This window comes from Mauremys mutica, chromosome 1, assembly GCF_020497125.1.
Source record: "Mauremys mutica isolate MM-2020 ecotype Southern chromosome 1, ASM2049712v1, whole genome shotgun sequence".
In the NCBI taxonomy this organism is placed as follows: domain Eukaryota; kingdom Metazoa; phylum Chordata; order Testudines; family Geoemydidae; genus Mauremys; species Mauremys mutica.
Window position 1 is genome coordinate 200,863,911 of NC_059072.1, and position 288,358 is coordinate 201,152,268.

General features: G+C 40.9%; 1 protein-coding gene across 1 annotated transcript; it reads right to left on the reverse strand.

The window, feature by feature from the left end:
- Positions 1-16,537: 16,537 nt before the first annotated feature.
- RUNX1 (RUNX family transcription factor 1) lies at positions 16,538-229,568 on the reverse strand. The gene is made up of 9 exons (XM_045002420.1): positions 229,472-229,568; positions 229,142-229,305; positions 218,610-218,726; positions 102,501-102,754; positions 96,837-96,993; positions 77,583-77,687; positions 53,737-53,925; positions 24,250-24,411; positions 16,538-21,109 (listed from the first exon to the last, which is right to left on the reverse strand). Exons 1-9 carry the CDS (start codon positions 229,492-229,494, stop codon positions 20,616-20,618), a joined length of 1,665 nt encoding a protein of 554 aa, XP_044858355.1. The 5' UTR covers positions 229,495-229,568; the 3' UTR covers positions 16,538-20,615.
- Between the last annotated feature and the right edge of the window lie 58,790 nt (positions 229,569-288,358).

Consider the following 288,358-nt stretch of genomic DNA (forward strand, 5'->3'; position numbering starts at 1 on the left):
CTGCTCCACCTCCTACCAGAACTAGCCTTTGTAAGACAGCATATTTTTCTGAAACCCTTTTCCCCTCCATTATAGCAACGGCAATTGTTAGTTCTAGCAAATATCCACATACCATTTAAGTTATGGTACTGGTGTGTTGCTCAGGGGATTGATAATGATGAACTATGGAGCCTCTCTCTATTAGGGTGCCGGTTCCTAGATAGATATCAAATCAGCACTGACCAAAAATCATTATTCTGGGAAGGCTGATCAGGGTCTATATGATGGTGGTCTCAGTCGAGCTTCTAGAGGACAGCCATCCACGTCAAAAACACCAACACTGACACCCTGCTTGGCAGTCTCAGCAGAGGGACCAAGAACTGAATAAGTATGGCAGCTGATTTACCCTCTTCAGGTAGAGGTTATGGAAAAAGCACAGTAAGGGACAGAGTGAGGGAAGCCATCACTGCCAATGCTGTGCCTGTTTGGGTAAGAATAGAAATCTGTATGCCTAGCACTGTCGCTCCAATGCCTTAAGCTAGCACTACTTTAGCTTTATAAAAAATAAAGGAAAAGAAAATGATGGATGAGACCCTGAGTCAGAAATTATTATCAAGCTAGGTTCTGCAATGAAAGAATACACTGAAAGTGACCATCACTTTCCAAAGCTCATATAGAGCGAGTCGAGTTTAGAGGATGTGCCACTGTGTGTCACAGAAATATACAAACTCCTGCTTTGTGTGACGAGTGGTATTGAAATAATAGTATTTTAAGGAGTGCACATATGAAATGGCTGAGGCTGATGATGGCGAATGGCTCTGTGAGCCATTCTTTCATGTCACAGGTGGGACTGTGGGAACCTTAAGTGGTTCTACTGATGTTTTTAATTTTTTACTGTTGCCATTTTGCCAGAATACCCTTGAAACAAAAGAGGAAAATTCTGCCTTTTGTTACCCTAGTGTACATCAGAAGTAAGTCAGCAGCTCAGATGTGTTATTCTGGCCATACACTGTTATGAGAGCAGAGCTGGGCCCCAAGCCTCGGCTTTTTCAAAGGTTCCTAAGGGATTTAGATGGCCAGATCTCATTGGGAGTCTCATTCCCTTAGGTTCCATGGCAAATCCTAGCCCAAGTGTCTCTCTCACAGATTTTTACACTGCTTTATATATATAAATAAAATCATTTGGAATATTTGAATATTACATGCATCTGTCCTCTGACCTCTCACAACAATATTTCATTAAAATGTTTCTTGTCATCCTCCCCCGCCCACTTTTTTCTTTGTCTTTTAAAAAAGTATACAGTAGGAGTGTCTTTTGGGGCTGTATTTACTGCATTTGTGGAAATCTTAGGCTTGGGCTACATCTACATAGTTACTTTGGTATAACTACATCGCTCAGGGGTGTGAAAAATGCACACCCCGAATGACATAGGTATATTGACCTTAACCTCCCATGTAGCCAGTGCTATGTTGTGGGAGAGCTTCTCGCATCACCATAGCCACCATCTCTCATGGAGGTGGAGTTATCAAGCCAACAGGAGAGCTCTCCTGTTGGCTTAGAGCATCTTCACCAGAAATGCTACAGGAGCACAGCTGTATCAATATAAATTTATAGTGTAGCCCTGCCTTTATTTTAAAGAGAATTTTAACACCTGTGAAAGGTGCTGGCTGGCATAGGCTTTCTGATGTCCCCAGGGACATCTGATGTCCCCAGGGGTGCTCTAATTGATTTTAAAATTACCTGGTTCCTCTTGGTGGTTTCATTTATAGAGATGGGCTTTACTACTGCAAACACGCCAGTGAACAGATTTATTTGTCATTTCTGTTGATTCTGGGGAGGTGAAAATATGTCTGCACCTGAATGTATGCAAACATTTAACAAGCAGAACGCCACTAAGAAAAATGTTCTGATTGTCACCTGGATTGCTTTGTGCCTTTACTCTGTGCAATTTGTGCTAGTTCTGGTTCCACCAGAGAAAATTACAAATCTCAGGCAGGGGCGGCTCTAGGTATTTTGCTGCCCCAAGCACGGCAGGCAGGCTGCCTTCGGCGGCTTGCCTGCGGGAGGTCCCCAGGCCCACGGATTCGGCGGCAGCCTGCGGGAGGTCCGCCGAATCTGTGGGACCAGCAGACCCTCCGCAGGCATGCCACCAAAGGCAACCTGCCTGCCGCCCTCACGGTGACTGACAGAGCACCCCCTGCGGCTTGCTGCCCCAGGCACCCGCTTGGTGGTCTGGTGCCTGGAGCTGCCCCTGATCTTAGAGTCACCACATCAGACTTGATGGGAGCCTGCCCCGCCCACATTGTCACAGCGTCAAAACAGTCCTTAGAAACCTGCAGCCATGCAGACCAAGGATGACAGACTGCTGATGCCCCTGACCTCCAGATGTTGGGATCTGAAAGAGCTGGAGGCAACTACTGGGCAGTAATGTTCTGAATGTTGTCATTGAAACGGGAATTGTGCTGCTTACAAAGTACTTTAGAAGGCCTGTACCATGCTGAGCCATGGCACCTGATGCATAGCTGTGGCAACAGCCCTGCATAATCTTGCCAGAGAATTTATCCTATTTGCCTTAAGCCTGGAATTATAATCAGGTCTTGACTTCTTCAAAGCCTCCTTGCTCTGGGTTTTCAAAACCTGAAAATAAACCCTGAGACCCATTACCTTAGCACAAGGTCTCTGCTGTATGGAGGGGAATTTTTATAGCCCTTTCCCATTTGGAAGTTTTTGATGGATTTTGATATTTTGGACCCACTCTCTTATTTCTTGAAATGTTACCCTGCCTTGGTTTCCATGGTTCTGCCCTCTGGTGGTTCTCCTCCTACCTGTCTGATCATTCTTTCAGAGTTTCATTTTGTAGGTCATCCACTTCTCTTCTTCCTATTTTCTGAAAGTGCCCCTAGAGCAGTGGTCCCCAACCTTTTTGTGGCCAGTAGCACATTATGTTTTCAGAAGAGTGTGGCTGGTGCCAACAATTTTTCAAGGCTTATTTTGTATTTGTACATTAAATAATACGAAAACCATTATATTTAATATTACATAATATATGAATCCAGAGAGAAGCCGCGAGGACAGAGAACACCGGCGCCCACAGCCCCAGAGTTCTCTGTCCCCGGCAGGCCATGGGGCCCCGGCTTCTCTCCCCTGCTGGGCACTAGGTGGGCGCACATAAATGCTCCGGCAGGCGCCATGGTGTCCGCGGGCACCGCGTTGGGGACCACTGCCCTAGAGGCTCCATCCTTGCCCCCCACCCTCCTTATCCTATTTCTAGGTGCTCCTAGCCACAAGCATGTCTTTAGCAACCATCCTTATGCTGATAGCTCACCACTTCCGAGATGGATTTCTGAGTTATCCCCCTTCATCCATTCTCAGCCTGTCTTCCTGACATCTCTGCAAGGATGTCCAGGCATTGTCTTAAACTCAACCAGGGCCGGCTCCATGCACCAGCGCAGCAAGCAGGTACTTGGGGTGGCCAATGGAAAGGGGTGGCACCTCCGGCTCTTCGGCAGTGGGTCCCTCAGTCCCTCTGGGAGGGAAGGACCTGCTGCCAAATTGCCACCGAATAAAAAATGAAGCGGCGGTGATAGAGCTGCCACCGAAGTGCCGCCGAATCCAGCTCTTTTTTTTCCCGCCGCTTGAGGAGGCAAAAGCGCTGGAGACGGCCCTGAACTCAACATGGTTAAAAGCTCTTGATGTTCCCACCCCCTAAGAACAGCCATACTGGGTCAGACCAACGGTCTATCTAGCCCAGTATCCTGTCTTCCAACAGTGGCCAATACCAGGTGCTTCGGAGACAATGAACAGAACAGGTAATAATCAAATGATCCACCCCCTTTACTCTCTCCCTTCTTTTTCTGTCTCTGTGTACGTGAAATCATGCTCCCAGTCACTCAGGCCAATGACCTGGATATCATCTTTACTTGGCCCTTTCACTGGACCCACATATTCATGCCTTTGTTACACATCATCTCTAAAATCTGGCCTTTCCTCTCTGTCCACACGGTCAAAACTCGCCTCCAAGTCCTCATCACTTCACATCTTGACTACTAAAACCACCTCTTTTCTGGACTAGACTACTGAACCTTGCTGGCCTCAACTCTAATCAGAATCCTGCTGCCAAAAGAATTTTCTTGGCTTGTCACTCTGACCACACCAATGCCCTCTTTGATTCCCTTCACCCGCTCCCCCTTCAACTCCACATCAGATGCAACCTTTGTGTCTTTTACCATATCACAATTTACACCCCCCTGATGACCTAAGTTGACCTACACACCTATCATGACATTGACCCTGCCAGCATTCACCGTCCTCCAGTCAGCTGCGCCCTCTGGGTTTTCTCCCATGCTGCCCAATGTGCATGGGGAAACTCCCTGATAAAATCCAAACAGCCACTACCTTCCTCATCCCTTCTTCAGATTCACCTGTCATGATGCCTACAATATGTGGCCTGCTGACCATGGCTAGGCAGAACTAAGATGTGACCACTTTTCTCTTCCCCTTCTTTCCATGTCCTACTCCCTTCCTCTCTACTTTCATACCCAATTAAAAAAAAAAATTACAAAATTGTGCCAGTTCTGCACTACATTGGTTTGCGTGTTTGCTGTATCCCCATCCACTTATCCTTCATCTCTGTGTTTCTCTAGATTGTAAGGCCTTCAGGGTGGGGTTTGTCTCTTTTCTGTGTTCATATAGCATCCGGCACCATAGGGCATCCATCCTTATTGAGCCTTTTGGCTGCTACCATAATACAAATATTTACTTTTAATAATAATGGAAGGACCAGAGTCTAGAACACTTGTTCACTCAGTCTCAACCTCTAATTTCTTTTATGGTGCCCATCACCTTGCTCTCTCAGGCCCCCATTTTGCCATGCTCACACTGCACAGAGTTAAAGATTACACAGATTACTCACACTGTATAAAGTTAAATATGTGCATAAATCGGCATGTAAGTGCTGCCTCCCAGTTATAAAGCGCACACTCAAAGATATACGGTATTATTCTCTCTCTTCCTTCCAGACAGCAGGGCCTGGACTTACTTTATTAGTATGCTTATTGTGGGAAGTCTAGGCCAAAGAAGTGGCTTTTGCTTTTTGCTCTGAAGGCTCAGAGGTGTGTAGTCACTCTGCCTGTATAAGCCATATGGTCTCAATTATATCCCTGCTTTTTTCCCACTGAGTTTGTACTTCCCCCTGTTCCCGAACCAAAAGTTGTTTCATTGCATCATTCATCACTTGCTTTATTTTCTGTCCAAATGTATAGCAATGCTCAGCTAGGCCACAAGGTGGCACTACATCACAACGGGCCACTTGTCTCTTCCGCCTGTACAGAAGTAAAACAAAATCAGAGAAAAGTGTAGAGAAGGGGGACAGGATCCGTGGTTGAGATGTTCAAAGCAGTGTGGGAGAGTGAGCCACATGTTTTCCATTCATTTTAATAGAAGTTGCGTGACTACATCCCCTTTGCTGCTGTGGAAACTGTTTAGCTAAATCCCTTGGCGCTGCTTAGAACATCTCAACCACCATCATTCAGTACACTAGATTGAAATGGGCTTACAAACAAGGTCAATTAACTTTTACTTAGGTTTCAGAGTAGCAGCCGTGTTAAAGAAGCACATGGTTATTCTTACTAGAGCCACCACTAAAACATTTCATTCATTCCCCTAGTTAGTTCGGTGTCACAGTTCATCCAATTTGGAGGCCCATGAACCATAGCTGGATTTGTGCAGTATGGTAGAGATCTGTCTGACTCGCAGTTGCAGTTTTCCATTGAGTGCTGGCACTAGTTACTAGTTCTTACAATGACCTTCTCAACTTAAACTCAGCAAGCCAGCTCCATGTGAACCAGGAAAATATCTGCTAAGCTCACAGACGACAAGCAAACTTTGCAAACACTTCTCCCAACTTTATTGATTTGCCAGCATACCAAACAGCATTCAGATTCCCAGCAAATAGCTCGGCCCTGTTTGAGAGGTTGAGCTTCCATTAGATTTAATGGCTGACAATTACTTATATTTGCTTCATTTCAGTTACTGTTGCTTTGTCAGTGCCACAATGCTTAAACTTCCAGTGGCTGATGATCAAGCCTTTGAAAGTGTAGTATAAGGATAACTCATGATATTTTAGATGTCTCTATTAGAACCTTTTGTCCCAAATGACCACAAAATGCTTCATAACCTAGGCACTCAGAGTATTAGTGGAATGGGTAGTGGCCAACTGCGTGCCACACAGGGTGGAGAGAGGGGAAATTCTGATACCATAGCAAACCTCTGCTAGTGACATGGGATTTTTTTAATGTCCATACAGTGCAGGCAAGACCTCTGTTTTTAAAGTCTCAGGCACCTTTTATTCACATAGTAAACAGCATGGCTCACAATGTATCTGTAGCAAATAGATGAAGGGCTGAGACAACAGTGCTAGGATTTGACCCTGAGAGGCCAAGAAGTCTCGATATTTCAAAGCAGATGCATAGAACCTTGAGTCATTCTTTATCTAACTAGATATTTACATGCCCCCCCCCACTCCACCCCGACATTACAACCACTATAGCATCTCGGTACATAACCATCATTAGTGCACACAGCCCCATGACACTCCTGTGAGGGAGGGAGGTAATAGTGCTCCAGTTTCACAGATGGGGAAATGAGGACCAGAGAGAGGTTAAATGATTTGCCCAAAGTCACCCTGAAAGACTACAGCAAAACTGGAAATTGAACCGAGGTCTCCTGAGTTCCAGGACACTGCCTTAACCACAAGACCACCTTTCCTCCATCTCAGCTGGACTGATGCCTCTTATTTTCAGGGGAAGGAGCAGTGGTGGTGCTGTGCTTGTGCAATCATATCTTTTGGGGACACACTGCTGAAATGAGGGGGATGAGAAGGAAAGAATAAAATCAGGTATAACATCAGGTAGCTGCCTAGGATCCTTTGGGATCACCAGTTCTTGCCAACCAATAGCACAATAGTTTCCATATATCTGGGTTTAGGGTGACCAGATGTCCCAATTTTATAGCGACAGTCCCGGTTTTTGGGTCTTTTTCTTCTATAGGCTCCTATTCCCCACCCCACCCTCATTCCGATTTTTCACATTTGCTGTCTCGTCACCCTATCTGGGCTGCTCTCTCTCTCTCTCTCTATATATAAACATAGACACACAGAGGTTTTAGCTCACTCACCATTTTAAGCTCAGTATCTCCCCAAACTGAATGTATATTTCATGTGGTGTAACATGCGTAACAGCATAGTATATGTTATTGTGAAATGACAACTCTATTGTATTAAGCACCTTGTGGAAACTGCCGTACCCTCCCAGAGTTAACAGTGACTGCCCTCTAGTGGTACAATTACCAACCACTTGTCTTTCTGCCTACAGGACTACATGGCACACTTCCTTCAGCAGTGTGTACTGTACACATACGTAGCCCCACTAACAGGGGTATCAATGGCAGTGTAGAAATGACACACAGCTTAGGCAAGTAGAGAAAAGACACGCCTGAAGGGTGTAGGTACATCCTGGAGAACATACCTGACACAGCTCTCGACTCCCCCAAGCTGCGCCTTCCTCTCTACACTGCTATTTTTAGCAATGTAATGTCCTGCTGCCAGAGCCTTTCCCCTCAGCAGGGAAAGACTCTGGCAGCTCCCCACCGCTGGAGCCTTAACCCGCTGCCTCCCCTCTGTCAGAGCCTTTCACTGACACATGCAGCTACATACTGCAGTGTGGATGCGGCATGCTTTTCCCTGGGGTGCCTCGCACACGACACGCTGCCACAAGTGGTGTGTAGTGTGGGTGTTGCCTCAGAGGTTTGCTAGTGTAGCAACCACGAGCTGAGTTCACAGCAGGATAAAATAATGACTTCAGAGAGGAGGAGGAGGAGGGATGGTGACATTTTAAATGAAAATTGTAGCTCTACAGTCCGCCCTGAGGAGTTAGTAAAGTTAATAACCACGTTAGGCACAAACACATGAGAGCACGCTGGCGAGAGATTCACACAGCATAAATTGCTGCTTGAATGAAGAACAAATAGGTCATGTTGCTTCATCAGGCCTTTATTACTCCAGCATCTTCAGTCCATGTGTGCCAAACGTTTTGCCCTTTGATGCACGTGTTCAGCGCCTGCTGAAGTCAAGTAGCTCAAGAGTTTTTCAATGGGAGACAAAGGCTTCTAAGGGCAGAATGTCTAAAGTTTAACATCTTTGAAGTCTTAAGCAATGTTATTGCACCCTCACTTTGTTATTTCACAGACTGGGTCTGTCTCCCCTCAGCCTCTGTCTTCTCCTCCCCATGGCCCCCTGGCATCTGTGCTAGGTGTCGCCTCTGCCCTTTATGTTGTCTCTCTTTTTCTGGAGAGTTTCTCTAGCTGCTTACCTGAAATCTGTGGTTTCTCACCTTTTCATTTCTTCCCACCCCTGTCTCCCCTTCCTGATGCCACAGTGTTTCCTTTAGAGCCTGATCCAAAGTCCACTAAGTCAGTGGGAGTTTTTCCATTGACTCTAGTGGGTTTGGATCAGGTCCTTTGTTAGGGGACCCAGGTGGTCTGTAACTGACCTATAAAAGTGCATGCAGAGAGCACAGCTGCAAAAAGGGGAGAAACTGAACTCCTTTCTTTCCCTCTCAGCAAGGGCTCTTGCATGTTGGAGTGTACATGCGAGTAAAGGATTCACTACTAGGACCTAGATGTTGTTATGTTCACAGCATACACATGGAGAAGCTAGTTAAAATCATAAATACTCTTGCTGGCAGGTTGCAACATTACACTACTGTGTTTCTTAGAATTCAGAACGATAACACACAAGAACCCCAAAACAGAGGGACACCAAGTAGGCTGTTCCCTAAAGCAGAGAGGCACAACTCACCCCACCTTACTATCCATGTCTGTCTACAGATAGGCTTCACTATAGAGCTTCCGAGTCTGAAAGCTCCCCCCTCTTAAAGTTAAACAAAAAACCCTTGAATGTTGGGGTATCTAAAGATGGGGATGAGATTCCAGATATGCTTGGCCCCTTTCCTATTTTACTAATTTTGTTATGTTGCTTCAAAAAGAGGCACTTAAGAAATTAAACTATCCTAACTTACCTTAGCATGGTTACAGGGTGTAGAAGAGAAAGTTGATGGCAGAAGAACACGAGGCAACAAAAGAAAATCTCGGATGGATGATGTGGTGGCCTGGGCAGATTAAAAGGGCTATTCATCCACAGAGATTAGCAGCAGATCATAGTGAAAGGACTACCATGATTGCGAACCTCCAGTAATGGAGATGCCACATAAGAAGGAACAGCCTAGGTCAAATTCTACAGGCAAGTCCAATCTCCTACAGTGAGAGATGCATATGTGTAGCGGAGTGCAATATTTAACACTGTGTGACTTGCTTCTTTCTAAAGTAATGCAGCTTTATTAAAAAATATTGCCTCTGGAGCTCTTTTCTCTCAGAATCGAGGTATCAGGAAGTCATAGATTTTAAGGCCAGAGTGGACCATAATGATCCTCTAGGTTGACCTCCTGCATTGGACAAACCATCAGTACAAGTTCTATTTAACTTCTCCATTGAGGGGCCAATGCAGGGCACGGGAGTGTGGTAATATCCTAAGCTTTTATTTCCTCAAGGCCTGGGTTCATGGAGGTAACAAAACACTCCATTAAATCACTCCATACACAAGCAGGGAAGAGTAATTCACTCTTCTATACAATAGACTCAGTCAATTGCTCAGCAAGACCTGAGTCAGATGTTTGGTACCTGAACCAAATACCTGAGGAAGGTGGGGTGAAAGGAGGCATGTGCTGGAGGGAGATACACAGTTACTAAACCAGAGCCAAACAAGATCTAAAGTGCGAGTTGGAAGTTATTAAAGCAAGTGGGAAATGCTGATGAGGGAAATTCTTCTTCTATTCAGTCACCCGACTTCATAGCAAATGAACCTTCTTTACCATCAGTGAAGGAAAATTTACTGGTGTGTTTTGAAGTGGCAGATGTTGAAGTAAGGTTCTAAAGTGGGAGGTGAGCTAATGAGATGGTTAGCCCTATTCAAGCTGGTCACGGATACTGAATCTTTCCTTTATGTTGTGCATGGATAAATGTGAAAGCAAGAAAAAGGGGTGTGCGTGTGTGTGTGCGTGTGTGTGCCAGTGATAACTGGACAAGGCTAGGGGAAAGATAATGATTCCAAAGAACTGAAAAGTACTAGAAAAATTTGCACTTAAAGCCACATAACAATGGTCAATGCAATAATCAGGTCCCTGAATCTATGTCAGTTTCTAATGATGAGTAATTGCCAGTAATTGAGAGATTGGATCATACAACTGTACAATTTGCATGGGCTGTGAGACACAGTACACTGTAAGGGCCCAGTCCCGAGAGGTACTGTGTCCCGATATAAAATGCTGAGCGCACACTTAAGTCCTCTTGGCTTCAGTGGGAGTTGAAGGTCCTTAGCGCCTTGTAGGATCTGACTTTGTAGTGACACAAAGGAGAATATAACCCACTGGATAGTTTTGCTGTAATGGTTTATGATGAGCTGTTTATTTTATCAGGGATATAAAACAAAATGTGTGTGGGGGGGTTCTCTTCAGTTATTTACTGCCCTGTTCATGCGATCCTAGGAGCAATTAGCCTTTAGACACTAGGCTTTTCATTGCATCTTGACCACAGTGATTCATAAGTCTGCATTCTATTTTTCCCTTTCTTTACTGATGTTGCTTTTCTTTTCTAGTCAGAAAACAGGTGTGGGAAGAAAAGGATGCAGAAAAAGTATTTTTTGTTTGAACAGGACAGACCTAAGTAAAGCAAGATCCTGGGCCAAATCCTGCTTGCCTTACTCACATGATTAGCCACCCCGTTGAAGCCAGGCATCCAGGATTTGGAAGGTGAACAGGACTTGACCTTTTATTTGCTTATAATTATTATAGCAAACAGGGCTTAAAAAACATTGCACAGTCCAGGGTTGCACCCAGGAATGACACAAGAGCAACCTCTCCTTCGGTCTTTTTACACTACCTGCTGTAGTCAAAGCAATAGCGGTTGGTGACATCCACCACTCCAGATGGGGGAGCTGAATGAATAACTGGTCTCCCAATCATGCAATGTGATTCACTGAATCAAAGTCTGGTATCATCTTGGCCATTGAACGTATGGGTATACATGGTAGAGAAAGGCCTGGACAAATTGTTGGCCCAAAGACCCTAAAATCTGACCAACATGTCCTGAAGAGTCATAGCTCAGTCACCCGTTAAGAGATAGGAAGTAATGGAGACAGAGAGCACTTCTGGCAACAAAGTGACTTCCCTCCTGGGCATGTCTGGAGAACAACCCCCCTTTATGAACTGTGCACCCACCATGTTTCATTGTTTTTCCCCCATAGCTTTTCTTCCGTCTCAATAATGCTGAATAAGACTTTGGGGCAATAGGAAGCAGAAAATTAGACATGACTCTGCAATGAAATATGGCAGCAAAATGCCAGTGCAATTATGGATTGCCCACAGAGAAGCATCAAATTACAAAGCAGGGAAGTGATAGTCCCGGATTATCCCCACCCTGCCTATCCTCTTTTGTATGCTGTTGGGATGTTGACTCTGCCCTCTGTTCTTGGTTCTCCCTTCATTGCCTGTGTGTTAAATTTTCCAAGAACCACTTTTGGTGCTTTCTCCCAAGCTGCCACTAAGCATGGGAGGAGCTCCGTGTAAACATCCTCAATGCCACCGTGTTATCCCTTATCTCTTCTGCTGTGATGCTGTGACGAAGTGGGAATGTTCTTAATGTTTCCTCTGAATACTGTAGGGGTGCCTCAGTTTCCCCTATGCATTTCTTAGGTATCTAGGTGGAGGGATCAGGGTGTATAATGGCTGCAGAGCCCAAGAAGGCCCCTGTGATCCTGTCTGCACAGAGAATGGCCGGCACTCTGTCTCCTGGCAACTAATGGCCTGGGCCCCTCCTCTGCAAAGATGCCAACTGAAGGTGTTGGAAAACAAAGAAATCAGGTGACCTCCTGGCCCAGAAAAGAGACAAAGGCCAGAGAGGAGGGGCTGAAGAGAGTCAGTTTGGGGCTGGCTGGAGACGTGGAGTGAGTGCAGACGTGGGTGTCTGGCTCACTGCCGCCCAAAATGGACCTGGCTGAGGGGGTCCTGCTCTCTGTACCTACAAGCTCTGTTTTAGACCGTGTTCCTGTCATCTAATAAACCTCTGTTTTACTGGCTGGCTAAGAGTCATGTCTGACTGTGAAGTGGGGGTGCAGGACCTTCTGGCTTCCCCAGGACCGCGCCAGATGCCTACAAGACACTGAACAGTGGGTAGGGAAGCTGGTGTGGTGAGACCATTGTGCCCATTGTGCTAACCTGTATCGTCTTTTTGTTACCTTGTGTTCCTCCCATCTCTTCCCCATACCCACCTGCTCTCTATAGCGTTACTCTTAGATTACTCTTTGGGGCAGGAGACATCTTTTTATTGCCTGTTAGTACAGCACCAATTGGGCTGCCATCAATCCCACAATACAAGTAATACACGATAATAATAATAGTCCCCATTTGAGTAGCTTTGGTGAGACTATGGGTGAAATATGACATTCACTTCTGGGCATCTCAACACCACAGATGTCCTGGGGAGGAAACTAGACTTGCACAGAAGGAATGCCAGGTCTCCTCAGTGAGAGATATTAGTATTCCAGGGAAAACTGGTTCAGATTTGGCAGTTAGGAGGCGTTGGCCATCACCTCTTGTGCCTGCGCAAAATGGGCAAATTTCCCCTCATGTAGAGGGACAGCACAAGGCCAATGCACCATTTTAGCCCTCAAAGTAGCTTTTCAGTGCTACGTAGGCTGTGTGGTGATCCCCCGCGCAGGAGTGAGCATCATCCCCTATTGTTAACCATGGTCTCCCAGTGTTCAGCAGGGAGGTAGGCTGTGCGGGGCATGCATGGAGCATAGCTTCCCAGCCAACATGCACAACCTCAAGGGTGCACCTTGGGACCCTGCCTCACGAGCTACACAGAGAATGTGGGACAGCTCCATAGGAAGCCTGTTTCAGTCACAGCATGCTAACCTGCAGATTCCACAGGACAAGGGCTGTATTTCTTCTGTTTGTAAAGCACTGACCATAACAATGGCACTCTGTACTCAGAGAACTATAAGATGGTGGAATAGCCTCCAAAAGAAAAGTCACAGATGCTCCCTCACTAAGTTGGGACACTTAAAACTACATTAGACAGAAGCACTTTTAACTGTGTGATAGGAAGCAGTCCTGTGTGGCAGGGGATGGGCCATATGATGTGATATAAGTTGTCCATCTCTATTTTTTTTTATGACTCTCTGTTTTGTGAAGCCCTGAAATCGAGCATAACCCCCTCATAGCTTCAAAAGCACGTTGTGTTTGAAAACACTGTATTAGCTTTTCTTTCTAATTTGTTTTATCCTCCTCTTGCAAACCCAAACAATTCCTAGACAGTGACTCGCAATGACTAATGCAGTCTGGGAGACTTCTAGGTGTCCCTGTAACTTAAAACCAGAAAACAAGCTCCCTAATTCAGTAGCTAGACATTCCATTGAAGACCTGTAGCTTCTGAGTTTTTATTTTCCTTCTCCTCAGGGTTAAACATGCTTTTATCTACAGCTCGTCTCCCTCCCACACAAAGGGATAACGTAAGATCTGCAGTAGTTTAAGACGAGCTGTAATTCAAACATTCTTTGGCTACGGTGCTGCCTACATTCTAAGTTCTACTGCACTGGGGAGCTCCTGGACGTAGTTAAAAAAATGAAATGTGCTGTGATCTTGCCATAAAGAAGGGTGGGAAACCATAGTTTAGGCATGTTCCCAAATCATTCTACAGCTCTGCAAGACCCCAAACCTGTTGCATAAAGCGGGAGCAAGTTTAAAATACAGTTTGGGCCCATTTACACTGCCATGGTTTAGCCTTGTTAGGAAACCAGGGTGTCACAAGCCAGTCTTCCACCATGGGAGAAATGATAGTGTTGTTGGAACCTTACAATGTAAACGCTGTGAATAAAGGGCCTCCCTATGCACAAGAGGATTTTACTGAGTTTATAGCCAGGTGTGTGTCCTCACCAACCATGGTTATAATGTGATTTTTAACTATCTGGGGGTACCTGGATGTTTTGTGCCTGCTCACGAGAAGGGCTGTAATGTGATGTCCAGGCTCAAACCAATTGTAACACCAGCATCAGCCTCCAAACTTGCCAACGTGTGAGACGAACCACGGAAATGTGTGACCAAAACGTGGCGCACACCTGTGTTGTCTCCATGGCTGACAGGGTTTAATGGCTTCTAACCTGTGTTTAAGGAAATTTTTTTCTCACTGTTTGAATTAAACTGCAAAACTGGTTTATTATTTGATGCATACAGTGAGGAAACCGCCTTAACAACAGGCTTTATAATTATAAGCCATTAAAATCTGTCAGTCACAGTGTGACACACAATAAAATGCAACAGTTCATTTGTCCGCCATGTCATTCCTCCTCTCACAAACAGCCACTTCTGTCCTTTGTCTCCATCACTTTCCCCACTTGGCACCCTCTCCCAGTTCTTTACCCTCTTCCTGCCCTTCCCAAATCAGCCAGAGGCTGAAGACAAGAGTGCTCTTACTCCACTCCCAAAATAAGGTATCAGGAAACTACCTGGAGCTATCAGGGAACAGCAACGGTGGAGTGTTCTGGTGGCAATGGCTCCTCTTGAAGCTCTCACCTTCCTTCTTATCTGTCCAGACAGCAAGCTCATCTTGGGAGGTGGAGGGCATAGGCATCTCCTCAGAATCCTTCGCAGCTCCACTCTTCCTTGGGATATAACTGGGCAGCAGATGGTGGCTTGCAATGGCTCCTTCCATGTGCATAAAGAGGGAAGGTGCTGCCAACACACACCTGGGACCTGCACATAGTGATGTCACCACCACTACCACACAAGCCCGGGGCATGCTCCTTGGACAGTGTCCCTTTCTTCCACCCCCACGCCAGTTGGCAGCCATTGTGGACTATTTGCCACGCTGCTTCAGTCCAGTTTACGCTGTCAACCTTAGCAATACTGCAGGACAGGGAGTCTCCAGGGGCTCCAAAGTGGAACTTATTGTGAAATGTGTTATAGTTGAAAGCTCTGGTTTGGATTCCCCCTAGACTCGTCTAGCAAGGCCTCACTCCCACCCCCTCCCATCAACCTAAGCAAGCTGAGAGTGCCACTCTATTAGCCTCAGTATTGTTTTCAAGAACTAAGATAAACATTTTCACTGAACGTGCCCTTGATATAACAGTGTTTGCTAAATGGTGTTTGTTGCCTCCCTGCTTGGCGTATTTAAGTGAGAAACCAAATGAATAGATTCTCAGTACCTCACCCATTTCTCTACAAGTGCACTCACTCCAGTTGTGTGGCTTTTCCCAGGCAAAGGAGGAAAATCTTTGTGGGGGACCTTTGCTGAAATAGCAGCAGTCCAATACTGGTTGACATGTGTTTGTGCTGAGGAAAGTGCTGCTACGGGGTCATACTGAACTGAGTTACCAGTAATTCTGTCAGATGAGCGTGTCAGAGCAAGCTTCCATAGAACATGGTTCTTTCTGGAGTGTGGCTTGTATGGTTACTGTGGCCAGTAAGAGATTTTAAGCATCTGGAATTCGGAAACAGTTTTCCCGTGTTCATATTTCTGACCATAATTTTACAGTGATTACATGAATCATCACGTGAGGGACTGTGTGGTGTCTGACAAGGTGTCATATAGCAGAACAGATTCTCTTTATACTGGCTTGTTTTGTAGATCTCATTGACAGCATAAATGAAGGCAAATCTGCTATATACTGTACTGCACCTTGCTGTATGGAAGGATGTATAAGAGGCTTAATTTGTATTATATAATATAGTGTACTGACAAATTTAGTGTGAAGCTACAAAAACATATTTTAAAATATATGCACAAATGGAAGATTTAAGATTGAACTTTCAGTCTTAGCTCTGTTGATCCACTCGATTCCCTGACATTAATATTTCATTAACGCTAGTCGTTGGCATAGAATTTCTTCATTTTTTTTAAATTGCCAATGCCCCTTGTGAGTTACATTATCTAGAACTATTTGTTTTGATGCTTCCTGAATTAAAGTACTGCTCAGCAGAGCCAGACAGAATGCATCCTACAAATGAAGTGGTGAAAGAGATAAGATACTGTCGGAACACCTACTGAAGACAGCAAGTCTCTTCTGAAACAGGGAAAATTTACTGTGATGTTTTGTATTTGAAGAAAGATCTAGAGTGGGAGAGAAGATATAGGACCTCTTGGAAAGTTCTGATTTAATTAAGAAGCCAAAAACTTAATTCAATTGTTAGGCCTCCACAGCACTTAAAGTTCTATTTTGAAGACTCAAGTGACCTAATAGATCTTGTGCTGGCCTTCTCTAGAAAGGTATGGAATTTAAAAAAAGAAAAGAAAAGAAAAGAGAAAGCATGTCAGCATATGACTGGCAAACTATAAGGAAAATCTTTCTGAAATTGTGACTGATACCTTGCCAATGGCCTTTCACTATTGGAGTTACAGGCTATTCCCTTCCTAATAAAAGAACAAACCAATACAGTGTGCATACTTGTCAAACATTTTATTTGTCATTCACACTAATTATAATATTGAATTTACAGAAGAAACTGTGGTACAAAGAAAGAAAGAAAGCAAGTCTCCATTAGAACTAAGTTAGCAGTCCAGCTGCTCGGCATGCTAGTCATCATGAATTTTCCTGTAGCACTGGACACTGCCTTCACTATGTACAGTAAGTGTCTACTTTGACGTGGTATCTAGAGACATCTTGTAGTGGGGGAAATCTACTCCATTTTCTTTTCCTATCTGGTTAAAAAAACAACAACAACAAATAAACCACCAGTGCTTAAAAGTTTCCCCTTCTGAAAAAGTTCAGGGTGACAGTGTTGAAGGAAAATGTGACCATTCCAGTACATTGCAACATCTGTTTTGTAAACATATCCAGTAAACGCTGAACAAATATACTCTGATGCTGTTCTGATAGGATCACATTTCCCATTGCGTTCTCTATCAGATTTACCATACAGTCATTTCAGACTGAAAGTTTCTTTTTTTAAATGAAGTCATAACTGTCACAGCCAGAAAACCACAAAGAACCCACAGTTTTTTGCACATTCATTTCTCCCCTACAAAAAAAAAAGTGAAGTGTGTTTGACAGAGACCATGCTATAACTGTTTATAAAAGTGAATAAAATGTAGTTAATTTTGAAGCCTAAAATAACTAAGTTGGAAAGAAACAAGCTTCACTTTAGTATTTTGCCAACACAAGGATAAGTTCATTAAAAACACAGAAAAATTTTAAAAATGCAGAGTAATTACAAGCACTAACAATATTTTGCTATGTAGCTTTTTAAGTCTATTTACAATAAATACAAGTAAGTCTGTTGATGCAACTCTTCTACAATAAGGAGAAAAAAATGCCAAGTGATCAGTACTGACCAAGCTAAAAAATGTTATGATGCAGGTAAACAAGAAAGTATTTTGCTCAAATAAAAAATAATCTATTATTTCTGAATTTTCAAACAAATCAATGAAAAAGGTCACTCAGAAAATAATAATGAATGTTTCAAGGACACAGGTAAACCAGGACACATATCAACTGTCTCAGACTGTGGGCCACTTTCTGGAAATTGCTTATCTCCTTTCCAAAAAATGATGTATCATAATTATGCATAAAATCCTCAGTAGCAGTAAGACAGGATGGGCCTGACTGCCACTTACACGAAGGACTGCTCTGGCTGTGTAATGGGGGGGACTTAGAGTGGGTATAAATGTAATTTATAGAGCAGTGGAAAGGGGCCTTCATGCAAATGAGAGTCAAGTCCTATATTTACTCAAGTCTAACAGTAATTTGACTGCTAAGCCAGGTTGTTTCAAACATGGTTACAAATTATATTTTGCAAAAGGAACATTCAAACCCAACCCTTGGGGGAAAATATGAATAATTGTCTATTTTAGTGGGATTAGAATCCTGAGCCATCTGCTGGGGCAGAACAGTTTGTAGGGAAATGGAATTGTCCTTTTAGGTTTAATTCAACAATGGGAATGATAAAACTGAATTAATTTAGAGAGGCATGAATACAGGAAATGTCTTGCTTAAACTTCATTCTTTCACCTGCTAAGTGCTTTTGTACAGTCTCAAAGATATGCCACATATATTGTCCTCATCATTTGTTGATGATCAAGACAATTCCTTAAAAACAAAGTATGTGGCTACTGGGCATGAAGGGGGGATGGTTTTCAAAAGACAGATGTGGTTTGTTTTCTGGCCAATTTATGATTTTTCACGAGGGCTTGTGTGGATTCCAGTCTAAGCAGTGAAGACTTTTTTCAAGGTCACTGGAGACAAGAGACAATGACTATGCAAAGTGTCACAAAGGCTGGTTAAAGTTCAGTATGGACACTGTACTTTCAAAATATACTTTAACACTGTGTCTTCCACTTCTTTTGTTCTTAGCAAATTTAATCTATAATTATGTTGAACTAAAAGGACAATGCCAATTTACGTATTTTAAATAATAAGAAAATAACTTTGAGCTTCCACTGATATCCTTTGAAACATTCCCCCATTTTCTGCATGAGAATAACCTTATTGACCATGTTAGATGCTTCAATTTGTAACTTGTTTTATTCCAAAGTGCTTCTGCATCTGACCAAAACAAAGAAGCAAAACCTAACATATATATATATATATTTATATAAAGAAAACTCGAAAAACAAATTGTTTTAAATAAGTCCAGCTGTTTTGCTGCCTGCAGCCAAGGATCTTTGTAATTCAAATCCTTTAAAAAAATTTTTAAACATCAAACACTGATCTGAAGTCCTGCTTTCAAATATTCTTCTGAGTTGACCTGCAATTGTTTCACTACTTTAAGAGGTACATTAAATAACAATCAGATCATTTTGAATGCACACATGTCAACATCAGCAGTTTGTAATTAACGAGTAGTACAACAAATGCATTCAGACCAAACCCTCCAATAAAATAGTGCCTTAAAATTTACAGTGACATCTGATATGTTTGTGCTGTTAACGATGGGCAACAGTGATGATTCCATAATAGCAGATTAGTACTCTTATAATGCATTTAAAATTTTCTACAGGACAGAATATTCTGTGCACCAGTTTTGAATATTCTTCTTCCTTCAGAACTATATGACCACAGAACTTTTAAACTCCACTTGTTTGATATTCTGCTTTCCAGTTGAGTCTGATAGCACTTTTCAGCTCCATTTACTTGTGATTTCTTAATTTCTTTATTTTTAGTACACTGGTATGTAGAGTGTTGTGCTGGAAACATTGGGTGAAATTCTGACCCCATTTAAGTCAATGGCAAATCTCCAATTGACTTAAATGGCACCAGGATTTCACTCTCGGAGTGCCAACTACATGCTAGATTCTGTCCTTGAATGAGTACTTAACTCCTACTAAAGTCAATAAGAAGCCCAGACAAGATCAATAGTAGAATATGGCCCTAAATATTTGGTTGACGAGAGATGCTTGATACCATTGTGTCTGCTTTACAAATTATGTACTTCCATACTGCTGATCCTTCAGGTGACCATTGGTGTTGAAAGACCAGCAGAGGAAAAGAATGACTTTATAGGGTTTCAAATGGCAAATTAAATAAATGGAGCAAAATGTAAACAATATGGCTAGATAACTAGACAACACGTTACCCATCGTTATCTCAGCCTTTTTTCAATGTTATAAATTTAACTTTGGCTGCTACCAAAAAAAAAAAAAGAGCATATTTAAATAATAATAGTATCAACAAATAAGAAAAGTCTAAACATCAAGCATAAATATTGAGGAAATCATAATAGTACAGTAGTTGAAAATGACCTAAGGCTGTAGCCATTGCATTACACAAAGTCCAAAAGAAAAAAAATTAAATTACCTCATTGAAAAGGGGCTGATTCTTTCAGTTGACAAAGCAATAAAGAAGCAAGCATGATTTTTTTTTAAATGAAATCTTTTTGCAATATATAAGGTGCCAAAAAAGAAATAAAAGAAGTTAGATGCAAAGCAGGATGAGTTGCATCCTTAAAAAATTAATAATAATAAAAAAAATCCATATTCTTTGGAATATATAACTTGGTAAAAAAAGTCAATGTCCAAGATATAAAACTTCTCATTCACAGCATTGCTAAATCAGAAGTATTCACAGTTTCCCTCTGGGAATCTTCCTATACTTCCTTATAACTAACACGTCCATATGATTAAGTATACTCACTAAGATTGTGTTAGATTTTAAGTCTTAAAATTAGAAGTGAACTAAAGCACTTTTTAGGACTTTGGAGACCTCCAAAATCAAGGATGTTTGGAGGCCACTGGTCTGAAAACAGCCTGGGTGTCTATCTACCCACCTTCCCTATCTCTAGACCAACTTAAATGTTCTCCTTTCCAGAAGTTCAGCCCTTGAACAAGGCTACTTTTCTGGAATGACATCCCTTCACTGATTGGCTAACACCATGACATCATTCCTGAAGTACTGACTTTTGGATCGTTTGCTTCTGAAAGTGATGTTTAAACATGGCAGTGCCCACAGGCAAGAAAGGTATTTATGGGATACCTATGGGCATCAGCAGATAAAAAGCACTTTAGTCCTGGCCCATCTCTACTTATAATTAATTCAATATGGTCGCCATACCGCTTCTTCCAGCCTTGCTGTGGTGCCCATGTTGGTAGGGGAGTTGCTGTGACTACCTTCTGCCTCCACCACATCGCTTTGGTTTGGAAGATTGGGGTTGAGGAGAGTAGACCCTGTGGAAGCATTAGTGCAAGGAGGGAGGATACGTGGGGGTGACCGATCTCCCCCAGACATCATGGAGAACTGGTATGACCCTGCTGATGTTCCGTAATAGAGATGGTAAGAAGGTGAGCTGGTCTGAAATGGGCTACCTTGAGACTGAGAAGAACCAGGATATGGAGGAGGGAGATAAGTGTGATATCTTGTGGCAGTGGTCATAGCAGACATACCAATTCCTATTCCTGAACTGACAGGCGTTGGGGTGTAGGTGAATGCTCCAGGATAGTGCATACGAGGATCAGAAATTGAAGGAAGAGTAGAGAACGGGCGATCAATTCCCACCCTGGGATCACTGAATGCTGTTAGGTCAGAAGCACCTAGTTTTTGAGAGAAGAAAAACAAATCAATTTTAAATGGAAAGGAACAAGATTTTAATGAGTCACGAAAGGACAATGCTTTCTCATGGCGGATCAGTGATAGGGTATTGGTAACACTGGCTATCTGAAACTTTTGAATTCATTTCAGTAAAGGGGCAATTAAGAGGATTGCCCATGCCCTATAGGTTTTTATTTGTTTGTTTGTTCTCATAGCACTTACAGCCCATGCAACATTTCCAGCTTCAGAGTGCTCTATAAACATTAACAAAATAGTCATCACAGTGCCCTTGTGAAGTAGAAACACGATAGTAACAAGTAGTTTTGGAGAGGGGGAAACTGAGACACCAAAGCTAAGTAATTTGCCAAGGACCACACGTTGGCAGAGATGGGACCTTGAATGCAGGTGTTGCAGGTTTTCAGTCCAATGCTTAGTCTCTTGTTGTAACTGCCTTATTTGTCTCTTAAAGATCGAAAGCTCCTTGGAGCAGATTCTGTTTTTAGGTATACGTATGTGAGTTCCGCACACTACAACTAATAATAGTGGTCCACGTTGTCTATCAACCTTACTGAAGTTAAGAAAAATCAGGTCTCTTTAAGGTGTCTGAAGTTGGGCACTGAAAAATGGAGTCTCCTGAAATCACTACTAACTTTTGAAAATCTTGGCTTTAAGAAGTCAATAAAATGACATCTATTGCAGATTTGTTTCCAAGCAGGATACTTTGGGATTAAAAGATTGAAGTGGTTTTTTTTAATGGAAATGTTTCACACCTGACTGAGCTGAACATCTGATATGACAGATAAACTCTGCTCCCATTGGTTTGACACAGACGAAAGTGGGCTCCCCCACACCATCGCCTCCTCCAAAGGGATTAAACAACCTGAGCAGATAATGGCCTCCTTAAAAGGGTCTTCATCCTGACTCAGATGAATGGAAGCTGTCAGTCATCTGAGGTGGCAGCTATGTATTATCAAAATAACAATAATAAGAAAACTTTCCCGAAAACAACTCTTTTCAGACAAGGGCTGGAGTCTGTATGAAAGGAGTGTGTGTGCAGAAGGAAGCACTAGTATGTGGAAGAAGGAAAACAAAGCAGTCTGCTCTGACTGGATTGAAAGGTAGAGCAGACATACCACAGTGTCAGGTTCTGAACGCTTGTCATGGCCAGATTTCTTCAATGAGTTTCTAAACCTTTCTTAGTTCCTTAGAGTGGTTTTGTGTGCAAGTGTGGGTTTTCCTGGGGGGAATTACAAAGATACAAAGAGATATTTTATGTTAATATGGAAGAGTATTTAAAATATAAATAATATCCCACAAACAAAAAACTTAATTACAAACCAGTTAAGGTTGCTTGAAGGCAAAACCCACCCAACTAGACCCATGAAAGCAAGGAAATTGCAAGTGAAAGAAGCACTCAGATATCACACTAACTCCGGTCACTGACAGATTCTGCTTCTTTACAGGGAAACCACTTCCACCTCCAATAGATACAGAAACAAATGACACCCCTCAAATTCATCTGATGTGCTGTAATGTAAAACCTTTTCACCGATCTCACAGTTTCCCACAAAAAATATCTCATCATACAGTAACCTAGTGTGCGTATTTCTATAGTAACTATAAGTGAATTTCCTTGCGGTCAGAGTTAAGGTTTTGTAATAAGGTCTGAGTGAGATGAACTCAGGGCATATGGTGTATTTCTTTATCTGTTGGAGTTGGAAGTGATTTTCCTGTCAGTGATAATGTTATGCCGGAGTGGTAAGGGAAGATGAAAGAGTGTTGCCTTTACATAGACACCTATATGCATGTACGAACCGGAAAAAAATGGGGGCAAAAATATGTCTTTAAAAAAAAGAGTTTAAATTAGTTATCCTACCATCTTTAACACACACACACACACACACAAAATCTGTATGTTAAAGCTGGTCAAAATGTTTGGTTCCAAAACAATTTTCAAACAAAAAATGTTTTTTCATTGGTAAATAAAATCTTTCCTGGACAATTTTAGTTTTGTTTGAAAATTTCTGGTTAGTCAGCAAATGATTTTTTTCCCATTTTTTCTTTTTTCTTTCTCACTTTTTTTATTTTGCTCGTGGATAAGGGGGCAGTGGGAGAAAAAAAGGAGAGAAAAAGGGAGAAAAAACAAAAATAACCAAAAGGTTTCATTGCTTTGGTTTTAGCTTGTCAATAAAAAAACAAACAAAAACATTTCACAGAAGATTTTTTTTTAAATAAAGTTTTAATTGTCTACAAAAATCCATTAGCAGTTTCCAGCCTGCTCTAATATCTAGCTGTCCCCTAACCTTAACAAAATAACCTACTTCTACTAAGAAGCCCAGATAAGGATAGGTGAGTGATTAAAAAGTGCATCTTTGAAAACAGTATTTTTAAGCAGGTACAACCCACTACAAGTCCAACAGCAGCATAGACTATAGACCACTCAAGGGGTCCCCCTGAGGTCAGAAAGATCTCTAGCTACTCCAACAAGGCCAAAATTTGCTGCCATGGAGTAAAGTGTAGAATTCATGATGGTGAACACCCAAATGTTGGTTCAAGATGTGGGGGTTAATGTCAGTAGATGGACTGTGGTAAATGATACAAAACCAGGTGGTAAGTGTTCATTTAGAGATACCATTTTTATGTTGGCCTGTAAAGTTCTGCAGTGCAATTTGACAAAGACATAACATAACACAGTAAAACACAACACTTAAAATGTCAAAAACTCCACCATCCTCTCTTCAACTGTAAGCCCCTGATCTGCTGTGATCTGCTCTGAATTTAGAGTGAGGAAGGAAGCAGAGATGAAACATCCGCAGCATTCATTTCTTGGCAGATATTGCAGCTCTCCAGCTATCTAAACTATTTGTATAGTTCTGCATATCTCCCATTTCAAAGCAGCTAAAATTAATTTCTCTTCTGGTTTTTGACAGTGACATTCTGGATTTCCCCATCACCTAGCTAAAGCCAAGTAAACACTTGAAAATTTTTTCTTGCAGACTCAAAATGTATTTCATCCCAATTTGAGTAAAAAGGTAACAACATGCTAAGAAGCTCCAACCACTGGTATCACTGTGGTTTGGAAACAGCCACATGGCTATGGTGGTACCTGTTTAGTGTGAATAACTTTTAGTTAGGTACTTACTTGAGAGTCGGCTTGAGAGTTCCGCAGTGAGGGATGTCATGCCACTAGCTCTCCCAGGCGAAATTGGAGTGGCAGGGTGCACTGAGGGCGTGGCGATTGATCCCAAGTACTGGTAGGACTGATCATAGGACCATGGAGGAGATGGCTGTACTTGCCTTGTATCTGCAAAGGAAAAGAAGAATTGAGAGGTTATTTTTAGTCTCTAAACACCATGATCAAACATAGGAACTGAACCAAATGGTTTATACAGAAACTTATCATTACAATTCACTTCAAACATTCCCCTTTGTTAAGACACCTTCAGATGAATCGCTTTTTAAAATGTTATTTGTGCTGCTGTGATTTTTGATCAGTTGAAGCTTTTTGATAATTCACATTGATGGTGGTCAGGGAAAAGTGGATTAAACTTCCCAAGGTGAAAGTGTCAATGCACAAACTGTTCATGGTTGAGGTACATTAGTATTTCAGTCGTGCAGTGTTGTTGCTGCTGTGCCACAAAAAGTAAGATTCACATGTCACTGAGTTGAAGACAGCTATACTAAATTGTGACAATTTAGACTGGGATTTTCAAAGGATCCTAAGGGAGTTAGGTGCCCAGTTCAAAAGGATGTGGGTGTCTAATGCCCTCAAGCTTACTTGAAAATTCCAGTTTTAGTTCTGTGACAATTAATTTTGTTAGAGATAGTGATTACAGAAGGTCTGTTACTAGAGATGAATGAAACTACTAGAGCTGGATGAACTTCAGAATTAGGAGTTCTTGTGCAAGCCTCTTGGAACTGAAAAATTGGGAAAACAGGATATTTCATTATTTTTGGTGCTTCTAGGTGAAATCTGGAAATGCAGTTTATTTTTTTTAAATAGAGAAGAAAGTTAACCAATTATTTTTTAGCCTCAGAACTAGTTTGGCTTAAGTTTGGGGTCAAAGGTTTGTAGCAGGGATGAGAGGTAGTATTTATATTTGTCCAAAGCAGTGTGTCCATAGTAGGAACCACCTCTTTTTGCCACATGAGCATCCACATCTGGAACTGGCATTTTCCCCACCTGCACAAGCTACCTTTTTACTTTCAGGAAAAAACACAAAGCAAGAATGGAAATTGTCTCTTTTTCCCACAAATCTGTGGTTTCTCACTAGTTTTCCCAGCAATGAGAATTTTCTCCTACTGCTCAAACTGACTAATTGTCTCTTTGAAAGAAGCAAATATCAGAGCGGCAAAAAGCTGATACTATGCACAGAATGGATACCAGCATGGAAAGAAATGCTCTCAAGTTCCAGGTGAAGGACTTTGAGCTTCCATAAGAAACCACATTTGAAGGTTTGTTGAGAATTATGGAGATGAGATTTACATTTTGTTTCTTTCATTTGTTTGGAAGTGGAGATTTATCCAAAAGCAGAGTGGAGTAACCTGGCCTTTTAAAAAATTACTTGTAAGGCCACTTGCAGATTAAACCTACTAAATCAATCTAGTCCCATTGATTTCAATATGTTTATTCACCTGAGTACCAGGATAATTGGATCCTGGAAGGACCAACTCTAGCAGGGAAACTGTATAGTTCAGTCTTCTTGCCCATTCAGCCTTGGTGAATCTGCTGAGACTGCTATCCCAGAAGCCAATTTTTTGTACCTATTTTATCTGAAGGGTTTTCTAATGGCCACACCACTGCAGAAGAAGGTCCCTAGTGAGCTTCCTGGACTCTCTGCTTTTCTTCTTTCCTTGGAGGGAGGAAGCTCCACTTCATTTGTATTTGCTTCTTTTTTCCTTCACCACCACTTATGGTAGGAAAACTATTTCAAAGAGGGAAGGATCTTGTAGCATGCCCTAAAAGTGGTCATACTCTGAATTATTCTAATCTGTCCTGGAAGTTTGTTTCACAGCGGAACCCCCAGGACTCAGCATACTTATCTCCTGCTCTCACATGCTCTGTCTTGGCCTGTAGGTATTGAAGAAGAGTGAGGAAGGATCTCTACCTATGGGGATTGACATGTGACTGCCTTTGGGAAGGAGCAGCAGCTACCTCTCATCATTCTCTGGCTCTTCATGGAGAGGAATGATGGGAGGCATTGTCACACCACTTATTCCAGTTATGCCATGTAGATGGCTCAGCACCACCTTCTCACTGATTGTGTCTAAAACTGAAGGAGTCAGCAGTTTGAACACCAAAATATGAACTCTACCCCTCTTTTAATGCCAGCACGACTGCCTCAGTGCTGTGCCCTGGCCAGAAACCCAAGAGTGGTGTATTTTGTGATGCAGGCACATGCCCATTAGCAACTAGACAGAGGCTACCAATATATTTGATCTAGCTCATTCAAGATCCACTGTCAATTACTATTGACCTGAGATGGATTTGAAGCAGTGACCAAGAGATGAAAGGCTCTGTATCCCATTACTAACCCCATAACCCATCTAAGTCTTCCTCAGGTTAAACAAAAATCTAACTGCCAAAAATCAACCTTATATTTTGTTATATGAATTCCCAAACACATAATTTTTGTTAGTAGTTGTCCTAGAATGGCCTTAAAAATGAAGAGCTCTGATTGGTTAACAAATTGCATACCATTCAATGATGCTAATGCAGCATAACCACCGTACCTGGGTTAGAAACTCACTGACCCCATCCGCCTCTTCCTTCAGTCATTTACTACCAAATAAAGCAATGAAAATAGCACTGGAAAATTCTGTAGGGTTTTTTTTTGCCGGGCGGGGGGTGGGGAGGTGGGGGGAGGGGTAGACTTCTGCCACTGTTTCAGCATTTAGGGCTTCGTTCAACTCCCACGAAGGTCAATGGGAGCATTTCCACTGACTTCAAAGGGAGCTGGAAATATTTCTGATATCCTTCTTCAGTGTATCTTAACTTAAACTGGAACCACAAACTGCCACAGTTTAAAGAAATACATCCCCCCCCCCAAACTCACCATTCTCTTCCCAATCAGAGTAAAGATTTAAATGTTTCAAAATGTAGCAACTTGGGGTCGGAAAATTGGTTTGTTGGGGAGGTGTGTGTGTGTGTGTGTGTGTGTGTGTGTGTGTGTGTGTGTGTGTGTGTGTGTGTGTGTGTGTGTGTGTGAGAGAGAGAGAGAGAAGTTAAATATATGAAAACCTGCTTTAAAAAAATCTGAGTTTCTTCTCAAACCACAATGTCTCCAAAAGAATCTGCAGAGAGAGCTAGAGGTACTCCAGTTTAACTTGAAAATAATAGGGGCTTTAGGGGCTTTGGGGTCTTAATGCCAAATAGGATTGCAGAATTATTTAAAATGAGAGCAAAACAGCATGAAGTCAGTGGAGCTGCAGCTGTTTACACCAATCTGAGGATCTGGGCTCAATTCTTCCTGCATTTCTTCTATTAGCATGTACTTTCATTTCTGCTTTTCATCATAGGAGAAAATATATTTTAAAAAATGAAAACAGTTACTAATTGCAATAAAACACTCCAGGGCAATAATTACAGCACAGTAATTCACACCTTGTTGTGTAGTCACTAGCTCTCGGCCTCCTGCCTACCAAGCTATTAAACATGATGTATTGGACCATCTTTCATGCCTCATCATGTTGTAGTGCCATGAAAAAGTTGTGGTGTTTGGCTTTTTAAAAAACAGCCTTGTAATGAAACAGTGTCAATGTTGTTTAATGGTTAATAAAATAAGCTTTGGTAAAAGACTCAGGTAAGAGAGTTAAAATCTCTTTCCTCCCATGTTGCTTCTTGGGGTCTCATATATAGCATTTTTCTAATGATTGTTGCAGTGGAAAATCAAAGCCTAATTTGCAGAAGGTTGGCATCTTCACAGAATGTTGGTAATTCTGCCTTCTGACCTGAGATTTCACTGTCAATCGTTTGTCAGCAGGTGGCGCTGGAGAACTTTTTGCACTGCCCCCATAATTGTTAGCACATATTCCAGCTAATATGTGCTTGGCACCAAATAATTGCACTACAGAAGTATCATGCCTCAACACTGGTGATTTTCCAGTACTGTATGACCCATGATTGCAAACGGTAGTAAGTTTGGCTTTGAGACCACATGCAAAATGCCATGCAACTATCCCAAGAACTGTCTAAGCCATTTATATAATACTTGTAACACTCTTTAGTCCAGTACAACCCACAACACCTCTGGTGCAGTTTCTTTAAGTACAACTGTACTCTGAAAAGTGACTGTGTAAAAGTAGTGCCTTCTTACTTAGCAGATATGTTCCCTGTGGGTATTCACTCTCATTTGCTGACTTTAGGAACTTTTTCTCCTTTTTTACTGTTTGTTAGCACTGCAGAACAAGAGTGAGCAAATACCTGCCAGGCAATGGAGTTGCACAGCTATAAATCAAGGCAAAATTTGGCCTACAGAACCTTTATTAATGGCGAGGATGCATGAGGAGGAGAGAACTCAGTTTGGCTTCAGAGCCCAAAGTGATTTTGTGGGACAGTCATTAAAAAACCTCCCAAATAGCTTTTTATCTGTAAACTGAGCATACATGACATATAAATCAGTGAGACACAACAAACACAGAGCTCCATGATGCCGTTTCTATAGAACCACTTTTCAGAGCAGACTTACACTTCAAAATGCACAGCAAAATAAAGCCAGATGCTTTGGCTGGTGTAAATCAGCACAGGTCCACAGACTTCAACAGAACTGTGCCAATTTACCCCAGCTGAGGGTTTGGCCCCTTTGTTGTGGTAGAGGGTGGGGTCTGTTTTATTCACCCCCTCATTTCTAAGGTAAACAAAGATCTTACAATCTGAAACGTCTTAATCATTGTGGTATAAAACTAATTCTTTAAAGAGATTGGAAGTTTTAAGTTTAAATGGTCAATCAGATATGGAAATCAGATAGCAGGTACCACTGTGCCTATGAGAATGAAGAGAATTTGCTTAATGATTATGTGAATTTCTGTCTTGTCTGTGTTTGGTAGGATACAATCTGCCTTTGGAGCTGCTTTGTGCCACCATAGTACAGAGTGAGACAGCAACTCAGTGTGTCATTGTAGATCAGACATTACAGTCTGATCTTAGCCAAGTGGAGCAATGTGAGCCAAATCTCACTATGACATAGTGTGTTTACTGGAAGCTTCAGCAAGGAGCTGCAGGATGTGAGTCAGTACTTTATGGTGCGAGTCAGGATTGAGAATGATGCATCAGTAATCAGCAAGGTAATAGGTACCCCCTTGACTAGATTTGGGTGCATTTTACCTGGACGCCCCTGGCTAAACTAGGGTAAATTCCAAAGGCACCACGGGAAAATAATGTTTCATTCCCACAAACAATACATACCTAGCTAAAAAGTCTTATTATCTTGACATCTTGTCTTCCAGAAATGATTTTACAGCACAAGGGTCAATGGGTAAAAGGGAGTCACCCACAAGTATATACAAGTAGCAAGTAGTTGCTTAGCCAGATATCTGTATCAGTTAAAATTCCATAATAACATGAGTCAGTTGCCGGGATAGCATGCTGCAGACAAAATGTGAAACAGCCTCTGCAGTTGCCAGCCATTTCTCTCAAGTTGCAAAAATGTCTGTCAGTCACATGCAAAAATTTCTACCAGTCACATAGTGTCAAGCTTTGCAACTCCTCCACCATCCTGGCTAGCACCTTAACGGGAACAAAAGATGGGATGAAAGAAGGCTGGGATCCCATCTCAATGGCTAAGCAGGGGCTTACTAATGTCATCCCAGAGGGAGATAAGAAATGACTAGGGCCATCAACTACTTTACAAAGCTTCACTGACTCCAGTATTCATTTGCTTTTTCCCCACCGCCTGCATGATTTGCCAAACTTTCCAAAGGGAAGCCATTCTCATAGTGCAAATTTCCCTCTCTGCCAATGTGAGTAAGTCAGGAATGGTCTTGATTAGACATGTTCATTCAGAGAGGTTTCTTGCTGAACAGGGGCAATGGGTTGAGAAGAGGGAAGTTTTAGGCCTCAGGAAAAAAAATGAAGACATTTTGCAAAGTTCTTTTCATTTTTTTCTCTCACCCTCTTTCCTTTTACTGTCCCTTATTTCTCCATAATCTTTCGCATGCCTTTCTCCGCTTCATCCACTGCTACCCTCATCATCTCCCATCTTCCGTTTACTCCTTCCAACCGCAGGTGCGCAAAGGACAGACTGGGGCCCTACGATCTTACACTGATTTGACCTGATCTACCATCCAGCAGCATGACCAACATGGCTCCATCACTCTCTCCCTTTCCTACCAACGTGGGGCCCAACAACTCACAAAGACAAGCCTTAAATCCCAGCCTACAGCAGCACTTTGGAAAGCTGTGTCACCTAGCAGCAGCTGAGAGGATTAGTCAGTTGCTTTGAGAAGGTGGCACTTTCCAAAAGGCAAGGTCATCGCTGGCAGCAGCAGACACACAAGGCAAATATTCTAATGCTTCTCAGTGCTAGAAGATGAGGAACTGGAAAATTACAGAGCAAACTGTAAAAATTCCGCCCTCTGCTATTTCGTTATACAGGGTGCTTCCCCTGAGCATGACACATGGTGGAAACTACTACGCTGCTCTGCCACACCACAGAGCCATTTCCCAGTGTAACAGCTGAGGAGATGTTTGGGATTCATGGAAGTGGGCAGGACTTTTAGGGACAGGACTTTTAAAGCCACCTAAGGGCTTGAAAATTGGAAATGAACGGGAATTGGGCATCCAAATCCCCACTGCGGCTTTGAAAACCTCACTCTACATTTGCAATGGTTGACAATGGGTCTTTTGGCTGAGAATTCCAGTGGCTGCCACCACTCCATTGTCTTTACATGCTTAAGGTTGAGCTGCCTGTTCCACATCGACTTCACTGCCTTCCTTCATGGGAGCCCCCTTTATATGCACTTCACAGCACACTGTTGGCTTGAAATCTCTGATTGTGTGGAGCCCCCAGATTACCTCATGTAGCCCTTCCACTATATGAACCAGTGTAAATGAAGGCCACATCGGGTTATGGTGCACATCATGTTTTCATGGCACTGCCAAAGCTACTCACTCTCCATAAAAGGCACCTTCAGCACTGGCCTCATACCCCAATATTTACTTTTATTTCAGCGCTTCTGAGGTTTTGTGAAATGTTCAAACTGTTCAAGGAGTTCTAGAGGCGTCTGAGCCTCGTCTCCCATGGGACCATGACATGCGTGCAGCTCCACACAATTCCTGCAGTAGCATCAGTTCCTTAGGTTTTAGAGCACAGTATGGGCTAGAGTGGCAACCTTTCAAAAGGTTACTCTTAATTGCACCCTATTAATTTACCTTTACTGCGTTTTTTGTGGCATTTCCTACGCTTATTATTAATTATCATTATTATTAATATTATTATTGCCACAGTTGCCAAAATATGCTGGTTGTTCTACAGCTATGTAAGAAGATACAGTCTCTACAAAGTGGGCATCCTATAATGTGAGAGACAAAAAAGAAACACAAATGTTGCGGAGGATGAGACACAACAGGCCAAGAGGCTGAGGAGATGGCTGGAAGTTCTAGTGTTAGTTCTGCTTTTTATTTATTTTCTGTGTATCATCAGTCCCCAGCTTCCCCTCTATGGAGCCCTAATTTGTCAGTTGGCTACTTTCTTTTAGGCATTGCCGCAGAAATGAGTCTTGAGGAGGCAAATCCCACAGTGCCTCTCACTGCTGGGAATCATAATCCTCCAGTTTTTAATGCCCCCCCACTGCAATTTTTGCAAAATAACACATGAACAATTTCAACTACTTCTTCTTTAAAAATGGGTGGGACAGGGGATGTCACTGGGTTGCTGGCCCCAGTAAATGAAGTAGGTCCAGAGCCCTGTGCCAGAGCAAGTTCTCCTATTTGGCTGATTAAGACCAGTATTGCAGCTGGAGGCTAAAAAGGATCAAGGAGCGACCCAGTGAAGTCCCTGAAGGAAGTTAGGAAATAAGTCAGAGCAGATTGGTTCAGTTAGAGGCAGGTGAGAGCTGCCAGAGGCCAGAGGGACTGGAGAATGTCCCGGAAGGAAGCAGAAGGTGTTTCTAAAGCCAAGGAAATCAGCAAGGGGGGATTGTTGACTGGTGTCTTCAAGCCAGAGAGTCAGGGCTGGAAAGGGCTGAAGGCACGAAGAGCAGCAGAGGGAGATGCCTGCTGGCTCTGAGCTAGAGCCAAGATCCAGAGAGGGCTCAAGGCAGGGGTGCAGAGGAGGGACTTACCTGCTGACATCTCCAGGGCTGGATATCTGGGCCCAGAGGCACCATGAGAGGTGATGCTCCACTGCTAGAATGCTCCCAGCATAGAGGCTGAGGGGGTTCCCACTAGAAAAAGCAGGGATGCATCCCAGCTGGAAGGGCAGGGCTGGCTCTCCTGGTACCAGGACAGGAGAGGACTAGGCTGAATGCTGGGTGTGGTGAGGGAAGCTGGGGCTGTGGTGAGGAATGCCAGGGTTGTATGTTGCTCTTACTGTTTGGACTATGCTGGAGGACTGCTGGTTTATGGTGCTGGGACAGGTTCTGTTATGATTTAGTGGCACAGTACTTTTGGAATACATGAACTCCACACAGGCTACGTGTATATTTGGACAAATGCTTTGGACTATTTCTGGGGACTCAGAAGGGGGAGAAACTAAGGCAGGTGCTCTTGCCACATGAGGGTACTCTGGTAGGGCTGCCCTCTTACAGAAGGGAAAAAACGAGCACTCCCTAACATTTTGTTTTAACTTGTTTCACTCTATTCCAGGCCATGCCAGCAAGTGAATGCTGCAAAATAGCTAAAATGCCAAAAGGATACCAAAGGCAATGGAAGAAAGTACTTGCTGAAGGGATCTCCCCACTCCCTACATTCTCCTACATTGCGGCATAGGGCCTCCCTAATGAACTGTCCAAGCTAGAAGCTGAGAACAGCATGCATGCTGCATTGTACTGCCAAATAAATACATAAATAATAATGAGGGAATGCTTATGAAATAGTGATTGTCTGGGGGCCCCCGGGAATCTTCTGCAGTTCTTCTTGCTAACCTGATACCAACACTGGGAGGCGCAACAGAGCAAGCACCCAACTGTGAAAACTGTGATTTCACAATCAATGTGTGTGCTGTTCTAGCAGGTTAGTACATAAGCTGCTCAGATGAAATATAAACCATCTCTCCCACTGAGTAAGCACACTCTTTCTGGGCTGGCGTCACTGTTGCTTTGAAGAACACGACTGTGCTATGTGCAAGCAGCAGAGTCTCGCAGTGCCAGCGACACACAGAAATCAGAAAGCTGAGGTTTGTAAATTAAGGATGCATTGTTCTTTGTCTTATGAGGTATGACTCACCCTGGAGAGTGATTTATTTATTTATTCATTCAAAAAACTCTATTCCTTCTATGCGCCCCCCCCATCTTCCTCACTCTCCAAAAAAGAATATTAACAATGAGTGAAATCAAAGAATTCAACCCTGACCTTCCACGTTTTTTGGCTTCCTGTGAAAGGCACTTAAGCAGACTCTGGCAGGTTGCAGTTTTCCCCCCTCCCTGTCCCCAAATTCTCTCCTAGAGCATAAAAAGAATTGCTAGGAAATCATAGCTCTAAGAGTCGGGAGTCAAAGAATACCTTGGCTACCCTGACAGCTTCACACAAGCTATTGCTATACTCTTTATAATAAGCCATGGCATAGAACTGACCCTTATTATTAATTATTATTATTATTATTTGTAGTACTGTAGCTCTTAGGAGCCCCAATCATACACCAGGCCCCCAGTGGGCTAAGCACTGACCTAACACAGAACAAACATTACTATTGGCCCCACCTTTCAGCTCCACTGCTTCAAACATCTGTTTATCTAGACACTGGTAGGTTCCTCATCATTGCAGAATTTTAGCACCTCACACATGTTCATGAATTTACCCTCACACCACACCCGCGAGGAGGGACAATATTATTATAATCCTCAGTTTTACAGATAGGGAATTGGAGCACACAGATAGCAAGACTCCAGTTCAGCAAAGCACATAAGTGAGTGCTTAAATGCTTTGCTGAATCAAAGCTTAAGTGAATTGCTCAAGGTCTCTCAGTCTGTAGCAGAGCCATCTAGCTCGAGTACTGGTTCAGTGCCCTAACCACAATACCATCCTGTCTCCTAATGACTACTACAATGTTTTTCTTATACGAGAGGGGAGATTCAAGGAATTCACCAATTGCCTTCTGGTGCCAGTCCACGGGGAATGGTGGAGGAGGAGTAGAGGTGTGGTTAGCAGAAGTGGTGTTGCTCTGATTTCCTACCTCCACCATGTCGTGCGGGCTCTCAGAAGCCCTGGGCTAAGGATCACTGGAAACGTAATTTGCCAGTGCCAAACCACTAAGACATCTTCTTGAAAGGTCATAGAAGGATTTGGGACCTTGTGTTTGAAAGGACAGTCATGAAGGCATACATCCTGGTTTTAATTCATGTGGAATTGCCTCCTATTTCTATATATATGTTTGAAGACCATTTAATTTGAGGTTGGACATTCCTTAGAGGAATTATTCCCCTTGGAAATAAAGAGTAGCAAGGAAGCAAGTAACCTCAACGAGTCTGTACAGACTGCTGTGGGACACAGTGACAAAGGAATGACTACAACACGGCATCAGGTATCTCACAGGTAGCTCCTGAAGATGTGAACTAATTACACCATATTAAAGTTCTCTAGCCCACAGATAAGCAAAGACCCCTTCCCAATCTCATCTTTCATACCTTCTGCACGTCCCTCTCCCCCTTTCTCCATATGAAAGCTGCATAAGAAAAAACTTGATCTCTGGGGTTTGCAGTCATTTTATCCACCACAAAACTCTGACCTTGATGTGTACTAATTAGGATTGAAATAGACTAATAATACAGGTTGGCAAGGTGGAGTTTTGTCAGTATAAAAAAGGCCTTTGAAGATAACAGCCATTTACACTTTCATGATCCCATCCCTAGTGTTCAGAAGAGAGAACATAAACTAATAATGTGGAATTCATCTAGGGGCATTCTACACACAGCAGCAGAATATCATGTCCCCCCATAACTTTTATTCAGGATGGCAAATTAAATCTGCCTGGATTCTTTTAAATTCCAACACAGATTATGATTAAAAAAAACTTTTGTTAATAAGCAGACCTCTGATGATCTAAAGATGCACTGGTTCATTTTATTGACTTAGAGAAAGTAAATGACATATCAAATGCAACCTTCATACTTTAACAGATGAAGTCACCTTGAGAAAAACGATACCTAGCACAGTAGTATGAAACCGCTCTCCAGAGTATAGCTTTGATTTACAAGGTGAAGTAAGGTCTCCATCCTGTGAACATATATTTTTAAAGTTACTTTGGCTTAGTGTGTACCGTAGGTTTTTTAAAGTAGATAACCGAGAAACTGTTGCTCATTAAAGTACTAAATGAAGTGGGTGACTTGTGAAGAAAACAATAGCTCTTGAAAACGATATTAAAGTCTCTGCTTTTCTAAACACTGAGCTAATGATTTACATCAAACTGGTTTACAGAAGATCTGCAAAGCTGAAATGAAAAATGAGTTAAGCCCAGAAAAATGTGCTGAAAGCCCCAACTAACTGGGCTGTGGGACACATTCAACTCATAAATACATTTAACATACCTTTTAAGAAATGCTTTCCTCTCTCTGTGAAATCCTCTGGCACTTCCTGTTTAGTTGAGGAATGCATCTTACTGTAACGTTGTGGATATCAGAAATTCCATGCAGCCCTATGGCACCAGTGAAGTCACAGAAAGCTGTATCTTGTGATTCTTTAGGCAATCAGAAAATGCCAGAGGATTTCATTTAGAGAAAGAAAAAGTAGTAAAAGAAAGGTAAGTGAAAATGTAATGGCCTCCCCTCCACCCCCAGGTCATATAAGTGGGGGCATCAGCACAAGTATCTGGGTTTAGTTCAAAGTTAATGTTAACATTGCAATTCACCTTTCAATGCTACATTGACTAATTTCAGATCAAGACAAATCTAAATCTGAACGAGAAGAGATATAGGCCGTAAACTTTGAAGTCCAAGTGTGGGATTCTCAAAAGCACCATGGAGTTTATACTCCTAAGTCACTTTTTGAAAATCCCATCCAAAGTGCACAAAATGAACCATGTGCACAAGTCTTTGTAGGACTGGAGCCATTGGCCAGCATCTGCAAAGTTAGGTGCCTAAAGTTAGGCCCCTAAATATGTGGCCTGAGTTTCAAAAGTGCAGACCACTCTCGGCTCTTCCTGGCTCGCAGTCACTTGCTGTCATTTCATCTCTTAGCAATTTGATGTCAGTGGGAGCTGCGGGGGCTCAGTACCTTTCAAAAACAGGCCATTTAATATAAGTGATGAAATATGGATTTGTGCTCCTAACTGTAGGTCCCTCCATTTAAAAAGAATGGCCTTCATTTCCATTTTGTGCCCAGGTGGTATTACAATAGACTAGAGAATGAAAATAAATGTACATATAGCTGGAACTACACAGTACAATGAATATTGTAATATAATATAAAACAATCTTCATCTTAATATCTGATTACTATTTACTAAAAAATGTTGCAAAATGGCACATATGAAGAAATGAATAATTAACATTAGTAATTAACAAGAAGCCAGAACTTTGACAGTCTGAGGATATCGTTTTTTCCCATAGCTCAGCATGAATAAGGAAAACTATTGTATTTTCTGCATTAAACCACTGATAAAGTAACCACAACTCTTTTCAAACAACTTGGAAAGGCTCCTCCCTCCTCCATGTTTCAGGAAGATGAGTTGCACTTCCCGTGTCTCAAATTATGTCATCTGACTAGATTTTCTGCTGGGAAAGATCAGTAAGATAATAGCTCTTATCATAATCATGGATACTTACACACCGGCAGCTATATCTAAAACTTAACTGATCCCAATGAAGCCTCCCTAAATGCACTGAAGCCAGCGGGGTAAGGAGTGCACAATAAGGTCATTGGAAAATGATTGCTTAACTCTTTAAGAAACCACCTCAAAGCTGAAAGAATCTTGATATGCAGTTTCCTGCTTTATTTAAAAGGGTATGTCAAGACTGGTAAACCCCAAATTTGACCTACTGTACATTTTTGTTAATGCCTGTGTGGAAAGTCCAGGAACTATGCGTGTTTAGTTTTAAAAATAAATACTTCAAAGCTCATTATTTCTAATGGGGGAAAATAATGGCAGCGGCTGAGCACTCATATGTAACCTGGTCTGTGTGTACAATGGAACGAAAAACAATTTCAATCAGGAAATGGATTTCATTTTCAAGACTCCTAAGAGTTCTTATAAACACAGTAAGAACAAAACTGATCAAAGCCATTTTGACTGTCTTTTTAAAATGACCTAAAACTGCAAAGTGACGGCAAGAAGCCAATTTAAATTCCTATAAAAGAAAATGCCATATTTTACATATTTTGCTAACATGATCCCAAAATGATGAGTTAGCCAACCTTGTGTTAGTCTCTGTTGCAAGTGAATTAAATACAAAATAGCTTGCTCCCACCCCATCCTCACATGCTCCTTTAGCCAGTCTGAACCTACAGATAAGCTGATGATGAGACACTAAAAGGCAAAAGCAGACAATTACCTAGGCAAATGTTTGAAGGATTTGGGCCCTGGAGCAAAATGCTGTTTACTAAAGACTGAAAGCGCCATTTGTACTTAGCACAACCAAGTCTGTCTGAATTCAGTTGTTCTGGATAGTGGCCACCAGTGGACTCGGAGCAAGGTTTATAGGTGTGAGATAACATCACACTCCTGTCTGTGTTTCATTGCCTCAGGGCTTCTGCAGTATTTTTAAACAAGAAAATGCAAGTACCAACAAAAGCATATTATAACATCTGTCTTTATGTTCACTTCTTGCACTGGTTAATCATTTATTTTTATGCTGCAGACCATCCTGTCAAGATTCAGAGCCAGATCCTCAGGTGATGTAAATCTGCGTAGCTCTCTTGAAGTCAGTGGAGCGATGCCAGTTTACATCAGCTGACAATCTGCTCCATAGTTTTCATTTAATTTCATCTCTTTCAAATCTTACTGCAAACCAATAGGGTTTCCAATACGTACGTCTTTCTTCTTTTCCTTAAAAAACCCCTTGGAACCATACATATTGGTCAATTTGTGGAAAGAGTCCAGAGAGATTAGTAAAAGGGAAGGTAGGGAGAGAAAAGAGACTTTGCAGTATAGGGGCCACCCCTTCCCTCTCCACTTCTCTCCACACTTCATATACACATTCATCTCTGCATGGTTATCATCATTGATGATATGGACAGAAAATGGAGGAGTCAGGGCATAAATGGAGGGGATAAAAAGATGGTAGGAAAACTGTTGCGCAGATGAGCAATCTTCCATCTGTACTATGGCCCAGCACCATAATATCTGAGTGTTGCATATACATTAGTGGCTGTGTCCTCACAACATGCCTATGAGGTAGGGAAATGCTTTTGTCTCTATTTTACAGATGGGAACTGAGACAAAGAGAGATTAAGTAACTTGAACAAGACCTCACAGGAAGGTTGTTCCAGAATTAGAAATGAAACCCATATCTCTTTAATTCCAAACAAGTGCTTTAACCCCAAGATCATTCTTCCTCTCCACCCTCCTGGTGGAGGAAACATTGCCATTAACATACCTGACAGAAAATAAACCTTGATGGACCATGGGCCACAATTCCCTTTTCCTCCACACCTGAAAGACCTTGAGAAGAAAAGTACAGCAGAAAGGGTATGTACCGGCACAGGGTTAGGACCAATAACAGGAAAAGAACAGAGCCAGAGAACAAATCAGAACCTGACTCTGACATAGCATTTTAATATGCAGGACAAGGACTAGCCAATAGCAGAGTTTCTGAAGGTCACAAGTCTATCTATGGTTATGGCTACACTACAGACACTACAGCAGCACAGCTACGGCACTGCAGCTGTAGCCCTATAATGCAATTAAATTGCTACAGTGATGGAAGGGGTTTTGCCATTGCTGTAGTTAATTCAGCCCCTCAGGAGACAGTAGCAAGGTCTATGGAAGTATTTTTACGTCGACCTAGCAGTGTTTATACCAGGGTTTAGGTCCGCTTGATAGCTCTGGCAGGGGTGTGAGTGATGTAGCTAGGTCGACCTACGTTTTAGGTGTAGGCCAGGCCTAAGATACCTGAACAGGAGAACTGGGGCAGGGAGGGGACAAGAGAACAGAGAACCAAAGATTGATGGAAGATGAGTTGATGGCAAAGGGAAGCTTGCATTGCACTTGTCCGTGTTTTACCACTTCTGTGTCAACAAATTGACAGCCTTGGGGACTGGAGTACTCTAACATCACACCCCAAGCACTAAATTCTCAAGAAATGGAAGGAGCAGCAGCAGCAGAAGCGCAAGACAAATCCATGGGAAGATACTGATAATACTAAAGCAGCAGGAGGTATGTTTTCAGTGATTGTGTGACAAACTAGATGCATGTCTCCCATGTCCAATCCACCAGCACAGTCCTATAAAATTGTCCCTTAGAGAATAGCCGTCCCTTATGTTTTACTGCAGGATTAAGCTGTTTTTGTTTTATACATCCATTTTCCCTTAAAATATATTTTTTAAAAAAAAAGGATGCTGCATCAGAGGATCAGGAATGTGTCTTTTAAAGAGACAGCATTTCCTCAGTCTCCTCTCTATTCCCCCCCTCTCCAAATGTGAAAAATAAGTAATAAGACAGACTTTGCTGGAGATGTGTCTAACAAGGCCTTCATTGTTTCAGACAGGTGTGAGACTGGAACTGATTCAGAACCAACAACCCCAGTCTCAGAGCCAGCTCTGTGAGCTGAAAACATGCACCAACCATCCAGTAATACCACTGCAGCCAGCCAGAGACTCAACAATTTAAGGCTTAACACACACACAACATAAATCAGACGAGGATGTACCAGCCAACCGTCAGCTTCTTGGGCAGATGCCTGCAGACTGTCTGCGCAGATCAAACCCTGCCTGTTTGGGTTATTGGAAACATTTTTTTTTGTCATATAAAGAGAGGCTGGGTGGAGCAGCTAGCACAGACACATTTATGTTTGCCCTATCTTGTTCCAACAGCCCTCGTACGTACGCTGTTTGTGAGGTAGTACTTCTTGTAAAGTTGCTTTATTCAAAGCACAAGAGGGAATGAATTACATCTTGGGGAAATGTTTAATGTCTAGAACTCACACGTACATGCTACTCTCTCAAACAAAATCATTCCCTGTCCATGGGCTTTTATGAGGCTCTAAACATGACCAAACAAGCACTAGAATTAACACAGCTGCTTACTCTCATATACATTTCCTCCACTTTTCTAGGAAAACCAGTTTTTACTCTCTCTTCTCCATCTCCTGATACCTGCTTTGAACTTGTCCCTAATGTGCATTTGGCTATAATTTGGATCACTCCCAGGACAGGTCAGAGCAACATTTTAGACTCTGGGACTAAGGAACCTCTCTGTTATGCTTAGTTATCCACGGTCTCATAAACCTGCCCAAAGAATTATTCCTCCAGCTGGTTTTGGAGATGCCAAGAAGGCAGAGCTGTAATAAAGGTGTGATATACAGGAGTGCTGATGAGAGACTCAGCTTTGATTCCTGGCCCCAATCACATGGGCAGGATAGAAAATTTCACTCAGCGTTCTCTGCTGTACTACTTGCTTTCTGGAAAATGATGGAACCCCGTGGCCACCTCCGCCAGGTTCTTTTCCAGATTCAGGCGGCTTCGTTTGCTCTATTTTTAGTGAAAAGATTCCATTTATTTCTGACACCATGTGATAAAGGTGTGACACACAGAAGTGCTAGTAACAGACTGGTCTTTATCTACTGTCATGTCACATGTGCCAGTCCTGCCTCTCTGCACCCTTCAGTGGCTGTTTCCAGTGTTTGAAACTCTGACTCACTAATGGCTGCTGTTTGGAACAGCAACAGCAGCTCTAGATCTCTACGGCCATTTTTGGCTGCCCCAGGCTCCGCAGCCCTTACCTTCTAGTGACTGCTCGCTGATACGGCGGCCGGGGCTCTGTGCGCCCCTCAGAGGCCAGGATTGGGCTCTGAAGTCCTGATTTCTTAGTGGCTACAACAACCCCTCTGAATGACTCTTCTATCCCAGGGCAGCTAACTAAGGCATGCACGGCTCTCTTTGCGATTCCTCTACTTCTGTAATACTTATTGCCAGTGCTCGCTTTCCCTTGCAGAGTGAAAGTCAACAGGCTGGCTGCTGCTCCCCCAGTTCAGAGCCGATTCGTATCCTCTCCAATAATAGACCAAGGCACTCACAGCTGTGGAGCTGTGGCCATTTTCCTGTCACACACACCTGTTTGGTTTTATGCTTTTGGCTGGACAGTTTGAGCCACAGCTGCGAGTGGCCTTTGAAGGGTAGAGTCTCCCGAGTGGAATCAACATGATAGTCTGGCACAAGCAGTGAGGTATGCACTTAAAATAATAAAGAAGCTGAAAGTGAGTTTACAGAAGTATTTGCGGGGGGGGGGGGAAATGCCAACATGCTAATAATCAACGCATGTTTATATGCAAGCCAGGCAAATATAGTTTGCAAGTCCTGATTTGCAGTCTTTACCTGACTACCTTCTTTATGCTCATTAATAAAGTTTTCACCTTTATAATGTATATAGCACCTGCAGGCATTTCTAGGTGATATTGTTGTTCATAAACTAAGTAATATAGGGCCCAAATATGCTAATATTGTTGCTTGTAAATTTGCATATGTGTATAGTCTCATTGATGTCAAACAGACTGTTCCTATGAGTAAAATTACTCACATGCATATATGTGTGCAGTCATTGGGCATATTTTGTAATCAGGATGTTTAAAATAAAATATACTGCATTTCAATACCTTTGTACATGGAGCTCCTGGGTAACTCAGAGGGACAACTGAAATCAACTTAAATGGTATGTTAGCCTAGCTTTAAACCATATTACACAAATAAATAATCACTTCTGTCAAAGTGTTGCTATTTCTACAATTCTGCTTGACAAAACAATATACTAAAGAAAAGGGGAGCTTATAACAACTTCTCTGAATACTGAACATTTAGAAGTGAATAAAACAAAGATCAAATGACATTAAGTTAGATCTTATTTTTGGTCTTCAAGAAATTAAGAGAATCTATAATTGACCAAGTCACCTCTAAAAGTTTTCATTATTATGATTGTTTAAAAGAGCAAACAATTTAAATTACTGTGGCCTAAATTTTCAAAAGTGAGTGGTGATCCATTTCCATTGCTGGATGCTCATCTGAAAATCTTGAAGTGTCTTATTTTTCAGAAGGTGGGTGATCTGCAGTTTCTGAAAACCAGGTCCCTTTAAGGTGTCTCAGGATGGTCATCCAAAAATGGAGCCAACCCAAATCACTACTCACTAGTGAAAATCTCAGCTGATCGATAAAAATTAAGAAATCTCTGAAACAGAGACAGAAAGAAAGCACTTGTTAGAAATGTCAACTTTCTTTGCTAGTGTAGATTTCACACAATGTCTATGAGTACGTTTCCCACTACATCAATTCTTATATTTGAGATGTGTTAATGGAGAAAGAATGGTCATATTGTGACAATAATCTTGTTGGGCATATAATATGCTCTTCTTCATACAATTTACTGTTTTTCATGATTTATCCAATCACATTTTGTTTTGTATGTAATCAAGCCCCGTTTTCCTTATGCACCACATGTATGGGATGCATAGGGAGCCTCTAAAGACAGGCAGACTCCAATGATTTGGGTGGCTGCAGTGGTGTGCCTATTTATAGCTATGCTAAGTGCTCAATGTGTATTTGTTATGCTATTCATGGAGAGAGTTCTGTAAGCCCCTCATGACCATTACAGCAACTCTGTCCACACAGCCTCTTGTAAAGGCCACTCCTGCTAATATGACAAGGGAAATGTGCACTTTATATTTTATTTTAAGAGAAAAAATCTAGTGCATAATCCCCACCCTTAAAGAAAGCGGAGACAGTGGAACTCCTATTTGCAACAGGAAAGTAGAATGAGCAGTCCAGATTGTTTCACGGCAAGAATCTCTGTATCAACAGATTCATTATATTTGCACATTGCAGATCTGAAATTCACCATCATGCAGAGGGCCAACACAAGCTCCTCCAGGCTATTTAAACCCTAGTGTGTGTAGGATAGAGCTCATGGATGAAAAGGAGGATGCTGCACTTTCTGTGTGCTATGGATTGGGGGGCAGTCATGCCAGCTCAAATAGTCTTGTGTGAAGGCAGAGTTGTGGGGGTGAACCTGGGAAGGGTCATTGGATCCGTGACTATGTGGATTTAGCATGTAACCCGTGTCCATACCCTGCACTCTATTGAATCTTTGTATAAAATATGCCTTTTGAGGCATCATTTGGAAATTCAGAATTTGCTGGTCATTATTGTCCTGATAAAATGTGTGTGGCAATGTCATATATGAAGTTATAAGATTCCACATAATCATGTTCTTAATACATGTTCCAAACTGAGGCTGGCAAACAGGTCTGTCTCGAGCAAAGGAATGTGTGCTCTGCTTAATTTGCATTTCAGCACTAAACAGAGTCATTAAGCAGGAAGGGAAATAAAGGGCGCTCAGACAAGTGAAGAAAAAGCAGCAGGGAACATGCTTCCCTATACACTCTTTGTCTCCTAAATGTCAGCTGGAAATGTTTTTAAAGAGGGGAACTGACTCTATAAAAAGGAAGGACAAACACCCCCACAGCACTCCCCATCTCTCTGCCCATTGCCTTCACAGCACCTGAAGAACGAAGGCAGTAGCTCTGGACTGGGGGAAGGGTCCTGACCTAAGAAGTTTGGTCAGTAAGCCTGCTGAGAGCATGTGGTGAGAAAACTTTGTTTTGAGTTTAACATAGTTCAGTATATTTTTCTTATAACCATTTCTGACTTTTGTGCCTCATTACTTGTACTCACTTAAAATCTCTCTCTTTGTAGTTAATAAATTTGTTTTATTGCTTTATCTAATCTAGCATGTTTAAACCGAAGTGTCTGGGAAACTCCATTTGCAGTGGCAAATTCTGTGCATATTATTTCTATTAAAGCAATAACGGACTTTATATAAGCTTGTATTGTCCAGGACAGGCCTAGGCAGCACAGGGCATAAATGTCTGGGGGAAAACCTAGTACTGGAGGTGTGTTGGGGTCACCCTGCAGTATAACCAAGGCTGGTAAGAGCCAAGGTGTGTCTGGCTGGCTGCAGCACACACACAGACATAGCTGGGAGTGACTTGCATGCTGGAGGCTGCTTGTGAGCAGTCCAGGCTGGAGGCTACAGCCACAAAGCATTGTAAAGGGCACCCCGGGTTAGAGGGCAGGGGTGATACCACTACTCCTTAGTCTGGATTGCACCCTGTTTTGTCACATATGGCTTGGGGGGCAGTCATGCCAGCTCAAAGAGTCTTGTCTGGCGGTGGAGTTGTGGGGGTGAACTTGGGAGGGGTCATTGGATCCGTGACTATGTGGATTTAGCGGTGTGGATCTCACACACCGTGGATGTGAAGACTGTGGTTGCTACTCCAGCTAATAGGAATTGTAGCCTCATGAGCTACCTGTGGTTTAGGTGGGTTGACTTTACCCCTGGGCTAGTCTTGTCTGTATATAGAGAGGGGTGAATTTCACTCAGGGTAAAGTCATCATGGGAAATATCTGACTTCTGCTGGACTCATTTACAGTCAAAAAATTTAAAACTTACAATTAAAACAATATTCTCATAATTTTATCTTTATTTTAATGTAATTATAACATTTAGAGACGTTTGTGATTTCCATGGGACAGCTGCTGAGCATTTCGGCAATGTGGAGAATATCTACACAGTACAACCTGGAAAAAAAATCAGTTGCAGAATCAAATTGGTATCTTCTGGCACATGAGTGCCATCAGATGAATAATAAGCTAGTTTCAGCTGGTTTTATTTTTTAGGATCAGGAGCTCTTTTTTTATTTTTTGTTTATTTTATTTACCATGCGAGGTAATTTGAGCTCTGGTATCAAACATGAAGTGTTCTGCCAAGAAGGGATTAAAGGAGTAAATTCTATGGAAAGAAACTGGGTTTGTCAGTAAAAGACTAAGAGATTTTATTTACCAGAGTTTTGCAATCAGCACTTTTAATCTTCATCACAATTGGGCTATTCAAAGGCCAAGAACATGCTTCAAAGGCCATTAAAGAATAATCCAAAAACTAGTGGGTGTAGGACTTGAATGTGAAAATGTGATCAAATAGGCAACAGCTTGTGAGTGTCTGAAGTCCAGGATAGTCAGTGCACCTGCTTGTTAGGCAGGAAGGTATTTTCACTGTCAGCCAGTTCACTGTGTTAATGTGAAAGGTGAGAGTAGTGGGGGAAGGAGCAGTGCTAGAGCTCCAGAATCAGGTTGTCTAGTGGAAGAATACTAATTGCTCAGTGGCACAGTTGATCTGAATGGCAAATATGAAACTCAAATAAATAATAGCATGACTTAAATAATTGCATTAAGGGCTCAATCCTGCAAGGTACTGAGCACTCTTAACTCCCACAGAAGGCAACAGGGAGGGAGGGAAATCAGAACCTCTAAGAGCTCAGAATCTTGAAGGATCAAGCCAGAAATTATTTTGGCATTGTGGTAAAAGTGTAATGGTGTTAAGAAAGCATGAAATTAATCTAAATTATTTCAACTCTTCTCTGTTGAAAACTGAAGGCAACAACAACTAGGGAGAGCGTGAACCAGTGCAATATCCCAGGCAAGATTCTGCTCTCAACTGCACTGTAAGTCCAGGAGAACTCCTTGTGACTCTAGTTTTGTGCTGATGCAAATGAGAACAGTTTGGCTCAGTAAGCCTAAAAACTACAAAAAAGATTTGCAATGCTAATTAAAGACTGAAACAAGGACATTTGTTCCTACCTGAAAATTGGATTTCTGTAAAAAGCCTCCACCAAGCTGACATTATGCTTAGCTCCACCTTGTCCTGGGACAGACCAGACAGAAAATTTTGTGGCCAGGTCTTAAGGGCCAGATTTTTAAAGCTATTTAGACACCTAACGATGCAAATAGGTGCCTACTGGGATTTTCAAAAATGCTTAGGTATCGAATTCCCACTAGGCTACTATCTGCATCTTTAAGTGCCTAAATATCTTTTAAAATCTGGCCCTTAAATGACTTGCTCAAAGACACACAGGAATTCTGTTGCAGACCTGGAAACAAAATCCAGGTCTCCTGACTCCCAGCTTTCTGCCTTTAACCCAAGACTATCATTCCTCCAGTCAGATTTGCTCTTTCTGCTAGGACCTTCCTGCGAACACTGGGAATGGAATAGATAAAAGAGAGCTTGGGTAGCAGAAGACCTTGCTAGGGGACTGAGAAGCCATTATTGCCTCGCCTATAGTACCTTTGAATCTTTGGAATTTCAGAGCCATTGGAATATGAAGACAAATATCCTTTAAACCTACAAACACCAGGAAATTGCCTGGCTTAACCCACACTATGATGGGCCTACCTCTCTCCATCAGAGTCTGCAGTTGACTAAATAGCTGAATCACTTCAAGTCCAGCACAGAACTTTTTTTGGAATTGAAAATAAGGGGACAGAATATATTCCTGAGAAAGGCTTCTGCCATGGGGCTGGACATACTCTCTGGAGCCCTGCCGGGTGATGAAGAGCTTGTTTCATTGCTCTTCTCTTCCCCAGGTGAGAGAAGATGGAGGAGGGATAAGTCTATGCTGTAGAGCAGCAGTTCCCAAACCATGGGATGTGTACCCCAAGAGTATGCAAGCCATCTCTGGCAGGTACGCAGGAGAAATTGTGTAAAGGTAGATTTTATTTATTATTTTATTTATTGCACTTTCATAATAGGCTACTCAGATGAAGCTTTAAAACTCTGTGGGAATTTGTTATATAAAATACGGTAGTTAATGTACTTCAAGATGTACCAATGAGAACACAGACACACTGAGACCCTGAGGTGCAGAGCCCTCGCCTCCAATCACTGTACAGCGTGGGTTCAGTTGCCCAGCAACTATCCAGTCTAACTGAGCTCAGAACTTACTCAGGGTTCTCTTTTTTTCAGTTGTATATGTCGTACTGTAACTATATCTGTATGTAACAGTGAAATATGGACAGGCGTGAAAGACAGGTAGTGTTAAGAAGAACACACAAAGTATGTGATGAGAAGGATAGGAGTACGTGAGCAGCTGGTACATCTGGAAGGGGGTACATGGGCAGTTGGTAGACCTGAAGGGGGGTATGCAATAAGAAAAGTTTGGGAACCTCTGATTTAGAGGGAAAGAGTGGAACTGCATGAAGCACATTAAAATGATGATAGGCAGAACACATTGGACATCTGTGAAGAAAACGCACTAGTTTGAAATGACGTTTTCCCCTTAACAGGCAAAGTGAGAGATTTACTCTTCTGGCATCAAAAACTCTTAGCTGGCTTTGGTTTATTCCAGCAGCTCTGGTGTTAGATAGCTGATTGAACCTGTATCTGAAATAAGATTTAAAGGAGCTCCAGAATATTTGGCAATCTAAGTGGAAATAAGAAATGTCTGAGGAGTTCACAGAGATTTTCTCTCATCCTGGAGATTTACAAAGCATAGTCCAGGGAATCCCCAAGCAGTTTCATGCCCATAAAGAGGACTGCAATTTGTCATTGTTTGACTGAATGAAAACATAGGGTGAGATTATTGGTCAGTAGCAGCAAAGTAGTGATCCGTCTGACAGAGCGAGACTTTTTAGGCCTTGTCTACACTACACAGTTTTGTAGTGGAGGTGTACACATTAAAATGCTCCTCCTGCCGATGTAGCTCCCCTGCTATGCTGACATAATAAGCCCCAGGCCTCTCATTGATGTGGTTTTATGTCGTCGGAGTTGAGGCGATGCAGTGTCTAATCACACAAACCCAAACACCCTTGCCCCGCCTTCTGCCCCACCCCTTCCCCTTTCTCTGAGAGGGAGTTTGGATGCAGGAGAGGGCTCAGGGCTGGGGCAGAAGTATAGGAGGAGGTGAGGTGTGTGGGCTCTGAATGGGATGTGCTTACCTCAGGCAGCTCCTGATTGGTGGCACAGCAGGGCTAAGGCAGGTTCCCTGCCTGCCTTGGTCCAGCGCTGCTCCCAGAAGAGGCCAGGATGTCCCTCTAGCAGAACGCTAATATAGCTACAGTGGTAGTATGCTTATCATGTCTTACAAGAGCTGTTTTGTGACACAATAAATAAATTTGATATCGAGGATTTGGTTCTCTTGTAGAACACCACTGTTCATTTTTAAAAGACAAACTGCTGAGATGATTTATATCAATTTAACTGATCAGCACTTAAATGTGAGTCAAAGAAACACATTGTACTCTTGGAAAAAACAGATTTCTCTGTCTGACGTTCACTAACATATTTAAAAGATAAGTGAAGAGATCATTCCTCTTAGGCCTGAAGAAATCTTTTTGCCCTATTCAGGAAAACCTATAGAGTTGGATTCTGGCTGCCAGGCATACACAGGTATGTGCGCACACTACACACACAATCATGAGTCCGTAAGGAAGACAGGGTGCATGGGACAAAAGTTTTCCAGCCCTCTCTTGAATCCTCTCCAAAGCTGTGGAGAGGATGCTCTGCAAACCATCTGCAACAGGAATGATGGCAGAACGTTCTGGGGTTAGGAGTGGGGCAAAGGTCCATACCTTGGTGTTCAAACATCCTTTGACCCAGTGGCAATGGCAACTATGTTTTCCTTCCACCAAAGCAGATTTGTCATGCTCCTAACAGGAATAATCTGTATCAAGTGCCTTTGAATATTGCTGCTTAGAATACTGTACAGGTGTAGGTATGGGAAGACATTGGTGTAGGAATGCAGGCACACAGTAGTGCTGCTCTGACAGCAAATGTGTACACCTGTTCTTCCAGCCATTGCCTAAGGAAGTCTGAATTTGATCCACACCCCTCATTATCCATTTCTTTTTTTAGATTATATAATTATCACAATCACAGATGCAAAGAAACCAGCATAAATGTACAAACAAAAATTGTTTGAAAATATAGTGCAGACATGTAATCAGTAATGTTAAGGTATGAGATATCATATTTGACTTTTTTTATATAGCTTTAGTGGTAGAAGTACAAAGTATGCAATTACATGACCTATGGGGTATAAATAATCATAATAAACTACTCAGATTAATACAAAAACCCATGATATTCCATTAATAAGCTATACACTCATTATAAGCACCCACAATTAAAGGAAAATACATTAATCGAAAAAGAGGGAGCTACCGAGTCACCCAGAGAGAACTTATTTAGAAAAATAAAAGTATTTTTATATATTATACAGTGAAAAAACAATTCACTGTCCTGGTCTTGAGTGTCTGCCTGTCTGTCTGCAGTAAGATATCAGTCAATTCGAACTCTCTAAAGTGCCTTAAAAATTACATTTTACACTTAAGCCAAAGACGTTCTCAGCAGCAAATGTCACTGACTGCTGGACCATTCTGAAACCCTACCCTATGAACACTTCTAACACTGTTAACCTATTAGAGAAACAAGGTGGGATCAACATGGCTACAACAACACTGCAAACTATTAGCCTCTGACCTATCAAGCTGATTTAAAAGTGAGGAAAAAAATTGGGACAGGATACAGTTGTAATAGGAGCAAAGCCATTTAAATTCCTTGTGCTTACACATAGCTCTTGATTCCACTACAGTGTTTCTTTAGTACATGGGAACCCTGATAACAGGGCTATTTTCAGTGGAACAAGATTATGAGAGTATGGACCTTGAAATGTCTCTTAAACAAAGCATACTGCACCTGGGAGAAGACAAAAGGCTGGGTGGTAACAAGAAAATCTAAGTTTTAATGTTCCTTACTCATCCAAAGAGTAGATCTTTACATTAATAAAATAAGCAAATAAATAAATAAAAGTCTTTGTTTTGTTTATAAACTCCAGCATTGGTTAAAAGTCTGTCAACATTTTTATTATGAATTCTTGTTTCCAGGGTCTTTAAAGTTGGCCATAAAAATATAGTGCCAGATGAAACTTAACATATTAGGTTACAGTTTTTTTTAAAAAGCTCTGATTTTTTAAGGCTATCAAGGTGTAAAAAGAACCAGAAGTGTGTTGTTGAAGATGATTATTTGCTTTTTCTAACAGGAAAAATAGCTCTCTCTTATTTATTTTTCAAATTTATGGGTGATTAATAAATTGTGAGTTAGAAACACTGTTTTGGCTAATTTAAATTAACCAAAACTATGAAGTTCTTTCCTTGGAAATATATGTAAATATATTTTACCCCTTAAAATGGCTTATGGTAGTTACTGTGCATTGGCTCAACTCTAATGGCCCCACAGGAGCAGATTCTTGGGTCAATGATCTACAAATTTAAAAATATTTTCGTTGACAAATTGTAATGGAACCATATAATCCATATTTTTAAAACTTTCTAATTATGTATCCACCTACTCCAGTCAACATTATGAATAGCAAACTTCCTAGTTATATATTTACTCACTAGTCCAGAATGATACCACAGGAAACTCAATCACAAAAGTATATACTTAAATCATGGTAAAAAGCCTTACCTAACCTTTCAAAAGCAACAATCTGGGCCCAGCTCACACTGCTCTGCCTGTTTTTAGTTTCTTTCTTTTCTCCGCACAAAAAGGGGGTGAGTTAGGGCTGAATAGTTATCTGGATTTTCATCCTTAACTGAATTTCCTTGTTTTTGGGATGTTAGGTCAGGTCGTTAACATTATAGGCTTGGTACTAGCACAAAGTAATCTTTCAACTTGAAACATGTGTGATGTGGTAACCGCTCTTCTCCCCCCCACCAGCTTTTGTCGGTGAACTGGTATGGTTAGATCTTTCAAATGAACAGGTGTACTTTCTCCCTTCTTGTGATATGAAAGAAGCATAAAACTCGATTATAGCAATTTATGATCTCCTAACTTGCATGGACTTGTATCCATGACACAAGCAGCTTTATGTTCAAATTCAAGACCTGGTAAAATAGGAAGTTAAAATTAACCTCAAGCCCTTTATAGATGAAAACCTCAACAAATAAACAGTGGTTTAGTGGCATGGCAACCTGCCCCTTTAAATCTATGAACTAGCCCAAGATGTCTATTTTGAGTTAGTTGTTTTTTAAAAAAAAGTCAGATTCTGATGAACAGAGGAGTAGCCTGTGATTCATACTGGGGTGAGTTAAAGCAAAGTTTAACACCACCAATTAAAAGCCTGCACTATACCTTTTTCTTGCCTCCTGTCTATAAAAAGCCTAATGCTCTCTTCATTCAATAGGTGGTTACATAAAGTATCTGAGGCTGCAAATATTTACACATCAGCAGAGTAATAATATGGAAAATGTCAGAGGTATTTCATTTCTGTTGGGCTATATTTTGCAATTTAATGATGTTATTAAAAAAAAACCACCCTCAAAACCCTGGCTCCTTAAATGTAACATCGGAGCTCAGTCTGGAAATCAGACATTCTTCAGATTTTGAGAAATACATCAAAGCTCTGATTCTCATTTACATTGAAGCCTCTTTACACTGTTGGGATAGCATGGCCTCAAAATGGGTGTAAATAAAAAGGGGTCTTTGCATAAATAGCCCTAAATTTTGACTGAAAGAGGCTTTAGCCTTAGTCTTATTTTACTGTTAGTGGCTACAAGTCTCACCAAGCTGTTCAAATTGTGGTCAGGCTAATATGCAATTTTCATGGAGGGGTTAAAAAACAACTAAACTGGTGATTTAGCATGAGAATATCAATGAGGAAACATTAGCAGTTCAATTGCTATCATTTTCTGACCTATTCCTATAAATTCACAGGCTAAATGTATCAAAATTATATTTTAAGAAGCAAAGCAATATACTAAATACATTTTCGGAAGTAGCAGCTGAATCCCTAGAGGAGTGTGAAAGACTTATATTGCTCTGAAGTTGTACTACTGAAGAGTTTTAAAACAGAACAAGAAAAGAGGAATACTTGGTGTTAAACCTGATACTCTGCTCCGCATATAGTGTTCCAAAGTAGTTGAAGAATGCAAGTCTGCTACTAATACCTCCACCCATGTAGCCATAATAATACATTCATTTTCTTTTAAAGGCATATATCTGAAGGCAGAAGAAATCAAACTTACTTTGTTCTCCAAATCAGATTCTAAGCAAGGGTGACTGCCAAAAGCCGTGAGAGAAGTAAGACCAGATCCTCTGCTGGTGTAAATTGGAGCAGCTCCAGGAAGGACCTGTGTGGTCCTTGAACTTTTCTGCATACTATTTTTTGCAGTGCAATTCACGATAGCATGTTGACTTAATTCAACAACACACTTACTTCTCAGTAGTGGCCAGACCCAGACCCCGTACGCACTGAAGTCAATGGGAGGTTTGCAAGTGACTTCAATGGCCCCACGATCAGGCCCGAGAAGATAAGGATACATAACGAACACTTTAGTTATGGAAGTAATACACTTTTCTATAAGTAGTGCAAAGAGTGCTGCACACTAACCCTGATTTTAAAAAATAGAACACTAAAGAAAAACTATTGATTCAAAACCACTATAACTAGTTCTATCCAGAACACCAGGGGAGAAGCTTAATCAAATCTATTTCATTCTGACTCAAAGGATGAAGTTCAATTCCATCAAGCAACAGCATTTGCTAAGATAAATATGGTCATTTACCTTAATTTTAGATGTGTTTAATTATGCATCTGCATTTTTGACAATGTAGTAAAATATACAGTAGTTATCAGGATAGTTATCTGATTCAATGCCCACTGAATTTCACCTGATTTAATGAATGCAAAGTAAGAGGTTTTAATTCAAATAAAAGCTATAGAATATCCTTTTATCACACGTTTGCTCTTTCTAGCAGTGCAAATACTTAGTTCTAGATTGGTCTTCTCTGCTAAACAATGGGCTCTGAGAGCTTTTGTGTGTGAATGGTTTCTTAGGAAAACCACTGCAAACTGTTGACAGTGTGTCTCCATCACATATGCATATGTGACTAAATATTCATCAGGGAATACAGCTACATATACAAAAAGATCCAAGAATACAGATTTTTTTTCTAAGAAGGCTTGAAGAATTACAGTCCCAAGACATCTGAGGATAACACAATGAACTCTACTGACCAAGTGAAAGTTGCTACAGTAGATGCATGTTCAAAAGGTGCTAGACTTTACAAAAAATATGGTCACTTGTTAGAAAAAAGCCCACAGCTTTGTAAGGTAAGTGAAGAAAATCTGTTCTATGTGCCTTTCTCACCCCCATCTTCCTCCCACTGTGTTTAATCAAAACTTCACAAGTGACCTTTGGAAATGGCATTGCCATTAGAGAGACAAGATGGGGCAGGTAATATCTTTCATGGATCAACTTCTGTTGGTGAGAGGAACAAGCTTTCGAGCTACACAGAGTTCTCCCTCTGGTCCCAAAAAACTGCTTTTCATGTAGGCCACCCTACCATCATAGTTACTGTGCTGTCTTCCATGCATCTCCTGGAAACAACATTGTGGCAGGGGGGAAAGCATCCTGAAGGGCCATCTAGTACTGCAGACTGTGTTAAGAGTCTGATGACCAACAGCGGTTCCTTCACTGTAGGGGAGGGTTTCAGGTACTTACCCTGAATCTGACTCTGAGGCTGAGGATTAAAAGTGGTGTGGCTCAAGGAAGCTCGTGGGTTAGGTGTGGGGGCTGGGTGATGTGGGCTGACCCTCATGGCTGTGCGACGCAACTGCTCCAGTTCACTCAGACGCTCTGAAAAGGACAAGCTCCCGGGCTTTGTCTGCTCATCTAGTTTCTGACGATGTCCTAGTGTGGGAGGGGGGGAAAAAGATCAGAAAATCTCACTGACATATGCCCTTTTTTTCCCCTTGATCCATTGGCACTGTATCTAACTGGCTAGTGGCCATCTGAAATTCAGCAAAGACTATTTGCTCTGTATTAACAGGAGACACAATCAAGTCATGCACAGTAATTATATCACAAAGCGGTGTAACTCCTATGAAGTATGGACTATTCACAAAAAAAATCTGCTACAAGTCACAGCGCCCTATTATCCCTATTATTGTGTATAAAAAAGGAGCATTTGGTGTGGCGAGGGCCTTTAAAATACATACTTTCAGCTTCTCTGACCTAAACCTGTACCGCAGTAGCTCCTCAAGCATTCAAACCCAGATTGTCATAATTCACTGCAATTAGACAAGTATATGACACTACAGAAATAAAACTCCAACCCTAAACAAATAATGCTCTAGGATGCTTTAGGAACTGCTCTTTACAAATAAACAGGAAAGGAATACAAGAAACAGTGTTTAACGAATGGAAATTATGGGGAAACAAAGTGTCTTTTACTAATATCGGGAGTTTCCAAAACATTAAGGGTTGGACTGTCCCCTCCCCTGCTGTGCCCTGAAGAACATCGTCTTGCTAGATAATTCTGATGTATTCATTGCTATCTTAAGTGATGTAAGCCAGTGCACAGTGAACTCAGCCACCATCCCATGGGCGTTTCAGGGCCAGTGGCCATGAGGGAAGCCCTGGTGAGCCCTGCTCCAGCCTCCTGGTAAAACTTTGTTGGGCTGGTGGTGATGGGAGGGTGATGTTTGGAGTATGTGTGCTTGGGAGACAGCCTTTGGAGAAAGCAGGGGGATGGCATAGATCCAGCACAGAACTTCCAAGGTCTATTGGTTCAGGGGATGAAAGCCCTATTCAGATGCACAAGAGCACCATGAAAGGACAACATTGCTTCATCTCTTTCCCGCTTCCTGGGGGTGGAGAGGAGTTCACTAATTGCCTAAAAGTTTACACATTGTCACCACTTTCCATCCCATTTCTGTCCCTTTGCTTCCAGTTCTATATGATTAAGCTCACTTTCAAAGTATCTCATCATTAGAGCCTGACACCATGTTGTTGAATAGAAATGAAAGATTCTAGGTCACTGGTTTCAATGTGGCCCAGTTTGAGAGTGACCAACCCTATTTGCCAGACAGTGTTTAAAATATAAACATATAGCTACCAATGTTGCACCCGAGACATATCACCAAATGAACAGAAAGTGCTCTCTGAAAAGTTCTGTCTGTCCCCTACTGTACAATACATTCTTTCACACAGCTCTAACAACACTTTAATCAAGACATAGGCAGGTTTTTTTTCATTCTAGAGGGGAAATGTACATTTAAAAGCAGTTCCCAGTAGCTGCAATTCTAAAATTAAATTCTGTAACTCGCATTATGGTTCCAAATCTCACTGGCTCAGTTTTCTTCCTCCTACCAGACCCTTTGGCACAGCTTGCACTTTCTCAGATTCCACACTGCACTATAAATTATCCCAGGGAAAAAGAAATTAAAAAGACACAGTATAAAGTCGTGATTTTATCATTAAGAAGGCTTCAAGGGGAAAAAAAAGAAAGACTTTCATCCAACACTTTAGTAGTTCAAACACAACTTTCTTTCATTTGTCAGCAATGCAAATCTGGATTCTGATTCAAGTCCTTAGCTTATGGCCCTTGACTTGAATGCAAACACACTGAGTCACGCAAGCTGTGTACATATATAAAAATGTCTCGTACATTCTGATTATATTAAACATGAGCCTGCTAGATTGAAGGCCCTGGGCCAGGATTCAGAGTCTATTGCCGTAATATACATTATTCTCAATCTGAAATTCAAATCAATCAGTTTATGCTTTTAATTTAGTGCTCTGTGTAATGTTTTACCCCTAAGAGCTTGTCTGTACAACCCCTAGATACCTGGTGATCACTTGAGTAACCCCACTGAAGTCAGTGGGATGAGGGCTGGATAAAAGCTGGTGAGATGAGAGCTCCCCTTCCTGTTTCAATTTACTTTAAGCACTGTGAGAGTGCCCCTACTCCAATACCTAGGGCTCTTTAAACCCATTCACAAAATCCTCTCTCTAAGGCCAGGTCTACACTTAAAAATTAGATTGACCTAGCTACATCACTCCGGGCTGTGAAAAAATTGTGTGCCCTGTGCAATATATGGAGAGGGATATCTCAGTGGTTTGAGCATTGGCCTGCTACACCCAGGGTTGTGAGTTCAATCCTTGAGTGGGGCCATTTGGGATAAAAATCTGTCTGGGGATTGGTCCTGCTTTGAGCAGGGGGTTGGACTAGATGCCCTCCTGAGGTCCCTTCCAACCCTGATATTCTATGATCAACCTAACCACCTCTGTAGACGTGGCTAGGTTGACAGAAGAATTCTTCCATTGGCCTCTCTGAGAGGTGGATTAACAACATTGACAGAAAAACCCTTTCCGTCAATGTGCAATAACACAAAGCTGTGCCACTGTAGTGTAGATGTGCCCTAAGTTAGCAGTGCAGCTCAGTGTGAAAGCCTGGCAGCAGGAATCTCTGTGGCAAGAGCAAGGGATTAGAAGGGGAGGATTCAAACTGGGACTTTTAAAATTCCATTGATGTAAATGTTATTTAGGAGAATTACGGGATCCCACTGGCTCTGTCCTGAGGAAACTGTCATTTGTTTTGTGTGGCAGCTTTGTGACAGGAGCTACTGAGGTATCACTGGAAACGTCATTTCAGGTAAGTGCCGCTTACTGCAAAAGTGGGTGGTGGTGGTTGTTTTTTAATCAGCTGAGCTACTCAGCCTTTTTCTACTAGATGACCATGGCAGGCAGCAGTATAAGAAATTTAACTTCACATTGGTAATTGTATCCTCATATTATCCTCAGATTTATTATTATCCCCATTTTATAGATGGGGGAATTGAGTAACAGAAAGAAGAATTGACTTGCCCATGGTCACAGAGTGAGTGGCAGACTCCTGACTCCAAATTTAGTGCTTAATCACAAAACCGTTCTTCCTCTCTGTGCGAGGGTGGAGAATGATGGAACAGGAATTCATTCACAAAGCAGTCCTCTCACACTTTATAGCCCATGAAAATAGTGGCAGTATTGAGGTTAAAGGGAACAAAGGGAACCAGTCACAGCAGAGAGGCGGAGAGAAAATAACAGAGAGGTAATAATATTAAGGGTGAACATGAAAATGTTTAGGTGTTCTGTAGTTATAAAAGAATAATTTGTGGCAGTGATTTGTTTTCCCCTCACATGGGTTAGTCAATTTAACAGTCTTCTTGTGGGCCAGATCCTCAGCTGCTATCAATTGGTGCAGTTCCATTGATTTTAATGGAGCTGCAGTGCTTTATAACAGTTTAGGATTTGGCCCTGAGAATCTGATTCTCGTCTCACTCCAGCTTGTGTAAATCAGAAGTAACTCCACTGAAATCAGTGAGGTGGAAAACTCATGTAAGAAAGAGGAGAATTGGGCTCAGCGCTTGTAGTGCCAAATGTTAGATTATACTTGACACTGGGGCCCAACCCTCCATTCCTTCTCAAAACTCCCTCTGCTCTGTTGTGTCAAGTGTCCTCCGAACACAGAAAGGGAAGAAGGGGGTGGCAGGTTTTTTCCTGGACTGCAAGCTCATGCTATTAATGCAATATTTAGGACTTTATTTAGAATGAACAGGGCATCCAATCTGGTTGAATCACATTTTTTATATCCCTTTTAAATATCATCTTCTTTGCACAGAAGCACTAACTTTGCTGATATTTTTACTGAAATACAACATGAAAGTCATTTTCCTCTGAATGGGGGGGAAAATGCACTTTTATAGGCTTTCAGAGACTGTAGAGCATTCTGCTTGGGCTGGGTCCATCTGGCTGAAACACTGGATTTTGAGACTATCTTGGCAGCCCCCATTTTTCTGCACACTGCATGTTAATTGTAAATGTTTACTCATTTAGTGTTTACTATTGTGGCTGGCCATAGGGATCCAATGTCAGCACTTCTAGCTGCCTCTTGAGGTGCGCGAAAAGAAATAAACTCCAGAATTATCCTCCTTTAAACTTACTTTATTATTTATTTCTTTAAACTTGTTTCATATTTGTATTTACAGAATCAGGTGAAAAAGAAGAGAAGATAAGAAGATATAAAATATAAATATGTTTAGTCTTCCAGTCCAAAACCTCAAGCTACATTAACTCCTCTTTGAGACTGCATATTACTTTAAGAGTAGCCTTGGCAGAATTCAATTTTTATTTTTTAAATAATTCCGATGGACAATATCAATGTTTATTTTTAAGCACATTTTGCAATTTTTATCAATTAAAATTTTCACCATTGTGGTACATTGGGAGGGGGAGGGTCAGACAAAAATTATTTTATGACAGTAGACACTGAAATTCAAAAAGTTAAAGCTTAATAACCATTACAACACAAATTGTCAACATCACGTCAAAATATGCAAAGTAAATATCCTTAAATCAAACTTCGTAAGTTCTCAAGCAGCGTTTTTCTTTCTTTGCCTACGTATACATTTCAGTGATCCTCAGTGGAATTGTTTCTCCATCAGTTTGTGTGCATATGGTGAAATCGACATTTACTGACATTGACCATTAAAAGGCTAATCCTTCCAAGCCAATTTATGAGTAAACAATATGACAATGGTTTACAGAAGATAGATGGGAATATCCTTCAGTTTTATATCTCAGTTCCAATTATTGTTACAGTGAGAAAAAAATGGGTGGAGGAGGGAATCATGCATTCAATTTAGCACATGGCAGCAATAATGGTTGTGTTTTTTTTAAAGTACTATACATCCCTAATGCCCACCTTCCAGATGGTAGTAATATCAAGGTAGATACAGTTTTCATAGAATCATAGATTATTAGGGTTGGAAGGGACCTCAAGAGATTATCTAGTCCAACCCCCTGCTCAAAGCAGGACCAATCCCCAAATGGCCCCCCTCAAGGATTGAACTCACAACCCTGGACTTAGTAGGGCAATGCTTAAACCACTGAGCTATCCCTCCTCCAAAGTCCCCCAAGCAGCTTTGCATTGTGTCTATAATTCTGACTAGATTCAGTTATGTCAGTCATTCATCATATCCAAACTGACCACAGACCTGTGAGTGCTGGGAAGTGCATGCATAGGCTGGATATTATGTATGTGTGACATTCCCCTGAGCACTAACTAGCATCCAGATGGTCATCTAAAGTGGAATGTCTAGTGATGTCACCACAGAGTAAAGCCAAATACAAACTAACTGATACTGTGACATCATTCCTAGATGCATCTTCTTTGGCCATTCACAGCCAACCTCACCCATTTGGTGTCCTTTTGGGAGGACAGTTTATTTTTGTGGGTATCTGCAAGCATTTATAGATATTAGACATTCCCACTATGATCCCTCTCTACTATGGGACTCAGACTTCACAACCTTAGCTGCCTTTCTGGCAGCTCCTGAACTTGTCTGGGCATTTCTATTTCTCCACCCTGATAATCCAACTTGTACATGTGTTAAATTAGTTTTCCATGGTTTGTTTTTTCCCATCCTCCTGTTTAAGGTTTAAACCTATTCTGTTAAAAAAAAGTACATGTTGGGTTGACGAGAACTGTACAGCAGTGGTTCTCAACCAGGGGTCCGTGGCCCGGTGGGGGTCCATGAACCCTTTCAGGGGGGCTGTGAAGCCTTGCAGTTGAAACCCAGTGCCCCGAGCCCCAGCGCTGAAGCCAGGAGTGGCACAGGGTTGAAGGCGGCACCCCTCCCCCCAATGCTGGGAACAGCGCAGGGTTGAAGCTGGCGACTCCACTCAAGCCGGGAGTGGCGCGGGGCTAAGGCCGGCACCCTCCCCCCCAAGCCCCTGAAGCTGGGAACAGGGCAGGGCTGAAGCTGGAAAACTTCCCCCTCACAAGCCAAGAGCAGCAGGGGGCTGAAGCCAGAAGCCCCAGCACCCACCTCCAAAGCTGGAAGCCGCACTGGGAGTCCCACCCCCCACCCATACACAGCCCCTAGCTACCCCCTCCCTGCACCCTAAGCTACCCCACTGCACGCACACAGGCCCTAGCTACCCGTCTCCCTGCACCCTGAGCTACCCCGCTGCACGCACACAGGCCCTAGCTACAGGGCCGGCTCTACAGTTTTCGCCGCCCCAAGCAGCGCGCCGAATTGCCCCCACGGGTGGGGGGTGTGTGTGCGGCAGTCCCTGTGCCCTTAGGGCGGCAGGCGCGTTTCCGCGGAAGCGGCAATTCGGCGGCAGCTTCTATGTTTAGCTGAAGCCGCCCCGGACAGCTAAACATAGAAGCTGCGGCCGAATTGCCCTCACTGCGGAAACGCGCCTGCCGCCCTAAGGGCACACGGACTGCCCCCGCCCTCTGCGGCAGCAATTCGACGCACTGCCTGGGGGCAAAATAACAGGGACTGCCGCCCCTTGCAGAATGCCGCCCCAAGCACCAGCTTGGCATGCTGGTGCCTGGAGCCGGCCCTGCCTAGCTACCCCTCTCCCTGCACTCTGAGCTACCCCGCTGCACGCACACAGGCCCTAGCTACCCCTCTCCCTGCACTCTGAGCTACCCCGCTGCACGCACACAGGCCCTAGCTACCCCTCTCCCTGCACTCTGAGCTACCCCGCTGCACGCACACAGGCCCTAGCTACCCCTCTCCCTGCACTCTGAGCGGTTTTCAAACTTTTTGAACTGAGTCCCCACTTGGAGTTACATTTTTTGGTTGCGTCCCCCCACAGCCCAGACAGGCTGGGTGGCCTCCTGAATGAGTCGGGAGGTGGAGGTGGTGCTCCCTCCCTGGATCCCACCGTGCAGAGCTGGCTCGAGCCCTTGCCCCCCAAATAGAAGTAAAACTATGCCTATGCCCAAGGGTCCCCGGCCCACAGCCCCTGCTGGGCTCTGGTGTTTTAATAGCATGTTGAGGGTGGCCTCAGCAAGAAAACGGTTGAGAGCCCTTGCTGTACAGTACTAACTGGTAGCTAGAATATATCCTACCTAAACCTTAACAGAAAGGGAATTTGTTTTGCTTCCCATTCCTCCACCAATGTTTCTACTGAATGGTGACATATATGGATATGGATGCTGGCAGGCCAGGTGCCAGTTCATGCTAAGGTCCTCATGTCTCAACGGGACAATGACAGATACAGAGCTGGAATCTGACTGGCTCACTTGTGAGTTAATATTGATAAAATAGGTATCGGAATTATAAGAAAGTGTTTAGTATTTAGACTTTACTGAATGCTTGTGAGTTGCTGCGTGCATTAATCTGACTTGTAATATCTGTGCTCCATTTGGTAATGTAATATTTGAGCAGTTGTATGGTGAGCCTCTGTGACTGTGTGAATTGCCATTCAGGAGAGGGACACTAACTGGTGTAAAAAGCTGCTTTTCTATAGAAATTGTTAAGCCACTCCCCCAAAAGGAGACCCATCGATACCAAACAGGCTATAGCTGCATCTTACCCTCCCTACATGTGGATTGAGACACCATCAACAAAAGGACTAAAGACTATTCTGCTCTTCTCCCCATGAGTCATGTAAGTGGACTTCTCCCATCAACTGAGTTTGCATATAACAGGAGGAGAATAAAACCCCCAAACCAAAGGTAGTTGGATTCTAAGGGGAGGGAGAGGCAAGGTATTTCTAGGCATAAGCAAGAGATCTCCAGCTGCTTAGCCTGGGTTAGCCCTAAAGGACGAATAGAGCTTGCTGATTATAGAAACCTATATTACCTTTTGAAACCTAAGACAGTAACTCATTTGTGTGACTATGTGTGCGTGCTTTAAACTTGTAAAAACCTCTCTAATTTCCTTTTGCTATTTAATAAGTCTTCATATAGTTTACTGGAGGATTGGCTACAAGCATTGTCTCTGGTGTGAGACCTAAAGCGCAATTGACCTGGGGTAAGTGACTGGTCCTTTGGGATTAGGAGTACCCTGAACATTGCTGTGATTCATGTTACGCGGGGCCATCTATCACAGAGATACGCTCTCCTGGGTGGCAAGACAGACCGGAGTATCGGAGAGGACAGTCTGGAACTCCATGTTAAGGCTGTTAAAGTGCTTGAAGTTTTGCACTTGATGTAGTTGGTTGGTGATATCTAAGTTGAGAACTCACCAACAATTTGGGGTTTGTGCCCTGGTTTTTAACCGTCTGCCCTGAGGTTGGTACTCACGCTCGTGCATCACCGTTGGGAGCAACACAAGGTTCATATGTGGAAATAGGCCAGCTCACTGAAGTAACAATAATGCAACAGAGCATATGGAATGTTTTAAAGAAGAATCAGTTCATGGAAGTTACATTAGTTTGCAAAATTATACCCTCATCTTACTTTTTTTAACTACAACATATGTACTTTTTAAAAAGAGCTAATCCCTGCCAAGGTTAGAACACGAGCAACACACTGCCAAAAGCCTCCTTTATTTCTTTATCGTTTGCATTTTTCCTCACAAAAACTGCCTTAAAAATATACTCCAGACATGGGGTAAGGCCTGGTTTACACTTAAAAGTTAGGTCAACATGGCTACTGCACTCAGAGGTGTGAACAATGCACACTCCTGAGCACAATAGCTATGCCAGCGTACCCCCAGTGGTAACATAGTGAGGTTGATGGAAGAATGCTACTGTCACTCAGGCCGGCAGCATTCCTACACTGACAGAAAAACCACTTCCATTGCTGTAGGCTGTGTCTACACTACAGGGTTATACCAGCAGAACTACAGCACCTTAGCTATGCAATGATAGGCCACATCTACACTCCAGGGACTAAGACACAATTGCTGGCAACATGAATAAATGAACAGGTGTGGAAACAAAACAAAAGTATAAAATGATAGCGCTGTCCAAAGTAAAAATCTAAAGAGACATTAGTTTCATATTGAGAGACATTAGTTTCATACTGTTATCCCTTTTTGGTTAAATGATTTAATCAGTATATTTTAGGGCTTGCCAAAGGTTAATTACCTTTGGGAAAGTTAATTACTCTAGGCAGTATATACTTCCTGATCCTACCTTGCCTCAACTGGAAAGACAACAATCTAAGACCTGGCCTAAACTTAAAGTTAGTTAAGGAAAAATTCCCACTCCCACCTAACCCCAAGTGTAGGCGCAGCTGTGTCGATGGAAGAGTCCCTCCATCAACCTAGCTACTGTTGTTTGGGAAGGTAGCATTCCTTCCCCTACAGAAAAAGCCTTCTGTCAGCGTTGACTGCGTCTACACTACGGGATTATGCCTGCATTGCTATAATAACCATTGCTCATACTCCGAGTCTAAGTCATGTTACGGGGAATTACAACAGGAAAAGATAATTTTCCGCCCCTTAGATGTTTACAGTTCAAACTTGGACAACACATTAAAACATATTCCTTCTCCCCTGAAAAAATTAGCTACACTATTTGTTTGCCTCGAACAACAACAAAAAAAAAATCTTTGCATTCACTGAGTACATGGAAAGCAATTTAACTCACAATTGTTTTGCTGTGCAATAGTTCAGAATACCTGACTTTTCTTCTTTGACTTAACAGTCCCTCCACTGTAGTAATACTATGTAGTGCCCAAGCAGTATTCCAGCTCATTGAGAGCTCATAAATTTCTTGTGCTTCTGCCTAGTCTTTATTTTATATTTTTGCACCACTTTTATTTCCTTCATTTTCTTTGCAGCTGCAGAGAGATATAGTAAGCTACTGTACAGTATTTTGAAAGCAGGGCCTCTGAATAGTTTCCAAACTGCATACAAGCAAGTTATTCTTTAAGCTTGTTTTCTTTGGCTTGGTGTTAAGCAGCATAGAACGAGTCAAACAGTATTAACTTTCAACAGGGAAGTGATGTGGTCAACCAAAACTGTTCGCGGCTAGATTGTGAAGATAGGTAGAGCAGGTAACCAAGACCAGCCCATAATGCAGTGGGTAGGCAGGAAAGGCAGGCAGATTCTTAGTAATTAAGTCAATGTTACAGCCTAAACTTTTCTGCCAGTTTGTGCTAAGGTTACACCGTAGGCTTACAGTTCCTGATCAGTCAGTCTTAGAAAGCTGGTCAGGTTAGTTCTTTGCCTCAAACTATTATACTTTGGATGAAAAGTTTGACACTGTACAAAGAAATGGGAGCACTTTCCATCACTGGCTGGTTTAACTTCCCTCACATATCTCCCCTCCTCCGTTTGTACATACTGCTCCTCACCTGTTCAGGGCTAAGGAGAACAAACAAGTTGCTCTTTCTGTGATATGCAGGCTAATATTGTTCCAGATATCGACAGAGTGTGCTGTAGGACAGACAAATCTTTCTCAGTTACTTCACAGATAGAAGTACGCAGCCTCCTCTATATACCATTCTCGCTCTCTTAGGACATAGGAGTCGAACTCCTCTGGAAGAGGCCATTGCACAACCAACATGTGAAAAGCCTGGTCCCCATGAAACACCTTTTAACATTTGGTAAAACTCAACTGCTTCTTCATTTTGCCCATCGTGGCTGATAGGCAAAAGGCAAGAATCTGAATCACCAGTGCTTCTGTGTGTGTCTACATGAAGGAAACAACTACAACGTCTAATACCAGAAGACAAGTTGAGCTCTGACTGCAGCATAAAAGCATTTTTACTTCTGGAAATTAACCACAACGTGAAAAACATGGCTGCTCACTGATAAGCAATGACATTGTGCAGACACGAAGCTTTGCCTTCACCCTGAGTGCCTACCATTCTGTTAAATCCCATATCTAAGAAAACTTCTTACTAACCAGGACTCCAGAAAAGCTCTGCATTTACAGCAGATTGTTTTGAATAACACAGCGTGGTGTAGGAATATTTGACAATTTTTGCTTTTAAATTCCGGTTCTCAGGGGCACAACTCCCCACTCCTAGCCCCGCTCTGGGAGTAAGTGACAGGGCCTGGAAAGCAGAAGAACCACAGGTGTTCCGCTGCATGGAGGTGGAGAGAGGAAGTGGACTGTGGAGATGTCATGTTACGGGACTTGGTGGAACTCCCTGGCACACACCACTGGACTTCGCTCCAGGGCAGCTCTCTCAACAGCAGTGCAGAAGGCATTTGGGGGAGGATGCAGAACAGGACAGAGGCAATGCCAGTAGGTCCACAAACTACATCGATCCATTGGCTAACCACCCTATGTGGTAGGTCCATAGACAGTTTATGTGCTGCAGCCTGGAAACTGCAGTTAGTTGATTGCACAGCACATCCTAGGCTTGATTCCATTTCCCCCGATCCCCCGCAAGGCCCCTACAGAAGCTTGGAACCTCTCATTGCCTGAGGCTTTAAATCAAGGATCAGAATATGGTCCTTAATGACAAAAGAAAGACTAAGGAAAGACAAGACTGATAAGTCTGAGAGAGTTGAACGGCCCGGTCTTGTGAGTTGCTGAGCAACCTCACTCAACATTGATTTCAGTTGAAGTTGAGAGTATTCAGCACTCTATAGGAATGGTTCCTAAGTGAGAAGGAACAATCAACACGTATATATCCAGCTGTCTACTTTGTGCTCTCTCTTCTGCCTGCTAAAGTAAATATATTATGTTAAATAAAATAATTTGATTAGGTTGCCTATTAAACACCTTTGCTTACACACAAGTCTACTTGATATTTCCCCATATTCCTATGGAACAGTCAGAAAGACGTACTTGTTCACCAGCCTTAATACTACAAGGTTCTCCTTGGATAAATGATGATCACCTCTCCTCTGTGCACTGCAGGGGTTTGGCAGTGCTGCAGAGTCAGCTGGTGAGGAAGTGGAGTATTTACTGCATTTTTAGGGAGGGATTTTCAAATGCATTTGCACTGGCCTAACTCTGCTCCAATTGACCTTATTGAGAGTTCTACCAAGACTTCAATGGGAGCCAAGTTAGACCAATGTTGAACATGTCTGAAGATCCCAGAATACAAATACAAGTACAAATAAGCACTTAAAAATATGCACCACCATCAATAAATGAGAACGATGGTTGTAAAAGCAAATACCCACTACAGAAATGAGGTCAACAAGAATGAAAAGATTTAAGAGAAATTGAATGATTTGGTGACTGTTTTAGATTCAAAATTGAACAGTTTGAAGAAAGATGGATCGAGTAGGATGAACTGATGATTACAAAAAATAATAAATAATTTTTATAACAAAGTGTATTCTTACTGCAGTTCCTTCCCTATACTCCCTCAACTCTGCTATATATCTGACATCCTCTCATTTACTGCTCATGTAAGAAAGGAACTTGTAGTGTCAGCAAAACTAGAGACAAAGTGGTTAAGGTAATATCTTTTATTGGACAAACTTCTGTTGGTGAAAGAGACGAGCTTTTGAGCTTACACAGAGCTCTTCTTGAGGTCTGGGAAAAGGGACTCAGGGTATGTCTACACTACTCGCTGGATCGGCGGGTAGTATCGATCTATCGGGGATCAATTTATCGCATCTAGTGTAGACGCGATAAAAATAGATCCCCGATCGCTCTGCCATCGACTCTGGAACTCCACTGCGGTGAGAGGCAGAAGCGGAATTGACGGGGGAGCAGCAGTGGTCAACTCGCCACCATCCTCACGGCCAGGTAAATTGACTTAAGATACGCTGACTTCAGCTACACTATTTGCGTAGCTGAAGTTGTGTATCTTAGGTCAACCCTCCCCCCGCCCAGTGCAGACCTAGCTTCAGAGTGCCACAGCTAAATACAAGATGGAACAGATAAGGAGTAAACACATGTTGCAAGAGACCATTCAAGGTGAAGTGGGCAGTTAACACGTCTACAGCCGTAGATTGTTGTAATGAGCCACAAATCATTTTTGGTGTCTATCAGAGTTATGAATTTAAGCTCTCAGGCTCATGAAGATGTGCAAGTTTCCTCTCAGTGGTCAGATATGGAGTGATCATTTTGTAACAAGTGTTCACCCATGGATGATATGGTGTTTCTGTCTTTTATCCTTTTTCTGTGTGAGTTCATTTGAGAGCGTAGTGATTGTTTTGTTTCATCTACATAGTAGTTGTTGGGGCATTTAATGCACTGGATGAGGTACATCACATGTTGTGATAGGCATGTGTATGACCCATAGATCTTGAAAGGTGTGTTGTGGGGGGTATCAATCATTATAGCAGTGGAGATATGTCTGCAGATTTTGCATCTGTTGTTTGCCAGAGTCTGGTGCTGCTTTGAGTTGGTGTCCTGGTCTGTGGGGAGTTTGCTTCTAATGATGAGCTTGGTGAGGTTGGACGGTTGTTCGGGTTCCAGTGTGGGGTGTAGGGGACAACTATCAGTGTGCAGTCAGAGGTTTTTATCTCCTGTAGTAAAGCGAGTTCTCCTGGGGTATCTGCAATCTACTTTGCCTCCACCAAACAAGGGCATTCCACCAGAGGTTTTAAGTGTGTTAAGGTGTGTATCCCGGACTTTCTCCTTGGAGTATGTTCCGTAGTATCAGAGTGCCTGGACAGAAAATTTCTTGGTGTGTTTGGGGTGATTACTTGATTGGTGAAGTAATCTGTGTGTTTCTTGTTTCATCTTCAAAGTACTTTACAAACAATAGTCGACTGATCCTCTCGTGAAGTAGGTGCTGCAATTAGCTAATTAAAACACCGAGGAATGTAGATGGGTAGAGCCTGTATATACTGAAGTTTTTTGCATGAGTGTATCTACAACAGCATAAATGTTGACTTACACTAGTACAACTTATACCACAGTAAGTTGCACTGTTGCAAGTCCTGGCTTATACCAGTGTAGCATATCTATACTAGGGATTTGCTATAGTGAAGCTACATCAATCTACCTTCACTGGTGCAAAAAAACTCACTGTAAACAAAGTCTTGGTATTAATTTACCATTGTGCAGGTAACAAAAATATAAGACACAAAAGGGTTAAGAGATTTGCCTATGATCACACATAGATGCACTGGCTAAGGAAGGACTAGAACTCTGGAATTACTGTCTTTTAGGGCTGGTCTTCCCTATGGGGAGATTGACGCTGCTGCTGGAATCAATTTAGCAGGTCTAAGACCTGCTAAATCGATGGCAGAGCACTCTCCGGTTGACTCCGGTACTTCAGCTCTTTGAGAAGAGTAAGGAAGTCAACCAGAGAGTGTCTCTCATGGACGCAGCACAGTGAAGACACCAGGGTAAGTCAGCTTAAGCTACGTTGACTCTAGCTACATTATTCATCTAATTCATGTTATTCACGTAACTTAGGTCGACTTATCCCCATAGTGAAGACAAGCCCTCAGTCTCATATTCTTACCACTGGAACATGTCTTGTCTCACACCACGAGTCACTATACCTAGCTTACTCCTAAAATAAAATATTTTCTCAGTGAAATGCAAACACACATGTCAGTGTATCATTTATAAAGCTGCTTATATTATTATAAAATAGGTGTCTATCGCAAATGACAGCAGAAAAATACCCCACATTGAATAGATCTAAATTACCAGTCATATCACTCTGTTACAGTCTAAGAATAGATGGGCCTTGCCCCATGCCCTGAAAGTCAACAGACTTAGGCCCTACCAGCCTGGTGGTGAGTTTCAAAGTCAAGGGCTCTCCATTGAGAACACCCTGCCACTGGCCACAAGACATTCAAACCTTGAGACTATCATGAAGAGTGGCCTAGCACACCTCAACTGTTGCAGTATCACATAAGGAGAGGGGAGAAGGGGTCTCTTCAGGTAGCCAGGATCCAAATCACAAAGGTCCTTATAGATCACTTTCAATACCTGAAATTGCACCTTCAATGAGAAGTCAGTTTGGACTTTGAAGAATTGACTTAATATTAACCTCTGAAGCTGCCACTGCCAAGTACGTAGCTAGCAACATTCCGTACCAACAACGTCTTCCAGATGGTCCTAAAATGCAAGCCCTTGTAGAGCACGTTGCTATAATTCAGTGCCATCCTGTAAACACGTGTGTGTCATAGGCAGACCTATTTCCTCATAATTCAGATTCTTTTCAGAACATACTATCACTAGTCACAAACTGACAACACAATTTGTTTCTTTTACCTCTCTTGCCCTCATTATGCCCTACAGCAAAATGATTTTGTTAACAAAATAATTTTAAAAATTAGAGGGTGGAATGGGCAGTAGGCACACTTGGGAGGGACAATTAGCTTCTGCATGACATGAACTTTATCTTTTGTGCCAACATCTCCTTGCTGCTCTGGGAGAATGCAAAGCTATCCCAGCGACTGATAGATTATTGGGAATGCCCTGCATTTTCCATCTGTTAAGATATCTTTTCTTCAGCATGCCATGTTTTCTTTTGTATATGCTCACATAGTGCAGTGTTTTATTCTGCTTAAAGCTGAACTTAGTCACTGTTCCTGAATGGTTTCTCCAACATGACTCACATACGGAAAAAAATGTAAAAAGAACATAAGTAATGAAATGTGTGTGTGTATATATATATAAAGACAACATACATATTAAGCTGTATAGTTGAGATTTGAGCTAGAATGTTTTGTAATTTCACACTGCTGCTGTACACTTCTATATGAAAATTATATAAGCTGTTTAAAAAAGTCTTTGTTGTGTACTCATAATTTAAACTCAGAAATCCTACTCTCCACTAAGTATTAATAATACAAGAAAATACATGAATATAGAATATGCACACATCAGTGCTCAATCATTTGTGTTCATTGCAGCCCATTGCATTCTTTGTCTATACATGATCTATTTACATTGGAAGCTCTTAGGGGAAAGGTACCTTGGCCAAGATTTTTTAAAAGTAACTAGCAATTCTGGGTGCTGATCCTTAGAGGACAAATGATCTGTGAAGTGCTTAGCACACAACTGGTTCTATAGAAGTAATAAGATTCTGACTCACTCTCTCATTTTATTGTTTAGCAAGCCAAAAATATCACTTAATTTTTTCATTTGAATTTTCTGCCAAATAATTTGTGAAATATAAATCCCCAGGTGAATGAAAGGGTCTGATAAGTAATCGGTGAAATCCTGGGGGGTATCATCATTTTATGATGGTGACACAGCCACTTATTCATATGTGATTTCTAAATTACAGTTTGATACAAATCTTTTCTTTAAAGTTAGTCTCAGTTCCAAAGAAAGAAAGGATTTGAAGGCATTTAACATTATTTTAGTTCATTGAGACAAAAAGAAAGACTTGAAAAATGTTTTGGCTTTCAGTCAAAGCTGTGTTTAATAGAAACTGAGTACAGACACAGATGTCCCAAACTAATTTATTATCATTAATTTACTCTATAGTGGTCTAGGGAGTTAGCAGATTAATGCAATATAACTAGTAAAATAAGTTTTCACTTTTGGGACCTAAAGCTTTTATCTAACCCTCACTTGACAAAATCTAACATATATTGTAAAGTCAGGTTGTACAATACAGTAGGTCCCAAAGCAATGCAATAGCTTTTCCTTGTATACAAGCGCTAAAGCAAGGTTTAAAAATGGCAGTTGTATAAAAACCCAGTGAGATCATCCATCCCAGATGTGAATGCAGAGGGGACCATTTGTGCACAGATCTCCCAGCTGCCCTGGGAAAGAGAGGCAGAGGTGATGACTTTCTGAGTTCCTAGGGGGTGCTCAACCCCTGTTCTGCCCCAGACCCTGCCCCCACTCCACCCCATCCACCAAGCCTCCACCCCTACCCTGCCTCTTTCCGCCCCCACGGAACAGATGATCGCGGAGGGTGAGAGGTGCTTGGAGGGACTGAGAGGAGCTGATCTGCAGGGCAGAGTGGGGGTGGGAGGGCTCGGGGGGAGGAGCAGATCCACGGGGCTGCCGGTGGGTGCTGAGCACACACTATTTTTTCCCATGGGTGCTCCAGCCCCGGAACACCCACAGAGTTGGTGCCTATGAAGAGAGGGATCATCCAGTTATGTGGCACTGCCCACCCTCCTCCAAGCCCTGTGGAAGGTGTTCTGTTGATCCAGTGTCTGTGTAGAGAGTAGGGAACAGACTGCACAGGTCAAGGGAAGGAATGGACTGGCCAGACAATGTCTCCTCTCCAGCCCTGGGGAGAATGCCCAGAAAAGATACCTGGGAGAGAAGGAGGGGCAGTCACTCAATGAAAAGGTCTCCACAAGAGGATCCTTGAAGAGTTCCTTCCTCAGAGCCACCTTCCATAGGTTTTTCCATGGAAAGGGACAATCTGATCCCTGATCTTTACAGCTGGGATTTAATCACTTACTAGCCTCTGGACAAGCTGCTGTCCTGCACTTAAATACACTGACTGATCAAAAGTGGATCACAAATGATCAAAGGTGGAGAATGAATACTGGCCTCAGTCTTCTTGTTAACGCTGCCAGCTGGCAATATAATTGGATAATGTCTGTCTGGCCAGTCTCTTTGCCCTGGTCTACACTACACAGTTAGCTCGACATAAGGCAGTTTATATCGACCTAACAATGTCAGTGTAGACACTAGAACCTTGCTCCCTAATACATGCGCCGTACAACACAGACATAATAAATCTGCCTCCACGAGAGGGATAGGGCTGATTTTGGTGTAGTTAGGGTTACTTACATCAGCCTTTGGCTGTCATTCTTGCCAATTTCATGACTCCATGCTGGAGCCGTGAAATTGACAAGAAAGTCCTCCCCACTCTCAGCCCAGCTGCTGCTGGGCTCCTTGCTGAGAACCCGCTGGGAGCCCGGGCAGCTGCCCCACTCCCAGTGAGGAGTGGGCAGACAAGAGCCCAGATGGCTGTGCCGCTCCAGGTGGGGAGCATGGAGCCGAGAGTCGGGGGAGGCGGGGCACACTGGGTCTCCCAGTGGAGAGCAGGGAACAGAGAATGGGGGGGGGCAGCTGGCATGGAGCTGGGACCCCACTGGGGAGCAGCAAGCGGAGCTGAGAGCCCAGCAGCTCCTCACACTGCCCTTCTTAGGTAGGTGGAAACGCTCCTGGTGAGGACACATATCACCTATATTAGGTTGACTTAAGTTTTTAGCACTGACATGCCCTTTGTTACATTCTTCCTCAAGTTCTGCTCAGCAACCTACACCCCAGACTGCTCTTTGAGAGGAGTTCATACAGTTAATTATGAATAGCCAAAATTAATTGGGACAACCATATATTCATGCTGGACAAACACCTTTAACATTCAGCTTTTGCCTGGACAACTCAGCTTAAAAAAAAAAAGTCTGGCGTAAATCTACAAATCCTTTTGAATTTACACAGTGCCTTCAGCACACAGCTCTACTAGGGAATCACTTCAGAGCTGTGTAGTTAAAACAATCCAAAAGGAAGTACTAAAAGAAGTCAAAGGAAGGAAAATCATTTTTAAGAGCAGCCATATGTCAGACAGCCTTAGGGCCGTATTTAATTTAAGAATCATCATAATATTTCTACCAAGTTTTCAGGAGCAATTCTCTTGATCTGGATACTGCTAATGATTTTTCCCATGGACTTAGTTCATAGAAACACAACTTGCTTTATGAGTCATAAAATCAGAGAAGATGGAGTTGAAAATAAGCTCTTAGGTCATCCTATCTACTTGCCAGTATAGGATGTTTCCCTCTTATACAAAAGTCAAAAATAAGCATTTATTAAAAACTGGAAAATGAAAACTTTTAAAAAATAAATAAAAGTAGTGGAGAAAGAGTCATGTCCTTTTGTGACTTGGCTCTATGCACTACGATAATTTTACAAGAAACACTGCATAGATATACATATTCAGAAAGGCAGATTTTTTTTTTAAACCAGACACAATTCTGAACTAATTTGTACCTGCAGTTACCACACATGGAAATCTGGTATTTACATATGCAAATTGACTAGTAAACAAATAATTGGCCATTTCCACGCACAATCATTGTAATCAAGTACCCATAAAGTACATAATTGTGCAAGCATTTCAGGATCCACATCTGAGAAATTTGGTTTTGTACATATCTATGCAGACATGCACTCACAGTAGTACGTGGCATATTATTCACACGTTTACACATCACAAATACTTAATTAAAAAAATCCAGGCGATAATGAATATATGCTTTTACATCCCTGGACATCTGTACTTTTCTACTTGACAAAACTAGCTTAAAATCACATTACGTGTTCTTGTTTCACCTTTTGCCCATCCTCTGCACATAAATTAAGGAGGCAGCCAGCTTCCAATATAAAGCCCTAATACGACACCTCTATAACTTTGTGTCAAACATGTTTGACCGAATAATCTCTGAAGACAAGAGAGCACATTTCTGCAAAGTTTGGAGACAGTTTGTTGATCTGTGTTTGGTTCGGGTTTTTTTAAGTTAAAGCTCATTAAAAATTATCCTGGTTTGAATTTTGACCTTTGTCTTAAATTTATTCTTAGCTCAAAAATGGCTTGTTGCTGCTTTTTTAAACTTTCCATACAGTGGAAAACTATATTTGATGACTATAAAGTAATTATATTGTAAGTATAAAACAAAGTTAGTAACAATTTTTGTTGTTGATAGGTTTAGACCTAATTCTGCACCTATTAATTTCTATGGGAGTTAAGAGCCTAGTCTTGTTCCCATTAATGTTAGAGCTTGTCTACATTACCCGCAGGATCAACGAGCAGCGATCGATCCAGCGGGGGGGTCAATTTATCACGTCTAGTGAAGACATGATAAATCGACTGCCGAGCGCTCTCTCGTCGACTCTGGTACTCCACTGGAGTGAGAGGCTCAGGCGGAGTTGATGGGGGAGTGTCAGCTGTCGATTCACCACTGTGAAGACACCGCAGTGAGTAGATCTAAGTACCTCAACTTCAACTACGTTATTCACGTAGTGGGAAATGTTAGCCATTGATTTCTGTTGGAGCAGGACTGGGTTCTGTGTGTGAAAATGTTGCCCTCTATTGCTTGATTTCCACTTAAGGTATGTCTACACTTATGGCAGGGTGTATAGGCATTGCATGCCCAGCTACCATGGGTAAAAATAGCAGTATGGACAGTGAGGCATGTCTTAGGCAAGCAGGGTGCCCTATACACATGAACCCTCAGACTATATACACTCCGTGGCTCTCTAGCTGCCAAAGCAATACCTCCGAAGTCTACACTGCTATTTTTTACACTCCTTGCTGCCAGAGCCTTTCCTTGCTGCTTCCCCACTGACAGAGACTTTCACTGCCATGGGTAGCTACACACTGTAGTGACAAGTGTGGACACAGCCTGCCTTTCACTGTGACATGTAACTACATATACTCTGTGCACTGCTGCAAGCATAGACAAGATCTTAGAAAGACCATCAAGGTATTTATATAAGAAGTAGCTCATAGAGGTATTCCTTTGGCTCAAGTGGTAGAGGCTTGTAGTTTTAGTCCTGAAGGATCGGGGTTCAAGGATCAACTGTGCAGGTGTGTGTTGATTTATTGTGAAAAGGGGATAACCTTTCCAAAGTTAATGTTGCAACCACAGCCCCATTATAAGGCTGATTTTGCGTTCTTGTAATTCTGAAGGCAGGTGAAAAAAAGAAAAGAAAAGACCATAACAAGTTCCTCATGTTTTCAAATATTTAGGATTAATACTCATTGGTAACCAGAACAATTAAAATTTTGTATTAGGATTACTACCTTAAGTCTGCCCCAGCAGAGGTGTCAGCCTGCTATTGTGAAAAGTAAAATATGAGAATTGACATTTTTCTGTCTGATCCTTGGGTACAAGACCAATGCTTGGGAGAGATTACTGGTCTTGAAAGCACTCTTAGTAGTGTGCCTGCCCAAGTGTTTCTAGCCCTGGCAGGATGCGAGATACTGCACCTTAAAATCGTATTATTTTGATTACCATCTTGGGTTTTATTCCCCCCTTAAATTTCAACTTGATGTTTGCAGCCAATATATCACAAGCCACTAGAGTTAGAGATAAGAGACACTCTCAAGTCAAATTTGACCCTCAATTTAAATGTCGTAAAAATAGGTTTTTACAACATACAAAACAAATAAAAAAAGCCCATCCCTTAAGACGACCAGAAACAGTACCATGACTCTAAAGATTTCCGATAAAAATATAACCCCCTTCCCCAAACATTTTTATTTAGGCCCCAATTCAGCAAATCCTTGCAATAGGTATTGGGCAAGGCTATTTGCACGCCAATGAAAATGCAACCTTAGGCTATGTATGAGCATATGTAAGGCTAAGCACCAGGGACAAGCCTCCAGAATGGGCACTGATATGCCTCCCATGTTACCTGCAAGTGTACAGAGTTTGAAAAAAAAGTGTAAAGGAAAATGGGCATATCTGAGGGACCCTGGGGAAGGGCGTGCTCATGAGGCAATTAGCTATGTCCTGATCCCGCAGACACTTATGCATGTATATAATTTTACTCGTGTCAATAAAGTTTTGAACTATTGTTTCCTTTTTAAGTTGCAACCTGATTGTGAACTATTTATTTCTAAGCATGGCAGGCCTCAAGATACTGGAGCTTACATCTTTCATGATCCCCTCAGTCCAGCAGTGCTTCTTTTGATACTGGTCCAGATCTGAACATAGCAAAGCCCTGACCTTGAAACAGTGTGATTTTCAATCCCTGCAACACATGGCATGTACTACAAAGAACCTCTTAAAATATGTTTATGTAGATAGCAGTAATACAAGCTATTTTTGTACAGATGACTGCATTTGATCTAATTGATTCAACAAATCCAAAGTGCCATAAACACAAAGAGTGAGAGAGTATAGAAAAATAAGGTATGGTTCAGTACTGCCTCAATTGTCTGAATGTTATGAGAGACACTGAATAGAATTAGACAGTGGAGGGAATTTTCAGCCTAATTAATAAAAATCAGGTGACATGACACAGTTTAGGAAAACTGAGGTTTACCCATAAGCCTGTTATAACGTGTGCTCTGGGTAGCATCTCTTCACTGCATTGACTGGGGCTGGATTAGGCCCATATAGTCAAACAGTTTGCTGCATTTTACTCATCCAGCTAAAGAGTATTGCAGATATCAAATATATGTAACAGTTGCTGCAATTCAAGAAACTCTTGATTGGATATCAAACTACAGTATTTAGTAGCAAATGTTCTGTTCTTTTATATACAACAGATTATCTGGCAATAATGGGAGTTATGTGTCTCTCTCAAAACAAAATTTGACCCTTTAGTACTATGTGCATAAAACTTCCTTGTGTGTATTACTCATCTTATATGTTTGACTTCCCTATGACAAATTGAAATTGCATACAAAAAGGCTTTTACATGTGTTTGAGTTGTGAAGATACATATGTAAGCTTCAGTACATACTTCCTCCCTTAAATATAAAACCTTATTAAATATTAACTATTATACCAACTGAGCAATTGATCTAAACCAGCAGGTAGATCAGCAGAATGATATTGTTTCTTAGAACTCTATCAGACACATATTCAAAAAACCCAAGGCCGACTTGATGTCTGTAAAATCTGAACATAGCCAGGTGACTGTGCATGCAGATCTGGTATTTGCATATACAAATACCTGTTTTGCATGCACAGTTGGTGGTTTTCTAGAGATATTTCTCAGGAACCACGTATACACCAATTCAAAAAAACAAAACAAAACATCAGCACCACACAAAAAAGAAAAGAAAAGATCCTCTGTGTTTCAAAGGCTGGTCTCAAAACCTAAAAACCCAGTGACCTAATCGTCAATACATTAGGCTAGCTGCAAATGCTGATTTACACCTGCTGAGGATCTAGTCCATAATTGCAGGCAACTATTAAGAATAAAAGGCAGCTGAAAGCTGAGAGTTTTCTAACCTACTATATTTATCCATTTGAACCTCAATGTTCTTCCAACACTCAGTAAATAACCCTGGCTTACAAGGATCACCCCCTAGTGGGTGTTCGGTTCTTTCTGTTCTTCTCTCCTGGGATGACTTCTCTTAAGCAACAGTTAGAACCTATGCCAAATGTGCAGAGGGAATAAAAGAAGGAAACCACAAACCTCAATTTACATCAGGGCATTTTGATAAAAAATATGAAAATTCTACATGAAGGTTCGTGACTGAGGTTAATTATTGCCCATGGTAATAAGCAGAGCACATGTTGCACAAGCATCTGATGACTGTACATCTGTTTTTTCCAAAAACTGTACTTGTGTGAAATTTGTGGATTTGTCCCTACAGATATCAAATCTTTCATCTTCTATTCATACTTAATGCTTTAAAATTTTTTGGCAAAAACGACTGTCTGTGAAAATGTGTGCCCCAGTGGAGTAAATTCCATCTGTCTGTTTGAAGGGCTGTTTTTAACAATAATACAGTTTTCCTAAGTTATAAACCAGCATGAGGCACAATAAACTATATACAAGAACAGCGGTTGTCATCTTCCTGATTTTTTTTTTTTTTTTGCTGTTGTCTGCCAACTTTGAAAAGTTTGACTAATAGCATCTTGGGTTCTAAAGTTAAAAATCCTTTGACCATCTGAAAGTCAATGTGACCAGGAAATGCTGCATAATGTACATTCTGTCCTCTTTTTACTCAATATCCCCCTTCAGTCTTATGTACTATACAAATCATACCTGAGTTTGTTGCCTTCAAGTGCAGAGCACTTCAAATACTTTTTTGAACAACAGAACACACTTGTGCAGAACTAAGCTCTAGAGAGGCATATTTAAAATCATTAGTGGATAGCCTTAGCTCAAAGTACATCCATTGCTCCCAATGAATCTTATATTTTGCTGCATTTAATTTGACAGGTGATGAACCCCTGTTCTAATATGGAATCTCACACCTGCATTAACATTGTTGCCAGATCACTTACTTCTGGGTTCTCGAGGTCCATCCACCGTTATCTTGATGGCTCTGTGATACGTGGCTACTTGCGGAGGATTTGTAAAGACTGTGATGGTTAGGGTGAAGCTCTTCCCTGCAACAGGAAAGCACATTACTCTCTTACTGATAATTACAATACAACATGCACTGAGAGAATTTGTATCTGTCGTTTTCAACAGCTCGAAAACACATCATATTTTACTCTCTATATATTATATATGTGCCCATACAGTGCAGCATTTCACATGCACTTCAGGGCAATCCAAGGCTGAGTATATTTCATACGTGGCTACTGCTCCAAGCATGTATAACGAATTGATTTACATTTAATGTTATTTATACTTTGTAAAATACAGTTTACAGCTGGACAGTTATATTTTAAATTATCCACACTACCACTTACAAATTATCTATGTTTGTTAAGGGTGTTAGTTCACAGAGCCCTATAAATTATGGCTGAGTTCCAAAGCTGCCTAAGGAATCTGAACACACAATTCCCATTAAATCAAAGGGATGTTCAAGTTCTCTAGAAAGCGTTGATAATCCCATGGTAGATGGTTCAAGCTAGTGTTTGATCAGTTCTACAGAATAAAGAGGAATCCTTTAAAATACAGAGAAATCTACTACCATAGCTCCAAGAAATTATAGAGACAAGATAAAAATGATCTCTGTAGTTTGTCTGAAGGGAATTAAAGAGTTCCATGAAGACATAACAGAGATCTGATTGTTCTGGATTTCCTCCACTTCCTCCCCCTTGTTTTAAACCTGGACAAGAATATTTTATACAAACTCAGCTTTTTTTATTTTATCCCTTTGTGGGTAAAAACTTGCTTCCTGGATTTCTATGGAAAGTTTTGCTAAGATATTATGATGGGTTTCATTATAATTCAAAGGGAAGACTTTTCAAATATAGTATGTGCATGCCATAGTTCTGAGTTTTGAAAATTAGTCATTTGGTGGTACAAATGGAGATAAGAAATTATGAAATAGGCCCTCACGATTATAATGTATTTAAATATTTCTGCTTCTGTTTTGGTGCAAACTCCTTTTACTCTCATTTGTAAAATACTACTCCTACTTGCCTAGTGTCCTTCAGATTATTTAGTTATTGAATGTGTGGCATATTGACCATGTAAAACACTGTATAAATATTAATTATTACTTTGGCATTTACAGAAATAAAAGGCTGACAGCACTACCTGTAGCCAATTTTAGTAGAGTTCTCTGAATGTCATGGGGGACATGGATAATCATAGAATTTTCAAAAAACACGGCCCTGATTTGGACAATGGGGAGTTTCAGATAATTGAGGTTATACTTGCATAGGCATGTGCTGTACAAACTTTCCCACACACCTCTACAGAAAGCACCTCATTGCTGGTCTCCAACATTCCTGTCAACCAAGTCTCAGGGTTCTTCTGATGAAAGCTTCCCATTGATATAGTTTGCTTTGTTTACCTAGATGTAGGTATACATCCACGTGTGATGAGAATAAGACAGTTTCACTTTCAATAGTATCTGAATTCAGTTCTTATCTAGGTATCGGTATAGCCCTCAGCACTAATATCTGAGCACTTCATAATCATTAATGATTTCTGTCCTCACAATGTCCCTGTGAATTAGGATGGAGCAGTAAAGCACAGGTTAAATAAGGGCTTGTTTACACAGTGCAGCAATGCGCGCTACAAGGGTGTAAATTCTAGAGCACACCAATGTGTTGTGCACTAACTGGCCCATGTAGATCCTGCTGACGTGCACTAAAAGTTCTACTGCATGCTAATGTAGTTCCTGTCCAAACAGTAGTACATTAATGTGCCCTAGGGAACTTTCAGTGCACACCAGCAGGGTCTACATGGCCAGTTAGTGCACAGTGTGTTGATGTGCTTTAGAATTTGCACCCCTCTAGTGTACATTGCTACAAGCCCTAAGTGTCTCAGCCAATGTCACACAAGTCTGTATCTGAGTCGGGAATTAAAACTCAATTCTTCTGCATACCAGTCCTGTGCCTGCCTAATACCCTTCCAACCTCTGCTGAAAAGTAGCACCAGGTATCGGGAGGAGCTGTAAAGGTGGCATAAAGGCCACCTTTGATCCATGCCTCAAGACCGTTGACCCCTGGCTTGGGTCCACTCAGGCAGACTCAAGGCCAATGTGTTTTCGACATTTTCTAAATACCAACTTGTATGACAGATCATAACAATTATGTTGCCAATACTCAGACTTTTCTATGAAGGATCAAAAATAACTACTATTAAAAACTCCCCAAGAAAATTAACACCCAAAACATGAGATTTTAACTAATATTAAAGGGACATAATCGAGCCAAAAACATATCCTGCTTCTTTAAGAAAATATTTTATGTACTGTTATTATAAATAGCACCTAAAATGCCTATAACTGAAAGAGATTAGAGACAAATAATACTTTTCTATTTATTAATCTATTTCTAGCTATAATGTTTCTAGTTTATTTACTTGGGACATTTGATAGCACTTAATGGGGCATTTTCACTGTTTCCCTAACACACTCAATCAGTTCCCCTGTTGTTTCTGTAGGATTTTCACACAGCACAAGGAGCGAGAAAAATATTTTTAATGGTTAAATGTGATTGTAAAATTTAAAAAAATTACCATAGAGAATCAGGGCCAGGTGCAATATTTATAACTGCTTTAAAGATATTCTTCAAAACTTATTAGATTTCAAAATGATAGTGCCTGTTGTGACACAATTTGGCAAAAGCAGGAAGACACTCCGCTTACCTTTTACTGTTTATAGAAGTCTACTCATTAACCACATGCTGGTTAACCACAGGACTACATAACCATATGCCTATGTGTCACTTACTGTTACTCTCTGATAATTCCACTGTAGTCTTCTGGCCATTTTGTTTAATTTGCATTTAGTTTACTCATTACACATATATTAACTATATGTCTGGTTGATTCAGGTAAAATTAGCTAGAAATGTATCCAACCTAATTTTACGTGAATTAATCAGACATATAGTTAATACATGTGCATAGAGATCATAGGATGAATGCACACCCAAACTTTCCCCTTCAATCTGTGCATTAGCATGCAGCCTAAATCTGTGATCTCATTTTTTCCTAGATACACATGTGCCTATTACACACAGAGATGTATACAAACACACATGATCTGTCAAAACTGGTTATTAAATTTTGGTTCAAAAGTAATATCAGATTAGTTTCTTGATAAATGACAGTCAGATTTCCCCAGTACACAGCACTTTGTTAGCTAATGGGAAGAGATGAGACCTCTGTTTTAAACCATCCACAAAGCACAAATGGAAAGACTATGCACAAATGGACTAGAGATCATGCACACACAATATGTGGTAATTAAAATGGGAAATTACTGTGCATATGTAGGCATATTGGGTGAGAATAGTGAAATGATCTCATATGAGGTCATAGAATTTCAGGGTTGGAAGGGACTTCAGGTGGTCATCTAGTCCAACCCCCTGCTCAAAGCAGGACTAATCCCCAGGCAGATTTTTTTTTACCCCCGTTCCCTAAATGGCCCCCTCAAGGATTGAACTCACAACCCTGGGTTTAGCAGGCCAATGCCCAAACCACTGAGTGATCCCTCCCTCCAGCCCCCTTTCTTTAATACTGCTAATGAGCAAGATTTAGAGACTGCCACTCCCTGTGTAATTATCCATGGCAGCTCCTAACATCAAGGATGCGGCAGCTCTTGGTCCCAAGGATAAAACTTTCAGGAGCCTGGGGCTTTTTCAACAGAGGGCCCTTGGCTTTGGAATATACTCCCAACAACAAGAAGATAAGCCCAAATCTTGCATCTTTAAAGGTACAGTACAAGATTCACTGTTTCAGTCAATCAGATCTGTCCCCAATATTAGGGTAGCACAACAGCCTGGCAATGTTTCTCCTGCAAGATCCCCACCATGATTCACTTGAAAAAACAATTTAACACAGGGAAGAGAACTAGTTGTATTTCTGGACAGGCAATAAGTAACACTTAATTTTGTATACGGTGCCTAGATACTTCGTTGATGGCTGCATTAGAAACTACACAGGAATGTTCTCTAGAGCCACTGGTGATTAAAACGTTAAAGGAAAAGATAGATTTAAAAAACCTTCTAAAAATCATAGCTTGATGGTCCAGTGATAGTGCACTGCTCTGCCAGACAGGCATCTATACTTGTGTCCTGAGCTCAGTCATTTCCAGTCTGACAGGGACTGGAAATGCAATGAGAACCAGGGAAAACGGAGACACTTGAAGTGCCCTCCCTGTGCACCTTCTGGATGATGCTTGACATAGTGTTGAAGGGCTCTTCAGGGAGCTGCATTCCAGCCTCTTGAGCTGGAGAGGGGGTTGCTGTAATCTGGGGCCTTTGCAGCTTTTGAGAGGGAATGAAGTCAAGGTGGGAAAATAGCGAATCCCAGACAACAACCTAGTAACATGCAAAGAGGTTTTGTATATTGCATTAGTCATCCCTGAGAGATGTAATTAAAAGAATGAGATGGCTCTATGCATTTTTTAGAATGTGTGTGGATGCAAAGCAGCACACCTAGGCAAACTACAGAGAATGGCAAACAGAAAGTAGCACAGAAGACAAGTGGCCAGCAGGGCTCACCAGATGTTTTTAAAGGATGGTTTTCTGTCTTCTCATGTGTGTTGTGGTTGTGGAAGAGAAATAAGTGGGGGAGATGAGAGAAGAACTTTAGAGATTACAGACCATATTATGAGTGCCCCATTCCGTTTTTATTCAGTCTTTTCTCAGGCAAAACTCCCAGCTCAATCCATGGGGTGGAGAGGGAGTGTCTGAATGAGGATTGGAAAAAAATGTAGTAAAAGCTTCAGGATTGGGCCAATAAGGTGCGGAAGGGAAAAAAAAGCAAGAGAAGCTGGTGATATGGTTACAATAGCTATATGCTGCTTTAGGATTACTTTTGTCATAGAATATTATTGGTTTTCTTAAGTAATTATAATGCATTATTTTAACAAACTGGAAAAGAAGCAAAAATGGGAAAGGAGCCAAGAATTTTTGTGCTGACAAGGCCAAGCAATATGGATGGAAAAATATGAAATGTAATACAAAAATACACACTACAACACAGATGATATTATGGCTAATTCCATGATGTCTGAGAGAGGTTTCCACATTGTAGTAAGAGAAATTATGGTACAATAGTTTCTGCTACTACTTTTTCACACTTATGTGTTCATCTGATTTTATTAAACTGTGCTAAATGATTATTGTTATATATCTTTCAAACGTCTCATGACACTTCCCTAGGTATCTGCCAAAGTGCCAATGTAAAGATGTCTACTATTTTTTTTTATAATGTGTGTGGCTGTATGTACATGCAATATATACACACATATGAACATGCGCGCGCGCGCGCACACACACACACACACACACAACATTAACAACTATACATTAGGGAAACATTTTGCCACTCTTGATTGAGTAATAGCTTGCTACTTGAATAATCTCATTGAAATTGATGGGATGAGTCAGAGTAGTAGAACTGACCCTTAGTTAGCTGTTGCTTAGTGCACGGTTTGTTTTTTTAAATGCTTCACCTAATTGTGTGACAGTCTAGAAAAAACGAAACAAGGTAAAATTCTGTCCTCGGATGTCTGTCTTGTTCCTGTTGTCTTCAGTGGCAGATTCAGACAACTAAGGACACAACTTTGCCAATGGCATTTCATTCAGTGGGCATCTCCTAGGAGAACAATTATAGTTAAAGTAGAAGATATTAAAGAGTTAACTTTTGTTAACCATTATCACATAGATACCACAGACAGCTATTATTTCAAGCTCAAGAGAAATTACAGTAACTTCATATACTACTATGTGGTACCTGTTGTCAAATACAGAATTTTTAATGGTGACCACTGCACTATAAGCCAAATTTGACAATGAGAGCACAATGGGTATGCCTGCAAAACAGTGTACAAATGATTATTTCCACCTAGAAACCAAATAACGGTGTGCACAAACAGGTAGTTGCATGTACAACAGGCCAGTTCTTTTTTCACATGAAAATAGAGGCCTGTGCATGTGAAATGTGGGATTTTGGAGATGCAGCTGTTGCACCCTTCCAGCCAAGTGATCCCATCAACTTAACCTTATGGCTATATTCTGCAACATTTCTACTGGATAATTCCAAGTGTCTCATTGCACAAAGTTCTTACTTCTACATTTACCCGTATAAGGTAAAATCCTGTCCCCAATTAAATTAATAGATGTTTTGCTATTGACTTCAGTAGGGTCAGGATTTCACCCATAGGGCCCTTCCTTTGCTGCCCCAAATAAGAACCACTGAATTTAATCCACTGTGTGATAAGATTCTGAATCATCTGAATACTAATGGCTCAGCAACACAGACACTAGTAATCTGGGTGCAACTCAGCTACTGGCTTCCACTCTTTGCTTTCATTTCTGTTCCCTGCAGCACTCAATAACGTATGTCTACTCTGGAGCTGGAAGGAGTAGATTCCAGTTTACAGAGTCAGACCCATGCTAGTTCTGATCAAGTTAGGAGGCTAAAAATATGGTGCGGCTCAAGTAGTGATAGGGGCTAGCTGCCCTGAGTATGCACCCGGGTCTCACATGGGAATGTACTTGTGGGGGCTAGCTCATCGCACCACTGCAGCTACACCCCTTATTTTAGTATGCTAGCTCAGAGCTAGTGTGGCTTTGTCTCCTCAAGTGGAATTTATACCTTTCATAATTTTCCTGCATGTTGAATTAGATGGAGTTTCTCAACATTTTTCAGAATATGTGTGGTGGCAGGGAGAGGGTGTATTTGGATTGAAACAATCTTCACTTTATTATTTTGTGAATCATAAATAGGTGTGTTTACCTCACTCAATATACACACCATGCTTCTAATAAAGTCACTGAATTCCAAAAGTGAAATTAAGTGATATCAACCTTTTTTGGGTCCTAGAATCCAATCTACCTTAAAAAACATTACACATATGGTGAGGATTTTCATTAATCCTATGTTTTAAGAAAGCCATCCCTCTACAAAGATTTTTTTTTAAATGCACAATTTTGACATAAAATATTAAAACTAATAGATCCAGATCTTGGGGCCAGTCAGAAGCTGGTTCAGCCCCCAGGACAACTTAGAGCAGACACAAAGGTCTAAAAATGTGCCTGGCTCTCCACGCTCCCTGGGGCTATTCTGGCAGACAGGTATTGCTGGTGTACAACAGTGCTCTGGCCACAGCACCAGCCATGCCCCCGGTGCTACCACAGCTATACACTACCTGAGGAATCCTCTTACACTGGCAAATCCCCAGGTAGCTAGTTAAAATGGATTTTTTGTTTTTACCCTTTGCCCTGCCTGCAGTAGCAGAGTTGATAATCTGTCCTAGTATGTGAATGCCTCCTCTTTTCTTCAGAAAGAAGTAGACTAGTATCCCTGAGTAGTACACATTCCAACTAGCATAACTGAGGATGCTAGCATACAGACAATAAATGGGACATGGTGAACTCAAATATCAAATTTCTGTCTGAACACTTTTTTATGTATTACTGTAACAACTATTGCCTTAGGTTTGATCCTGCAATTCTTGGAAGAGCAATCCTTGCTGACAAGAATAAGGATTACTCATGTGAGTAAGAGCTGCACGACTGGGCCCTCTGATTATGAACAGTGACAGATTTTCTCTCTATATATTTTTCAGTTGTTTACTTTTTCATGTGACAGTGTTTTATGTAGAGTCAGTTTCATTTCTGCATTGATGGTCAGTTTCACTTCCCAGTCTCAGGCACTAGCATGATGCCACCCTTCTCCTTCACTGCTCGGGGAGTCCCTATGCCCAAGTTTCCCTGCCACTCTGAAAATGTGTGTCACAGTGCAGATGGTGCTGCTGTTCCATTGTTTGCCTGGCAGAGACTTGATAACCCTTTTCCCACTTAAGAATTGAGATTATTCACTTATCAGTTTTTAAATATTTATGTTTTAAATAAATGTGAATTCCATAGAGCTTAATTTCATTCTGATTTTTTTAAATGTAAATCTTGCTTATATTTTATGAATTTTGGAACAGGACAAGTGAATTGACTAAATCAATTGGTCTCTACATGACCAATGCACGATTTCCACACTTGTCTAGATACCAAATGGTGGTTGTTAGTAGACCCCGGCTGGCTCTACTATCACCATGTTCTCAGAAACCTCCCTCCTGCCATCCTGGACTCAGACCCATAGACCTCCTACATAATCTCCTCCCTTTTGCTCACTTACTTCCTGATACATGTCTTCCCTCTTGATTTGTCTGCATACTAACATCCTTAGTTATGCTAGCTGGATAAAGTCCACAGCCACTTATCAGGCAGGAGGCAGTGGGAGGAAAGAAGTGTAACAGGAAGTAACGGAGCAAAAGGGAGGAGGTTATGCATGAGGTCTACAGATCTGGGACCAGGGAGGCAAGAGGGAGGTCTCTGAGAACATGGTGGTAGCAGAATAATTATCTTACATTGAATCACTGATTACCTATGGGGATTACATCAGCATCAGCAGTACTCTCCCCCACAAAAAAAATCAATATATCCGGAGATGACATCATGGCATTGGTCAAGTTCATAGGTCAGGTTTTATTGGGGGTAACTGCAGGAATTTGGCCAGCTGCGTATATTTGTACATTAACATCTTTAATTTTATGTGTTTCAGCTTTTAAACATTCCAGCAGTGTGGTGTAGTATAGTGTAGTGTAGTGTAAGTTGGAAGGAAGAATGATGTTGGAAACTAGAAAAAAAAAAAAGAAATATATTTCATCCTGCTCTAAGAAGCAGCAGATCCACTTTATAGGGAATGTTGTATGGGAATGCTTTGTTAGGCGGGAGGTCTGCAGATCAAGTTTTCCGCGTGAATTAAAGCATTTGATTAAAAGACTGAAAAAAGAGCTCTTAATGGAGAAGCCAAGCAGCCTTGAACTGTAAGTAGAGCTGCTGCAGCGCCTCTATAAAATTCTTAGGACCATGGGTGGAGACAATAATTACAGTACAGGAAGAATGAGAAGCTGTTGGGTGCCCAACTTGCGAGGCACAGTGGCAGTACAAAGGGATTATACAGCTTTATTGCTAAAATGTGATGTTTATTTCAAAAATATTATTGAGCACTGAAAGGCATATGTGGACTTCATAAATATTTGCATGTTACTAATGTTTGTAAAAGGGGTTGGGAGGGTTGAATTACAGAAGAGTGATTTTTTTCCCCCACAAAGATCAGCCTGACATATAGCATTTCATTTCTGCCATTCGGTAGCTAATTTACTGCTCAAGATACTGGCTTGGTCCTTTTGAGTTATGGCCACCTACGTACGCAGAAGTGCTGCTTTTTTAGACTCATCCATCATAATGTTTTACATTTACATACACCCTTTCACTGCAAAAGAGCCCCCCAGTACTTTACAAATATCCTGAAGTCACTTAGTCCACCAATGAAATGCAGCCATCTCTGGGGTGGAATGCAGCAGCTGTTTAGCAGAGTGCAGTGATGCTACACAACATTATGGGGCGGGGGGAACCCACTGTAAAAAAATGAAATGGAGAGGAGAACTCAGGGAGCCAGAATAAAATTACAATGTTGCCTTATCCTTGCAAAAATACCCTGGGATCATTAATTCTAATAATAGTATTTAAACCTTCTGTAACACTTCATAATTTCAAAATGTTAATGTGTTGTTACAACACCTCTGGAGGTAGAAATTATCACTCCCATTTTAGAAGTGATGAGACTCACACTAAAAGGTTAAGTGATTTGCCCAAGGTCACAGAACAAGTGAATAGCAGTGGTAGAATTAGAACTCAGGAATTCCTGTCTCCCAGCCCTGTACATGCTAGAATATTGCTAGACTTGGAAAGATTAGATTTTTTATTGGGGAATACCGGTAAATGTTGATTTCACTGTACACATGCAAACAGATAAAAAATTCCATCTATAATAATCAAAATATACAGCTAAACAAAGTACAAAAAATGCTGCTGGAGAACTCATTAGACTTAGGCTGGATTTTGAATTAGGCTGGTTACAAATGGACTAGCAAGTGAATAGTAAAAAGCAGTACCATTTGTTGATTTAAGGATATTGACTTTTTATATTTTGACCCATGACATTGACAATTTGCGTTGACAATTTGCATTAACAGTCTATAAAGCTTTAACTTTTTGAATTGCAACGTCTACTGCCATTAAATGATTGTCTGGCCCTCCCCCATAATTTCCCACTACTTAAAAAATTTAAATGGATGCAGATCTTTAAAAGTGATTAAAATAAACATTGATATGATCCATCAAAATTATATTAAAAAAAAACAAAGAATTGAATTCTGCCAAGCCTAAATATTGCCTCTCTTTCAGAATCATGCTTGGAAAAACCGCAATTTTTCCATGTAAAGGATGGCATTTTCCACATCTCAGTATGGCCTATTCTCAGCCTGGGTTGCTTATTGTGTAATAGCTTAAAGAGTACCAGCTATTGATTCACCTGCTGTAATCCTTACTGATTTTATTTTGGCTTCTTGCCCTTTTGTCTGCACTGGTTTTCACTTTGGACAAATCCCAGTTCAGCCACCTGTTCAGACAGACACTGGAAGATCTTAGTATTTTGGCAATTAGTTCCCAGCTGGGACTGGGCACACTTCTCACCCTGCAGAACAATGAAGCCAATGACCACCACATGGCTCCAGGCAGACGCATGAACAAAGATGGTGTCAGAACACAGGCTTCAAAAGAGTGGCATGCGCCCACTCTGAATATGGCTGGCAAATGGCACCTGTGTGTTTGTCAGCACTAGTTGAACAAGTGAGTGACCTCCAGCCCAGATGACCCCAGAACAGTGGAATGTAGAAAGATGACCAGAGAGGTGAGTTCTGCAGTGAGTGGTGCAAGTGTGGAACATCAACAGGAGGACTGTTTGCAATGACTCATTTATCGTGCGAGTAGGATGCATCTACACTGGCATTACACTGATGTAACACCCACTGATACACAACTTGGGGTAACTTGTATTAATGGATGTCCAAGAACTACTGATATAGATAGATTTCTGTATGAACACCTGGCACCTCCCACAAATAGAAAGTTCCTTAAAGGGACTTTCTAATGTAGCTAAGTCTTCAATAAGACTTCAAAGCATGGACATTACTATGTTAGCTTTTAGAGCCGTGGTGCGTAACCTTCAGCCTGTCAATTATATATGGCCACCTATCAATGTGTTTCCTGCAGCTTCTCACCGAACTTCAGGAAACTCACGGCATGCACTTCCCTGCAGAGCTCTAGTAGCTTCATTCCTTCCTTCCAGTAGCTGCTCCTCCTCACTTTCCCCTTGTAGGCCTCCAGGAGCTCCTTCTACACCCACTCCTGCCACCCAATTCCTTCCCCCTTCCTTGCATAGTATTAGAAGCAACCCCTTGCCCAGAAGGAGGGAGTGGAAGTACTACTGCTAGTTGACCGGGTGAGGCTAAAAACTAGAGGGCCTTATTTTCATCGACATAAAAGCCATTTTGCCTAGCACAGTGGGGCCCAACCTGCTTGCCGCCTTTAGGTTTTACCACAATCTAAACATTAAATAACAATTATTTATACCACCTTAGCAGGGTAAAGCAGCTTTAGTGTAAAGGAGAATCAGGCACAAAGTGTCTGAAGCTGGTAGCATAAGAAAGCAGAGCTGAGCTTCAGGCTACAATTGGCCTGGGAAGAGGCACCCTGAAGGCAATGGGTAAAACCCAGGCCCACTGGAGTCAATGACAGAACTCCCATTGATTACAATGGGGGTCAGAATTTCACTCAGTGGCTCTACGACAAGAAATGGCGGGGGATAGTAATAGAGTAATAGAGGAGCAGGAATAAGAGAAAAAGTGAGATGGAGAACACAGAAAAAGAGGAGAGACTTTAGTTAAAGAGACAGAGAACAAAAGGGAAAGATAAATGGTCTGAGAAGGAAAGTCGTAGTCAAAAAGAGAGAAAAGGGATTAAAAAACGGAGCAAAGAGAAGCAAAAGTTTTAAGATCAAACAAAATGTCTCCCCCCCAATGTACTCTAAATGCTATCTGAGGGGACAACTGACCCCAGATTGCTGGAAGCTTATGTAAATTTATGTGCACATTATATTATCATGGCCCTCCGTATGTCAACAGTTGTGCACCACTGATTTAGAACACCCTCAATTCTTTTGTTAAGTACAAGAGAGTTGATGAGAGCTGCACACTTTAGAGTAGTCATTTGAAGTTCATTAAAGTGCCCTGAGGCCAGAGCACTAATTATTTTTCTCTTAATGATTTTATTTTGACTACAAATCAGCAGCTGTTCTTGATGTGACTTTTTTTTCCAGACAGTTTTGCTTGAGAAGATGTCTAAAAGAGGGCACACAAGAAAGAAAAGCAAACCAAACCAAACACAAAACAAAAAATGCTTAAAGGCAAACAGATTTCTTGAAACAATGTAACCTCTTCTTTCAGTGAGATACTTTGTTTTCCATAAACAGTATCCTACTAAGATGAACTTCTTTTACAATCGTACAAAATAAGAAAACTCTCAGAGAACAACACGCTATCTCATCATCATCATCTGAAGTTTAAAACAAAATGTTCAAGCATGGCTTCGTGCAACCAAAAAGTAGATTTATTGTTATTGGAACTAGGCCAGTAGTTCAGCAGTTGGCATGATCGCTGTTTACAACCATAATGCTCCCGGAGACAGGAAGCTCTAAAAATCACTCTACCATTATTTTTCTCCTATTGACACTTTCTGATTGAAACTTCTTCTGCCCAGACCAAATTTAAGTAACCCAATAGAATGTCTGTCAGCTGGCAAAGATAGCAGGAGTCATGCTGAACCCTCCAGACCACATGATGTTTTCAATTCAAATATCCTCACTGAACTGTATCGTATCCTTCCTTAACAATTAGCAATTCATACAGAAATGTCTACAGTTATATATTCAATGCAAACATAAGTCAGTTTTGGTTGTACAGTTTTATAAAGAATTCTTCTCCCCTCTTCCCACTAAGTTTCCAATGAAAGCTTGCACCAAGAAAGTGACTTTGTCTAAAGGACTGTGTTATTAATTAATATAATTTGCCTATCTTTCCCCACACTGATGGATCACCACTATTTGATTTGCAAGATCTATGATACATTTTATAAATGCAGAGAGTTTTCATGTCAGATTTTGCCATGACACTTAATTTTACAGAGAAATCTAAAAGAATACTTCAATCCTACTTGAAATGATGAGCTGAAACTTGCTTATATTGTATTTCATCTCTGTGCTTACATATCTTACTCACATGGCATAGTATCATTCATAATACATATTTGTTAAGCACTAAGAACATGCTAGATGCTGTACAAAGTTAAAGACAGTCCCTGTCCTGCAGAGTCCTGCTTTCTAATAATTTCTTTACTAACAACTTTTACTTTCCCAGTCTTAAAAGGTCAATGACTTTTGAGTAGCTCTCTACGAATAAAAAAAGAAAACAAGAAAACCAGAAAAAATGTTTTAACCAATTGAAAAAACAGTTTACAATAATATTAACAAACAGCTGCAGACAGCCTTGTGAATAAACACCCCCCCCCTTAGGGTGATATTCATTTTACTCATACAAAGCATGAATAATCAAATTTAATGCAGGTGAAATATGCAAATAGTAGGAGGCAAAATTTACCCCCTCTAACGCAATCCCAGGGTCTGTATCTGCAGTCCAGTATGCTGTGGCAACCACAATCTATGGGCTGGAGTAGTGACCACAGCCCCTTCACCACTTGCAACAAGTCTTCAATGCAAGGGACACTGGATTGGCACACTCAAAATATCCTAAGGCTCCTCCCCATGCTACCCCCCAGCACCACTTTCCACAGCACACAGGGAAACACAGCTTCTTCCAGTCACAACTCCCCCTCCCGCAGAGTCCCATTCTGTAGCATCAGTGGTGTGCTGGCCCTCCATGCAGGGATGAATTTCACCCTTCAGAAAGTTAGTGATTGAGGATGATACTAACTTGACAGATCCGGAAACAGAAGTCCTTTATTAATACACAGATTATGAACAACACAAGCAACAGATAGTGCTGGCTTTGTATCCTATTATCGAACCCCTGGACCATCACCTCTGTCTGTCTATCTTGCTGTTTATCACAATATCATATGTTATACAACAACGTTATTTTTAGACTGCAACTTTTCTTTTTTGAATACACTGATGTTACTTTTCTTCTCTTTTGCTCTGATCAATTCTAATACAGTGAAATCTATATAAGAGGCCATCCTTTTCAGGCAACCTCCTGTTTCAAGAGACTCCCCTCCCCATATTTTAAAACCCCAATTAATTGTTATCTAAGGGTCTGATACAAAACCAACTGAAGTCAATGGGAGTCTTTCCATCAATGTCAACAAGTTTGGATCAGGCCCCAGGTAATCACTTAAGACAAGTTTTACGGCTTTTTATAATCTGTTGAGTTCCAGTCTGCACTCTGAATACTATTATAATTTTAAATGAATTTAACTTTTAGTAAAAGCAAAGTTTAACAAAAATGCCCTTAAATAATATGTCAGAAAATGAAGCTACACCGAATGAGTCAAATTCTGCCATTAGAAGGCAAGTCAAAACCAAATGAACTCAGAATCTGGCCCAGTAACTTGTTAGCACATTTCTGTCATCTACATTCCAGTTTAAACTGAGCTTTCTTCCTCAAATTTATGTCTTGAAGAAAGAGACCTAAAATGAATATCTCTGATTATGTCTTGTAATATCCTCCAAGTGTTCTCATATAGGCTAGTGAAGTGAAAACCAGTGGCACAGACTTACATTTTCTTATGTTTCATAGAAATGAAAAATGGCATATTCTTATCTGCCAAATTATTCATGTGGTTCTGACCCTACCAATTGCTGACTTTTTAAATTTCATTTTTATTTCTTTAAAAAAAACAATTAAAAAAGATCTTGCAATAAAACTAGTTATAATAATCATTAAACTCCAGAAAAATGTTTAAAGGTAAGATTGACAGCTTCTGCAGGTGAACCAAGATACATTCACATCAATTACTAATATATTAACCCATTCAAAGTAGTTTTCACCCAGAAAACATGAAAAAAATGTTACCACCTACAAAGCAGACAGTTATTTGGCTAAATGATTCCATGTGGAATCAATGTAGTGTCCACCAGACCCTGAAACTTTCCCTCTCTAAAATAAGTATTTCTTTTTAATTTTAGCCAATGAGCTTCCTGTGTGGTATTTGGCTTTTCGTGTTAGCTTTATTTCATCATAATAAGCTATATTAAGATAGCTACATACTTTGCATTGGTACAGAATAATGACATTTGAAAAATGAATGAATGAAGGGAAAATTTGGGAGAAAAAAATAAAGGAAGATGTTTACCAGATTGTCAGGCAGAGAAGCCTAAAGTTTCTTAAGTCTTAAACTACATTGTTCTTTTAGAAATTACTTACTAAGGCCTACAAGCCAGACAGGCAGGTTTTCCCAGTGGCATTCTGAACTGAGGGTGAGGAATAGTAATCCTGGACATCAGCCAATTCCAATGCAAATCTGCTTTGTACTGGAGGGCAAGCCAAGTCTCCTAAATACAACATCCTGGTGTTTCTGAAGATCTGTGATACTCTCACCTTCCTGTGTTGGTATCGAGAAAATCAAGTGTTTTTTTTTTTAAATAATGAAGATCACACTGCATGCCCAGTAATAGTGATACAGGCCTGTTGCTTCACTATTAAATGTAAAATGAACATCGAAATGTAGCTCAGTTATTTGATTATCTTTCAGCCACTATTTGGCACACACTTGTGCATCAATGTGCACACAGGCCCAGATCCTCAAGTGGGGTAAACTAGTGTAATTCCATTAAAGTCAATGGAGCATTGTCAGTTTACATAGGTGAGAATCTGACCTATGGTCTTAAACAAGGACTCATGAAACAACAGCTATAGTTACCTATATTTATAGTTAATGTCTCATGTTCCTTTTACAGCACCGCTGAGGGTCAGAATTAAGGGTAATTGTTAAAATTAGTGAGAATGATTATTTTTCTATCCTCTGAAAATGAGAAGTGGATTGTCAGCTTTTCTGTGAGGTTTTTAACGGTGATGTTTACACCTCCGATGATAACTGACACATCATAAGAGAAAGTGAGGCACGAACTTGAATTGTCACAGTGTAAAGCCCTTCTTTGTTACATCAGAGTAGTGATTTCAAGTAATTCAAACCACACAAATGGTATCCACAATAACCATAACTGACCCAAGCTTCCAATGGCAGTTCATGTATAATTGGCATCACATTACCACTGTTAGGAGCTGAATTTACCCAAGCTCAAATATTACACAGCAAACAGAGTTTCACTTGATTTTCCTACACTAAAGAATCAAAAGAAGCAATGTGCTTTGATGCAGCAGCTACCTTATTATTTAGGCTTTATGCACACGCAACAGAACATAACATCAGAAATCATGCACCCAAATGCAAACAAGCCACACCTTTGGAAAACAGTTCAGTGTTATATGAGTAAACAAAAACATATATTAGTCATTCACTCAAAATTTGAATAGCTAATGGAGTTTATGAGATTAAGCCTCCAAGACTGATTAGTAGCATTCAAGGTCCCCATATAACTTTTTTTTATCTAAGATATCACAGCAAGTACAGTATTTTTTTAAAATAAAACTTCTAATTGTATATAAATGATCGTTGTTATTAGCAACCAAAAGGTATTAGCAAAGTTAATGGTTACAAAAATCTTCCCTATAAGGTTTTTCTTTTGGACAATTAGTGTTCTCCCTCAGCTATCAAATGTTGACCTTGAAAAATCACACAGACCACAGTTGTGATTTCTAGCTTCATTAGCATGGCCAGGAACCAAACTGCAAGTCTATTTTTATTAGCTTCTCAACCACTTTGCCAGCTATTCATTTGAATCTTCAAAATGTTTTCTAAACACTCATCTCTGAATCATAATGCAAATACCATTTACTGAAAAGGTGGAACCTTTAATATAACAAATGAACATGTTTAATGACTGATACTTTTATACATTACAGCATCTCTTATGTTTTCAGTAAATGGATATAATTATCCCTGCATTACCCTATTATTATCCTTCCTTAGCTTTACTAAGCTACATTTTCAACTGCAGTTTTTTCCCCCCACCAACTGGATTGTGAAGCTAACCAAACAACCAGGTTTGAATAATATCAGGCTAATGAAGTTACAGGACATTTCAGGCCTGGTTGGATATTTTACACATAAAATGTATTTGCTTTCTGAATTTATGTCTCATCTTTAAATCTGTTCCAGGGGGTATGGTTTTCTCAAATTGTACATGGATTTTATATAAGAAAAAAAATCTACAAAATACGAGTTTCATTTCAAAAGCAAATAAATTCTGCTGTCTATAATTAGCGTAACTTCCTCAGTCAAAAGACTGATCTCACTCCCATTGTAATATGAAGCTTTGCAAGGAACAGGAATGGGCCAGCTATGCAATCCTCCTGAAGTATGCTTATAACACCGTTCATGTTTATAGGAGTTATGCACACACACATCAAGAGGAGACTAGGTCACTCAGAGAGTACACAGATGAATAAAAATGGAGGTGGGGAGGAACAATAAGCCATAAAGGGCTCTGTCTGTTTCCAAAGAGACAACAGATCTCAAAACAACTGGTAAAACTAACCTACTTGACTGCATCAGATAATGTCAGTTCTCATTTATAAATTTTACAACACTGAACTATCCTTAACTGACAATATTGTATGTAGTCAACCAAATCTTATGTTTTGACTTCACTTTAGGATAAAAACTTAACGGAAGAACAATATATTTGTAAGCACTTTATGAAAGCATACTGAATATGAAGTATTTTTTAGTGCCTTACCCTAAAACTGGAAGGCTGTATTTTCAAATTTTCATCAGCTTTTCTCTTATGGGCCTGATCCAGCCATCCTTACTCAGGCAAACAGACCCTATTCACGTGAACAGTTCATGGGACTAATTACATGAGTTAGGAGAACAGTGTAAGACGAGTTCATAAAATTATCTTGTTATATAAACATGGCTGTTTACAATTTGGGTTTTCTATGATTATGTACTTGAACTAAAGCCCACTGAAGTCAATTGGGAGTCTTTCCCATTGAAGCAGGCCCTGTATCATCTGTTTATGTGTTAATGAATGACCTGTGTGTGTGCTAATACTATAATTTATGGATTTTAGCATCTTTTGGGAGTGGAATTATGTTCTATATCAATTTCAAATCTCAGTTGTTACATATAGCAATGACGCCTTTTTATTCTTACTTGGAATTAAAAGTTACCAAAGAGATACAGAGGACCAGATCCTCAGCCAGTGAAGTCTTCCACTCTAGTCTATTCAGGTTCTTATACCATGCTCATCACTGTAGTATCTCAGTGCCCTACATTAAGCAATGTGACTAACATCTGCCATGTCTTTGTTCTCTCCTCCTCTCCCCAGGGGGAGAAGTGTGTGCAGTGGAGTGTTTTGTGGTGGAATTTATATGTAAAATATATATGTAAAAAATCTATATAGATACCCCTCCCCCCCCACATACATATACACACATGCTGCTATATGGTTAAAGTTAGAGAAAACAAGGTCAAGGAAGTGCATGTTGCACTTGGAGCAGAAGATGGGGGAGGTCTGGAATGGTCCTGAGTCTGGGGGGAAGGATCCTGCACCCCGCCCCACACACACACACCCAGGACATTGACTCCTGCACAGACAAGCTTTATCTTTACCATAGAAAGTTTCATTGTCCCTTAGGATTGGAGTTATCAACCACTGTTTTGGACAATAGAGTCATGTTGATTTACATCAGCTGAAGCTATGGCCCTTTTCACAAATTAATATAATCTGAAGTAGGGGCTATGTTCAGCCCTTAGTTACACCAATGAAATCACTTTGATTTCAGTGAAGCTAATGAGCTTGCACCATGTAACTAAGGGCACAATCAGGACTGTCTTTTGGATATGCTTTTAAACAAGAACACTGTTAGGAAGTGTAAAGCATAATGAGGATTGGCTTATGTAAAACAATAAAAATGTGTGTTCAGTTTCTGTACTGTGAGAGTTTGCACAAGCCAGATCTTGCAGGATTTTCCAGTGCCAAAGCTGGACATATTTTGTGTTCAAATTGTCCCTAAGAAATTGAAACTTGACTCAAGTAGTAAACATAGTCAAAATATAGCTGTGAGCAAATACGTACCTCTTCCACTTCTACCCACAAATCTGAGGTCATTGAACCTTGCTGCTTGGTTTTTCATGGCAGCTGTGGCATTTCTGAGCTCTGCAGAGTAGTTTTCATCATTTCCAGCCATTACTGTGACCAGTGTCCCATCAGGGACATCGCCTAAGGCTACCACCTGAAAGATTAAATAGAAGAATCCTCAGTCATCGTAAGTTAAATGTATCAGTAAATAACCTGATGAAAAGGGGAAAAGCAACAATTTATATAAACTAAAAAGCTACTTGGAGTAAATAAGATATATTTCCAAATGTAGCTTACAGAGCCAGATACAAATATTTGTATCTATACATGTCTAAACCACCTAAATGCATATAAATATGTACAATACACATAACATGCATACATTTATATTTACTAATACATAAATAAATCAAAACTCAAAACAACAGGGCCTGATTCTGATCTCAATTACATCAGAGTAGATCGGGAATAACTCCAGCAAAGTCAATAGAATTACACCGGTATAAAATTAGTGCAAGAGCAAAACCAGGCCTATTGTCTCTTGGACATAACAGAATTGATTCCCCACAGTGTCAATCCAGTTTTGTGCCATGTAATTTCATTGATTTCAATGCTGATACACCAGTGCAAAACTGTGGGAAATCAGACCCAAAATATACATTTGATCACTGTTCACAAAACCATTTCTTTTTTCCTTTTAGAAACAAGAAAGCAAGTTAATTAAATTAGAACTGACCCAAACCTTTGTTAAAATTGTAATGTGAACTGATAAAACCCAAAACATTTAAATCGAAGGCTTAAGCTCTGTCACTAATGTTTCCATTGTTTCAGCAGTGCCAATATCTACAAAATATCACCTAATATTTAAGAACATACATGATGCTACATTTCTGACACAATGTGCTACATGACATTTAGATTTCTAGCCTCAACTTTTCTGATTTCTCTCAACTGTGTCACAGTGCTCATATTCATTAACCATTTTAGTATTTAATTTCGTCTTAAACTCTTGTGCAAGACCCAGTTTTGACCACACTTAGACCAGTTTTACACCAGCCAAATAATAAAATAAAATGATAATAATAAAATCTAGCCCTTTTTAGTTTCCTCTTTTACAGATTTTAAGAGGAAGTAAGTAGTCCTGCTTCATGTCCTCAGAGGTACTGCTTGATTTTTTCCCTTCCTCTTAGCATTTTCTAGTTCATGTAGTTAAAATGTCTCATTACTTTTCACAACCCAGTTTATGTGTTTCTCTCACATCACACTGATATTTCTAAACAGGTCCACAGCTCCTATACCTATTCCCTTTATTATACTTATTTCTTACTCATAATAATTCCCATAACATTTCAAAAGTCTCTGATCTCCCCTTCCCTTACATAGGCTATACTCTGCACCTTAATGCTCTCTGATGTGTTCTAAACAGACTATAACTCTTATTCTTGATTCCACATATGGAGTTGTGCTCATTGTGTCGAAATTCCTTCTTTGTGCATATATTTCTACTTCCTCTTCCCCAACCCTCCTCAGCAGCCCATGCTTTAGTTTTTTGTTCTCATCTGTACATAAATGCGGTATTATCAGCACTATGTATTTCAAATCCTCCTGTTCTTGGCATGCAATGTTTTCTCTCTCCAGACTGTTGTGTGATGTGGCAATTTGGCTCACAAAATCCACAGTCATGAACCACAATCATGATGTGCTTACCAAGTTTTTTTTATTTAAAGCCTGTCATAAAATAATTATTCTACATGTATTAAAGACTTCAGGTATAAGGAAGATCATCTAGGAAAACCCTGTTTTACATGAGTATTTGTGTGATTATTTAAGGAATTTTGAATGCGTATATTAAGTGGAGAACAAACCTTCATGAATTACTGAGATGATGCCCTTAAATTGAAAAAGAATATGTTTAAAATTCACCATATTTACAATTCACCAAAGACAACTTCTATGATAAGCTATTTGAAGAAACTACTATAAAAATGATATAAAAACATGTGTGCGTACTCACAAGAAAAAAGAAAAACTGGAATGAAAAGTCATAAACGATAGGCACTGACGAAATACAAACATTTACATTATAAAACAGACTAAACAGATAAGTAGGAACTTGTTGACTGGAGATATCTAGTATTTTGTTTTACTGTTCAGCTTTTAAAAAATATATCTTCAGAGAGCTGGGCAGAATATCAGCAAACCCATGCCACAGCACATCTAAACCTCCCAATCTTGGTCCATCAACCAAACAAAATTGGTCTTTATAATTAGGATTTAGATGATTTCCTAGTATGTTGAATAATTAACCTATATTACAATTTGTTATTAAACTGCATCAATCATTACAATTTACAATATTTAAATTCCTTATAACTTTCCTTTATTTTGAAAGAAAATCCTGGATGTTTTTGGTTTAAAATGGAATTTTGATTCTAAAGACTATATGCAATAAGTTATTTTTAAAGAAAATCTATTTGATTTTATTGTGTGGAGTGTAAGAACAGGGGAAAAGAGAGCATATCAATCTGTAGAAATCTCTTGGTTTGTATTGTTACAATGAATATTACCAAGTACCCTAAAAATCCCACTCCTATATTTGAGCATAGGATCTTGATGATTTGAACCGAACTCTGTGCAACTAGGTATTATGTGTTACCCAGTTTTCGCACGATATAGATTATTTTCAAATGGATCGGAACACTTTCAAAGGGGACGATTTGGAAAACACACAGGAATCTTCACAATCAGATTGCGTTTGTTTTTTTAATCAGTCAAATAGGTCTCATTTAATTCCCCTGCAGTTCCCACTAGCCGAGGAGTTTTAGTGATGGTGAGCAGCGGGGCGGGGAGCGGAGTTGCAGAGCTAGTCAGAAAGCAGGTGGACACATACCATAGGATTTCAGAGGTTCACCAGGAAACGCTGTACCTTTGCTTGTATGTGTGTGTGGTTTAATGCTAGAAATGAATAATTTTGTCAGGTTAGAGCGTTTGACTCCCCTACTTTGCTTGCAAAAGTAGCAGGGGGGTAGTTATTTAAAACATAACGCGCGAGTTCCTAACAGAAAAGAAGCTGAGGGCAGGTTACCCCATCAATCCACTCTCCCTTCCCCTCCTCCAAGCCTGGCCATTCACCTGGCTGAGCTCTCTCTCCATTCAAACATCTCATTACAAACGATCCGCTCAGAAACAGGAGCGCGGAACTGAGCCCTTTTAGCTGCTGAGCTCTCGGCTCTAGTAAGGACCAGACAGCAAAATTTCGGAGGCACTAGGGGAGAAAAGGTGGCTGGGTGGAAACACTGTGCGCTCCGTCTACGTTTAGAAGGAGCGGGGCAGGCGTTGGGAGTGAATCACATTATTGATTCATTCGCCTTCCAATACAGGGTAAGAGGAAAAGGTTTCAAACACGCCACGCTGGGCAGCCCCCAGCTGCTCGGCAGCCTGCGCCGAAGAGCGCATTGAAATAGAAGAAGTGAATTCAAAAGTATCAGCCAGATTTCGAGACTTCGCTTCTCTAGCTCCCTTAGGGACCCAGAGGGGGGTTTTTTTCAGTCTATTTTAAAGCAATAACTTTGCTTTGTAGTGTTATAGAGTCCCAGATACTTAACTGCAGTTGTGTACAGGTTAGTATGGTTAATGGTATAAAAATTCATCAAAGTGTGTGAAGGGGGATTTGGTTTTCTGAATTGATCATTCCGACTTGCCCTTCCTTTCTCCCACCTCTCCCCTCTCTTCCTAAACAAAACCCTCGGGAAGCAAAATAAACACTTGTGCTTATCCTAAAAGCCCTGTTCTGATACGTATTAAGGCTTTAAGAGCTCAACTGATTACCCCACATAATCAAATGGTCTGGATACTGCTCTGATCTGGTTTGGCAGCAGTGAACTTGGTGGAAAGAAGCCTGTCCCGTGTGAAAGGAACAGGCTGATTCAAACTGTCCTACTCCCGATCTTAAATGTAACCATTAAAGGCTTTAGGGGAGTAACAGGGGCTCATCCTTGGGGACAATTAAAAACTTTTGGTTGTTTTTTTTCATGGTTGGAGACATATACATCAATGGGAGGGAGTTCAGCATTATAAACAAATTATTTATAGGCCAAAGTCTTTAAGAAAACAAAACGGGCAAGGGGGACTGAATGCTTGAATCCAAATAAGAGGCACTCGGACCATGTAGACAAGAAAAGCTGTAGCAATTATATTCTAAATGTCATCTACATTATTTACTCTTCATGATTGTAAAAGACACACTGTACTGATTATCCAGGGAGGCAGACACAAAACTTTAGTGGGGTCGATTTCAGCATATAGAACAAGCATATCTCTTAGATGGGGTCCTGCTAAAGTTTTACACGTGTGGGTTTTTGTTTCTTTGTTTTTGTTTTAAGAAAAAGGTCATACGTTTTCAGACAGGCTGGGTAAGTGCACTACAGTAACTCCAAGTACGAATAAAATCAAAAGAGAAAAAGAGCTTCTAAACTCTCTCTTCTCGGTTAATTTTAAACCACCACCCTCGGTGGAAAGTTGATGGTCTATGAAACCGCGAGATCATGCATCGTTTTTGTGCAAGAACTGCAGCATTCATAAATAAGTGGCCTTACGCGAGTGTTTCGAACTTCCATCAGAAGTTTTAGTGACTTCCATCAGAAGAAAAACCAGCACCTTTCATAGATGGAGCTGCCAAAGGTGGGCTCGAGTTAAAAATAATCTGGAAAAACACTGATATATTTAACAACAAACGAATTATTTTCTAACTCGCTATCTGCTCAGAATAAACCGCTGCCTAAGCAAGGTACCAAAATAAAAAAGAGCTGACTTTTAAAAGGGATGAGCACCTGCCACTCTACACAAATGGGGGCTTAGCACCTCTTAGTTTCCATTATTTAGGCGCCTTCAACACAGTGTAAGTGCGAAACTTTACACAGAACTTTGAACATTGTGGCCTGTAGTACTTCATGGTTTTACAGACATATTAATCCAAAAGTACCCCAAACTGCGATGTTTTAAAAGTGCCTTGTTCCCATTGTCGTGGATTATTTCTATGTACAAAACACACTACCGTCCAGAAAGGGTCATTTTAGGCTATTGATACTTGTATCCACCCTGTGATTGATTGTGTTGCATCCTGTTACACAAGGTAGGGAGACACACTCAGCTCCTTGTTCTTTGCTGTTTATAGAACCACTCCTTAATGGTATGTTTATGAATGAGATGAAGAGACAGACCGGTTGGAGGGAGAGTCTCCAAAGCTAGTGTTCTGCACCCACGCTTCCTTTCTCCCAGCTCTACAAAGTAACTCATGTTAGCAAATCAATAAACTAATACTGTTAAATAGGCGGGCCCGCTATACTCACCGGTGCACCACATTGCATAAAGGGCAACACAGTGAATCAGGATACACAGAGCCGGTCCCTACAGCAACTCCGGCCTCCTTATCTGGGACTACGCCTAAAACACATCTCCAAACTCCACGAGCCCCGCTCAAAGGGGGCCAGATTAACAGCCCCCCTCCGGGAAGGAGTTACATGAGATGCACGCTGCGTTTCTAGTCTGACCGTGTGCACACCAGAGGAGTTTGTACATTGTCCCGATTTCCCCCGGCTCCCACTGATCCCCCCCCCTCCCGGTTTAATGCCTCCCTCAGAGAAGTGTTGAAAGGACAAATACCTTGAAAGCAATCGGCAGCGTCTTGTTGCACCTCCAGTGCGTTGGGAGCACGGAGCAGAGGAAGTTGGGGCTGTCAGTGCGGACCAGCTCCCCGGGGTGATCCGCTAGCACCTCCACCATGCTGCGGTCTGCAGTTCTCAGCTTCCCCACCAGGGCGCCGCTGTTCTCCTGGCCGGCCAGCGGGAGCGCCTCGCTCATCTTCCCCGGGCTCAGAGTGGTGGAGGGCGGCGTGAAGCGGCGGCTGGTGCTGGTATCTACGGGGATACGCATCACAACAAGCCTGTTGAGTGAAAAATCTCCCAAGAGTTCTTACAAAGCAGCGACACGAGAGTAACTCTTCAGTGATCAGCCCTCTGGAGACCAACATAAACGGATACAGGCTTAGCACTGGGGGGCGGAGGGGTCGTTTCTATGCCTGGCTCCAAAGTTAATTTTGCTGAACAGTTTGAGGCAGCGAATAAACTGAGCTTTAACTCTTTGGCTTCCTGGGCCTGCGAAACAGAAGAGTTAATCCAATAATCGAAACAATCTTCCGCACGGGGGTGTACTGTGAAGGCTGCACATTTAGTCTTTGGCTGGTACACGAGTTATTAGAGGCAAAGCTCCCTCCAAAAATCCCGCACACCGAGGAAATGTTTAGGCAGGGGAAAGCTAAGACACACGTTCAGACACTCAAGCAAAACCTGGGGCGTCCCAGGAATTAATTCCCTATCAGTTTCTTCCAGGTGATTTTTCTAAAGTCCCAATAGAATACAAAATACATCAGTGTCTTCCATAGACAACAGCCGCTCTCTAAAATGGCGAAAATCGACTTCAGTCTTCAAAGAGTACAATGCGCGAGCTACGATTTTCAAAGGTCAGCTGACTATAGCAATGTATATATACACAGACACACACATATACTGTACTTCATCAAATATTTACAATATAATCTGTAGAGAATTTAAACACAATAGAAATCCATTAATGGTCTCTGCAGGTTTTTTTTTAAAGTAGCCTTGAAAATCAGCTCCAGTAGTTCGACTTGCGTTGCTCTAGAAGTACTCGTGTCATGATCTGTCAGTAATTTTGAAAAAATGTTCAGTGCATGGAATTCAATATAGATATAAATGCCTTTGGTACAAAGTCTCTCCTAAGTCTTAGAAAGGTCGCAGCCGATCTCAAGCTCTGAGGCTAAAAAGTCCACACATGAAAAACGTGGGTTTGGGGATGTTGGTTAAATTGTGGGTTCTCTCTGTGGTTTGGTGTGTGCAACAGCTCTCTCGCGCTCTCTCTCTCTCTCTCACACACACACACTCTTCAGAAGTCAACCAACAGTCTGCAGCAGTTTGGTGAGTCACTGCCAACTTTTTTTTTTTTGCAATCTCTGAGACAATCTTCCTCTAATTCGGCCACAGCAGCCAGCTGCTTGACAATATTTTAACCACAGCAGGTGGAACTCTGCTTTCGGAGACACGCTTTTTTCTCTTTTCGCCTCAACGAGATCGATACTGAAAGCTGGCAACCAAAAACTAATGCCTGCTTGCAAAGGACTGCGAGCGTCCCTTCCGAAAAGAGAGAGGAGCTGTAGCACACACACACACACAAAACAATGACAAAAGTTCACAGACGCGGCAGAAGTTAAAATATCCAGCCCAGGAGATAGCTCTGAAAAAAGCCCATTTCCAAAGCTGAGAGATCTTGAAAGTCTTCACGTGATCACAGGACTCAAAGGGAAAGCGTCTTCATGGCTGCCTACTGAACACAGGCTACACAGCTTTATGGCCTTCTGTGAGGAGCTGTTTGTTTGCTCATGCTGAGCTAGAAAGCCTGGTCCTCCCGCCTCCCTTGCGCCCTTCTGGCTCTATGAATGGAGATTGACTGGAAATGAATTTGCTTTTACAGTAAGAGTGCGGAGGAATGTCATTCCCTCAGCTCTTTTGCATATGAGGAGGACGCCGGCCAATCAGATCCCTTTCCGGTATCAGCCAGGGCGCGGCTCCAGTCCGGGGGCTCCTGGAATTGGCCCGGGCGCTGCCGCCGGAGCTACTGTAAAGAGCCCAAGTGTCAATGGGATGCCGCGGCCACCACAACACACACACAGAGGCAGAGACCATGTGCGGCTGCTGGTGCTCCTCAGACCCCCACCACAAACACCGGCTGCTGGGGCAGCGGCAGCAGCCCTGTGCACAATGCACTCAGCTCCCTGCCTGACACCAGCACCAAGAATGGCAGCTGACAAGCAACCCCCTAGCCTAAGCCAGCCCTTCAGAATCCTCCCCTCCCCAGGGTTTCACTGCAGTTTTGTCTGAACTACATTTAAAGGCCACCTCTACTAGGCAATTGATGATTGGTGGGTTCTGGGATGTCGATTAGGGCAGGGTTAACTGTACCTAATCAGCCTTGCGTTGAAAAATTAACTCTCCCAGGCACCAAATATAATCACCTGAACTTTATCACGATGACTGACTATATTGAAATGTGTAATGATATTTGCACCCACTCGCCCCAAAATACACAGTCTGGACAAACACAATTTTGCAAGGCTATCCCGCCTTCTGCCACCCCGACTTTAATCTGTCACTTCTTTGTCCCTCCCTCTACAGTCTTTCAGGTTTATACAATTTCAATGTCCTCCATACTCCTGAGCTTTTAACATGTGCACAACAGAAGCTGGTCCAATAAAAGCTATTACCTCACCCACCTTGTCTCTCTAGAATCTCTTTCACAGGGGAGGCCAGGACAATTGCAGTCTTTGGCAAATGGCCACTGTAGATATGCCTGCAAATCACGTTTTAAAAAGGCATAAATCATGCTATTTCAGTCACAAAATATTCAGCCAGCAAGGGGATATGGCAATTCAGGGGTGAATGGCACTACCTGTGTTCCCCACCATGCCCTCCTGCTGTTACACAGTCCCAGAGATAAATGAGGTTTGAGTAACATTGTGGGCCCAGCAAACTACAGCTTGCACAAGCATTCACTTTCTTTCTTTTTTTTTAACCACAGCAGAGTTTGTTCCAACTGTCCTTTCACCTGGCCCGCTTAGGCTCTCCTATCACTCCTGAGAGCCCAGTGACTCACCCCCAGTCTAGCAACAGCTAGGGGCTCCTACCCTCCCTCTCAAAACTACTATTATAGTCCCCTTCTGCCTCTCCCTCTCAGGATCTGCCCCTGCATTACCACTCTGGTAGTGCCATAGTCACAGCTCAAGTCATAGACCCAGCCAAAATATACAGTTTCCTTTGCATCACTATGGTGGGGTTGGTGATCCAGTCACTTCTAAAACACAGCTCTCCAATTTTCAAACAGGGAGCACAGCACTGGCCACCCTGCATCCAGGGTATTTTCCTTTACAAGTCCTGCTTATTTTAGGTCATGAAGGTAAGCAATGCTGTTAGACTGCCCATAGTCAAAATGGAAGTAGTGGGATTTCTGTTCCTAGCAGTTCACTCTGGACATTGATGGCATGGGTTTAGTTTGGTTTTTCTTCTGTTTTTTTTTAAGCTGTTGCCCTTTGCCAAATACGAATCACTCCTGGCAGAGGGTGCTGCAAAGCCCCGGCTGCCCTCCCTCATGACCATGTCCTGGCTAGCCTTGCCCCCCTGAAATTTCACACCCTTGTGAGCTAAATAAAACAGGGGTTACCAAGGCTGGCTTCTGCTGGTGCTTTTTCTACACTAGTGCTCCTCCTGCTGATAGGGCTGGGGGAGCTGAATTGGTAGCAAAGCTGTGACATTTTGTGGGGGGAAATACCAAGTATAGACAAGGCCAACATGAGCTAACACTTGGGAGACACTTTTTGGCCCATACCCTCCTTGCCATCAGCAGCATTTAAACAAGCCGAGACCTAAAACTGTGCTAATCATTTCATGAAATTACATCTCTGGGCCATGCCAGAGCCAGCACTCCTTTGAGATAACAATCCTTCCTCTGCCTCCTTATCCTTCCCAGGAGATGCCCCACGGGCCTTAGAGGCCACAAAGTTGTCCTCTCCTTCCTCCCTGAAGCTGCTTCTCCACCCCCCTTCTTTCTCTGTGTCACATCAAGGGCTATTTCCTTACCCTCCACCCCATTCCTGGCCTCAGCTGCAAGGGAGGGCCCAGCACTTGCTCCCACACACAGGGATATATGGGGTATGGTGCAGGGCGAGACTGCAGTTCAGAACAGGGATGAGGGCGAGCAAACACAGCTGGTCCCCCAATGACTGAGGGGAAGTGGGGGAGCAGGCACAGTTAGTTATTACAAACCATTGCTAAAAGCTGTACTGTGGTAACGGGAGGGACAGGCCCTGCCTTTAACAGCAAAGAGGAAGCGAGCTGAAGGCTTGTTCCTTGAGTCTCTGAGCTGCCTACGGTTTATTGCGCAATGGGGGAGGAGGGAGCGGGGAACCACCAAGCCAACCCCCTAATGCAAAAGCAAACAGCAAATAAACCCCAAGGAAGGCGGCGGCGCTGCACCGCCTCCCCCCGCAGCAATGCGGAGCGGACAGTAGAGGGGGCCAGCAGCCTTTTTTCCTCGGCTCTCTGCTGCAAAGCCGGGGGAAGCTGCAGGGCGCGGGCGGGGAACGAGCCCAGCTCTCCTTTGCCCTGTGCTATGGGACAAGCTGGCTCCGCACGTGCAGGGAGCCGCAGCAGCTCAGCCCGCTGTGGTGCAAAACACGCCGGAGCTAGGCCCGGTCTTTCCGCACAGCTTCGCACGGGCTACACACACCCACACACCCGGAGAAAGGCTGCCCGAGACACACACAGCGCCTCCTTCCCCCCCAGAGAAAGGCTGCCCGAGAGCAGCTCCCGAGCAGAGTAAAGGAGCCCGGGTGACGAACGCTGCCATGTATCTAGCGCTCGGCTGAGCCAGGCTCTGGGCGAAATGCCTCTTTCCCCAGTTCATATCCGCAAAGTGTGGCACTGCTGAGCGGGTAACTGGTAAAGCGCGATCCTCGCCTCGGGCGGCTCAGCTAGCCAGGGTGGGGCCCATTGCTGGGAGGGGTTCACTAGCTCCCCCCTCCAGCCCTAACAAGCCGGGAACCAGGGACTGGATCAGGTGGCGGCGCAAAACTGTTTGATCCCTGAGCACACAACTAAGAGCTCAGGGGTTCAACTCGCAGGACGCGTCCCTGGCAGCGCCCGCTCTGCGGGCGAGAAGACGTGGCTGGAAGAGGAACACCCGTGTTAGGCGTGTTTAGCCGCTCTCACAACCCCCCGTTAGTCGTGTCCCCTGCGGCCAGCACCGCCAGGGCGATCTCGTTCCGCGCTGCATTCCCTGCGCCAGCCAAGCCTGGGCTGCTCCAGGAGCGCAGGGCAACACACCCGTGAAAGCAGCTGTTAGGATGGCGTGTGCCACCCAAGTTATAGAAGGGGGCACATTCCACACTCCCCACCCCGCCGGCTCAATCGCCAGCCGCTGTCCGGCTCCAGTGCCCTTCTGTTCATGACAGAAGAGGGAAAAGTTCAACTTGACTAACACTTCCCATTCAAACACAACCAGAGCCCGGGCGAGGAGCTTCACAAGGCTGGTGCTAGGAATATAATATTTTTTTAGCAAAAGGAAAAGCACTAAAGTTGCACCCGATCTTGTTTACACAAAATGAAGCTAACATGGATTATTTCTCAGCGTAATTCTCCCAGAGACGGGAAATTCATGTCCTTCATTAGCATGTTCATGGGGGATTTAATTCCTAATATGCCGCCTGTTTGGTTAGTCAATAATCCACTGCAGAAGGGTTCCGATGGGTATTTAATTCAACAGAGATGAGCACAGCCTGTGATCTTGCAAATTCACTAGCCATTTGTTTTAAAATTGCTCTGTTGTTGCACGTAGGAACGTTTTCACATTTCATATTTTCATGATCCCGCTGCTTGTATAATGCACGGTGTCTCCCAGAAGCTGCAATTTCCCCTTTACTGGGAGCTAAACGTTATTGGAAAGCAGAAGCTGCATATTCTCCCTGTGTTGCAAACACACTACCACCACATTTACGACGCGTCCTGAGCGGTATCTCCCGTTCCCTAACGAAAAGTTTCTTATCCATCATACAGACGCAGTTCTTTCTATACAAGAGAACAACTTTTTCATGTTAGAATGGCTTTTCGTCGCTCTATAGCTTCCAGTTTTTTAGTAGCATATATAGGTGATGCAATTTTAGTATTTCCCCCAGAACTAACAGGGTAGGATCTTGATAGTTGTTCGAAATTTGTTTACAACACAGTATCTTCACAAAACCTTCAGTGGCAAATATAAATGATGTCCTTAAATAACAAAATGAACGAAGGATACATGGGTTACTAAATATACTTATTAAGCAATTACAGGGTCAAGGATTTAATCAAAAAGCTATTTAAAACCTCATAATTTAACACACGTTTTGTGTATTTTTTTTAATTCTGCCACTTGTAGTATTAAATCATTGCAGTGAACTGTTCACTGTTCAACTTTCCCTTGTGCTAAATTATCTCAAGCCTAAATTACTTCTGATCTATTTCGTTATAATTTTAGGAGCAATTAAAAAGGCAAGTGGGGATTTATAACATACTATGCTTATTACATATGGGGTATATTAGTGGTGCATAACCTTTTTATAGACACTGAATAGATAAGGAGAATAATTTCAGTGATGCAACATCTGCATATTTGTACTATACACACACCTACAGAATTTGATTGTTTTTTTGGATCAAGTAGAATTCTTCAGCTTTAGTCAGGTGGTTGAGAGGCATTTTAGTTTTAAAATTCATTAGTATACTGAGCTGAATTTCACTCATTAGTGATCCTTTCTTAATCTGAATTAGTCGGTTGAAGTGGAAATGAAATAGAAACACAAAGGAAAATGGAAACACAAAATTTCCATGTTCAATAGAAGACATGGGAAATATTTCATCCTTATAACCCTGCACCATTTAGCTGGCATTATCCATGTTGAAAAGAAATGTATTACTAACCCAAGAGTAATAATAAAGCATTTTTAATAGTTTGAAGCCAGGCTTTATATTAAAATAAGCTGTAACAAGGAGTCATATAAGACTGGAGTCGATGTGGTAAATACTGTGATGGAGATATTGATAAAGTTGAACTTGAATGTTGTATATTACATGTCTATCAGGGTTAAGGCAGCAGTAAGAATGTTTTAATCTTTTGGTTAATCTAATTTATCATCTTCCATTTTACTGATCTGTGCATGATGAACAGAGAAATATAATTTGAATCTACTGTATGGTGAAAATCTCTAGATGGAATCATTCTGTGTAAATACTCTGAAATAATATAAGTTAATGAAATAAACAGGCTGAATGAATAAAATGATAGTTACTAGTGAAATGATGGTTGTTATATATGAATGTAAATTATACATATATTAGGCAAATTTTTTTGCTAAGATAATCTTTCTTAGTGTACCAAAGGCTAAGAATTGTCATAAGATATTGTGAAGTAACGCATAAGAATCAGTTCAGAGCAGGAGTCACAACTTGTATTTTAATGATTAACAGTTAGCATACTGCACTGCTTATATTTGTATTTTAATATCAGTTTATTACAGCTGTAAACAAACCACATATGACTCTCTAGCCACTCTAGGTTGCTTCTGTCATACAGGATTGCTAGACCACAAAGCACTGAGCTTTTTAAACTAATGCAGTTAAGCCAAAGCTTTGGAAATATGAGAAAGCAGATTTAGGGATGAATTTTAAACAATATACATTGCTTAGGGAAAATTGAGCATGAATGCAATGCAAGTTAAAGCTACTGCATGCAAATACTTTAAGGGCAAACATGAAGAAAAATATACTTGTTCTGAATTGCTTAAATGCATGTGTTTCTGAGCATATTTTACAGAGGAAAAGGAGCAAGAAAAAATATTGTGAAAAGAAAAAAGATGTAGACCTTAACAGAATTGGCCCATATAAAATAAAAGTACAATCTACCAAAAAAAAAAAAAAAGGCTCCAGTCCCCAATCCTGCAAACACTTACACACCTGTGTAACTTTACTCTGGGCAGTGGTCCCAGTGAAATTAATGGGACTGCTCATATGAATAAAATTATACACATGCTTAATTGTTTGAAGGATTGGGGCCTAAAATAGAACTATTCTCTGGGTCAGCTATTGTCTGAATTGTTTAGCTTGTCTGTTAAGTCCCTGTTGCCAAAAACTCTTAATTGTGTGAGAAATCTTTGCTTCTACATGTGATATGTTGAAGGACAGCTCATGTGAATAAGGATTTGTAGGATCAGGCCTTTACAACTGATCCTGCAAACACTTAATGCTAGGAATAGCAATTGTTATCATAAGTAGTCTGATTAAATTGGCTAAAAACAACTACTCTGTTATTTAACATATTACAATATTTTTGTGCTGCTTGCCTTTGAGTTTTATGATTAAATACAGCATTGAGAAAAGTAGTATTCTATAGTTATAGCCATATAATCCTCACTATATCCCACAATGGCCTTATGTATACATTTAAATATATATATTTAATCAAAGTAAGTTAATGTGTAGGAGAGGCCATTGAGAGAAAACGGGATGTGAGGTCTCCAATATGTGGAAGACATTTCCCACTATATATTTAATTGGACTGGCTGGTGCTTATCCCATTGTTATGCCAGGACTTTGGCTTGGAGGAAGGTAACTTGGCTGCAATTCAACCCAGGCAAGGCTGAGGTTGTGCAGGTATGTTGGGGAGCCAACTAGAGAAATGGCACAGTTGATATGAACTCTGGACATCTGCCTACCTTTTGTTGGTCAGGTTTGCAGCAAAGGGAATATTATTGAATCCCCAACCATTTTTGAATACAAAAGTACCAGCAGTGGCCAAAAGCACATTGACGCTGCGCCCGGCTCATGAGACAGCTCATGGTGTCCGACACCATCAGGTGGTCCAGAGACATTTATATGAAACATATCACAGGACACCATCAATACCACATTGAGCAATTGAGACCTCCGACCAGGGAATAACCCACTTCCTTCCCTGACGAACCAAGGGACGCACTCCACCCATGTACTTATTTGCTACACCGATACTGACTTGGACTCCTTATACAGTCCATAGGTGGCGTACCTGAGCCCACTTATCCACTGACACTTTAAAAACTCTTGCACCCCAATCTGGGTCTATGCTGGTTATGTGATATGTATGTATCTCTTCATCCTTGCAACCAATAGCTGTAATCCCTCATAATTCAAGCCTGACCCCAGATATACAGTACCTTCCCTCTTAACTTGTGTATATTTAATTTTAAACATTAACTTTAATAACATTTTTTACTCTTGACCAGAAGTTTGTCACTTTTTCTTTTGGATGTGACCTTGACTGGAGTGACCAATGCTTTTGTCACTTCAAGACTCTATTACTGTAATATGGTTTACAGGAAGCTAAGTTTTGGGCAAATCACTTTCCCCATCTGAAAATGGGGATTAAGACATCTTTGTAAAACCCATTGAAATTTACAGATGAAAAAGGCTATGCAAGTGTGCAGCATTATTAATGATTATTATTATTACACTTTAAGACCATTCAGAAGGTGCAGCTCTTAATGGAAAGCCGTGCTGGTTAAAAGGTCTTTCTTTGTTTCGAGGTGCTCAAACTAGCACCGCCCCTGGTGTAGGCATTTTGGGGGGTGGGGGTAGATACCCTTATGTTCATGGAGAGATTCTCATCTGTGGAATATGCTTTCTGCATCAAACCCCAGATTTGTTCACCTTCAGCAGGCAGTGACATGCCCATTTGTTCTTCCAGGCTTTCCCCATGGGAAGGAATGAGTTGATAGGCGAGAGTAGGAAAGAGCTCAATTGTGGGGAGATTTCGGAGGGGCCAGTTTGTGGGACATTGGTCCTACTTATTGCTTTTACCATGAGCACCCTGAATGCTGGATCTGCTTCTTTTTTTTTTTTTAATAAATAGATATAATTCAAGGCTCGATTAGGCACAGCTCGGTATAAACTGCACATCCTGAGTGGTCCCCCTGGGAGGTACCCCTCTACCTCGATATAACGCTGTCATCGGGAGCCAAAAAATCTTACCGTGTTATAGGTGAAACCGCGTTATATCGAACTTGCTTTGATACACCGGAGTGCGCAGCCCCGCCCCCGGGAGTCCTGCTTTACTGCGTTATATCCAAATTTGTGTTATATTGGGTCATGTTATATCGGGGTAGAGGTGTACTGTGTCTCAGAGACACTCTTCTGAGGCACAATCCACTCCCCGATTCCTCTTTTCTCCAGGGAGGAGGCAAAGGTGTAGTAATTTGCTGCTGGTCTATACCAGCAGTCAATTACGGATACTCCCCAATGGTGGCTCAACTTTTCTGGCAGGCTTGTTAGGGGTCAAAGCCAAGGTTCTGCTCATTCCTGGCCGCTCCGTGCTCACCTGCTTCAGAGTGTGTGAGAATAACTGGGTGTGCAGTCCATGCAGACACCAGCATGCCCAGATCCAAGATCTGCATAGCTCAGGCAGGGGCAAAGGGCACTCTTACTCCTTTCTAGTCCACTGCAAGTGGATGTAGCTCAAGTCATAAGCTGGCCCTACATATACTATAAACTTTTTGTATACAGGATATTTTTACTTTGTGTACTACATTGATGTCCATAAACTGGCATGCTGCAGTGAAGGATTGGTCTAAGTTTCCATAGCAAAGCCATTCTTCTGCTGTTTCTAATTTGTGCATTCCATATTGTGTTGGCTAGAAATTTGAAATGCAGGTTAGATGCAACTTTAAAAAAATAAAGTTGGTTACTCAAGGCAATGCTGTAGACTAAGCCGAGAAGTGCTGTTTTGAAATGCATAAATAGAGGTATCCCACCAAGGAGGCAACAATTCCCCCTTTCTCAGCACTCAGATCACAGCAGGAGCAATGCAGTTAGTTCTGGGCATCATACTATTGGCTATATATCAGTAAATGAGGGAGATTCCAGAGAAGGGAACTACAGTGATTAAAGGTCTGGAAGGGACTACCTATAAGGAAAGATTAAAGGAATAAAATATCTCCATATATTTGAGGTAAAAAAGAAAGCCAAAGGGGACAGCATGACTGAGGTTTACAAGTACATAAAAGGGTACTATAAAAAGGAAGGAGAGGAACTGTTTTCATTAGTTTAAAAATGATAAGACAAGAAATAACAGATGCAAACTGAAGGAAAATAAGGTCAGGTTTAAGACCAGGGGCAATTCTGATCATAAGATCAAATAGACAGTGGAATATGCTGCAACATCACTTGAACTTTTCAAGTCACAGTTGAGAAGTATCTTTACAGACAAAATTTAGTGGTGCCAAAAAACGCAGTGATGCAAGATGACTTGGAAGCCCTAATGATTTTAAGCCAATTTACAGATGCTTTAAAAATGAGCTTATACAAATACTCTCTGGTTTCTGATGATTTCTTTCTTTGCACAGAAATAAATAAATAAATAAATAAATAAAAGGCTGAATTAAGAATTTCCCTTTAATATTATAATATTGTAGCTAATCTGAGAGTAGAAGCCCAGTTACTTGAGATACATAGGATTGTGGGGTGTAGAGAGCATGGAAGTGAGTGATCTGAATAATTACTTCTGTGTATGTGTAGCAACTGGTTTTGAAGACTTAAATGAGGAGTGCGTACCATTATATTGTGAGTTACATGTCTCTGTTAGTATAGATAACATCTTTCACACCTAGTGATTTCAATGGCACCTTTCTATACTAAGGTTTACATAATATCAACCTACACAGGTTCATTGTAAGGTTTAGGCTTTTGATGGGGTTTCATATACTGTGGTTGCAAGGACAGAGTGAATTGCTTTCTCTCCCCCTCCACATCTGGTACATTGGTTCTAGGGTGAATACTGGCAGATCCTTCACTTAGCTGCCCATAGTAGAAAACGCTCCTCAGTGAATTTGCTTAGCATTTTCAATACTGTTTCACAAGTGAGCATCATGGAAATTGATTGTGCTTTGTGATCTTCCTGGAGCTCAAGGAGAGTGTGGATAAGACACACAATGACAAGTGATTGCATCATGAGCCTCAGCTTTAGTTTTATTGACTGAGATATAAGGCTGCCATTCTGTCTCTAACCCACTTTGCTATTTCAATTACAATAGAAGACATAATGTAGTAGTTATGTACCCCTCTGACATCTCAGCAACACCCAGGATCTGCAGAGTGAGGTATGCACACAACATAAAAGTCTTAGCTCCAGTTACATTTCTCACAAAAATGAGTGTATGTATCACAGGACAGATTCTGCCACCTTTACTCACACTGACTATTACCTTTAGTGTGATGGAATACACCCCTGTATTCACACGCTACCCACTACTGGAATACTCTTTGAACAAAGTATGCCTTGTGAGATATCATTTGAAACTCATAATTTGATGGTCAGCATTGTCCAGATAAAATATGTGTAGTAACATTGAATGTGAAGTTATAAGATCCCCCTCTCTCTGTCCCTGCCCACTGCATTTTCTACACCTGAGAAGACAAAAGGAAACAGCTGTTGGACTCTGTGGGGAGGGAGGTTCTGACTGAAGAGGTTGATCAGTAATTTTGCTGGAAGCATGTGGTGAGAAATTTGGCTTGAATCTAATATAGTTTGTTAAGTTAGGCACTAGTAAGCTATTTATCTTTATTTTTCTTGTATCAATTTCTGACTTTTATGCCTCAGTACTTATACTCACTTAAAATCTCTCTCTTTGTAGTTAATAAACTTGTTTTATTGTTTTATTTAATCCAGCGTGTTTAAGTTGAAGTTTCTGGGTAACTCTATTTAAAATAACAGGCTAGTGTATATTATTGAAAATGAGGTTGGAGGAAAATGAGGCTTAAATAGGGAAAGAACAAGTTAAAAGTTACTTAGACAAGTTAGATGTCTTCAAGTCACCATGGCCTGATGAAATACATTCTAGAATACTCAAGAAGCTGACTGAGGAGATATCTGAGCCATTAGCGATTATCTTTGAAAAGTCATGAAAGACAAGAGAGATTCCAGAGGACTTGGAAAAGGGCAAATATAGAACCAATCTATAAAAAGGGAAATAAGGACAACCCAGGGAATTGCAGACCAGTCAGCTTAACTTCAGTACCTGGAAAGATAAAGGAGCAAATAATTAAGCAACCAGTTTGTGACCACTTAGAAGATAATCAGGTGATAAGTAACCGTCAGCATGTATTTGTCAAAAACAAATCATGTCATACCAACCTAACAGCTTTCTTTGACAGGGTAACAAGCCTTGTGGAAGGGGGGAAGTGGTAGATATGGTATGTCTTGACTTTAGTAGGGCTTTTGATACTGTCTCACATGACTTTCTCATAAACAAACTAGGGAAATACAAGCAAGATGGAGCTACTATAAGGTGAGTACAAAACTAGTTGGAAAACCATTCCCAGAGAGTAGTTATCAGTGGTTCACAGTCAAGCTGGAAGGGCATATCAAATGGGTTTCCACAGGCATCAGTTCTAGGTCCGATTCTGTTCAATATCTTCATCAATTATTTAGATAATGCCATAGAGAGTACAATTACAAAGTTTATGGATGATACCAATGTGGGAGGTGTTGTAATTTCTTTGGAGGATAGGATTAAAATTCAAAATGATCTGGACAAAGTGGAGAAATGGTCTTAAGTAAATAGGATGAAATTCAATAAGGACAAATGCAAAGTACTCCATTTAGGAAGGAACAATCAGTTGCACACAGAAAGGGATCTGGGGGTCATAGTGGATCACAAGCTAAATATGAGTCAACAGTGTAACGCTGTTGCAAAAAAAGCAAACATAATTCTGGGATGTATTAGCAGGAGTATTGTAAGCAAGACATGAGAAGTAATTCTTCCGCTCTACTCCGCGCTGATTAGGCCTCAGCTGGAGTATTGTGTTGAGTTCTGGGAGCCTCATTTCAGGAAAGATATGGACAAATTGGAGAAAGTCCAGAGAAGAGCAACAAAAATGATTAAAGGTCTAGAAAACATGACCTATCAGGGAAGGTTGAAAAAAATATTGGGTTTGCTTAGTCTGGAGAAGAGAAGACTGAGAAGGGACATGATAACAGTTTTCAAGTATATAAAAGGTTGTTACAAGGAGGAAGGAAAACAATTATTCTCCTTAACCTCTGAGGATAGAACAAGAAGCAATGGGCTTAAATTGCAGCACGAGAAGTTTAGGTTGGACATTGGGAAAAACTTCCTAACTGTCAGAGTGGTTAAGCACTGGAATAAATTGCCCAGAGAGGTTGTGGAATCTTCATCATTGGAGGTTTTTAAGAGCAAATTAGACAAACATCTGTCTAGATAAGGGTCTAGATAATAGTTAGTCCTGCCATGAGTGCAGGGGACTGGACTAGATGACCTCTCAAGGTCCCTTCCAGTCCTTTGATTCTATAAAGCCCATGACTGGGAGTGTGTTGGGGTCACCCTGCCATATAACCAAGGCAGGCTGCAGTTAAAACAAAGACATCTGGTAGTGACCTGCATGCTGGTATCTGGTTGTGAGCAGTCCAGATTGGAGGCTACAACACAAGACATTTCAAGGCACCCCAGATTACTGGGTAGGAGTGACACAGCACACCCTCCACTGGTCTGGATTGTACTCTGGTATGTCACACTGACTCCACAAGTAGACAATATGGGACACTACTCACAGAGGCTATACTCAATACACCTACTTTTAATATACACATGGCAAGGAGATTTGCTGAACTACTGAGAAGGAGTTCTGAGAATGTCCATTTCTTATTCTTCTGTAGTGCATACCAGACCTCAGATAGTCAGGTGCAAAAAAGCTCCCAGACCCAGCAATTGAGTTGCATGTCATCCACGTACCACTGCCTTGGTGAACTTAACATTTATTCCTTCTAACATTCGTGGTACACATCTAAAAATGACGCTCCACAGAGAAGGCATTTTTGCCTCCAAGCTGTTAAGGGACCATGCTCGGGATTTTTACCACAAGATCATTTGCCTGAATCAGAGATGGAGGAAGAAAGCCTAACTGAAATGCAAAGGCCTATTAACCACGATCATCACCACTAATGCATTTTCACAGCCACAGACGAAGCCGCAAGTTAATCTCATAAATTGTTTCTTTTCCACTTAACATTCCACCTGCAACTGATTGCTCAGTGTACCACTTAGATGCTCTAGGCTCTGATATATTGTTGCCAGTCTTATGATAGCTTTTTCCCCACTATGGAACAGCTTTAGTATATAATTTAGTTTACGGTAATGTATATGCAACAGGATTAAGAATAGACTTGAAGAAAAACGTCATTTCAAATAATCAAGATACAGACTTTAATGTTATTAATAATTGGAAAATATTTGGATTATAATGAATATTTTACATACATATGTAAGATGAATTCCAGTTAAATGCTGATTTGTTTAATCCAAGAAATGAACGTAGTTTTAATATATCAGTATTTCACCTTCCTCTGGAATTCATCTTGTAAGATTGTTTGCAATGCTGGCATGAGTGTGTACATGTTATATAGAGTGTAGAGAGGGATGAAGCTATTAAGTCATTTAGTCCATCTTCTTGCCAGTGTAAGAAAACATTATCGTGTTTTGTCTGGGTTAGCTGTTTTTTGTTTTGTGTTGTTTGAAATATGGCTGTGGACTTTTGCTCTGTGATCGTACAGCATCTAGCACAATGGGGTCCTGGTTCATGACTGGGGCTCCTAGGTGTGGCCACAAAACAAGTAACAACAATAAAAGGGATTTACAGGCAGGATTTGCCATATGTATTGTGATAGACTCAGGCCAGTTGGGAACAGCAGAGTAGCAGAAGGGAGATATACTGGCTACTGCATAAGTAGTTTTCTGTTCCCTGAGTGACCAGAGCAGGGGTGCTCCAGGCTAATGAGAACACCTGACTCCAATTAACCTGCTAAGAGTCAGGTGAGGCTGTTAAGCACCTGACTCTAATTAAGGCCCCTCTGATGCTATAAAAGGGCTCACTCCAGTCAGGCCAGAGGGAGCCAGGGGAGAGGAAGTGCATGCGTGCGTGGAACTGGGAGCAAGAGGTGTGCAAGAAGCTGACAGTGAGTAGGCAGGGGCAGCTCCAGGCACTAGCACGCCAAGCACGTGCCTGGGGCGGCAAGCGATGGGGGGTGCTCTGCCGGTTGCCGCGAGGGCGGCAGGCAGGTTGCCTTTGGCGGCATGCCTGCGGAGGGTTCCGCTGGTCCCACGGCTTCGTGCTGCTGAATCCGCGGGACCGGGGACCTCCCACAGGCAAGCCACTGAAGGCAGCCTTCCTGCTGTGCTTGGGGCAGCAAAATACCTAGAGCCGCCCCTGTGAGTAGGCATACTGCTGGAGGACTGAGAGGTACAAGCATTATCAGACATCAGGAGGAAGGTCCTGTGGTGAGGATACAGAAGGTGTTGGGAGGAGGCCATGGGGAAGTAGCCCAAGGAGTTCTAGCTGTCACACAGCTGTACTAGGAGGCAATCTAGACAGCTGCAGTCCACAGGGCCCTGGGCTGGAACCCGGACCAGAGGGTGGGCCCGGGTTCCCCCCAAACCTCCCAACTCCTGATCAAACATAGGAGGAATTGACCTGGACTCTGGCTTCTACCAGAGGGGAAGGTCTCTGGGCTGTTTCCTGACCCACAGGATGAATCTGTGAGGTGAGCAAATCCACCAATAAGTGCAGGACCCACCAAGGTAGAGGAGGAACTTTGTCACAGTATATGTATGCACACTGTGACAGGGTGCTGGGCAAAGGGTTGCAGATTCAGCCCTCTGACATGCCCGCTCCTCGTTAGGGGAACAAATTAGAGCAGGCTGGAGGTAACCTGGCCCTAACTGAAGAGGCGGAGACAGCTGCTACCTAACTAGCCTGGGGCTGCATAAAAGCCACAGGGGAAGGAAGTCAGGGGAGAGCAGGAAAAAGGCAGGGAATGGAAGCAGGGAGGTAGCTCTCCACTCCCTCCTGCCTGCAGATGGTGAAGGGTAATTTGTACATGGTGAAATGGTGGTGGGAACGAGCCTGAGAATAAAGTACACCAGTGGTTACTAAACACAGGGTCTCCAAGTGACTTTATCAACCCAACAGGGGCGGGAGCCAAGAGGCCCCTGCCACACCCTGCTATACACACTCACACTTTTATATACAAAATACTCCTAGTCTTTTAAGAGCTCATGTTGTTAATTATATTTCACTAGTGATTGTATATAATTGCATTTATTTGCTAGCTGTGCATTTATTTGTTTTTAGTGAATCTGAAGTCAGTGGGCCAGATCATCAGCTGGCATAATTCAGCATTGCTCCATTGATGTAAACGTTGATCAACTGGCAGCTATGCCAATTTACACTAGCTGTGAATCTGTATTTAAAAAGAACTCTTTATTGGGTCTTTTCACCCTTGGAAATTACAAGCATTGCAAGATACAAGGTACTTTACCAAAAATTCTAACACAATTGCCTCCACAGTAGCATGAGTGAATAGAGGGAGGTTTGCAAAGCAGTGTATATCCTGCATATCAAAACAATAAAGTATAATAACAGAAAAGATGCATATAAGGGCCTGATTCTGCATTCCTCATGCAACTGATTCTCCCACTGAATCAAATGTGTACCCAGGCAATGCAGAATACTGGCCTTTCATGATGCTTTTTATGGCATGAAATCTTTTTCTAATCTTTATGTTTGTTAAAGTGCCTAATGATAGGAGCTTATTCTTTCCCCATATTATTTAAATTTTTTATTTCTCATAATCTTCTCTTTTTCAAATGGTACTCAGTTCTCAATAGTATCTTTACAGTGTAACTCACTAGAACAGTTTTATTTGACACTTCATTAGCTATTATTCAATTATTTTTTGGGCTGACACATGCAAGCATCTGCAGTACTTTCTATGTCAGTGGGCTGTGGCTACATTAGGACTTTTTTTTATCAAGCAGTGATAGGAAATACTGGTCTCCATCAGCACAAAAAAGCTAGGGGAATTTTAAACAGGTCTGGATATCCAGAACCATGACCCCAATGAGTAATTCATTCTGGAGATGGATTAATTTTTATTTAACCCTCCTCCCCCCAAATATCTATCTTTATAGCTATAGAGAGAAAGGTTTTTGAGCCTTAAGAATCAGGACAGAAGATGCTGCACAAGTTGTGGCAATTCCCTTTAGCTCTTCATGATCGAACACTCTCCCCCTTTCCAACTCCAACACCAATGCAAGAAAAAAAGACCCAATCCTCATCTGATGTAAATCAATACAGCTCCATTCACACCAGCCAAGGATTGGGGCCAAAGTTGCATTTCTGACATTGGCTGTTTATGAAGCCAAAATCTGACCTTCTGAAGACGCATTCAGTAGGGGATAGATGGCCCCCCAGCCATTTTAGATAAGAGCACAAAGAGTCGCAGAGATAACATTTTAAAATAATGGTACACTGTCTGGCTCAGTAAACTGTTAGTAGGATAGGAGAGAAGTTGTGAGATTCATGGTTCAAGCCCAGGTCAATAGAGAACAGCTATTTGATAGTTTGTGTGAAACAGATGATGGTATCAGTTCATTTTCCACTGGACAAGGTAGCCCCAAAATAGTCATTCCAGTGGGTAGCCTTAGCAGAACAGTCATAGACTGAACTGCTTTTTGACCTTCCAAGGTGGGGTTGAGGCATACTGGTAGGGCAAGAGCTTACATTGTTGCTGTCTATTCTAATAAATACAGGATTGTATCCTCCTAGACTGTCAATCAGGCACCTCAAAATACTAAATTGACTTCAAATATGCATAAATAAGGATACAATTTTGGCACAGAGGTCACAGAAATAGCAACTTTGAAGAAAATCAGTGAAATCTTGGAAATGGCTGTGAAATCACATTGCTTAGGCCCCCAGGTTGAGTGGCATTGTGACCTGGTGCACAGGGTTGCAGTGCCACTCAGGTTGGGCCATCTGCATAGATGGATATGGAGGGGAGGACCAGCCAGACCTGAGTTGCACTAAGACCCTGTGTGCTAGATTACAACATCCGGAGTTGGGAGCCAGCCTCAGCCCCATGAGACAGGAGCCACCACTGCAGGGTGGACTTGCTTTCCAGCATCCCTCCTCCCTGCCCTGGCCTTATCTTTCAGCACCCCCACTATCCTCCTGTGTATGCTGCTGTACCAAAAACGATATTATTTGGTGACCTTTCTGTGACTTTTTGTTTTTTTTTCCTGCACACCTTCTGTGAAATTTACTAAAAATTTCCATGCAAAAATCGTAGCTTTAAAAACAAATAATCACAAAAAAAAGGATTGCTTTGTTTTGATTGGAAACCATCAATATTTCTTCAGGAAGCTTGTTTTTTAAAACACGTTTTTTCTCTATCTAGTTAGGTTGCTATAACAGCTTCAATCTACAATAGATCTCCCGTGGAGGTCACAGTGAATCATAATAGACAACACTGGACACTTCCTCTCAAGTCTTCCACCCTCATCTGTCCACGATAAGATCTGTACATGAGAGAAAGAGGAGAGACACTCCTCAGTGAGAGAGATGTGAAAATTATCCCCAGTCATCTGAGGAAGCGGGGTTCTGAGACACATGATGTGAGAATATAGTTAGTTAGACTGACATAATGCTGCCTTCTTATCCTTTCATGTAATTGCCATAGAAAATGAAGAAATCCAACAAGGATAACCAGTTTAGGTTTCCTAACTCAAGTGTACAATATTTTAAACAATCTTAACTATAAAATCTTAGTGAGCCTGATTATCTGATCCATTAACCCCAAGTGTAATTCCACAGTGATTTAGTAGAGATCTTATTTTTTTACACCAGTGCAAGTCAGAGGAAAATTGAGCTATTTGAGTTTAGTTGTGTTAAAATAAAAAATCTGCAAAGTTTCAATTGATTAGTTATAAGTCAACTCTCAAATAGCTATTAAAAGTATAGAACATTTATAAGCATGAACAAATCTGTATAGGGTAGCAAGACACAGTGAATTGTACACCAACTATCTTAATATTAGCCACTCCATGAGGTACATTTATTTAAAAGGGAATTTACCGTATACTCCGGCAAATAGCTTAGCAAGTTTGGCTTGGGAGCATATCTGTTTACAGCCTTTCATTAGCAGATGTGGTGTATGATACCAGTGACACAATGGGTTATCTATAAATTGCCAAGTTTATTTTGAGCACAATGCTACACTGTAATCTGTTTTCCCCTTCAGTACTTATGCAGGATTATGAAGTTACGCATTAAAAGTGCTTTAGCCCTGTTCTATGTTAGGCAATATTCAAGCCTTTCTTAGCTAATGTGTATTTTGTTTGCATGGTTTTAAAATGGGAATTATAAAACTGGGAGTGTCCAGAGGAAGAATGATCACCGCTAAATTGAGCCTAAACATAACTGTGTCAAACAACTTTATCTATTCATGTGATTTAGCACTAAACAAAGCATTTCTCATGCAGTCCACTTAGGAATCCTATTTATTTACAGTGTATCAAAAGGGATGTTTTTTCAATCTACTGGACAAGAATTACACCCATCACCTGAAAACTAAATCTAAAATACAGCAGATCTTTCCAACTTTTATCATTTTATTTAAAGCTTAATGTGTATGCAGTAGTTATATAGTGCGTGGACACCAACAGTTTATGGTGTTGCCTCCTAATCACTTCCTCATAAATCACTTCTTAGACCACAGTGCTGGAGAAAGCACTCTGTAGTAGGACAACATGCCGCTGCTTTAGAAAGCAAAAAATATTCTTCAGACGTTGCAAACTACTTCAGGCATAGGGTAAGTTTATCACTTGCACTCTGCCCTGAAAGAAACGTTGGGATGGTGTCTCATTTTCTTGGCCGAATGTTATTTTTGAAAAAGTGTACCAAACTTCACATTTTCTGTCATTATTTTTTGTCCTTCTCCTCAGTACATGCAAAAGAATGCTACTGGGGGAAAAAAAAGACTAGAATAGTAACTCTTACAGACTGAACTGGTATATGTCTTATAATTTTACAGCCATATGCCATGTATTATGTCTTAAAGCCCATATGGAAAATTAGCATTGTTGAACTCTGTTCAGTATGCACATGTTATCACCAAATGATTAAACAATACCTCCAAAACACTGTATAATGGAACAAGGAGCATACCCCTCTCTTGACAGAACAATAGTATATGTTGACTTCAGCACAGAATTTGGCCCCGAATCTCTGATTTAGAACCAATGGGATTAGGACTTTGAAAGGGTAGCATGGGGTAGAAATCAGTACAGAATGTATTCCCTTGTTTAGTTTAAATATAACCTTTATAATGTTAACAGTAAACACCTGAGAATCACACCGTGCCAACTGGTTGAAACAGAAATCGATAGGAAGAAAGTGAAGTATTGTAAAATGGGAATTAAAAATAATAGATATGAAAATATTATTCTAGTATTCCTAACCCTCATTCTGGCCTCCTATCCTTGTTCAGTATGGTTTTGAGTAGAACAATAACTAGCCATATTAATAATCATACCAGGGTCATGTCATATACAACTCAGGTCCCTTTTACACCACAATGCTGTATTGTATAGTTATGGATATAATTCGTGGAAAGGGACAGCTAAGAGCAGTGATAATACCAGGATGATGTAAAAGGAAACAAAATTTTCATGGTGTCTAATATATGAAAGATCGAATATGTTGTATTTTATTTTGGCAAATGATTCATTTGAAAAGCACCATAAATAACATTCTCAGCCTATATAGAACTACAACAGAAATTGACCTAAGTGGAACCTACTGAACTGACCAATGTGTCATTCAAGCCAAGTTATTTTGTCAAATTATATATTTTTCTTTAGCTTTGATATGAAACAAAAACTCTTTTTTATTCCATTAATATTTTTGAAGGATTTAAAGATGTAATATATGGGCCTAGAGTGACCAGATGTCCCAATTTTATAGGGACAGTCCCGATTTTTTGGTCTTTTTCTTATATAGGCTCCTATTACTACTCACCCCGTCCCGATTTTTCACATTTGCTCTCTGGTCACTCTATATGGGCTAGACCTTCAGCTAGTGTAAATCAGCATAGCCAATCGGCATAGCTCCATAGATTTTAATATACATTTATTGACAATTCCCATTTACACTAGTTGCCCCTGTAGGATAACATTGCTTTTCTGAAGTAGCTAAAATGTCAAACAGCAAGTACAGCCTAATGGACTCAATCCTAGCCCTAAAGTCAGTGGCAAAATTCCCACTGACTTTGATGGAACCCAAATCCATAGTGTTATAATGAAAATTACCTTTAAATTTCTTCAGAGGAAACACTTAATTCATTTTTAAAAATCTTACAACATATTTAACAGTCTAGTGAAAGCCAATGTATATACACTAATGTATTTTCATATTACTTTAAAGCTCTTTCCCATCAAATAGTTCCCATGTTTATACAGTAGTAGAGATCTCCATGATAACACACCAACAAAAACTTTTGAATAGAAAGATAAAATAAACCTTTACCAAAGATACCAGTGGTTGCTCTGTTTTTCCTCATCAGGTACATGGCCCAGGATAGAGGAGATGACATGCCAAACTGTCCATGGTTCATGTTTAAGTTTAATATGATAACCAAGAAGTAGCCAGACTCTGCAAAAGACCAGGAAAAACTAAACAAGACCAGAGTGGAGCTCTTCCTTTTCACTTCACTCTTTTTCTGCCCTAGAGATCATTATTTAACACAAGCAAATTGAAAAATGACATGCAGTCATGTTTAATATGCTTTTTTTTTCCTTTTCACTAACCAAACTCACAAGAGACTTTACTTTTTTTTTTTGCCTCAGGCACTTATAGACTTGAAATTTTCATTTAGCTACTCATATGATTTTTCCCCCCTTACCCAATTAGAGTGGAAATGGATGAAGATTTACAGTTTACAGGTTTGCTGCTGGAAATGAGGTTGAAACTGTTTGGTGGAATATTTTTTTGTTGTTTTTGCTGATAGATTTTCTTCAGGATATATCTATTACCAGTAGATAGAGAAATAATAATAACAATAATGATTTTAATATAGTATTTTCATACTCAAAGTACTTGACAGTCATGAACACCATATAGTGATACCATAATAGTACTTTTATTTACAAAGAGAAGATTATTTCAGGGACTATATTATGCAAGTTAGGGCCAAACCCTGCTCAGTCTATTCATGGGAATAATCCTATTGGAGTCACTGGGACAAGTACTTGTATGAGTCAGGAGAGAAGGATTTGGCCATTACTTCGTGCTGATAATTGTAAAACAGCACAAGAACAAAAGTTAGCCGGTACCCGTGCAGCTTGCAACTGTACTAACAGACAAAGTTATACACTTTACTACTCTAGAATGTAGAAGGATATTATCCTTCATAGGAGCATATGAATTAACATGATAGACTGAAAAAAAATATTACATCTGTTCTGTCACTATGAAATTCAGTGACTTCACAGAGGAGAGCATAAGTGCTCATGAAAATGTGTATTTGTGAATTTTTGAAAATGTTAAGCCAGATTCACCAATACATTCTGCTTCTTTTGCAAGTCAGATTTAACACTGCTTTGTGTCACTGAAGTGGAGCAAGGAGGCAGAGCATACCAGTGAATCTGGCCTGTTGACTTCACAATGTGAATTTATATTGCACTGTATTTAGGGTAAATCATTTTTGGAATGACACAGACACTATTAGCACAATGAGTGTGTAGTTCAGGGTAGCAGTCATGAACTCAGCAGCTCATATGGTGGTTGACATTTGATTTTTGACTTTTTTTAAAGAAAGGGAATTTTGACTAGAAAGCTAAACATATTCCCTATTTGTCTTCACTTAATCGTTTGTGCCTCATTTCTCCATCTGTAAAATGGGGAGACAATTATACACTGTGGTGACAAGGAGGATATAAGTATCTAGATAAGCAATGGTAAATTGCACCTGGAAAATGTCAGACAGGCTGAGAGGCCATTGCTTTAAGTGGACAGTAAAACAGAACGTCATCAAGAGCAGGCCCTTAGGGCCAGATCCAAAACCACTGAAATCAAAGGGAGGCTTTTAATTGACTTCAGTGTGCTTTGGATCAGACCCTTAATGATAACCATACAGAAGCCCACCTTTGGATTGCACTGCTGACTAGGTGGCAGCCCACATTCTGCTATATAAACATTTCTAAGGACTTCTTTTTTTTTTTAGGAAGTGTATATGATCATTTTATCACATCAGGATTTTTTTTAATAGCATGGAGAAAGTATCTGCTCGTGTACTGAATTTTGAGTTTCAAAATATTGGCTCAATCCTTGCCGTCATTCAGAATGTGGTGCCTTACTGAAGTCTATTGTATGGATTGAGGCAAGCATTAGGCCCTTAGATTTATTATGGATTGTCACTTACCAAAATTCATATTTAAAGTCGAAGCCACTGTTGAGTTTTTATATATGATATAAAATAAAAAAGCTTCTTTGCAGCTGTAATTTGATGTAAAATTTCAGCTAACAGAGTTTATGACCAATACCCTGATCCAACAAACACCTACATTTAAATTAAGTATAATTTTTTAAACTCCTGTTACATATCAGGAATAGCACCATAGCTACCACAAAAGATGCAACAAATTTTAAATTTATGGCTGGCTAAACCTGATATACAGATTTGTGTAGTAGTTGTTTGTCTTTTCATCTCGTACTGACCAGAAAAACAAGAAGCATTATTATTTTTCTTCTTTATTTTAACAGTCTTTCTTAGGTAACAGGAAAGAGATCTTTACAAGCAGTGCACCTAATTTCCCCAGGAAAAAAAATGGAGAAGGGGAAAAAAATGACACAAAATTCTACAGCACAACCTTTACCACCCTAGTCACTGTTGCACAAGCTTGTGTTGTAACATTATTCAACTGTAACAGAAGGACTGGGAGGGACCTCAAGCAAATGTTTCATCAACTGCACAGCAAGATGTTTCCTGGGTTTTGCAGACAGTGGTTCAGTGAAGGTACAATAATCTCTGTTGCCGACCAGATAAAGCACCCCTGCCAGCCACTATCTTCAAATGCTAACAATATGGATAAGATTCTTTCTTTCCATGCCATTGGCTCCGAGCTTTCGCAATTTACAGATCTTTATTACTAGACTCCTTCATTCATGTTTATCAGACAGTTTTCATCTTCCTTTTCCTAATGCTTGTTACCTCTCTATCAGAGTTTGAGCATCTTGTGTACATTTACATGAAGATAAGAAATGCTGCGGCTGCATAATGGACACCTTTGTTGTCACCAGAATGCATAGACGTCTAGGGAAAATGGAGTTCAGATTGTTAATGGAGTTGGGGTTTTTGTTTGTTTTTTAAATTTGTCATTGTAATATAATGTTTTTGGTTGAGCCTGGTGATATAGTAAACTGAGTAGGATTTGAAAGACTTTTACTTCAATTTCATTTTATTTTGTGGTTTCTGCTATGTAGAGGAAGCTTCCAATTCTTGCAAGAGAAAATTTTCACCCCCCATTAAATGTGCTTTGGCAGCCTTATATATGAGAATGAGACCCCAATTGTATTCTTATTGCCTCAGACATGCTCACAAGCCCATAGGCCCCATTCCAGATGTCGGCAACAGAAACGGCATGGGCAGAAGAGAGGTGATAGTGGCATTCTTAATTCCTATATATTCACAGGGAAAATCTTTTTTATGCTAATTCTAGACCCAGTGCATACTTAAGGAACAAGTACAATAGGCTAAAACAGTCGTTTCAACATTTGGGACCTAAGTTTCAAAGGTGCTGTGTATCTGCAACTCTCATTGACTTCAGCTGGAGATGTGAGTGCTCAGCACTTCTGAAAATCTGGCCTTTGATAATGTTTTCACTGAAGATGGTATCACAATAAGCAAGGGCACAGCATGCAGTTTACAGCTAATACACAATGGTTTTCACAAATTGTTTCCTAAAGCAAAAATATACATGCCAGGTTAAAATAAGAGGGAGTAACAGAGAACAAGACTGTCCTATCTTGTGGTGCTCCATTTGTATGTGTATGAAAAGCAAGTACAAAACAGTGGTGGATTCAGGTTTCCAATCTGATGGTGACATTAGCAATATATCTTCAAAGTTTTGATCTTAAAAATCAGTCAGTTAACAAAAACTGGTACTTCCCAAAGTCACACAGTATTTTAAGTGTCATCTTAGACGTCTGTTCTCAAAGTTCAGAGTCACCCTAAATCTATTTATTTACTTGTAATGTTGATGTTGAATCAAAAATGTTATTGGGTTCTATATAAGAGTAACTGGATGAAATTCTATGCCCTGTGTCATCTAGGAGGTCAGAGTGAGGCCTTAATCGTCTCTTCCAGCCTTAAAATCTATCTTAAGAAAAATTCCAAAAAGATTATCCAAGATGGTATTGAGAGCCTTAATTTCTGGTAAAGAGTATTTTTAGGTTTCTCTGAATTGAGCTAAGTGAATTACATATTTTAAAATATAATTCCAACAAAAAGAGAGGCAGGTAAGAATAAAACAGGCTGTACTACATGTCCTGTTTTCAATGTACAGCACCATCTTTAACTGGCTTTGAACCACTGAATCCTTTTTGCAGAGTGTTCAGCAACTCTCCATTGAAGCAGGTTATTTTTCTATATGCTAGATGTCTCACGCATTCTCTGTTGATTCTGACAGGATTGGTAAAGTGTGGTCGAGGGTGGGATTCTCTAACAAATACATAGAGCTACTGTGTAAAATCCTAAAGACAATGACTTTTTTGTTGAGATGTTTGCACAGGCTTCCACTGTGCAGAAACTGGGCATACTCTTCTAAAAGGCCACACCTTGAGAGACAGTTTGAAGTTGCAGATGTTTCATTTTATTTATTTTTTGGGATCTTACTGAATATTTAAAAGTTATCAAAAGCTGATATTTTGGCAGGATCTTTTTTCACATTAGTGCCTCCTTTAAAAATGGTCTAAGTTGTAAACTTGTTACTTTCAGAAAAACACCAGTATTTCAAATCTGCTGTAACACATTTATTGTGTTTCCTGTGAAGAACAACAGTCTGGAACGATCTGCCTGAACAGTCCAAAATACTGAAGTTTAAGTATGAAATAGCATCATGTAAGCTATATCATGAAAGGCAGCTTCATGTGCAGAATCTACATATCATTTTTTTTTTTTTACTTCCCATTCTTGCCTTCATGGCTTCTGCTGACCATTACTGCAGATTTGCCCAGAAGCAGGAAAATATTGCTTCAAGTGCACACATCGACCAGGAGGGGGAGCTCCTTAATGACCAGCCAGGCCAGCAATCCCCAAATCAGCTAGCTGTATCCACTGCCAAGTGACAACTTACTGTTCGTCGCAGAGCATCTGGCCAACCTCTACATCTCTTCTTTGATGTCTGCAGAGACAGAGCTCTAGACTGACAAGTCGTTTCCCTCTATCCTCAGCTAACAACTATTACCAGGAGAGCTGCTGTGCAGTAATATACAAGTGGTAAGTACACATGTGTAAACACACACACACACACACACACACACACACACACACACACACACACACACACACACACACACACACACACACACACACACACTTTTCTCAAGCCAAGCTTAAATTCAGTACACAAGATTTTCTGCTTATACCAAACAAACTTAACCTGTAATCACTGAGGTACCAAAAGACTGAGATAGGGTCAAAGTCTCTGCTGGCACAACTTCAATGATTTTACTGGAATGATGCCAGCAGAGAACTTGGCCCATAGACTCAGAATTGTCACCTGAACTGATTTAAAATAAAGGTAGCACTGATGTGCCTATGGAAACCTCAACATGGTCAAATGTGGAGGCTGCAACTTTATTACCATCTAATATCAAACCAGGGCAAATCACCCAGCAGGCTTGTTCCTGGATGGATTTCAACTGGCACCAATGGCCCCAGGCACCCTCAAACTGAGGGGGAATATGATGGCCATGCCCCCTCTACACCTTTAGGTCAGGCAAGAGATCCTGACTGGAAGCCAGAGTCCCAGCCTTCTCCATGCCAGAGGTAGAAGAGATGAGATAAGAGAAGCCACAAGCTGCACCAGACATGGAGGCCAGGCCACTATTGCCCAAGCAGGCCACTGGGTTTTAGAGTCCTTCACTGGTCCCTTTCAAACCCACCAGCTGCACTGGAAATCACCAAAGCTAGGACAATTGTAATTTAACCCTCAAAACCAGAGCTCTTGGAAGTAGAGTGCAAGGTGAAAAAACTCACACAGCAGCTCACCAGTTTTGCCCTATGGGAAAAATCCCTTCCAGACACCAAAACTGGGAACCAGCCTAACCTCCAGCATTGTACAGATTTAGCAACCTTTGGAAAGGTGGGAAGGGTGGGGCTGAAACAGACAGCTTCCCCACCCAGGAAAAACACTGTACACTCTCTCATCCCCCCCGACACCAGATGGGAGCCAATCATTTGGTCCCACACCATCCCTACTGCCCTATGGCTGCAAGAGTACGTTGGAGAAGCCCCAGAGCCTGGACTGGGGTGCAGTATGTAACCCCCCTGGCTATGTCACACAGGGAAGGAGGAGGTGGGGAGAACTGTCTCCATATGCCTGAGGTGAAGAAATGGAGGGGGCATGTGGGCCATGTGCCTCAGTTGTTCCATCTGAGATCCTGCCCCAACAGTATCTTCACAGGCCCCAGCTCCACTAAAGCTCCCTCCTGGCTAACAGGCCGAGTATTTTAAAACAGAGCATACTAGTTATTTTAGAACCTTAGCCTGCTTGTTTCCTCAAACTGAAATTTTAAGGAGGGGCCACATCACATGGAGCAGCCTGATGGATTTTGGATAGAAAATATCTTGTAATCAGAGAGGGATGACAGGTGTGCCATCTGCCTCTAAACAACACCCCTCCATGGCTTGCTGTGAAGGCTGAACAGAGAGAGTCACAGGCAAAATTTTATTAGATAACCAATTTAAAAAAAAACCAAAAAACAAAACTACACAGCAGGTCAACAAGGGAGAGAACAAGTCATGGGATATGGGAGCAAAGGGAGAAACTGCCATATTCCAGTGAAACGTCTTGAAATGTGATTTACACTTATAAGGCTTTATTCTGGCTTTTACATTAAGGGCCTGCATTGGAGAAAGGGGAGGCTGTTCCATCTCAGCACCAGTCTCTAGAGGCATTCTGGCTGGCTCAGCCTGTATTCCTCTGGGAGTCCATGCCAGAGAGTGAGTTGAAAGGGGGAATGCATGCTCCCTTCTTTGCTGGTCCTACTTCACTGACAGGTGTGGAGAATACTACTGCTGTTCTCCCCAATCCCACATGCTATGGAGCATCTAGTTCTTATTAAAGGGGATCCGGCCAGGTCGTGAGATTGCAGAGGAATTCAGACTACCCAGAGTGTAATTGCCTTTAGGTGCTTTACACGGCAAGACCTTGTTCTGTGAAAAAGCTTTCCCACAACAATCAAAACCAACATCCCATCCCTCTCAATCCTAATCCCTCTCCCCCACACAACCCCCCCAGCAACCTACCAAAATAGGGTTCCTTACAGCCAGGGAAGGGAGAAGAACAGAAGGCTTCTTGAAGTCCACTAGGGACCTCACCATGCATCCCTAGTTTATCTACGAGTACCTATGACAGGAGGAGCACAAGAACCTAGATTGAGGATGCCCCTTGTGAAGTTCTGTTAGGGGATGAAGGACTGGTTGTGCCCTCCTCACATAACCTGGATCTCCAAAGACTCACAGAATAGTCTTCATGGTTATTCTTAATGGGAGACTCTCTCATTGCTATCCAAACTTTCTAATTCCTTTAACAGCTGCCTTTGCCTGGCAATCCAGCATTTTCACAATTTTGTACCTTCCACCACTCTTTCTGCCCCTGTAGCCTATTCAATAATGTTGATTAGGCTTCAGGGCAGAAGCAGCATTTTGCACTTTCTTCTAGGGCAGGATTTCAGTTGGGGAGAAAGCTCAATCTTGCTTTCTTTAATAATTCAAATGGCAGTATTGTGTGGATACTCTTAACTGCTACTTAAAAGTAATTAATTGATTTTCTGACATATCAGTTAACAATGTATTGCACTGACATGAAGTTGTGATTTTGCTGTTGATTGGGCTAGATGACTAGATGCATCATACTCAGTTCAGGAGTTTAGCTTAGAAGTCTCTAAAAATATTCAGCTATAAAAGGAAAGGCATTTTACAAGTAGTGTTGTCTAAAACTTGAACCCATATGCAACTTTAACTGCTCTCAAATTAAAGTATTGCATTGTTATTGCAGTGGACTGATAGTATTTAAATTTAGAACATCCAGTAGGTATGAAAATACACACACTGAATTTAAACAAGAATGATATCTACAGATGTGTTTTCTGTATCACACACACACCCCCCTGTACTGAAAGAAGTCACTGAAGTTTCTCTATTGTTTATGATAAGCCTAGTACTCCATTTGAAACTCCTGAATGCTGAGGACATATATAGATGACTCTGAAGCACCAGCAGAAAGAAGGAAGACAAAGAGATAAATCCTGGGGTCAGGAGATGGGCTATATAGACTTTCATCTCTATTGCAGGTCATCACTTCCAATCAACTTCAAGTTAGCAGTGACTAGAACCTGTGCTTGTCTCTATAAATATGTGCAGCAGTCACAGGGTTAAATACATTGTATGAACCAAGGCCAACCTTTTCGAACCTGGTATATAAAATTAGGCACCTATACGAAAAGAGAGATGATTTTCTGCACCTTTAGCGCCCCTTGACTTCGATGGGATTTTTTTCACTAACTGAAAATCAGGCCCCTGTTACTTAGCTACCTAATCCTGGATTCAGAAGTTTACTTTAAGATACTCAGGTTTGAAAATTTTGGCCTGAATACACAGTGGGGAAGATCCTATCAGAAATATTTTCACTTGTTAGGGATGATGTTACATTAGGAACATAAGAACACCCATACTGGGTCAGACCAAAGATACATCTATCCCAATATCCTGTCTTCTGACAGTGGCCAATGCCAGATGCCCCAGAGGGAATGAACAGAACAGGTAATCATCAAGTGATCCATCCCCATCACCCATTTCCAGCTTCTGGCAAACAGAAGCTAAGGACATCATCCTTGCCCATCCTGCTAATAGCCATTGATGGACCTATCCTCCATGAACGTATCTAGTTCTTTTTACCCATTTGTGGCTCTGCTTTGCTCCATCATGTGTAAATCATACAATCAAATGCCTAACTTTTAAAAATACTTCTGATAATACTTCACACTACTTAGTATAGATTTGCCATTATCTTCAAAGGGATACCTATTCTCCATCTCTTGCACCTGCTTACACAACAGCAACGGAACACAACTTAAAGGAACAACTCAAATTTGCTGACTATGTTATTTCTTTTCCATGTTTATTTCAAGAAAACCCTCTATTTTTTGGATTTACTTGATGCTGCCACAGAATTTCCAGTTTGCCACAGGTTTTGCACTGCAATGCTACAAAGCGTGGGGCCTTGTGGTAGAATGTAGATCCATTCGGTCACATAGTCCCTGGGTCTTGAGCCTATATAAGAAAAGTGCTTGACAGAACTTGAGTTGTTAATACATGCTTCAGGTTAAAATTTTCTCCTACAGTTTTAGTAAGTCATTCTTGTTAAGAAGATCCCAACAGCTTCTTGCATTCCATCATATACCCAGCCACATTGGCCACTGAACCAGGAAGCCTTCAGCCACTAATAAACTAAATTCTCCAAGATCGTCATCCCTGTGAAAATATGCTGATATGTGAATTTTACTGTGCATGCAATGCATAGAACAGAGCTTAACATAGTGAAATATGAAATAGCTTAACATTCAGAATTATTTATTATCAGTCTTTTCCAATGTTTTCTTTTGGCAGCTAAAAAGCTTTGAATTACCAGACATTGTATCCTGACTTACTTAAACTTCAGAAGAATGGTAACAGGAGAACCAAGGCAGATTCAGTAATGCATATTCTGTGAGGTGTTTAGGTTAAGAATAGATGAGCTCTGAAAAAGAAGAGAGGCCATAAATAATTAACGTCCCTCTCTGTAGATGGGAGAAAAGTATCAAGATTTTGCTGAAGTCATTGATTGATTTTCTGACACAACAACTGAAAAGATGTGAAAGCAGCCACTTGGAGTGCAGTGTCAGATATGCAATCCATTGTTAAATGGAATTCTGCATTTTAGTTACTAACACAGCTTGTGTTCCACTGATGACACTATTATAGAGTACACATTAAACCTAACAGAAATGAAAGAGTGAGGAAAATAGAGGCCAAATTGACAACTAGATGTCTGAATTAAAAAAACAAAAAAAACAAAAACAAAACCCCAACAACCCAAAACAGAAAAGAGAAGTGTTGCTTTATAAACAAGGTACTGTTACATTGATGGAGAAACTGTATTCACTTCTATTTACAAGCAGTTTATTGCCTTGAATATCTGATTTCAGATATCACTGTCATTAATATGAGATAGAACACTGAACTAATTAATTGGTCACTGATGAGAGCATCCTTTCACTTCTTCCTTTTTCAGTACAAATTCAGATACGAAAAGATCTCTGTTATATGCAAACAGGTGAAAAAAATTCCCGTGGAGTCAAACCTTATCATGTATATCCTACAGCACACTGTGCCTTTTTTATATTATTCATGTCAATTTATTGTTCATTATGAAGTCTTCCTTATTCCACTTTTCTTCACAGTCCTAGAATTTAGAAACTGTATATTACTAATGTATATGTAGGAAGGCATAACTCTGTGTGCTAAACATACATTCCCCCAAACCCAACATTTCATATGGTGTAAAGGGAAGGTTTTGTTTTGTTGGTTGCCTTAACCAATCACTGGTGTACTAACAGCAAAATGAAACTTACTAGTACATTTGATCTTTGGTATCTGGTCTGGTGTTTATATAGCTATTTCGAAGCAATCAGATGGTGCATGATGATAAGCCTACTTTACAAAATTTGGAAGAGGATGTAGGATCAAAAGGAAAAGGAGAAAAATAAATGAATGGGCTGTGTACACAGATTTATACTGGTTAATAGACTCCAAAATGAACAAGATGAATCTATTATATAAAACATCAAAACCCTACTGAACTATATCAAGTTTAACATGTTTGAATTATTCCTGTTGAATCCCTGGAAAAGTTAGCATGAGTCTTATGATAGTCTTTCTTTTCTTGATATAATATCGACTATTAGTTATTACTTGTTAACCAGTGCCAAACGGTTAGTACTATGCATGACACAAAATTAAGCCAGTCTCTGTCCTGAAGACTTTACAATCTAGCAGATTCTTCTATAGTACAGGGAAATAGTTAATTGAAAGTGTTGTGTGGGCTCCTCCCTTCCCACTCACAATCACACAATATCCTTGTGGTACCTACACAATTACACACATGAAAAGGTAACATTAGGAAAACATTTAGGGCTTGATTCTTAATTACACAAAGGCCTCTTTGCTCTGCTCTAGGAACATAATGTAGCTTATAATCCATATTAAGGCCCTTTTACATTGTCAGAGTGGTGTAAAAGGGCCTTAGATAAATGAAAATCTGACCGTTAATGTACTTTAATATGATTGAGCAGCGTCAAAACCAGAAAAACCAGCACTTAATGAGCAGCCACCTTTCTGCAGACCAAGAACAAGAGTTCTATGACCACCAGTGGTCCACAAAGCACAGCTTTGGAACCTTTGCAACAGGGAAAGAAATGGCACACATTGGAAAGCCTAGAGGAAGAAATAATTTATAGTGTTGGGGTATTTTAAAATGTTCGTTCACTTCTCCTGGGCAATCCGAAGAAGAGAGTCTTTAGATGGGACATGAATGCCGAGAAGGTGGGACACAGTGAAGTAGGAGATGGAAAAAGGTATGAAGATGGAAAGAAGAAAAGACAAACAGGGCACTGATGGCTGTTCTTGATCGCTGACAAAATGAACAGGCTGGGAGAAAGCATTAGTGGCCATGTGGACAATAAGGTCAACCAGTGAAATCCTGGACCTATCGGCAAAACTCCCATTGACTTTAATAGGGTCAGATTTCACCCAAGATATTTAAATGTAACACAGTGGACAATGGGAAGCCAATGAAGGAACTGAAAAAGGTGGAGATTACACAATCTGGTAATATATTATTAAAATAACAGTCACATCACATCACAGTATATGAGAAGAAAATACTCAGAAATTCTTCTGTCTTTTTGCCATATCCTGTAATTTGTCTATATCCCAAAGTCCTCTTGACCTCAGTCAGAACTCTGTAATGGCTGCTGAGTATTAGCATTTGTAGTCCTGCTCTTGCTCAGGTGACTAGGGCAAGGAAATGAGTTTATTTGTCTTTCCAGGACTTCCAAGTGCTATGGGGATTCCTGGTTTTTCCTCCTCTCAGAAGGAAGGCTAGCAGAAAATACCACATGAACAGAATTTCTGGTGGTATTCCAGCATTCAGGTAGCAGCTGACTAACAACAGGAAATGCACACACAAAACACTGAGAAAAAAAGGTAAATAGTAAACGTTAAACTTATTTGAAAGTTTGATTCTCATTTAATTGGGCCAGTTCACCAACTCTACATAAAAGACAGGTGCAAAGTAATTAGCTAGTATCACATTATTTTAACTTTCAGCATCAGCACTATAAGTAAAGGGAAACAGATAAGAGACTTGCCAGTTAAATCTCATACTGGCTCTGTAGGATCTGTGTATAATTATTTTACAATACTACAAAGTATTGGGGGGAGGCAATCATACGAACCCTCAAGCAAATAGTTCAGCTGGTCTATTTGTGTAAGAAAGGATTTGCTGGACTGGTCCCTGGGGCAGTTGCTGAATGGCATGCTTATCTAGAACACAGAGAGCCAATCATTTTTGAACAATTATGACAATAGATAAAAGCGAGACAGACTCTGATTTAAATGCCTGATAATAAAAGCTTACACTGAGAGATGGTCAATAAAAGCTTAGTAACAATAATAAAAATTTAGTCTCGACTCTACAAGAAAATGCATTAGATGTGAACACTGCATGATATCGTGATACTGAGGAAAAGATGGGTGATCCATACAGAAGTCTGTAATCTGTTTCCAGTGCTACCAGGAACACAAAACCACTCTCTGTTTATCAGGTACCATTGAGATTGTCTGAAAATAAGTGAGTTTGGTGGTTTCTGTTCATTTCTCAATGGTTTGTATTCTACCACATATCTGGCTCATTTCCAATGGAGCCTAACTGCTGGGGAAAAAAATCATTTACCAATTAGCATGGAGATAAAAATATTTCCTTCTCCAATTGGGTGGTCTCTTTTATAGCTGAAATGAAATTAGATCCAGGACATGGCAGGTATGTCTTAGGTTAAAGCTCATAATACTGAATATAAAATTCAGTTTTGCCTGAGACAACTATTACAGAATTCTAGGAGACACTGAGTTTGGAACTTTGCACATATATGATTTGTGAAATACAAAGTGAGAAGTATTATGATACAGAATAAAACTTGGCAGGTTGATTTGTGTTGCCACAGCATTTCTGCAAGTCTTGCTACTTTAATATGACATGAATTATGTAGCTATAGACTAAATATACACTACATATGAGTCAAATATATAGGAAAATCCAACTGCTGTAAAAAAACAACCTTCAAATCATAACTTTAACCATGGGGCAGATTATTATACCTTTATTGGCGCTGAATAGTAAGGGTATTCCATTAATTTCAATTGAACTTCTTTTCAAGTAAGTATGGTAAGAATATTGCAATCCATCCCAATGACGGTTACTTTTCACTAATGCAAATATGACTTTTCATGGCCTCAGATTCAGTCTCGGAATTTTGCCCTCGGTTTTGTGCATGCTGCACAAACATAACCAATCAGAACAAAGAAAAGTTAGACAAGTTATATATGCTATATATAAGTTATAAGCATGTGTTACCAGGCTTTGCTCCAAAACGATCTTCTGGAAATACTGCTGGTGGGCCCCCTCCCTCCTAGGACAGCAGACATTCGTATGGGAAACCACTGGTAGCCATAAGTCGCTCCCACCAGGAGAGATTCTTGTATAAAAACTACTGGTGGCCTACATACCCCTCCATCAGTAGGTCCTATTTACATTTGTTGCCCAGTGCTACATGACCTTTTTAACTGCATTAGGTTATGGTATGAGCTATAAGACCTATCCCTACATGATTTAATGCAGGGTAGTATGAACCAACATTTATAGCTAATTCGTTTTTTAAACACAGATAGAAGCAGGTAATTGATATGCCAGCACGTATTTTGATGTTATCCTTCATTAGGTAGCAGGCATTCCACTATGGTTACAGCTTTTATATGTGTACAGTCAACACTCAATGGAAAACAACAAAAGTATGAGAAAGTATTTGAAGAATGTTTGTAAATGGTGGCTCAGTAGACTTATGATAATTTCTCTGATGTACAAATCCCTGCTCCTGAAAGCATGGAATCTTTTAGCAAAGTCTTAGTGATGCAAAAGGTCAGCAGTTTGATCTAGGTGTTTAATGCTAAAGAACCCTATTGAATACACACACAGAATTACTGAAGCATAAGTGAAAAAAGTGTGTGAATTCAAGCATCACAGACAACTTTACTCCTGCTTTGCAAAAGAATTAAAAAAAAACCTCATAAAAATATGATCCAATTACAGCTTTGGGATTTATGGAATTGCACAGGCATAGAAATTCATGTACAGTACTATATCCTCACAAAACAACTCTGAAGAATTAAAGGGCTCCTTACAGAGGCTCTGACCTCATTTTCCCTTAGCCCTGTGGGCTGCATACTGTGGGCTAGCCACACAGACATAAGTGGGAGTTGTGTGTGTGACTCAAAGGTAATATATGGCCAATTGGTTGTTAAGATCCCCTACTTGGCTAATTGTTACTGCTAACTTGAAGACAGGTCTACAGTGAAAAAAATATTCATGAATATTTTGATGATTTCTAAATTTTGCTCCAGACATGTTTGTAGCTTCCTTTTGAATTAGCTTTTTTCATGGACACTTGTGTAAAATCTATAGAAGCCTAGAAGAAATATTTCCAAACACCAGCAGTAACCATTATTTTCAAGGCTAGTTCTTGAAGAGAGCATGCAGTACTATTGTCAGTGTCTGCAGTCATTAATACTTTTGCTTTCTAATGAAAACAATGGCATGTAGTGTTCTGAAAGCCCAGCACAGTGGAAGCTAATGGTTATTACAATACTCTATGTAAATTCAACACAAATTTGCCAGGTTTCTTGCAAACTATTAGTATACAAAGTGGTGCGTTGGTAGGCAACAGCAGATAATTCATTTTGCAGTACAAGCAATGCAAATCTAAAAAAATTAATGTATGGCTTTATTGTGTAGGTCTTTGTGAAGCAGATGTAGGGAAATTCAGTTTCTTAGATCAACATCCCAAAATTCATCTGTCCCAAACCAGGTAGCTTGCTGCTATCTAGTTCTAACAATAAACTTCTATATAAAGTACAGTTTTCAGAGTAGCAGCCGTGTTAGTCTGTATCTGCAAAAAGAACAGGAGTACTTGTGGCACCTTAGAGACTAACAAATTTATTTCGGCATGAACTTTCGTGAGCTACACTAAATAAACTTGTTAGTCTCTAAGGTGCCACAAGTACTCCTGTTCTTTTTATAAAGTACAGTGTAACATAACTTAGTAAGTGGGCCTGACTTACTCTTATGAGCCAGAGTTTACCTGGTCCTTGCACAGGTGTGTAAGTGCGGGAGATGGTGCAAGAAGTCTCTCCTTCCACCTGTGCCCGAATGGCTGACAAGAATCGCATTGGGAAGCGTAGTGTCTATTCCTCCTAGCACTACCTAGGCAGTCAGTAGATGTACAAAAATGAGGAAGGCTGAAGCGCAGTGACTTGCCTCTCTGTCCCTACTCACACCTGCAAAGTTGGGACCACACTCCAAAGCTCGGGTAGCTACTGTTCTGGTGTGAGTGCCCCAAGAAGAATTCTGGCTGAGTCGTATCATCTTCAGCCTCATTGCAAACCCTCTACACCTTCACTATTTAAATAAATGATTACATATATTCATATATACATATAGAGGTAGGTTAAGGCGAAAACTGAAAGTACACCTAGCTAGCTTTGGACCATTTTCAAAGTAATGCGTGCTCCTTGGGTTTAGCTATGTGACCTCTGTGAGCATGAGGTGCAGAGTAGAATCCAGAAAACATGCATGGTGTGATTGTAGCATTTTGTGGATATAAATAGCAAGGATTGTCCATAGTTTGAGATTGTAACTCAGTTTTCAGAATTCATATTCCCCATTTACTTCATGCTGGAGGCCAATATAAAAAGTGCTTGAAGTTTCATAATGAGAGCATTGAGTTTCTGTTTCTTAACCAGTGTGCTGTGTGGTCCAACAGAGAAGGCAGCAGTCCCATTAAAGTTAGTTTAAGAAGAAACAGGAGTGATTTGTTGACAGAGCTTAACAATAGGGATCCACATTTCCTTCACCAAGAATAGTTACTGTCTGTTTTGTCACTTTAGAAATGTGATTTGTGGGGGCATAATTTTGTGAATCCACAGAGGGAAAATATAAAATGCATAGGGAAGAAACTTAAGCTGGGCAGCTGAATGTTTGGAATGAGCTGCTGAACTGTTCTTAGAATACTCTTTACATTCTAATGTCTCAGAGACGTCTTGCAAACAGTCTTTAGCTTTCAACCTGCTCAATGCCAAGGGGCAGATGAGAAGGTCAGACAGCATCTTTGGTGAAATGTTGTAAGTTTGTCACAGGACTTTATGTAATTTCTGAATCAAAACCTAAGCACAATAACAGATGTGAGTATATAAAAATATGCAGATATTGGATGAAATCCTGGCCTTGTGGAAATCAATGGCAAAACTCCCACTGACTTCAGCAGAGCTAGAATTTCACCCACAAATTGCAAAAATATCACATATTTAGCAACATAAAAATTGCTGCACCAGATCAAGAATCTCCCACAACCTAGATAAGTGCCCTCATCCCTGCGCTATGGAGATGTTCTCTCACTCTCTCATTTTTTCCCATGAAAAATTCTGAAAGATCTCATTTTCATTCTGTTACCAAACTTATATAAATTTTAAAACCTTTATAACATTTCTTGTTTTCTGGCCAGCCCTATTCAATATCCAGTTTCCAACAGTGGCCAGTCCCACCTGCTGCAGAGGAAGGTGCATAAAGCACAACGATAGCAGTTGTGGAATGGACAAGGCCAAATACTAGTTTAGTGTATGTCTGGAATCATAGATTCTGAGGTCAGAAGAGACCACTGTGATCATCCAGCCTGATCTCCTATATAACAGGGGCCATAGAACTTCCCCAAAATAATTCCTAGAGCAGAGCTTTAGAGAAACATCCAATATTAATTTAAAAATTGTCAGTGATGGACAATCCACCACAGCCCTTGGTAAACTGTTCCAATGGTTAATTACCCTCATTGTGAAAAATGCATCACATTATACCTTTGGATCATGTTATACCTTTCTCGGCTAGACTGAAAAGCCCATTATTAAATGTTTGTTCCACAGGTAGGTACTTCTAAATTGCAACCAAGTCACCCCATAACCTTCTCTTTGTTAAGCTAAACAGATTGAGCTCATTAAGTCTATCACTGTCAGGCATGTTTTCTAATCCTTAATCATTCTCATGGCTCTTCTCTGAACCCTCTCCCATTTATAAACATCCTGGAATCAGGATTCCAGCAGTCGTTGCACCAGTGCCAAATACAGGTCAAATAAATACTTTACTCCTGCTTGAGAGTTCCCTGTTTATGCATCTCAGGATTACATTAGCTCTTTTGGCCACAGTGTCAGCTGATTATCCACCACAACCTCCAAATCACATGGGTTTATATACTCTCCAAAGTTGTTTGTTTGTTTGTTTGTTCTGATAATTCTATGTAATGTAAGCATGGAAACACCCCTCCTATTGACTTCAGTAGAAGCTGAACTGGACTCTGACAGCATTATAGAAGCCCCTGCAGTGGGTGAGTGGGGGCATGTAAGTACAACTACCTAATCTACAGTTATCACAGTTTCTGTTCATATTAATCAGAGATAAACTGGTGAACACAGATGTAACATAAGAGACATTGTGCTTACTTATTTTATACATTTGTAATATCTACCTAGAAAGCTTTTTTTAAAAAAAAAAATACTGTCATTTTCATAAAATGTTTCAGATTAGTGAAGATCTTGCCTATATTTAGCTTTTATGGAAGAAAGGATAAAACATAATCAACTGTTTAAAGGATAAAACACAAACCACATGAAGCACTGAAACTTGTTGGCGAGAAATCTAACAGTAGTGCTTGGTAGCAACCCCATCTCCTGTGGAGCAGATGTTCAGGATTTTACATGGAAATAGAAACTGCACTAATATAAAATGCTTTAGTGACTGAAAAACTGATAAATGCTAAATGTTGTCCTTCAGCTAATGACACTATCTTTCTGATTGTCTAAAGATGCCCTAAGAAACACTGGAGTGTAAATATAAAAAAAAGAAGCAGCAGCAGCAACTAAAATATTGACAGATTAAAAAAAAATCTAGTAATATTTCTTTGCCTTCAGGCATCTTTTAGTACAGTCTGAATGGCTAACGATTGCCAGCAATGGGGAAAAAGCTGGACTGCAAGCACATGATTGTAAAGCCCTGGAAATATTAGGCTCTGGTTTCAGTAGAGCCATATATAACATGCTATAATTTCAATTTAAATATTTTTGTCAAAAAAGCCTGGATTTACAAATGTTGTTGACAAGTAGGGGACATTACAAAACCTAAGCTTTGTTACAAAAGGTGGCTGTTTCATTTCTGATCTTGGGGATGGGACTATGGCCTGATTTTTCAGGGATAACTTCAATAAGAGTCTTAGGGGTTCAGCACCTCTGAAAATTAGACCATTAGATTTTAGGGTAACTAGACAGAATGGAGATGGGAGCTATATTGCACCCTCAAATCCATATGTGCAATGTGAATTGGAATGACAGTCTGAGATCAACGGTTCAACATGTCCTTACAGCTTGAATTAATGCGTTGGGCTGGATTCGGTATGGGTATGCTTATTCAAAATAATCATTTTGTTCCATCTATTTGTAAAACAGAATACTGATTTAGAGCTTGGATAAGCACTACTGACAGTGTGGAAAAGCATTTTTTGTGTGTCCAGAGAGATTCCGTTGGTTAAACCTACCAAAACAAAGACAGCTGAAATGCCACAGCAGACTACATGAATTTTCTATGTGGGTGTTCACGTTTTATATCAGCATGTGATACCATGCAGTTTCATACAAAGAAAGACATCAGTCCCTGCCACACACGCCCAGCAGCCAAACAGATGTTGCACAGAGCCCACATCTCACCAAATTTTTCCAGTAGTTAAAATAGAAAACATCAGGCCAAATTTAGCCTCCTCAGGCTGATACTGCTTTCACTTTGATTCAGTTATCTTGACATATGGTTTCTCCCCCCGCCCCCCTTCACATTTTAAACTTAAATAGAGACAATAAATTGAATATAAATATTTGTGATCGACACCAACAAAAAGGGTATATAAAATCAAGGAAGATGCTTTAGAGAGCAGATCAAAAGTAGGGAATAGCTTAAACTCTCATTAAAATCATCAGGAGTTTCTCAGTGGTGTGAGCTGAAGAAGGAGAAGGAGCCTTGATTTAAATTAGCATCATACTATGTAGCAATCTGCCACTGGATCAGGAAGGTGTGGTAATGACAAATGGACCCGCGGAATCAAACCCCAACACAGAGTGTTTGGCCCTATTCTGGGTGGATTTTACCAATTCCTGGCAGATACATGAAGAGCCTGTCTGTAGCTTGTCATGCCAATACAGCCTCATTGACTTTCCTGTCTTTAGTCTATGACACAAGTTTTAATATCATTTGAGTAAGCTGGTGGTTATTTTTTTAAGCTTGCCTAGACATTTACAAAACATAATTTAATTGAAAATCTAGAGCACTGGAGTATTTGCCAGACAGACCAGAACACTTGTATGCATTTTTGTAACACACATTGGTATACTGTTTGTTTACCCAAGTTATTGGAATGGCAAAGAAAATCATAGAAAGTCAATCAAAGTGCCAACTTCCCTCAAATTTCATGAGATGTCAATGAAGGCTGAGAGCACTCAGAACCACTCAGGAGCGTTCAGTACTTTACAGGATTAGGCCTTTAGAAATCCAGCAAAAATAAATGTACATTTTTAAACAATGCAGTATTCCAGTCCATCTGGCAAATGTGAACATAAACAAACTCTATCTATGTTACCAACTAGCTGATTCTCTTAGTGCTGTTTTCTGACATCAGATTTGGAAATGTTTTTGAAAAGCCTACACTTTCAAGATTTTTAGCCCTATTTTGACGCTAACGAGGTTTAGAAAGTTCAAATAATCTCCAGATAAACACTGTAGCGCTGCTTCTCCAGACAGAACTGAAGCTTTTGAGATTCTCCCAACACAAAGTTTTCACTGTGCAAGATACTGAGAAATGTGGCCAAATCCAGCCCTTTGAGTACCTGGGCACAGCTCCAGGTACGACACATGCGTGCGCACACCAAGGCTGAATTTGGTCCATGTTATGCCAAATAGCTAAAGCAATTAGGTTCTACTATGGAATAATCTCATTTGAATTTTTAGTTTTGAAACTAATGCCCATTTAGTTATACGAATACAGATAAAAACCAGAAGCCAAAAATCTATTTTACATTTTCTTATTTCAAGTTGGATTAAACAGATTTTTGCTGAAAGTAGGGAAAAAATGAATTCCTTCTGTGTCTGAGACACTGCATTACAAATTTCAGCCTGGAGCAAAATGTGTCTGTCCTTATCCCCAAGTAAATAAATATGGTAGCTAGTAATACTGAATTGTGTATAATCTGAAAATGAATTTAAATCATATAACAGAACTGGCCAAAAAAAAAATTGAGATGAAAAGTCTTTCTTCCCCTAACCAAGTTCCAATATTTGTATGCATGATTGCTACTGTTTTGTCCTCCTGGTACGACATTTTTTTTTTTTAACTAAGATGGCCTTCTTCCTCGATTTTGAGATACGTAGAAGAATCCATTGGTTTTGGGGGCCAAACACCCTATTCATTATGGTATGGAGAAGGCAAACATTCTGCCCTAAGGGGCCTAAACCAAATCTCTTAACTCTCCTAGCATGAGGGTTGCCCTTAGATGGAAAGAAATTCCATGAAAATGCAATGAACAATTTGGTACTTTCACTCCTCTTCACTACAGGCAGAGTTTCAACATATCTGAGTTCACTAAAAGCAGGTTCCACTGTGTTGCCATTATTAGAAAAATAATTTAAGCTATATCTTCTGCAACTCATTTTCAATGTTTTCATATTTGAAGACTTCCTTCCCCCCCCCCGCCTTTTATCACCATTATAGCAATTTACATTTATATGGCACCTTAAATCCCAAAGGGGCCTATTGAGCCTTCCAGAATAAACAGAATAAAGAATCATTTCACACCCTCTTCCCCCCCCCCCCCCGAAAAAATGCAACCACACCTGAGGAGGAATGCAGGAACTGTTTAATCAGGATAGTTTCACACAGGAATAAATTATCTAACAACCTAGAGGGGAAATTAAGGTAGGCATAATGCAGTTACCCTCACTGGAACCAGGGCTAACTTAGTTTAGTGCCAGGGGATCTTCAATGATCAGTCAAGTGCTCATGACCTTGGTTCTGGTTCTCATCACAATATGGCAACTCTAGCAACACAGCACTCCTTTAAGCCTCATCCACAAAAATCACCAGCAGAAATAGGGGCAGCATTTTCCTACTGGAGGTCTGTTACCCAAGTCTGCTTACCTTGCTGTGCTTAGTTTATGAAAGCTGATGAAATCTCCATCCAGTTCGGCAAGGATGAAAATATCATGATGATAATTTATCTGCAGTTCCATGCCCCGATGCTTATATAAGTAACATAATATCAATCATTTGCATTCATAAGTCTTTCTTCAATCTTCATGTTTTCCCTTCCGTTTGTTTTTAATTTAATGTAATGTGACCAGCTGGACACAACCCATGAAAGAAGCATGATACTGGAACATTCCATTCTAAGATTTTTTTTCTGTAAATTTTTTTTCTTAGGTTTCATTGGGATCCAGACAATGCTTAATATCTCAATGCTCTGAGACTAGCGTGAGATGGGACTTATTGTCTGAATATTGTGTCTGAGAATGTTGATAAATTGAGAGTGCTGAATGGCTGCTGGAGCTTTAATGATTTGAAATATAATTAATAATAGTAGATTCTACTTTAGCTTAGGTTCCAAATCCTTCAGATGAAAGGAAAGAAGAACATGTGGTCTACCATGTGCTAAGTATTCATCTGTCCTTGAATGTCCCTCTTAAATGTGTTCTGAATTAAAGATATCTAAACTCCATGAATACTGTATTTTATTTTATGTATCCCTTAGTAACTAAAAATAATCGGAAGTGATAAATAATAATGGCAATACAGTGGAACCTGCTTTTAGTGAACTCAGATATGTTGAAACTCTGCCTGTAGTGAAGAGGAGTGAAAGTGCCAAATTGTTCATTGTATTTCCATGGAATTTCTTTCCATCTAAGGGCAACCCTCATGCTAGGAGAGTTAAGAGATTTGGTTTAGGCCCTTTAGGGCAGAATGTTTGCCTTCTCCATACCATAATGAATAGGGTGTTTGGCCCCCAAAACCAATGGATTCTTCTACGTATCTCAAAATCGAGGAAGAAGGCCATCTTAGTTAAAAAAAACTGACCTGGTTTAGAGAGGAAGCTATAAATCTATACAACAAATGGAAGAAAGGGGAAGTTGATAGTAATGAATATAAATCAGAAGTTAAGAATTGTAGAAAATTGATAAGGGAAGCAAAGGGAGGACAAGGAGAAATCTAAAGTCAGCAGAGTTAAGGACAATAAGAAGGACTTTTTGAAGTATATTAGGAACAAAAAGAATCCTAACAATTATACTGGTCCATTACTAGATTGAAATGGTAGAATTATCAATAGTAATGCAGAAAAGGAATAAGTGTTCAATAAATATTTCTGTTCTGTATCTGGGGAAAAAACAGATGATGTAGTCATATCATATGATGATAACATTCTTTCCATTCCACTAGTATCTCAGGAGGATGTTAAACAGCAGCTACTAAAGTTAGACATTTTAAAACAGCAGGTCTGGATAATGGTGCATACAAGAATTTTAAAAGAGCTGGCTGAGGAGTTTGCTGGACCCTTAAGGTTGATTTTCAATAAGTCTTGGAATACTGGGAAAGTTTCAGAAGCTTGGGAAAAAAAACTAGCATTGTACCAATATTAAAAAAGTGTAAATGGGTTGACTCAGGGAATTATAGACTTGTTATGATAACATTGATCCCAAGCAAGATAATGGAACATTTTACATGGAATTTGATTAATAAATAATTAAAGGAGGGTAATACAATTAATGCAAATCAACATAGGATTATGGAAAATAGAGCCTATCAAATCTGATATTTTTTTGATGAGATTACAAATTTGGTTGATAAAAGTAATAGTGTTGATGTAATATACCTAGATTTCTGTAAGGCATTTGACTTGGTACTGCATGACATCTTGATTAAAAAACTAGCAAGATTTAAAATTAACATGGCACACATTAAATGAATTAAAAGCCGGCTAACAAAATGTAATTCTAAACAGTGATGATTCAGTGATTTTTCTATCATCACTGAATGGATATATTTCTAATGGGGTCTCACAGGGATCAGTTCTTAGTCCTATGCTATTTAACACATTTATTAATAACCTGGAAGAAAATATAAAATCATCACTGATAAAGTTTTCATGACACAAAAATTGGGGGAGTAGTAAATAATGAAGAGGGCTGGTCACTCACTGATAAGGAACAAAGAATGCGGGCCATACTTACACAGTGGGGAACTCTGTCCTGGGAAACAGTGACTCTGAAAACAATTTGGGTGTCATGAGGGATAATCAGCTGAACATGAGCTACCAGTGTGACTCTATGCACAAAAGGGCTAATGCAATCCGTGGATGCATAAACAAGGGAATCTCAAGTAGGAGAAGAAAGGTTTGTTTGCCTCTGTAATTGGCACTGGTGCAACCACTGCTGGAATGCTGTGTTCAGTTCTGGTGTTCACCATTCCAGAAGGATGTTGATAAATTGGAAAGGGTTCAGAGAAGAGCTCTGAGAATGATAAAAAGATTAGAAAACATGCACTCCAGAGACAGACTCAAGGAGTTTAATCTATTTAGTTTAACAGAGAGAAGGTTACGGGGTAACTTGATTATAGCCTAGAAGTACCTAAATGGGGAACAAATGTTTAATAATGGGCTCTTCAATCTAGCAGAGAAAGGTATGACGTGATCTAATAGTTGGAAGTTGAAGCTAGAACAATTCAGACTGGAAATAAGGCATACATTTTTAACTGTGAGGGTAATTAACCATTGGAACAACTTACCAAAAGTCGTGGTGGACTGTCCAACACTGACCATTTTTAAATCAGGACAATGTTTTTCTAAAAGATCTGCTCCAGGAATTATTCTGGGTAACTTCTATGGCTTGTGTTATACAGTACGGTCAGACTAGATGATTACAATGCTCCCTTTTGGCCTTGGAATCTATGAAAACAAGAGTTGAGTTGGGCTGGGTTTTCAGGGAACTTCAAGGAGGAAAAGACCATCCACAGAAAGGCTCAACGCCTTTTGTACAACCTCTGATTGCTCTGGTAGCAAATCAATATAATATCGTTAATTGTGATCTGCTTAGACTTCATAGTTACCCTGGTTTAATATTTGCCAGCATATGGACAGAAGATATTTTAGGAAGAGATAAAGGTGACACATTTCTTTGCACATTTTCTTCTAAAGTAGGGTGAACCAATGAGTTGAGTTACAGGAGGTGCCATTAGGATGGACTGTAAACAAAGTCATAAATTGAGGTGGGCTTGAACAAAGAACCCCACACTAGGCCTCCTTTGAACTTTGGAAAAAATGTAGATCCATCGCCTAACTTTGCAGTTGGGGCCCATCTCTAGCTATAATAATTTGTGGTCTTTTAAGACATTATGTGAGAGATGCCAGTTCTGATATCCTGGCTAAGTTCTTATTCTAACATACCAAATTTCTTATTTACTGTAGATTCATTTGGACAAGTTGTTCTTCACTTCCTAACCTACAACATCTCTGGCACTGACAAATTACCTAGAGGTGGCTGCATTTTATCATTCTATAAAACATCTTGGGATCTGGTTCCTATGGATGAAAGACAGTACAGAAATGTAAGGCATTATTATTTTACAAATACAGGTGTCTCAGATTTGACACATCTCCACTTGTATACCTCTTGCAAATAATTTATGTCAATATACAATCTATTTGATGGCTTTACAGCCTAAAGATGATGTTGTATCTTATCCACTTCAGTATATACATTTTAAAAAATATCTTCAAGACATCCAGACATCAAAATAAATGTCCTTTCCTTGACTGAGCAACTGATCTTTTTATCTCCCAGACTTTCTTTAAAAATCATTACTTCTGCATGTGTGATGTTATGTTGATTACAGTAAAACTGGAGAATTCTCTTAAATGTCAGGCTGTCTACTCCACAGCAAATGCTTCAGTGCTTTATTCATTCAAACTCTTTTTGAAGGTCACTTTACTAAAACCAAATAACAGTAAGATTAATGCAGGGGTTCTCATTCCTTAATGGTCTAGAAAGCTAATGATAATTTTATTGTTTGATGTTCTGCTCTAGACAATGATTTTTGTTGGTGGTGGAGGGGGTTTCATGAAGATCAGGGATGGATTATTTAATGGAAAACATATGTAGTAACTTAAGCCTGGTAAGCTAAGATTGTCTCTGTATCCTACAAAACGATGCTAAATCCTTTGATTTATGTGTGGTGTTCTGAACCACACAATATAATTATCTTAACCATTGTAGAGAATGAAAAAAAAGCACTTGAGTTTACACATAGAATGCAACCCAATATTTAATTTGCACACATGATCAAAACTACATTCATTGAATTTCTGCTAAGATTTGCAAACTTTCCCTCAAACTTCAGCGTGACAAAATCGTTAACTAATCACCGCAATAACCACACTCCACTTATCCACAATGTTTTTACTATAAACACAGAAGTTTCAGTTTCTATTCAACATTTCTTATGCTTTCAGTGTTTTTCTTTCTGGTTGTGGTGCAAAGGAACTCTTCAGTAATGAAGATTTTTGTTCTAAGTACAAAACTTGATCTTCTACAATTCTGTTTAGGATTATATATTTTCATAATTAATGCACTGTCCTAAAAACTGTGACTGAAAGATTAGTAAATAGGATTGTTTTTATGTTAGACAATATTATGGGATTATATGACAGACAAGAACTGTCTATACTGGATCAGCAGAAGTGCAAATAGGTATAAATACAAATTTTGCAGGCACAATTTAGAAGGCTCATTTTAAATGTTGTTGGCCTATATGGCACTTAGCACACATGGTTTTCTTGATAAAATTTGGGGTGGAACTGAATGGCTGGCTCAAGTCCACAGTTTGTTTTAAGACATAGGATTTCTCTTGGCCTCTAAAATGTAGGGATCCATGGGTTTTTTTAATTACACTTCTTTCCAGACTGGATGTAAGTTTAGTAATTAAACTTCCCGTTTCCTGGTCTATGCAATACATGCCAATATTAAGATGAATGGGTTTATAACTCGTGTAGAAAAATCAATAATAAATAGTAAATTGTGTAATCAGAAAATGTTTTATGGAGAACCATGAATAGCAGTTTGGTGACATAACTCATTTCAGATAGAAATATTTAAACTAAGACACTGGTAATGAACCCATCACCACTGTAGTCTGCAGGCACTGAGGTTATGTCTACACAGGGCTAAAAAATTTGCAGCTGACCCAGGCCAGCCAAGTTTTGTTTTTTTAAATCCCTGTGCAGACATACCCTAAATGTAGCAACAAAAGGGCCAGTCCTACACTAGTGAAGTCAGTCAGAGTTTCTACATTAACATCATTGGCAATAGGATCACCCCATAATACTGCAGTTAAAAGGAGTCTACAGTTCTTAGCTTTATGAGCGCTATCTCTCACTATCAGTCTGGTCCAAGCCTCATTGACTTCAATCAAAAGACTCCTCTGGACTTCAAATGGCTTTGGGTCAGGCCTTACATAGGATAATGAAACAGAAAAATGTGTTTTGAGCTACTCTTTTATTCTATCTATGTTTGCAGATACAGCACCAAAAGTGAAAAAAAAAAATCAAACCTGCACTGTATAATGTGCATATTGGTGTATATGTTACATTGTGCATTAACTCTTAAGCCTGACAATTTTTATTGCCTTACATGGCAACATCAGCTTTTCTAAGTATCTGTGCATTTGGCAAAAATGGATAAATAATCAACTCTTGTTTCAAGAAACTCACAAGTTTACTGTTCTGAGCTCAGAACTCCAGAGAAGCGGTTACTGATAGAGGCCCCAATTCAGCAAAGCATGTAAGCATGTTAAAGTTAAAATTTTGCTGAAGTTTCATCGAGATCAATGGGACTTTTGCACATGCTTGAAGTTAGACATATGCTCACATGCTTTCAATAGCAATGGACTGGTGAACTGGGGCAAAACTGCGAAGGTAGATGTACAAAGGTAAACAAGGAAAACTGCTTCCCAAAAAGTCCCCATCACATTTCAGGACTACATGCTGGAGAGTTTGTTGCATTTGTCCAGTACGGCATGTTTTGGAATAAATTGTCTGTGACCTGCCCTTTCAGGACAAGTCACTATCAAAAGGGTCTAGACATTGACATTTTTCTGCATCACAAAACAACTATATTTTCCGGTGTAAAGAAAGATGGTGGTTAGTCTGAAAAGTTAAATAAATCAATTAACAGAACGTCTCATAATTGTGCAGTGTATAAACTTGCACAATGCTCAGACCTTTCCCAGAAGTGTTTCGCTCTTTGATGTCTTTTATAAAGTTCTGGTTTAGAATGTGGTAAATTTCTTATGTTTGAAAAGCAATTGTCACACTGCGGCGCATGTGAGAGGAAACAGTACAGACCACCCCAGTCCAATCCTTTATGTGGACATTTAATCTCCTTCACCAACATCAAAGCCCTTGCTCTGACATCCAATTGGATTGCCGCATGTGAGGTTTCCAGTTTGTTTTCTCTCCTCTCCCCCTCCTTCCCCGTCGTTTGCCATACTTCTTCTTATATTATTATTAAAAGGGATATTTTTCTTCCTCCTGAAAAGGCTATTACTCTTCCATTTGTATATTTATAATGGCTTCAGACACTTGATTTTTCTCTTCTGTGGCTCGGCTCAGTTAAACATCAGAAAGAACAAGTGAAACAAAACCACTTCAGGAACTATGGAAGCTAAGGATTTAAACCCATCTCCTCCCCTTTGTGTGTAACGAGGCATAAGAATGAGAGGACCTGCTGGAAAAGGTACATGGCTCCCCAGCTGTTTCCAGTCTGCTGCACCATCCCTTCTGAGAGGTGGGGCTGAGAGGGCAGTGTGAATCTGAGAGGGCGCACAGGCCTCTAATTTCATTAAAGTAGAGGATCAGTGGGATTAGTGGGGGGAGAGGGAGTTGCCTGCAGATTTCAGACCATCTATATGTGTGTTGGAATCTCTGCGTCTGTGCCTTTCTAGTCACATCTCCAGCCCTGGCAGCACATACCTTGCTGCCACTGACCAGCTCCCAGCCTGCTGTGTATGTCACCCCTCGTCTTCATCAAAGGGAATTATTACCTCACTCCAAATGAGGCTACTCTGAGGGGAGAATATACCATAATCACCATTCCCCAACTCCTCCTCTGCCATGAATCACTCGGATTGGACATTAAGACTGCAAAGAGGACAGTGGCTATGATGTGTTGGGAGATGTTGCTAATCCATAGCTGCCTTCCTCACCAGGTCTCTGATCCCATTTGTGCAACACTTCCATGATCTGGGTTCCCCCACATCCCCTAGTGAAAACTGATGCTGCACTGCAGAAACAGTGAATATATTTTGCTTACTGTTACCTGACCAGGAAAAGGAAATGGGCTAGAACGAGAAAGGGGCTGTGATGAGAGAACTCCAAAAAGTGCTTCACAGTGCTATAATCCCTGATTGGAAGTAAATCTTCCCATACAGCTCCTGCTGATGGGCAGCCAATGCACACAGAAGATGTAATGTAATTGAACGACATGGGTGGAAATATTTCAAATTTTGAAAATGTTCAAGAAAAAAGGGACAATTTCTTGAGAACATTTTTATGGAAGCTGATAAAAAATTCAATATTTTTGACAAAAAAGGGACAAGGATTTTCAAAACAACTTGCAAAATATGTTTCCATTTTTCAGCTAGCTCTACATTTGAATTGTGTTTATGCATATTTGCTGTATTATAGGCCCCAGCATGACTGTAACATATAATAACAAGGCAAATGAATACATTAGAAATTAAACATCTTTCCATATAGCTTACTTACTGGCAGTTTGTGTTAGCAATGGAAATGAAGCAGCAAGCATACAAGAGATAGCAAAATAGAATTCAGTCTCTCAGGTCACAGCAGATGTATTTCACTTTAAATATGAGCCTTTGCAGCATTTTTGTTTGTTTTGTAATTTTATATGTGAAATTCACGGTATCGTCAGCATTTGGAAAAAGAAAAATATATTTATCAAGAGCTAGAAGTTAATACCTACTAAACTGAAATGAGAAAATTACAAAATCCACTGCACAAATCCAAACTCTTTACTGGCTTAACTAAGACACTCAGGGCATGTCTACCTGCCTCATGGTTCAGATTATGGGGTGTGATTAGCAACGCACACCAAAGTGCTATTCTGTAACTCCCTGGTGTGGAGGCTGCGGGTGCAAACTTAAAGATTCCTATTTGCACTAATGTAGTCCTCTTCAAACAGGATTATATAAATGTGAACTAGGAACCTTTTCATTCAAACCTACAGCAACCACCCAGGGGAGTTACAGTGCAGCATTTTGGTATGCACTGATGTTCACATCCCCGTAGTCCAAACTGAGGGGCATTGTAGACATGCCCTCATATACCACAGTGATGAATGCAGTATAAGGGCCCTATAAACGCCTATGAATGGGAACAAACTCAGTGGAATTACTCATGAGAGTAAAGTGCTTACAGGCTCAGCCTGCAATAAACAGATAAAAAGATAGAAACTCTACACAGACACTTACTGCACTACCAATCCAATAGTGGAGTCTGGGGCATCACATGCAAGGGCAGCTCACAGCTCTCGGTAGGCAACTCAAGTGAGTCCAGTGCCCTCTCATAGCCAGAGCCACAATTGCAAATATCAACTTTCTAGAGGAAAGAACGTTGCATTAACTCCTCTCCTTACTACTACTAATGCACAGTTTGTCTCAACTACAAGTCATAGAATCATAGAACTGGAAGGGACCTCGAGAGGTCATCTAGTCCAGTCCCCTGCACTCAAGGCAGGCGTAAGTATTATCTAGACCACCCCCGACAGGTGTTTGTCCAACTTGCTCTTAAAAATCCTCAAGTCACAAACCTTTATAATATTACATGTGGAAGGATTGGGCCTTTGAAAAATAAACTGCAAACACAGGATGCATTTCTCCTCTCTGTCTGCATCGTAGATCCAAAAGGAGAGAGAACTCTGCTTCTGATAAACTAAGCAGGAGAATGAACAAACCAAAACATCTGGGACAGCCCCCGTGAATTATATTTTCCCCAGATATGACAATGCACCTGTTCAAATTCATTTTAATGCGAGGCTAGAAAGCTGCAGTGTGGGGTAGATTAAGGACGGTGCATCCTTGAGGCCAACTAGGAATTAATTTGTTCACGTTTGGATTGGTGCTTTTGCACATTGGACTTTGCTCACATTATTCCACATTTAACTACAGCACAAACCCACCAATGCTAATTAGTGCCCTTTTTGCCACCCTTAACCGAGACGCTCAGGACTGAAAGGGCAGATCCTGAACTACAGGCTCTCACTCTTAGACATGGTACCTCCAGAACAAAATTGAGACACATTGTTAGCATGTGCGGGGTGAGGAGGCTTTCCACTGTCACAGCCTGTGCGGTACCTGTTTTGTGAACAAAGGATGGTCATTGTCAGGGCTCACAATCTGATACATTACACTCAACTGGATTAAAAAAAATGTAGAAAATAGTGGATATGTCACAAATGTATAACATTGACCCGTAGCCCTGATTCTTCTTTCTCCTGCACGAGTTTTACACCAGTGTAACTCCATTGAGTTAAATGGAGTTGCTCTGGAGCTACACTGGGCTGAGTTAGATGAGAATCAGGCGCCACGTGTGCACTCTCTAATCATACAGATGAGTAAGAGGCAGGAGGCTGAGCCACAGAACAGGGAATCCAGTTATGGTTCCATTTGTAAATTCTCTGCTGATATGTATTAGATTCCTGCCTACAGCCGCATCCTTTAACAGCATTATACCACATACTAGCAAAAGCATTAGTAATCATTTGTGAACCGACGACTTCACATTTCTCCAAAATGCATTAAATAGCTTTAACCCTGAAAATCTCCCGGTTCACATTAAAAGTTAAAACACATTGTGGTCTTTGGTTTCACTAAGAAACACCACCCACCCACATCAACATGAGGGGAAATCCATGGGGCCGGCAGTGAAAGAGGTACACTCCCAGTAGCAAAAGAGGGAGGCACTTGCCAAGAAACAATAGGCAGCTCCTCTCCTGGGACTCTCTGGCCATTGGCCAGCTGGGGTAGAGGGGTGCTGATTGGCCAGCATTCCCCACCTCCCAGAATTTAGCCCAGCGCAGGGGCTATGTTGAGCCTCTTTTGTCTCTGTTCCAGTGGGCTGGTGGGTTTCCCAGACCTATGTAGGAATTTTATAGTGTGGAAACTCTTACAAAGGTGGGCTAGGAGAGGCAGGAGGGACTGAGAGGTTACCCATAACACTGGAAACCCTGACAGAATTAGTACAACAACTTACATGCACACCAAGGAAAAGAGGGCAGAGAGCAGCAAAACATAACTAACCTAATGTGCATGTCTGGTTCAGGAGCTATGCAGCGCATATGCCACATATGGATTTGCGGGCACTCTATAGTGCAGTGTTTCTCAACCTTTTCGATAGCAGGCACCAGCTTGCTGCCATCCTAAACTGTGTCAGGGAAATCTCAGGGACAGGCGCTGGTCCAAGACCAGTTTTTGAGAAACACTGCTACAGTGCATTGGGCCCACAAAAGGGCAGCCAGGACAGCAGCTGGTTCTCAGCTGGGCTTCAAGGCCGAAGCAGTTTGCAGCCGGTGGTTCGGCAGAAGAGGCATGCATTCAGATCAGCTCATGCCACTTCTGTACTCACCGACAAGCAATTCACACCCACCTCACATCCTGGTTATTCACCTTGGGGAGAATGATCTTGGGGGCTGCACAGGAGTTAACTTAAGGGACAGGATGCAGAGGGATATTAGCTTAGTTAGGCAGTCATGGCCAGAGGTGAGGCTAGGATGATTGGAAATGTTCACAAGATGGGTCTGGCAGGCAGCTGCAGACCCAGCCTGTGCAGACAAGGCTAGACAGAAAGTGAATAGAGAGGTGACCAATGTATTCCTGGACACAGGGGATTCAGCAGTACAGCAGCGAGGCATCCGTTACAATCGGCCAGGAGTTTTCAGGGATGAGGGCGTATGTTTGTCGGACATGGCTACAGGATGTGAAGGAACGAACTGGACAGGAATTGTGATACCTGGCAGCGTGGCTGGGTGGGTGGGGGGAGCAAACAAGCTAGTCACCAGAACTCCCTGTGGTGGGTAAGAGCATAAAATGAACGGTTCCCATAGGTAAAAGACCTGGAATTTTGTGATGGGCTTACGACTCATGTGATAGGTTGATACCTTGTAGCCCTTGCAGGCCAAGGTCCCCACCCTGCTGCACCCTCTGTCCTTCTAGCAGGGGAGAAGGCTGCTTGGACTCAGACGGAACTGAGTCCTAGGGGGTCAGTTGAGGGTACCCTACCCCATATTATCGGTTATATGGTAAGCACTATGACCCCCATAGTGGAACCAATTAAATGCCTGGTATAGGATGGTATGGATAATCGGTGGGCAGTGCCCCTGCCTTGTGCTAAAAGTTTATTAAAAATCGCAGCCTGCTTTTTAATTCTGTGCATATGTCTGTCCTCATTTTGCTGCTGTGTCCACATAAAAAATCCTATCTTAAAAGTAGGCCTCTTTACTCTTAAAGTGGAGATTACTCACAAAATGGTATTATAAACAAATAGGCGGGTCTGTATAATTTCAGTTCTCAGAGATGTATTTTAATGTACAAGGCACTGCACAGCAATATACATATCGGAGATTTCATCAGTTTTTGGCTAAGCAAGCAAGGGTGTGAACAGAGCTGTGCTGACTTTTTGCTTTGCTGGCCATTCTGAAAAATAAAATAAAAACAAACAAAAATTGGTGAACTAAAAGATTGACTTTTTTGGTTTTGAATTAAGCCAAATGTTTTGGTCAACCCCAAATGAAACTTTTAATATATTATTTAAAAATAAAATTGAAAGTAAATTTCAAAACAAAAAAATTATTTTGAATCAAAAATCAAAATGTTTAATTTAAAAATGTCAAAATGAAATGTTTTGATTTTTGTCTTGTTTTGCTTGCGTTTTACACTGACTGAAACAATGTAGCATATTTGACACGAGTTCATGAAATGTTTTGGCCAACCTGAATTTGCATTTTTAGCAAAAACAAACAATTTTTAGCCAAACATTTTCACCAGCTCTAGTTGTGAATGACTTAGGTTCCCATTGCCTTCAGTGAGAGTAGCAGGTGCACAGCACCACACAGGTTCAGGCCTACACACAACACAATATTATGAATTAATTTCTTTACAATTTTTATGAGGTGCAAGACAGCTCTAGCAGTCTCCCCAATATGACACATAAATAATGTATTTATATATTGCATATAACGAGATCAATGAATTGTGAGGGAAAATATTCAACCCTTAATAGAGCCAATATTTACCGCTGTGTCCAAGATGTAAACAGTACTCAAATTCTAATGGGTAAAAAGAGCTCACATGATTATGAAATATTTAGGCCCCAAAGACTTACACATAAGCTTAACTTAAGCAGGTGAAAGTAGCCCCACTGGTTTCATATGTGAAGGTATTTGCAGCATCATGACCTTGGGTTGTAAGCTCGTCAAGACAGGGCCTATTACCTACTTTGTGTTTATAAAGCATTTAGTACAAGGGAGTCTTGATCTTAGTCAGGATCTCTAGGTACTACTGTAAGATAAAGACAATAATAAGAATATTGTTCTCAGCTCTATCTAACGTGTCCAGGCTTTTCATTGTGCCTGTCATTGTGCACTATATGAGCACCTCTTTGGCTTTGTAAAATGGTATGTTACCCAATCTCATGGATCTGTTTTTCCCCTTCAGGCAATATTTTATTGCTATTATCCTCAGAGGCTATCAGCACTTGTATATGTATAATATCTATACAATACTATATATTTCTATTTAATATGCATTGAACATTTAAAGTGCTATAGAGTTCATGTACGAGAGTGAGTCTGTAAATTGCTTTGCGATGGAGGATTCTATATTTGTAAGGTATTACTATTGGTAAATAATAAAGTGAACATATAAACACTGTTGTATGAGAAAATTACTGTTGCCACTGGAGAAAGCGCCAAGTTCTTCCAAATGGAAATAGTATTGGAGTATAATTTTGTTGTAAATAATATATTTCAGTTAAAAGTCACTTGCTTTTTCTATTTATAAACCCTAATTTGCAAGAGCTGGCAACAAATAAGAACATAAGACCATAAACATAAGAACATAAGAATGGCCGTATTGGGTCAGACCAAAGGTCCATCCAGCCCAGTATCCTGTCTACTGACAGTGGCCAATGCCAGGTGCCCCAGAGGGAGTGAACCTATCAGGTAATGATCAAGTGATCTCTCTCCTGCTGTACATCACCACCGTCTGACAAACAGAGGCTAGGGACACCATTCCTTACCTATCCTGGCTAATAGCCATTAATGGACTTAACCTCCATGAATTTATCCAGTTCTCTTTTAAATCCTGTTATAGTCCTAGCTTTCACAACCTCCTCAGGCAAGGAGTTCCACAGGTTGACTGTGCGCTGTGTGAAGAACTTCCTTTTATTTGTTTTAAACCTGCTGCCCATTAATTTCATTTGGTGGCCCCTAGTTCTTATATTGTGGGAACAAGTAAATAACTTTTCCTTATTCACTTTCTCCACATCACTCATGATTTTATATACCTCTATCATATCCCCCCCCTAAGTCTCCTCTTTTCCAAGCTGAAAAGCCCTAGCATCTTTAATCTCTCCTCATATGGGACCCATTCCAAACCCTTAATCATTTTAGTTGCCCTTCTCTGAACCTTTTCTAATGCTAGAATATATTTTTTGAGATGAGGAGACCACATCTGTGTGCAGTATTCAGGATGTGGGCGTACCATGGATTTATATAAGGGCAATAAGATATTCTTAGTCTTATTCTCTATCCCCTTTTTAATGATTCCTAACATCCTGTTTGCTTTTTTGACTGCGGCTGCACATTGAGTGGACATCTTCGGAGAACTATCCACGGTGACTCCAAGATCTTTTTCCTGATTAGTTGTAGCTAAATTAGCCCCCATCCTATTGTATGTATAGTTGGGGTTATTTTTCCCAATGTGCATTACTTTACATTTATCCACGTTAAATTTCATTTGCCATTTTGTTGCCCAGTCACTTAGTTTTGTGAGATCTTTTTGAAGTTCTTCACAGTCTGCTTTGGTCTTAACTATCTTGAGCAGTTTAGGATCATCGGCAAACTTTGCCACCTCACTTTTTACCCCTTTCTCCAGATCAAATACACCTGAAAAGATGAAACTTGGTGATATTTGCCTTCAATTTAATTCTTTAAAAGGCAATAAGTTAATTATCTGCCCCTTGCCCCGAGATAGGACTTTTAAAAAATAAGTTGTCTAGGCGGTTTTAATGGGCTATTTTTACTTTGACACTAACTCAATCCCAGCTAGTATAGGAAGAATTGGATGACCTTGTGCATTGTATGTGCTGGAATACCTAGGTGTGTTGAGTTTAGGAAGCTTGTCTAGCAATTAAAGCAAAGCACTGTAAATCAGGTAACTCTGGGTGTATTTTCAGCCCGGATGCTGACCCATCATGGGATCTTTGGCAAATTATTTAAATTTCCCCTGCTTCAGTTTACCCATCTGTGAAACAGGGTTAAAATCTCCTGTACCACGGGGCATTGTGAAGCTCAGTGAATGTCAGTAAAATGCTTTGAGTTCCTTGGATGAAAGGCATTGTAATGGAAAGAGTTATTATGTTAGTACTCTAGCTAGGAATGGAGCAGTAGTCTATGCTCTGGATTTCCTTACTAAACTTATTCTGGCATGCCTGGACCTTTACAGCATCTGAACGCCAGGGGATCTGCCAGGAGAGCAGCCATGCGATGTGTTCTACAAGCCCTGCATCCCAGACATGGTTCTGCACTTGGACTGTAAACTCTTTGGGACAAAGACTGTCTTCCCCCCCACATCCTTGTACAGCACCTAGCACAATGGGATCTCAGTCCATGACTTGTATTATTACACAAATAAGCAAACAAACAATAATAATATGCTGGGCTAGTACAGAGAGAGCTAGGGAAAGGCCAAGGAATCCATATTCACTCTGATGCAGCAGCCCTAGCAGCTTGTGCAAGTGGAGCAGAGGGGCTAGAGATGCTTTTTCAGCCCATAGTGTCCAGAAGGGTTAGGTTGTACCTCTGTGGCCTGACCCCAGATTAGCTCTGTGTTCACAAATCCAATATACTTCAGCGACATGAACCTTTCTGTGGGTGGAGTGAATTTCACCCCTAATGTCAATTAAACAAGTTTTTGGAAATTAACCTGTACTCTTTTTATGGATTTGCTTTAGCAGCTCAGTACAATGCCATGAAACTAATCAGTCACTTCATTGTTATGATGCTAGCCACATGGAAGACAAATCACAAGTTCATACTTTAAAGAATAAATTCTGCACACAGCATATTGAGGCCTTCAGCCACTTGACAGGGTCTCAGTTTGCGTGGCAAATAGGAAAGCACCTCATTTGTACCTAAAACTGTGGATTAAAAAAGCAGTCAGGAGTATAGGAAGTCTCAATATAACACAATATGACTTAAATGGAGGCTTGATGTAAAACATTATGATGTGCTGCATATTCAGTAATGAAAAAACATTCTGGAGATTGATGAAGGAAAAGGTCATTCGCATACTAGTGAAATCCCTTAAGATTCTTAAGACTTTGCTGGGTGCATTTTTAAGCATTGATGGAAATGCATTAATGACCATGTAAAGATGTGGTCAGATGCTGACCACCAGACCTGAGGGTTTGTGCAAAATTATTGACAGCTATATGGCTTATTCTTGTAGCGGTTAAGAAATGAAATGCCTTTCGCTAATCAAGTAATTGCATTAAGCAACTGCTGGGAATATTTTGCTGCTTTTCTTTAATAGTCCAGAAGTCAAGTGTATTTCATATTTGTTAACTGTCAAGAGCAGTTCCTTTCACATTTATTTTTTAAAACTAAAAATAACATGGTCATTTCTTCTGCCCTTTCAAGTAAAGCTCTTTTTTTTTTAAGTCAACTAGCAAACATACAGAAGTGAAAAGTTTGAGCAGATTTCCGAATGTCAGCAAAAAGGAATCCCACAAAGGAAGTTTTAAGCAGACTTGAACACTGCAGCAGTGATGTTAGAATAAGAATAAGAGTTATAATTAAAGACATGAAGTTGTTGATTACTGGCAGATGTCATGCTGCTAAGAATGTTTATTGTCTCTCTCTTTCGTTCTCTGTTGCCACAAGGGCACTGGTTCATTCCAGTGATTAGGGATTGTTTAAGCTGCAGTATTTCCCGTTTAATTAATTATCAAGGAACTTTTCATTATAATGAACACCAAGAAAAAAGCAATGTCAATACGACATAAGGAAGAGCCACTTTCCTGTTCATTCTCATGGTTTTCTTGAGGCTGAGCTTTGGTTTTCTTCTGCCAGCATGCCACAGTGTCACATGTTAATATGGTAGGGCGGTGAGCCTGCTCCATTTGTCACTTATTTTAAACCATCTACATTACAACCAAACCAACTGTTTAGATTATTGACAGAGCTGCAGTGAAGCATTAGCCTCTTTGGTGAAATCTTAAAGTTCATCAGGTTACTTCCACTCACGAAGCCAGACCACTCCTTATCATCAGAATAGGATGCCAATGAGGCTCATGTGGTAGAATGAGTCTGCAAATCATTCAGGGCTACATTCTGCTCCACTTAAATCAACGGGAGTGTTGCCATGGACCAAAAATAGGTGCAGGACAAGACCTTCAGCCATTTTAGTGTGTCATGATGCACCCGATTTTGCAACTGCAAAACGAACAGCCAGCTAGGCTTCGTTATACATTTGACATTGCTCATTGGAAGGGCCCACCTTCCACGTAAGCATGCTGCTGTCACTTAGGAGTTATGGTGGACCCCCACTGAGAGAATTAAATGTATATAGATGGGTGAAATAGTAAATGAAAAGTAAATGAAAAGTAAAACTCCGCAAAACTCAAGGTTGCCTCCACCCTCTCCTCTCAATTCTTGAGAACACTCAAGTAAACAGATTTATCTAATTTTTGTCCACCAGGTTTTTGAACTTTTTGTTCAACACTGGTCCTTTCTCAGTGAAAATATTTAGGTCCCAAGAGAAAGGTGGCTTAAAATTAACCAGCATGTTACCTAGGGTTATGATGGAAAAATACTGTTTTTGAGGAAGAGGTAACTGTAAGAGATGCAGTCGTTTCTTTAGAATCTATCTTGATTTGCTTCAATGCAAGGTACTTCCTTGCATTTCTACATACGCTGCATACACTGGTAGCCAAGTAGCACTGGTCTACCTGACACTGTAATGTGATGCAATGTAATATATTCATTCCTATACATATTGCTGTATGTAGTGATATATTCACTTTGGCATCACATTATTTCTCATGCTAATAAAGATACCATTATTGACATTTAATCTTGAACCAGTTCCTCCCAAACTGCCAAATGGGGGACACAAGAAAATGTTTACATCTTTTTTTTGCATTTTTTCAGGATTTTTAAAAAAGCATAATTACAATTTTCTATACATTTATGTATTCTTTCCATTTATATGCTATGTCTATCAAAAATCTTCTGGGTGTTTGTAAAATTTATAATAAAACAGGTTATTAATAAAGGTAAGACTTTTTTTGGGGGGGGCTCATCACCATGGTATCTGAATACCTTTTTTCCATGATTGTACATTATTCTACAGGTCAGATGTAAATTCATTTATGATAATAAAAGTGAGGAACAGATGCAACTTGGGATCTAAAGAGAGGGGCAACCGAGAGGTATGATCTAGCTGCGCATGTCTGCTACAGTCTTCTCACTTTAGTCTGATGTGCAAAAAACTGACCTCCGCTTGCACATTCAAAAGCATGCACTTTTAAGGGCTATGCAAGAAAGAGGTTTGACAGTGGATCAACAGCAGGTTATTTAGGCCAGCTGGTTGTCATGGTGAGACATTAGGAAAATCTGCAATGTACAACTGCCCTCCGATCCTGAGGGCAACAAGAGACTACATACACGGCGAACAGAAGCACTGCAGGGATCTTTGCTAGTATTCCCATCACCTCTCTGTTTTGATTTTGTCCTCTCTCTCAATCATGAAACATAGAAACAGTTTTGAGGACAATTAAAAAGTTATTTGTCCCATTGCTGTACAATCCTAGTAAGGTATTTATCCTTTTATGAACCCCAGCTCACTTTCTTAATTTCGTTAGGGTCCAGATCTCTAGGGTCCTGATCCAAAACCCTTGCAGGAAATGGCACTTCAATGGACGTCAGCTCAGGCCTCAAATCAGAGGAAGAACCCTCTGCAACAGGCAGATCCTTAACAAAAATCGTTTTAAGTTTAAAAGAGAGAAGCTGTGGGTGCATAAAACTACTGGGGAGAAAGTGCGAAAGAATGAGGATTTGCATGATTGCTTTTTTATTTTATTTTACACGTGTTTTCTGCACGTGCTGGCAATAAGAATAAGGACCCCTAATATTTTATTGTATGAACATGCACATCTGTGAAAGTTCCCTCTTTATACTTCACAATATGGTATATAAGGCTAAAATTGGAAAGCACAGTGAAAATGTAATGTAACTTGTCTTTCCTAAGTAACTTATTCCAATCCACATTGTAAACTAACATATTAAACATATGTTTTCTAAAGCAATTTTTTCACTGGAGGTTCTGTTTTGAGTGATGGAATTATTTATGAACTCTTAATCAGCAGGTCATTTCAGTTTGTAAGCACTGCAGTCATTCAATCATTCTCATAAATATGTCAGCAAGGATGCAGTTTAGAGAGCATCTGTAGCCACACACCACCCTGCTCTGTAACTGGCGAGCTACAGAACAACTGTTTAATAGGCATCTTCTCTGATCAGACAAGAACAATTGTTATGTTCACAGTTGACATTAAGGGGAGAAAAAAAAATCTACTTTGGCTCTTTGCAAACAGAGAACATATTTTCTACATTTTAAAAGTTCCCAAGCCTCCCAGAGGTGAGCTATGGAGCAAAGTCACAGGTCCATGACTGTCAAATGACAGTCAATATTATAATAATAATAATGCAATAAAACTGATTGCTCTCATAGTTCTGGGATCCTGCTGGGCTTCCTGTGTGTTAAGTACATCACAGTGGGGGCTTAATGATCAATTAAACCACTATTATCCAGTCACTTCTGGCCAGCAATCCTCTGTTTCTGTGAACATTTTTATACAACTGAAAAGCCCTGCTAATGCAATCACATCAGAACTGATTTATCTATTCTACTGACCACCCAGCACGGAAAGCTCCAATCAGACAGTTAACAATTTTAAAGCTTTTTAATACTAAATGAGAGGCAGAGAGCATAGAATTGTTGATCACTTTAGAGTCTCACTTTCTTTTGTAAGTAGTTTATTGTATATGTCAGGATTGGGGTTTCACATTTTGGCTTAAATTTGGGCAGAAAAAATGATGACGAAGCCAATAATGTGGGCAACTATGAATTATCCGATTTGGGCCATGAAACTGACCATGAAATGTTCTTGCTATGCTAATCCTAAGAGAGAACAAAAGTTTTCTATTACTGTTTAAAAACCACTCAGCTGAGTGAACTAGGACTCAGGCTTCTTATATTAAAGAGTATATTTTGCTTGAAAAGGCAGTTCAGTTTTCATTTATCTTTTGGGTTCTTTGAAGTACACCCCTCTGTCTTTGTTTAATGGTCTAAAACAGAGATTGTAAGATGAAAAAAGTTTTTTTTTGTTTCCTCACAGGAAAGCCAAGCCTAAAGAGGCAGCAATTTTCCAAACATTCAAGACATATTCAGGAGTCTGGTTTTATAAAGCCAGAGACAATTACCAGAGAGTATCTAAAGCGAGCCCAGAATGGTATGTTAATGTATTGGCAGGGAAGTCAAAGAAAACGGCTTATGCTAAAGGAGGATAGACAGAGAGGGACTTCTAGGAGGAGCTGAAAGCCATAAGCCAAGCTCCACTTCTAAACCTTTGGCTAACAGCTGATTCTTGCTCATCAGGACCAACCCAGAAAGAGAGAAAGAAAAGATGAAAAGAGGAAACATAGGAAAGGGAAATGAAAAGAGCTTTATTAGTAAGGTTCTTCTCCTGCCTGACCCAATTATCAGATTTTGCATTTAAGTTTAAGACAGTAGATCAAACAACAAGAGCCACTTTGTACTTTTGCCAGGAGACCATATGATATCTCTCAGTGACTCTCCTGCATGCCAGGAATAAGAAACTGTGCCTCTATGTTAGTTTGTCTTACATATGGTGCAATGTGCAAAAAATAGCAAAATTCATAAATGCTGCACTCAGGGATGATGTCCAGGATTTATGGTACTTTATCAGTTAGGGGAAGGAAAATCTAATTATAAGTTTCCACAAATAAGCTAAAAAGGAATGAGAACTGAAAGAAAGTCCAAAGGTTGGTGTCATACTAACTTAGCAAAAGAAATTGTCTAGTTATTTTCAATGAGCAATTTACAATGGTCAGCTCAGAATCTATTCTGGATATTTGGACATTTTTGCAGGGACTAAAAATCTATTATATAAATTAATCTGCAAACAGAGCAGAACCGTAGCTGTAAAATTACGATTGCGTAAATGTTAAGGCCTTCATCCTCACTAAGCTTTTTAAATATTATTTTAAGTCCACCAGCTTTTTTTACGACACTATCTAGGTTGTGGTATTTTAGGTTTGGAGTATTTTAAGGTTGGAGTGGGAATTGTGTGCAGGAGGTGCCCTGAAAAGTGCATGTTCCGCACTTAATCCTTTTGCATCAGCACTTTTGGTAACTGGTAACCATCAGAAAAACCTGACACTCGGCACAGTACAGGTAAAGTGCCATTCTCTGCCATGATATCTGGTAGTTCATAAAATACCATATGGTTCTTTCACTTCTGCGAATGAAAGCAGAGTACCACCGGTTCAGTATTTTAGTGTGTCTGTCTAATGCACAACAGAGCCAAATCTTTCTTAAGGGATTTTATGTGTACAGCAAGATTCAGATACCTCTCACCATTGCCTTCTTTGCTTATGCTTGGGCAAGGTAGACATCTTGCTCCAATGCTAGTACTTTTTTCTCCAAGGACAACTGATCCTGGCATGGCTACACATTTGTTTCTTGTGTTATTTTTTATTTCTAGTGCATTTCATTAACGCTTTAGCTGGTTAATGTAATATCAAGTTTTGTTTTTAGAAGAAAACCTTCTTCTTGTATTTGTGGGATCATTTGGATTGGAAGAGACTTTTTACCGGGCATTGTGGCAGGGACCCTAAACCATTCCTTGGTGTGGATCGTCTAACATTTCCTTCACTATCTCAACAATAACTCATTCTGAACTTGTTCCATCACTGAACTGTTCTGGTACACTTGCACCTAGATTTCCTTTTCCATAGCTTAAGTCAGTAACTTTGTTTTGGTCTAATTGACTAGCAACAATAACTGAGCCTTATCATTTTACAATTTTCCTTTATGTGTAGATCTGTGGGACAATGGTCTCATCTTAGCTACCTTTTCTCCAGACTTCATATAACCAGTTTTATTACAAACCTTTTATTGTTGCTGTTGCTCTCCTCTGAGTCTTCTGCTTAGCTGTGTACTTTCTGAAACGATGTGTCCAGATATGAATGGGGAGTGTTTGGGAGGCTGACCCTGGTGACTGGAGAAATGGATGTGAGTTTGTAGCAGGGAGGAGTTAGCACTGAGGGAGTAGCAGGAGGTCCTTGTTACATGGATTCACATGGCTCCTCATGTCAGCAAGGGCTAAAAAGTGGCTGCCAGTGGAATAAAAAGTCAAACTTGTTTCTTTGCTTATCAGCTGAGGTGCTCCCCACTCACCCTCCTTGAGTTTGCCCAAGGAGGGACCTTTTCTTCCGTGTAAACATACAAATTTGCTTAAGTTGGGTTTTGTATGACAATTGCTTTCACACTGTTGGGGTCATACAGTCTTATCCCCACTCACATGCTAAGAGTGAAGATGATCACCATCATATAGAGCTGGGGAGAACTTTCCCCTCACCACACAGTGGGCAAACTAATTTCCACCTTCCACTGGAGCATCCATCAGGGAACAAGAAGACTGAAAGCTCACAGTGGGTACATATGGGCTGAAGGCAGCATTAGCGAAAAATGACATTCAGGTAGTTGCCCTATTCAGGACAAGTTCCCTTCCCTGGTACACTTAGGTTATGGAGGCTGGGACAGTTGTTAATGCTTCAGCTTGACAGGTAGGAATTCCTGGCAGTAAGAGATGATATTCTGGGAAAGGCGGCCAGGACTATGGCTATTTGCTCAGGTTCAGAAAGAGATGTGCCAAAGAGGGAATGTCTGAGAGAAGACACAGTAGTCCCTTCCCCATCCCACATAGAGCTCAGGCACTGCCCCTTCCTCCCCATCAGAGGACATGTTCATCCCCACTACTGCTATGATCTGGGAATTACTGCTTATGGGGGAAAGCTGTTTCTCCATTGTGGGTGCCCTCATGCTGAATGATTACTTACTGCCAGGGCCTACTGGCTGCCAGGTAACCCTGCAGTTTGATATAGGTGTTCCTTTAATTCAGTCCCCAATGTGTTGTGTTTTCTTTCCACATCATCCAGAATCGCATCAGTAATGATGTGGTTCTGGGAAGGAAATTATTTTTGTTGGAAAGACCTTGGCTTGCCTATGACAGTTCCTTGTGTTGCAGCTATGTATTTCTTGGTTAAAAACAATAACCCGTTCACCATTTGCTAAGGGGTTTTTTGTGAGCCACGTTTGAGTAAGAAAATATAGAAATTTAAAAACATCTGTTGAAATGTAATTTAAGAACTGACAGACGTTTTTGCCAGTTCTACTGACAGCAAAGAGAGCTGGTTCATTATTTGAACACTCATCTGCCTGAACTTTCTGTGTTAGGATACCATGCTACTGAAAGCAATCGACTTATGCCTAATGAGCATTTATACTGTATATGTGAGCACTAGTTTTGTCATGTGAAAAATATCTTCTCATATATGCTAAACAAGACCTCTATTTTCCAAAGGAAATAGAAGTTAACTACATAAAGGGGGTATATAAGGTAACTCTACTTTGCTTGATATTTTGCAGTGACTTCTGCCTATGGAGGCTAGGGTGTTAGCATGTGGTTCGCTAATAGGAAACAGGCCATTATGAGGCAATACTAGCTGTTCCAAACCATCTGCAGGAGTAGGGGTGGCTGGCACTTTGCACTATCATAACACACAGTTGGAAACTGGGGCATCCAAGGGTTGAATCAAGCTGTATATGTCCAGGAAGCCTTTGACCCTGGGGTCTATTGGTGACCTGTAGTGGCCACATTAGGAAGTATTCATCTACAGACCCCACAAAGACAAGAAGTGACCACATCATCTCCTGCAATAACAATTCAAACTACAGGTGTATATCATGAAGAGCTGGTGCTAGGCATAAGCAAGCAATTGCTTAGTCTAGGGCCTCAAGCAACTCATCCCTCCCCCCATTAATTATTAGTATGTGTAGTGTGTGCAAAAATATTCCTGCTTAGGGCCACCAGTGGGCTGGCACAGACACTGATTTATGTACATGGTTAAGGATACATCACAATGCATTTACTGAAACAGAGAAACATATGCACAGAGTGGAGAGGTCAAAATAACTAAGAGACCTGAAGACAAAGGGAAGGCGGATCAACCCCATGGACATTAAATCCAAATGAAGTAGCAGTTGCCTGCGCTACACATTAGCCTTGGCTGGCAATCAGGAAAAGGTGAAACCCATGTAACTTACCTTAAAGTGGTAAAGAACCTAATGCAAGTGAAATAGCTTTCTATATTATTTTGCAAAATATACCTTAAAATCCCTCTTTCAGTGAAGAAATATAGGAACAACAAAGAGGAAAAGTCAGTCCTGTTACAGTTCTGCATTGCTTGGATGTTATGTTTTTATAGCAACACTCTACCATGTTTTATGCTATAGATATTGACCCAATGACAGATACCTTACTTTTCTCCTGTCTGCAGTGTTGCAGATATTTATATCTCCCAGTTATTATACTCAGTGTACTAAATTTGAAAACACCAAGATAATTTGAATAACGAAACTGTGGAAACTGGAAAATATAACCACTCAAAAGAAAAAGGTCTCGACTTCAAAATGAAGCAATCTGGAATTTCATTTCTGTTGAGTCTTCTCTTCCAAGCCCACCCTCTAGTATCCCAAAGGAAACCAGTTTTCCCCATGACTGATGGAAATTTAAGTCTCCTCATAGGAAGGATTTCCCTTCCAGAAATCTAAAACTAAAAAGAGGTATCAGGTAACATGACTCTGTGCCAAAGAACAGAACTTTCCAAAGATTTCAATGGAATAATCTCTTTGTTTTACATGGCAGACAAAATCTACATGGAAAGCAAACACAAAGGAGTGGAAAATGCAAAAACTAGAATAATAAGCATAAAAGCCAACTTATTTTATGTTGGAAAACTTGGAAATGACCATATGTGAATAACTCAACGAGAGAAAGCAAAACATGAGTACATCACAAATTTCAAGATATAATTTATGTATAAAGCTAAACAATGGATTTTGAGTATCATATTGAAAAGATACTTCAGTGAATTTGCCAGTTTAAAATGGTGGAAAATTTCAAAGTCCTCTAGCCACACCACTCTCATTGAGGTCCATGGGAGATGTGAAATTAAATCTCTGCATTCCATGTTGAAAATTTACTCCACAAGTAGTGTGACGTCACTCCTAAAATATCACGGGTTTGCAACTAAACATAATGGGCTAGATCCTCAGCTGATATACACTGGCATAGTTCCAATCAATCAGCTGGGATCTGGGTCAGTGTTTTACCATCTGAATTTCACTGCTCTCACGGTGAAATTCAACTCAACTATTGTAACTTTAGTGATGAATATGGAAACTCACATCTCATAAAGGGAACATGTTTAAAACCTTAGCACTGCAACAGAAATTTGAACTTCAGCTACAGAAGTGCAATAGAACCTTCTAGTAGCTTTATAGGTACCTTTCCCTCCAATTTTCCTCTCCCAGAAGTTGTATGCGTGACTTGGGAAGCTTTCAAGCTTAGAAGACAATGGATCTGTTTCTCATTTACATCAAGAGTACTTTATACTATATGGTTTATAATATCTAGTCTTAAAGTGTATGTAAATAGTGTAGATAAGAATCTGGCCCATTCATGAATACAGCACCATTAATTGCAAACTACAGCAATTGAACCCAATGTCCATTTTAGTTCTCCAATTGAATGATTGTGTATTTGCCCTCAACTGTAATCCAGTAATTTTATAAGAATAAAAAGATCTGAATTTCAGAAAAATGTTAAAAAGTCTAAAGGAACCAGATGATAATGACCATGAACAAAGATGTCTAGATCACAGTGTCTGTAGGCCCTTTTCCAGCAAGTAATAATATTGTAACATTCATCTCAAGATGTCGATCTTTTGGGCCAAACCCTATTCTCCCTTAAGTGAACAGGATTTTGAATTGGCAATTTTTTTCTTAAAATTTGATTATTCCATGAAATAAGAGAATTCTCATTTTTAATGTAAACTGAGTTAAGCTTAAATTTAACCCTGAACATTTCTTTAACCTTTTTATGTAGTTTATTTCCTGTTCATTTTTCTCTCTTCTTTTAGATTACAATTAAAGAAAAGAAAAAACTAAGTGTCAATACACAGAAGACTCTTTTTTGGTACAGAGTGTTACACAATCTGTTGGGTATTATTCCATAAATGTGTGTTATAGGGTATTTATCCCACACCACCCCTGAAGGGGTTAAAATGGCTCTAAAGTAGCTACTTGAAAGGATGGGCTGCAGCAAAGGTGGGATGGTATAGACCTTAGCTGCTGATTGTCAGATCTCTAGGCTGGAACCTAGTGTAGAGGGAGGGACTGGGTTCCCCTATCAGCCTCTAGGGGGAGCTGCAGGGGTGGCACCTGTGGACGGGGCAGCACGCAGAGCCGCCTGGCAGTGCCTTCATGTGGGAGCCGGAGAGGGGACATGCCGCTGCTTCCAGGAGCTGTCTGAGGTAAGCGCTGCCTGGAGCCTGCCCCCCTCCCGGGCCCCAACCTCCTGCCGTAGCCCTGATCCAATTCCTGCCCTTCAATCCCAGCCTGGAGCACCCTCCTGCACCCCAAACTCCTCATCCTCAGCCCCACCTCTGATTCTGCACCCCCAGCCATAGCCCTTGCCCCCCCCCACGCTCAAACCCCCTTCCCCAGTCCTGACCCACTCCTGCACCCGGAACACTTCAGTCCCAGCCCAGAGCACCCTCCTGCACACCAAACTCCTCATCCTCAGCCCCACCCCAGAGCCTGCACCCCCAGCCGGAGCCCGCACCCTGACCCCAGCCCTGATCTCTCTCCTGCCCTCTGAACTCCTCGGTCCCAGCCCAGAGCCCCCTCCTGCACCCCAAATCCTTCATCCACTGCCCCACATCAGAGCCTGCACCCCCAGCCAGATTCCTGAGTAGTACAATACTCTGAACAATAACAACAGACAGTATCTAGCTCTTACACAAGCCCTTTTCATCAGGGGATTTCCAAGTATTTCACAAAGGAGGTCAGTATCATTAGCCCCATTTTATAGTTGGTGAAACTGAGACACAGGGAGGGAAAGTGACCTCCCCAGGGTGACCCAGCAATAGATTTCAACAGGCCTATTTGTGAAGTAAGGTGCTACTCCACATGAGTAAGAGTAGCAGAATCTGGCCCTTAATACTTGGCTTTTGGTAATGTTACTTCTACACACACACACACACACACACACACACAAAGTACTATGGGCAATCCTACAAGGCGCTGTTGATGTCCGTGGGGGCACTCCTAGATTATAGGAGTGCTTCATGCTGTGTAGGATCACAGCCACAGCGCTCAGCATTTTACAGGATTGAGCCCTAGAGCTGTTTTGCAGAGAAAGTCACTACAGACCATTCTGAATTCACTTACTGAATATGGGTTTAAATAAATTTTGGTGGATCTCCACTGAACGAACAAGATTCCATAAACACCGGAGGTGCTGGAGCTTGGCATAACAGCGTTCACATTAAAGATTGCCTCTGGGTAAAAAAATGGTGTTAGAGTGCATCTCGGGGACTGATGTGAGAGCTGAAGCCATAGATTGGCACTGTGGACGTCCGCTATGTTAATCTGTCTCCCGATGTGCCAGGGGCTCCTTCTGGCCTGTGCCACAAACAGAGGGCTAAATTATGCTTCTTCCTGTGCTGGAGTGCTGCAGGGGGTAAGGGTGCAGGGAGCACACCCCCTGGTGAATGTGCCAGTGCCAGGCATAGTCTGCAGTGGTAAAATGGGGCCAGCTAGCAATCCCATCAGCATTAGTGGCCACAGAGGGATTGTTTCTAGGCAGGGAGACGGTGGGACCACAGACTTCCACTGTTCCCCACAAACCTGGCAGTATGGCCTGCTTGCAAAGGTGCAGTAAGGGGCCCCCGTTCCTTGCATTTCCTCATCTACCACCGCCCATCAGATGATGTCCCATCACCTCCTCCTCCTGTTCCTAAGCATGGATCAGGCTCATAAAAGCCATCAATTGTGCCAATTTATACAAGCTCCACACCCATCCAATGATTTGAGTGCATGGACATTCATAATAAAATCAACGTCAAGGACCAGATCCCTCCACAACTAGAACTCTTCCAGCACTCCCTCCAGTCTTTCCTCCTCTTCTCCTTCTCCTCACGCCCCCCAGCCCTTCCCAAAAGTCTGGGAGAACTAACAGACCATGCAGACTGACCCGAAGGTCAACACATTTGGGCTTTGGCAAAACAAACAGCAAATTCCAAGGCTGAGGACCCCTCACTGAAAACTGAATTGAGCCCAGACCCTGTATAGCTACATTAAGAATGTTGTAGTAGCAAGTACTGACACCATCATCAGTGTGTATAACCCCGCTATGCAGTTGCTGCCATTACGAGCTGTTTTATTTTCTCTCACAAATGACTGAATGGTTAAACACTCCTAATAATCAGCTACTCTAGCAGGCTTGTGTGTGATACCCACTTGGGGAGGGGGGGAATATCAGTTTAGTTACTCCTCCTTGTACTGGGAGGTGGCACACAATTTAAATATGGGCACGGGATCTTTTTATAACCATATAGGCTCCAATACATGCACAAAGGAAAATTGTACTCTGACTAACATTAACTTTCTAGTCCACTGATCAGCCTTTTCCATTAGAAGTGTGGGAGTCAATATGGTCATGATTTAAACTACTAGTTGGGGTAAGTTCTGAACCTCAGACTTCTGTTCGTATTTTTGCCATTGAAATGAGGCCATGACAGGGTCAGGGCTGCAATTTTGCACAATGTATTTTAAGAGAGGGCCACAAAGTGTTCGTAGTGAAGAGGGAAAAATTAATAGCCATACAGGAGACCACTCCACAGGCACTGTATTGTACCAATACACTATTTGCCCTTTTCTTTCCTATCAAGTACAAATAGGGCCTGATTCAAAGCCCACTGAAGTCAGTGGAAAGACCACCCCAGTGCATGCTATATGAAAGCCGTTTTGAATACAGAAGTTTGTCTTACTAGCACCAATGTACAATGAGACTGGACAAGCACCATTTGCCCAATAATAACCACATAGTGGTGTCCTATATTCCTTTAATATCCCCCCTATACTTAGAAAAGAAAATAACTCTGGTAACTGGTGGCAAATGCTGACTTTTTAAAGGCAGTCACAGTGTGACAATACAAATCTGGGTTTTCTTATCCCCCTCCCCAACCCCCTTTAAAACAAAAAGAAACAAACTTCTGGGGCATGGAAGATGGGCTGGGAGCTTAATGACCTTTGGGAGGAAATTCAAGCTTTCCACTAGTCTGGCCTTGTGCAGTGCTGTCACCAAGTTCCTGCTCGCCATTCACCTTGCACTAGCCCAGGAAACATGCAACACTCCGTGAAATTTGTTCAACTGTTCACTCTTATTAGAAGGCGTCCCATCCACCCTCTCATTCAATCTCTCCAGAATGTCACTGCTCCTATCATAGCCGCAGCTAAAGCAGAGATAATGTACTGAGTCCAAGTGGATTCTGGTGTAATTTGATGTTAAACACAACAGCGAATAGAATGAATCCCTGTCTTGGCTGTGTATAGTAAGCTGGAGGGTTGTCCGCTACCTACATGATTTTCAGTTGCTCAAGCATGTGTTTCCTGAAGCGTAGCATCAATATTATACTAGCCCTAAAAGGTGGAAGCATTGATCCCCAAACGTTCATGTTAACACAGTACAGTTAATGTGACTTTGAACTTCAATCAGTGCCAGACCAGTAAACTTCATTTAGACCATGCTGACTGTCCCACAAGCTCCCGGCTGTGAGAAGTCCTGGTCAGACACAGTCAGATCTTTGTTCAGTGAATCATTGCCTAAAGATTCAATTAAATCCAGTTTAGTCTGCTCTGTAGCCACAGTCTTTGTCTTTGTGAGAACACGAGTGTTTAACAAGTTACCAGGGAAGAGCCAGACATGCAAGGAGTAGAGATGCTGACACACAGGCAGGGAGCATGGGGATTAGGGCTCTGTGATGTGTGTGGCTAATGAAGTCACTATGCAGTCTGCTTATTAGTTCCAAGGACAGCACCTGGTTCCTGACACACTATTTTAGGCTCCCTTAGGAGAAAGAAAAGGAGGAGGAAAAACCCTTTGTTTAACCAACTGAGGGAGGTTATACCTCAGGAGAAGAGAGGAGGGTGGCGCACAATTTTCCTCTATTGTAGAGAGATAGAAAAACTTGACATTTTAACATAAAACTCTGGTGTCACTTTATGAATTTTGAGGATGAACTGCACAAGGTGAGAATTCCCAAAGTCTGTACATTGGGTTTATATATTGGATATTTATATACTGGATATATATATTGGATTCTGTCAAATACACACAGCACCCACAAACTCAGCCCATGCCCCAGTGCACACCAGCACAGCTCTGCCATACAACCAGGCACATTTCATTTCAGATTTTTTATTGGCTGTTTAATTACCCTTGGAATCAAACCAAACATCAGGTCCTCTGCTGCTACCTGTTCCACCACTCTTCTACTGAAATAGACAAAGCAACATCCCTTATGTGGCAACCTTTCTGAATTTCATTCAGAAAGCTGTAAAGTCTGTGCTTTGTCAGGCCAATAAACTAGAAAGTGCTGATCTGATGTCACAGGAATGTGCTTTGGATATAGATCAATATAAATGTTTATTTCTAAATTTGGAAACTCAGGTTATGAGTTGATTCTTTCCCATGAAAAAACTGAGTAAGCTTCCAAGTGGCTACTGCATCAGACTGAACAACAAATGAGGGTGGGGCATTCCCTTTGGAAAGTCCCACACCAGGAGGAGGGAATCCCAATTCGAGCTCCTCAAAAGAGGTGATGAGAGTAAATAAAATCTGAGGCCCATATGCAGCTATCAGTTCAATGGAGTTGTGCCTGCTTAGCCCTCCAGTGAAAGAAGAGATTACAATCAGGTATATTTACCCAGCATCCACGTTTGTTCAAGAAATTGGGGTTTGTTGCCGGGATTGTGCTCTTTAATTAACACTGTTCTGCTTAGCTTTGGATTTTTGCTTTTCAGAATGTGCATTTCTAACCCATGGGCAGGGCCGGCTCCAGGCACCAGCAAAGGAAGCAGATGCTTGGGGTGGCCAACGGAAAGGGGCGGCACGTCCGGGTCTGTGGCGCAGGGTCCCTCACTCCCTCTCCGAGGGAAGGACCTGCCGCCGAATTGCCGCCAAAGAATGAACTGGTGCAGTAGAGCTGCCGCCGAAGTGCCGCCGGTTGCAGCTTTTTGTTTGTTTGTTTGTTTTGGCTTCGCCACTTGGAGTGGCAAAAAAGCTGGAGCCGGCCCTGCCCATGGGTGAGTGTTACAGGTCCCCCTTTTGTGCCCAGTCCATGAAGGGTGAGAGTCTATTACATCCCCGGTTAGAGTATCTTCATTCTTTAGTTGAAGCTGTAGCAGCTCATGCTTTTAGCTCTGGAGGTCCCTGGTTCAATCTCTGTGTCAATCTGTGTTCAACCATGTGTCAATCTCTACAAGATACTCAGCACATTATGAAATAACAGAGTCTTATACAGCAGAGTCTCAGGTGCATTTTACTGTTTGATATGATACTGCAGCTCACCTTAACAGGAGAGGCACAATCCCATCTACATCTCCTCTAGGGGTTCCAGTCCAATACACATGCAAACAGAGCACCTGAACATAGTGCCCCTTTGGCAACCAAATCACGGAGGCTGAGAGCAGCAGCAATAGACTGTTTTTTAAAACAGGAAGATGAAAGTGGTGAGAAGAGAAGGCTCTTCAGCAGGACAAGGATGGGCATTGGAAGTACAGATGTGAGGGAAGGGAGAAAATAGCACCATGGTCCTCTGCTTATGGCACTCCTCTGCTTGCTCTACAATGACTGGTACTGATTTCTTCCATCAATAAACACTATGCAATGAACAGACTACTTTGTATGCGACATTTTTCACGCCGAGAGAGAGAGAGTGAGAGAGAGAGAGAGAGAGGGAAAGAAACTCAGCTACTTTTCTTAGGAGACCTTTCATTTTTAGTGAGAATTGCATGAAGAATAAATAGGCAGCTTTCTTGCTCTACATTCTGGTTCAAGGGTTGGGACAGAGATCTGAGGCTGGGATTTCAATGGAGCTTAAGGGAGGCATGTGCTACGATGCCCACTGAAATTCAGTGGGCACTGGGCACTTGACTTCCCCTAGCTCCTTTTCAAACCCAGCCTTAAATGCCAATGTCACTGGAGAAGACACGAGGAAGAGCTCTGTGTCAGGTCAGAAGCTTGTCTCTCTCACCAGCAAAAGCTGGTCCAATAAAAGATATTATTTCCCCCACCTTGTCTCTCTAATGGCACCGAATGACACAAATTCGGCGTGTATGATGTTTCCGAACACTTCCCATTAATTAACAGCCTAACAGTGTCTAATGCAGCATAATCTCATGCCAGACAGGGGATCCAAGTTGAAGCCCCAAGCTTGAATCTTTGCTTTCTGAGCCAGTGGAAGGGGATTACTCCAGAATCAGCATGCCCTGTCCCTGTTTTTGAACTATCAGCGCTGGCTACTATAGGAGTGGTTTAGAATGAGCCTTTAGAGAAGGAATCTCAGCTGGAAGATTTGCTTGACCTACCCAGGACCTTGGAGAGGAAGCAATAAAGAGAAGGAAAAAACAACATCCATTTCAAATAGTAGGTTTTTAGTTTGTGTGTTTAATATGTTTCAGAGAATGACTGGTTGGGTTTTAATTTTCGAGACAGAGATCAATTGGGGACATTCCCGCTTCAGTACTGGATGCAGAACGCAACACTTTCTGGACAACAAACTACCCCGTCTTACAGAGAACACAATGTGCAGTACATGTATAGGCACTGAACAGAAATACAAATACAACTCTACAGTCTCCAGCTATTCCAGTCTGATAATAATTGCCAACAAATAACTACATTCACTGAAAAGAAAAAAAAGATCTCATGCTCAAGGAACTGTCTTAAGAAGCTGTATGTGAATTCACTTGCTTTTTGGCATAACTAAGTAGGATTCATACATATGAGATCATTACTAAATCTACAGTTATACCTTAACTAGTATCTTGATTACACTGGAGACATTAGTCCAGCAGTGCTTAGTGACAGCGGTCCCAACTAGGTGAAGTAGCTTTGTGATCAATGCACCATAGTCTAGTTTGCTGAACTCAGAAGAGGAAGACAGGTGCTCCTGAGTACTATTTCTGGCCATATGGCCTTTGGCATAACTATATCCTATAAAATATGCTGGTGCTCGGACACAGAAAGCAGCAGAGCTGGCTACCAATTCCTCCCCACTACCTGCCGCACTGTACGGGACTGTGGGGCACAAGAGAGTAGGTTTTTGATACACGGGCACCTTGTGTTAATTTATAAAACCACATAAACATCTCTATTGCAAATATCCACAAAACAACCTACCACCCCACCAAAAATTACAAACGTTTCTCCCTCCATCTTCATCCTCAAAGAAAGTCTGACAAAGTCAACAGGCCTTGCAGTATTCCCAGAGGGTCAATAAATCTAGGTCTGACCAAGCAGAATCAAGGACTCTTCATTGAAAACATCCTCCTTCCAACATTTAAACCAGGAGACAGTAAGCCTGAGCATCTCATTTGATCACAACTGCCATGTTATCACATTAGGATAGAAGTACCATTGAAGGCAAACAAAGACCCAAGCCATTTAGGTGTGTATAGGTCAAATACCTTCCTCTTCACTAGAACTGCATTCCAAACATTCTGATTTATTTTATCGGCGTCATTCATTTCCTATAGCAAAATCTATTCTGTTCAACTTGTCAATGAGTTCAAACTAATCAAATTGAAGCTGGGTCTGGTTTATGAGATCAAATCTCAAAACAAAAGTCTTAATTAGGAAATACCAGAAATTTGTGGACAGGTATGTGATTATAACTTTATAACTAGGGCCCTACTAAATTCACAGTCCATTTTGGTCAATTTCACAGTAATAGGATTTTAAAAATCATAAATTTCATTATTTATTATTTAAATCTGAAGTTTCACGGTGTTGTAATTGCAGGGGTCCTGACCCAAAAAGGAGTTGTGTGTGTGTGTGTGTGTGTGTGTGTGTGTGTGTGTGTGTGTGTGTGGGCGGGGGGGTCCCAAGGTTATTGCAGGGTGGTTGCTGAACTGCTACCCTTACTTTTGTGCTGATGCTGGCAGCAACACTGCCTTCAGAGCTGGGCAGCTGGAGAGCTGCGGCTGCTGGCTGGGATCCCAGCTCTGAAGGCAGAGCTGCCGCCAGCAGCAGTGCAGAAGTACGAGTGGCAATACCACGAGCCCCCCTAAAATAACCTTGCAACTCTCTTGCAATTCCCTTTTGGGTGAGGACCTCCAATTTGAGAAATGCTGGTTTCCCCTGTGAAATCTGTATAGTATAGGGTAAAATCACACAAAAGACCAGATTTCACGGTCCGTGACGCGTTTTTCATGGCTATGAATTTGGTAGGGCCCTATTTATAAACTGCTGGTCTTGTTTCTTTATTGCTACGACAGACAGAATGAATGGGACTATACAAAATTAAGCCCGGGGCATAGGTCTCCGCAGAACTGGGGACTAAAAGACAAAGCATTACTACAGAGCAGCTTAGGAGGGAAGACCCACATTGCTGAAAGTTATGCAAACTCTGAAGCTGGCCTAGAGTGAATATTAAACATTAGAAATAGTTTGAAGAAAAGAATTCCATTGCATCCAACCCTGTTCCACCTCCCCACTTTCCATTGCAAACTTGACTCAAACCCAACCAAATGTTTTCTATATTTTATAAAAGTTTATTTTATCTTTCTTCACATTATATATTCCTTTTTGCACATCTTTGGATTCCAGATTCTAGCCAGGACTACAAATGGAAGTGCCAAAATACTTAGATATGTACCATTCTCATGGTATTTCTGGCCCTCCAGAAGCAGGAAGTGCTGGAAAGCCCACAAGAAATCCTATTCTCATGAAAATTCCATCCCAGTTCTGAAGGCCTAAGAGTTATGTATGCTTAGTTCAGATAAGCAGCCTTGCAAACCCAAACTTCAAATCTGCTGACGGCTTACCCATCATTTACAGATGCTGCTTCTGTTTAAGACAGCTGTTTTATGAAAGTGGGGGGAAAAAGTTACACCCAATCTTTTTAGGGCTGTCTGCACAAAAAGGAACATGTTTCTTATTCAACTTCATTGTTTTTCAAAACCAGGTTTCCAAGCCTGCTAGCTGGATTTGTGCAGAACATATTGGCAGGAATTCTGGTATATTACACTGCAGTTCAAAGGCACTGATTTACAGGGTGGTAACCAGCAACAAGGGAAAACAGGTCAGAAGGGCAGGCTGTGGAGGGATGAGTTTCCCGGCAGAATGGCTGTAGAAGTGGCCAAGACTTGCTCCTCCCAAATATCTGAGATGGTCTTCAGCAATCAGCCACTACCTCTCTGGCACACTGCCTCCCAGTGGTGTCACAGGCTTTCTGTAAATTGGCCACTTCCCAAGTGATAAATATCAGATAATTAGTTAGTTTCTTTAGTACTAAAGAGATACTGACAGTCTTTGAAATTCTATGCGTTCTTCCTGCTAAGCAGAGTTATAATATTAAGGTGAGAGAGGGACGGTGTCACTCTTGTCTGCTTCCATCTTGCCAAGCTAATTGGTTTTCAAAGGAAAGTTAGCAAAAAATATTGGTAAAATATTTATCGTCATTCTGTCTGAATCCAATTCCATCACATTTCAGGTCTATCTCAGTTTAAAAGAATAACAGTTGGAATCATAGGCCTGATCAAATGACCAATGGATTCCCATGACTTCAGTGGGCTTTGGATCAGATCCCAGGAGAGCAAGATGATAATGGCCCACAGAGAGAAACCATGGTCAATAAATACAACACAACCCACAGAGTCTCAATTTCTTCAGTCATAATCTTGTAAAACAATTTGTCCTGGGTGCAGAACTTAGTGTCTGATTGATGTGACAAAGTTTAGTTTTCCTTTTGCCCCTAAATCAACACAACAAAAAGGTTCAAATGTTGGGATAAGTCCTGGTGTCTTCATAATCCATAGAAAAAGTTTACATGGACTTCAGTAGGACCAAGATTTGGTTCCTTTGTGCATTTGTATTATATGTATGTAGATATATAAAATCAGCATTTATAAATAATGGTTGGAATGTTTTGGTGCTAGGTGCTGGTGCTATAATTGTCTTGTGTTGCCTTGTTATTATTATTATTAGGATGGGGAAGATTGTTTGTTCAAAGAATGCTCCCCACACCCTCCAATGTACGCTCAATCAAATTACTTAGGCTAATGTGACAAAATTTTAACCACCTTGAAAAACCAACTACTGGCAATAGCCAAACACAATTTTAGTGACAAGCACAACTCATAGTGACACAGCACTTCACAACTTCAGAGCACTAAGTTATACCGTAACTAATTACATCTTCAATATAAGGTAGGTACTGTAAGTATTATCTCCATTTTACAGGGGAGGAAACAGGTAGAGAGGGCTAAGTGACACAGCAAGTCAGTGGGGAGCTGGAATTAGAACTCAAGAGTACCTGCTTCTAGTCTCACACTCAGCTCACTAGCCTACACTATTGCTCTTATAAAAGTACTTTCTGGCAGTTCAGCTGTAAACTTCCATAACACTGAAGCGTCAGCACTGAAACCCAGTCCAATATTTGGCATGCGACTTGAAATCAAATTGCTGGGCTTCAGGGAAATCAGATTCTACTCGACTATTCTAACATATCAACGCAATCAATTACTGACGGCTTGACAGGCATTTGTAAGCAGGCATTGACAGGCATTTGTAATTCATTATACTGTAATAAAAGTATAGGAAAATTGTATCTAGTTTATTGCATCACTCTCTCAATACACTTTGTACATCATGGGTTTTGTTAAATTGCAAGCTCTTTTGAAGCAGGGGCCATGTCTTCATATGTGATATGGAGCACCTAGCACAGTAGTTTTCAACCTGGGGTCCACGGACCCCTGGGGCTCTGTAGACTATGTGTAAGGGGTCTGTGAAAGGTTGCAATTACCATAGAAAAATGGTTTTCAACCTGTGGTCTGTGGACCTCTGGGGGTCCACAGTCTATGTCTAAGATTTCCAAAAGAGTCTGCACTTCCATTTGAAATTTTGTAGAGGTCTGCAAATGAAAAAAGATTGAAAACCACTGGCCTAGCACAAATCAGGTTCAATTCCTGAGTGTGCCCCCTGGACATGCATTTACTATAACAGAAATATGAAATAAGTAGTAATAATCATAGTCAAATAATACATTTAAAATTTCTGTCAGCAGCCTTATAACCTTCCTTTCCAAAATTAGTTTCATAACTAAATGGTATTTATTTTTTTCTGGCCTTCTCTTTATAACGCTTGACTTCATTATAATGATTGCAGTCTAACAAAAAAACAATGGCATAATCTCCTAAAATCCCCTAAATTTACCAAGCAATTGCACAAGGTTTTAGGCATGCAACACCCATTAAACCCAGTGGGAATCCCATGGCTAATACCCCATGCTCTTTTTTGGAAATGTGCATTCTAATTGGTTTTCCAGTCTGTAAAAGCAGTTACCACAGACAGGTTAATATTAAAGTGAAATGTCAATATGTTGGAGTGTATATTATGTTATATGCACAATGCCAAAACTGCAGAGTTTAAATATATATAAGCAAATCTTGGATCTTTTGGAGCAGCAGGACAGCTGGTAGTGAAATCACTGGTACACATGCAAGTGAGTCAGAGAGGAGCAAGGGTAATGGGAGACTCCCACAAGTGGGAAACTCAGTACATTTAGACACAACTGTGCCAAACAAATTTACAATTGCACATAGTTAAGCTGTGATTTGCACTTCAATGATGAGTGAACAAGAAGGGAAAAAAGCTGCCTGTAAGAAGTGACTCATCCATTTCTGCTTCATTTTAATCTTGTGAAAGAGTGCTCCTGCATGATATCACCAGCGTTAGGAATATACAGGAGTCCTTTCTTGTAAAACAGTTACAAGGCTATGGCTTTGTCATTAGCTGCCCTGAACAGCAACATGGCCAACTTGGGAGGAGACTTCTCAGACACTGAATTCCAATCACATCCCATTTATTCCCAGGAAAATGGATGTAGAAATGATTCAGGTCCCATTTGGAACACTTAATACTAACTAAAATTAAACAACTCCCATTTTGTGGCATATGTGGAAACAGCCTCCTAAAAGATTCAGAAGATTCTCTCAAGGTTTATTTTGGGAAATGTTTCTGGGATTGAGTGATTTGAGATGCTCAGAGGCAAGGTGCTACCTTAATGCAAAGTATGCCTCATCTGAAAATGTGGGTACTGTACCACAGATAACAGCTAAAGGGACATAAGAAGTCTACTCTTTCACTGAAATAGAGCAAACATCAGCTTGTCCTTATCTGAGGGCACAGGTGGGGAAGGACTAGAAGTCCATTGCTGGCCACACATCTGGCAGAATAGGAATTTATGCTCTGAGGTGCCGGTCAGCTTTGTTGGGTCACTGCAGTGTGCTGCCAGGCACTGTTTCCTGTCCTATGTGGACATGGAATTTCTGTTGTTGGCTTTGGCATACACACAGCCACCATATATAGGTTCAAGCACAACAGCAGCTACCACCAGCTGAGGAACTAAACACACCTCCTAATGAAAGCAGCAAAGAGTCCTGTGGCACCTTATAGACTAACAAACGTATTGGAGCATGAGCTTCTGTGGGTGAATACCCACTTCGTCGGACGCATGTAGTGGAAATTTCCAGAGGCAGATATAAATATGCAGGCAAGAATCAGGATAGAGATAACGAAGTTAGTACAATCAGGGAGATGAGGCCCTCTTCTAGCAGTTGAGGTGTGAACACCAAGGGAGGAGAAACTGCTTTTGTAGTTGGCTAGCCATTCAGTCTTTGTTTAATCCTGAGCAGTTTCTCCTCCCTTGGTGTTCACACCTCAACTGCTAGAAGAGGGCCTCATCTCCCTGATTGAACTAACCTCGTTATCTCTAGCCTGATTCTTGCCTGTATATTTATACCTGCCTCTGGAAATTTCCACTACATGTGTCTGACGAAGAGGGTATTCACCCACGAAAGCTCATGCTCCAATACGTTTGTTAGTCTATAAGGTGCCACAGGACTCTTTGCCGCTTTTGCAGATCCAGATTAACACGGCTACCCCTCTGATACTTGACTTCCTAATGAGACACCATGTCCTGTTGAGGATATGACACCTGCCCTAGTATGCTACCTGCCTGGGCATTTCTGTGTGCTATGGAGCATTTGAGTGCATGGGAAGTAAAGACCCCCCTGCCCTTTCCACATCTTGCACACCAGAGGGCAGGATTTAGCCATCTGTAACCTATGTGCTTAATCTATGATTGTACCTAGCATGTCCTTCAATTAAGCATTTAATATACATATATGTATATAAAGAGATAGCTGTTGATTACTAGGAGATTAATGAGGCAGACAAGACATTCTTTTAACTTGGCCTTGGAATAACTAATATTTAGATAGAGCTGGACTGTGTAACCCTAACTCACATGAGCAGTCCCACTGGCTTCAATGGGACTACGAGTCAGTGATCACCCAGGCACAATCCAGTCCATACAGCACATGGATCTTCTGGCATCTGTTGGGGGGATTTCTGTGATGAAGTGCAGCTGTGCCTCTGATTCACCCTAAAAAAAAAAAAAGCAGTCTTGGCTCATCTACCCAGTTACCCTCATCCTCAGTCAGACTAGTGTGGTCTTTTCTGCTGTCAGATTTCATTGTAATGAGATATTGTCTACAAGTCTAATTTCAAATGGAAACTCAAATGTGTTTTATGACAGGCCACCTCAGTGTAAACAGCCTATTTGTTTTAGATGCCTTCTCTTGCCAAAAAGTAGTATGTAATCATTGACTGAGTAACATGAAACCCCTACCAGTACAGTGGGATTTCTATTTCCAGGCATGGAACCAAAGCAGCCACACTAGGGTCTGCTAAGGTGGATGCTCAAACGGACTTCTGTGTATTCAGGCTACAGGTATCTAAAGGAGAAATCTGCAGGATGTGGGTGTTCAGGGAGAATAGAAGAGTTCATGGACTGGGGAGTCACTGAAATATAGGTGGGCATAACAGGAAGTAGGTGGCAGAGCTAGGGATAGAACCCTTATTGCTAGGCTCCCAGGTTTGTGCTTTAGCCCTAAGACTATGCTTCACCCCCTGTTAGGAAACATATCCAGGGTACTGCTGCATGAAATCATACAGAGAACAATATTTCAGGTGCTCCTTCAAACATTCACCATAGGCTAAATTCTACAACTGTCAATGAGGTTGCACTGATTGTATGTGAAGGTAGAATCTGGACCTGTATTATTTACTGTGGTATACAGACCATTTCTACCTCTTTAGGAGCAACAACAATGTTCAGCAAGGAATTACAATCTGGAGTAGTGACTAAATATGTTTTTTTGAAAAGGAGGAGAACTCTAAGATTTGTTAGTGTTGTCCAACACTTCTCCTTTTAGATTTCGCTCTTGTGAGCTTTCTGGTATTTTTCTTCTTGTCTTTATCACATAACCTCCTTCCCATCAGGTGGCTTGGAAACGCCTATGTTAGCACGAATGCTTGTGGTGTTGGTACATCACAGCATGCAATCATAAGCACCTGCACCAAAGTATTAATATAAAATAGTATTTTGTGTGTATCCAAATTTCTCACTTGTGAAAAGGTGCTTCATGGACAGCCATGGAAACTAAAACAGGTGGCAATGGTGCAAGATTCTCCCCATGGCCCCACCGGTGTGTCCCTACCTTCTTTTGGAAAGACCACCTTCAATGGCAGTAAGGAGTTCAGCCTGCATACGTTCAGTCAGTGGCCTCCCTGCTGTGACTTCCAGCAAGGGTGTCAATTAGTGCCAATGTGAACACACAACTCAGACACATAATTGTTCATTGGCCTGTCAGAGGATAACAGCTTTCAGACACTACTGGTGAGAGCTGGATTGGACCCGGTGATCTACAGGTGAGAAGTCCATCTATGTCTCTGGGAGTGGTGACTGCCTCCTCCTCTGATTGTACAGTGCCCAAACAACAGAGCCCCAAAACTGATTGGGGTCTTTCAGCATTGCTAGAATATCAGTGATTAATATTCAGCTATGTAGATACTTATTTAGCCTTCATCATTGTAGCATCTGAGTGCTTCCCGAGAATTTAAAACACAACTATAACAATCTCTTTTCTCTTCCTTCACAGCCCATAGGAAATATAGCTTTCTTAGTTTATAAGGGTTTACTTATTTGCTTGTTTATAGTACTGAATTACAGATTCATAGAAATGTATGGCTGGAAGGGACCTCATGAGGGCACCTAGTTCACGTATGGGTCTGTATAGAAATGACTAATTCTCTGAGCCTTCCAGTCCTGAAAACTGGTGTTCACTTTAAGAACAAAACAGATTTACAGTAAAGCTCTCTGCTGTTGGGCTTCCCCAGATGTATGACGGCTGTTGTGCGGCTCTTAGTACTGATCACCACCAGAGCTCCCCTTTGCACACACGGCGGAAAGATGCAGGCTCACAGTACACCACAGAGAGAGCATGTGTACCTTGGAGATGACTCTCAGAGGACATTACAAATCCTCCTGGAAATCTGCCACAAAGTCCAGTTTATTTTTTTAAGGTTTTTACCTTTTGTCTCAGAACAACAGCTTGTCTGCAGTCCTGGAAACACCATTAGGGGTCTGTGTGACTCAATTTATGACTCAGGAAACTGCCTATTCTGTCCTTCAAAGCACCACATTTTTGGTTCCAGACTTCAGTCAAATTGAAGTCAGATCAAACTGATTTTTTTTCCAGCTCTGAGTAATTGAATTAGTCTGCACATAAAAAAAGCTAAATTTTACGACAAATATCCATTGATTTACTTATTTTACATTGGGCACTCTTATTATTTATACCATCTTTATTGTGTAAACCTCCCGCTCTTTAGAATTAGAGCAATCCCTCTCCAACCCCAATGCTGCCCGCGGGGGAGGGGGCAAGTGGGACAATTTGCCCCGGGGCCCTGTGAGCCCTGGCCCGGTGGCGGTCCTGGCCTTCGGCCAGCATTTCAGCAGCGGGGGGCCCTTCAGTGGTGCCAAAGACACGGAGCAACTGAAGGGCCCCCCACCACCGAAATGCTGCCGAAGACCCGGACCGCCACCGGGTGAGTACAAGCGCCGCAGCTCCCCCGCTTTGCCCCAGGCCCCCTGAATCCTCTGGGCGGCCTTGCCCAACCCCATTGCCTGGAACCCATGGATATTTTACGGGTACACATATATCCACAAGTATGTTATACAGCTGTGCTTTGACATCATGCTCAGAAGTCCTGCTTCCAAGCTGGCAGCACTTTCAGAAATGAAGTTACAGTGCAATTTAGTCTCAGTGCTTCTAATGATGCAAATCCTTCCTTAGGCCGGGGTAGACAAAGCAAGTTGCTTAATTAAAGTCCAGGAGCATGTCATTGCCCTGCTTTTGGTGTACTGCCTGCAACTAATAAAGCAGCATGAAAAAATGGTTCCACGTTCTCAATTTATCCCCACTCCATTACACATTTGCATTAACAAAAGTCCAGTATTTTCATCTTTCAACTTTCAGCTACAGCAATTTCCATTTTGTAAGGTTCTTGAAAGGGAAAATTCCTCTCTCATGCTGTCGATATCAATAGTGAAAAATTATGCTGAAAACTTTACTGGACTTGTACTGAGATCTTCAGAGTTATCAGGATGACCTTCCAGACCTTTTACATTGAGCATTGGACTGTTTCTCATTCTTTCTGTCATGCTGATCCAATTTCTAACTTCCCTTGAAAATGACAGACTGACATAAAAGCACATTGATATTTCTATTTGTTCCTCTGACAACTTAACAGCTGCCATGATGGAGAAGTCCACTCTAGTTTAACAGTTTGTGTATATATGCACACACACACACACGCACACACACACACACGCACCCCATGAAGGATGGGCCTTATTCTCCTATTTGTTCCTCTAACAACTTAATAGCCACCATGATGGAGAAATCCACTTTAGTTTAACAGTTTGTGTATATATGCATACACACACACCACAAAGGATGGGCCTTATTCCCACTATTTACAGATGTACACACACCAAAAACAGATCCTGAGCCTCAAATTTGAGATCTGGAGGTTTATTTTATGCCCAGCTCTTGAATACACTGTGTGTTTGTAATAAATACACTATGATACATGTGTGGGAATTATATACCAGTAATACTACACAACAAAACCTAATTACACACAAATGAGTTTAAAAAGGCCACATTACTCATGAGCAGTCAATCCACAGCTGAGGTCATCTCAAATGAGTGCCAATAACATCTTTATGCCACACCATCATGTCTTCTGTGCATGACACACATCTTGCAGGAAAACTATTTTAGATTTTTTTTAAAACAGAAACCGCTCCTTAAAGCATTATTTTTCATCTCTCTTTGGTAAATTCAGGCTCTTTTAGTACTAGGAATCTGGCAGTAGAAAAGTAGAGGAATAAGAAATTATAACTAATATATTTTAGACACCTCCAAAAATTACCTAAAGCAGCATTTCCATACAATAGTATGTGAAGCTCTGATTCACACAGTGCAGAATGACTTTTTTCATGTTAGAAAGGGTAAGAATAGACAAAAGGGTGATTCACACCCTGCACCTGAAATTGCTTCCCTTTGCCTAGGTAAGGGAAAGGAAAAAAGCCAATGAGAAAGTAGATGAGGTTGTGGAAGGGGAGTAGAGGCTTTGTTCCATGGTACATACTTATCCCCTTCTTGGTTGGAGCTCTGTGCATACATAGGACAGGAAAGCTGAGGAGAATCTTCATCCCATGTTACTCCACACCAGATTTTCTAGCAGAAATTCTGGCAGTATTAATTCCTCCTCAGAACCATCCAGCCACTCAGCAGAATGTTAGGGGACCACCAATGGGGCTATCGTGATTCCTAAGGAAGACATGCTGCCAAGTGGCTGGAGAGCATCATGGAGGTGTTTATTTTTTGCTGGCTGTCCAGCTCGTGGTCACAGCCCAGGAGCTAACATAGTACCCAAGTTGTGCACCTATGTTTCAAAAGGCAGTCAGATTTTCTATCAATGAGCCATGCTGATACAAGTTCTGCCAACTCTAATGGCTGCTTTCCCCAGCCCAACAACATTATCTCTGCTGGGAACAGGGATTATGGGATGAAATGGAGTGAAAGAAAAGTTTCATAGAACAAATATTAGGAAAATCTGCCAGTGGTGTAGTCTATTTAGGCTACAGAACAGGCTCCCAGGGGAAACGGTCAGAAGACCCATTGCTTGAGTAATTTGAAACTAGACAGGAGAAAACGATTGAGAACACACAGCAGGAAACTATCTTGCATTGGCAATGGGAGTACTTGGAATACTGCATATGAGTTTGGTGCTGAGTTTCCAGATGGCTATGAAAACGGGACAAGACCGAGATGACAACAACCACTTCAGACTTTGCAAAACCCAAACAACTCAAAACTCTTGAGAATTTGGAAGATAAGGTTTTCTGTCCAGGTCAGATATTGAGGCCATTGTATATACCAAACCTGCTCATGGGGAGGGGACACCCCGGGCAGTTTAATACATTTGAAGGGAAGAATGGTTTTATGGTTAGGTTGCTGGTCTGAGACGTGGGAGGCCTGGGTTCAATTCTTTGTGCTGCCACATTCTTCCTGTGTGACCTGGTGCAAGTCATGCACTCTCTTTGTACCTCAGTTCCCTCTATCTGTAAACTCAGGGTAACGCCATCTCTCTGTCAGTTTTGCCTGTTCAGATTGTAAGCTCTCTGAGGTAGATACTCTCTCTCTTACTAAAAGTGCCTAGCCCAACGAAGCCTTGGTTTTGGTTGAGGTCTCTAGTATTATCATAGATAGTGGGCCAAATTCTTAACTCCGCTGAGCTTGGGAGGAAATCCAGGAGCTGTATAGGTATATGTGGCCCTGTGCTGTCCTGCCTCATAGCATAGGACAGATTGGCCACTCTTACTCCCAGCACTTTGTGCTATGTGGAATAGATCATTTCCAGCCACAAGGAAGCTTACATAAATCAGAGCAGCTCCTGGGGATGCTCTAATTTATGCCAGAGGCTGCACTGGCCTCCAGTACAGTCAGATTTTATGCAGCAGATAGGTGGCTTAAAGCCACCTTTGCCATCATTTCACTGGGACTGCACCTTTTCTCTTGTGCCTCTGAGGAGGCACAGCATAGAATCTAGCCTCGTAACTGTTCTTGAAAAAGTAGTAACATAATTAGCGGATGCTAGAACTAGCAAGTGAGTGCATGCTGCTAAATCAAATGAATAAGACCACAGTGATTACAGCATGATAATCAATGGGTTTGAACAAGGGAGGTTTGGCGCACAAGATGAAATTTCACTATGTTAAGATATCAAACAGGAACATACATAAAAAGAGCCACTGGTCAAAAAAAAAAAGTCTCATGATTGTAATTGAGAGGCAGATGCATGGCTTTCGGAGAGAAAGCCAGTCGTGTGTGCACTGAATAACAGGCAATTATCAGTGGTTTTACTGTTTGCCCTAAAGAATTTAGAACAGCATCAAATGGAAATTTGATCTAGGAGAGGGAAAACAGTACTGCATCTCTTTAACCCTGTGCCAGTTTGGTTGGGCTGGGGACTAATTTGTTTCCATAGTGAAGTTTGTTTGTGCAAAAGGTTTTTGCTACAAAAACACAGTGTGATATAAAGTTATCTAGAGCAAACATATTTTTAACAGTTAGACCTTCAAGGGAAAAATGCTGGGATAAATATATTGGAACCACAAGCATGAATCAGAAAGGCTTTAAACACAGCTGCTGTTTTAATTCCAGTGTAAGGGCCAGGCCAGATCTCATTGAAAGCTTTTGTTCAGGCCCTTAAATGCCCTAGGGACAGACGGGAGTGTGAAAGTCATGACCATTCATTCTTAAGCATTGGCCCAATGAAAATATATTTTAAGCATGTTTCCCACAAATAAATACAAAGTTTAAATAAACATATTTCAGGGCCAAATGATTTTGCAGCTCCTTTAGGCACTTAGGGTACGTCTACGCTGCAATTAGACACTTGTGGTTGGCCTGTGCCAGCTGGCTCGGCATGCAGAGCTCAGGCTAAGGGGCTGTCTAACTTCAAGGTGGGAGGGTCCAAGAGCGGGGCCTGCAGCCTGAGCCTGAACATCTACATTGCAGTTAAACAGACCTTAGCCTGAGCCACTTTGCATGAGTCAGCTGGCACGGGCCCACCACGATATGGAAAATATTAGCCAGGATGGGTAAGGAATGGTGTCCCTAGCCTCTGTTTGTCAGAGGGTGGAGATGGATGGCAGGAGAGAGATCACTTGATCATTGCCTGTTAGGTTCACGCCCTCGGAGGCACCTGGCATTGGCCACTGTCAGTAGACAGGATACTGGGCTAGATGGACCTTTGGTCTGATCCGGTACGGCCGTTCTTAGAATCATAGAATCTCAGGGTTGGAAGGGACCTCAGGAGGTCATCTAGTCCAACCCCCTGCTCAAAGCAGGACCAAACCCAACTAAATCATCCCAGCCAGGGCTTTGTCAAGCCTGACCTTAAAAACCTCTAAGGAAGGAGATTCCACTACCTCCCTAGGTAACCCATTCCAGTTCTTCACCACCCTACTAGTGAAAAAGTTTTTCCTAATGTCCAACCTAAACCTCCCCCTCTTATGTTCTTATGATATCTAATTGCAGTGTAGACATACTCTGACTGTTCTGACTAGCTTTTAAATTCTCAATGAACATTAGTGATTCTTACTGTTAAAGTGACTGGAAACTAATTGATTTTTATTTCCTTTTCCACAGACTGTGATGTCCTAACACTGACCCCAGCTTTTGTCCTGGAAAGCCATTCCCTTTAAAGCTACTATATATTCAGTTATGCTAATTACATTGAAGACTGGAGTAGTGATTATGCAAAAAATGGGTATGTACTTGGGATTCATCATTTATGAACTAAAATTGCCTGTTTTCAGTGGTGTGTTTCAGCGACCCTGGATCTGAACCACGTTTTTCTTCTCTTTTAGTGACAATTAGTAGATCACAACAATTTACCAGATGGTTAGCATCTCCCTCCTCTGCAAAAAAATCTTCAGTCAAGAATTATTTGGGATTAGAACTCATTGAAAGATAGAAAAACAGTTTCATGAAATTCTGAAGGTGTCTGATACAGACCTTTTAAAAAAAACGAAATATAATTTTCTCCCCAAAATATTCTAATATTTTGGTTCTCCTCCCTTTCTTTCCCATTTTTCCCTTTTGCTACTGAGTGCAATAAAATGTATGATGTCCAGGGTCCTTTCTCCCATTTTTTCATGTTTCATTTCTTCTTTTACTAATGCTGTAATTTTTCAAATCTTTTTTAACTTTGGAAAAGTTATAGACTGGCAAAGGGAAAAATGAGACAGAATCTCTGGCATTGTGCAACTTTTCCAAACTTGACATCAGTGAGTATGTTCCTAGGCAGATTGAAAGGAGTATATGGCCCTTTCTGTGAAAGTATCCCAGTGTCTCTGACAGGGATTTTTAAAAGGACCCTAAGGGAGTTATGAGACCAACTCCATTACCTAACGCCCTTGGGATCCTTTGAAAATCCCAGTCCATCTCTTTAAATAGACCAACATTGTGTTTCATGTTTCAAGTTACATCAGAACACGCCAGCATCATCAATAGTGGACTCTGCCTTGTGGAAGGTTGAGCCTTTATTGTGATGAAATATAATATACAATTTAAGGTCTCTTGCTAATACCAATTACTAAAATGTGTCAAATCAAAGCCTAGACATTCTTCTTGGCTTGCTTTTAAAATAGTTCTTTTTCCTGAGCTTTTGTGTGTACTGTGTTTTTTTCCAGTCTTGAAATAAAGTCTATAGAAAGCCACAAGAGAGATCTGGACCCTATACTTTGGAAGCCTAACGGATTTTAGTGAGCAGCTGGCTTGTAATATGAGTCACACTGCAGACTCTCTTTTGTATGTTTTCCTCTGAACTAAAGAGTAGGTTATTGGATGTCCTATGGCAGGTGCTATTGGATTAAGGACGTAGCTGGCCAGGAACAAACTTTGAATTAGTGTTTTTTAGTTAGTTAGTAAATCTGATCTGTTGGCATAATCCCCCTTATCTAGCATCAGGTTCAGATATAATGATGTTGTATTCCCCTGCATACTTTTAAAATAACTGTACAAGGTTTTTTGTATCTGCTAGTGATATTGAAAACTAATGAGAAACAACATACACCTCTACCCCGATATAATGCTGTCCTCGGAAGCCAAAAAATCTTACCGTGTTATAGGTGAAATCGCGTTATATCGAACTTGCTTTGATCCACCAGAGTGCGCAGCCCTGCCCGCCCGGAGCACTGTTTTACTGCATTATATCCAAATTCGTGTTCTATCGGGATAGAGGTGTATATACTTCTGTCTTAAATCTATCTGCTTCACCAGCTTCTACTGCAGATACACTCCAGATACAGGGTGAAAATGACTCTAGGCCTTTATAGGAGCAAGAACCATTTTTGGCATCAGTGATGCAAACTTTTATTAAAGATGATTGCAAAACAAGGCTAAGTTCGCTTGGTCTGAACTTTGCTATCTTGTAGGGAAATGGAATTAAAGTGATAGCTTCTCTCTGAGTTTGTAGCAGGGATGCTGTTGTTTGTGCTGAATACAAAGCTGTAGATATCAGCACAGTAGAATACTGAGCACTAGTCAACCTTGAGCACAATACATGCAAATAACTTCCCTTGTAGCAACCTGGTTAGAAGGGGAGGAAACTCCTGACAGAATTTTCAGTGAGGTCAGCCCTAGTGCTTCCCTGGCCTTCCATTCTGCAACCATTTACCTCCCTCAAGATACTCTTCATCTGCTTCATCCCACTGCCCTTCGCTAGTTTCCATCCCCTCTTCTCTCCCCTGCAAGACAGCCCTTCCTGATGATCTCTTCTACCGCCCGTCCCTCACCCTCCAAAAGTATCTCCTATTGCATCATCCACTCTGGGCCAACCCACCTCCACAATCCCTTTTGAAGCTGCCTCAGCCATCCTCCACAACTCCCTCTTTTGATGGGACTAGGTATCGATTTGAGCAGCCTAACGCAGAGTTTGAGCAGCTCATTGAGGCATCTGCACTTGAAGGCTAGGCCAGAAGAAGCAGATATAGATTCATGACTAAAGGATCCACGTCAACCTCACAAATCATCCATGTAACGCCACAGTATGAATTTTATATTAACATGTTGTTCTTACAGCAAACAGGCCTTGCAAATCAGGACAGGAGCCTTTTCCAGCCTACAAAGTATTGCTAATTTGTTGTAATGGGGCAGCATAGCGAGGCCACCCATGTTATGGGAGTCAAAGAGAGAAGGTGCCTTTGTTTAGGGTTAATTGTTTAACTTTTATAGTCTTTAAAGGGATATCTCTTTAAAACTATGCAAATTACAAACTCCTCCATAAGCGACACATAAGTTCACCTTGGAATGAATGTGTAATGCAGAGACCATGCATCACATCTTTACAATGAAAGCCCTCGTTGCATATGCTGCCTCTCCTTTGCAGTTCACTCTGGGGTTGAAGACTCTTAAAACTAGTCTCATGATACCTACTTTTTCACATATTTAAATTGTTATATGTGAACGCATAGAAAAACCACTTCCCTCAACCACGCCAAAAGAAACGTACCGACAGCGGCAGTGAAAGTCTTGTGAGCCAGAACAGAGTTCTACATGTTTACAGTGTACCCCAGAGTACTCAAAACAGCCCACTGCGGCACGCCACAAAGAGAGACGTGAGGATGAGGGGTAGGGAACAGTACACACTTCCCAATTTACACAGTAGCTATATCACTCAGTTGTATTCAGAAGCTCTCACAATACTTCTGGTACTTTATTAACAGCAGATTAGGGTGCAGCATAAAAAAATGCATGACTAAACAGAAGAATTCATCAAACAACAGGTGGGTAAGAGTCTACCCCTGTAGCTTTATAAAGCTATCAGTACCTGTCATGTTATGAATTTAGACTAAACAGGTTCAACGTAACTCTCATAACCCTATCATCCTGGACAAGAGCACCATGGACGGCACTGTTGCACAATATAATCTTTTGTCCCTCACTGACTAGGCTAAATGGATTCAGTATTCTGAGAGAGGCAGGGTAGTCCGGTGGCTGGGATTCTAGACTTAAAGCCAGTCTAGATTCAATTCCCTACTCTGCCACAGGCTTTTTGTATGACTTTGGACAAGTCACTTAGTCTCTGTGCCTCAGTCCTCATTTGCAAAATGGGATTTGTGAGGTTAAATACATTAAAGACTGTGAGGCACTCAGATACTATGGTGATGGGAGCCATATAAATACCTAAGATGGATCTAATGAGTTACTCCAGTAGATACTGCACACATCTTAAGGATCCACTGATATTTTGCCACATGCCTAAATAGACCTTTCCTCTCAGCTGGGCCCCCTTCCCAACTAACACTTATTTCTTGCCTGAGTCTGATACCCCAACTACTCCTGCCTGCTCCCAAAGAGGGTAAGGACTGGATAATATTAATGGAGACAATTACCCTATCTACCCTTCCAAAAAAGGCTTGATTACTAGTAGCGCAATGTGGGAAGTGAGCGCTGCTGTTGCCTCTCCTTTATTGGTCCCGTGGAGAGAGGATTTTGATTTTCAGTGTTCTTAAGCGGGAACCCTTCAAGAACGCAAAGGTGTTATTTATTTGTCTAAAGAGGGCAATGAACTCATTTAGTCAGTCCTTCGCTTTTCACACACATTCGAGATGGTCTGGAACAGCCTGACTACATAGTGATTGCTAAGTATCTATTCTACAGGGTGCTTCTAAAAGGCTTGATGATATAACATGCTGCTTGGGGATGTCTCAGCTTCTACAAATGGTACCAAGAATTTGTGGCACCCACCAGTGTTCTAGGAGGAAACGTATCTGCATTCAAAGGTACTGTTTGCAATTGCCTCAAAAGACCCTTCTGGAAATTCTCTAGACTAGATGATACCTCTTTGACTTTCTTGAAATCCCTGCCGAAAGGCTCTGTTAGGCTGGTCATTAATACAAACTATCTTCTGTACAGGTTTCTGTTAAGAATGTAAAATACTCAGACCAGCAACACAACAAAGAGATAATGCTGCCACTTGCCATTTAACTTCTCCTGTAAGGGAGACAATCTAACTTTCCACTGTAACTAAAGTTAACAATCATGTGGCTGTCTGAGCGGAAAAATACCTTATCAGAAGAAAGTCATTATATGGCAAATTAGGCAGTAGGGAATAGACAGCAAACCACCATACAATTGGCTTTAGAACATATTAATAGATGTTCAGAGTTTATTCATCAGCCGCTCTCTTATAGGATCAAGAAATGAAAATCCTATTCTATAAGCTTCGGCCTCCATCATATAAGGTTACAGATGGGCCAATGCTGGAGCCTCAACTCTGAACTCCTTAACATTTCAGAGAGGAAAGGAGAGTTGGATTTGAAACCTTGTATTTGACCCTGCCTGGTAAGGTAAAGGAGAGTCCATGCATATTCAAGAGAGGTGGAAGTTGGTGGGGAATGGAGGAAAAGAAGCTGGCAGGAGAGAACCTTGCGGTGGGATAGTGGTGCATGGAGCTTTGTTAGAAGACCTCGAATGTTTGGACAAATTAAATAACTGAAGTCTGACAAAACTGAAGTCTGAACAAGGTGAGGTTCACCCAGAACTAATTAAAAGATAGCTACCATGTATGCACAATAGGTTTTTTGGATGTGTATATATCTATTCTTGTAGAGTTTTTTTTTCTCCCAAAATTGATCATTACATTTGTTTAAAGAAATGATTTTTTTAGCAAGAAGAATAAAAAAAAAAGCATGTTTGCATTCCTAGAGAAAGCCAGTGACACCAAGTATAAATCAAGGCAGAATGTCTCCCTTTATTAGGTGCATTTTTAAACTGGCTGATGCCAAGTTTTTGGGAAAAAAAACAACAACCAAAAACCAAAAAATCTATTCCCTAACTAAGCCCTTTTGTACCAGGTTTCACCCCAGAGTGAAGTTTGCCATAGCAACACTATTTCTGAGTGCTTTTTTGGGGGAGAGGGCACTACAACTCTCTGCTGCTCGGAAGGACACATGGAAAGATATATGAGGAGACAGACAACTTAAATCTGATATATTTAAGTGCTGAAATATTGTCAGAAAAAATGAGGTCAACTGGTAATATCTGTGGCCTAACAGAATACCCAGTTTACCTTCATCCTGGCCTATCAGCAGCAACCGGGGAACGATTGTGGTGGAATTAGTGGTGTACGTGGCTTTTGCTTTCCCACAAGAGAAAACCTAATACTTGTGTGGCTTCACTTTCTCTGTAACTCATCAGGGTAAACATCATCACATTCACTTCTCTGGCAATTACTAAATGAAACCAAAGCCAATCACAGCTTTATAAAGTTAGACCCATTGATTAGCATTGTGGTACTGGATTTCTTTTAAGTGTTTGCTCTTCAGAAAATTAAATAAAATAAAAACTACACCAAGCAAAAGCCATGTGTATGTTTCAGCAGCAATTGAAAAAATAGCATGTTCTGTTAGGGCTCAATGCTGCAATGTACAGAGCATCTTTAACACCCATCAGCATCAATGGGCATTGAGTGTGCGTACCACCTTGTATGGGTGCTCACCAGCTTGACTGGGGAGGCAGTGTGCCTAGTAGATAGAGCACTAGTCTGTGACTCAAGACACCTAGGCTCTAGTCTTGGCACTGGTCTGGCGAGTGATCTTGGCCATGCCACTGTCCCTCAGTGCCTCAGTTTCCCTACCTGTAAAATGGAGATAGTGTTACTGACCTCCTTCATAAATCACTTTGGTTTATACTGATGAAAATGCTAGAAAAGAACATCTAGCCATCTGGAAGAAATGCATTTGATGTGCGTACCTGGTGCATTCATCATGGAAAGGCTGAATTGGGATTAGCATGATGTAAATGGGTAAGTAGAAAGGAAATAGTTTCATTATTTGAGAATTCTGCAGTGTTGAGCATGCGGAGGTGTTTTCTTGCATTAGCAGCCAAGTTCATACCTGTAGCATTTCCTTAACAGAGTAATGACATGTGAACTGAAGGGAGGAAGAGAAGAAAATATGTACTTTATATTGGCTAGTCAGGCACCTTGACAACTGCCGTCACTGTCAACACAATGGGCAGCTCTCTCTTATATTCCACTACCAAAACCACCCCACCAGACCTGTTTCTGTTCTCCCCTACGCACCCTTACATACACACACATTCTCCCTCCTTGTGTACCTCAGCGAAGGGACTGATTGCTCCATCATCTGCCCTCCCAATCAAAACCAGAAGTCTTAGAAATGCTGAACACAACATAAAATAATTTTTTTTAAAAATCACAGCAGAAGAATATGGTTCTAACCTCTCAGAATCACCCCTCACATCCCTGTGATTTGTCATACAAGCCTGAGTCTGGGGAGCATGTTGTCAGCTCTATTACAGTGGTTTCCACCCAGTGTCATATTGGGATGAATGCCAAATTGCTTTGTTCCACCCAGCATTTGGGTCCCCAGGAGCCAGCCCTGACAAATATATCCAAAGAAAAATAATCTTCATCCTAGAGAATCACATTCTGCACAAAAATAGCGAATGCAATTTCAGACTGCAAACCACTGACTTATCACAAAGCAATGAGCGAATCATCTCTCTTTCTATAAATCAAGTACAGTTGTGTCTGGAACACCAGGCCAGGTTCTCTGTGGACTGCGCACACTTTGTGTCACTCCTATGGTGCAAAGGGAGCAGACTGGCTACATTCCCCTAGCTGGGGATTGCCTAGCCATTGCATAGCCCCCTTTAGCCTCTGTCATACAGGGCATGTCGGGGGCATGGCTGAAGCATTGCACTTCAACAGTCCCCAGGCGGAGGGTGAGCCCAGGCAGATCATCACCAGCTGCTGGAATTTAGAACAGCCTCCGCAGGGGGCCATAGCTAGTGCCAAAGTGGCCTCACAATCAGGGAGCTACAACTGGTTTCCTAACAATCATCCGTCTCCGGAGCTCCTGCCAATGAGCACCGCAGGATGTTAGCACTGGATCCTTTTTACTAGAAAGACAATTTGGAGGGAGTTTAAAAGAGGGCAACAATAGTGGTCAGGATGCTGCAGGAGAAAATTAAAGGTGGTGTGGCGGGAGAGAATAGTTTGCAGGGGAAGAGGTGCTTTTACACTTCTTCAAACATTTGTTACACTGTTGTGAGCTCTATTCAAAACAATGTATCTTTCTGTTTCATTTCAAGCTGCACACATGCTTCAGTCTTTGCGGTATCAATGTGTCTGCTTGGATGGTATGTACCTTTTGCCTGACCTTTTGCATTGGTCCCTTTTCTAGATTGTAAACTCGTTGGCATAGGAACCATGTCCTCCTCCCTATATGTTTGCCCAGCTTCTAGGGGCCAGGAGCCAGATCTAGAGCTGGCTGAAACTGACAAAAAAGTCTTTGAGGAACATCTGAAAATTCCAAAATGGCTGAGATTTAAACCCTTTTGGTTGGTCTGTCCCTCCCCACAAACTATATTGAAATTTTATTAAAATAGTTTTCAAAATCATGAGCCAAAATTTATTTTCTGAAAGCTGCATTTCTATATTGAAAACAAAAATTCCCTACGCTGAGTTTGAAACTGATGGCAATAAAAATGTTAATAAAATATCAATAAAATATCTATTAAAGATGTTGCCGTTTTTTGTGTGCAAAATACCAGAACATTTTAATAATGTTGACAAATTTTCATGAAACATTTTGTTTATAATAAAAGACCATTTTACAATGAAAACCAAAAAATCTTTCACCATCTCTATCAAGCAGCTTTACTGAAGCTAATGGAGTTATGCCACTTTATACTACCTGAGTATCGAGCGCTATGGTCAAAATGTTCAAACCTGGGGGCCTACAGTTAGTCACACAAATCTATATTTAGGCACTAAATAAATTGTCTAGTTTTCAATGATGCTGAACACCCACAGTTCTCATTTTATTTTGGTGGGAGCTACAGGTGCCCAGCACCTTTGCAGCACAGGTCACAGTTAATTAGATCCTTCAAATACTTAATGTGTGTGTAATTTTAAACACATGAGCAGTTCCAGAGAGGGATCACTTACACATTTAAAGTTAATGTGGCAAACACAAACACTTATGTGTGTTCTTAACTTTACTGCTGTCAGTAATACCATTAAAATCAATGGATCTACTCATGGTAATAAAGTTCAGCACATGCATAAGTGTTTGCATTATCGGGATCTACGTTTGTGCAGGATCAAGGACTAAATATGGATTTAGATACCTAAATTTAGGTCTCCAGATTTGAAAATTTTGCCTGTCTTGAGATATTGGATTTTTCTTCCAAATGTATTTTGAGTGTAAGTTTGGATGATACTGACTTCCTTTGTACAACACTTTGAGATCTAAGGATGAAAAGTCTTGTGTAAGAGCTAGCTATATTATTAATTATTATTATTATTAAAGATACAACAACATTTTAAAAGGAGTACAACTGCACGTGCAGTTCTTTTCTTGGGATGAGGGCCTTAGACTCCTAAATTCTAAAATTTCTGGACACCTGTGGTTCCCACTGTAGTCATTTAACAAATGTAATCATCGTTTTGAAGGGTCAGACATAGCCTGCTCTGTGCCTGTCACTCTGTTTATAGCAGTGGAGGATACTTTGAAAAATGAGCAAGTAACTGAAAAAATGTGGCATAAATTAACAGCAAGAAACGGCAGTGCTAAAAAGCGTGAAACAGGAAAGAGCCAGTGACACTTGAGCATTTTTTTCATCAGTGTTTAGTAGGGACGGAACTTCTGCAAAAGCTGCTGAGGCCTGTTATCAGCTTAGCTCAGAGATCTGTGGTTTTCTCGCTCTTGCAACCCTGCTTTAACTGTCAGTTGTTTTTCAACAAACAGGATACCTCCCTCTAAGCTGTCAGCTTCCCTGTCACTTCACAGAAAGAGGCAGTGCAGCTCCACCTCAGAGGCAACGCTTATCCACTTTTTGTTTCAGGGGAGTTTCTTCAGGTGCACCACAAATAAAAGAAGGAACGAGGAGCAAATGGTCTCCTCTCTGGAACAACCAATGAAAACAAACAAACAAACCTGTGTTCTGGATTCTTTGCTGTTTGGAGTTACAAAGTCCACGCTTCATATTACGGGATTCCAAAGTATTGTTTTAGACCAGACTGTAATTTCTATTGCTGCTGTTTTCTAAAGCATTACATTTTGATTACTGGGGCAAATCTCATCCTTCCCCAACTCCTCCCGACCTGCAAAAGAGTCAGTGTGACTCCTTAGCGCAGGGGAATGGAGGCAACACGTTTTGATATGAAGCCAATTCCACAAAGGCTCCTTCTGCATCATTACATAGTGGGGCTTGGGGGCAGGACAGGTGGACTATGCAGATGCATTAACAGTTGGTCCCAGAGAGCAGAGATCCAGCAGCAGCAACTATGGCTTTGCCCAGGCTGTGGATCAGCTCTTCCTGAGGCCCCTTTCTGTCTTCCTCCTCCCCAGCCTTATGGAATCCCCTGCACCAAGCTTTGCTACGCGGGTTGAGGCAGGGGAGATGTGTCTATTGGAGGTCATTTAGCCTTTCTTAATGACAATTCTTTTGTATCTACATGAGCACTTAAGCACATAGGCAAGGTAAGGCAAGCATGGATTTCTATTCAGAAGTTAGATATGAGCAAATGGTAATACTTTTTTTGCCCAGGGTCCAGTGATCACAATGCCAACCCTTATCCTTTATGTACCGCCTGGTCTTACCGGGAGCAAAATTTGCTTTTCAGATGTTAATTACATATTCTTCTCTCAGAACCAGTGTTAAACTAGCGATGGAAAGCTGAATTCTACAACTGCAGAGTATGCCTTGGAGAGCAGCAGCAGAAATCTTGATCTTTTCTAAAATGCCCATCACTGTAATAGTTCTGTGCTTCTGAGGGAACATTTTGCCCTAAAGCAAAAGTTTTTCTTTGAAATGTTTAATGTCAGAAAAAAATGTCAACGTGTGTCTAGTTGCTTCTGTCTCTACCCACCCTCCAAGCACCACCTACACCTCCTGATTTCTTGAAAAATTCAGTGCATCTTTTAGTGGTGCACTTTTTAACTGGCTTGGTTCATTTTTGTGGCATAGAACCATAGAATCTCAGGGTTGGAAGGGACCTCAGGAGGTCATCTAGTCCAACCCCCTGCTCAAAGCAGGACCAATTCCCAACTAAATCATCCCAGCCAGGGCTTTGTCAAGCCTGATCTTAAAAACCTCTAAGGAAGGAGATTCTACCACCTCCCTAGGTAACCCATTCCAGTACTTCACCACCCTCCTAGTGAAAAAGTTTTTCCTAATATCCAACCTAAACCTCCCGCACTGCAACTTGAGACCATTACTCCTTGTTCTGTCATCTGCTACCACTGAGAACAGTCTAGATCCATCCTCTTTGGAAACACCTTTCAGGTAGTTGAAAGCAGCTATCAAATCCCCCCTCATTCTTCTCTTCTACAGACTAAACAATCCCAGTTCCTGCAGCCTCTCCTTATAAGTCATGTGCTCCAGCCCCCAAATCATTTTTGTTGCCCTCCATTGGACTCTTTCCAATATTTCCACATCCTTCTTGTAGTGTGGAACCCAAAACTGGACAGTACTCCAGATGAGGCCTCAACAATGTTGAATAGAGGGGAATGATCACGTTCCTAAATCTGCTGGCAATGCCCCTACTTATACAGCCCAAAATGCCGTTAGCCTTCTTGGCAACAAGAGCACATTGTTGACTCATATCCAGCTTCTCGTCCACTGTAATCCCTGTGGAACAGGGCGAACAGTGGAGAGGCCAAGAGAGGGAGTTTGACTAGGATCTGTCTGAGAGGAGGTATGCTAAGTGCTGCATAGCATGTCTGGCGTTTCTGATTGACTGAGCCTATCCCATGTGCTCAAGAGACTCAGGAAGGCCAGCAGAAGCCATTTTGAATGGTGGGAAAATGTGATGTTTTTAAACCAATCCAAAGAAAACCCTAGTGAGTTATTTTTCCTGTATATGAGATTTTAAACACTTCCAGCAGAGCTGAGCAAATAATATGTAATGAATAATTTTTTCAACGAGTGTTCCTTCTTTTCCTGTTTGGAGAATGTCCACAAACAGCTCTCAGTTTTTTAAAAAATTATCTGTTCAAAATTATTGGACTACATTTTCATGAATTTCCATTAGTTTATGCCTTGCTTTTTGAGCTGGGTTGCTCAGGTGTGATTGGGCTTCTAAATTTCTGTACCCTTCTGAGATGATTATAACTCTAAATTAGGTTTCTGGTGGGAATAGTCACTCTAGCAAATTTAAAATTCAAAGCACAGAAGAAGGATGCTCTTGTAGATACTCAGGCACTGAACTGTGCCTCAAGAGACTAAGGTTCTGTTCCCACTTCTACCACACACTTCCTTGGGAAAGTCACATAATCTATCAGTTCTCTGACTGGAAAATGGGGAGAATGCTACTGCCCTGCCACTTTAAGATGTTTCCAGAAATTACATCCTGTGTGTAATCTGTTTCACAAGCTCAAGGTAGATAGCCAACTCCTCTTTTTTCACCCTCCCCTTCATTTTAGGTGTAAGACTTCAAAAAACTGGGCCAAATTGGTACATACAGTGCATGACAAACCAGACTGTTCACATGCCCTTTTCTTGCACACAAACTAGATTTTTCTGAATTCAAATTAATGATTACAAGGTACCAGGTACAGGAACGCCACTCTCTAATCCCTGAGCCAGCTTCTGACTGGCACATCACGGGAATTTTATCTTGGTGGTTGACTTCAGTGTCGGCCCAGGGCAGAATATGACCGAAAATGTACATACATTATTTGTTTACGGCAAGCCACACATTTCAATTTATTTTTTTTATTTATCACTGCAGCATGGATTAATAGAGGGAAAAACCCTAAAGCCTGAAATATGACAGACATAACCTTCAGTATGTTGCTTCAGTCAAGCATTTGGCTTAACAACCTTGATAATGTCTGTCTACTACATTATATGTTGCATCAGTATCCAAATCTCTCATTTTCTTGGCACAAATTTTATATGAAAGAACTTAAGAATAACTTTCTGCTTTTTTTTTTAGAACCACTTCTATCTCTGCATTGATTTAATTGCCTTAGCACATCACAAGTGACACCAGTAGAGCTACCACCTTTCCAGCAAAAAACATCCTCAGACAAATGCAGTAGTATGCTGCTTTTATTGATAAGGCCATCTGAACACAAAACCCAATGGTACTCTCTGGAGCATGCAAAATTTGGAACTGCGGGATCTGAAACTCAGCAGAAAGGCTAACAAAACAGCTGGACCATATAAAGGTAGTGGATGAATATGCATTTTACTGGGCCAGTGCCAGCTGTGAATTTGGAAAACCAACTACTGAACATCACCACCACCAGAGGCCTATTTTTCTATCGCCTTTTCTCTCTTACTCTCTGTACCAACTTGAAAGAGCCCAAGATGTATTGCAGAAAAAACAAACAAAGGGGAGCTATAACAGGTGTTAGGCCTGGAAGCACTGCTTTATTTCACCACCTGTATCTATCTAATTCTAACCAAAATATCTGTGAAGAAAGGGAGAGAATTTAATAGGTACATGAAATGGGGCTAGAACAGTGGCCCTAATTCAATCACCAAGCTTGTTAAAAGATGGCTACATGCCAATGGATTACTCTCCCCGTACAGCAACTGTGGGAGTTACTTATATTCCATTATTGTGGCTGACGCTGGCTAGCTAGCAAAGGCAACTTTAAACACCTGTGTATCAGATATCAACAGCCATATATGTTTCAACCTCCAGCCCCCAAAATGTGCCAGTCAGAGTTGGTTGGGAGGGGATCCCAATGAAAATGAAGAGCCTGATTCTGAACTCAGTGAGAATGGTAAACACCAAGGTTACTCCACTGAGGCCAACAGAACTTCTCCTGGCATGTTGCAATGTGACAGTTAAATCAGGCCTTCACAATAAAATAGATCTTCCCTTCTTGCTTTATTCTTTACAGTGCTTCTGTGTTGGATTCTGATAACAGGAAAAATTAATGCAGTTATTTTCATGCATACTCCTTGAATATCAAAGACATGATCCACCTACTTAGGATTTGATTATGGCTCACATTATCTGATTAACTACTGTAGGGTGACCAGATGACCCAATTTAATAGGGACAGTCCCTATATTTGGGGCTTTGTCTTAAATAAGCACCTATTACCCCTCGCCCCCAGTCCCGATATTTCACACTTGCCATCTAGTCACCCTAAACTAATGGTCTATTAGTCTCCATGTGCCTGACTGGATGTTAATACACCTCTACCCCGATATAACCCTGTCCGTGGGAGCCAAAAAAATCTTACTGCGTTATAGGTGAAACCACGTTATATCGAACTTGCTTTGATCCACCGGAGTGCGCAGCCCCGCCCCCCCAGAGCGCTGCTTTACCGCGTTATATCCAAATTCGTGTTATATCAGGTGGCGTTATATCAAGGTAGTGGTTACTGTAATACAAGCAAATCTGACAATGCAATACAGGTACTAGAAATGTGCAGGATTATTTACTCAAGGAGCCTCTAAAAAGGGTAAATAGTAGAAAAACCTCAATGTTAGAGTAATTTATCTCATCTGTAAGGAAATAATATGGGAGGGGAAGATACCAAAATTAACTACCACTTAAAACAGGACAAACAGTTTTCTTTGTTTATTTTAGATGGGTTATTGTGTTGATTCTTATTTCAACCCCTCCCTGAACAGCAGTGTGAATGATGTGCAAGAAGTGGCATTTTAAATAAGAATTTTGTTAACATTTCACACAACAAAACTTGTGATGAATACTCTTACAAAAAAAGAAGCTGAAATGTTAAGGCAAAAATTACTTCAGAAAGATAGATCATTTCAGAATAAATTTGAGGTTAGGGAACTGTGGTAAAGGTTTTCCCAAGAATGCTCATTTGAATGTTTAAGCACATTTCAATTCAACCATGTTTCTGACCCTTTTGTGTTCATCATCCAAGATCACTTGAGAAAACAAGCTTAACTAGTATGAACATTCAGAAAAAGCTACAATTTTAAGATCATATGCTTAACTATTCACCAAGACCAAATTATGGATTATACAGGACACTGTAAAATAGGCAGTTCATGCTGTCTTGGTCAGCTTGACAAGTCACCCAGTCAGTGAACAGCAATGATACTACATGACTTAAGTAAGTAAAAGCCAACCTAATGTGGATTGTGAATATATGTAATCAATGATCTGACGATAGAGAGTTATTTGCTGAAGAAATTTGTGAATAAAGAATCAACAGGAGAATTTTGCAGAGACACAGAGAGGACAACTCATAAACAGAAAGAACGGGAAATATGCTGAATAATATTGTCAGGAGTTACTCCCTCTGCTCTGGAATGAAAGCTGTTTTACCTCAGTTTATGACTGTGAATCCAAACATGATGGCTGCCATTAAAAAGACAGCCTTTACAAACGCCAAATGCCCACCTAGCCCCATTCAACCGTTATCCCAGTTCACACACTGAGGATCTGCCCTCTGAGTCTATCTATTCAGTTATGCAAAATCGGGGAAGATGAGGATGCCCAATAACTGGATGAAAACTAGACATTGAAAATTCAGACAGCAAGACACAGGCAATTAAAAATAGACGTGCCTGCCCTGTGCCCAGTACACTTCCAGCAATATTGTATAATAGCCAGTATGCTTAATAACAAATGCTTAGAGCAGAAAATAGGCAGCATTCTGGCTTAGCAGGTCTTTGCAGAACTTAAAAAAGAAACCATCTTTTTAAAGTGTACTCTAGTTTTAAAGTGTATGGCCTGTAGCTTGTAGGATACTAGGTTAATTCACTGTGACACAGCAGGGGTTGTCAAAGCTGATCCAGAGCAACAGCCTGCAGTGTGGGCCTGTTGTATTTTCTAATCTCTTTGGCTGGAGTGGGTTTTTTGAAAGCCGAAAAGGAAGATGAAAGTCTAAAAAAACCCTCCAACTGCTTCTGTTTAAATAATGCTTTTGATCTTAAACTGCTGCCATTTAGTCAAAGCAGGGCTCAGAGAGGGGCTGGAACATGCTGAAAGCATGAAACTCTCATAGGAGAGAGATGGAAACAGGGGGAGTAAGAGAGAGAAAGGGAGCAGGGGGAGGCTGATCTAATGAGCACGTAAAAAGGAGTCTTCCAGTCAGCAGGCAGCCTGAAATGTGATCTCCAATATATACAATGGCATTTTTATTTAATGGCCCTGGCAAACACTATAAAAAGGAGTGAAACTGCTTCAGAGGTAGCTCCTGAGAAGGGGGCAATGGAGAGGAATTAGCCTCCCTACTTTTTCTTTTGCACTAATCTGTTTGTATAGTTGCAGGATGAGAGACTGCTGAATTGAGCTGCATTAGCACTGTACCCTTATTTTGGGTGGTTAACACTCTGACTTTTATGTGGCGGGAGCTGCCCACTAGAGGCCTGATCCAAAGCTGAGTGAAGTCAATGGGAGCCTTTCCACTGACATCAATGTGTTTTGAATCTGGGCTTGACTCCACCTACCATGTTAATGATACCAATATAGCTAGAACCAGAATAAGCACCTTTAGACAGATATAGCAAGGTCCACCCTGGGAGGTTGTATGGCTTTAGCTATAGGGGTGCAGTTAAAGTGGTGAACGCCCTCCCTCCCGCAAATGTGGATGCAATTATGAGTTTATTCCCATATGGTAAGGAGAAAAAGTTATACCAGTATATGGCACCTTAATTACAGTCTGGTATATTACAATTGCATCCATGCTAGGGCTTGTATGAGCATAATTATACCTGTGTAAGAAAAAAAGTCACACTCCTACCAGTACAATTTTCAAGTGTAAAAACCAAATGAGTAGACAGCACTTGTCAACTACTGCAATCTAAACAGAAGAAAAAAATTCTTCCAGAACTAAAGCTACCATGAAGAACAGCATGCATAGATTTAGACATTTCAAATTGGGATTTTCATTCATTAAAACAATCTACTGCAGCTGAGAGCTTAGCACAGAACTGCAAGGCAGCAAGAGGATCAGATTATCACAATAAAGCTTTAGCAGTTTACCCCATAACTTCACACATGAAAATGTGAGATCTTCTTCTTAATCTTCTGTTTTCATGATAGCCTGGCATATTGTAACCAGGAGACTTCCCATATTTGCTTGGGAGATTAACCCTATTAATGGGGGGCTGAGGGGGGGGGGGAAGGACTAGATGGCTCAGGGGATTGGATAGTGAGATATTACTCATCTCTCTCACTTCTAGGTTATGTGCTGCAGTGCAGCCTAGGCCAATGGTGATCAAAATATGTTACTATTGGTGTGTGTAACAATAATACCTAGCTCTCATATAACACTTCTCATCAGTAGAAATCAAAATACCTCACAATCTTTAGACTCACAACACTCCTGTGAAGCAGGGCAGTGCTATGATCCCTATTTTACAGATGGGAACTGAGGCCTAGAGAGACTCAATGACTTGCCCAAGGTTACACAGAAAGTCTGTGGTGGATCCGGGAATTGAAGCTGGGTCGCCCTAGGCCTAGACCAGTGCCCCAATCCCTGGATTATCCACAGTGCTGGTTTTTATGAGCTGGTGTCCAGTATCAAACACCCACCGCTCATTAGGACTTTAGACAGTCTCAACATAAAGGCCAAAAACATGAATGGGCACGTAGCCCATTTGTTCCTCGAGGTGGTCCCTGCAGGTCTGGCTATTGAGGTGCACTAGCAGGTGGATGGAGGGACTTTTGCTCTGCTTCCCCCCATGTGGTACTTGTTCCTGGGATAAGATGACACTACTGTCTATCTGTCAGCTTTGAAAGGCACCAAATTCACTTAACTCTCCTAAAAGCATGTGTCTCTACTGTCTGGCTAGACTTCCAGCATTTAGCTCAGCTGTAACTGTTCTTGCTAAATCAGGTTATATCTCCATTTACAGCAGTGCTCCTACTGTCACACAGGTCCAGGGCTTTATAAATTTTTCACACGGATTTGGCAGCCCACAGTCACAACCTGTTGCTGGTTTTGCTCCTTGGGCTATGAATTTTGTTACACCCAGTTTAGGCAAAATCAGAAACATTTACATGCAGGCCTTAAAACAAACAAACAAAAACCAGTAACACTATATTGACTATATTGTAACATTCAGTTGCACTTCGTATGGCCTAGGGGTAATATGTATTTACATTTCAGTGTTCTCCATATGGCAATGTGCAATAGGGACAGAACTTCAAATTACACTCACAAAATTTCCTGTCATAAATGTTAAAGGACCATATCCTCACATTGCTCTTTTGCGTAGAGCTCATACTTATATCAGTGGGATTTCTATATATGGCTAGCGAATGGTATGTGATAAAGAAAGGCTCGTATCAAGACTTCTACAATGCTCACACTGTTTAGTTCAGGACCACCACCATACCAGGCCAGTCACTTAGTAACTTTTCTCCTCTTTAACTTTTAAAATATAATCCAATGACTACGAGTAGGAAAAAGTTACTCCTAAACTTGCTATATAACATATGTTGTGTGTGATTGTTTAGGGCAAAGATGTTATGGATTAATCCTCCCCGCGCCCCCACGCACACCCCAACAACAATTCTGACAATCCCATTTTCACCAGTTCAAGACATCTGTGACTTTATGACAATTCTCTTGGCTCCACTGGGAGACACTCAGAGGTTCAAGGTTAGCCTTGTTCCCACCCTTGAATTTTTCTTCAGGTTTTTATATATAGTTACTACAAAAGATTAAAGGGCAAAAACTTGGCCCCACTTTGGTCAATGGGAGTTTTGCCATTAACTTCAGTGAAGACAGGACTGCACGCTAAGAATTATGCCATGAGTAACTTTTCAACCTGTTACTCTTTGATGTGCAAAGTATAAATACAGACATATCCATTAAGAGGTGAAAAAGCTTACATGCACATTGCAAATGGTGTGAAACTACATGCTTCATACTAAGCTCAACATGCTAACAGAAGCTGTGTTATCTGACTATAAAGTAATTTAGGTTTGCACATGAAGCTTTATCATATGTTTGTTGATATAGACATCTTTATATATATTTTTAAAAGGTGCAAAATAATTTTAAAGCTACTATGAATGTCTGACTATCCCAAAGCCACATACTTTGCCTGAACACCGCAGGTGTGCACTATACAAGCAGTTAAAATGCAATGAGATGAGGGTGTGACCAGGGTTTAGAATGTGTAATATATTTGTCACAAGGGGAACTTGTGCATCTGTTGCATATTGTGGGACTGTACTTGTAGCTTTAAAAATATTTTAACAGATGGACATCTTTCCCCTTTAAAGACCATAAAAGGGCAAATTAAAGGGTCAAGGGTCTGATAGGGTCAATGGGTTGACAAGGGTGGGTTGGCTGAAATGTTTGCAGCAAATCACATGAAATCCAGCTGGTTTCAGGTTTCCTTAAACTCAGACCACATTCATGGAAAGATTTGCTATGAGATGCAAGTCTTTCAACTGTACCCTATCCCAGTCACAACCAAATCTGAGGACACACTATGAGTGTGTCTCAAAATCATGATCATTTCATGACTTCAGAATGAAATAAGACCAAAAAAAACCCCCTAAACTATTCCGAGTGAGTTTTGGGTTCACTGGAATTTGAAACTCAAAACAAAATATTTGGGGTAAAAAACCCAGACAGATCAAAACCATAGAACATGGTTTCACAAGTCCCTGTGAAGTGAAACTGATAAATTTCACACAGCTTTCCTCACAAGCAGAAGTGGTGGCACTGAAGATGGTATGAAGGATGAACTGGAAGCATTGCTGTAAGTTTAGCAACTTCATGTTCTCTACTTGCTCAGACTTACGATCAAATCTACTAATGCCATTTTAAGATATTCCAGTTTCATAGTGAATTCTGTATTTTACACTAATAAATATCTTGTACTTAAACCCATAATTTATCCTGCTGTGACCAATGTGGAAGAAAAGTCATTTACTTTGAAGACTTTATATTGGCAACCCAGAAATTTCTAGCCTCATTTCCATCTCTAACTCCCAGTTTACCAGAGGTAAAGCTGCTGTATATGGTGCTCTTCTAGGGGCTAGACAGATACTTGTTCAGACAAGTCTGAAGCTGTCAAATACATGGGAGATACCAAGTTACTACAGGCCTTTATGGGCATTCTATTAGTCTGCCACAGCTCCATATACATATTATATACACTCATAAGATCAGAAGGGAGGTGGTGGAGAGGGTATTAGTTGTAATACATGCTTGTGGCTTGTCATAGAAACATAGGCATTGTTTGCTGAATTAGACCCGAGGTACATCTAGTCAAGTATCCTGGCTCTGACAGTGGCTAGCTCCAGAGAGGAAAGTGCAGTAATCCTTCAGAAGGCAATTTTAGAATAACCTGCCTATAAGGGAAAATTTCTTCCTACCCATCAATCAGTAGAGGTTGGCCTATGCTCTGAAACGTTTTTGGTTTGGTTTGGTTTGGTTTTTTTTTGGGGGGGGGATGTTAATAACCCTTCCAAAGCTCCTGTTCTTTTAATAATTGCTATTTTAAGTCTGAATACTGTTATCCATATAAATGTCCAGTCCTTTTACAAATACTGCAAATTCTTGGCCCCAACAGTATCCTGTAGCAATGAGCTCCAGAGGCTAATGACACATTCTTTGAAAAATTATTTCTGGTATAGTGTCTGAGATACGAATGAATTTACATCCCCTTGAGGACTTGTTTCACAATGTGCTCCTCCTCACCATAAAGAGTACGAACTGGATTTGTGTATGTAATTTTGAAAAAAAAAATCAGACCTTACTCTGAATAAACTTTTAGATTTTCAGACTGCAATACACAGAGTTGTATAAAATCTGAAGGCTTCAGCGAAGAGGTTGTGTGGTATGTCACTAGCTTTGACTGCACTTTGAAACCCTAGAGAATATTTTGTTAACATTCGGAGCCTTATGCTGGCACATTAATTACACCAGTAATTCCACGCAGGTTAATTGAAACCAAAATCCTACTTTGAGGCCTGCAGCCTCACAGTGAATACTGAGGGATTTGGTAGGACTCAAATTTAAAGTGCAGTTACGCTCAGTGATGTGTATACTGTACCTTTTTATTCAACACTGATTTGCTTTCCTATTAAGTCAGAGTTGTTTGCTTTACCAACTAGACTAGCTTCTCACCCCTTCAAAGATGATAAGATAAAGAGAATGCCTGCTTCTGCTTCACAATAAAATACTTAAATTTACCTTTCACCACATGAACTTGTCAACATCATAGGCCTATAAATGTCATTTAAAAATAAGCATATTGTTCTTATTATGGTCAATTAGTACTGAAACTTTGCTGTGTAGAACCAATATAGGACTACACATTGGCCACAGAGCCAGCACTAGGCATAAGCAGACTAAACAATGGCTTAGGGCCCTGAGCGGCTGAAGGAGGCCCCTATTTGCTTTTATAAGTATGTGTTGTAGGGGAAGGGGGCCAAAAATATTCCAGCTTAAGGCCCCGAATGAGCTAGCATCACCTCTCATTGGCAATGAAACTGTATGATGCTCCTCCAGGTTTTAGATCTGTCAAAATAATGCAACTTCCTTTGCATTAATGTTGTATGTATTGGTAATATATATATCAGATATCTTTACTTCCCAATGGCCAAGTACCTCTGAGCTAGAGTCTGGTTCTCTGGTTGAAATGAAACCCAGAGACACTGCTGGTGACAGGATAAAGAGTGAGACAATCTTGGGTATCTGTAAATCAGTCAGATCCAGTGGCTTGTGAATCCTGGCTAACCCTGCCACCACAGCACATCACTTCTTTTAATGCTTGCTTAGACACTGAATTTAGTGTCCAGGCCCAGTATATGATCTTTCAGTCTTACTAAACCAGAGAATTAATCTTTTCTTTAAGATACTTTACCTGTTTCTTCACAGTGATTCCTGTGTTCTGGTTTCTCAGTGTTATCCAAGCCTTTTAAATAAACACACACACACAGTCACTCACTCGTGTGTGTGTGTGTATACACACAGATATATAGATATATAAAATGAGTCTAACACAGAGGGGAGGCTGTGTAAATCAGACATTGTGTAAGCCTTTTCTTTTAGTACACCGCGGTTTTTATGAGATTCTTTAGCTCAACTTCCTTTTCACAAGATAGACTACTAACCCTGTAGTACTCACACCCATTAACTTTGTGTTACAGCTCTGACAGTCTGCAAAGAACAGAAACTGTCTTTACCTCTCATCACCACTCAGTGGCAATGTGTTTTTTTTCTATTTTGAAAATATACAGTTGTTTTACTCACCCTTAAAAAAAGTCACTGACCTGGGCAAAAGGAGGAATAGAGTTTTCCAAATTAATATTAATTTAAAATCAGATGCTGTATATCTCTCAGAGGAAAAAATGCCTTTTCTACAGAGATATTCCCAATATTTACAATATATGAATCCTCTGAATAATGTACTGGGTTCTAGTGGGCTGATATCATCAACTGTCTTCATTTATTTCTTTCCCTTCTGAAAATTCTCTAAGGATCAACACCCCCACAGATGAGCCATGCAGTGATCAGCATTTGGGAAGGGAGCAGAATTTGGAATGGGAAACACATCTTAACACTTAAGAGGCCCCAAATATCAGCAGATTGTCTCTGAAGTCCATAACTACTTTGTGGGTTGGATGCTATGCCATCCATCATCAGAGTTCTTTCTTTCTTTCTTTCTTTCTTTCTTTCTTTCTTTCTTTCTTTCTTTCTTTCTTTCTTTGCCATGCTTACAGGAAATGTTTGTTACAGTATTGGATGCTTCATACTGGAAATCAACTTTGCATGTAGATATTCTCACAAATGCACAATCCCCAAATGTATACATGCACCAAAACTATGTTAGAACTAAAAGTCCGATCATGGAAACACCAATAAGGATGGTGATTATTACCATGATTAGTACCCTTGACTGCAGTCAATGAGTGTGTTTATTTACACTGCTAAGTATAAGCCATGCCACATATATCATTCAACATCTAGATTCAAAGAGGGATATCAAGAAAGCTATTCAGGTAACCTGCCTTTATGATAGGTGTTGGAGGACATATTATACCACCATTAGTCCAAAATATTTTAGAGACAAATATTGAGATGAAAGGAAGTCTCATACTCTCTAACAAGAGAAGCTATTGAGTGAATCATAACCAGGGGATATGCATAATCTAGACTCAGATAATAGAGAATTTCTGATTAGACAGACTCTTTTGACTCGAGGAGAACTACTCACTTCCTGGATCCAACTGCAGGACAAGTCAGAGCTATGGACTTTAATGAGCAAAGATAAGCACATGCGTAAGTGTTTTCAAGAGCTGGGCCTTGGCTGAAAACTATTTAGAGCAAGGCCAGTAAGGTTTTTGTACATTACTCAGAATAAAAGGGTCCCAATCTGGACACTACCATAATAAAAATTATAAGTAATAAGACAGCAGCAAGTCATGTACTTTTCTAAGAGAATTGCACCTACCCACAAGCTTTAAGTGCCTTAATTAAAAAACAAAGAGACAAAATCCAGAAGCAACCTCTTCCATATATGGAAATAACTAGCCAGACCTCACAACAAAGGGAAGATGAGGAGATATAACCTACACTTCCAAAATATTCCATGCTACATGCATCTCCCTAAAAACCCCTACAACAAGACTTGTGATTCTCTTTTTCATAACAGGCAAAATTATTAGGCCGCATTAGGGAATAGTAACTTTTTTTTTTATTGCAAGAATGCAAGGAAACAGCTTTAAAATCCCTATTTTATACATTATTTAACCACAAGAAATTCTGAGGGAATTGGTTTTCATGTTCTCTCTGCTTCAAAAATATCATTGCTGCAATCTCATTGATATAACCTCCATGGGATGTTTCTAGCAGTGAGAAAACCTTCACAATAATAGGGGGTTACACAGGAAGAACAGATCAGACACAGACTACAACATAAGAGCCTTGATGATATAATCCCATATTCAACAGAAAGATGGGTTGAGTGCTTTCTGCTGGCTGCAGTTTAGCAAGACTCTTAAGAGTACTCTTTCCTTATAATCCTGCCATCCACCCCAAACTTGCATTGAAATCATACAACTAGGAAAATAAGGCACTCATTAGAAGTAGTCCTGACAAACATTTTAATGTGTTCAGCATGCATGATGCTCCAGCAGAAGTTTCAATACAATCTTCATTTCTTTACCTAGTGGCACAAGGGAGGACCTGGTGTGGTGCGATAGAAAAAGGGCCATATCCTTTGTGGTGTACCACATTAAATTAATATGTCAGGCTTTCTACGTCTGTCACTGTTCACAGACGGTGAAACAATTGTTTTGCTTCCCCACTCCCCTCTTTTTTTCCCAATTTTCACATAGTATCACGCTAAAAAAGAGTTATGGATTTCCTTCTGAGAGGACTGCATGGACTGATAAAGTAAATTCATGGCAGAAAACAACTTGTTATTTTCCCTTTTACCTCATAATTTCACTTAAGAGAGAAAGTGCAATAAATTTTGGCGGGAAAAAAAAGACCATTTTGGACATTTTTAATGACTAGTCTGTGTAAACACTATTGAGAAATATGGGTGAGAACAATTCGTCCAGAGGAATGATTATTTTTCTTGCCCCGAGGCCCTAAACAGCACTTTTGTTAAGTATTTTAAATTGTCTGAAGTTCATTTAAGAAGAGGAAGAAGCAAAAAAAGCATGTTTGGGAAACTCTCATAGGCTTTCATGTTTAAATGCTTTATTCTTTGGTGATTATGAAACATTCACTTTCTAACTCAACTGAAGAACTGTTGCCCAAACTTTCCTAACGTACAGTTAGTGGGCCATTTTGATCTCACTTACTCTGGATATATATCAGAATAGCCGAGTCCATGCAACATCTAGAACAATGGGGTCCTGGTCCCAGACTGGTGTCCTAGGGGCTACGATAAGATAAATAATGAATAATAATACAGTTGGACACTCTTGCCATGCACACAATTTGTTGGAGCTAAATTCTCTGCTAGTGTAAACTCACACAGCTCCACTGCCTGTCATGGAGCTTCAGCAATTCATGCCTGCAAAGAATTTGGCCCTTGGTCTTTAGTGTTTTACAAGCTTCCCTGACACTACTTAAATATGGTGCCACGGTACAGCTCCTGTTGTCTCCAGAACTCTGCTACAGGCTGGCTGGGCATTAGTACTTCAAGCACTGCCCCACAGGGTTCACTCTTTATTACCTTATCAAATGAACAAAATTTCCTTAATAAGTCTTCCTGTACTGCAGATAAAATAGCAAACAAACATTTGGGTGAGTTAAAAAAAAAAGCTGACTAAATGCAGGAAGATCCTTCTTGTTATTCTACCAATATTGCTTCCTTTGCTTATTAGTAGCCCAAAGGAAATGCTAGTTCAGAGGGAGCCAGGGGAGCAGTTAGCAACTTCTTGCTAGAGCTCCAGTATCTCTGCTGCACAGGCTAGAAGATGCTGTAAGAATGTGTGACTCATACAGCTCATCATGATTGAAAACTCCTCTGATGCCAGTAGAAATGTACTTAAAACCTTTCATTTGCAGGGTAAAAAGAGAGTGGCGATGACATTTTTCTTCTGTACATTAACCCTGTTTTCAAATCAAAGGGGCCCCAAGCTGCAGCAGCAACAGGGTGCTTGCAATGTAGCTGGTTGTGACAAGGCAGCTGACAAGCCTTCCGCATTCCACAGCTTGCTTATTAATATGAATAACTAATGACTCACGCTGACACCACTGAGGCCGGGAAACTTTCTGTAATTGAAGAGTTATAAAATGTTATTCTCCCACAGCACCACCGCCAAATCGATGAGTGATCTCTGTATGGTTTTGCATTCATTACAAACTGAATATGCATGTCCCTGCACACATGGCTTGAAACAGTCAGAAGACTGGTGTTTAGGGGAAAGAGTTCAGTTGTATCAGGCTATTTAGGGGGCTAGCTGCAAGAATACAGAGACATTTCTCACACTAGTCCACTTGCTTACTAATATGAATAACTAATGATTAAAGCATCTGATCTACCGAGGGCTGTGAGATTATTAGACCAGGCTTGTGAAACTTCTTTGTCACTGTCTGGAAAAGTCAGACTTCTCTGGATATTGCAGTTTAATTTTTTTCCCCTCCTCAGAGGATGTGGTATGGCTTCAGCCAATAATTTAGAATCATCAGAGAGTGACACGGCATCAAAAGCAACACTAAATGTACTGATCCTCTTCTTCGCCTGGGCTATGTGAGTTGCAACTACCTTTAAGCAAGTTTCTGAGCTTTTCTTACTTGTTTCCAGTGAACATGCTTCTTCCTTTACCCAGACTGACAAAGTAGCAAAAATGAGACAGCATCACGCTCTGCTGGCTGTACGTATGAGCTTGCTCTTCATTCAGTACTGTGCTCGTTTTAGTCTGTGATATGTGTAGAATACCGTTTGTTGGCTGTTATTTTTAATGGCTGTAGCTCAAAAGCAATGATTCTGCCAAAAGAACCAAAAAGGTTGATGCTACTGCTATTGTAGTGTGTGTAACTCATATGAATAGTATAACATGCTTGGATTTACAAAAGGAAAATTTGTGAGGATGCCATGACTATTTGAACAGCTTAAGTGAATTATAATAATATCGCTAAAGAATTGACAAATAATGAGCTAATAAACCAATAACCTCAGACATTAGCTTCAGTAAGAATTTTTCAAAGAAAACAGAAGTGGAAAACTATATATTGTAAGCATTTCCTGAACTGTGCAACAAACATGCATTTTCTTAAACATAGGACAGTCCAAAGTATATTTAACAGCACTGAATAGCACTTACCTCTCATGAAGCACTGCTGGTAAGAAGGAAATGACTCAAATACGCTGTTTGAAGCCATAGTTTCCTCTTTAAAACTTACTCTCTCTTTAAAGTGGGGGAATATATGATTTCTTTCACCTTGGGAAGTGAAAAAGTAAGAATGGTCATTGTTATAACCCTCCTCCTGGCCATTGCTTTCTATTTTATCTTAATGCCTTTGAAGCAACATAAGCCAGATAATAAGATTCTTTTTCTAAAACAAACACTGAAATTGTTAAAAAAAAATAGCGGATCAGTTGTGGTTTGATGATGCTTACCACTCTACGAAACTCTGTGGTTTGCAGTCAAAACGATTTGCCCTGTCTGCTGACCAATATCCCGGACCCGCTCTTGTGTGACTGCCTCTGTACCCAACTTGTGGTTCTGTGGTTGTTTATGAGGCCCAAAGAAGTGTTTCACACAACCAAAATTACAAATTTAACTGTTCCCCTTTCCACAACCTGTCTCAATTGGTCTGTGCTGATCACATGATTTGAGTGATGTCGACTTAAAAAAAAAAACACAAAACTTTCTAAGCAATGCCCTACCCACTCCACCTGCCCTCCCCTATGCTGAGAAAAGAAACAGAGTAGATTTTGCAGAGAGAGGGGGAAAAAAGTGACTCACTGCCCCTCATTCTGCAAATGGTCTTGCTGATTTAGTACAACTCTGCTTGTTTTGTTGTTTGTGGTTTTTGGAACTACCGATTATTTTGATAGAGATTTCATTGCTGCTTATTCAATAGTAATTCAAACCCTGGTATTAGTCGGCTGCTAAAGGAGGATGCATATGTCATCATTTAAAACCTTAGGAATCAGCTGTAGGAAAAATCCACTAGCTGATGAAGAAGAATATAAATGGATATAAATCTGCAGTGTAAAAATTAAAAGAAGAAATTATGAATTTCAACCTATAGAATCTGTAACAAAGGACTTGAAGGAAGTCAGTCTGTATAAGCTGGCAACAAAGACTGGTATCATTGTAAGTTCCTGCCAAAGGACCAGATCCTGCAGTCCTTCCCAGGCATAGCTCCCATTGACCTCAGTGAAAACTGAGTAAAGACTCATCAGTTTTTAGTATATAGTGAATAAGAGATTGATCAAAGAACACAACATTCTAAATTTCTGTCTAAAACAGTGGAGCTCCTTTACAAACAGAATAGCCCAGCCCATGCTGGTCTGCCTCTGGTCAGAGCACTACAGAGAAAAAAAAAGCTACTTATTTCAGAACAATGAAGTAACTGTTATGCCAGCTATTGTCTCCTTTCTCCCCTCTTCTGAATACTGGACAACTACCTTTTTGCACTTCAATGCAAATCAATATGATACCTCACACCTGTACAGAAGCCTGGAGCTCAACAGGTTTTTTAAGCTATTAAACATTTGCCAAGGAACCAGTAACAATAGAGGAAATGAACCAATTCACACAGCAGATCAGAAAGAGTATTGTCCTGCACATGCAATGTGACAAATACAGTTAAAAGTGTAGCCTGAAGAAAAAGTAGTACACATGTGCTATGTTGCTATTATTTGTATTGCAGTAGTTACAGGAGACCCCTATTTGGATCACGGCTCATTGAACTGGGTGCTGCACAAACACAAAGGAACACAAAGTCCCTCCCCTGAAGAGCTGACAATCTAAGTCCACAGTACTGCAATTGGACTCATGCACACAGACTCTAAAACCACAGAGCCCCTCTGACATCCATGGAGCTCCACACAGGAATAAGGATTCCCCCACCTGAATCATATCCCCATTACATAATAACAAACCCATACTTTCAATACTTTTGGCTTTTTCCCTAGACTAATTTTGTTGTGTGAAAATAAAATCTCTTCCCCTCCTTGACTTTGTCCTTTCCATTTGGCTAACGTTGACTTATCTCTTGTGTTTCTAAAGCAGCTGCAATTTACATGGTGCTGTCGGCCTATTTCCTTGCTTGGTGATTGAGTGTGACTGATGATACAAGTCCCAACACAGAGCTGGGAACAGCATCAGGTTGGTAATTGCTATGTCTGAACCAGCAGAGGGAGCTCAGAAGGGTCCTACAAGAACATTGGGATTGGGATGTGGACGCTAGGTATTTTCCCCCTCTATAATCCATTAATCAAAAAGGTTGGCCAAATATTGAGAGTCTAAATTACTTGATAATAGAGCTAGATGAATAATGCAGAAATACTTCCTCCAATATTTGTTGTAATTTTCAGTGGCGCTGGAACAATTTTTATAGTGGGGGTGCTGAAAGCCATTGTATCAAACTGTAAGGTAAACCCTGTCTATGATGGAAACCACATTAGCCAGAGGGTGCTGCTGTACTCCCAGCACCCTGACTTCCAGCATCTATCCTAATTTTTTTAAACAAATTCACTTTCATATTTCCGATATTTCCTCCTTTTTTGTGTTCCTTTTCTATGAACACTCATGCAAATAGGTTTTACTTTGTGAATGCCCATTGGAAAATGAGGTTTACGCTTACCCATCTGAACACTCATGAAAAGCAAATTCCAAATTCATTTTCTACAAGCCTTTTCTCCAGAAACCTGGTTGTGAGAATTAAGCTCAGCTAATTAGACAACAGAAACAGTATCATGTGGCTCATTCAGCGAATCATACACAGCAACACACCTCACAATTTGGCCAAACAAGCCACAAAAAATACATTTTAAATTCTTATTTTGATAAGGAACACAAGAAAGCCACAGTCTGTTCACAGGCATGCAAAGGACATGCAAGATTCAAGGCAAAATTGGTTGAATAAGTTATTTGTTATGACTTATTAGCTCAGTTCTATTTGATAAAGTCATTTAAAAATAGGATGTGCATTTCTTTTAGGAAGTTCTTACCAAGAGGATACATACTTTTCTAGTGAAATCAATGTATGGAAATTCTGAAGGGCTGTGGAGGGCAGTGCTTGGACCAACTTACTTTTACAGAAAGTGGAAAAAAATCAGTTTTGTCCACTTTGCCTGGCTCTTGCTTCTATCCCATTGTCTAGATCACCAAGTAAGAGAAGCTTCCACAAGGAGCCCTAGTAACTCAATGCTATAAAATGCAGCAATGATTCCAGTCTTAAGGTATAACTAAAGCCACTTTTTATTTCCCTTGTTCTAATAATCACAGGGATGGGAAAGCTCACAAACACCCAGGCAGCTAGATACTCAGACAGCCGTAGCATTTGCTATAATGGTCAGCAGGGCTGTGGGCATAGCATGAGGGACAAAGTGCCACTGCATGCTGAATGTTAGCTATGTTAATGCCTTCACCTCAGTCATTTGCCACGCCAGCCATGGCATAACTATGCTATGTGAGAAGCAACAACTGGGCTGGTTTTAACACCTCAGAATTACTGCAGATGACGCAAGAGAAAAAACAGAGTGTTTCAACATGTATCCTGCCACTGCAGTTTCTACTCTGCTACAAAACACAGCATCTGAAAATGCTTTGTTAACATCCACACATTTTGAACTTTAGGGAAAGGGATCATAGAACAGCACACTGGAACTCAGACTTGAGTGTTGTTTCTCAGGTCCATTCTAAACTTAAGTTGAAGAATTAACTACTATATTCCTAGGCCTTTGTTATGCTAGTTAAGGAAGCTCTCCATTACAAAGATGGGTTACACCTGGCAGTTCTTAGCAGAAATACCGAATGTGTTGAGGTATGATTCTGTAGTGGCGTTAGGTAAAACGTAATGGAAATGTTATAATTATAGTTATATATGTCATTATTTATTGCCAGGTTATCTGGCAATGTACAAAAGAAAGGAAGATGCTGAAGAATTTCTCACAATGACAATCCCTGCCCCAAGGAGTTTATGAAAATACTACTATGGTCACTGCATTCTAATTAAAATTGGTCTCTGCTAGATTTTTTAAATCTGGACTCTGGCTCTTCTAAATAAAGTTCTGCATAACAATCAGATTACTATTATCTGGAGTCCTTTGCTTTCTAATAACAGCTTTTTAATATTTAGGTAATATCATACTTAATTCTGGAAACTGACACATCATGAAGCAAATTGTCAAGTGGCCACATGACACTATGAAAGAGCAAATTAATGTGCCACTAGTCATTTGTTTAATTTGGTATATGGTGTATTGGGCAGGGGTCAAAGGTCTAGTGATGTTAAAGAATTTATTTCCCACCGTTGACTGAGGAACATGACCTCATTAGCTAGAGTCATTAGCTGGAACATGACTTCAAGTAAATAGGTCTCGACATTGTACATGTCTGAATACTATGAAATCTGACTCTAAGTTAAAGGTGAACATGTCCTCTTCAAACTCCGGTGGTGTTTCCAAATTTTGAAAAAGTAAAGAAGTCACAGGGTGAAACTAACAGTTGATATTTTTAAGGGCAAATCCTTTTTGCTTTGAGAATTTCATTCAACGGCTAAATTAGGAACATGACCTCATTAGATAAATTATGTGGATATGTGAAAATGCCCACATCAACAGTATTTTTCTCTTAGGGTACATCTACACAAGGAAAAAAGAACCTATCCTGGGTCAGCTAACTCAGGCTTGTGGGGCCAGAACATCTACACAGCAATTTTCAGCCTGGAGCCAGAGCCCTGTAAGATGACCCGAGACAGCTGTGGGCTTTTTATCCCTGTGTAGACTTAGCCTTAGAGTGCCCAATCTCTATGTTGAAACTATTTGTTTCCTTGAAGAGCATAGTAACCAATGGCAAATCATCACCCAGCTGCAGAAAGTCAGAGGCTGCTGAGATACCCAAGGCAGAATGATTTGGGGATTACACTGGTCTATCTCAGGAGGAGTCTCAAGGTCAGGTTTTCAGTTTGAGGTTTGACACAACAATGTAGGGAGCCCCACATTTTTCCATCTGCCCTACAAGTGACCAGTTGTACATAAACAAAAGGGTTTCTTTTCTCCAGTGACGCCAGGCTCTCAGTTTTCACCCTTCTTTCAATTTAGAATCACTTTAATCCCTTGAGGTCTTCCAGACACACAACATACATCTAATTCAGTACCACTTATTGGGCCCTTGGGTATAGTCTGCATATTAGACACATCCTGTTGCTACCGTGAAAAGCAAGGGCCCATGCTCTCAGATGTGTGATACTTGGTGTGCTAACTAGTCATGGGCAACCCTCAGTAAGGTTTGGCTCAACACAGAGAAGTATAAATAAGTAGGGAAAGGCTTCAGACCAAGCTGCATGAATAACCACCTCAAAAAGGTCATTAGGAATAAGCAGAGAGCCTACACAGAATGGAAAAAGGGCTTGATCAGAAAAGGAAACTACACCATGGAGGTTAGAAAATATAGGACTAAAGTGAGAACTGTTAAAAGTCGAGCTGAATTAGCTCTTGCAAAGGAAATTAAAATAAATAGGAGGTTTTTTAAAGTTATATAAATAAAAAGAGAATAAGGAAGGGTGAGGTTGGGCTGCTATGTGGCGTGGATGAGTTTAAAGGTAATCCAGGTATGGCCCAAAACTAAATAAATATTGTGCCTCAGTTTTCAATAAGGTTGATAAATATGGACCATGTGCATGAAGGCAGTATGCCTGATAGAAATGCATGTCTAGAAATGGAAGTTGCCACATCTGAGGTGGAAGAAAATCTTAAAGAGTTTAATGCTCTCAGTTTGGAGGGACCAGATCATTTCCATCCCAGAAAATTGAAGGAAGTGGCACATGAGATTGCTAATCCAGTAGCAAGGATTTTTTAAATAATCTACCTATTTGGGGGTAGTACCATATGACTGGAGAATAACTAACATTGGACCTATGTTTAAAAAAGGGTGAAAAAGTGATCCAGGCAATTACAGACTTCTCAGTCTGACCTCAGCATTTTGCAAGGCTTTAGACCAAATTGTGAAGGAAAGAACAAGTAAATCCATAGAGGTAAATGGTAAAGGGGATGTAATGTAAAGGGTTTATCAAAAGTAGCTCATGCCAAACTAACCAGATTTCCTTCTTTAAGAAAATAACTGATTTTTTAGATAAGAGAAATGCAGTAGATCTAATAGATGTGGATTTCAGTAAAGCATATGACAGTACCACATGGCACATGGGAAATTATTAGTTACATTAGAGAAGATGGGGATCAGTATAAAAATTGTAAGATGGAGAAGGAACTGGCTAACAGGAGGGGGAAGGCAACAAGTTGTGCTGAAAGATGAATTATCGAACTGGAGAGAGATTACCCATGGAGTTCCTCAAGGACTGGTTTTGGGACTAATTTTATTCAATAATTTTATTAATAACCTTGGCACAAAAAGCAGGAGCGGGCTAGTGAAATGTGCTGGTGATACAAAGTTGGGAGGCATTGTCAGTACAGAGGAGGATTGGAATATTACACTGGAAGAGCTGGATGACCTTGAAGACTAGGGCGTGATAGAAATGGGATGAAATTCAATAGTACAAAGTGCGAAGTCATCCATTTAAGGTCTAATCATAAGAATTTCTGCTACAAGCTGGGTGCTCATCAGTTGGAAGCGACAGAGGAGGAGAGAGACCTGGGTGTGTGGGTCCATCACAGGGTGATTATGAGCCACCAATGTGATATGTCTGTAAAAAATGTGATCTTAGGATGTGTCAGGCGAGGCATTTCCAGTAGAGATAGAGAAATATTACTGTAATTGTACAAGACATTAGTAAGACCCTATTTGGAATATTGTGTACAACTCTGATCACCCACATTCAAGAAAGATTAATTTAAACAGGAGCAAGTACAGAGACGAGCATGTTTAGGGGAATGGAGGGCCTATCCTATGAGAGGAGACTGGAAGAGCTTGGCTTGTTTAGTCTAGCAAAAAGAAGGATGGGATGGGAGGGGATTGCTGTCTATAAATACATGAGGAGGGTAAACAACAGAGAGAGGGTGAAGTGCTACTTAAGCTAATGGATGGTGTCAGCACCAAGAACAAGTGGATATAAGCTGGCCATGAACAAATTCAGGCTGGAAATTGGAAGGTTTTAACTACCAGAGGGGTGAGGTTCTGGAACAGCCAGGAGCTGTCAGGGCAAACTACAGTATTTAATTAGTCTGAGGAGAGAGCTGGACCACTGGCATAGCCAGGACAGGAAAACTGGTTGGGCCTCGACTTTCAGGTGGGCGGGCAATGACAAGGGGCAGGGGAACAGGAGGGATCAGGGTGCACCTCTCCCCAGCCAACCCTTACTACTCAGCAGGCACCAGAAGATGAGGTTGCCCAGGGCACATAGGCTGCAGGGCGCACCATAGGGGAGAGGGAGGCCCCACCGGGGCTTGAGCTTCGACTGACTTTGGCTTGGTGTCCGTCCACATGGCTGGCTGTGTCCCTCTCCTGCCAGTGCCACATGCTGCTGCCCCAGTCTCCAGCCCCAGCACTAGCTCCACCCAGACCCGCCCTCTGGCACACACCCCTCCTGGGATGACTCTCACCCCTTCCCAGCCTGTGGATTCAGGGGGCTCCAGCCCCTATTTTAGTAGGCCTGGATGCTATGTATGGCTGTGGCCCACCCAGGCCCACCTGTGTCTATGCCCCTGTGCTAGACAAAGTTTTGAGTGCAATTGTATGAGGGGGTTGCTTGTGATGGTAGAGGGCTGGACTCAGCCTCCCTGGGGCTCACTTCTGGTTTACGTCTTATGTTCCTAAAAGCACATGCTTCTGTGAAAATTCTGAACCATACTTAAGGAAGCCTTTCCATTCTGTTTTTCAGATTCCCTTACACCCGGTGACAGAGTTGTCTAAGAAGACATGCTGCCACCTTCTGTCCCTATTATGCCTGGACATCATGCCCTCTCCCCCAGCTGTCTGCAAGGAATGGACAGTGCACCCTAACATGACTTCTTCCAGCCCCACTATCATGTGGCAAGGCTTCCTTTGGATTTTGCGAAGGGAAGGTGGATGGGGTGGAAGATAGGACTGATGAGAAGCTGCTCACATCTGCTGCTTTTGAGACATTTTATCCTTTTAAACTCACATTTGTCTACCTTTTTGCTGGAAGGAGATATAAAGACTTAAATGTTCTGGCTTTTCTCTTAGTCCTCTCCCACCCAGCACAATATTAGAATGAGACCTGTAGATTTCTTCTGACTTTTAAATGGAAAAGCCACCAGTGTAAACACTAAACCTCATCATGCTTATAAGCCAGATGCCATTGAGTTAAAGCATTAGAAACCTTAAGTCAGAATTTTGTTATTGAATTATCTGAATGGCTAAACATGTCAATGGGCCATAGTAACCTGGAAAAGCCATATAACGTTGCAAAGCATGAAATATGAAACAGAAAATTGATCCCATAGCATGTTGATGCATAAATAAACTTTTCAGGGCATGCTTCAACATACAAGAGTTACTAGTGACTTGCGCAAGTGTGGGAGGAGCAGGCCATCTGGCTCTCATCTAGGATGGTAAGTGGCTCAGTAAAGCTTACTGCACATTTTTATGCACCGTAGTCCTGAACTGCTAGGACTGGTTAAAAATTAAGAGTTTTCATGAGAAATGTCCAACATTGTGAAATAATTTTCATTCTGTAGGTTTTGAAAAGGAAAGACTTCTTTCATTTGAAAATTTTCTCTTTCAAAATTTTTCATTTTTCTGGCTTTGGAGTTTTCATTTATTCCCTCATCTCTCTCAATTCACACTTTCTGCTTTTTCTTTTTTCCCCATATTGCCACTGAAAAAGGGTGAGAATGAGGAGAGGAGAAAAATAACATTTTTTTTCTTTTTGAGGAGAGATTGGGGGTGAGGGAGAAACAGAAAATTTCCAAAAAATTAACCTTCCTTAAAAAAAAAACCAATTGAAATATGTTGACCACTTCCAATGGGCACCTGTATGTTTATATATAAACACCTATCCCCTAAGTTTTCTCCTTCCCTTGACAGCTAGCAGGCTACTAATAGACATATGAATTTTATAACTGGCAGATCATTTTGGGGGTTAAATTTTATCAAATAAATGACATTTCCTAATTATCAGAATTATTTGCTTTTGTGTTTTGAACACCTTTTTAAAGGCATAATTTTCAATAATTAAAGCTCCCTCCATCACTAATCAATAAACATAAAAATAATTAAACTACAGCTGTTTAATAAAAATTAAAAGTAGATAACCATCCAAATTATTCATTAACATTGTAAAAACCCTTCACATTAGATATCCACTACATGTTCAGACAGCATTGCTCAGCAGCCACTTTTCATAGGAGATGATCATAGGAACAATCTTACTTTACTTATCAGGCAGAAATGCTTGTAACAGTTAAGAGCTATCTCCATCACTGTGAGAAGTTTAGTACAACAGCAATGGATCCATAATTGTTGAAATACGATAGGGAAAGAACTTTGCCAGCTCCCAGTCCAGCACTAGAATGACTTGTCTCCTTAGCATGTTCACTACTATTGATGTCTTTGTACTATTTCTGTTTTTTGCCTTTCCATAATGCCCCAACTGCCCAAACCAACACAGTTAAGTTTCTCCTCCTTAGTACATTTTTTTTTATTACCCACAGATTGGGATCTTGCCCAGCTAAGAATGAACTCCATTTTGATGACTAGTCAAATGCAACCAGATAAAATGGTGATGGGCAGCTTAAAAATATCTAAATATATAGTGGTTGGAAGTTGTACTATATTATTTTGATTGTGAGAGTGCCTACAATCCCCAGACTAAGGAGAAAGGCCTGACTGTGCTAGACACTGTATGTGCACATAATAAAAAGTCCCTGCTCCAAAAGAACTCGCAAAGACAAGCAGCATATAAAGGCTGTGGGGGAATTTTAAAAAATGGATTTATCAGGGTAAAATTTTCAAACATATCCAGTGAATTTCATTGGGAACTGGGCACCTAACTCGGGTAAGTGCCTTTCAAAACTTTCACACTTAACAACCCTAATTGGCCTTCTACCTAGCCATTGTTAGAGGGCAAATTTCACATAGGCACTGGGGTAGAAATTGGTGTTGGTGAGGGATTCAAAGGGAGAAAAGGAAGGCCTTATGCACTAGTTCAGGGAGGATGTTCTATGCACAGGCAGCATTGAAGAAAGTTCCAAGATGGCTGTGGGAGAAGTTGGTAATCAGCGGATTGAAGCTGGTATTATTTCTATAGTAGGAAGTGGGCACCATGATAAAGAGACAAGAGCAGAGAAGGGAAAAGTCATGAAGAGTCTTGAAGCTGAGGACACAAAACTTGACTTTGATGCAGCAGAAAGTGGGAAACCAGGGATGAGGTCAGAGTAATGGCCAAGGAAGAGGGCCTTAGCAGCTGTGTTTCACATACAGTGGAGTGGAGGTGACTGTTGGGGAGGAGGTTGAGTGATATGCCAGACCTTCATGAAAAAATTTACCTGATAGCACATAAGTGAACCTTTATTGCTAAATAAATCAGAGGAATGCTGTCATTCAAGTAGACTTAAGATGAAAGAGTGTGTCAGTGCCTAATTGCCTGGAACCACTGCAAAAAGTTATTATCACAGTTCTTTTAAAGGAAGGGTTTAATGCCATGATTGGATTGCTGGGGACTAGCTTAACAAAAGGAAAGAATGGTTAAAGGGATCATTTACCTTGTTTTCCATGCTGGATTTGCCTGCTTTTTCTTCCATGTGCACTCCTTATGGCATTGTCTGCGTTTGCTCCTTTTCCACAAAGTGAAACGCTCAAGAGAGTTAATTGCAGGTTTGGAGATGTGCTAAATTGAAGCGGATGGCAGCTGTGAACTGGGCACATCCTGCAAGAAAAGGTTTGAGTTTCCTTTGTAGTCAAACACATAATAATTTACTATTCCATCTGCTACTAACTTTTTGCTGGCCCCCAGTAAGGGCTCTGGCAGAGAAAATAATGCCCTTTCACTTTGTTTACAGCAAACGCTAGTATAGCCAGTATAGTGCCATTACCTGTATTTCCTCAAGGGTTTCATCTGTACTTTACAGGCTCCAAATCAGAATGGACTCTAAATACACTGACACCCATTGACTGACATTATTGGGCCTAATCCAATCCTCACTAAAGTCAGAGTCCTTCCACAGACTTCTAAGGGGTGTTGGATCAGGCATATAGCTAGTCATCAGACTCTTTTTGGGGAGGAGGGATAGCTCAGTGGTTTGTGCATTAGCCTGCTAAACCCAAGATTGTGAGTTCAGTCCCTTACAGGGGCCATTTAGGGAACTGGGGTAAAAATCTGTCTAGGGATTAGGCCTGCTTTGAGCAGGGGGTTGGACTAGATGACTTCCTGAGGTCCCTTCTAACCCTGATATTATATGATTCTTAAGCAGAATGAGATTTTGCCTCTTTTCTAGAACCTACCGTCCTCTCTCCCCAAAATACCACCATGTACTATGTGAGGTAGATTAATTAATTTAGAATAGAACAGTGTTTAGGCAGGTAGCTCAGTAGCATAGAGGTTACTAGCCTTGCTTTACATGCAGAAGATTAGACCCTGACCTCACACTCCCAATGCAGCCAGCAACTCCTTATCTGATGTCCCAGACACTATGGCAATGTGCACTACAGAAATCAATGTAATCATTTCTTTCCTTTTCTTCACTGTGGTATACATGTGCCATGCAGTTTGCCTTACACTGTGCAGCACAGTACTTGGCAATATGATGAAGTAAATGGAACACTTCATTATGAGAGTTTCCCTTAACATGAAGTTAGTTTAAGCTTTAATCCTGACAGAAAACTGCATTTTGAATAGGTGGATGGGATACCACATGGTTGAGATGTCCCATCATCAGTAAAAAAGTGCCCTTCTTGTCACTTAAAAAGCTGATCATGCATTGGCCAATGTACAGAGAGGAACAAGGTTCCCTACAAGCAGAAGAGAGTGCTGAGCATTCAAAATGCAGACACAAGAGTGAAAGGGAACCTGAAAATAAAATCTTTAGGGGGAGGAAAAATACCCTTGAATCATAATTTACAACTACTGAGTCACTTTCCACCTACCAGGTCAAATTTTACCCTCACATACAGCACGTAGACATAGAGCAAATCCACTGTTTTAATTGAGTTACCCTGGAGCAATTGGGAACAGAATTTGACTCTAATACCTGTGATTTCCCCCCCACCCCCGCAGCAACTCTGGAAACCATGAGGAAATCTTTCCTCACAATATCAAATCAGGATCCTCTTCTTCCTGCTGCATGACTTATAAATGATGACAGCACAAAAGATAACTATGAAAAGGCTGGTTTTTGTATCCATATAGATTGAACCCTGTGTATTTGGTACAGCTTTGAAAAAAGCACCATGGCGTTTTGGTCCTTTCTCCCACACCCCAGCTTATATTAAATTAATTTCTTGATCATAAATTATATTTTCTATGATTTGAGTTTCATGTCTTGGGATTTCTTATTGAAAATAATTAATAATATAACTAACAAAACCACAGGTTCATGTACAACAGAGATCAGTGAAATTCAGAGCGCTCCCTTGCTTGTATGGAAATACTGTTTTAATTAGGAAGTTTTCTACAGATTTGAAGGCCAAGAATTTCAAAAGTGACTAGCAATTTTGGGTGTTCATTTTGGGCCATAACAAAAAGGCCTGATTTTCAGAAGGGTGGTGCTCAGCACTTTCCGAGATCAGGCCCCTTTGAGGTGGCTCAAGATGGGTACCCAAAGGCTGATACACTCAAAATCAGTAGTTGCTTTTGAAAATTGTGACCATGGAGTATATCCATCTATCTAATTAATGGGTGGCCTTATTCCTAGCAATCACTGAGAGGGTGATGACTGTTTGGTATCACTCAAATGTATGGGCAAGGTGCAATAGCTTTAAAAATAAATCATGGCAGTAGAACTCTCTCATTTCCCTCCTTAATTTTTACTATTACTATTATTTCTATTCTTAAAGCATTTTTATTCTTGATGTAGATTCGGTGAACATTCCATTTGAGCAGTGAAAGTTGGACCTGTATCCTGAGGCTCTCCCCTTGCTCAAGGTGTACCAATGGTCCTTAATTTGCTAGACCCTAAATGTGGAATGCAGTATGGGACTCAGCTCCAGAATGCAAAACAAGAGGAGCAAGAATCTCCAAATCATAAGAGTCTGGGTGGCTCGATCTAATGGGGTAGAGAGTCAAAACACTTATTAACTGAACACTGTTGGCTGGAGTGAGTTTGTGGTTTCAGATTAATTTCTAGAAGACAAGTAAGTGCCCAACACAAAAACCACTAATACTGACACCTTTTTTGGTCATTTAGTCAGAGGAGACAAGATTGGACTGATGTGGAAACCTCGAATCCTCATACCACAAGAAGTGGTCCCTTCCAGGGCTACCCCGGGGCGGTAGGGAGGGGAAGTGGGGCAATTTTCCCCAGGCCCTGGGCCCCACAGGGGCCCCCACGAGAATATAGTATTCTATAGTATTGCAACTTTTTTTTTATGGAAGGGGCCCCCAAAATTGCTTTGCCGCAGGCTCCCTGAATCCTCTGGGTGGCCCTGGTCCCTTCAGGTTAGAATTGAGGAGTAGCAGGGCAGTGGATAGATGTTTGCACTGTTGAGACATAATACGCTGTACATACCCATACTGAGGATAAAAAGAGGGCTTCACTCTCAGGATGCCATCTCTAAGAGGGTTATGAAATGCAACTAAAAGAAATAAGCCCTTTCTCCCACACCCAAAATATGATCAATTAATTTCTTAAATCATAGACAATATAATGTACGATTGAGTTTCCTGTCTTCAGATTTCTTACTGAAAATAATTTACAATAATATAACTAACAGAACCACAGGATCATGTATGGCAGAGATCATAGTGAATTAGGAGCACTCCCTTGCTTGCATGAGCCTCTAAGTCCCACACTGCACATTGAACTCTGAAAACCTATAACTAAATGCAGCTCAAAGATTCTTTTTTTGTAGAAAACCCCATGACAAATGTCCTCAGGTGAGGTCACTTGAGAAATCCCTGGAATTCCTCCTGGATATCAGTCACACAGCACATCAATCTCCAGAATAATGGCTCTCAATGTACAGTCTGAAGACCACATGAACAAACAGAATGCCAAGGGAAGGAGGTTTGCAACAGGTGCTCTTTAGCAAAGAGATCTGTATAAACTGCCACTCCAAAAGAATAAAGGCTGGTATAATGACTATGAAGGCAGTGGAAGGAATCCAAATGACTTCAATAAGCAATGGACTGGCCCCAGGGGTTTTAAAATGTATTTTACAATCAAATCCATGTAGTTTGCATTTTGTTTTTGTCCTCCAGAGCCCTTAGTAGCAAGTTTGTTTAATAGAGTTTGCACTATTGTTCAGGGGTTCTTAGGAAAAACATTCTGATACTGCAGCCTGATACCATTGTTTTGAGAGTTAAACCTGGTGGATCTAGAGTAATAGCTACAGGCCCTTCATTCTGCTGTGATCCTTTGAAAAGCCATTTTCACTTTCAGTTTATATAGGGCTGCAAACGCCTCCTTGAATAAAAGCATTCTGTATATGCTAGCCGAAATAAGAAAACATGGGGTCAAATTCCTCCTTGGTGAGACTCCACTGAATCTAACCATCTTTCATTAAGGATGAACTTGGCTCATTTTGTTTCCTTTTAAAAATATGAAATGCGCTTGTCTAAATGGCTTGATTTCACTTCCTTTTATTTGATGTTTTAGAAGTAGGAACATAAATATCGGTCAGAATCATATGCGTTATTTCCTGTTGTGCCACCCCAGCGCAATAAAAGAGAAAATATTAAGAAATAGCATAATTAAACTCTTGAAGAAATTCTTGCTCTCATTGAAGTCACTGGAAATTTTCCATTGACCACAACAGTTTGAGGAGTGGGCATCCTCTGGATATTGCAGGTCTGGTAGTTTTATATATGAGCTTCCGCTTTCTGCTATGAGAACACATTACCTCCACCCACATCACAAAAAGATTTCCTGTGAAGTCCTTACTGGCTGTTGTCATGAGCCTCAACACGGTGTTCTGCTTTTGCTAGATGATATACATAGCAAAAGTGAAATATTCTGCAGAAGCTATATAAGAAGGAGGGTAGGAAGGGTACAGTATGTACCCTATGCTAAAATCTTGCCCAGCAAGGAAGTAACCCACTGCTCTAGTCCATAACTGTATAGTTATGACAACTGAAGTTATTCCAAACATTGTCCCCATTCCAAGTTGTTCAGGAGCGGACTGCTGATGTTACAACCTACAGTCTAGTTCATGGTGTCATTCCAGAGATCCAGATGCATGTGAAATTAATACGCTGGAAGTTAAATGCTACACTTGAAGTGACAAACTGCTTTTAAGAGGAGACCATGACAGATTAGTTAGCCTGTCTCTGATTCACATTTGATAGAATGCAGAAAAAATGTGAAGAATGAATTTTACAATTATATAAACCGTGCATCTTTTAAAGAAGATTTAGTTGGTCTTAGTGACACTTCAAAGCATGGTTATTAAGGCCAGCACAAAAAGGAGATAGCCTTGGGATGACACGATGCAGAGGTAGAACAGAAGGTCAGGAACTGAAACTGTTTAGAAACCAGCACTCAATACATACCTGCATGAATCTGGGCACAGACCACAGCAAACACCAGTTGGGCATGGGGGAGAAAAAGGCTGGAGCATCCACGGAAAAAAAAATAGTGGATGTTTAGCACCCACCGGCAGCCAGCTCCTCCCTCGAGTGCCTCCCATCTGGCAGCCGGCCCCACTGATCAACTCCTCTCCCTTCCTCCCAGTGCCTCCAGCCCGCCATGATCAGCTGTTCCGCAGTGTGCAGGAGGTGCTGGGGGCAGGGGGAGGAGTGCGGGATAGGGCACGCTCGGGAGAGGAGTGGAACTGGGCAGGAAGAGGGTGGGGGCTTGGAAGAAGGGGTGGAGTGGAGGTGGGGCATGGGGTGGAGCAGGAGTTGCGCACCCCTAGGGCAAGATACAAGTCAGCACCAGTGTGTGAAAGGCATAGCTGGACCGTAAGAGGTAAAGAGAGGGGAAAAACAAGAAGGATGTGTCTGAGATAGGTGGTGAACAGGTCACAGGAGAAAGGGAGAAAGCCTTCTGACAAGGTGGCAATTTTGCACTTCTACCACTAAACCAAGATCCACTACTTCTTATTTATTATTTGTATTATAATAGGGCAGAGGGCCCCATCCCAGATCAAGGCCCCTTGTGCTAGGCACTGTACAAACACATTGTATGCGAGAGTCCCTGCCTCAAAGAGTCTACCAGCTAAACAGACAAGACAGACAAGAAATGGAAAACTGATGCAGAAAGGCTAAGTGATTAGCCTAGAGTCACACAGGAGTCTGTGGTAGAATAAAGTACTGAACCCCAATCACCTGAGCCACAATTTATTGTCTTAACCACAAGCCCACCCTTCCCGTCTGCTTTCCATAGCTTTATTCTCGTTGAGTACAGGACTAGATACGTGAGAGGTACCTTTTTGTTTGTTTGTTTTAAGTTTATTTTCTCTCTTTTCACTTAACTCTTGTTTCTAATTACACCACTTGAGCCTTAAATTACATTGATGTAAAGTTACTACACTACGTCCTTGAAAGGGACGACAACCTTCTGACCTCTTCTGAAAGGTAATCAGGGATAAAACAGTATGTATCCTGGACGACTGGCCTGAGGCAATCATGTAAGAATTGCCCCCGAGATACTGGCTCAGTCAGTGTAGTAGCCAGTGAGCCAAGAGGAGTGGCTAGATAGTTATGTCTCAATATCAGCGACTGGACAACAGCCATGAAATTGTCTAAATTGAGGAATATGTGAAGAAAACTCACTTTGGTCTAATCTCCCAAGTAAAAGATAATCCCCAGTTACATTTTTTTTTAAAATCATGGTCTGGTTTAAATTAGACACAGGTCAGGTTCATTATGAAAATGTCTACTTAGGTAATATTTTACTTTGCTCACCAGATCCATATGTCCAACTTGGGAATGCAGGAGTGGTTTACACAAGCATGCTGTCGCTCTCACATCAGATGGGAGAAGCTTTGTTTTAACTCCTTAAGGCACATGTGCAAATGGCAGTTATATCTGGGATGCATTCCATTCCCCCTTTTTTATTTGTAGGAATAAGGAAGAAAGTAGCTTTATAGGGTTAAATTGTGGCATGGGCAGCTGGCTGCAAGGGATGGTATGGAGAAGCAGTGTGCTAGGAGGCATCCTACATCAGACAAGACCAATTATTTCCTGAAGCCCTCTGTTTTTACAGAAGAGGTGGTGGTGGTGATAGTGGTAAACAGTAATTTAATACTACCATTTAAAGGATGCATACTCTTCCCTTTCTCCCTCCCCTCCCCCCCCCCCCGCCATAGACAGTGAAGTCTGTTCGCTGACACCAGGGTAGAAGTCGTTGTTTAAGAATGTGGATGAGGCTGTAGAGAGCAAAGGTCATCCTCCATTTTGGAAGGCGTAGCTCTGGACTGCAATCAACACCAAGCTCTGATTACTATTATGTTGGTAGAATTGCCAACCCCGTTCCATTCAGAGATCATGAGTCAGGTCCCCCAAACTCATGAGATCGGCTTTAAAATACATTTTAAGTTCTTTTAATTTGGTTAATTAATTTGGTTAATGTTCAGGTTTTTGGGCCTTTAGATTACACCGTGGTCATGTTTTCAAACTTTTTTCTGCAACCATAGGTGTGGAAACATCCTTTTGGAGTTAATTTTAAATGAAAGCCAAGATTCTCACAGAATCATTTGTCTTCAGAATTTGCGGCTTTCCGAAAACCACCAAATATTGCAAGACTCACCGGAAGGTTGTGAGAGTAGGCCAGGCTGTGAAATATTTAGCTATAAAATGTGTAAATAAAAAATAATGTAAGTGTTAAAACATTCTCTATGCCGTAATAAAGAGATGTGGGGGCATAAGGGCAAAGGACTCTGCCTACTCCTCTCCCTCTTTCTAGGAAGTTGCTGCCAAAGGGTAGCAACTCAGTTGCAGTCCTTGTAACCAAAATGCCCTTTCTTCCTTTCTCCTGCCCTTCCCCAACGCCCACGCACACACTGCGTGGTGCAATTTGATTATGCCTACAGAAAGACACAAAAGAATAACATTATCACCTCTTGCCACAGCATTTCAGCCCTTTTACTGGAAGCTTTTCTTTTCCACTCAATGCTCTTTGAAGATTCAGATGAAGAGAAGTTTTGCATTAATGATTTCTAAGAACCAGAACACAGACAATAGTTTACAAAGGGCAAACATTTTGCTAGTGTTTGTGTGTCCGAGTCAAATGCAAATAGCAGGTATCAGCAGATCTGAGATATGACGTGCAATGAAGGAGGGTCAAAAAGCTTAATTTACATGGTCTGATAATGTTTTCATGCTATTTTGTTCTTTTATTTTCTGCACATATAACAGAAAAAATAAGTATTTTCTCTTCTTTTTCAGGAAAAGAGCATTTTAAGTGTTACCTTTAAAAGTATTGTACTTGTTAAAAATACACATTCTTCATTGCAATGCAAATCAAAAGTAACAATAATGCCATGTTTTATAAAAAAAGCTTTTCTATTGTTGCCAAATAGCCAAAAAGATTTGCATGCCTTCACAAAGAACATTAGCACATAACGTATGATCTAACGGCTATACACCAGACACATACACACACACACACACACACGAAGGGCATGCCAGTTGTCCCTTCTATTTCTCTCCTTCTCTTGGCATTGACAAAACTCCATGATGTTGCAGAGGACCTCAGAATCATTTTATTACCCTGGGCTGTGCAACATTATTCAGATTAAATCTGTAAGAGTTCCTTCTCCCTTTGATGTAATCCTGTTACAATATGTCTCTGCATGGGAACACACTTGACTCTGGCTTTCAAAAGGCTCAGATCACTTACCTCCAATCAGCGCTAACCTTTAGGACTGGGGAGGGGACCCACCTCTCAGTTCATATCATCCCAGAGACCCCATCGGGAATAGAGACAAAAAAAACCAACAGGCAGCTTGCCCTGATGACATTCAGCAAGCTACCAGCAGCACGAGGGTAGAACGACAGAGCTATCCTTTCTTCATTAAGTGTATTTATAAACATGCAGTACATAAGCATTTTTCCTTTCTTCACAGTGACGGGTGATTATATGTCTATGAAAGGTTTTCATTTATTTGGCGCCAGAGTAATCAAAATCAGTTGAAACTGTGGCAAAAGAAGGGAAAGAAAACAAGTAGGCGTGGGATTGACTGTGCCTCTCTCTCCCTGGGCCTTCCAAGGGTAGTAGCTGGCAAAAGTGCATCCACTGCAGATGAACTTCTCCTTCAGCTGGTAATTGCTCCCAGTCCTGTTCATGGCTTCTGTCCATTGAGGATGTAGCCCTGCATAACTTTAAAAGCAATCGGCTCTGCTCTGGAAACACTGTGGGAGCTTCTGAGCCAGCATGTGCGTGACTCTGTTTAGGCTTTTAAAAAAAACACAAGTGGTCCCAGAAAACCTTTGTGAATGAAATTTTCATGCTTTCATGTCTGTCCCGGCACAGATTCTGGGTCAGTCCTTGTGATCTCAAACATCCTGTTTAAACTGGTGTTTTCCACTACATACATACAAAAATATTTCCATTATAAGCTTTTCATGGTTGTGCACGGGCAAGCAAAATGACTTAGGTAAGGAAAGAAAGTTAACGGGTCTGTGTAAAAATAAAACAAATATATAAAATAAATAATAATAATAAAAATACTGACTTTTTTCCATGAGTCTCCCTGGTTGTTAAATTCCTTAAATTCATCTTGTAAGGCCAGATGTTGAAGAGTTCAGTGACAAAGTTTGTGTTTTCATTCCTTTTTCTCCCCCTCACTTTCATAATTATGCACCAAAAATACAGTAGCAAAGAGTCTTGTGGCACCTTATAGACTAACAGACGTTTTGGAGCATGAGCTTTCGTGGGTGAATACCCACTTCGTCACATGCATCCGACGAAGTGGGTATTCACCCATGAAAGCTCATGCTCCAAAACGTCTGATAGTCTATAAGGTGCCACAAGACTCTTTGCTGCTTTTACAGATCCAGACTAATATGGCTACCCCTCTGATACAAAAATACAGTGATTACCCTAACACTACAAACATTCTGCGTTGGATGAAAAGGTGGCACAACATAATTGCTTCCAAAATTATCCTTTGAGGGAGTTTCCAACCCGGTGAGCGAGACGCACAGCGACACAGAGTTTCCTGCCACTCCATGGAGGACATTTTGTCCAATCAATCTAATGAGCCATTTTACATACAGTAGAACACCTATTTTCAGAACAGGACACCACTGCCCTCAGAATAGGGCATCAGCCAAATACAGACATTTTCCTGTTGCAGACTAAGTATCTCGACACTGTTGCTGAGAGAAAGCCATGCAGCACAGTGGAACTTACTGACCGCTAGCAAAGGGAATGCTAATTACTGGCCATTCTAACAAATAATACAGCAGGGATAGTCAATTATACTTTGTCAATTTTCTTGGTCAAGGGATAGTCAAGGTCCAGACTCCAGAGAAAAAAATAATAATAAAAAATCCAAACAATAATCATAATAAGAAGTAAATAAAAAGGTTTCAGGGTCTGCTCAAAAGTAAACTGCTAGGTTTGAATCCCATTTTATATTTGCGTTTTCTATTTCTACATCCTTAAACTTCAAAATAAAAGGCTTAGGGCTCTCCTCTACTATGGGCCTAATCTGAAGACCACTGAAGTCAGTAAGAGTCTTTCCAGTGACTTCAATGGGTTTTGGATCAGGCCCCATATGGGCAAAGCTATCCACATGGGTATGAAAGGATACAGGTCAAGGGCTTATCTACACAGTGCAGTAGCATGCACCAGCTCGGGTGTAAATTCAGCGCACACAGTACTACATCAACATGCAGTAGGGATCTTTAAGTGCATGCCAGCATGGTCCACATGGACAGTGAGTGCACAGCACACTGGTACACACTAGAATTTACATCTCAGCTAGTGAGCGCTAACACACTGTGTAGACAGACCCCTCATGGTCAAAGCATGGGCCTGGGTATTAGATCTGTGTTCACTTGCTGGTTCTTCCAAAACAGACTTGCTGGGTAGCCCTCTGCAAATCATTTAACCTTGCTACCTCAATTTCCCCATCTGCAAAATAGGGACCGTAATGCCTCATTGCCTCGCAGAGGAGATGTGAGGCTTAATTCATTTGTTTGTAAAGTGTTTTGAGATCGTCAGATGAAAAATGCTGTTGGTACCAAGTCTTATTTGTTAAGTATTGAGTTTTATGCATGACCCTTGCACTGGAGCATGATACCGGGGGGCTGATCCTCAACTGGTATAAATGGCTATTGCTCCACTGGCACTATGACAATTTACACCTGCAAAGGAACCGCCCTCTATTGCTTTGATAGGTTTCTCCAATAACACAGTGCATAATTTGATTTATACAGTCATCTCAGAGTCACACATATCCCACTTATACTTGATAGCTTATGTGTTTAATTAAAAACTCTCCTTTTGCCCCAAAATAAGTTCAGTCAGTGTTAAGGATGTGAAATAAATCCACAACAGCAAACATGTCCTTCCCTCTGCCCACAATATGCCTTGGCATGGTCTCACAGCATAGATATACACTATAAGATATTTGAGTGTTTGGAAGTCATTTTAACACAGAGGTTTGAGGGAATGTAAATCTGGTCAATTTGATCTTCAAGTGACTATAGTAGGTTAACTTCAAATTGTCTTGCTCCGTGGGCTTAGTCAGATACTTAATGGTATTTGAACATAACTGTTTGTGATTTATTTTCCCTCTTAGGGTGTTTTGTTAAGAAGGGAGTGGGACAGAATGAGCACACTGCTAACTCTGCTCTGTGCTGTAAATGCATACAACCTATAGAGTATGATGGAACTAGAATACTGAACACATAGGAATCGTAAGAGCTAATACCTAAATCTGATTCTAAGCACTTTAAAAACATTAGCTAACTAAACCTCTCAATAACCCTGTGAGGCAGGCAAAAATTATCCTAGATGGGGGAAACAGAGGCAAATAGGATAAGGGTTTGGGGGTCTTTCCAAAAAAATCAGGCCATTCTGATTTGACGGGGTATAAGTGACCAAATATAGGCACTGAGGTTTGAAAATGTTGGTCTTTATTCTTTTTAAAATAATTGGTACAACTTAAATAGCGCTGTTTTAATAGTGACAACTACAGCATGGTGGGAAATTTTCTAAATCAACAGTTCTCAAACTGATCTGCAGAGCTGCTTCTGTCACAAAAGCCACAGGGAAATTATGTCTCTGAGCTGATTTTAGAGGTAAAATTTTCAAAGACATACTTAGAAACATAGGTCCCAAAACTGAATTTAGGTACTTAGGAGCCAACAATCAGCTCCTAAGTCACTTTTAAAAATGGGACTCAGGTGCTTCTGAAAATATTATTCTAGCACACTGGAGGTCCTGGGAGGCCATGCTCCTCTCACATAATGCAACTTGTAAAAACAGTCACTGAATAGGTGAAGTAGGGACTGACTAAAAACTGTTACATACTGGTCATTAAATTTTTTTGGAGAGACAAAACCAGAACTGACCAGTTCTAATATAGCATATCCACATGGCACTTTTCAATTACAGGAGGGAAGTATCTTTACTGTGTTCCACTAGCAAATATCTGTTTGCACTTTTGTAACAAACTTAACCAAACTGATTCACCAGCGTATTACCGCAATCTTATATCGCTGGAGTTACACTGGCATAAAACTGGTGTAACACAATGGTGAATCAGAGCCTTAGTCTCTCTGCAATGAGATTTCCACCTCAAAGGAACAAAAACCCATCCTATATTAATTTGTGTGCATGCCTCTGCTGAACAGAACAAAGCTCTCAAACGTGCCAGATTGGTTATGAGATACATGCAGACAGGGCACTGAGTTAGGAACATACTGGTTTTAATGTATGAATTAACTCAAGATTGAACCCATATAATTAGAGGGAGAAATCTAGTGCACCAACTCACTAACCCCACCGCTCTTACCCCACCCCATATTGCCCTTTCCAGTAACAAACAAGTGCCGCTGCACTGAATCTGTTCCTTAAAGCAGTCACTAATGCCCACAGATAGTGAGGGTTCATCTGGTTTTCATATAAATGTGATCTTTGTTATTAATTGCTGAACTTTTCTTAGAATGGCCAGTCATTCCAGTGTTCTCAGTTCATCTCTTTTTGCTTAAGTTTCTTTCCAGGTTTAGGATCTGAACCACACCAAAACATTAAGTGTTTTTCCCCTCAGAAGTTGCTGGACTCTCAATGGAAATAGATTAAGTTTGCTGGGTTTTGCTTTCCTTGCAAACAAGCTGAGGGGACAACCCTGTTTGTTAGCAGACAAACAACTAGATAAAAAGAGCTGGCTCACTCTACCTGGTTCATTGGAGCGCTCACAAACGCTTCTTGGGGCTGCACCCTGGGGTCAAATGTTTGTTAAGGGAGGGGAGTGGTTATTTAATAGCTGAATTTACAGTGGGGTCTGCCAAACAGCAGCACCTCTGGCTTATCAGGTTCTTGCACTTGTTTTTAATTTTTTAGTCACAGAAGCAGTGGCTGAAAGGGTTGCAGTAGTACAAACTTGACCCTAGACTGATGGAGTAGTCTGGGTGAGACCAAGGAAAGAAAACCTCTTTCAAGAAACAGGATCATACACCCAGACTCTCACACTGGCCCTGAAGAACAATGTAGTGTGTTCAGCTTGGCTGTTTGTTGCTTTTGTCTTTTATAATAATAAAATAATAATAATAATAATAATAAACAAAAAATGAAAACACACTGTTCCCTTCTACAAAGAGCTAAGAACCCCTCTCCCACCACGTTCCCTCCTGGCAAATAAAGGCCAGATCATGTTCTCAATTAGACTTATTGGAGTTTTGCCATTGATTTTAGCAAGAGCAAGAGTGAATGATTGTTTTTATTGTTCGCTCCTGGGCTATAGCAGAACTCTCTAGGAGCAGCTAAAGACCCTGCGGTGGGAGCCAAATTCCATTATTATAATAATACATTTAGGACTCCATACATCACAGTAGAATCCCCAGTGATGGCAATGGAGGTTTGCACAAAGAACAAGAGCAAAATAGGCCTCTATGTAGTAACTAAATGACATTTGTTCAGTGCCATAATTTTGTATTCATCATCACTTGGTGGGAAAATTATCATTAGGATCCTTGTTATTTTGACCCCCTTTGTGCTTCTCTTCCTTTGTCTTCTCTCACTCTCTCTCTTTCCCACTCCCCACCACCTTTCCTGTCTCTGTGTTTATCCTTTCTTTTCTTCACTTTTTTTTTTTACTGCAGCAACTTCCAGTCCTGATCCTCTGTGGATTTAGCTCCCACCACCCCACCCCAACAGTGAAATAGTTAATGGTGAGATCTGAGTGTCATTGTTAGTGTAACTGCCCTCCCTTAGATTAATGGAAGTGGAGGAGTTTATGCAGAGGTGAAAGTAAGCTGGTACGGGCTGGTAAGGAGGACCGGTAAGAAAAGGAGACTGTGACTGAGGGAGGGAGAGAGAAGCCTGCTCCCTGCATAAGAATAGTTTAAACTCAGCTATTCCCTGATGGTTCAGCCCCCAGGGCTAGGTTTCTGGCATCCTTGTTAATTTCACTCACAGTAGCTGGGGGGAGGGGGTTGAGGGGAAGGTGTGTTTGACCATGGCAGGGGCAGTCCTTTTCTGCCCCTGGGATGAGGGGATCTCTCCAATACTAATATACACAACAAATACAAGCATTTGGCTGCACAGTTTAAATCCAGAGCTAATAAAAGCTGGTGGAAGGGGAAAACTCACTGTCACATTGGTTTCTCCTCCCTCCCCCTCCTCCAGCCAGGCTGCAGACAAGGCTCTGCATTCCTTTCCCCCGCCATCCCCAGCAGAGGTTCTCCTCTAGGCTCTAGCTTGCAGTAGGGACACTGGCTGAGATGCCTGCTGCTGCTGCCTGCAAAATAACAGTTTAAACTCAGCTGTTCCCTGTGCAGTTCAGTGCCCAGGGTTAGGAGCCGTTTCTGGAATCCTTGTTAATTTCACTCCCAGTTGTTGTTGGGTGTGTGTGACCATGGCAGAGGCAGTTCTTTTCTGCCCCCGGGATGAGGGGATCTCCTAAACACAATCAAAATCAGGAATCATTTCCAAGTTCAAATCTATCCCATTCCCTCCCCAGCAGAGGATCATGGTTGTGATGTCCAAACTGCTTGCAGATCCTCTCTGAAATGTTACTGTTTAAAAAAAAACACAAAAAACATGGAGAACATGGTGGAAAGATGTGTCATGATGATTAGGGTTTATTTTGGGCAAAGCAATTTTGCTAAAGCAACTAATGATTCACAGGGAAAGCAAATAACCCCCATAGACAAAACCACAAAGGGATTGGAGGGGAAAACTGAATATTCAGGGAAATTATTGTGCCTCCTTTCAAAGAAATAGTAGTTTTCATTCCAGTCCACCCTCTTTCTATATTGATTTAAACACCTGAAATGTCCTTAGGACACCGGGTGCAATCTCAGATCTCTTTTTGTTTTGTCCTGCCTGCAGAGTGCAGAGGCTGAAATTGACAAAACTTTCTCTAAATATCTTGTATATTTCATGAAGGCTATTCCAGTTGTCCTTCATTCACCCCTGACTGCCCCCCACCCCCGCTCCCTCTCTGCCTGGCTGGCTGTGGTTTTTGCCTTGGTTACTTACTCCTTGGCAGACCCAGCCCAGCAGCACCTGCTGGCTCTCTGCAGGCAGCAGCCCACAGGGGCCCGTTGCTGGGGTCGCTGCTGGTCGGTGGCAGGCTGCAGCTGCATTGTTTGTGACACATTCATACACATACACATACATACAGTCAGAGGTGAAAGTAAGCCGGTCCGGTCTGGTATGGCGTACCGGCAAGAGCCAGTACGCCATGCTGGACCGCATCGACTTCCACGGCGGGGATTGAAAGGGCTCAGAGCTCTCCGTAGCTGCGGGCAGTCCAGAGCCCTTTAAATCCCGGCCGCGGCTCCGGCAGCTGGCCTGGGGCGGGAATTTAAAGGGCTCAAAGCTTCAAAGCTCCCTGCAGCTGCGGGCAGCCCAGAGCCCTTTGAATCCCGGCCACGGCTCTGGTGGACGGGCTGGGGCCAGGATTTAAAGGGCTCCGGGCTTCCCTCAGCGGCAGGAGCTCTGGGCCCTTTAAATCCCTGCCCCAGCCCCGCAAAGCTTGGGATTCCCCCTGGCGGCCAGAGCCCCGGACCCTTTAATTTGCCCCTGAGCCCCGGGGGGCTCCCAGCCACCTCTGCAGCTTGGAGCCCCTGGTTGATTTAAAGGCCCTGGGTCTCCCAGCCACAGCTGGTTCCCCAGGGCCTTTAAATCTGGAGAGCCACGCCTCTTCTGGATGAGGCCACACCCCCTCAAGACTCCGGCAGTACTGGTAAGTCCTGTAAGTTACTTTCATCCCTGAGTTTATGCCTTGCAGAGCCATTGGGTCCAGGCTGTCTGGAGACTAAGACAACACTGCATTGCATTTCACACTGGAAAGGTATGATCTGCAATCATGGGGCTAAAAACATAATTAAAAAAGAAAGCTGAGACTCAGCCCAATCTGAATATATTGTACAAGCCACATAATGCATCGAGCGGACTGGATACAGGCTAGGAGTCCCAAATCTGACACCTCTGCACATAAGGGGTGTTTTCAGTAGAGATCACTTGGTTCCTCTGACGGCCAGAGCCAGCACTGGGAAGTGTTCAGTGTAAGGTGAATATGATTAGGCAAGTTTAGGTGAGTTTAGATGTACAGAATCAGGTAGGAAGCGCAGTTATTAGGCCAAAGTAGTAGTGGATGATATTGTTCACTTGAATTGTACCCTGTACGATTTTAAATCTAGAGAGGTGCCTTATAAAATCCACCATCAAACTTCTAACATAAAAGTCATTTTTCTCCCTAGGAAATAACTTGCATTCCGGGAGAGAGAAAGGGGGAGATTAATATAACATGTTGTGGCATGAAAGTAATATTAATAATAGGACCTCTAAGAATTCTCAGTCTCTCTGCAGAATGAAGGCCGCGGGATTGTCAACCATGCTCTATTGCCTCGACTTAGGTCTTTGTTCTCAGCACTCACATCTCCTTCCCTGAGTCCAGGCGCAATGCTTCTCTCTGCATTCAGGTTCCCCTACCTCCCCACCTTCAGCCTCCGTTTGTTCCTGGGCTTTCATCCTCTTTCTGTCCACTGCCTGAACCTCACCTTTCTCTTTATTTCTGTCTGTCTGCTTCCTAAGTACTGAATCTCTATGTTCTGCTTTCACTCTTCCTGTTCCCACAAGTCATTTTCCCATCCTTGGGCTCCAACAGCCAAATTCACTACTGATGTCAGTAGCTTAAGTTCCACTAAAATTAAGAGAATTGCACCCATTTATAGCACTACTGAGCTTGCCTCTGTTCTGTTTCCATGTTATTCTTTTGTACTCGTGCTGCCTTTCTTTGCCTTAGGCCTTTTCTCATTATTCTTATTTGTTCCTATAACAGAAGCACCTAGAGTCTTCAAGCAAGATCAGGCCTTCATTGTAGTAGGCATTGTACATACTCAGAGTGAGAGACACAAAGGAGCTTGCACTCTGAACATAAAAGACAGATGGAGAGTGGGAGAAAGTATTAGTTTTATCATCCCGATTTTGCAGATGGGGGAACTGAGTCACAGAGGGATAAAGTGACTTTCCTAGCTCATACAGAAGGCCTGTGGCAGAGTTGGGACTTGAACTAAGATAGCTTCAGGCCCAGAAATTAAAAGGCTACGTTTTCTCCTTCCTCCCACCCTCTCTCTCTCTCTCTCTCTCTTTTCTCATCTTTTCATTCTGCTTGGCTTCTCTGCATTAATTTCCAGTGTTGATGCTCATGAGCAATGCATTCCTTCCTTCATACCAGTGCTAATCACATGACCCTTTTCAATACACCAAAGAGCATAGGATGTTGCACATGATATTTAATACACTACTGCGATAATTTTTTTAAATTGTTATGTGTAAACTCAAGGTCTTTTGTGGGTGAGCAACACTCAGTGTCACAATGAATTGGATTCACAGAGCATGAAACCTTAAAAGGCTCAGTTCTCTCACTGAATTTTGAATCAGTCAAGTAAATAGGTTTATAGCATGTCCTCCCACGCCTGTTTTTTTACATCTGAATGGAGTATGTTTTGGGTATGAATAGAGACTGTGCAATGTGTCTCTTTATCGTCCTCCCTAAAAGAGTTTTGATGCAAACACAAATGCCTACAAGTCAGAATTTCACATCCCAATTCAACTAAAGAAGAAAGTATTGTTAGAAAGCAGGATGTTTGCACAGATATTTGCATGGCCACTGTGCAAAAGGCCTCATGCATGTAATTTAGAGCGAGTCTAAGAATGGTAACAGCTCCATAGCCATAGTGACCAAAGACAGGGCAGTTCTACTCAATATGGTCAAGGATGGCAAAGACTAGTCTAATTTGGTCTGCATCCTACTAATTTAATGTGAAGAAAATATATTACAATGAATCAGAGATGGGTCCAAGCCCAAAGCCTGTATCTTCACATTATTCTCTCTAAACATTGGAGAAATCCAGCTTCAGATCAGAACTTTAGGATTGTCTGTCTGTCTCTCTCTAAAGGGCCAATGCCAAATACTCCCAACATTTGGGGAAGTTTGACTACAAGACTAAACATTGTGGCTTGGATCTATTTCTACAAGAAGGACATGATCCTGCTGTCATGGAAAAACTCCCATTGATTTTAATGGAGCAGGATCAAGCACTAAATTAGAATGAGTTACGGTAATTAATATATGCAGAACTTTCTCAGGACAGTCATAAGACACCATAAAAATTCCTAAATGGACTGATACCATTTCCCTGTTCTGAAACATTAAAAAGGTGTTCAGTCAAGAGAAAGTGTAGGAAGAGTCCTGTCCCAGACCTTGAATAAACATAGCTGCATCGTGATCAAACTGCATTGTCTCAGACTAAAGTTCTCTGGACCAGTCTAGTGGCAGTAATCTCCACTACTATACAAAAGACAAATTCCATTCCTGATATACTGTACCTCACTCCCTAGACCAGCAGTGCAGTAAAGCCTGGACACACAGTACATAGGAATAGAAGAAATCCTTTGTGTATTTCACCTGGGACTCTTTCAGTTGACTCTGTCAGGAAGCTTTCCATATCTTGTCCATCAAACAGATCATGTCCATGAAGCAGGGGTCTTAGGAGGAGTGGGAGGGAAAGGAATAGGCTTTCATCATTGTGGCTTCTGTGCACATTGGGATTATTGTGTAGGAAGATTTCTCTTGTTCTGCAACCCCTGCGTTACCCAGCTCCATTAAAGTCAGTGAAGCAGGGTTGAATATGGCCTAAAATATTTAATAATTCAGCATTTCTCAAACTGAATCTTGCACCTCTCCCCACCAATCTTCTGGGGAAATGCATGGGAGATTCACAGGCCTGTTCCCATTTCCTGTCTCCAGCGCCCCGCTGTAAGTGGATTGGTTCACCTGGTATCTCTCAAGTGCCCGAAGCACCCTGTAAACCACTGTATTGATTCCTGGCAGTGCCACTTATAGAGCACCAGAAGAATCAGCACAAAGAATTCTGAGACACATTTGAGGAGAGCTATGCATGTGTGACTGAGTGTGGACTGATGGAAGGAAAAGGATTGATAACTTCTGTAAATAGTTTCAGCATGGTGGGCTAGGTGATGGGGATATTCAGATCTTGACTAGGTAATAAATGAAAGAGTCCGGTGGTCTCAGACTATCGAGTCACTAGTCAACATAAATTCCTCATAGACAGTAGTAAAATTGGATCACTATTCAAGTCTCTATTTCTCCACCTGTTTGCCTCGTGACTGCTTTTTTGTCCCCTTTTCCCACTCCCCTCTTTGTGATTTCTTCTGTGCCAACCACTATACCCTAGAACTCCCCCCCGTTCCTGTGTGCCAGGTGCTGTCCCTTTCCACATTCAGATACTTTCACAAAACAAACTTCTTCCTCAGGCTAACCCCCAGGCACTGGAGCGATAATTAAAAGGAGAGAAGGAAAAAAGTAATTTTTTAAGAACAATTGTGACTGCATGAAGCAGTCTTGATCCATCTATATGGATTTTTGTACATTTTATGCCTACTTATTCTTTTCATGTGTGCTGGGATGCACTAATGAAGTCTAATTTAGACTGTAAGCTCCTTGAGGCACAGATCATATCTCCAGATTTTGGATCACACTAAGCACACATCAATACTATACAGAGGTTTAGAATCAGAATAACTGGGACATAGCAGATTAGGGCTAGGCAGTATAATTCACCTCTGTACAGAGGACTAGCACCACTTAGATCTCACTTAGGTCCTCAAAACAGGCCTTAAAATAGACGTTAATGGTGTCCGTGGCTTGTGCTGGCCCTCTGCACAGGGATGAAATTCACTCAAGGTGCATTGGCAGAGCTGTGTGGAGAAGCCTGCATAGCACCTCCCTGCATTTTGAAAGGCTGGAGCTAGTATGTATGGCTCACATTCACCACAAACTTCAAGAAGAGTAAAAACTATTTTCAGCATAAAGCATGTGTGATATCAGCAACTCTTTGTAATCACAGAGCAGATTTAAAAAATGGGTAAGGCTTGATGTAAGACAGCTCCCATGTGTAGCACAGATGAGCATCACTGCAGGCTCTCCTGAAGCACGAAAAAAGGTGACCTTTGGAAGCTGTACCTATTTCCCTGTCAGGCTTAGCATTTAATTTTGGGGGATAAGGATGTTATCACACAAAAGAAAGAGTAATAGAATTTCCAGTCTTTCATGGAGCTCCCTGACCTACCAGAATCATCATGAAGTAAGAAGAACCCAAATCCTATGATGATTTTAATCTTTACCATGTATCTAAGCAAGTTTGGTAGCCCACCAACTGGAAAAATACAGAGAAGAGTTTAAAACTGAGGTCACTCCTTCAAATGATGGTAAAGGCATGTTGGCTAATTCATTCCCTTGCACTGGGTAGGTCCCAGAAATTCCATTTCCCAGAAAGTTACGTGTTCATTTAAAAATAGAGTTCTAGGGACTAAACCGCCGTTCTACTCCCAACTTCTTCATATCTCAAATGAAGAATTGAGTTAAGATGGTCAGCAAAATCCTTGAAGATCTGCTTTAAATTGCATCAGTTTCTTCCATAATCATGTGTGAGTTTCCCTTATGAAAACAAGGGTCAAAGTCACTGAGTATGCACTAGCAAACGCTTTGTGCTTTCAGAAGAACAGCTACACATTAGCTCCTTGCCCATGCGGGTGTCTGACTACATGGAGTTCACTGCAGGCTTTAATTACTAAGGTCTGATTTGGCAAAGATGCTTAAGCACAAGTGTAACCCTAAGCACACAAGTAGTCCCATTGTTCCCACTGTTTGGCATGGCTGGGTGATATGGACATCAATGAGACTAGGCTCATGCTTGAAGTTATGTAAGTGTTTCAGTCCTGTGCTGAATCAGGGCCCAATTGAGAAATTCCATACAAGTGCAAATGAAACTAAATAAAATAGCAACATTGTTCTGCTAATGGGTAATTCACTTTCTGCTCCTAATTGATTATTTCTGTTGTTCACTTTCACCTACTAGACCATCATTACACTGAGTTACTGTAAATAAAATACAGCTACATTTTTATTCAGAAGGTCTCCCTATGAAAGCAGATCGCTGCTAATAAGTTACAGATTGCTGAATGCCACAGCCAGTGTTGGCTGGTACGCTTTATTAAATAAAGGACATAGTTTAACACGTCAAAAAAGAGTTGTGTTATCATGGAACATTATAATAAAGCATGACCCAGTTCTTTCCCCAATATTTATTTTGTTACCATGGATATCTTCAACTTTCCCGGAGGACAGCACCCAAATCATTCCAGTGAGGCTTTTTCCTTTGTCAGACATATGAAAAGGTTTTATATGGAATGCATTAAAACAGAGATTGCAGCTGTAAAGAGGAGCCTTCTGAGTTAACCTTTGAGACTGCTGGATCTGTACATTGTTGTTTTATTGGCAAGTCTAATATCTGGGTTTTCCGCTGAGCTATAAATTTGACGCTGATTGAATGTTTGCCAATGACTTCAGTGGGAGCAGGATCAGACCCCATACTCCCTCCTTTGTGTGTAACATTAAACATTCAATCACAGTCAAATTTACAGCTCAGCAGACAGCCCAGATATTAGACTTGCCAATAAAGCAACAATGTACAGCTCCAGCAAGATTGAATGTCTTGCAGCAGGATTGTGACTTATGTCCTCTCATTTGTACTTCTCCGCAGTTTTTGGACTAAGAGGGTATCAGAAAGTTGCCAATCATTTATATCAATTATGCATTGAGAAAGAATTAAATTATTCTGTTCCAACACTATTACTAGCCTTTACATTAGAGCTCGTTGAAATTCCCTGAATTTTGTGTTTCATAAATTTTGTCATTGGAAATTCGATTTTTGACAGAACCCCTCCCATCCCCCACAAAATGTTTTGTTGGAAAATTTGGAGTTTTTCCAATCAGCTTTAGAGCTGTTTCGCACATATTGACATTTAACCCAATTTGGATGGAATTTCAAATGTTGTGATTTTTTTTTAAGTAGAGCATTTAGAAAAATTCCCACTATGCTTTTTACTTTTTCTTTGAGGAGAGGAGCTCAGACTGAGTTGCAATTGTTTACATACTTGCATATTCTAGACATGGTCTTTGCACCACACTTGCTTGATCTTTTGCATATTTGCCACTCTGGAGTCGTGAATTTACATTAGTTGAATTACCCTGTATTTTCTTAAAAGACCTGTTTCTGCTGTGCTGCCTATAGTGAATCTAGTTGAATTGTATATAAATACCCTGTTGTTATTCTTTAACTGTCTCATACGTAGAGACATAAGAATGAAAGATGCTACTTCGTTATAGGTAGACCAAGGAATGTTAGGGAATATGCTAAGTGTTTTGGGGTAAGAGCAACATCCCAGAGGTCTGACAGGTAAGTGTGAATATTGCTATCTTTGTGCAGAAAAGGAATCTTTAAAACCACAAGGCCTTGATCCTGAATGGTGCGGAGTAGCTACAACTTACATTGACTGCAGCTTCAGGCCATGAGAGTTCTGTGCCTCTGATAACATTGTCCCTTTAATATTAACAGAAGAATCTAGGCTTTCAAGAACAGAATACATAATGCCTCTTGTGAATAATATAATATAATATCATTTCCTTACTGGTGGAAATAAATAGCCTCATATCACCACTCACCATAACAATATCATCAGTTGCAAATCTCAGCCTTAAGGGAAAACTACCCTAGGAAAATGGAACAGGTGCTTTTTAACTTTGGATTGAATAGGATCTGTCCAATCTTTTGAAAACATCCAACTGGAATGAGGTTAGGTACCTTTTCTTGAAATCCCTAACACAGAATTCAGAAATTACCTCTGTGTAATTTATTGGAGTATTGGAATGTAGGTGTATTTTAAACTCTTTAAGAAGTAATGTTCTGCAATGTGAAATACTGCTTTATTTCCATTTATGTTTACTTTTTTCTTTTTAGCACAACACACATAAGTTTGACAGAAACAGAAGTGATAGTCTGTTCTAATAGCTGCCTTGCAGATTCTTATTACGAAACTTGCATGTGCACAGTCCTAGAGCACCAAAACTGAATAGATTTGTTTTATAAACACAGTGCTATCTCAGCCTTTGCTATGTGGCTTGAAAAGCCTCATTACTTGGACTTTACACATTAGTTTTTGTTTTGTTTTTTAATTCTCGGTCCATCTAAATTAAGACCTTCATCTGAACAATAGAAATGAAGGGGGTGGGAGAAAAGATCATTCAGAGGCAGAGGGTAATTAACTGAGTGCTCCTGAGGCTGTGGTAGGTCTGAGCTTCCCAGAACTCAATAGAAGGTTAACCTAAATCAGTGCAACTAGGAAGTTCTTAAAATTTTTCTGATATCCTGCTCAATTACATGACTGAATATTCTAATGAACTATCTCACTAAACTAAAGAGATAATCCATTCTAGTGTGAGGCTGGCTGCCAAAGAGTTCAAGTTGTTAGAGGATATGAAGGGGTTAAGCACTCCATGCTATTAACATGCCAAAACAACACCACCACCACAATCTTTTCTCATGGTCCAGAATGTTAAACAGACACAACTAACTTTCATTAAAAAGCCACATTTTCTGCACAGCGCATTCCCCAGAGAGACGAACATTTCTTTTTCATAAGTGGAATGAGTTTTGCACTTCATTAAATATCTTGATCTTTTCATCACATTATCCTTTAATCCAGCAACATAATATAAATTTGCCTGGATTAAAGATTACGACAAACGTGTGTGAGGAGCAGGAGGTGGGAGAAATTTAAGAGGTCCTTTAAAAAGTTATAGGGAGTGAAAACACCAAATTCAATGCTAAGTTTTCTTAAAAGAAACAGTTAATTTATAATGCATATTTTAAAACTTTTATTTTAGTGGGGTTAGGGTGACCAGATGTCCCGATATTATCGGGACCATCCTGATATTAGGGGCTTTGTCTTATATATGCAACCTATTACACCCCATCCCAATTTTTCACACTTGTTATGTGGTCACCCTAAGTCAGATTGTTAACTATCTAACTACTTACTTACATGGCTTCCCCCATTGTAATATCTGAACACCTTGTAAACAGGGTCTATGGCTCCAATCAAAATCAGATTCCCTTTATGCTGGCATTGTACAAATACATAGTAAAAAATAGTCTCTACCTCATGACAGCACACTGCTATTTGAGATGATATGCTATTTGAGATGATATGAGTTGTGACCAAAAAAAAAAAAAGGAAGAGGATGGGGGTTATGAAATTAAGAACACATAGGTAGTTAAACTACAGATTTGTGATTTGTGATGTATGCAAAAGAGTTAAACTGGACCAGTTATTGTGGCCAAGATTAAACTTTAGAAAGATACTGAGCAATGTTTGTGGGTAATTTGTATGGCTCTCATATGATTCAGGGTGGAATTTGGCTGACATCACATTTTTTTTCAAAACAAAACTCTGGATGACATGTGGATCTGGAAATCCACTCCATTTCAGAGATAGCATCATACTAGCAAAGCCAAAATGTGATGCGGAAGCTGCTGTCATGATTTATAAACACAGGAATAAATACCACCAAATTTCAGAGACCCACAGTGCAGATCTGACACTACCATATGCCCCTAATAATCCAGGCAATGTGTTTTCAATCTGGATATTGCAGTGAAATAAAGATACAGTAAAACTCTCAGGCTCCAATTCTGCAAACACTTAGCTTTAAGCTGTGAGTCGTTCCATTGATTTCAGTGAAACTATTCAGGCAAGTAAAGTTAAACACATGAATACATTTGCAAGATCGAGGCTTTAAATACCTTGGCTGCTTGTAGTCTAGTATATATCCCTAAAATCCTTCAATTTCTTATCACAGCCTTGCCAAATATTCCCAATAAATAACTTAACCATGTGAAGGGCTGTATTTTTTAATAACAGTTCTTAAATGAATAAAAATTAAGGGAAACAAATTTCTAGTAAGATATGTCTGATAATCAAACTCCTGGAAGTCTTTAAATATTGTATGGTATAGATTTTAAGGATACAAATTATCCTTAGAAGGTGTTGCTTTGAAATGTGGCGGGGAAGGAGAGCAGTAATTGTTATTTTTCAGTCCATGACACAGTTTGTAGTTGGGGAGTTTGGAAATAATATTTGAACATTTCCTGATTCATGTGTTGGTTCATGTAGTCATATGTGTAAATATATTAAAAAAGAAGTTTTGGCAAAGCTATATTAAAAGCTCAGTCACATTGAATAAGGTGCACTGATAAAATAAAGCCAAATCAAAAAAATGTTTACCGGGAATGCACACAAATGTAATTAGGGCCAGATCTACAGTAGACACTTTGGCCAGTATAATAATATCAATGAGGGCTGTGATTAGTTATGACTTTTTTATACTGGCAACAAGCCAGAGTGTAGATGCATCTTATACTGGCAAGAGTTCTTTTTGACAGTATTGTTTATACCAGCTCCCCAAGCAATGTAAGCTATACCGACAAAAACACTTTTTTGCCAGTATAACTGCATCTACACTAGAGCTTTTTGCCAGTATAACAATCACACCCCTAAGTGATATAATATTGGCAAAAGTTTCTAGTTTAGAACTGGCCTTAAATTACATTTAAAACCCAGAAATACAGGAACAATGGTGCTGGGTCCAAGCATTGCAAATCAATATTTATAATATAGGCCCTAACTCTTAGGCAGGTATCTAACTTTACTCAGGTATCTAACTTTACTCTTGCATCCGAAGAAGTGGGTATTCACCCACGAAAGCTCATGCTGCAAAACGTCTGTTAGTCTATAAGGTGCCACAGGATTCTTTGCTGCTTTTACAGATCCAGACTAACACGGCTACCCCTCTGATACCTCACATGAGTAGTAGCCCTACTAACTTCAAGTACCTTGCTGAATCAGAACTCTACTGGGGCCTGCTGTAGACATTTAAGACCAAATCCACAGCTCATTGATATTACTTGTAATCGCTGATTGACTAACGTGAGCTTTGGATCATGCCCTTAGGATGTGATCCTGAACTAATGGGGTCAATAGGTGTTTTACCAGTAATATTAGGTGCTTAGTGACTGCTTCAGACAGCCAGACTAATTATAATTCTGCAAGGTTTGGGTTTGTGCAGGTATGTCTGTTGGCAAAGTGTGACTGATCTAACCAGAACCAGTGTACAGCCTGTGAATTTATGATGCTATTTGTTCTCTATAAAGGACAATGTCCCATTTAGGAAATATGACTCTTTTTCTCTTTTCAACAGAAATTAAAGATACACTGGTATAGTGGTTAATGCTCCAAATTCATGGACAGTAATAAAAATAATGTTGCCCAGAAAGCAGCAGGAGGCATGCTGGATGGAGGACAAGAGACAGGCCAAAAGAATGAATCAAAATGTTTGCATCATTGTCAGATGGATGAGCAGGCTGATTATTGTACTTGGCTTGCTCAGCTCTTCAGTGGCAGAGGACTTTCTAGGTAATTGTACACAATGTATCTGGATATGAAAATGAGACTGCCCCAAAAGAAACAAAAACCCATGGGATTGCAGAAGGATTTAGTGAAAGAAATGGATGTATAATGTTGTCATGATCTCTGACTGCTCTCATTCTCTTCCCACCCTTTCTGTCTCTGTTTCTTTCTCCCAGACATGCTAAAGTATTCAAATGAATCAGCACTAATTAAATCCACTTGGGCAGTCTTACATTAGCTCTAAAAAAAACCACCAAAAAAAATCTATGATCAAGTAATACTACCTTACTGAAATTAAAAAAAATAATTCTGAGTTAAGGGTGAAACTCCTCCTTCAGTGATCATACTATAAATGTGTAGGTAAAGTCCCATATGTACAGCCATCATTGTTTAGGACTGACTGCTAAACCTGAACACAGTGGTAGGTTAAAAATACAATTTCAGCCTTTAATCTGGATTTTCTGTTTGCTTTTGTTGGTTTAACTCAAAATCTTTTTGTTTACTTGAGTGTAATTTGTCATGATTTGTAACAGATTTAAAATAAAATTTAAGTTTTAATAAAAGAGAATAAAATCAGAACAATACTTGTATACAACTTGTATATACTATATTGCTGTTAAACATGCAGTAAATCAATCCCAACTTGGTAATGGTTTCTCCCATTGCTGTTTGTCAGAGATGAAGAGGTACAGCACAGTATCTCCTTACAGTGACTTCCCATTAACATTAATGGAACTTTAATCAAGGAGAGAGCATTCCTTAAAGAATTCAACATTTTTAATGAGCTGCTGGAAACAAACAGTTTCAGTACTATGTCATAAGTGGGATATTCTCTACAATAAATCTTTTGTTTGATTACCAAAGGAGAAGTAGCATAACACACACAGAATACCTTTAATCTCACCTGCCATTTCTCATCACCCTCCCACGGTTCTTCCTTCAGGTGCTCTAGAAGGTAGGAGGAGCACAACACAACAGACCCTTGTTGGGTTTTTGTTTTCAGGGTGGTTTTTATTAAAAAAACAATTCTACATCCATCAAATTTATTTAGAACACAGACTGGGATCATCATTTCCTTCACCTTGTCTTCTTCAATTTCTTGACACTCAGCTTATCTTAGAGCCTTTTGTTTGGTCTCATAATTGAGCAGTGAGTCAGTAGCCCACAAGTATTGTGAGTGGAGCCAGACATGATCAGCAAGCTTCACTGACCACCTGTTCCAAGCAGTTTCCTGTGTGGGAGGGCAAGTTCAGAGGCACTTAAAATATGAGTTACGGTAAATTCTCTTTAAACTTCTGTACACACTAGAGAAACTCTGAGTTGTTAAAACTGGAAGGAATTTTACTTGATTACTGTGGGCCTGATTCTCCTCTTGCTTACACCAATTTAGCTTTGCTGACTTCAATAGAGTTACTCCAAATTCTATGCCAGGGTAAGTAAGAGCAAGAATCGGGTGCTAAATAATCAGTCCAGCCACATTTCATTGCCACTGTTTGCACATGTACTATTGGTTCTTGTAACCATTGGCCCCGTCTTCCTGCCATTCCCCACAGTCAATCAGCTGTCTCTATGCCCCTACTGACTGCAGCAAGTGTCCATGACATTTCTTAGGGTGTTGCCTAACTGCATATTGCAGGACAAGTACTGTTTTCTCCCTCACTGCTCCTCACAAGAGACGGGTTGATGGATCTCCCTTGAAGACATACTAAGAAGACTTTATGTTAACATACTTTAGGACTGAAACAGTCCCATCAAAAAACAAGAAAGAAAAACAGAGATTAAAATTATCAAACCAAAAGGGACGGGGGAAGGATATGTATAACATATCTAGTCTTAACCTTTGCCAAAGGTGTCATAAGTAAGTACAATTCATGAAGTATTCACCTTTTCTCTCTGACTCTTTTGGGAGTCTGTATATCAGGGACACACCCTCTAGTCTCATGTTGTTCTTGCCCCAAATTTGATTCATAGCACTGTTATACTTTTCAAGCTTCTTGGATGTGCCTGTCTTATTATAATACTAAACTCCACAGAGAGATGTACCCGAGTGTGTCTCAGCAGATATTGGAGACACAAGGTGGGTGAAGTAAAATCTTTTATTGAACCAACTTCTGTTGGTGAGAGACACAAACACAACAGAAATTGGTCCATTATTACCTCACCCACCTTGTCCCTCTAATATCCTGGGACCAACATAGCTACAACACTGCATATAACAATTTGCAGATATTGGTTCATCTCTCATGGGTCACGGTCACCATGCCAGTATGTTCCCCACAGTCATTTGCTATTGCAGTCACTGCTTTGGATAAACGGTTTAGGTTCCTGTTTTTCTGCACACCTTTCACATCTTACGTCCAAATAAGTCTCCTGCCATTCCACTGACTAACTGCCCTTTGTTCTGGCCTAACAACTATGCTTCACCATGTGAATTGTCCTGGCTGCTGAGGAGTAACTGAATTCAGCTCAGACTGACTTTAAAGAGACAAGACCCAGATCTTCTTGTTGTTGCCTCTTAACTTTATTCTCTTCTACATCAGGATGAATTATTGCCAGTTTAATGCCAATCTGTCACAGCTATGTTTGTATAGACAATGTTTTCTATAGAAAATTAGATATGCTCTCCTTTGTAAAATTACTATGTATAATATTATAGATGATACTAAAGTATGGAGGTGGATGGAAATGCTATTTTAAAAGCTTTTGCACAAGAATGTGTCAGCTAATTAATTGTGATAGTGAGAGTATCAAATAGAAGTCAAAGCCCTAAACATACATAACTATTATTCAAGTTATTATTAATAGTACTTTAACACCAGAGCTGGGCTAAAAAGGTAAGGATTTTTTGGAAAAAAAATTCAAAAGTGTGAACATTTTTTGTTTGATTTGAAATTGAGACTTTTTCATTTTTCTAGATGAAAAATGTTGTTTAGTTTTGGAATTCCTGACTCCTGGCCTAGAACATGCTTGTCACCCCTAATTCCTGTTTACCCAATTTTTTACTGTAACTGATAGTCTAGGGTCATTCTCAGTTACACTATGGCCCATTTACAACGCTCTGGCAGTGTAAAGGGGGCTTTAAAGTAGGTGTAAGTGTAATTTCCTCTGACTAAAGATTTCAAAGGCCACCACTAGAGAGGGAATATATGTAACATCACAGTGAGGTTAGACTGCTAGTGTTCATGCCCAAGGTTTACAGAACCCCACTGATGTTTGGATAAAACTGCACAATCTGTTATTTCTGAAGCAATAGCTGCCTATAAATACCCAAAGCTGTAACTTATCAGAACAATTTGTTAACACGTGAAAGCAAATCATGCTTAGGAATGTCATTCATTCACCAACGCTTGAAATATTGAAAGATCTACTCATTGGGTGTTTTTGAATATGGCCCTATTGCTAAATCCTACTCAAAGGTAGTGCTTGAATGGGGCAGGGAGGGGATAGGAAGAGGAGTTGGGTCTGGTAAACTCTCCACCAAGACTGATGGTGTGTTCCTGCTTTTTTCCTCCATGAGAAACAAAGGGTATGGCAAAAATTATCTATAACCCCTACTTCCCCACTACCAATCCATGCACTGGTTGTAGGGCTTGAGAATTGGTCTCGTAGGGCTGTGATGAAAAAAGAGCACATCCAACAGTTACCTCCAGAATCTAGGAAAGAGCATGAACTATGAGTATTTTATAGCTGACTGCTTTGATTTCTCTCTTTCTTTATGCTGCTCAAGAAGAGCCAATGTCATCTTTCTCTCACACACACTGACCTATGTCCTTCAGCAAAGGAATCTCTGCATATGCCACTTTGATAAAAAAAATCTCTTTCCCTTGCTGCAGTCAGTGTTCTTGCTTATTGTCAGGGAGCTCAGCATGTTGTCACGGTTGTGAGTGAACATATCTTGCTGAACTCCAAGGGCAAGTGAAAAATAAATCAACCAAGTAATTGTCATTTAATCATTTTGGCACCACAAGGAGACAACTATGGAAAAAGTGGTGGCTGGGCTATGAGGAGGGGAATGGTGGCTGTAATCTTCCTGCCACAGAACTGCCTTCCTCTCTTCTATGAAGGCATGTAGAAAAAATGGGAGGAATAAAGGAGAATACGTAACATGATCCCCTTGGGGCATTGATTAATTGATTGATTAAATAAATAAAATGATTTAATAAGCAATTAAATAAATAATACCTAAATCAATTATTAAACAAATAATTAAATAAATAAAATAAATTTGCAAAAAGATTAGTAAGCACTGCTCTAATCCTACCTGCTCTGGCTCAAATTCTGGTCCAGTTGCATTCCACAGCAAAACTCTCGTTACTTTCAAGACCAGGATTGGGCCCTCTGTGACTCAAGAATCACAGAACACAGCCAATACTTTAGAAGCCAACCCGGAGCAATCATGCTGCCATTTTGTGAGGGCAAGGAGGGAGTATAGAGGGAACATCTCTCTGCATTGCTGGCTCGAGTTGGGGATAGCATTTCCAATTGATCTTCTCTGCAATACTTTATTGGGCCGCTTCACCCGTCCAATCCACATCCTTATGAGTCCCACAAAACCAGGGGAATGGATGGGAAACTGGCATTCACACTCACCTCTTTTCCCTCATGATATTCTGGAGAGCTGTTTGAAAATGTGTGAAATGTGAAACTTTTACATTTTTCATCTACATTTTGAATTTCAATTAAAAAGCAAGTTGAAATTGTCTGTGGAAACTCGTGGGAAAATGTGTTGAATTTTTCAACTAGCTATAGAGCTGGTAGAAATGTTTCAATATTTGACATTTTGGTGGCCTGGTTCATCAACATTTCAAATTTTCACACAAAAAAGGGACAATTTGGGGGAACATTTTCTTGAAAATAACTTCCCACTTTCAACCAGATTCAATATTCGGTGACCAGGTTTTTCATGTACAAAACACTTCAACATTGGACGGAAACTGTGGGGGCGTTAATATTTTCTTTTGTTACAGGCAAAGACCTGGTATGGCAGCTGTGGGTCTTTAATTATCTGCTTCTCCTCCCAAAACCTACAGAGGTCACCAATGAAATCTTTACAATTCTGCCTTCATAAGTAATTAATGTGACCACTGCATGCTCTGCACTTACTTTAGGCAATCTCTAGGGCATATGGAGAAGTCTGCAGTAATGTCAATTATTTGCAACAGGCATTTATTAAAATGTCCATAGAGACTGACCCACTCTCTCTGCCCCATATGACTCTCTCTCAACCTCACCACTATGACAATTTGTCCCATTTTCCCAAACTGTGCCTGTATCACAGCCTCCCAGCTGTTGCTCCCCCAGACTATTCCTCTCCCTCAACTGCATGCCATTTCCATCCTCTGCTTCTTCTTTCAGCTTCTGAGTGAATGATGGAAGGTCCACTCCCACTCCTCCTCTCTCTTCCTGGCTGGGGTGAAGAAGGCAAGCTCTTCTCATCACTAGAATCTCTTTCTCTCCTCTCCTCCCTAAATGGGAGAAGGTCCCTGGTTTTGTATCCCCCCCCCCGTCCTTTTTGCTCTCAGCATGGTAAAGCAACAAACCACTGGAGGAAAAAAATTGCTTGCTGTCATGCTTATTACAAAAACAGAACGTTGCAAAGCACTGGCAGAGGGTGAGTGCAAACATTTTCACTCAAAATATGCAAGACTATGTATTAATCTTAAGAGGGACCATTGACTTCAGTTAATATTTTGCAGGGGCTGAATGACTAGAAAACCTATGGGATGACTAAATATTTCTAGTACTCTGGTGTTTCTTTACAGCAACCTAATCTGCAAAAATCATAACTTGATCCAAAGAGGAGTAATCTCCACAAATGAGTCAGAGTAAAACTTGATTATATGATGTACAAATCATAAACCTCATAAGGGAGGTTTTGTCATTCTGAGAAAGTATGTGGTAAAACTGATTCTGAAAAATGAGTTATTTAATTTTTCCAGGAAGAAGATTAGCCAGGATTTTCCTTAGACCTAGCTAAGGATTTCCCTAATTTTCCATTTTGCGATCTGGGGCTACTTAATTAATTGGTTAAAACAATTAAATTAAAATGCTGAAGTGTAGCGATGACAAATGAGCTATGTAGCCAAATGATAATCACATTTTGGTGTTTCCATTCTGTCCCTAGTTATGATACCTAATATTGCTAAACATTGTACTATGAGTATTATGTACAGAGGAGTCTAAAACAGAATATTGGAGCCAAACCCCAATGACTTATGCGAAAGTCTGGATATAACTCTGAGCTTTGCAGGTTGGATTTTTCCTCTATAATGAGCCCAAACTGCAATTCTTAACTTGAGCATCACAAAATTTGGGGGCGAGGGGATGAGTAGGAGCTCAGATCTAGGACAGAAGTTCATAGTTCAGGTCTGTTTCCTGTATCATCGTTATCTAACTGATACATGATGGGAAAATTCAATGGGAGCAATGCCCACTTTTGCCAATATTGAATTTGGTCCAGTATTTTTCTTCTGTGGTATTCTTACACTTAATTACACTGGTGTGAATGTGGATTAATCCCAGTGAAACCCACATACTTAAATCAGATTTATCCTGAACAGAGTTTAGCTGCTAGTTTTCCTGTCAAACTTAGTTTGTCACCAAAATTGTAAAAGAAAAACCTTGAGTTTTGGTTCTCAGGGGTGTGTGTAAACTTTGATTTAAATTCAATCTGAGTGGATTTGCACCCTACAAACCAGATGTCAATCTCATTTACATCTGTGTAAATCCAGAATAACTCCATTAAAGTCATTAGGTCTGATTTTCCACTGCCTTACACCTGGTGTAATCATTTACACTTGTTAAAAAAATGGGTATAAAGTGCTACCATACTAGAATGGTCATGTTTTATACCTGCCTTGCAGATGTTTAAATGCCTACCAGGCTAAGGCACTGGAGATTCAAGGCACTGGAGATACTAAGTTTTGAAGATGGCCCATGTTTTCTTGTTTTTTAGCAGGTTTTTTTAAACATTCAGACTGAAATAAATTCAAAGTGAAATTCAGTTGAATGCATATCCTCACATTCTGTTGGGTCTGTTGGGTCTGACTACCAATCATGTCAGGTCCACTTGAAAAGAGACCCGGGTTTGCATCATAAACTTTTGGATGGACCTGTTTGTAGTGAGAGATGAATTCAGGCAAGCTTCACATGGTCTTGGGTTCTGTCATATATGTTTCACAGCTTCACTTCCTATTTGAATAATCAAATGATGCTTGAAGGACTCAAGCCAATCTCTAACTATTAGGTCAAGGATGAAACTTTCATGGGTGACAGATTATCCAGTATCTTGCACCTTCTTCTGAACCATCTGGTGCTGGCCACTGTCAGAGACAGGATATTGAACTAGATGGGCCATGGGTCCATCCAGGCAATGGCTATGTTAACACAGCCACATGGATTGAAAATAGCTAATATTCTCAAAAGATGAAACTGTAGCATCCTTAACTGGCTGATGTGTGAAGCTCCTCCTTCCTGGTTATGTTAGCCACAGCAAAAGAGTACAGATTCAGCAGCCCAGAAACCACAGCTCTAAGGAGCTAAGAAAGCAAGATGAGAAAGCTCTTCAGTTGTGTTACTGTGATTTACACTCGCTGGGGATCTGGCCTTTGGAGTCTAACTCTGGCATACTGGTCCAGACTAACCGCTGTCTTTAGAACTGGCATAAGATTCCAACTGTTAGATGGAAAGAGGTGAAGACATGATCCATGAGGAGTTCAGTGCTGAAAGGCTTTGCGAAAGCAAATGAGTTTTAATGAGGAATCTGAAGGGAGAAGGAGAGGTAACTTGGCCTCCCAATAAAGCGCTTTATAAGGGAGACGGCATTATATTTTTAAATAATCATTGCTGCAGTACAAGTACTTTTTTCACAAAATGAAATAAAAATAAAAATAAACAGCTTCCATCCTGACTTAGCTTGAAGTAAAAGGGCACAGGCTGACAGCTAGAATTTAATCAGATTCGGGTGGAGGGGGGGAGAGGAGGAATCAGTAGGGACTCTTCTCAGTCAGCGTCGTTAATGAACTGACAAGCAATTAGAAAGAACTCCTGGCATGCGGTACTATGGCACATTCATATGCACATTTTATGGTAGAGTATTAGACAAAGACTTCCAAAAGGTCACTAGACAGTGTGAATACAATGCTAGTGAGAGACTGTTTTCTGGGAAACTGAATTAAGTTGTTCACTAAAATTTCACTGCCATGAACTACAAAAAATTCCAATACATTTCAGCCATTACTTGCAGAATGAGACATTTTTTGGTTCCTGCTCACAGCTACACAAAGCTGGTTTGAATTATATGGTACCCGCATAGTGGTAGTCTGCTATGCTGTTATAACTTTAAACATGGACATGGCTGGATAGGAATTAAATAGGATCACATCACTGGCCTGGTTTTATCAAGGCTTAAGCTATGGCCAAAGTTTTCAAACCTGGGAATTCCTAACTCCATAGTTAGGCAGCTAAATAAAATTATCCTGATTTTGAAAGATGCTGAGTTCCTGCCATTGACTTTAATGTGATTTGGTATTATTCAGCACCTCTAAAAATCAGACCACTCCTATTTAAGTACCTAAATATGGTATTAGGAGCTTAACTTTGGGCACCTATTTCAGAGGGGTAGCGGTGTTAGTCTGTATCAGCAAAAACAATGAGGAGTCCTTGTGGCACCTTAGAGACTAACACATTTATTTGGGCATAAGCTTTCGTGGGCTAAAACCCACTTCATCAGATGCATGGAGTGGAAAATACAGTAGGGAGGTATAAATACGCAGAATATGAAAAGATGGGACTTGCCTTATCAAGCTGGGGGTCAGTGCTAATGAGCCAATTCAATCAAGGTGGAAGTGGGCTATTCTCAACAGTTGACAAGAAGGTGTGAGTATCAGCAGGGCATATTAGTTTTTGTAGTGCCCCATCTACTTCCAGTCTTTATTCAGGCCTAATTTGATGGTGTCCAGTTTGCAAATTAATTCCAGTTCTGCAGTTTCTCATTGGAGTCTGTTTTTGAAGTTTTTTTGTTGAAGAATTGCCACTTTTAAGTCTGTTATTGAGTGTCTAGGGAGATTGAAGTGTTCTCCTATTGGTTTTTGAATGTTATAATTCTTGATGTCACATTTGTGGCAGGTAATAATTGGAGATATACCAATATACCAATCTCCTAGAACTGGAAGGGACCTTGAAAGGTCATCTAGTCCAGCCCCCTGCCTTCACTAGCAGGACCAATTTTTGCCCCAGATCCGTAAGTGGCCTCCTCAAGGATTGAACTCACAACCCTGGGTTTAGCAGGCCAGTGCTCAAACCACTGAGCTATCCCTCCCCCCATACTCACAACCCTAGGTTTAGCAGGCCAATGCTCAAACCACTGAGCTATCCCTCCCCCCCCCATTTATTCATTTATTCTTTTGTGCAGAGACTGTCTGGTTTGGCCAATGTACATGGCAGAGGGGCATTGCTGGCATATGATGGCATTTTTCACATTGGTAGATGTGCAGGTGAACCAGCCCCTGATGGTGTGGCTGATGTGAATAGGTCCTATGATGGTGTCCCTTGAATAGATATACAGACAGAGTTGGCACCGGGGTTTGTTGCAGGGTTTAGTTCCTGGGTTAGTGTTTTTGTATGTGATATGTAGTTGCTGGTGAGTATTTGCTTTAAGTTGGGGGGCTGTCTGTAAGTGAGGACTGGTCTGTCTCCCAAGGTCTGTGAGAGTAAGAGATTGTCCTTCAGGATATCCTTCAGAGCACCTAGACACTTTAGATATGACTGATTCATCTGGAGCCACAGCGCCATATGGGGATGGAGATGGGGAGCCATGAGCACAGAGTTCCTGAGTCCTCTGTCTCCATTCTATGGGAAGTGATCCTATAGTTTGTTTAAAATAACTCCATAATGGGACCAAAAATATGACTTTTTGCACTCCATTCAGAGCGCACCACAAGTGTGAAATGCAGCCTTTTCAAGGCTGACTTATAAAGAGTGAGGCATGAAAAGAATCTGTTACCCTCACTCTGCTTCTGGTATTCACCTGTAGACCTATGGAGCTACAACCCCATTGGCTTGCAAATAGCACCTCTGTTGGGAGGGAAGGGGATGATTCCCACATGCATTCTACAACCCAATTCTGCACTATTTTTGCCTTTCTGTTCACATAAAAGTCTCTAGAAACTGTCAAGGGAAATATCAAGTCCAGGGCTTGACAATATCTTCTGCTCTTAGGCCTGGTCTACACTGGGGGGGGGGTGTGTCGAACTAAGGTACGCAAGTTCAGCTACGCAAATAGCGTAGCTGAACTCAAACTACCTTAGTTCGAACTACTCACCCGTCCAGACGCCGCGGTATCGAAGTCCGCGGCTCCCCTGTCAACTCCGCCACCGCTGTTCGTGGTGGTGGAGTTCCAGAGTCAACGGGAGCGCGTTCGGAGTTCGAACTATCGCATCTAGATGAGACGCTATAGTTCAAACTCCGAGAAGTTGAACTCTACGCGTCGACCCGGCAGGTAAGTATAGACCTACCCTTAGTATGAACCCCTTAAACTCCATAATAGTCTCAGCTTCCCCCCAACCCCAGAAAATGGAGATTAATATCTCCCAATCTTCCTCAGGAATTCACTCATCATCCTTAAACGACTGCTTTCACAGGGCCTCTCAAACATTAGGGACTTTGGGCTCAATGGTTCCTTGGCCCATGCCACCACACAGGGGCAGAATGGGAGTTAGATTTTCCCCTTTCTTCCTCTCTGCAGGCTATACAGACACTGCCTCCCGCTCCTCCCCCCAACACATGTACAGGGGTGGGTTAGTAAGTGAGTGAAGCCTTGATTAGGCCCCTCACACATTGGCCAACATGAATTACAATCCCTCATCCCCTGAGCAGAGGGGAAGCAGAGGTCCGGGTCTTTCTTTATGTTGCTCCTCGAGTGGCACAGCTACATGATAATTGATAGTCAAGGCTTGTGGCAAAGCTTCAGTCTACTCTTAGAAAATATGAAAAGCATCTCATCTGCTGAGCAGATAGTACTGAAAAGAGGCCATGCAAAATAAAAGCAATTGTAAAAGGGACCAACTGTAGAACGCTCCCTCAAGTTGGTGAGCACTTACACATCAACAGGGCCTCTTCCACAAGTACTGCTCACATATATGGACAAGGATTCCACGATTGGTTCACAGCAGATAGTCATCTACCTTTTTCCTCAGCTAGGACTTGACCGTGCAACTCTAACTCATTTTGGCTTAGTCACACAAGTAGCCTGTTGAGGTCAAGTACTACTCAGTGTGAGTTAGAGTAGCAGAATCAGGCCTCATATGTCTTATTGAGGGAGATAGTTTAGAAGCTCTTTGGCTGACACTGGCTACTAAGTTTTGTAATACTTTGCTGATAGCTTTGGACCGTTCATTGTTGTCCACATAGGGCAGATACTTCACAGACTTTCCCTCTCCCCTAGATTCTGGTACCTCTTGTTGCCACCCTGTATTATTTCCTGGACATTTTCCATTCTCTTCAAATGTTGTAGGTGTAAAAAAATCAACTATGTAGCACTGAGGCACTATGCATTGGCATATCTGACCTGACTCATGCCACGTTGCAAAGTGGAACAGAAAGCAAATGTAATGGAATGAGTTTTAAGTAAGTTTTCTGACTAAGACACAGAATGTTTAGAGAATGAAAAAGACTACCCTAAAAAAAGTATTCACAGTCCATAGTTGCTTTCAGGTTAACTATATAGTCAAACCAAACTAGGGCAACATTCTGCTAACAGGTCCTTCTATTTCATTACAAAAAACAAAAGAAAACAAAAAAAAACCCCACACCATAACTTATCCAAACCACTTTTTGTTTCATTTGTTACCATCAAACCAAGTCTTTCTACATATCATTTTTCACCTATAGTGCAGTAGCAGTACCCCCTAGGAAACTAGTTTCTGTGGTGTAATCCCACAATCATCTTAAAAATTTGACTGTCTTTCTAATCAAAGACTTGTTGAAATAATAAAGAAAGCCAGCAGTACATATTTTTCCTCAGGAATATTTACTGTATGTACAAGTCAGGACTGTATTACCTACAGTCAGTACATGCAGCTGGGTAGGATAATGTGAGATGCTCAAATATTTATTTGGTCTGCATCACCAATATAAGGGTGAGGATTTTCAGTAGCAATAAGGGTTTTACAATGAAGTTCAATGAGAGCAAGGTTAGGCAAACAGAGTACCTTAGAAAATCTCATCTCAAATAAACAGATGGAGGATTTGAGTGGTTAAGCACACCAATATTTGTTTTAGAGCAAAAGTTTATCCACAGCAATCCTTTAAGACGAGGAGCATAAAGATGGAGGACATATAGTAGTTATTGCTACAGATGGACATGGCATACATTTGTATGCAGTGTTGTTGTAGCCATGTTGGTCCCAGAATATTAGAGAGACAAAGTGAGTGAAGTAATACCTTTTATTGGACCAACTTCTGTTGGTGAAATAGATGAGCTTTCGAGCTTATGCAGAGCTCTTCTTCAGGTCTGAAAAATGAACTCAGAGGCTATGCCTACATGGCAATTAAAATACCCACGTCTGGCTCATGTCAGCTGACTGAGCCCTGGTCTATACTGGGGGGGATCGATCTAAGGTACTCAACTTCAGCTACGTGAATAAAAATGTACTTAGATCGACTTACCGTGGTGTCTTCTGCCGCTCCCCAATCGACTCTGCATGAGCCTCTCCTGGCGCTGGAGTACAGGAGTCGACGGGAGAGGGCTTGGAGGTTGATTTACTGCATCTAGACTAGACGCAATAAACCGATCCCCACTGGATTGATCACTGCCTGCCAGTAGTGTAGACATACCCTTAGGCTCACAGAGCTTGGGCTGCAAAATTGGGTGTAGGCATTCAGGCTCGGGCTGCAGCCTGAGCTCTGAGACCCTGAGAGTGTGAAGGAAATCTTATAGACAACTATATGCAAGGAACCCATGAATCACCATGCCTACCTACACAGATCCAGTAAATCTCTCCTGAACACCATGATCTGAGCTTCAAACAATCAACCTCCCAATCACATCATCAGAAGCAAGCTCCCCAGAGACCAGAACACCAATTCAAAGCAGCACCAGACCCTGAGAGAACAACAGATGCAAAACCTGTAGAAAAATCTGCACGCTACAATGATCAATGCCCCCCCCCCCCGACAACACACCTTTTAAGATCCATGGGTACACTAAACAACACGAGTACCTCCTTCAGTGTACTAAATGCTCCAATAGCAACTATGTGGGTGAAACCAGACAGACAATAACTACTCTCCTGAATGAACTCACACAGAAAAATGATAGACAAAAACCCCACATCACCTGTGGGCGAACACTTCACAAAGTGATCACTCTATATCTGACCTCTCAATTCTCATCCTCAAAGGAAACCTGCACAACACTTTAAAAAAAAAGAGCCTGGGAGCTTAAATTCATAACTCTGCTAGACACTAAAAATCATGGATTGAATAGAGACAATGGATTTATGACTTATTACAACGATCTATAACCCAATAACAACCCCTCCCAGCTTTTTTTCTCTCTCTTCTCCACCCTGCTATGACTCAAGGGATGTTAACAGTTCACATCACCTTTAATTGTCCTTTGAAATATGTGTTAACTACTGTTGCTAAACACTATGTTCCAGCTTGTATTTAGCTGTGACACGCTGGCCAGGTCTACACTCAAAAGTTAAGTTGACCCAGCTACAATACTCAGGGATGTGAAAAATCCATACCTGAGTGACATAGTTAAAGTGACCTAACTCCCAGTGTAGACAGAAGAATTTTTCCATCGACCTAGCTACTGCCTCTTTGGGAGGTGAATTAATTATGCTGAGAGGAGAACCCTGCCCCTTTGCAGGAACTGGTATGCTAAAAATAGCAGTGTGGATGTTACACCATAGGATAGCCACCCAAAATCAGACCCAGGGAGTCAGGTGGGTTTATTTGGGGAAACTAGCCTATGCCACCGCCTGTGTCACAACTGCCACATGGCTATTTTTAGCTGGATATTTTAAGTGGACCTAGCACAAGTCTGTCTACCCAGGCTGTGAGGCATGCTCCCAGCTATAATGTAGACATATCCTTAGGGAAACAGTGCATTCCTGTATGTTTGCACAGTGCCCAGCACAATAGGGTCTTAATCCTGATTCAAGAGCTACCACAATACAAGTATTAAATATATGATAAATAAACTACCTGAACCTATGAATGCAAAATTGGCTTAGAGATCCCACCAGCATGGAGTCATGGGATTTTGTGCTCTTGGTCAATTACAAATACCACAAGAAGAGTCGCTCTGGCATCATTTTAGCACTTTCTGGACCTATCACTCCCCTGTGCCATCCTGAAGAATCTCACAGACAGCTGTGGTGGTGGTCATGCCCAGAAAGAGGGCAGATTTCAGTGACTGGTCCTGGCCCTTTCCCACACAACAGATGGGGCATTCCCACTGCAGTAGGAGGTTTGCATGCCCAGGGATGAAGACACTGGAATTTCACACCACGCCACTAATATATCTGTCCCACAGGAATTCATCATTCATCAAAACCTCCATTCAGCTAAGCAGCTAAGCAACTGAGCATGTGCTTATGTACACTGCTGAATAAAGATGGACTTAAGCACCTGCTTAAGTGCTATATTGAATACAGCCCTAACTGCTATAGCTAAGTATCCTCTCACTGTAGTATCCAATATTTCACTATATAAACAGTTATGTCTTCTCCCACCAGCCCCCCACCCCCACTTTTAAAATATCTATGATGCCATTCTGCAGAAAAAGGCAGCCATTTTTAGGAGGATACCTGCAGCCTGTAACAGAGGAGATACACGCTGTACTCTCTAGAAGAGGTCTTATTTTTGTTCTTTCACTGCCTTGCACTTTGTTTAGTTATTTACACCTGTGCAAAGTCAGTAAACAGTGAGTGCTAAAAGCTACCTCTCTGGTCGGATTGTCTATCACACCTAGTCTGTATTCACTCTGCTCAGGTGTAAATGTTTCCACAAGGTGCAAAGCAGTCGATAAGCAGGTCCATTATATGAGCACCGCCATCTAGTAATGAATTGTAGCTAAACACATTTAAGAGTAATATATCACACAGTCAAAGCATTAAAATAATTGTATCTGTCGTGGGGTTTGGTCTACTTCCAGGAATGGAAGGATGACTTTTTCTATAAAGCCCATGTTCTTGGTCCTTTTCCTTCAGGTTTGGATGTGAAATCGCATACCGTCTACTTTTGTAATAATAGGACCACACAGCTTCCTGTCAACACAACACTTTCTGTCACCTTTCAACATCTTGCACTTTCTGCACAGTTCACACACTAAAACAATGTGTAAAAGTGGTGTTCAAGAGAAAACAAGCACATAAGACCAATAAACTGAGATTCTCAGTGGTGTTTTTCCCCCCCTGTATGTGCTGGAAGAGTCAAAACTCCCCAACCAGCACATCTGGATGAAGCCGAATTAAGGTAAGGAAATCTTTCACTTATTATGCAGTTGCTGTTTTCTATTCTGTGACTTACATTAATCTCTGCATTACAAAAGTACCTTTGTCATATGGTGGGGCCAGATTAGTTTAAAAAGCAAACATTTATCATAAAGAAATGAAAAGTAGAGCACTGTCTAGGTATGGTATATTTCTGGCATGTCTCACCTGGGTATGTCTTTTTAATACAGCAAATAATTAAACAAATTGAGCAAATGGTTCACTCCCAGGCCTGTTAATTGCATGATACAATACTTTGTTTGCCCTTCATTCTTTTTACAAGGTTCAAAATACACTGACTAGCAGCTAGTCATCTAAGTGTTTGTTTACTTGTGATGTTTACTAACAGTCCTACAAAGTCAAAAAGAGACTATTGCAATCAAACTCTCTTTTAAATGTAAGCGGGTGGTGTAAACATAACATGAATTTCATTAAATTAGAGCTTTGACTTTGATCTCCATATAGAAATAATATTCTGTGTATGTAAGGCACCTTCACTCAGAAGTTACAATAGGCTCACAGCTCGTCAGGGAGGGAGGTATTACCATCCTCATTTTACAGGAAAAAAAATGGGCCCAAAGGTCTTAAGTGACTTGCCCAAAGTCACACAGCGAGGCTTTGGCAGAGCTCAGGATACAACCCAAATCTCTGGATTCCCAAGTACTGTGCTTGAGTCACAAGATCATACTTCTTTTCTTTACATAATACATAGACACAATAGGCTTGATTCTCTTCTGAGCCCAGGGTCCGCTTGGCAGAGAAGGAAGGTCAGGTGGTTTCAGGGACCCAGCTCCCTGATTCTTAGGGGCATCCCTGGTCCCGACACAACTCAGAGCTGGTTCCAAGTACCTTTAACTTGTGCAATTGATGCAACGTCCTTAATAGAACCGATGCCAGTGGAAGGTTGCTGTGGTGGGGTTCAGTTCCCCACTTCTCCCCTACCCCCTTCTGACCCTGAAATGTCCCTCCCTCTCTCCCTAAGTATGTAGAGGGCTGAGGGAAGAGGGACAAAGCCTGGCTGCAGTGTAGATGTGTCAGCAGTGAGTACCCCTACACCAGAGAATTTTTGTGCTGGGTATTTGCACCTGATGGTAGACCCTTTCGATCACCTGAGTGGTGCAAATGGACTTAAACTCAGCCTGGGCATCTGGTCCTACCAGTGGTTACAGTACAATCTATAAATAAGCAAGCAAGTAAATCCATTTGCTCCTGTCCGAATATCGGTGAAATCACAGCAAATTTTCTAAAGCCTTCATGATCCATCACTAGTTTTAAGCACTCGGCAGCTGACCTTCCAGTGCTCTACTATATGCCATCCATCCATCTCTTTGATGGACCTCCATCATTCCTTCCATAATAGTGTTGGGATATATAACTTATAATAACTTTCTCAAAGTTATTTCCATCTCTATACCCATCTCAGAGTCTGCTTCTCTCCAAGCAATAACTACGTGATTTGTGCATTTTTAGAAGCTAAGAGACCAGTTGCTTAGGAATTTTTTGACAAAATATTTTTTCATCAGAAGGCCAGATCATCAAAAACAAACTGTTTGTGTAACATGGTCAGGAATCTCTTGACTTGAAAACAAATGTGGGGAAAAAAAAAGTCTGACATTTTCAAAACAAAAACCTCCAGTTTTCTTGCTCAAAATGACTTTTCATTTTGAAATTTATGCTAAGTAGACTAAAAAAAGGTTAAAATAGACATATAATATTTGAAAATTATTGAAACAAAATGTTTTTATAAGACCTGAACTGGAAAATGTTGTACTTTGGGTTTTTTTTGTTTAGATTCTCAGTTTTAGTCTTGATTCAGGATGGAAAAACAATTTGAACTCTGGAAAATATTAAGGGAATTGGAAAACCATTTCTACCTCTTCTTGGGAGCAAACAGAACCTTGTAAATAATGGCTACCAACTCCCGGCTGTCTCACAAGGCAGTACCATATTTTTATCCTTGCTGATAGCTATTTTCCAAAGTACCACCGTTCCAAACATTATCCTTCTAAAACAGGCTGAGGAAAATAATTTTGATTACTAGTCCACTTCAAATGTGGTTGTCTAACAAGTTTCCGAAAGAAAATAGCCTGATATAGCCTAAAAATCTGGTTGCTGCTTGTTAAGAACATTGTTAAGCATGCATGTGCACAATCATTTGTTGTGGATTTGATTGTATTTAAGTGTAATATTACAAGCAGCCTCTGCCATAGGGAACTCTCCTGTATCCCACACTAAAGAACTATGTGAAGCAGTCTAGTAGATTGCCCACTTGTACACTGTCATAAGTATTTTTTTTAAATCATTAGGTCACTGTGTGGATTCAAAACACTGAAACCATGTGAACAGTGTTTCCTGCAGTTTGATGAATCTGTCTGTCACCCGTATGTTCAATCAGGACCGGCTCTAGGCACCAGCAAACCAAGCACGTGCTTGGGGCGGCAGAATTGCAGGGGCCACATTCCGGCAGGTTGTTGTTGGTTTTTTTCGCTTCAGCAGTTGCACTCTCAGAGGTTGTTTTGTTTTTTTTTTGCTTGGGGCGGCAAAAAAACTAGAGCCGGCCCTGTGTTCAATAGCACCTTTACAGACCTGATTTTTCTGCAGCATTGCATCTAAAGACCCAGAAACACGTATCTCCTTCCCATTTGCCAAGCCTAAGGCTACATAAGGGCCAAGATTGCCTTTTATTGCCCCTAACTAGATCAAACTCTGCTTCTGAGCCACGCTTTGATGTCTGTCCCAAAGGGTGACAGCAAAATGATCATTTGAAAAAAAACTATAGCCTTTAGTTTTTTTGATTGACAAGCAACCCAGCCTGTCTGATGGAGATCTTCAAAACAGCTTGCAATTACGTCAAAAGCATCAAAGAGAGTTTGCCAAGCTGAGTGACTTTGGGTAAGTCACATAGATTAATAGAGTCATAGACTCTAGGACTGGAAGGGACCTCGAGAGGTCATCGAGTCCAGTCCCCTGCCCTCATGGCAGGACCAAATACTGTCTAGACCATTTTTGTGTCCCTGTTCATCATCTTTTGGGACTTAATCTAAGATTTTTGTTTTGTTTTGTTTTGTCTTTCAAGATAAATTCACGCTGACAGAGGTGGATAATCTTTCCAAAATCCAGAATAGCAAACTAAAGCTAAGGATTGATACAGTGCATTTCCATTAACTTCAGTGATAGCTGTGAGCACTTAGTCACTCTGAAAACCAGCTCACTTTTATTTAGGTGCCTATTTCTGGACTTAGGTGTCTAACTTTACATAAGAGCATAAATACTTCCATATTGGGTTAAACCAATCTTGTCCAGTATCCTGTCTCCATCAGTGGTCCCAGCCTGAGCTTCAGGGAAGTGTACAGAACAGGGCAATTTTGGAGTAATCCACTACTGTTTTGCACTCTCAGTTTCTAGAAGTCAGAAGTTGAGGATTGCCCCAAGCACAGGTTTGCATCATTGACCATCTTGGCTAATAGCCATTGATGGACTTATCCTCCGTGAACTTACCTAGTGTGATGTTGTATGATTGAAGTGGACCGTTTATATAATAGATATTGCCACTGTTGTACAGTTGCAACAAATCTTGTACAAAGTGTATCACGTAAGGTGTCACGTGAAAAAAGTTACAATCTATCAAGTATGATTATCCCAGTTAAATCCATTCATCATCATCTGAAGTTATGAATATTGACTATGTATTTGTATCTTAAATGTGTTTGTTCTTGAGGTGACACCCACAAGGTAGTTTATCTCCAGTCTCGCCAGCCCATTGTGAATGGACCATTCAAGTTTGATGGGCCATTAAGACGAATCAACTCTCCAGATAACTCTTCCTGAGGATGCCTGAGACAACAAGGAGCCAATGGCCACCCCATGATTCAGGAAAACATGCAAGGTCCATATGTGATGTGGACATATGACCACAGACTCCATCTTTTTTTCTGTCACTTTCCATTCACGGGGCAGTGGGCATTGTTTGAGACAGTAAATTTCCATGCTATGGCAGAGGATATAAAAGACTCCTGAGACATCTCCATTTTGCCTCATTCCTGCTTTTGCAAGCCAGCACTCTTGCTTTTCCTTGCTTTTGACTTTTGCAAGCCAGCAGTCTATTCTATCGCTGTTACAAACCTAATCTGAGGTCTTTGTTTTCATTTGTATATATATGAGCTTTTAACCATTTATAACTCTAGTCTTTCTCTTTTTAAAAATAAATTCTTAGTTAGTTTACTAAGGATTGGCTGGCACTGTGATATTTGGGTAAGATCTGAGATTCATATCGACGTGGAGGTAAGTGTCTCATCCTTTGGGATTGGTAAAACCCTCACATATGTTGAATTGGGTTTTCAATAATCTCTCACTATTATTACACCAGTTTGTCTGTATGGAAACCAAGGACTGGAGTGCCTACAGGGGACTGTGTTTGGCTTCTTGTTAACCAGTGTGGTGCTACAGAAGCTCTTGTGTTGCTGGTTTGGTGAATCTAATTGTAGTATAACCCACCAGTTTTTGGAGTGTGCCTGCCCTGTTTCTTGCACTCTCTCCTGAGTGTGGCACGCTCAGTGTGGTTTGTCCCAGGCACCCAGTCCTTTTTTGATCCCATTTATATTTTTGGCCATCATAACATTCCATGGCAATGAGTTCCACAGGTCAGTTGTGCATTGTGTGAAAAAGTACTTCCTCCTGTTTGTGTTATAAATCACTGAAGGCTCAAGAATGTGAACATTTTGGCCTTAAATATTTCCCAAGCAAACTGACATTAAAAACAAACAAACCAACAACAAATCATCAAGCCTGGGTCTAATTTATGAAACATCTCTAGGTGTTTCGAACTCAAGATAATACATACAAACAGTGCTGTGCTGCACACATTTCTCAGATATTCTCTCTCAAACACACATATACTTTATATAAAATATGATATTTGATTAGGGGAACAACCTATCTGGGCAACTATAACTGGTATATTTCATAGGTCTATGAGTTTTTGTACTGAAAACATAATACAAAAATACACCTCCTTAAAAGAGTCCTGGTTTCCTGTCAGTAACCAATTTCGTCTTGATAGATCTTCTTAGGGAATAAAAAAAAGTTCTCTCTCAAGGAGTTCATGTTGCCTTCATTTACCTTTTGCATAACAAAAGTTCAGACTAATTCTGAATAGATGTTTTGTGTAGTTGCACCAGGTGTCTTGCTTGGAAAGACAGAACACTAAAAGTCAGCAAAATGCCAATTTGCTCTGTTTCAAAATATTTTGTTTCAATTGTTGCCAAAGCCTGGGGCAAAAACACTGCATTCTGTTTTAAGTGTCTCTGTTTTTCAATCAGCAAGTTTTTAAGTTTTTCTTTCTATTTATCAGCATACTCAAGAGAGAGTTTCACCTAATCCTATTTATCTGGTACAGATTTTAATAAGTAAAACCATAGCTGCTTGGAATCATGACCACAAGAAATCAGAACAATGAATATGGTCATTATTTTCAATATAATTAGTAAACACATTGGGGGGAAAGATCAGAAATACATGTGTCTGGATTAGAAGAATTTAAATGCTTGTGTTAACGTCAATGATTCTCATCATCTGGAAATTGTAACCCAGATTTCTATCTGTGCATTGTACATTTAGTCTCAGTAACTGATTATTTAATCAGAATTTAAACAAATATTGCATGATTATGTTGTGTGATCACATACTGCATATAGCTATATAGGCCTCAATTTAGCAAAACATTTAAGGACAGATTTGAAGCTATCCCTATTCAGCAAAATATATTGAAGTTATTCATTGGGACTTAATGCATGTGCTTTGCTGAAGAGGGATGGACTTAAATACACTTAGGCTTAAAATCAAATACTAACTGAAGGGCTTTGCTGAACTGTGGCAACAGTAAGAATATTTTAAAACCCTGACTCTAGGAACACATTTGCATGTATTTAATTTTATGCACATGAGCAGATCCATGGAATTCAATGGGTCCACTCATATATGTGAGTGTTTGCAGGATCAGAGCCTTAACTACTACTAAGCTACTCTGTATTATTAAGTATATTAGAACTTCATTTAGAGTTTCATTCCCACTAAAATTTTGTGGGTTTAGTATTTCCCACATGAACTAAATTGTTTGAGTTTCATATGGCCTTAGTTTGCTGGGAATGAGAGGAGTCTGGAGTCTAGCTGAATCATCTATGTCCTACAACTAATCTGAGTATCATGATTAGGGCCGTGCCTTTATCACTGCTGTTACTGCTATGACACAACCCATGACAAGAAATGAGTGAATAGATGAAAAACAATTTCCATTAATTTTCATTTACAGTCAACAGCAAATTTCAATTTTACTGGGCTTAACAGCTTTTCTATAAATACTCAAACACAATTCTTTAGGGAAAATTAATTTCAAATTGTAAATTCAATGGTAAAAAATCACAGATCCTGCTATGGTGCTAGTTAGTTGCATGTAATATACTATTATTTCTGTTCCCTGATTGAATTACTTATGTAACACACTAACACAGCAAATATTACAATCAAATACACAATTTAAAATTCCCAGTGTCCTGGTAGTTATAGAACCATAGAGACGTAAGGCTCAAAGACATGTCAAGAGGCTATCTAGTCCAGCCCCCTGTGCTGAGGGAAGACCAAGTATACCTAGACCATCCCTGACAGGTATTTTTCCAACCTGTTCTTAAAAGCCTCCAATGATGGGGATTGCACAACCTCCTTTGGAAGCCTGTTCCAGTGCTTAACTTTTCTTGCAGTTAGAAAGTTTTCCCTAAGACCTCCCTTGATGCAGATTAAGCCCATTACTTCTTAACCTATGTTCAGTGGACACAGAGAACAATTGATCACTGTCCTTGTATTAGAGCCCTTAATATATGTCAAGACTGTTATCATGTCCCCCCTCAGTCTTCCTTTCTCAAGATTAAAAATGCCCAGGTTTTTTTAACCTTTCCTCATAGGTCAGGTTTTCTAAACCCTTTATTATTTTTGTTGCTCTTCTGTGGACATTCCAATTTGTCCCCATTTTTCTTAACAAGTGTGACCCAGAACTGGACACATTACTACAGATGAGGCCTCATCAGTGTCAAGCAAAGTAGGACAATTACTTCCTGTGTCTTTCTTACAACATTCCTGTTAATACACCCCAGAATGATACTAGCCTTTTCACAAATGCTTAACATTGTTGACTCATATTCAATTTGTGATCAACTATAGCCCCCAGATCCTTTCAGCAGTACTACTACTACTTAGCCAGTTATTCCCAAAATTTGTATTTGTGCATTTCATTTTTTCTTCCTAAGTGAAATACTTTCCACTTGTCTTTATTACATTTCATCTTATTGGTTTCAGACCAATTCTCCAATTTGTCAAAGGTGTTTTGAATTCTAATCCAATCCTCCAAAGTGCTACCAATATCTCCTCAGCTCAGTGTCCTCCACAAATTTTATAAGCACACTCTTCATTTCATTATCAAGTCATTAATAAAAATATTGAATAGTATCTGTCCCAGGACTGACCCCTGCGGGACCCCACTAGATACGCCAACCCAATTTGACAGCAAACCATTGATGACTACTCTTTGAGTAGGGCCTTTCAACCACTTTTGCATCCACTTTATACTAATTTAATCTAGACCACATTTCTCTAGTTGGCTTACAAGAATGTCATGTGGGACTGTGCAGAAGCCTTATTAAAATCAAGATTTGTCACATCTAGTACTTTCCACCCATCCATTAGACCGTTAACCTCATCAAAGAAGGAAATTAGTTTGGTTTGGAATAATTTGTTCTTGACAAATCCATGTTGGCTGTTACTTATAACCCTATTATCTGCTGGGTGCTTACAAACTGATTGTTTATTTGTTTCAGTATGTTTCCAAGTCTTGAAGTTAGGCTGACAGGTCTGTATTTCCCCAGGTCCTCTTTGGTCCCCTTTTTTAAAGATAGGTACTGTGCTTGTTCTTCTCCAGTCCTCTGGGACCCACCTCATCCATCCTCCACTTATCTCAAAGATAAATTGTGAAAGTCATTTAAATAAGATGGTCACATAGATTACACATTGAACTGCAGCTTGCATATTCATCTGTAATAATCACATTTTGAATGATTTACAGGTATTTGTTTGTTTTTTTGCTGAAGAAAATTGTGAATATTTTTAAATGACCATTTCTTCAGACAATTTGGGCCCACTTCCAGCCAACTGAAACCAATGGAAAGATTACCATTGACTTCGACTGGTGTTGAATCAAGCCCTAAGGGAAGAAAATATCATTATGGAATTCAAAGAAATTATTTATTACCAATTATTCATTCAGCTCTACCTATGATTTAGAGCTCCATCCCACTCAAAGTAAAATGAAATCTCTTCCACTGAGTTCAATGGGAACTGAATCAAGCCCCCACCTTTGAACTGTATATCACTGCTAGTTTAGATTAGGCTATACTAATGGTCTCTATATCCAGAGGACAGTGAACAGACGCTCTTAGCTTTGCAGAGACTGGCTGTTGTTAGAGGGATTGCATTCTGGAGAGCAGTAAAGATCACACAACTACTCTGTGATTCTGACAACATGACTCACCCATGATTTCCCCCCAAAAGCCGCTATAACTAAGACACACTTTTAATCCTGGGCTAGAGTTTTACTGACACTTAAATTGTTTCAAATAAGCTTTTAATTTAGGTATAATAAAGCAATTACTGCATATTAAATATTGATTGTTTAAGAAGCACTTAGTAAAGTATATTAAACAAAGTACATGGCTTCTATCTAATTGCCATTACAATTATATGAGCAATGAATGTTATTGCACATTTATCAATTTATTAAATGACATGCATATGCACTTTAAATGCATTAAATGTGAAAACTATGCTAATACTTTTTGCTCACTACAAATATCTAAGTAATACTTACACATCAGTAGCTTGTTCAGTTAAACACTAGATGACTATAAAAGCTCTTTAACCTATGACCCTATAATACTAACTTCTGGACTAGCAGTACCACTTAACAATGTTAATATGACAGCAGGCTTGCATTGCCGTATTCATGCCATGAATCCAAAGATGATTTATTTTTTATCACAAGACAGTATTTGTAACTTACAACATTAAAAGCAAGCTAGGTTAAAAAAACCCTGAATTTTAAGGTTAGATTTGAAAATTACACATCATTGGTAGGTGAAGTTGTTCTTGCATAATATTTAGTCTTATGTACACACATCCATTAAAAGGATCCCTTTTTCTAGAAAATCCCTGACAATACTTAAAAATGCAATCATAAAACGGACCACTTCTGCCACTCCCCTTCAATTGTTAACAAATTAACATAGAAATTCATAGACAGATTCTGAGCCCAGAATGAACCATCGTGATCGTCTAGTCTGATCTCGTATATTACTCAAGACAGACAACTCCCCCAAAATAATTCCTGGAGCATTTATTTTAGAAGAACATCCAATCTTGATTGAAAAATTGTCAGTGATGGGCAATCAACCATGACCCTTAGTAAATTATTCCAATGGTTAATTACTTTCTCCATTAAAAATTTACACCTTATTTCCAGTCTGAATTTGTCTAACTTCAACTTCCAGCCACTGGATCGTGTTATACTTTTCTCTGCTAGATTGAAGAGCTCATTATTAAATATTTGTTCCCCAGGTAGGTGTTTCTAGACTGTAATCAAGTCACTCCTTAACCTTCTGTTTGCTAAAATAAATAGATTGAGCTCCGGCATGTTTTCTAATCGTTTAATCATTCTCCTCACTCTTCTCTGAACCCTCTCCAATTTATCAACATCCTTCTTGAATTGTGGACATGAGAACTGGATGCAATATTCTAGCATCTATCGCACCAGTGCCAAACACAGAGGTAAAATAACTTCTCAATTCCCACCCAAGACTCCCCTGTTTATGCATCCCAGGATGGCAATAGCTGTTCCACAGCATCCCACTGGAAACTCATATTCAGCTCCTTAACCACCATGACTCCCCAAACCTTTTTCAGAGTTGCTGTTTCCCAGGATAGAGTCCCCCTTCCATAAGTATGGCCTACATTTTTTGCTACTAGATATACGCATTTACACAGCCTTATTAAAATGTGTCTTGTTTGCCTGTGCCCAATTTACCACATGATCCAGATTCCTCTTCATTATTTACCACTCCCCTAAGTCTTGTGTTATCTGCAAACTTTATCAGTGATTACTTTATGTTTTCTTCCAGGCCATTCATAAAAAAATGTTAGATAGTGTAGGGTCAATAACCAACCAAGTGGGATCCCACTGGACAAAGATCTGTACTGGGATGAGTCCTGTTCAACATATTCATAAATAATCTGGAAAAGGGTTAAACAGGGAGGTGCTAAGTTTGCAGATGATACAAAATTTCTCAAGACAGTTAAGTCCAAAGCAGACTGCAAAGAATTACAAAGAGATCTCACAAAAGTGGGTGACTGGGCAACAAAATGACAGATGAAATCCAATGTTGATAAATGCAAAATAACGCACGCTGGAAAAAATAATCCCAACTATGCATTCAAAATGATGGGGTCTAAATTAGCTGTTACTACTGAAGAAAGATCTTGGGATCATTGTGGATTATTCTCTGAAAACATCTATTCAATGTGTACTGGCAGTCAAAAAAGCTAACAATGTTAGGAACCATTAGGAAAGGGATGGACAAGACAGAAAACATCATAATGCCACTATATAAATCCACAGTATGCCCTCAGCTTGAATAGTGTGTGCCGTTCTGGTTGCTCCATCTCAAAAAACATATTAGAATTGGAAAATGTACAGAGAAGGGTAACAAAAACGATTAGCGGTATGGAACAGCTTCCATATGAGGAGAGATCAAAAAGACTGAGACTGTTCATCTTGGAAAAGAGAGAACTGAGGGAAGATATGAGAGGGGTCTATAAAATCATGAATGCGTTGGAGATAGTGAATAAGGAAGTGATTTCTATCCCTTTATATAACTAACAAACCAGGATTCATCCAATGAAATTAATAGGCAGCAGGTTTAAAACAAACATAAGGAAGTACTTCTTCACGGAAGCACAGTCAACCTGTGGAATTTGTGAAGGCCCAAAGTATAACTGGGTTCAAAAAGAATTAGATCAGTTCCTGTATTAGATCAGTTCCTGGAGGTTAGGTCCATCAGTGGTCCATCAATGTCCCTAAACCTCTGAGTGTCAGAAGCTGAGACTGGACAAGAAGGGGTGAATCCCTCAATATTTGCCCTGTTCTGTTCACTCTCTCTGAAGAATCTGGCACCAGCCACTGTCGGAAGACAGGCTACTGGGCTAGATGGACCATCTGTCTGACCCAGTATGGCCGTTCTTATGTTCTTCTGACTATAATCTGTTTGTTTCTCAGATACAAAACAGATATTATTGAACACTATTGCCTTTGTTTTACCATAGAAGCATAACCAGCTCTCAAACAGGAAGTCACTGCATAGCAGTGCTGGTGCCATTTTTTATTAGTCATTAATGTTCTCTGTAGGGATGATTTTTGTAGGATTTCTACTGCAAACCCATTACTTTGAACTGACCAACTGAAATTCCAGTTAGGGATGAGATGAAGCTATAAACACAAGGAGTGAGTGGGTGGGTACTGTAAGTGAAAAATTCTGTTCCCTTTCTACCTTTCAACATAGCACGTAGGCTGTCTGTCTCTGGAAACAGGATTTGTTGTACATTCTTTGTAAATAAACAGGATTGTACCAAAGAAATACACAGGTATCCCTGCTGATCACAACTGTGGCAGTATGGCACATGAAAAGAGGTGGTACTTCAGACGATAAGATTGCATGCTTTATTGGTAAAAAGTATCACCTAAAGTTCTACCAGGTACTTTACAATCACCAGGGCAAATCCAAAGTCTCTGGGGTAGTGTGCTAGCAGCAAACTACACCCTGTATAACCAGCTGAATTCTGTACCAGCTTTATTTTCCAGATAGATTTAAGATGTAGCCTCATGTAGAACATGCTGCAGTAGTCTGCTTTGGCGGTAATAAGGCACAGATGACAACAGCATGGTCAGCATCTCAAAGAAATAGGGGTGATCTCCTGGCTGTACCTAGATGGAGAAAAAAAAGCTGATCTGGGATCTGGCTATAGCTACTACCTCATCTTTCAATAGCAGCTGGTAGTACAAACTCCTTGATTGTGTATCTGTCACAAATGTTAGATGAACCATCTAAGTATATATATAATCTCTGCCATCATTTCTGGTTGCTTCCCCCAACCAGTTATCTTTTCCATCTTCTTCAGATCAAGTCTAAGCCAACTAGCTCTTATGTATGTCTCAATCTCATCCAGAGATCAGGCAAGGCAATCCGTCTCACTGGGTGGATAAGGGATTTGGAATACATTTTCCCAACCAGTCAAGTTGATGTTTGACTTAGCCTTCTATTTAAAACGTACTTAGCTTTACTACAAAGGCATTGCATAGACTCCATTCATACTGCCCCTAACTTCCATCATTTCTTGTTATCCTGTTGCTTTTCCATGTTTTGTGTCATTTTTTTCCTTTTTAAAATTAAACTAGTCTGATCTTCCCCACCAAAAATACAAATTTCAGATACATGGGAAAATGTTATGCTTATTGTAAAATTCATCCCAGCTGTTGCTCATTTGGATTCAATGGCGTTACGCTAGGCATAAATTTGGCTCATTCTCTTCACTGAACAATGGTGAACACAGACACCACTTCCCCCTCCCCCCAATCCCATTGCTCGTGGACATTGTTTGGGTTCTGAATGGAAGAGCCAATAAAGTTGACTTTATTTAGAAATATGATTTAAGTCATGGAAACCAAGTACAGGGTAAAATGCATCAAGTAAAAATAAGTACTTACAAAGGGGGAGAACAGGTTTGAAGAATTGCATGGAAATAGTAAATTAGGCAGAAAATCCTTTGGAAACTGTACAAAGCTCTTTATGAATAGAGCTGTCTGTGGAATCTGACCAATAAATCCAGACTCTCAATATGTAGAAACATAACTAATTTCATCCACTTTTCATTAGTGTATTCCATGATCGACAGCGAACAGCTAAATAGTTTAAATGCAGTAATACATCAGTCTTAACCTGGCTTCTTTTGACAAAAAGAAGAAAACGTTTGCAGTGTTTTCCTGGCATTTAGTTTAGAATTGTTAACTTTTCAAGACAATATCAATTTCACATTGCCTATGTTTTTACAACTTTTTGGAGCTAAGGAATGGTGCCTGATTGAAAAAAAAAGTTAAGTCCTTATTATTAGAGTAGTAAAAAAAAATCTATGAAAATATTTGATATTTGAGAAAAATTTGAATATCAGATAACTTTTGGCTGAAAAGAATAATTAATTCAATTTTGAAATACTGCCTTGGTGTCTCATGGGAATTGTAGTTTGGATGCCTGAAGCTCCCATTGTCTGGTTTCCTTGAACTCTGCATCTATCAGTCTGTCTCCATCTGTTCTTGTCTTATTCTTAGATTGTAAGCTCCTCGGGCAGAGACTCTATTTTGTTCTGTGTCTCTACAGAGTCTAGTGCAATGGGTTCCTGGATGTTATAATACAAATAAATAATAATACTAATATAATCTGGGCTCCCCTACCCAATTACTTCTCCCAGGATGCACCATGGTCTCCTTTGTTGGACTTGGGAAGTGTTGCATCACAGGCATTTCTGGCAATGGTGCATGTAGTCCAGCCAGGGAGTGCAGTCTATAGAGTAAAACAGGGACATGAGCAACTGAACTGCAATTCACATGAGGCAGTGAGGCAGCGTTTCCAAATTAAAACATTACACTTTTAAGTTTCTGAGCAAAAAAAAAAAAAAGATGTTTTCTGCAGAAAGTAGACATTTTTTCACAAGAAATTGTCTTTAGTCAAAAACTAAAAACAAAAACTAATTATCCATCAATAAACAGTCTGAATGGAACATTTTCAATCCACCCTACTTGGTATATCCACTGAACAGGAGCAGCAGCAATACAAGCGTCCTCACATTCTCCTGCCATATCCCTATTACAGGTATACTTTAACCTTAGAATCATAGACATTTAGAACTGGAAGGGACCTCAAGAGGTCATTGAGTCCAGACCTCTGCATGGAAGCAGGACCAAATAAACCTAGACCATCCCTGACAGGTATTCAGTGGACACAGAGAATAATCAATCATCATTCTCTTTGCCTTCCTCTACAGTATGGGGCATGGGTCACTTGCACATTTAAATTAATATAAATGATTAATTCTCTGTAACTTGAAGTCTTTAAAACATGATTTGAGGACTTCAGTAACTCAGCCAGAGGTTATGGGTCTGTTACAGGAGTGGGTGGGTGAGGTTCTGTGGTCTGCAATGTGCAGGAGGTCAGACTAGATGATCATGATGGTCCCTTCTGACCTTAAAGTCTATGAGTCTGAGTCAATGCCTCTGAGTCTTTATTATAGCCCCTAATATATCTGAAGACTATCAGGTCCCCCATCTTCAGACTTCTTTACTCAAGACTAAACATACCTAGCTTTTTAAACCTTTCCCCATGGGTGAGGTTTTCTAAACATTTTATAATTTTTGTTGCTCTTCTCTGGACTATCTCCAATTTGTCTACATCTTTCCTAAAGTGTGGTATCCAGAATTTGACACAGTACTCCAGCTAAGGCCTCACCAGGTCCAAGTAGAGAGGGACAATTGCCTCCTGTGTCTTATATATGACACTTAATACAGCCTAGAATGATTTGAGCCTTTTTCACAAGTGCTTCACATTGTTGGCTCATATTCAATTTATGTTCCACCTGATCCTTTTCAGCCATATTACAACTTAGCCAATTATTCCCATTTTATAGTTGTGTATTTGATTTTTCCTTCCTAAATGAAGTACTTCACATTTGTCTTAATTGAATTTAATCTTGTTGATTTCAGACCAATTCTCTAATTTGTCATGGTCATTCTGAATTCAGATCCTATCTGCCAAAGTACTAACAATGTCTCCTCAACTTGGTGTTATCCACAAAGTTCATAAGTATACTTTCCACCCCATTATCCAAGTCATCAATTAAAATATTACCTGACCCAGGACTGACCCCTGCAGGATCCCACTAGATGCACCCACCCAGCATGAGAAAGAACCATTGATACCTATTCTTCGAATATGGTCTTTCAAACACTTTTGCATCCACTTCATACAAATTTTGTCTAGACCACATTTCCCTAGTTAGCTTATGAGAATGACTGTGTCAAAAGCCTTGCTAAAATCAAGATATATCACATCTAGAACTCCCCCGCCCCCAACTACTAGCCCAATAACCCTGTCAAAGAAGGAAATTAGGTTGGTTTGGTATGATTGGCTCTCCACAAATCCATGTTGGCTATCTCACTTACAGTCCTATTATCCCCCAGGTGCTTACAAATTGGTTGTTCAAATTATTTGTTCCAGTACCTTTCCAAGTATTGAAATTAGGCTGACAGGTCTATATTTCCCCAGATTCTCTTTGTTCCCCTTTTAAAAGATAAGTACTATGTTTGCCCTTTTCCAGTCCTCTGGGATCTCACTCATCCTCCATGAGTTTTCAAAGGTAATTGCTAAAGGTTCTGAGATTGCTTCAACTAGTTCCTTAATTAACCTAGGATGAGTTTCATATGGCCCTGCTGACTTGAATTAATCTAACTTGTCTAAACAATCTTTAACCTGTTCTTTCCCGATTTTGGCTTGTGTTTCTTTCCCTTTATTGTTAATATTAATTGTGTTGAGTATCTGATCACCATTAATCTTTTTAGTGAAGACTGAAGCATTAAACACTTCAGCCTTCTTAATGCCATCAATTATTAGCTCTCCTTGCATGCTAAGTAGAGGACCTACAATTTCCATTATCTTTCTCTTGCTCCTAATGCATTTAAAGACTCTTCTTATTCCTTTTATGTTTAATTCATTTTGTGCCTTTGCTCTTCTGATTTTGTCCCTACATGCTTGTGCTGCTCTTTTGTACGCCCCCTTAGCCCTTTGTCCATGTTTCCACTTTTTGTAGGATTCTTTTTTGATTTTCAGGTCATTAATGAGCTCCTGATGGGGCTATATTGGCCTCTTACTGTTCATCCTAACCTTCCTTCACATCAGAATAGAAGATCTGGTTTGAGACTAACTCATATCACATTGGCCCCTAAAGAGTTGTCATATAACAACTATAGGTTATTATTGACCTTGACAACTTTTGAGCTCATACACAGTATGAAACAAAGTCTCAATATTTCATAACTAAATCCCTGAGCAATCCAGCCTCTCTCTGTTTTGTATTTTTAAAGAAATTGATAGATTCCCAGTGCACACATTTTGTTAGATCTATACATTTGCAAAGACTGTTAAAAAAATCAGTTTTAAATTGTTTAATTCGAAGCAAGGCTGCAAGATCCTTCCTGGATTTTGTGGGTCTAAAAATCTTGTAAAATCCCTTAGAAAGGCCCACTGAGCTCATACTTTCACTTTAACTAGATTTGTTGTAAATTTCTGCTAGTGCTTTAGCTCCCACAATAACAAAAAAAAACCCTAACAAGAAACAGACCCCTCCCGCCCCACTCCCCCCACACACACCTATGCCGGAATATTTCACCGGGACAGGGATCTTCCTTGTGGCTTATTGCATTTGAGCGGAGGTTTAAGAAATGCCAGTCTCAGTGAATGTTTGGCTAAGGCTGTTGTGCAAGAATGGGAATTCTTGGATCTACAGATTCCCAGAATGTAGGCTAGATAAAAATCAGAGAGTAACCTAACTGGAGAACTAATGACAGGTCCCTGAGGCTAACCTAAACACCTAGAATCATAGACTTTAAGGTCAGAAGGGACCATTATGAGCTCCTGCACAATGCAGGCCACAGAATCTCACCCAACCACTCCTGTATCAAACCCCTAACCCAGGGATCGGCAACCTTTGACTCGTGGCCCGCCAAGGTAAGCACTCTGGTGGGCCGGGCTGGTTTGTTTACCTGACGCGTCCTCAGGTTCAGCCAATCAGTTTCCACTGGCCACGGTTCGCCGCTCCAGGCCAATGGGGGCGGCAGGAAGCAGTGGCCAGCACATCCCTCGGCCCGCACCGCTTCCCGCAGCCCCCATTGGCCTGGAGTGGTGAACCGCAGCCAGTGGGAGCCACGATCGGCCGAACCTGCAGACATGATAGGTAAACAAATCGGTGCTTACCCTGGCGGGCTGTGTGCCAAAGGTTGCCAATCCCTGCCCTAACCTATGTCTGAGCTATTGAAGTCCTCAAATCGTGGTTTAAAGACTTCAAGGTGCAGAGAATCCTTCAGCAAGTGACCTGTGCCCCACACTGCAGAGGA

Excerpts from the sequence above, each read along its gene's own strand:
- RUNX1 (XM_045002420.1), bottom strand. The coding sequence starts at position 229,494 with ATGAAACCCTTGAGGAAATACAG. Across the intron at positions 229,306-229,471 it reads AAACCCTTGAGGAAATACAG|GATGTGCCCAGTTCACAGCT; the intron begins GTAATGGCACTA and ends CTTTTCTTGCAG. Across the intron at positions 53,926-77,582 it reads TGGACCTCGAGAACCCAGAA|GACATCGTCAGAAACTAGAT; the intron begins GTAAGTGATCTG and ends CTCCCACACTAG.